At 41.2% G+C, this 288,358-nt stretch overlaps 6 protein-coding genes and 2 long non-coding RNA genes across 20 annotated transcripts; 4 read left to right on the forward strand and 4 right to left on the reverse strand.

The window, feature by feature from the left end:
- Positions 1–4,541: 4,541 nt before the first annotated feature.
- On the reverse strand, positions 4,542–31,875 carry LOC136015538 (uncharacterized). Of its 3 annotated transcripts, none has more exons than XR_010613247.1 (4): positions 31,521–31,875; positions 25,862–25,981; positions 21,206–21,267; positions 4,542–5,183 (listed from the first exon to the last, which is right to left on the reverse strand). It is a non-coding gene; the product is annotated as an uncharacterized LOC136015538 (long non-coding RNA). The 3 variants fall into 3 exon arrangements; XR_010613246.1 differs by having other exon boundaries at positions 21,206–21,270; XR_010613248.1 differs by lacking the exon at positions 21,206–21,267.
- Positions 31,174–120,991, forward strand: ASAP2 (ArfGAP with SH3 domain, ankyrin repeat and PH domain 2). 6 transcript variants are annotated; one of them, XM_065681587.1, is made up of 28 exons: positions 31,174–31,581; positions 51,399–51,471; positions 56,015–56,160; positions 63,970–64,044; positions 66,298–66,347; positions 76,980–77,109; positions 79,255–79,340; positions 80,628–80,703; positions 81,207–81,293; positions 87,024–87,127; positions 87,241–87,310; positions 94,046–94,133; positions 95,396–95,444; positions 95,554–95,720; positions 97,104–97,237; positions 97,960–98,054; positions 99,083–99,272; positions 99,694–99,779; positions 99,991–100,106; positions 100,573–100,640; positions 102,401–102,514; positions 106,164–106,419; positions 108,978–109,139; positions 110,046–110,214; positions 111,799–111,866; positions 113,305–113,414; positions 117,343–117,465; positions 118,461–120,991. In XM_065681587.1, the coding sequence occupies exons 1-28, from the start codon at positions 31,456–31,458 to the stop codon at positions 118,533–118,535; spliced, it is 3,093 nt and encodes a 1,030-aa protein (XP_065537659.1). In that variant the 5' UTR covers positions 31,174–31,455; the 3' UTR covers positions 118,536–120,991. The 6 variants fall into 6 exon arrangements, with proteins under 6 accessions (XP_065537659.1, XP_065537658.1, XP_065537661.1 ...); XM_065681586.1 differs by having other exon boundaries at positions 31,175–31,581; positions 113,302–113,414; XM_065681588.1 differs by lacking the exon at positions 31,174–31,581 and adding an exon at positions 31,651–31,953 and having other exon boundaries at positions 113,302–113,414.
- Positions 120,992–121,252: 261 nt separating this feature from the next.
- ITGB1BP1 (integrin subunit beta 1 binding protein 1) lies at positions 121,253–129,739 on the reverse strand. Of its 4 annotated transcripts, none has more exons than XM_065681599.1 (7): positions 129,660–129,739; positions 128,478–128,578; positions 127,581–127,659; positions 126,706–126,842; positions 125,410–125,502; positions 122,382–122,531; positions 121,253–121,635 (listed from the first exon to the last, which is right to left on the reverse strand). In XM_065681599.1, exons 2-7 carry the CDS (start codon positions 128,547–128,549, stop codon positions 121,564–121,566), a joined length of 603 nt encoding a protein of 200 aa, XP_065537671.1. In that variant the 5' UTR covers positions 128,550–128,578; positions 129,660–129,739; the 3' UTR covers positions 121,253–121,563. The 4 variants fall into 4 exon arrangements, with proteins under 4 accessions (XP_065537671.1, XP_065537673.1, XP_065537674.1 ...); XM_065681601.1 differs by having other exon boundaries at positions 128,478–128,575; positions 129,660–129,724; XM_065681602.1 differs by lacking the exons at positions 127,581–127,659; positions 128,478–128,578; positions 129,660–129,739 and having other exon boundaries at positions 125,410–125,474; positions 126,706–126,793.
- On the forward strand, positions 129,679–148,730 carry CPSF3 (cleavage and polyadenylation specific factor 3). Of its 2 annotated transcripts, XM_065681595.1 has the most exons (18): positions 129,679–129,885; positions 130,707–130,770; positions 131,632–131,729; positions 132,588–132,716; positions 133,594–133,771; positions 135,283–135,372; positions 136,273–136,423; positions 138,612–138,787; positions 139,360–139,518; positions 140,272–140,418; positions 141,421–141,573; positions 141,932–142,040; positions 142,322–142,420; positions 143,640–143,734; positions 144,298–144,385; positions 145,300–145,369; positions 145,939–146,035; positions 148,302–148,730. In XM_065681595.1, the coding sequence occupies exons 1-18, from the start codon at positions 129,710–129,712 to the stop codon at positions 148,401–148,403; spliced, it is 2,181 nt and encodes a 726-aa protein (XP_065537667.1). In that variant the 5' UTR covers positions 129,679–129,709; the 3' UTR covers positions 148,404–148,730. The 2 variants fall into 2 exon arrangements, with proteins under 2 accessions (XP_065537667.1, XP_065537668.1); XM_065681596.1 differs by lacking the exons at positions 129,679–129,885; positions 130,707–130,770 and having other exon boundaries at positions 131,643–131,729; positions 132,631–132,716.
- Positions 148,731–150,958: 2,228 nt separating this feature from the next.
- Positions 150,959–158,782, forward strand: IAH1 (isoamyl acetate hydrolyzing esterase 1 (putative)). 2 transcript variants are annotated; one of them, XM_065681597.1, is made up of 6 exons: positions 150,959–151,076; positions 152,161–152,213; positions 152,755–152,903; positions 153,736–153,897; positions 157,505–157,623; positions 158,430–158,782. In XM_065681597.1, the coding sequence occupies exons 1-6, from the start codon at positions 150,996–150,998 to the stop codon at positions 158,610–158,612; spliced, it is 747 nt and encodes a 248-aa protein (XP_065537669.1). In that variant the 5' UTR covers positions 150,959–150,995; the 3' UTR covers positions 158,613–158,782. The 2 variants fall into 2 exon arrangements, with proteins under 2 accessions (XP_065537669.1, XP_065537670.1); XM_065681598.1 differs by lacking the exon at positions 150,959–151,076 and adding an exon at positions 151,083–151,463.
- Positions 158,783–159,862: 1,080 nt separating this feature from the next.
- On the reverse strand, positions 159,863–194,244 carry ADAM17 (ADAM metallopeptidase domain 17). Its single transcript, XM_065681594.1, has 19 exons — positions 194,011–194,244; positions 181,792–181,924; positions 180,457–180,590; positions 179,459–179,547; positions 177,392–177,560; positions 176,876–177,006; positions 175,059–175,148; positions 173,900–174,013; positions 173,215–173,359; positions 172,258–172,346; positions 170,016–170,168; positions 168,957–169,156; positions 167,865–167,968; positions 167,069–167,203; positions 165,846–165,976; positions 164,745–164,823; positions 163,654–163,742; positions 162,946–163,002; positions 159,863–161,828 (listed from the first exon to the last, which is right to left on the reverse strand). The coding sequence occupies exons 1-19, from the start codon at positions 194,105–194,107 to the stop codon at positions 161,478–161,480; spliced, it is 2,490 nt and encodes an 829-aa protein (XP_065537666.1). The 5' UTR covers positions 194,108–194,244; the 3' UTR covers positions 159,863–161,477.
- A 69-nt stretch (positions 194,245–194,313) lies between these two features.
- On the forward strand, positions 194,314–210,802 carry LOC136015540 (uncharacterized). The gene is made up of 4 exons (XR_010613249.1): positions 194,314–194,396; positions 201,267–201,329; positions 205,693–205,757; positions 207,301–210,802. It is a non-coding gene; the product is annotated as an uncharacterized LOC136015540 (long non-coding RNA).
- Positions 210,803–216,913: 6,111 nt separating this feature from the next.
- Positions 216,914–240,133, reverse strand: YWHAQ (tyrosine 3-monooxygenase/tryptophan 5-monooxygenase activation protein theta). Its single transcript, XM_065681593.1, has 6 exons — positions 239,981–240,133; positions 238,490–238,874; positions 222,500–222,623; positions 219,471–219,634; positions 219,029–219,124; positions 216,914–217,990 (listed from the first exon to the last, which is right to left on the reverse strand). The coding sequence occupies exons 2-6, from the start codon at positions 238,781–238,783 to the stop codon at positions 217,931–217,933; spliced, it is 738 nt and encodes a 245-aa protein (XP_065537665.1). The 5' UTR covers positions 238,784–238,874; positions 239,981–240,133; the 3' UTR covers positions 216,914–217,930.
- Between the last annotated feature and the right edge of the window lie 48,225 nt (positions 240,134–288,358).

Consider the following 288,358-nt stretch of genomic DNA (forward strand, 5'->3'; position numbering starts at 1 on the left):
GTTACAAGAGTGTAGCTGTGATTTCTAGAGTAATATCCACATCAAATATTTTTCATAGTAAAAACTACTGAAAAACAAAGATTTTCACAACGCAGGACTTGCTTAAAACATTTAAAAGTTTTTAAGCTATACTTTCATTTTTTCTTTTCAATACTAACTTTAGAGGGGCAGGATCACCTCCTTCCACCTGCTGGTCACGCTCCTTTTGATGCAGCCCAGGGTACGGTTGGCTTTCTGGGCTGCGAGCGCACACTGAAGCCAGCTCATGTTCATTTTCTCATCGACCAGCACTCCCAAGTCCTTCTCTGCAGGGATGCTCTGGATCTCTTCTTTGCCCAGTCTGTAGCCGTGCCTGGGATTGCTCCGACCCAGGTGTAGGACCCTGCACTTGTCATGGTTAAACTTCATCAGGTTGGCATCAGCCCACCTCACAAGCGTGTCAAGGTCCCTCTGGATGGCATCCCTTCCCTCCAGCGTATCAACCGAACCACACAGCTTGGTGTCATCGGTGAACTTGCTGAGGGCGCACTCAATCCCACTGTCCATGTCAGCGATGAAGATGTTGAACAAGACTGGTCCCAACATCGATTCCTGAGGGACACCACTTGTTACTGGTCTCCAGCCGGACATTGAGCCATTGACCACAACTCTTTGTGTGCAGCCATCCAGCCAGTTCTTTATCTACCGAGTGGTCCATCCATCAAATTGATATCTCTCCAATTTAGAGAGAAGGATGTTGTGTGGGACAGTGTCAAACGCTTTGCACAAGTCCAGGTAGATGACATCAACTGCTCTACCCCTGTCCATCAATTCTGTAGCCCCATCATAGAAGGCCACCAAATTGGCCAGGCAGGATTTCCCCTTAGTGAAGCCATGCTGGCTGTCACCAAGCACCTTGCTGTTTTTCATGTGCCTTAGCATGCCTTCCAGGAGAATCTGCTCCAAGATTTTGCTAGGCACAGAGGCTAGACTGACTGGTCTGTAATTCCCCGGGTCTTCCATTTTCCCCTTCTTGAAAATGGGGGTTATATTTCCCTTTTTCCAGTCGTCGGGAACTTCACCTGACTGCCATGATTTTTCAAATATGATGGCCAGTGGCTTAGCAACTTCACTTGCCTGCTCCTTCAGGACCCGCGGATGGATTTCACCAGGTCCCATGGATTTGCGCACGTTCAGAGTTTTAAGATGGTCTCAGACCAGATCCTCTCCTACAGTGGGCCCAAGGTCTTCATTCTCACAGTCTCTGCGTCCGCCTTTCAAGACTTGGGTGGTGCAGTCAGAGCCTTTGCCAGGGAAGACCGAGGCAAAGAAGTCATTCAGAACCTCAGCCTTCTCCAAATCCTGTGTACTTCTGGTCTTCAAACTGCTGCAATTTATGCCATTGCTAAGCCAGTTCATTACAAGTAACATTCTAGGTAAGATGCAGTTGTTCATCAGCACCCACCTCAGGGGAATGGCATCTCAAAAACACTGTTATAACATATTTTCATTTAAGTAGGTGTAAACACACTCTAGTGAATTTAAAATACATCTTCCCCTGAATTCAAATCACACCAATTTCTGTCTTTGCTAGGGATTTGCTTCTGCTTTGTACCATCTCTTGGTGACCACAGCTGTTCTTCCATGTCTCTGTATGCTGCTTTGAGCTATGCAAAGTCAGGCCTACATATCCAGCCTGGTGAGTCAATATTGCTTTCTCATTTACTGCACCCAGTGAAGGGTTCTCCAGATGACTGGGGTTATGAGGTCTGTGAACTCTAGTTACAGCTTTTCCCACAACTGAAGGGATTAGGATGCTTTTTCCAGTTCAGATTCTATCTTGCCACGGATTACAGGTGAATTTATGCTGCAGCTGGTCTTTCAGCCATGGTATTTATAGCTTCCCTCTCCACGCCCAGGTCGTCTAGTTTCATGAAACTTTAAGGAATGCAGGGTGGAATTAAGGAGCTGCATTTAGGCACTCAGGTTTAGACGGGCAGGATCTCCCTCTGGAGGCTTTATACAGACACTGCTCCTCTCTCTTGGTTGCAGAGACCTGTGGGAGAAGAGCTTTGAAATACTGCTGCAAATCAGATCTCTCACCACGACTGGCTGTTCTTGCTTTCTTACAACCCCAATCCTTCTGCCAAATGTGGCTGCAATTGGCCAGCAGCTTCAAAAGCTCACGGACAGAGAGCTCTCCCCACCTCCATCCCAAACAGCAAAGAGATGAGGCTGTTTCTGAGCGCTGGACATGGGGCCAAGACTGCCAGGTGAGCAGCGCCCAGCAGTACTCGGGGCTCCTCTCTGTTTTGCTCAGGAGGGCTTCCCACCTTATCTGGCAAGTGGCACCAACATTAGAGTGGGACTAAAGAAATCTGATGATGGAAAATGAGTCTCACAAAGAAGATAAGGAACCAGACGAATATCCAAACCAGGTGTCCTGGGTTCAGCAGTAGCAGTCAGTTTTTCTCCTTCTTAGTAGCTGGTGCAGTGCTGTGTTTTGACTTTCAGCCTGGGAACAGCTCTGATAACACTGATGGGTTTAGTTGTTGCTAAGTAATGTTTACTCTGACCAAGGACTTTCTGAGCCTCATGCTCTGCCAGGGAGGAAGGGAGGCCGGGAGGAAGCAGAGACAGGACACCTGATCCAAGCTAGCCAAAGAGGTATTCCATACCACAGCACGTCATGCTCAGGGAGATAACTGGGAGTTACCCGAAAGCGCATGCTCTCTTCTCGGTTGGGCTCGTTTCAGCAAGTGGTATCGTATTCTCTTCCCTTGTTATTTCTCTTACCATTATTAGTATTGGTGGTAGCAGCAGTGATTTGTGTTATACCTTAGTTACTGGGCTGTTCTTATCTTAACCCATGGGAGTTACATTCTTTCGATTCTCCTCCCCATCCCTCTGGGAGCAGGGAGGGGGGGGAAGGAAAGAAAGGGGTGTGTGTGGGGGGGGAGTAGAAACTGTGGCTGACTGGGTTTAAACCACGACACCAGGCCATAATGATGCTTCTAAGACAGATGTTTGAAAAGCATAAAGGAAAGCTGGCACTAACTACTTAAGTCTCTAGACATGTTGAATCACTCGTTTGTTTGTTTGTTTGTTTGTTTTTCCAAATACTCTTGGCACACCATAAAGTATTTTTGGGCATAGGAAGAAAGCTACCAGGTTTTCCCAACAAAATATCCTAGATGTTCTCAAAAGGTTTACTGTTGTGAGGTCAAACACAATAAACATGCCCTTTTTCTGTTAACTGGAGTAATCTGTACCAAGAACTTAGAAGCAACCTTTATTGTGGAGACTGTGTTGGATGAAATGAGTTTCACTATACTTTTTTTTTTCTATAGTTTCATGTGTCTTTTGAACTCATGTTGACCAGGTATCCTGCCAGTTACACTTTTAAAGGATGTCATCAGTCTAAAACTCAGTGAGTTGCAAAGGTTAAAGTACTTGTGTATAAATGAAAGGCTTCCATTGAATTTCAGCCAGTTTAGCTAGTATAGAATTCCTGACTAAAAAAGAATTTAGACTGAAATCTCTTTTGACCTCTACTCTGCTCTTGTGAGACCTCACCTGGAGTATTGTGTGCAGTTCTGGTGTCCTCAACATAAAAAGGACATGGAACTGCTGGAACAAGTCCAGAGGAGGCCCACGAGGATGATCAGGGGACTGGAGCACCTCCCGTATGAAGACAGGCTGAGGAAGTTGGGGCTGTTCAGCCTGGAGAAGAGAAGGCTGCGTGGAGACGTCATAGCAGTCTTCCAGTACCTGAAGGGGGCCTATAGGGATGCTGGGGAGGGACTCTTCATCAGGGACTGTAGTGACAGCACAAGGGGTAATGGGTTAAAACTTAAACAGGGGAAGTTTAGATTGGATATAAGGAGGAAATTCTTTCCTGTTAGGGTGGTGAGGCACTGGAATTGGTTGCCCAGGGAGGTTGTGAGTGCTCCATCCCTGGCGGTGTTCAAGGCCAGTTTGGGGAACTAGATGATCTTGAGGTCCTTTCCAACCCTAACTATTCTATGATTCTATGACATTCTAATGGTTAGAAAACTGAACATCTCGAAATCAGAAAGCACCTTTAGCACATTTAAGATTTTTTTTTTAATAACAGATAATAGACTTTTTTCCAATTTTAGAAGTATATCTAAGCTAAAAATATACAATAAAAATCAACCCATGATCTCAAGGGAATATTGCAGTGCATAACCATAAATGTAAGAGTAATTTTCAGATATAAGTTATTGGAATTTAAAATGTTTGTCTGCTGTGTTAGTAACTTTGGAATCAAGTAAGAGCAAAGCAAAAATACTGCTCCTATACTACCTAAATGCAGAATTTATTTCTAGCACTAAGAGGCGCTGCTGCATAAGAGCTATGGTCTATTCTTGCCACACTGCGAGGTCTAGCCAACGGTAAATATCTGCAACACAGAGATTATTCTTTTTTTATGCAGGAAGGTGTATGCATTACCTATATGTATCTATGTCTGAATTAATATTGTTCTTTCAATCAAAAAAAATCATTCAGCTTAAAAAATACATTTTACTGGGTGGCTGCTGTATCTTCCTTCAGAAATGTCCTTTATTGTCACTCAGTTACAGAAGGTTTTGCACTAGACAATCTCAGAAATTGTTATGAAAGTTATGACGTTACAGACAGCAAATTCTTCGTGTTTGAGGCTGTGTAAGCCCTCAGGATGGTAATTTACATCAAAAGGAATTTTAGACCTATAGAGTCAAGCCCATTTTCATGAGAGGACCTAAGGACAGGCCACAGTGCTTTTACATGATGACACACAGAACATGCAATATTTTACTCCTTCATTTGCAAAGATGGAATTTCAGGAGGGGGCATAGCTAAGCGAGAAAAATACATAAATATTGTTAAAGTTGTGTACACAGGTAAGGTGACTGTTACCAACTGGTACAAGTTGTCATTTGGCAAGGAGGTTTCTCAGCAGAGTTCACAGCAAGACAGATGAGGACTGAGAGGGAGCAGGGTAGGAATCTTGGGAAGGATTTGCAGGTGAGGAGGGTAAATGCACCCATAAAACTCATTATCAGTACAAGACTAAAATAACCCCAGCTCCAGGGTGCAGTCAGCAATGTATCATCTAGAAAGTACAGGTGTACAGGTTGGGCTTAGTACAATTGATTTGGTTTTGCTCTTTCCATTCTTGCTGTGGACACTCTGGAAATCTGAAAGATAAAAATATTAGATTATAAAATGGTATATGGTCCTTATGGCTCTTCCAAGATGGTTTTTAAGAAGAAAAAGGGAAACACACACAGTACTTCACTCCTTGAAGAACTGCAGAGAAGAATTAATGGTTGTAAGTACTGATGAAGCAAGAAACTACCCATCTCTTAAAAAATGCGTATGACATGTAAAAGCTTGAATAACAATCTGAACTCAATCAATTTACAGTTTGTTGCAATTGCTCTGTATACCATTCTCCTGTTAAAAGCTAACTTAACAGCCCTGTCTTTTGAAACTGCTTCTGTTCCATTATTAAAAAAAAAAAAAAAAGGGCAAAAACTGTAAGAAAGAAAAGCGAGATAAACTGCATTTGGAAAGGCTCTTGTAGTTATGGGCTCTTCACATCATTTGCTTCAGGAAGAAACCAAGCAAACTAACGCAGCAGAAAGCAGTAGTTACAACCACAACAATGTTTACTGCTTCCCACTCCTTGCAGATTGTTTAACAATTAAATTAGAGGAGGGATGTTCTTTTGTGATCAGTGATGTTGGAATGAAACAGCAAAACACTTTCCAAAGAAGTGAGCTAAAGGTTATGGCTTTAAATGCAGCAAAGCTGTTCCAACAGCAAGCTGTTGCTAAAATGCAGTCCCATTCCCCACTCTTGGCCTTAGCCCTTGTGCTGATGCTTGCGTGAACCTGTAACAAGCCAGTTAAAAAAATCTAACCTAACAGAAAACATGCTACCAAGTAAAAGAATACAAGTCAATATGTTTTTGCTAGTTCAACTCCCTCAGCTGCTGCACTAGGTGGTCAGACAAGCACCAGCACAAGTGAGGGCATGGGAACAGTCAGATGCAGCATAGGGATGAGATCAGGTAGGGATGTCCATTTAGGCAGCAGTTGTTGCTCAGCTTACATGGATCATCAAACTGAAACCTACCCCTTTCTCTCTTTTATTTCCCTTTTGTGACTGATTTTTGTGTAGCCCTTTTGTGGATGAAGAGTCTTTTACAATTTGTCTCTCTGATGAAGGTCCTCTTCAGACATTAACTATTAGAGTATCTGGCTATACTCTTAGCATTCACGTCCCATGCCTGTGGAAACTCCAATTATCCCTATGAGAACAGGGGTTTCTTTTCATTTTGAAGTCCTGCTGTTGTTTTGGCCTCGGGTGGCTGAAAGTTCCTGATGTTATTTAATGTTGTGCAAAATAATGTCTTTTGTTAGTTTCAGAGTGATAGCTCATTTGTGACAATTTGTAAGTAGGAGATGGTGGCAGCATCAAGATGCAAAATTCAGTACAGATAGAGAACAGCTGAGAAGGAAAATGGCTCAGCCTTCTCAAGTAGAGGAGGATTTATAATTGTCAACATATAGAGTAGAAACATAATAAAAATCTTCAGTGGAACTTCACCTTTTTAAATTGTAACTGCATTTTAGTCATAAAAATATTAAAGGTGTTTGCTGGAAATTCTGCCTAACTCCCAATATATCCTTGTATAACTATTTGCCGCTGTAGTAAATTATCAAGACACCATAAAAGCAGACCAAATGCAAGACTTTTCTGTATCTCTGTCCTTGGCAGCTGTAATAAAGCTGCATATCCCTTCAGAAGGGTAAGGGTATACCAGCAGGAATGGCTTCAGAATTTGTTTTCATCTATCAGCACAGAGTTTGGTGGAAAACATTCTGAATAATAATTAATTGATGATATAATGATTGTATTTGTGCAAGTGCTTTGCTTTCCCATGAGCTCTGTCTTTAATCGCATTGCAGCATAGTATTAGCAGTGTCTGTCTTTTGCTTTATTGTTCAAGTTCAGTCATTCTTTCCATTTCTGGAGGCACCATAGAATTCATAATTGAACAACTCCATGTAAAGGAAAAATGCCTTCTACTGTAATTAAACACTCTCTTTGTTGCAAACATTATAATAAATCAATCAACATGCTGAAATTTGTTCAAATTACTATAATTCTTGTATCTCAAACTCTGGTAATGGTCCTTGCAATTCAAAGCCCATAAACAATGGTTAAATAAGAAATAACGCAAAGGAATGGTAAAGGGAGGAAAAGGATAATTTCTCTGGAAACATGATGACCATTCTGCATTCCATCCAAAATGCCAAGGAACAGCAACGCAGTGACTGTATGTCAACCAGTGAGCAAACCACATAGCATTTCTCTTTCAACTTCCCCTCGCATAAAATTTGGAATAATAATCTTGCTGCATAATGCAACTAATGCTTAACTTCTCCTGGTGGTTTTAATTGTGTAAGGATCTAAACCACACAATAAGCTCTTCTGCTAGTCCCCAGTTTTGAGAAAATAAATGAATCAAGTGATGAGCAGCAGAGAGTGTTGTAGAAACTCCAGGTTGATCTTCATTACGTTAATGATTTTTTTCTGTAGCCAGGGCCATCACAAGCTAAACTTTAACTAAAATTATGTTCAGAGTCTTCCTCTATCACTTCTAGAACTGGACCTTAAGAAGATGAACAATGTTCCTAAGATGTGTTATAACATCAGCAGAATTAGCACAGCATGGAAATGTAGTTTATGAGGAATATTATGCAGTGAAGATGAAAAACTACAGTGCAAGAGTATGGCAGCCACTTCGACATTAAACATTTTTTGGGTCACAGGCACTGTTGTCTGTGCTGATTCATCCACACATCACATTGTGTTTGATTCTTTTTTCCCAATTAAATAAAACACGATCTTATTATCTCATTGTTTTTTTGGCAAGGACTCTGTGTTTTCCTCTTGTTCTTAAGAAGAGATGCAGATTCTTAAACAGCTGGGCATCCAACAGAAATGAGCTCATTCTTCAAATCTGTAGCATCAAAACAAGACAGAAATAACCTCTGACTGCAATGAATATTGTTGACAAGATTAAGGTCCCACACAGGAAAAGGGACACAGAATTGGTTTTTAAATCTTTCACACGTGTCTCTCAGAAGAAAGCTGAGTTGACTTGCAGAAACAAAGATGAAGCAGATTCAGAATTTTCTTGTGGCTGTATCATAATTAAAGTTATTGTTGCCAGGCTGATTTGTACTCACTAAAAGCTTCTACTTTCTCTTTTGACTGCATAAGCAATTTGACTGCAGGACAGAGTAAGTTTTTCAGTAGCCTGGGTAATCCTGTCTCTTCCTACCCATCACTAAAACCATTCTTTACATTAGTGTGGTTTTCAGCTGCACTTCAGATCTGAAAGCAGAACTCTCAACGGTTGCTGAAATAAATGCCAAAATATTGTGACTAATGCTATACACAGGGCTATAAATCATCATGCCAATAAAGGGTAAAGTAAAAAAAATAAATCTTTGTAGTCTTAAGATACAGGAATTTTAATAAAAACCTTGAAGTACCAAGTTTTTTCAGGGCTATTTCTGGCTCCATGAGTGACAGAGTCCTCAGGAGGCAACAGAAGCAGAGATCAGATAGGTATATGCATGCAGCTCCTGTTTCCTGCACACCACTGCTTAACACCAAAGCATTAGCTGATTTTCGGAAGTGAGATGAATAATTTAGTTTGCTTCCTTCAGGAGTTTTTTGGGGGTGGGTCGGTTTGGTGTTTTGGGGTGGGTTTTTTTGGGTTTTTTTTGTTTGTTTGTTTGTTTAGGGTTTTTTGTTTCTTTCTTTTTCCGGCTTAGAGGTTTGAGTAAATTTTCTGGGTAAGCCGGAACAGGCTGAACCTTCAAGAAGAAGAGGAACAGTTGTGAGTGGAAGAAATGTTCCTGCTCAGAAAGGGCTATCTTTCTCATATCTACTTGAAAAGTAGTTATATTTCTATACATGTGCCCGTGGAATCTAGAATATTATTTATTGCAATAACAAACAGGATATTATGGTCTCTGACAAGAGCTTCAAGAGGCTTAAGAGTAACAGGGTGGAAGGAGCCTCATCCTGCAGCAGCCAGCAGGGACAGCAGCCAGCCTCCTGTAAAACCAAACTACAGCCAGTGGTCCTAGTTAATCTCAGTCTAAGTCCCACTGGAATCATTGAAGTATTCGACAAACTCCTGTGATGGTTCTGCCACAAAGGCTACTTATTACCTGGCTTTCTGCCTCAAACGCCCTCTTTTCTCAGCATCCTGGCAGTTACCCAGGCTATCAAACGGGGACCAAGTGTCTTTGCTCTTTTTTTCTGGGAAGAAGGAATTGAGGAGGAGGCAGAAATTTCATGGCCAGTAGCTGTGTGAAAAGGACCCCTGTTCTGTGTGTCCTGGAGAACTGTATTCAGCAAATTGTGTGTTCAGCCTCCCCTGATGTCAAGTGTCAGAATACAGTGTTCCAGATGGACAACAAACCAGCTGTCCTGCATAAGGATTTCAGAGCCAGGCTGTCTTGTGTGCTGCAGTCACAGGCTCAAGATGACTTGGAACTGAGCTCTATCAATATCTAGCTTTAGGCCCTCCTCATTAATTTCACAGTTTCCTTGAAGAGCCGACAAAATTGCTTGCAAATAAAGCAGCTTTGCCCATATGTAGATGCCAATAATTTCATAAATAATTAAGTGCTGGTCAGAAACAAAAACACTGAGACTTTAAATATTTTGCCCTAAATTAGTTCCAAAAGTAGCTTATATTTTTTTCTAAAATGAGAAATTCTAAAATATTTGAATTACAAACATAAAAGTTATAAAAAGGCATTGTAACATAGACATGAAACATTTCCTTCCTTAACACATTAACCTTTTAAGGAAGCAGAACAAAACAATATTTGCTTTAATACATTTTTAATTTTCCACTGATTTTTTTCCTTTTTACCTGCATTACTCCATTTTAGAGGGAGCGTATTGAAACAGAGCAACATCATCACCATGCAGCCACCAAGCTGGGCTTTTATCATGCACTTAGTATCACTGTGGTCTACACTTGAACAAATATATATGCCCAAGCTTGAGGTACCATGACAGCAAATCACACCCTTTTTGTCGACCAAGAATGGGTCATACAGATATGAAATGGGAAGAGCTATGACTAGAAGCTGAAAGGGCTTTGCCAGACTAGGTTAACCAGCCTCACACTCTCAATTAAAATGCTCTATGAATACACCAAACCTTTTGAAATTTCAAGCTGCATCCAAACACATCTGAGATGATCCCCCTACCACTGCCCTGGCTCAGGAGAAGAAGGAAGTAGTTTCTTGTCCAAGCAATTATGAATAGGGATGTTTTGGCTGTTATCCTCTATTTTGTTTCCAAAGTAAGTTTTCTTGTCTCTTATTGTCTCTTCATACGCACCCTGGCAGGTCTACCTGACTGACACCATCTGCTACTCCTGTGCTCGGAGAAGGAAATTAGTCTCTTCAGCCTCTGTAGGGAACCATACGAAAACAAACACTGAAAACCTAGCTGCTGTCTCTAACATAATGCAAAGGCTTAAACCAGTGATATTTATATCTTGAGTTGCATTAAATTTAGGCTGTGGGCAAATGCCCAAATCCTCTTGCAAGTTGTTGCAAACATGTGTTGACAATAAATACGTGACATGAGTATCCAGGATGTCTATGAGGAAGAGGTGTTAAAATAACATTCCTGCAGACAACTATTTATAATGTATCTTTGGAAACCTGTAGCTGAATTATGCTTGTTACCTTAACATAATTTGTAGATTTATTAAGGTATGAACTTTGGGGGAAGAGATAAGAAAAGTCTTTTTAAAAAGCAAGAAATCCCTCACTGTTTAAACAACTAGAATAAGAATTGATCGGAGTGGGAGAACTACAAGTGAAAATTAACCTTCCCTTTTAGGATTCCTTCTCTACACTTTGTCTTTTCATCTGGGATGCATCACTGCTTTATTGTGATGTTTTGGATCAGTGAGGTTTTTATCTGAACTGATAAAAAAGGATATATCCTTAAGGAAAAAAAAATATTAGTTAATTGTACCAGAATTAACTAGCTGGGTTTCATGAGGAAACTTGCTGAGAAGCATCAAAGGGTTGGGTGCTGTAGTTCCTGGGAACTAAAAAAAATTAATGAGAGCTTAGAGCTTGAAATGTTAGATCATAAAAGGCTGACTTTGTTTAAACCACGACAGGGTGGTAACCTACAACAGCAGTTACTAATATTCTTACTTCCTTTGCTTTAAGGAGAAATATCTCCATAGCTGTGAAATTAGCAGCTTAGAAAATTCTGAAATTACATGCTATGTAGCTTTATTCAAGCCACAGCAGTGTCAGAAGCTGTTTGCTTCATACATCTCTCTGATTAGACTGTGGGCAGGTATCTTGGTATTAAAGTTATTACACTGTGGTGGATTTTATGGAGTTTAGGAATACATTGTTCTTACGCATTTTATTTCTTTGTGACAGTAAAATCAGAATGAAACACATGCTCATCTTTCTTTAATCAAGGCATACTGTGAAGGACCTCCGACACAGTTCTTACTGTTACTGTGATCATTTTCTGCTTGCAGGGAACAATAAACTGATGCTTCTTCAGTAGACATCCCTTTGAAAGAGACCTTGAACCTTTTTCTGAAAGATCTGTTCCTATTTGATGCTGTCAGATTAAGTTTCTGTATTTCAAGACAGCATTCCCCTGTGGGTGACTGGGGCTTTCCTGCCTTTCCTTTTAGTTTTTTCCTACTATTTCCAACTAGTGGGACAGGATCAATGTCTTTCTGGAAGTTCTCTGGCAGTTTCCAAAAATACTAAGTCACACTTAGACATGCACTACCACACACCACAGATTTTCTGCATGCATAGGGGAAGACACAGACTTAATATCTTTCTGCCTGTAGGCGGTTTCATCACTACCCTGAATCAGGCACTAAATTATATCTGAGAAAGTGAATATAAAATAGGAAGTATCAGAGTGGCACTCTATTTACCTTGAATTTATAGCAATGTGTATTACCTAGCAAGGTGCAGGGCAAAGGGAATTCCTGTCCACTATACCTACAGAGTATCACTGCGCTAAATAATTTCCAGATGTAACATCTAAAAGTAACACAGTTTTGAAGGTCATTATCATGGCTTGCTATAAAGGTGGTAGATATCACACAATCTTAAAAAAACCCACAAGAAGCTACCAACAGACACTACATTATCATTAGTAGGCAGTTTTGGCTGAGAGATTTCTGCGAAGACTAAAAATGGTAAGTTCTCTCCAGTCATAATTAACTCCAGTTCTGTGGACAGTAAAGGTCAAAACTGAAATATCTGGCAGACTTAGAGACTGACTGCATGTTGCCGTGACCTAATTCTATCCAACTTACTACAGAGACTTCTTTATCACAACCAGCAAAATGATTCAGTTAGAATGGGAAAAAAAAAAATCTGGTGATTTCTACAATTTCTCTCTTATATAAGAAGAGAGAAAAATAACATATCTGAGCTGACCACTATCACCACAGTGAACTTGTATCACCATTCAAATGCTATCCAGTGACAGAAAACATGTCCTCACTCACCTTAAAGTGATTGTGATCAGCTAATTAAGTATTTTATACTCTGTTAGATGATTGTCTGCCTATGTGTAAAGGAGATTTTGTGTCTTCAAGGTTGGCAGCACACATGTTCACACTTCAAATAATACCTTCTCATTCAGCAAACCCAAAGCTGCCTTTAGACACAACCTGTTGCAGCCAGACTGCAAGCATTGGCCTCCAGGCAAAAATGGAGCTGGCAATTGGTTTGTGTATGGAATTGAAAAGTATTGGTCTTAAGCCGTCAATTAAGCTTTCCTCTGACAATTGTGGAAGGAAAGATTGAGTGGCCTTTTTCCACTCTTTAGCTATTATTAATCGACATTATTTCTATAGTTCCACCATCATGCACCTTTTTCCTTGTCTTTCAGTTTACTGCTGAAAGAAATGGCTAAACAGAGAGTACCCATGAGGTGCAGGGGTTGCCTGCCATCTCCTTCACTTTACTGACAATTACATGTAGCAAGTAGGGAACTGTAAAGCAATGAGATAAAAAAACAAATGTGGTATTTTAAAAAACACCACTGAAGACGCTATATCACAGTATGTAGATATAAAGGCTTACTGTGGAAGCAGCTGGATTTGCTGCCCCAGCTGCTTACTGATGTGTGTAAGGAAATATTATTGCAAGCAATGTGTGAGCTTTACTGCCATTGGAACACCACAAACATGTTCCACAAAGAAGAGCACAAATGGCCTTGCTTGTTGCAAAACTATGAAGAATGGTTGCCACTAATGAGGCTTCGCTTTTTTTACTTTTCTGTAAAAAAAAGTCGGCAAATGTTTTTCATTCACAGGCACGAAAGAAAGGGTAGGGGAAGATGCTGACTCCCGGACTCTGCAAATGCTAACAGAAAATGTAGTCCAGCAACAGGCAACTTACTGTCATTCTGTTGTGAAACCACTATATTAATTTCCCACCACTGTGGGAGGATTAGATACTATGCATTCAAGTGGTCTTGAGTGTAGAAATAAGCTGCCTTCCAAAGTCAATTAAACTACCCCTGAAAGTGCTCATCATCTTGGTGTATGAGAACCTGTTAATACAGTGAAAGTGGGATGCAGTTGGGAGGGATAAATTTCAGAGGACATTTAGTTGAAACTAATGAAATGTAGGTACAAAGCCTAATTGGATACCAATATGCTAAGAGTAATTATTAATGGACCACTGCAAAAATTGAGGGATCAATCAAGCAACATTTTTCTGTCGAGCTTGGGGCTACAGGATTCTGGCCCAGATCCAGTTTCATTCAAAGTTTCATTTGCAACCTGGATGATGAACTAGAGAACATTTCTATTAAATTTGCAGACAATATGAAACTGCAGGGAACCGAAATTATATCAGCTGGCAGGATTAGAATTCAAAGTGATTTTGACATATTGGAAAAATATTCAGAAGATGTGAGAGAGAATTCAGAGGAGGTGATGCAAAGCTGTACACTCAGGCCATGTTTCCACAACTGTGTGAGATCCGTGCATTGCTCAATACCACTCAGCTCAATAGCAGATACAATGTGTAACATCACCATTTGTAACCTATTACTGCATGAGCAACACACCATTTTCACCTATACCTCAAGCAGCAGCAGAAGTTTCAGCAGGCTAGGTATCTACCTGGAAGTGATCAGAGAACGAGGTGAAGGGGCATGGACCCATTCAAAGTGCATTACACACATCAAGGTGAGTGCATGCAGAAAGGGCCAGTGCAATTGTATAGTACCAATTCTCGGCTACTGTAGTTCTGACATCTTCAGGACTTCCCAGCTACATTCCCATCCTTTTGTTTCTGCTAGCACTGCTTCTAATGCAGTCACATGCTGAGACAGTTCAGCAGGCTGACAGCTGTGTCCAACATGAAAGTGATTATTCCTCAGCCAGAGCAGCTCCCAGAGCCAGCTCACCATGTAATTATATGAGTTTGTGCAACACAAGGGATAGGAACATGCATCTGCAGGTAGGGCAGGAGGACCACAGCAGCCCAGATGCCACTAGTTTCAGGAGTCATAGCACTGTGAAAAAAGAGAAGACTCAACTAAGACTTCTCTGTGAAGATTTCACTCTAGCCAGGAAGATAAAAGTACTCCACCTCCAAAGCCATCTTTCCCACAAGAAAAGAGATTTCTCACAGCTATGAAATGAACTTCAAATATGAGGGGATTGGCTGTAGAAAATGCGCTTGATCGCCTGAAGGCCAGACTCAGATGTCAAACTACCCTTATCAGGATTCTGCTTCTCTGCTGTCTTCTGCATAGTATTTGCAGGAGCAAGGAGGAGCAGATGGCACAAGGCAGAGAGCAAGATGCCCAAACAGAGCCACGGTCACCAGCTGTGCCTGCCACAGCTTGTTCACTCACCCAGGATAAATGTGGGGGCAAACTGCGCAAACTGCTCTGACCAACTATTTTATGCAAAATCCCTGACCACTGCTTGCTGTGCTGTGAAATTATGCATATGATGGAGTGAAAGCAATAAACAATTGCTTATTCAAATCTCGCTCCCAGTTTTTTTTTAATGGTGTTTGCCCTACTTTGCATCCCAGACACTCAGCTTGTGCCAGACCAGGCATAGGGCTGGCCGAGCCTATATCCCAGAGGCTGTTATTTCATTGATTATTCCCAACACAGTCTTCACAGCCCCCAAAATTATTACAGCAACTTTCCTGCTTGGCAAAAGGAAAGCGCAAACACAACACAAATCTGTTAAAGTGTAACAGACTTTGTTAAACTGTAACAAAGGGCTAAGCTGCACAGACAGAGGGTATACGGGCAACAAGCCGAGAGAGGTGGGCTGGTTCAGCCTGAAGAAGAGAAGGCTCCGAGGAGACTTTGTAACAGTCTTCCAACACCTAAAAGGTGGCCTACCAGAAATCTGGAAAGCGACCTTATACAAGGGCATATAGTGACAGGTCAAGGAAGAATGGCTTTAAGCTGACAGAGGGGAGATTTAGATTAGATATTAGGAAGAAATTCTTTACTATGAGGGTGGTGAGGTGCTGGCACAGGTTGCCCAGAGAAGCTGTGGCTGCTGCATCCCTGACAGTGTTCAAGGCCAGGCTGGACAGGGACTGGAGCAACCTGGTCTAGTGGAAGGTGTCCCTGCCTGTGGCAGGGGGGTTGGAACTGTGTGAGCTTTAAAGTGCCTTCCAACCCAACCTATGATTCTATGAAATACCAGACTTTGTGTGTTGCATCATGTGTCCTGCTGCATTCATCCCATACAGTGACCCTTGCAATCTGCTGCTCCTCAGTAGAAGGTATTTTTCAGGACTAGAGGGAATCTTGGCCTTCTGGGGAAATGTATCAGCTGCCATACTTAGGGCATAAATGCTGAGGGTGGCGTGATGGAGGAAGCTGCAAATATGCAAGACGTGGCAGACAATACTGCATTCTCTTGGCCCTGGCACTAACTCACCATCATCTGCTCTCACTTCAGTAAAGGTATAGAAGACATGATCACTTGGACAGCAGTAAGATCAACTGGAGGTCTAGAAACATAAGGAAAGATTAGAATAAAGGCTATTTATTCTGTGGAAGAAAGAAAAACAAAGCCTCATAATAGTCTTCAAAACTTTCTAATTGTAAGAAGTACTGGAATAAACTATTTGCAGTGATTACACTCACTCCAAGTCTTTAGGAGCTGCTCAGACAAGGCCGTGCGAGGAGCACAGTGGTACAGTCTTGAGATGAATTTGTGGGCTGTGCCACATCTGCCTAGATTTTTATGATTTTACAATTAATACACATCATTGCATTTGCATCCTACAGCAGACAAAAAAAAAAATAGATTCATTAGGCACAGAAGAGGATTAGAGGGATTTAGTTAAGAATATTGCTGTAATCAGAGTCTCCTCTTATTTTACTGATAAAATCCCTGCTCAAAAATCAGAGGCCCAGACAACTCTGCAAGCCATAATACTGATGCCATTCCTCTTCAGTCTTCAAGTTATTATTCAATTCAGGTTATTATTATTCAATTGATTTTTAATTACTTTTGTTATAATTCAATTAATTGTACTCAAATAAAAAAATACTTACTTACCTTTACCAAAACCAGAAGTATTTTATAACTCATATTTGTATAAATAGAATATGTTGCCACCTATTTGAGCACTATTCTGTGGATTTAATACTGCTAAACCACCTATTTGAGCACTATTCTGTGGATTTAATACTGCTAAACCACATTAAGAGATCCAGCTCTTCTTAAGACCTTCAGTGTTTTGCACTAACAAGTACACTCTGGAGAAATGCTTCTGGAATCAACTCCCATCTTTTAAGACAGCATGAGAATGGTTCCAGTAATTATTCTGTCAATCAAATTCATTTTACTGAACTACCTGCAAGATTGGATTTGACTATGCAAAGTAAGGATAACAACGAAATAGAAGATCTGCACAGGAACTGCTTCAACAATCCCAGACTCCTCACTTAAATCGCTCTATGGAAATGTTCATTTTGCTAAGCTTCTCCTCTTTTTTGCTTGTCCTTTAGGAGATATCTGGTCCATTTACTGGTGCACCTGTGTACCCAAATCTCATTGCTTATTTCATTTCAACTGTCTGGGTGCGCCCACACAGTGCTACAAGGAGGAGGAAGCCTCGAAGCAGTCCTGGCTGCCTTCAGAACAACAGGCTGAAACATTGTTTAGTGCTTTGATATTGCTTATACTCATTGCTGAATGACAAGGTAGATACTCGCTATGAGCAACCAATTCCAGATTTTGTAGTGGTAAAATGAATCCTGGGAAAGGAGACATCTCAGCACACTGCAGGTTTATTCTGGATCCTATTGATATTTCCTATCCCTTGCTTCCAAGCACACACACTTATTGCCTTTGAATCCCAAAGGTTAGCCAGGTTGTTTTTTTTTTCTAAGTGGGTCTTTCCACAGAGAAGGAAGAGCTGATGGTAGAGCAATCTACCTGGACTTGTGCAAAGCATTCAACACTGTACCATATGACATCCTTGTCTCTAAATTGGAGAGACATCAATTTGATGGATGGACCACTCAGTGGATAAAGAACTGGCTGGATGGCCGCACACAAAGAGTTGTGGTCAATGGCTCAATGTCCGCCTGGAGACCAGTAACGAGTGGTGTCCCTCAGGGATCGGTGTTGGGACCGGTCTTGTTTAACATCTTTGTCACTGACATGGACAGTGGGATTGAGTGCGCCCTCAGCAAGTTTGCCGATGACACCAAGCTATGTGGCCCGGTTGATATGCTGGAGGGAAGGGATGCCATCCAGAGGGACCTCGACATGCTTGTGAGGTGGGCTGATGCCAACCTTATGAAGTTTAACCATGACAAGTGCAAGGTCCTACACCTGGGTTGGAGCAATCCCAGGCACAGCTACAGGTTGGGCAAAGAAGAGATTCAGAGCAGCCCTGAGGAGAAGGACTTGGGAGTGCTGGTCGATGAGAAAACGAACATGAGCCGCCTTCAGTGTGCGCTCGCAGCCCAGAAAGCCAACCGTATTCTGGGCTGCATCAAAAGGAGCGTGCCCAGCAGGTCGAAAGAGGTGATCCTGCCCCTCTGCTCTTGTGAGACCTCACCTGGAGTATTGTGTGCAGTTCTGGTGTCCTCAACATAAAAAGGACATGGAACTGCTGGAACATGTCCAGAGGAGGGCCACGAGGATGATCAGGGGACTGGAGCACCTCCCGTATGAAGACAGGCTGAGGAAGTTGGGGCTGTTCAGCCTGGAGAAGAGAAGGCTGCGTGGGGACCTCATAGCAGCCTTCCAGTATCTGAAGGGGGCCTATAGGGATGCTGGAGAGGGACTCTTCGTTGGGGACTGTAGGGACAGGCCAAGGGGTAACGGGTTAAAACTTAAACAGGGGAAGTTTAGATTGGGTATAAGGAGGAAGTTCTTTCCTGTTAGGGTGGTGAGCCACTGGAATAGGTTGCCCAGGGAGGCTGTGAATGCTTCATCCCTGGCAGCGTTCAAGGCCAGGTTGGATGAAGCCTTGGGTGAGATGGTTTAGTGTGAGGTGTTCCCGGCCATGGTAGGGGGGTTGTAACTAGATGATCTTAAGGTCCTTTCCAATCCTAACTATTCTATGATTCTAATTACTCTCTTCGTTTTACTTACAAATACTTTCTCTAAGTACAAGAAAAATCAAAATAATAGCACAGAACACTACAGCTCCCAACCCCAAATCTCCCAACCAAACTCTGATTCAAAATCCTTTTTTCTTGCTCATTTTTTTCTCAGATCACAGTACCAGACTTCTATGGGTGTGCCCTATTCTGTGTTTATTTATCCAAGTGATGTTTCTGCCTCCCTTTGTGAAGACAAGCAAGAAAGAACAAAGCAATTACCCAACAAATTCCTCTGGTGATATATGCTTTCTTTTGGTGGAGCCTGCTGTTGTTTCAGCTGCTTTTTCCACTGAACTGTTTAATAACTTCTTAGTCTTAAATGAGTGTCCTTGTTTCAGCTGTGATAGATTTAATTTTCTTCCTAGTAGCTGGTACAGTGCTGGTCTTTTTAATTTAGTCTGATAACAATGCTGATAACACACTGATGGTTCAGTTGCTGCTCAGTAGCCCCTACCCTGATCAAGGACTTTTCAGTCTCATGCTCTGCAAGTGAGGAGGGGCACAAGAAGGCAGAAGGGAGCACAGCAAGGATACCTGACCCAAACTATCCAAAGGGGTATTCCATACCACAGCATGTCATGCCCAGTATATAAACAGAAGGAGTTACCCAGAAAGGACTGATCACTGCTCAGGTTGGGCTGGGTATCAGCCAGTGGGTGGTGAGCAATTGTATTGTGCACCACTTGTCTTTCTTGAGGTTTATTCCCCTCTTTGTTGGCTCCCATTTTGTAGTTGTCATTGTCATTGTTGTTAGTAGTAGCAGTATTAGTAGTATTGTTATCTTTTATTTCAATTATTGAATACTTCTTATCTCAACCCATGGGTTTTACCTTTTTTTTCCGATTGTCCTCCCCATCCCCCTGGGAGTATTTGTGCAACCACATGGCTGTGTGGTGCTTAGTTGCCAGGTGGAGTTAAATCCAACAACAAGGAATCCTGTAATACTCTATACATAACAACATCCTCATTCTTGCTGAATGCGCCAAAAAAACCTAGTTTTTTACTGTAGTATAGGACTTCAAGACAAGTGGAGAAGAATATAATAAGGTAATCCTTTCGTTTTTCATCAGAATTTTGCAGAGATTTCAAAGATGCTTAAATTAGCTTTGTGGACTGTACTTCCCTTAGTCTTTGTCTTCTCTTCTGTTTATTTAAACTATTTTAGCCCCTTCAGCAACACTCAATAAATAATCATTTCCTTTCTGTTAAAATCTACCACTGTATGTTTATTCCAATTCATGTTTACTACTGTTTTAGCTGAAAATCACTTCCAGCCCAAGGAAGCTTAATTCAAGAAGCTGTTAGTGCAGGCCAACAATACGAGAATTTAACTCCCAGAAACTAGGAAAATTAAAGCAAACATGGTTACAGCTCAGCTATGTAGCATACACAATCCTGCATGAAGTGAAATTCAAAGAATTTATATTACACATTGCATAAAATATCAAAACACTCTTAATGTAATAGCATTTTTGCTAAACATATGACAGAAGGAACCAACAGAAGTGTGTTTCCCACTGATACTGAGTTAGTAAGTTAGCTTGAGGCTGACTTCCAGTCTGCAGACTCTACAGACTTCCAGTCCCAGTGGAACAAAGGCTAACTGCATGTTTTTCCAACAGAAAACTCAGAGCAGACAAATTCTCAGGCTTTTTGAGATCTTTAAAAAATTAATGTGTCCTGCTGACTCAAAAGACAGAAGATTTCTCGGTATTCATTGGGCAGGATTGTTCTTTCCTTTTCTCAAATTGATTGAAAACAAAAGTGCATTGAGAGATTTTATGTTAGAGTAACTGTGGCATGCAATGTCTTAGCTAGCAAGTGACAAGGGCAGCTTAGAAAATGAGCTTCCAGCCAGATACTCAGTCTTGCTATAATCCATCTTTAATATGCTACTCATGCAGGCATCCCATCCTACTGCTTCCCCACAGTCATATCAGTAAGTACATTTTCTTCCTTTGAAAAAACACACTTTTCTGTATGTATGTCTCATCTGAGAAGCTTTAAAATCATCCTTGAGTTTAAAGCAAGGAGCTTTAAAAACTCCTTGGCAAGACAGACCCTAACGCAATCTTTCTTCAAGGTTTTGTTGGCAAGTTCCTCATGAGAGAAACAAGGAGTGAGTAAATTCACTCAAATGAAAAACCAGGTCATTCCACTGTACCTTGTCACTGTATCACTGCAATACCTCCCATTCTTGTGTTTCAGATGCAAGTACTGTGCTTTGACACTCCATTACATTTTAGCTATTTTCCTTTAATAAAGTGAGTCCCAAGCCACCTAATCAAAGCTCTCCACTTGTTCTGATGATAGGCATAAGTGAAAATTTTGTTATAAAATTCCATCAATAAAGGACTGCTATATTAGGTCACTGAAGAGCTCATACACCCCCTATTACACAATGTCTGCTAGTAAAAGTGAACTAGCAGTAACAAACCATGACAGTGTAATAACAGTAATGATAAAGATGCTTAGCTACCTCACAGTTGTTTGGAGTTTTCCACAAAACCAGCATTTTTCATGCAAATAGGAAGTCAGAACCTGCTAAAAATAATTTATGAAAATTACATACTGTTTTGCAACAAACAAGCATTATGTCAAGGCACAAAGTCTAAACACTCTTTTAGACTAGATACTCATTCCCACTGTACTTCTGGAAAGGCAGAACTGTACAAAGAACTGCACTAACTCACACACATGGTCAAATAGTGTGGCACAACTGAAACCACAGTGCTTGCACGTACATTTTATTATTGCTGTAATATAAAAATTTGTGGTGACATGAGACAGAACCCTTCTTCTGCAAACTCCTGTAACATTGCTATCATTCTTATTCCCAGTTTTCCAAACAGTGGTTGTAGCCAATAACAGAGCTGAACTAGCCTCATGCAGCAACAGGGAAAACCAGAGGATTACATCAAATAATGCACACAGGCTGTCACATGAATGTCACAGAGGCTTAGAATGAGGATAGAGAGAGGTTAAGCACTGGCAAGAGGTCATTTTATGTAAACAGAAGTGGAGAGCAATAAGTTTAGTCAGATGATTATTTATCTGGTATTAAATTTTGCTTGAACATTTGGCTGGGGGATACAAAAATGCTAATGTGACTCTGTGGATATTCTTGAAAGCATAATAAATTTGAAGAGTAGATAGACAATCTCATAGAAATAAATACTTTGGCCCATGCTGAAAATGGCACTCATGACAATACTACTTAGACATTAGAGATATTGCAATAATTGGTTTCATGTAAAACAGATAGCTAAAGACATTGGATTAGTTCCCAGGAGTGTACTAGAATACATCACTGAAGATGGGTTCTTTAATTGAATGCATATAGGAATAGATATAACAGCTTGAGCCACACACAGTATGTCACAAACCTTAACAATCATGGCCACATTTCATTTTGCACACCATCCTACCCCCATAAACTAGCTTGTTTTAAATTTAAAGGTACAGAATCCAGTCTATTTGCTGAAGTGGAGTTTTGCATTCTTTGAGGAAGGAAACATCATCCTTCTTTTTACTGAAAAGAACGTAGTATAGTCCTGAAGCAATATAAATAATAAATCTCACTGTTACACATTTATAAAGAATCCATCAGTATGATACATATTTAACAAACATGCACTTCAAGTTTCATTATATATGTATTTGAAAATTAACTCCACTTCCTTGGTTTCCATAAATTTTCCTGTATAGCTGGTTTATATATATGGACTAAGTATTTTTATTTTCATTTTCCATTTTTAAGTATATTTATAGAAACTGAAATACTGTTTCAGCTACTTTTACTTTTTTCTGGCTTGGGGAAAGTGGTATCTCTGCATTTTTTTCTTACAGGAGCTGTCAATATCTAGACTGAGTTTTTGGTTAAGTGGATTGGTAGGGTGTACCTACCCTGTTCTGATTTTGCAGTTGTACATGTGGAAAAGTAAATACAGAGCTGCTCAAGCCACAAGGACCACAGACCACTCTGATGAAATAATCAGACAGCCTGCATTAAAGAATTTCCTCCTTTTTTTTTCGTTAAAAAAAAAAAAAAAAAAAAAGGTATTACAAAGCAAATAATCTCTGCTTTTGGCCAAAAACAACTGTGCACTGTAATGGCTCTCTTATGAGAGTTATCATAAGACAATAACTTTGGAAATAAAGTGCTATGTTGTCCTTTAGTGTAAAGATAATGAAAATATGTGAATGGAAATCATGTGACTTCCTTGGAATGTTTTATTAAATCTCAATTGACTCTCATAAATTGCTTTCAAATTACTGCACTAATTCTTTTCTCTTGGTTAGAGATGAAGCAATGTAGTATTTACTCAGCAAGTCTTCCAGCACATCAAAAATGCTTCAGAAGAAGTCTTAGCTTTCAAAATGGCATATGTGCTTTGAAGCATATACTGGAATTAATGATAAATTTTTGCAGAATGCATTATTCTCTTACAGGACAAAATACGATTGTAAATCCATAAACATCAAATTAGGTTGCCTGCAGTTTGCACCATGGCAGCCTCATTTCAGAAGTGTTCTGAAACCACAGGAGGGAGTGGATTGTATCAGCTCTCAATCCAGTGAAGATACTTTCCATGACATGCCATTCATGCACACAGCAATTATGCCCAGATTACTCTGACCCACATGGACAGTCTTGTTCTGCGGAGCCAATTTTCTTCATGTACCGCTACCTGGGATGCTAATGCAGAAGAATTAAGGTCTGCCTTAGGCTCCTTACATGCATCACAGTAAGAAACTGCACTGCACACAAGCACTGCTGCATTTGAATGCTTAATGCCAAGTCAGTTGTTAGTATTTCTTTTTTTTATTTCCTTCATAGGATACTGTAAATGTTAATGTTAACATATATTAACATAAATGAGGGATTTTTTAATTATTTTTATCAGATAAATTTACTAGCTACTACAAACCAAGCAACAATCTCTTCATTAATAATCTGCTCATAGCCTTTTATGCCAAGGCATGAAAATTTCGTTACATATGGTACAATGTTTTACATCTCCTTGGATTCTAAGCATTGGTATTTTCTTGATGGACTTTTTAAAGCATTTTTTGAGGCAGCAATCTCTTTTTTGTTGTTATTTTAAGGCACATCATGATTGTGCCCTTTTTTCTTTCTATCTAGACTTAGACTGTTTTTTCTTTTTCCTGTGATAATGCATTCTTTTAGCCACTGAGAACTGTGTACTCATTACCATTTTTCACTACCTTTTAGTCATTAGATAGTGACACCAAAAGAAAGACTAGCAGATACCTTAAGAGGGTTAGTGCAACTGCTTAAACACAAATAAGGCTGATATAAAAGGACTGAACTTTTTGGCATCCACAAGTCTGTACATTTCTACTGAAGTTCATCACTGTCTGCCACTAATCCTACAAAGCTTGGGAGGGATCAGCTGCTGATAACACCAGTGAAAGCAGGTCTTTGTTATAACACTCTCAGTTTTTTGTACATTATTGAAGACCTTGCAAGCCTCATTCAGACTGTTACTTAGCAAACATTCTAACTACAATATGTGTATATAATTCAGCGCTTCAGAAAAATCTGTGCTTTTCTCCTTTTTTTTCCTGTTAATTTCATTAATCACATTTTTATTTACAATTCATGCTTACAATTTCATTCTCTATCCACAATAAATGCCTCATAAATAAACATTTGATTTTTTTTTTTGCCTTCTCCTTAGTGGCAAAATAATGATTGCATTGATAAAGTTCAAAGCTAGAATGTTTTGCCTGTAGTGGATTTATTATTACCGTTATAAATGTTATCTTCAAAGAGTCAAAGTTAGTTATCCCAGTCCTCCTCCTTTAATGAAATTATTTTGTTTCCTTAAACTGTGTTTAATAAGGGAGACTGGAAAATTAATATACATCTTGCCGTATTGATTTAGTTTTAGTTCATTCTGTTTTCTCTGTGAAGTCTACAAGCCTTCGGGTCCTACCTAATGTATTCATTTCTGACATGTGCATCTTTCTACTGCCTGAGCTCCTCTGCTGTTCTGAAAAAGCCTCAGAGATTATTTAAATTCTATGCTTTGATTTTTCAGCTGTTTACCATTTCCCACATAATTTTATTATGTACTTCAAAACATTATAATTGTACTCTAAGAAACTCCATTATCATATCAAGTCTAACTTAACACTGAACAGCATTAAGTTTAGTCCCTGTATCCATTGTCCTGCAACTGCAGGAACAGTGCCAGACCCTCCCATGAATTCTAAAAGTGCCTGGCAGCAATTCCATACTTCGGACTGCATTTCAAAATGGACAGCTACTAGTGTTGGAGGGTAATGACTTAGTAACATGTTGTGCATAAATAGGTAAGATGCAAGCAAAGTTAAGATTGTAGTGCTATGATAAATGCAATGAGAGCAGAGTGCTCTTTAGATGACGGCACAGGCAGTAGAATGGTGTGCTTAAAACCCACAAAATGCTAAATTCAGACCCACAGAGTGCAAGGCCACTGCGACTGCAGCAGCTAGATTTCAGCAAAGTTAGGTGCCAATTGTAGCATTAGTTTATGTACTTAGAATGAGCCCGGCAGTTGGGAGAGATACACATTCAAAAAACAGGATCCTAAACCATGAGGGAAAGGATGAAGAACCGATCTCTGTGTATCAGTCTCACTCCTTTATGGCTATCAAACGTAAAGAGATGGGTAAGCACATCAGCAGTTAAACTGAACTATGTGAGAACAGGGACTGTAATAACCAAAGTACTTTTCCATTTTTATTAAAGGAAATTAAAAATGTATTTCTATATTAATTTTGTGTTTAAACTGGAATCAGAATGCTTCACTTTCAGATGCTAAATACCAAGAAAGGGAGGTTAGACTCACAGAACTGGTGCAGAAGACATGGCTGTTTTTAAAACCAAAAAAGAGTACAACGTTCTTACAGTCATTCTCAAACTTATCTGTCTTAAGAGATTTTAAAACACAGAGTATATTTAGTAGTGTGTATTAGTGCACTGTCCAAAGTCCTAAAGTGTGCTTACGCATCTTTAGGAAGACTTAGAGAATTCAGAACCTATGGGAGGGACTTCTCTAACAACTTAGCAGTATGGCCGATTGCACTCCAGGACCCATGCTGTATTTTTGTACTTCTAACTTACCAGTACAGATGTGAAAAGCTGTCCCTCTCAACGGAGATGCACCATGCTCTGTGTTACAGGGGGGATGTTCTCGGTCTTTCCTGCTGATTACGTTCAGTTGCATCAATTACTTAATATATTCTGAAAAAAGAAGGACAATGTCTCTGAGGTCTGGAAGGCAGATGATTGTTGGTGCTCCTTCCAACTGAAATATTCTATTCATACATGGTTCTGTGCCATACAAACTATGTCTTCTCAGTATAATTAGAGGGAATGACCTTCTCCACAGAATCCTTCCTGCTTGAGATCTTCCTGAGGCATGGGTGGTGTCCCAAGTTGTATAGATTCTGTAATCTCTTTCCCTACTACTCAGAGCTGCTAAAAGCACTTCCCCTGGAGGATGCAGGCCCGTTGTAGGTCTGAAATGCCAAACTAGCTGAATACAAGTGTCAGAAGATCCTGCAGAACAAGACCTTGCTCAGGCAGAATTCAAGAGCAGAACCATGGCCTCTGAAGGAAGTTCCTTTCTGCACTGCCTAGGGCCTGCCATGTCCACCATCACCAAGCAGTCGTCCTGCAAATTAAACTAACATTTCCTACCACTTCCCATGGATTCCAGATCATCAGCTGCAGGCAAGAAACCAATGCAGCAAACGATGGTCCTTGAAAGGCACCTAAGGCAGCTAATTCATCACTGCCAGGTATTCCCGTTCAAACTTATGTCAAGTGAGTGGCGTAAATTTGAATAGGTGAGGACTTCATCATACAAGGATAGCAGACTTCAGGTGAGAAGATTTATTTTTGTTTCTAAATGTATTTTCCACTTTAAAGGTCATCATATTTTATTTAACAGACATTCATGAAGTACATGGTCCCATCTGTTTCACTCTTGCTTGGAAGCCTGACTCAGGGAGATGAAATAGAATTTTGCTCTTTTCTTAAATTCTACTTTGCTTTGAGCCATGCTTCATTGCAATGGGAAAACTTTGAATTTCTATGCTTATTTTCTATGCTAAACCCAGGTGAACTTCTGTCTTAGTCTGCCTTTTTGACAGTCTTTCTCTACCCCACTCAGGCCCTAGCTAGATGAATCTGCATTTAATTTCTTAGGGTTTCATAGTATTCTATGTTGCCTCTTTGCAGAGAGACCACTTACAAGTTCCCAGCCCTTTTCAACTAAACAGACACTAACTTCTGTTTCTGTTTGATCCATGACATTAACCTCCAACTCTGAACTGTTACATTTGAAGGTCTATCATGCCTTCCCATGCTGACCCTCATAATAATTCCCTCTTAAACAGACCAATCTGTCTCAAAATCCTTCTTGAAAACCCTATTTGAAATGTCTTATGGGCAATAGCGCACTGAGATCACAGACTCTCATGCAGATCAATAATGGTCAACTATTTCCTTACATTCACTCAATTGTCTTTCCATTAGCTAATTTTAGATGCTCAGATCTCCAGAGGCTGCCTTGTTGCTCTGTGTATGGTATCTGGTCCTTGGTTTGAGTTCTTAATTAATGGCAGCGATGCAAATAAATATTTTGACATAGAGATAGGATTTCTAAAGGCTCAAAAAACAAAAGGAAAAAAAAATAAGTCTATCTTAGGATTTGAAGGTCTGACATGTTTTTTATAACACTGACTGACAAAACCATTAATACTGGTTTAAAGTCAATGTAGGAAGAAATGTTTGTACAAATCAAGTATTCTGAGCTTCATATCTTCTGCAAGGGAAAGAAACCTAAACCCTGATATTTCACATCACTTTATAGAGTTGTAGTCTATGCTTATCTACAAGATTCGAAGCTTTTCAGTACTGTGCAGAGCTTGGATCTTTAGAAAGTGGTTTTGTTACTTATTTCTCTTTAGTAGAAGACGTCTAACTTTGTGACTGGGTCAAAGAAAACCGTGACATTTTATGCAGTATTAATTGCAGATAAGAAAGAGTGTCCAAAGCCAGAGGAGAAGGAGCAATGGTGAGCAAGCAAACAGGAAAAACCTAGAAACGAAATAGTAGTACCAGATCCTGCATAAGCAAGCTTCATTCACAGCTGTTTCATTATTGATATAAGTGCAACACTTATAAATTCAAAGAATATGCTGGATGCTAAAAGTAAGTGTTGCTCCTAAACACCTACAGGCCATAATGGGCAAGTAGATGAGCCAGTACAATATTGGGACCAGAAAGTCTAATGATACTCCTGAATGTAGCAATGAAGGAGTAGAGGACCAAAATAATAATTTATTGAGGTGTTAGAACTATAAGAATGATGGAAAGGCTAAGAAAATATCCTTTCAGTGAGAGACACAGGACTCACACTAATGAAAGTGTTACTGCAAAGTAACGAGTTGGCACATGTCAGTTGACCCACAGTCACCATCTGTGTACTCAATCTTGGTTTGTGGCCAATGCAAAGCAATTCAAATTAGCTCTGCCCTCTTCAAAACAGGGAAGTTGATCAGCTTGGTTTATCAAGAAACAAAACAGAGAAATTATTTCATTACAGTGTGCAAGAATGCTCACAGGGAGAAAAGTCTGACTACTGAATAGCTCCTCAACCTACTGAAACAAATTGTAATAACAAGCAACAGCTGGAAGATGCAGTAATCTTGACTTGCCTCTGTCAGAATACACCAACAGGCTTCTCCAAACTGTGAATCTTGAGATCAAGGCTAGATATCATCTAGGTTCACCCAGCTTCAGAAAGAAGAGAGCTGAGTCAAATGCACAGCCTGTTAAACAAAAAGGCCTAGCAGTTTCACTGGGATGGCAAAGTTCTGAATCTATTCAATGAAAGATTAGAAGCTATTGCTGCAATCATCTGGCCTGACCTGCTGTGTAAACACAGTCTATAGACTTTAAAATTTCATTGCGTGAACTGTCTTAGTTGTATATACTCCCATATCAAACTGAAGATGCAATCACAAGAGACTGCATTGATTTGCTGCAGATTCAGTCTACACCTGACAGAAGAGCTGCTGCAAAACTTAAAATCTAGTATTATTTGCCTTTCAGACTCCCCAAGGCTTTCATCACTCTCAAAATTTCTAAATACATATGCCACACTGGAAGATACGAAGCCTAAAAATGCTAGTTTCCTAAGTTTTGGTAATAGTGTATAAGTGTTGCTCTGAAGGTAATCACCATCACCTCATACAAAAATGGAGATGTAAGATCACACATATTTTTAGCAAGAATGAGTATTTATACTCAATTTGGTCACAAATATGTATCATGTAACATACAAATACATGTTTAATGCATTAGCACCATAACAATTTATACTTGCATATGTCCCATCAACTGAAACATGCACAAAACTTAACAAAGAGGGTGGTTTATAATACAAAGTTATGTGGAAACAGAAGTTGAAAAGCAACATAATGGTGGCAATATTTGTGAGAGAAAATAAGGAAAGTTTAGAATGGAAAAACTAGTAAGAGTTAGAAAAAGGGAAAGAACATGCAGACAGTCATTGTTCATCTGCTTTGCTACAACCAGTAGAATGAACATGGTCAATAAATTTCATCACTCATGTTAAAGGACATCAGAGCGGCCCTGCGGAGAAGGACTTGAGGGCGCTGGTCGATGAGAAAATGAACATGGGCCGGCAGTGTGTGCTCGCACCCAGAAAGCCAACTGTATCCTGGGCTGCACCAAAAGGAGCATGACCAGCAGGTCGAAAGAGGTGATCCTGCCCCTCTACTCTGCTCTTGTGAGACCTCACCTGGAGTATTGTGCGCAGTTCTGGTGTTCTCAACATAAAAAGGACATGGAACTGCTGGAACAAGTCCAGAGGAGGGCCATGAGGATGATCAGGGGACTGGAGCACCTCCTGTATGAAGACAGGCTGAGGAAGTTGGGGCTGTTCAGCCTGGAGAAGAGAAGGCTGCGTGGAGACCTCATAGCAGCCTTCCAGTACCTGAAGGGGGCCTATAGGGATGCTGGGGAGGGTCTCTTCGTCAGGGACTGTAGTGACAGGACAAGGGGTAACGGGTTCAAACTTAAACAGGGGAAGTTTAGATTGGCTATAAGGAGGAAATTCTTTCCTGTTAGGGTGGTGAGACACCGGAATTGGTTGCCCAGAGGGGTTGTGAGTGCTCCATCCCTGGCAGTGTTCAAGGCCAGGTTGGATGAAGCCTTGGGTGGCATGGTTTAGTGTGAGGTGTCCCTGCCTATGGCAGGGGAGTTGGAACTAGATGATCTTGAGGTCCTTTCCAACCCTAACTATTCTATGATTCTATGAACTTCTCACAACTCTAGCAAGGATCACAATGGGCTGTAACATCTGGATAGGCCTGCACTTATTTATATGACCATTTTACAAACTGCAGCAAAAGAGTACCTGCTGACTCATCTGAATTCCCTGGAGAGGTTTAAAACCCAGCAATAAAGAATCATTTACAGACAGCTAATAACTCCATCACCAGGGGGCCAGAGGAGAGTTTCTGGGCCAAAATACAGACTTCTGTTCCTTTCTCCATGAAGAAGCTAGAAGTCCTAAGGGCTTTGAGGCCAAGAGAAACCACTGCTGTGGATCACATTCCCAGTATTCCCAATGCAAGCAAGCACCATGCCCCGCTGGTGACACCTTGCAAATCTCCTTTTCTGTCCATCAGTCACAAACGCCACAGCTGTGGCTGAACTCTGTTCTTTCTGTCTTGAATAATCCTTGTGGCTTTATATTAAAGTACAAGGCATCTCCTCCTCTGATAACAATACTTCGAGTAAGAAAAAGCTTTCTAAGAATTTAGATATAAATGTTAGCCTAAAACTTACTTTTGAACAGACCTCTTGGGAATTTGTTAGCATTTCCCAGCTTTATCTCTCTCAAAACTCGGCCACACAATCGCAAAATAGATTAAACTGTCGAAATATAGATTATGAATTGTGAGGGAAGAGCCTGTCCCTGCCACCTCCGGGCAGCGACGGAGGGGACAGTGCAAAGACCTGTCCTCCGGGCTTCCACCCGTTACACCAGGTAGGCATGGCCCCTCACCTTCCCCTGCCCTTGGGTTTTTGTTGTTAAACACGATCTTAATTACACGGCTGGCTTTGCCTTGCCTGTCCCTCGGATCACCCCGCCTGTGGCTGCAGCTGGAGCCGCACTGCTCCCCCACAGCTTCCCGCTCCCTCTCTCTCCTCAGCGGGGCTGTGAGGGGGAAGAGTGAGGGGGCCGCCATCTTCTCCAGGCGGGAGTCGGGGGTCGAGTGCGTGGCGCCAGGTCTCCTCCGGGCGTGCGAGGACTGCAAGGGAGACTCAGGCGGCCGCGCCTCGGCCCGCCTCCTCCCTCTGTGTGAGCGAGCGAGGAGAAAGCGAGAGGGAGGGCGGGGTACGGAGAGAGCTCCCGCCGCCGCCTCCCCTCCGCCCGCCGCTGGGCGTGTGCCCGGCCCCGGTGCTGCGTGACCGCGCGCGGAGGAGGAGTGTGGGTGCGGGGAATTTCCTTGTGTGGCGGCGGAGGAGGAACAACACCGCTCCAGACGGCGAGGCTGCGGGGAGGGCGCTGCCGCCGGTTGCCGAGCGATGTGAGGGGGGAGCCCCCCCCTGGGCCCACCCCTCCCTCCGGAGCCGCCTGTTTCCCCCCTCCCCTCACTCATCCCCGCCCCGCCATGCCGGACCAGATCTCCGTGTCGGAATTCGTGTCCGAAACCAATGAGGATTACAAGTCACCTACCGCCTCTAACTTCACCACCCGGATGGCCCAGTGCAGGAACACGGTGGCGGCCATCGAGGAGGTGAGTCCCGGGAGGGGAGGCGCGGCGGGGCGGGGAGCGGGCTGCGCAGCCCCCTCCGGCCTGGTTGCCCGCCGCGGCGGCAGCAGAGAACAAGGCACTACCGGCACTGGCTCCTGCCGCTCCTTCTCCCCGCCCGGCCTCGAGGAGCGCCCTCGGTTGCCACTGAGAGGAAATCGGGCTCGCGGTGGAGAGGGGAAAGAAAAGAAGGGGGGGAGGCTGAGGCGCTGCTGTCCCCGCTCTGAGCTCGCTCCTCAGTGCATAGCGAGGCTGGAGGGCTGGCCGCCCCCTGCTCTGCTTCTCTTAGTCTGGGGGTAGGGGAACCCGACCCTTCGCTTCTCTTTCTTCTCCTGGTGCCTGCGGAGCCCTAAGCCGGTCAGTTTCCTCCTGCCCTTTCACCTTCCCTTTTACCCGGGGGGTTATTTGAATTCTCCAGCCTCCCCCCTCTGCCCTTTCCTTTACAGCGACACCTGAAACGCCTCGGCCCCCCCGCGCCTTCTTCCCGCCCCACTGTGGGGGGCTTCGGCCCTGCCAGCCCGGCGGTACAAGAGGTTGGAGTGCCCTTTACCAATGTGTGTGTGTGTGTGTGTGTCTGCCTGCGCAGGTGGGATTTAATCTTCTTCCCAGTCCCTGTGCGTAGAAATTGAAACATCTCCTTCCCCTCGGACATATGCGTTAAAGTAGCGTTGCCTCAGGAACCGCTTCTCCAGGGCCGTGAGGCGATGCCTGCCCCTCGCTAGACAGCCCCCCGGAGCGGCGCCGGCTCGGCCTCCCCTCGGTGCGCCGGAGCCCCCTCTTTCCTGCCTCCTCTTGGACAGCCTGTGCTGCGGATACTTTAGTAGGAGTCGCTTTTGTCTGGGAGAGACCGGTTTGTATTTCTTTCAAAGTACTCGAAACGTGCCGTTGAACCTGGCGGTAAAAGCCCTCCCTGCTGCGGAGGGTGGCTGCCAGCGCTGGGGGGAGAGAGAGAGACTGAGAGTCTTCCCTCCTGTTTCAAATCAGAGGGAAATCTGGGACAGGTCTGAACACAGTGAGAGCACATTCCACATCCCAGTTATATGCGCACAATGAAATGGGAAGCATCTGTGTATCTTGGTTCCTCTAGCAGCTTCTCTGAAGTAACTTGTAGGAGGAGGGAATCTTGCTTGTGATGCAGATTAATTTGCTCCATCTACCTGTTACATGAGTTCTTATATTGTTTAGTTGATTTGTTTTGAAGTAAGCATGTATTTTAAAAAGAGCCTCTTCAGCAGAAAGAGTCTTGTCAGTAGTTGATGTTCTCTTACAAAAGAACTGCCACTAGCAATGGATTATTAACGTGTCTTAAGTGAACAAAACCTGGGTTAGGTGTTTAAACACCCTTTTCAAGATTTTCCTGTTTTGCCAGTTCCCAAAGCCACTAGAGCAGGGAGTTGAATTCAAAATAATCTGCACGGAAGGAGTTAGTTTTGTTCCTGAGATAATTTTCTTCCCTGCAAGCTTGCACTTAAATTCCTGGATTTAATTATATTTTATTAACCTGATAGTCTGAATATCAGCAATTCTGAATCAAAGGTAACTTTTTCTTAAAGATTATTTTTAATAGTGAATCTGTTGTAAGGTAGAGCTGCTTAATAGTTGATTATCACATAACTGAAGTTAGCATTTGGGTCAAAAGCAGTTTTGCTGCATTTAGAGATTATTACAAGTCTCACGAAAATTGGTCTTTCTCTAAATCTCAATTTCTAAAGCTGTATGGTTACACAGATGTCATAACGCTTCTCAGAAAAAACATGGAAAAATGATTTTAATTTCTGATGATACCAAATGTATGTATGACGGCATAAAATTTGTAGCGTCTTAAAGTCTTTTAAAGATTTAACTCAATAAGTTACATTTTGAAAACTTTTTTTACATGAGAATGATATGCATTTACAAATTTGAATATGGTGGATTACGTATTTAATCTGCTTAGCATTTTGTTTTTGTGTCACATCTCTCTTCACTTTGGGGAAGTGTAACAGAGAAAGAAAATCAATATGATAAATCTTTGTATCTGCATATTTTGGAAATTAGACACTGCTATTTTAGGTACAAAAATTATCTCTTATATTAATAATGATAAAGAATGTGCTTAGTGTCTTATGGATCTAAATGAAGTTTGCAAGGCAGGATATGAGAGTTCGCACTGGCTATAGCTGTTCTTAATAGTATTCATCTATCTGGCACTTTTGGCAAAGTATCAGTAGTTGCTGCCTGTTTGTATGCTGTCCTAAAGCCTGTGTTGAAATGACTATTGAATTTTTTTCTCTGATTTATCAAGAGGAACAAATTAATTTTTCAAACTGTAAGATATTTTTTCAAATTTAGACTTCTTTGGTTTGGAAATACTCAGGTCATTTAGGATGATGTGCCTGGTTTTTCAGGTTGTGATCTTTGATAGAAAGCTGTCTGTAAGTTGTGTAAGAGAGATATCAGTGCTCAGCACCTTTTTTCCTAAAATACTAGGCAAGAATTAGTTCATCAGCTTGTTATGAACTAAGACTTAGTAAAGAATGCATCTAAAAATGTACAGGTAACACAAAGGAGCTGTGCTTATTTAATGTCACAGGCACTGTAAAGCATCATTTTCCAGTGTGTGCTGCTGTGTTGCAGTAGAGAGTACAGTTCTGAAAACTAGGAAGTCTGGCTGTGTATAGTTTAGGGAACATGTTATTCAAAACAGTTAATAGGTAAGTTGAAACCATGCTGGCTGCTGGATTTGTGTAAGCATTGGTTTTAACAAGTGACTGAAGAGTTAGTTAATTAATTGAAGACACTTAAGTGTTTATTTTCCAGGATATTGTATACATGCATTAAATAACAAATTAACTGGTTAATACTGATGCTCTGAGGATGTCTTTTAACTGCTTTTCCCAGCAAATCCATTTCTGGAATGGACTATGCACTGCCTGCATGAAGCCAGCTTGAGTCTCCCAGGCCCCTCCTTGGAAGCAGAGGCACAGGGGGAGGCAGAGCAAAAGCACAGGAGGTAGGGGCTAATGTGACTTGTTAGCCCGAACTCAGCTCTGTGCAGATACCTGCTTTCAGATTCCACTGGGAAGTCTTTTGCACTTAACATTGTGGCTTACCAGTTTTGTGATTCTTAGGTAATTAGCAGGTATCTAATAGTGTCTTAAAAGTTTAGTTAATGAGGCCTTGGCTTTCAGTGATGGAGTGGAAAAAGCTTGGTGAGTGAGGAAGTCAATAAGATGTTGGACAATTATAAGTGTATAATTTACCAATACATCTCTGTGGGCAATGGTATTGCCCTAAATCAGTGTTTTCTGAACTTGTCTTAACTGACCTATGTCAATTGAAAAATATGATTGATTTTCAGTACCAGCTGAAAGTATGTTGAATTTTACTGGTTTATGTGATTGTAACACCGCTTACAGACCCTGGATAATGGCCTTTTGTGATCACCAAAAGCTCCTGCACTGCAGTTTGGGAACTGGTGCTTATTCAGACAGTTGGAAGAGAATCTGATCCTTTGCAGTCGGTAGTGGAAAAGGGATTAGGAAAGGCATGCTTATAGAACACAGCATGGTTTCAGAGGAAAAGGAATCATGTACTATCTGCGTTGTTCTCAGATTAGGATGTTGCTTAGCAAAATGTTGGGAAACTTTAGCTTCTGCTAAAACAAAATTAAAAGTGAACAGTATGTGTCACAGGCCCTTACAGGTTACTGTTTAATCTTTGCGTATATGATAGTGACTAAGATTAAACAAGTTTTAATTGATGGAGTGCAGAGCACAGCCACATGACTGGGGGAGTTGTTCCTTGAAATCAGTAATCTAGTCTGACAAATGCAGTCTTTTTAGTTGACTTGCTGTTAAAGGTCCCAGGATCTAAAAATGCATGGTGACCATTCTTAAGGTACAAAAGCTTAAAAATCTGATTTTAGTACTGCTGTTACTTAGAACACACACTTCTTTCTTTTTTGTGCTATAAGTTAAATAAAATAGTCCCCAGACTGTAATGGAGCCTGCAAAGTGCTCCTAATAGCTGTGAACTTTAAAGATTTCTAGAAATTATTTTTTATAGTATTTTAATGATTAGAATCTAAGTGTGTGACTTTTTTTTTTAAGCATGAGTTAAGTTTTACAATAAACTGGAACTGAAGGCCATAAAAATCCTCCCTGTTTATTTCTGTTCTACCTGTTTATTGTGGTCCAGTGCTTGTGGACCAAGAAAGAAGGGTAGGGGGCTGTTGTGCAGGTTACTGTGTGAACAGAGGGTAGCAGACAGTTCGTGTGCTGAAGACATTTCCATCTAACGTCTTGATGGTGAGGTTGACTTGAGGTGCAAAGTTTACCCACCTACTTAAACTTTGTTGCATGCATGGATTTCCCTATGAAGAGAGGAGAATGGCAATATTGACAGTTTAATAAATTACTGGAACACCCTCCCCACCCTAGTAACTCTTGCTGCTGGGATGAATGTCCTGTAAGAAGCAGACAGGATGAATATGTGGTGGAAAGATTGAAAACATAAAATCAAAAGAAACGGTACAGTAGTAGTGAGGATGGTCTTAGTTCTCTGCATAGAAGTAGATTTAAATTGTTTGAGGTCTATTTATAAGCCACTCTCCAGGAATTTTATAAAATCCATGCAATTAATGTTAAAGCCATAACTTGTAATTTCAGGCCTCTACCTGCCTTTGTTCTATAGGCCACCTGAGGCAATCCCACCATTTTCAGCTGGCTTGGAGAGGCATGAGGGCTTGATGCTTGAGTTTTGTTCCCTCTTGGATGTTAAAATTCTTTAATTCTCTGTGCTTCATTTTGGTTCTACGAAGCTAACAAGGGCAAGAAGGAATAGCAGCTTGATAGGGTGGGTGAATGTGAGACTGGAGACATGCATACACATGTGGGGTTTTTTAAATTTCTGCTTTCCCCATTATGTATTTTTTGCTTGTCAGGTCTTTAGGACTGGAGTTCCGTCTTCCTATGTGCATGTTTGTGACTTGTTTTGGGAAGCTATGTGAACAAGGTGTTCTTGTGTACTTAGAGAAGCAGTAGGAAATGTCATATGTTGCAGTGCATTTTGAGAAATTTAATGCTATTACTTGTAAATTTCCTTTTATTAAAATACATCTTTGCCCAATATAATGTGGTGTTTGCTAGAATATATTTTCACACTTTTCTTACCTTGCTGCAGTTCATCAATTATATACTGTTTAAAACTTTTTTTTTTTAATGTCAACTGCTGCTTCCTTTCTGGAATTGTGATTCTCTGTCATCAGCATCGACACAAATGGTATTCTGATTTCAAAAGGAGTGTGGGAATATTTTTCTTTCTGAGAGGAATAAAGAGCATTGTTGCAGAAGTTGCAGAAATACAGCAGCTAAACTGCAGATCTTCAGCTGGAGTGTTGTGCATATTTTAAAATACAGAATTAAAACCTTAAACTTTTAAAGTGCAGACAATGTGCAGTCAGTTAAAGCAATTTCAAGCCATATTAAGTAGCTTGCTGTGCACCTTACTTTGGTGCATCTAATGATGTTTCTGCTTACTGTTACCAAATGCTCCCATTCCCCATAGGAGGATCAATGGAAAATATGTACTCTTCTGAAGGATTTCATGAGCTGTGGCTTTTGTCTTTTGAGTTTTCCCTAGCGCCACTGCATTTCTCAGAATCATCTGGATTTAGTATATTTCTTGCTGATGCTAAAAGAGAGTAGATGTGGGAAGTGGCTAATTCTGCTTAGGTTTAATCCACCTTCACTTCCTCTTCTCATCTTCATGTTGTTCTCTTTTAACCATAATATAAAGAAATGGTAGGTAGAGGTGGGGCATTTGTTCTGAAAAGCATTGCAAAGTCACAGGATAAAAGTCTAATCCCTGTTCCAAAGCACTTACAGTCCACATGTCAAGTGGACATGGCTGATGAGGTGGAGGTATCCAAGAAAACTTGGTGCACCTGACTAGTGTGCTGTGTTTGTAGCTGAGTTGCTGTGGTTTATTTGTGTGCATTAGTGATTCTTAAACACTGTAGTTCAGTTTTTATTTTATTTTTTTTTTTATCATTTGCACCTTCCATGTGTATATATTAGCTCTGGGAAAGTTGGGCTTAGCCCTATTTAGGTTAACTCTTCCCTCTGTCTTGGGTATAGCTTCTCGTACTTTTTTGATGTTTAGGGTCTCCTTATCTCAACTTTTCAAAGCCCCTTTGCTGAAGAGGTCAGTGATGCTTTGCCTGACCTCTGCAGAGGTCAGTGGTGCTTTGCGCCTTCTCTGGCAGCCTTGGCCCAGCCCTGTCCATGGTACTAGATCCATGGCTGGAGCTCACATGACCTTCCCCCTAAGTTGGGGTGTCTCTTATGGATGGGCTCACAGCAAGAATCTTCACTTACCCTCAGTCCTCACTTGCTCCGAGTAAATGTTGTATTATTCATGAAATTGCTAGAGAGGGAGGAAGAGACATTCTCCGTGTGAAATCTTTCTGTAGCTTCTCCAGCTGTGAGGCTGTCTTCCATCCTTGCTCTCCTTCTCATTCTATGTCTAGTGATACATAGTTCAGAAGAGTTTGTGAAAGCTATAAAATGTAGGTGTTGGTAAGATAAGCACCAACTAAGCATTGGGAGAAAAACATGAAGGCGTGATCTAAAAAAAATAAATGGCTGTTTGTGGCTGGAGTTAGTCTGATCAGAGGGAGGGGGTGTCATGAGTAAACGAGATGGTTGGAATTGCCTACTGATAAGTATTAAAATCAAAGATCATTCTTTTTACATTTAATGCAAAGGAGAGTGCTTTTAGAAATACGGAGAGAGATTCAGGGTTTAGTATCATGAGTGGATGTGACTGAGGAAGACCGTGTTTGTCAAGGCCAGAATGTTGAAATAATTAAATTATGAGATCATGGATAAAAAGCTTAGCTTAGAGTAAAAGTTTGTATTTTAGCGATAATATGCAGAAAGGATCTGTATGGTTGATGATAGACAGGTTTCAGTTTAAGAGAACCTGTTGGTTATGGTCTTGTAAAGCGGGCTCTCTGCTAACACTGCAAGCATGGAGGAAGAGTGCAAGAGGAATAAATAAGATCTGTATTTCAGCCATGTTATGTGATGACAAGCCAAGATGACAGAGGCAGGAGAAGCTAATGTGAGAATCACTGAATTAGCAGAAATCAAGTGGATGTTGTGGATGACACTGGAAACGAGTGGAGTGTTTGAATGACTGAGGCTGCATTCATTGTGTACTAAAAACAAAAACAAGCAAAAAAATATATTTAAGAAACAAGTCAATAAACTGAGAGCTGGTGAGTGCTGCAGAGCTAAAGATGTTATGTACTAAAGCTGGAAGGATGTTCATGAACTATCCTAAGAAAGGGGAAAATTGTCAGGAAAAACTACAGACTTGAAAAACATCAAGAAGAATGTCCCAGATGAGCCAGGCCTGTCAGAAATGGGAAGAAAAAGACATGTAGTCAGAGTAGAGTTTTGGATTAAAGAGTATGAGAGAAAACAAAAGACAAATTTGCAGAAGTCAGGTTCCTTTAGGAAGGAGAGCAGACAGTAAAGAAAGCAAAATCACTGTTTAATCACATAGAGTTGTGAGGAGAAAAAGAAAGGATAATACAGTTAAAATGTAGTAGTATTAAAGATAATGTAGATACTGGCAGATCTAAATGAGTGTCCTGCTGCAGTTTCTGAGCTCAAAGTATGGGAGAAGGTAGGGTGCATAGCAGAGAGAGGGATGCAAGTAAGCAAAGCAGCAAATAAAATAATAAAACTGTGAGCTTAAAATACTCAGCTTGTTGGGGCTGGTTAACTTATTTTCCAGGATTCTGGAAGAACTGGGATGGTAACTAGCAGATACTCCTAGCAAATACTCTGAAGGGTAGGATGATAGCTGATTTAGGCTTAGTGTTCAGAAAGCAAGGGTTCAGAGAAAGGAAGTATTTGCAGCTAGTAAAAAAGTTTGCAAAGGATGTAGAAATGCAGGCCATAAAACTGTTACATTGAGGAGGAGAGGTGTTCTTGCTCATAGCTTGCAGGTATCCCTGGAGGAGTGGCAGGTTAGCAAAGTAACCAGTTCCCCTTCCTGCTTCCACAATAGAAAAATACTGTGAACAAGTATCTGCCACTACTATGCAAGTAGACAGTACTTTCACATATGCTTTCATGCTTTAAGTTGTAGCATAGATACTCAAGAACTTCATATTAGGACAGATTGTGTAGCTCCTTGTTTAAGCTTTCATCTGTGCTGGCAATTTCTCATGGAAAAATAGAATTACTGAGACTTACACTTGTAAAGCTGTAGAGGGTGATTACACCTAGAATAGAGTTAAAAATCTCTGCTTCAGTCCATTTTAACAGACAGATGGGGTTTTGGTGGTATTTTTTTTTTTTATTTGTTTTTTGGTGGTGGTTAGGTGTACATAACTACTGATCTTATTGCAAGCTGACGGTGGGATTGTTTCTCCTTTTTTTTTCATAGCCTTTTCCCCACACAGGCTCACTGCTAGTATCAAGCTCAGGCTGTTCTGTGTGCGAAGTGTTTACTACATGTAATTGCTCTCAGTGTGGGGAGGGGAGGGGGGAAGAGACATAAGCTTGAAGAGTTTGGGTATTAGATAAGAGACTTTTTTGTGGTTCAGATGACCATCAGCTTTTATTTGGACTAAATCCAGACTTATTTAATGAAGTTTACATCAATGTAGAGCTTAGTGGAGGAGTAAAGCAACAAGTGAAGGAGAAGCAACAAAAAGTGGGAATGCAAATGAAAATAAGACTTGGAAAGTATTAGCTGAAATGTCCAAGAGGTAATATGAGGATGAGACAGAAGTGAAAAGCAAGAAAAGCGAACCTGAATTAAACTGGTAGCTGAGAGTCATCCAAAGGCAGAAGTATTGTGATGAATCAGGATTGTGAGGGTCAGGAATTAGGATATAGGGAGAAGTATTAAGGAGGGGATAAGGAAATGCTTCAGAAGTCTGGAGTTCAGGGGAATCGGAATTAACAGGAACTGCAGAGGAAGGGGGAGTACAACAATGTTTATGTAGGAAGTAGGATGGAAACACCAGACAGAGAATGTGGAGGGAGGGCTAATGTGAAAAAGATCAGTCTAGTAATGAGGCAGGGAAGGGACAGTGATGGAGAAAAGTGGGTAACAGTGATATCATAGCTACATCCTACCCTGTAGTTAAGGAGAGCAGAAGAGTTCTGCACATTATATATCTAGAAAATGTGATGTAGTATGGAGTATTATGCAGACTTCAGCTGTTGTATATATCTCAATTTTAATTGGAAAGAGAAAGTTACCTCGTGGGGGAGAATTTACTGATGGAGGAAATGTGATACAGTGTTGTAACTGAATAGCTTTGTTTCTCCTGAGCAGTGCTGCTTTGCAGGAAATAAGCTTGGGTAGTGTACCTTCATCCAGAGTAGTAGAAGACTTTGTTTTCAGTGAGTAGGTGTTGGGTAGAATTTGAAAAATTTGCTTGTTTTTATACGTGAGCTCTGTTTCACAAAAATATTTACTGTTGAAATGACCTTGTGCAGCACAATGTATTTCTTTGGAGTATATTCTTTGAGGTAGCTGTAAAAGTTAACATGAAAGAAACTACAGTATAAATTCTTGTATCTGATTGTTAAACCAAGAAGAAATAGGGAATTGAGAGGGAAGGCTGAAACTCTGCTCCTCATTACCTTGGAACAGTGTGGTATATAGAACCATCTGCTGTTTGTGGACCCCTCAGCTATTCCTGATTAAAGATCAGATTATCAATGTAGTTGCAGTCTGAAATCCATAATTCTGTCTAGGCATTATGCTAAGTATGTGTGTAGATACATCAAACAGCTGAAGTGATTAGAGCTAAACAAATCACTTTTAAGTTCCTGAAAGCTTGGTTCTACATTTAGAAGACGTATAGGAAGGGAGAAAAGAGTGAAGCAATGTGAACATTCGTATGGATTATTTTCTCATGTTTTATAGTTTCTCTTCTTTGTTAGTGAAAGATTTCTTTCCTAGGAATTTCAAGGGAAATTACATTGTATTCTAGGGAAGGCAACTTAGAAACAAATGCATTTGCTAATCATTTTAATCCCCTTCAATCAAACAGGATTACTGTTTGGCTATAGCAATAGGAGTGGAAATTTCCTTAGCACATGCAAACACAGAGCCTCTGCTCTGTTGTCATACACAAAACCTGCACTATAGAGTCTTGCAAAGCACATGTTTTTAATCATTTGTTTGTTTTCCAGAACTGTAGGTGTATGTTACACAACAACAGAAAAAACACCAGCAGAGCCCTCCTACACTTTGGGCTCCATGTAGAGTAGATGCTAGCTGCACTGAAGAGAGTAGCATTGAAGAAGCAATGAAGTAGTAAAATCTTTTGTAAGCTGCTTATTGTTTGGTTTCATTCATTATTTTGCTTAGTTCATTCTCTTCTGTTGCTTAACTGCTCTGGTGGTGGATGATGAGCTTTTCATGTAAGTATTTTCAGTCAGTCTTCTCTGCTAGGGATGGAGTGATAGGGTTTGCCACTGCCTTCCTTCTCCCCCAAGCCATATGGATGTGCTGATGGTGCATGGACAGATGGTGCTTGGTCACATATAGATTCAGGCATTTTTCTCTTAATTTTCAGTCAGTTGCTTCAGTACCTGTTTCCACTTTTTTTAAGAACTTTTAAGAAATGCTGATAGACCTGGGTGTGCTTCTCTCTTCTAAGTTACTTGAGTTCAAAATGCAGAAGTTGCTCAGTGTTTCGGCATAGGTAGCAGCTATGTGTGAATCTACCTTCCTAATGCTCAGTGGTGTAGGGAAGTACTGTGTACTCCCATTTTGTAGATACCTTCTGTGTATATGAACTCCCTGATTATTTCGGCAAAGCTTTTGGTTTTACATCAAATATGATGTAAATGGTATCTTATGTCTGCTGTTTGGTGCACTAATAACTCTGTAATTTTGGATTATTTTGGAAGATGTCCTTAGTGACAGGAGTGCCTGTTAATTTTAGTTGTAGAGATAGCTGTTGAAATTCCAGCAGAATTCAAGATTGTTGTTTTCAAGACTGTAATACTGTCTTGAGATTTCTTTAGTTGGGCACCTAAAATGAACAACAATAGATGGCATGGTTTGGATGCATTCTTTCATTTAAAAACAAATTCCCAGATGGAAATACACAAAATACTATGTTTATTCATTTATATAATAAAAACGAGCTCTTTACCCACATCTGCAGTATGACAAAGCATAAAAAAAATGAAATTGATGCAGTTTATTTTTCAGTTTAGTCAAAAGGGGAAGATACTGATGTTATGAAATGTTTAATTGGCATAAATTGGCTAATCTTATATTTGCATTAGCTGCTGTTAATTATGATATCAGGCAGGTTTTTTTAATGGGGGGGGAAATGTAATACTGAGAGACCCTGCAGAGGTTTTCAAAGTTGGTGTGCTGAATTATGGAGAGGTTGGAGTGAAAATTGCGGGCTGAAGTCTGGAAGCCACTGTAAAATGGAAGCAGTTTTATTGTTTCAAGAGAAAAGGGTGTATAAATAAAACATGCTTATTTATTGTTTAATTGTTGCTTTAGTTGTTAATTTACTTGTTTGAAGAACTTTTATCATTTGACACAGGGCTTTCATGTGAGAACTTCAAATGAAACTGAAAGATTAACTATATAATATGTATTAAATTGTAAAAGGAAACAGTCTTCAGAAGCAGAGAATTTTGACATGGATTGAGGGATGTCAAAGATTACTTGGCTGTTCAAGACAGTTGTCACTGGAACTTTATCTTGTTATCTATATTACTTTGTTTTACATAATGATATATCTTAGGATGTTGAAGCACGTAATACTAAATACATAGACGTGGGTATCAGGAATTGGTTAGTGCAGGTGGAAAATTAAGCAACAATTAAATAATAATTATTTACACAATCTTTGTTTAAAAATGAGCCATTGTAGAAAGTGCATCAAGTTTATTACATTGCTTATGACCTCTGTATTTAAAGTACAGTCATGTTGCCTTTGAAAACTGATAGCTGCAATGTTTGTGATGAAATAAAAAGGAAAATATATTTATCAGTATAAAAATTGTTTAATGCAGGTGGTGGATGTGTTCTGGAGAAATAGTTGGCATAAGTGGCCTTCATTCTTTTCTCTTAGGCAAGAGGTTTTATTATGCAAAAATACTTGCTGTCTGCTCCCTGCTTAAGTATGTGTTGCATTTCCGACTTTTTGTAGTGAGGGAACATACGGAAATGGAGTGATTAATACACAGATGCAGCACCTTTTCTGTTCAGCGTGCAATGGTATCATGTAGTGACTTGTATTAATGATGTAATATTTTGTAGGCTCTGAACTTCTCATTGGGGATCTCTCTTCAGTATGGAAGTGGTTTGTTAGAGAACTCTTATTTTGAGGCCTCACATCTTTGCTTTGTAAAATAATAAAGTCATTGTACAAAGTCATCATGCTCAAGTGTGGTTTTATATACAACACAGAGCAGTGTCAGATTTTCCCAAGTTTTACCTTTGCAGCAGAATTACCTTTTACTTAAAAGTATTAATTTCCTAAAGCAGTGGTAATACCTCTTTCCACTGTGCGTACCCTTAGTTGTATGCACAATAGTTTCTAGCCAAAATGCTTGCTACATTTTTCTGCCAAATAGACCAGTGCTTGTTCAGACAGATTGCTTTGGCATTGGGCCTGCAAGAACCACAAACCCAGATGCTGGAGAAATAATGCTTTTGTGGGAGGGGAATTTGCAGAGACAATTCTGCCATAAACCCTGTCATTTTTTATTGCATGTCTGTCTGTGTACCTTCAGAGTCTCTTAAGTAGACAGGTCTCGCACCCAAGAGTTTATACAAATCAACTGTCATAGCTACTGTAGAATATAATGTTCTGGAACATTGCTTCACATGCACACTACAAATAAAGTAATTGCCCAAATTAAAGCTCTTACAATTCTTCTGCTAGAATGCATTAGAGACTAGAATGCCTTGCCCAAGACTATGCCTAAGAGGGCTTTTTTTTCCACTCTTTGTGTAAGTCCTTCCCTCAATGTGCAAGGTGATCAGTGGAAGGAAACTGGAGAGAATTTAAAAAAGAAACCTAATACATGGTGGGAGGAAATGACATAACAATAGGAGAATGGAAAGAGGATTTTGGAGGGGGATAACATAATTTAGGAAGCTTTTTACCACCTTCTGTAGCAGAAAAGTGGATTGAGGCCAGCAGTGTAGGCAGTTTGTTTCTAACAGAAGGATAACAGAGATGAATGTCTGTGGATATCTCTGATCTTTTGCGTTAGAGAGGATTAATTACAGCAAATATCAGATTGCCGGTAAAGATACACCAGAAAAGCTAAACGATTGTGCTTGCTGGGTATGAGTAGTCAAAACGTGCTTTTGTTACTTCTTAAACAAGACCAGCCCAGTAAGGCACAAGAGTGGATTCTTGCTCTGCTGTCTCTGCAGTCATTATTGGATCACTTCTCTTTTCCTTACTAACTGACCAAATTTCTTCTTGAGTCCTTTTGTTTTGGGGAAGGAGATTGCTATTTGCGTTCAGCATCTACAGTAGCCTCTGGCTTTATTACTTACTCTGAAATACTGGAATGGGACAAGTACAAAAGTATTTGTGGCTGTTGAGTGGCCCGATACTTTAATGCAGATTACTGAAATGGAGAGTAATACTAAATTTTATTTTAAATATATAATGGTTAAGAAAATTGTTTATATTGGATCTGAAGTCAGTATATTAATATTTCATTTGCATCTTTGTTGCTTAGGTGTGCAGTATGGGGAAGAACATACAGGTTCCTGTCTCCAGGATTATTTTTCAAATGACTTGATAATTTATTTTCCAATATGTTACTGCTTTGGCTGTACTTGCAAGCATTTTGTTGTTGTTATTGTTCCAGTGGACTCTTTGTTTCTTAAAGAGAGAAAAAATATTGCATACCTTGAGCTTTTTTACAAATTCAGATCCAGTTTGGTAAATGCTTTTCAGCAAAAAATCCATCCAAATGACCAAAAATGTGAAATAGCTAATTTTAGTCTTTCTAAGATGAAGCTGCTGTGGGTAAGAAGGAATGTATTAGAAGAGACTTTCAACTGTTTTAAATAAGATAGAGCAAAGATGATGATTGGCTGGCTCCTTTCCCTTCCTCCCTCACAACGTCCCACAGTAGGCTGTCCTGCAGTCATGAAGGCACTCGTGCTGAGCTGTGAGTTTTTATCTTTCCTTGTCTGGAGTTAAAAACCTTGGGCTTCTTGTTTCTTTTGAGAATACCCTGTTGGGCTATGTATTGTTTCTGGTTGAGAGCCTCTTAGTTTTGTTTTTTTTTAAACTGACTGCTGGAAATGGGCAGACTACTTTGAGTAAGCATGTGTATGTTTGCTTGCTGCCCTGAACATCTGCTCTTGGCCCCTACTGGTAGAGGATATCAGGTTCAAAGGAGTGTTGATCTGACCCAGTATGGCCATTTTTCTGTTCCACTACAGAGAATTGCTTTCTGAATCATGAAAAAATGAGGCATTGGTGTAAGGACACTTGCATAAGATAAAGACCCAGACTTCTGCTGTGAGTTTGGCACAAAAGATATTTAATGAACATCTAACAACTAGAGCCTGGGACTCTGCGCTGTAAAGGGCACACTAAGGAAGGTCACTTCTGAGTTTGTTTCAGTTCATGCTGCATAGCACCACTTCTGCAATAACGTAGCTTCTTTTCTCATGTACTGTATATAATTTGTTGTTGGTCGTGTCCCTGTCCCCCTTCTCTCCCCCCCCAAATCAGGGCTATATTTACTGTTTTTTAAAAAGAGGGAAGTCTGAGTGCTCCTCAGTTGAAACTGAGTGGGACTACAAAAATTATTTATATGGCCTCTTTGACTACATTGTACTGAAATAAACAGATGCCAAAATAAACAGTCTAGCAATGGAGTTTTTTGAGTCAAAACTAGAAGTATTACATGAGAGGACAAAGTGATCCCACTATATGAATTACATGGTCATTTTTCTTCTGGTTCAGAAGTTTACTGGGCGTTCTAAGTGGGTAAGAAGAAATGCTGAAATATGCAGTGTCGGAAGCCATCTTAAATTTCACTGCTGGCAGTACTGAATGTGCACAAAGCAGTTGAGTTAGGGGAAGGTAGCATTTTGGCATGGTGTGCACATCTGGCTAGTGTGTATATTTATGAAACATACAGATTAGAAATTGAAAGTACAATAAAACTACAGCTTTATTAAAATTGATTTCTAAGTGCTAAGATTTGGACAAAAAAAAAAAAGGACAGCAAAATATGAAGAACAAGACTAAAGTCAAAATTTTATGCCGAAATTACCCATTTAAAACACTAGTTGTGACTAAGAACCAATGTCTTTCAATTAAACATAGGTGAAGTCTCCTTCCCCATTTTTTTTTTGGCCTATAAGCAAGATTAGAATACAGAACTAAAGATGCCAAGTTTTTCAGTGTTTTGTCCTTTAGGCATACAGAGCCACTCTTAAATACAGCGTTCTCAAAAGATTTTGTAAAGGAATGGAGGACTAGAAGAAACCTCCCACAGGAGCAAGTCTAGTTTCTTACCACAATAGGAATAAACATATTAATCTTTTGTGAAGTTATTCAGGTCCATTTAATCTGCTGTTTGGAAAGCTTTCCAGGATTTTATTTGTTTTTCCCAATTCCTAGTCGCAGTTTGCTCAGGTACAGATTTAACTCAGCTGTTCTTACCCTAACATTATTTTTTAGTTTAGTATTTCTTGGTGTTTATATCTTTTTCCTCTTTATTACTACCAGTAAGGACTTTAGGTAGGAACCTCTCCATTCTGGAGAGAGGAGGCTACCTACAGCCTGTCTGAAAGGGTAACTGAACATCACAAGGTACAGTCAGTTACCCAGACAAAATCGTACTGATCATTAGTTGCCTCCATAATAGCCCAAACACCTTTGAGTGACTGGGGATCATTTCAGGATGGCAACCTGTTCTTTCTACGTTTTATGCTTTTCAATATTCTATTATTATTGTTGTTTATTTATTCAAGCACTTTGTGTCTTTATTTATATTTGCTTAGTGGGCGAACACTGGCACAGGTTGCCAAGAGAGGTGGTAGATTCATCATCCTTGGAAGCATTCAAGGTGAGGCTGGATGGGGCTCTGAGCAACCAGATTTAGTTGAAGATGGCCCTGCTCATTGCAGGGGGGTTGGACTAAGTGATATTTAAAGGACCTTTCCAATCAGAACCATAGATTCTGTGATTCCAATTCCCTCTAGCTATCTGAGCTAACCAGTTTTGGTTATCTGCACCTTATTGCCAGTAATATAATTACAAACCAGTGCAGTTCAAGAAAGACTTCTTATTTCATGTGTCACATACTGGTGGGTGAAATCAACATCTACTTTGCCTCCCATTTTATGTGTATAATTTTTCTCTAAGCGTTTATCAGAGTCGAAAATGCAGTGCTTCAGAGCCTCAGGTAAGCTGTCAAGATCAACATTTTGGACCTAGACCTTTTGGGTGTTCCAAAGAGTAGGTAGTATTTAGTGACTTTTGTTGTTGTTGTTTTGTTTTGTTTTTAATTTGTTCTCTTGGCTTTCGTGGAAGGAGATATCCTGTGTCTTCATGGTTTTGTTTTTCATGGCTATCTCACTTTGGCACCCCATGGTGGTTCTGCAAGCATCTGATAAGCTAAACCCCTTTATTCTCTTGACTGTTTTTCTGCCTGAGCTCTCAGCTCGTATATGGATTTTTCCCTTGGATACGCAACTTTGCAGTCTTCACTGTTAAATTTCTTCCCGTTCTCACTAATCGCATCAATGAATTCAATTAACAATAAACCACTCTTATTTTTAAAGAATGAAACATAGGGTATTTTTGTGACAGTTTGTTCATTTTGGTAATGACAATATTCTTTTAGGTTTTATATGCAAATACAATTGTATGGAGCACTGACTGCCACAAATTACTTCACTTTTTATGGTTTTGGATTTTTTTCTTTCATGACTGGAAGAGGGAAGAAGTTGAGTCAGTGGTGCTTTTGTATGAAAGTGGGATATTTTGTTCCTGGGATAACTTGTCTCTGATTTTCATGGCTTTGGAGTGGATCATCTACCTCAACAGAAGCTGAGCAAAGTCCTCAGCTAGCAAAGTCAGTGCTAGGTCAGTGTTAGTCAAGGTGGTATTTAGCTTGCTTTAGTCGTATTGTTTCCCTGGATGTTTCAGCATTGTACTGCAGACCCACTGTTTGCTATCACAATAAAAATGTGGTAGTGGTTTCTAGACAAACTGAACTTACAAAGCCTCTTCTATTGTGAATGGATATTCATTCACAATATGAATGTGAAGAAATGTTCAGACCAATGAAATGTTAAGGGTTTAAAAAAAAAAATAGATGGTAGAAATAGCAGCATAGTAAAAGTGCTCGCTGCACTCAGGCAGCTACTGAATTCTTGTTCAGAAATGTTCCCAGAGGATTCTTCCACAGGAGCACCTGGGTATGTTGGTCCTCATACTCGTTCCTGTTTTTCCAATAGTCTTTTCTGTTGGGCTGTGTTGTGTGAAGGGATCGACTGCCTGAGAGCAACTGAAAAGTAGTAAGTTTAGGGCTTTTTTCCTTACATAATTTTAAACAGAGATCATGTCTCTTCTGTAGCTTACAAAGTCTCCGTAAGCACTTACACTGGCACAGCTGAAAAGGCAGGCAGGGGAAGAAGGGAAATACCCAAGGAAGCCTGACCTGGCAGTCCTGTATGTGTTCATCACATTAGTGTTTTGCTTCTTCTGTAGCCCTCGGTACTTCTTGTGTGGGGTTTTTTCCTGTCATCCTTGTTTTGAATTTTGATGTGGACAGCTGACTGAGATAGCTAGATGTTCAAATTGTTGTGTTAGGGCATTAGCTATCTATCATTTCTGTTGGACCTTGGCTATGTAGTGGCTTATGCATTTGCTCTTCTACTGCTTGATCACAGTGAAAGCATGAACTGGTTGAGAGAAGTTGTAAACCAAAATGATGACTTCAGTTGAGGAAGAGGACTTGAAGTTTTCCCTTACTGAGAGTCTGTGCTTTTTGACTGAGGCAGTAATGGGTCAAAAGATTTTATGAATCCATAGGTCGATCTGGACCCCTGACCGCAGTAATACAAGTTCATAATTTACCCAGTGCATTTTTCTTTCCAACATTTCTCCTTTTCAAGTGTTGGAAGTTTTTTCAAGAAGTACTGTCTTTTTTTTTCCTTCTTCCTCTTCCCTAAACTAAGGTGCAGAGGTTTAAATAGTCTATGAGCTGTACACACAAACCTGAGTCTTAGCTGAGAGCTGAATCCGTAACTTTTAAGACTCTGTCAGCCTTCTCTTTGGACTGTTATTTGTAATGTTAGTAGTTTAAGACATTCCTTTCACTTTGTCTCCAAGAGCATAATTGCCCTTTGATAGAGTCCTTGATGAAATTATCATTCCTCTGTAGTCAGCTGATCAGATGGTGTTTTTCTGAGGTTATTTTTAGAACTCACCAAATACACAGTGAGTTTACTTTGTGTACTCCCATCCAGACAGGTGAGTGATCTAACCTTTGAGATCGCACTGTGTACAGGTTTTTGTAGTGGATGCAATTCAAATTGCTGCAAAGGGTGAATAAGAGGTGTGTGTGACTTATATGGGCTTTCTTAGGTTTTTTTTTTCCTTCCTGTGTACTTCAGAATTTCAGGTGAAAAGGCCTCTATGTTTCTCCTGCTAACACGTTTCAGATGTGAAGTATAAAGATGCTGAAGGTGAAACTTCCAAAGGATATAGCAGTACTATGGCACTATAACGTTAAGGCAACTTCTAAATCTGTTGGTTTCATGGAATGCTGCTAAGATTTTGCCTAGATATTTGCGGTCTGAATACATTCAGTTTAGGAATACTCCCATAAATATGAGGGATAATATTTCTTTTGCATTCAATATGTTAAAATAATTGGATAGGGTCCTAGGGACTGACTTTTCCGCATCATTTCTGTTGCACGAATTATTAGCAATAAAACAGTGGTAAGTCAGAGGTGTAACTGCTGCAATTTGCTAAAATCTTCTGAATGAAAACTGAAATGAGTTTGGTGCTTTTTGCTTGGTTTTTTTTTTTTTTTAGCATATATCACGCTCTTGGAGTAATATAATTTATAGTGTTTGGTATCGTTCTTCCATGGGGTCTAAAGACATGACCACATCACCATCTCTGGAACTCTTACTTAAATTTTCTTGCAGTTTTAAATAGCTTGTATAATCATAATTCTGCTGCTTGGTTCTGGAACAGTGGTACATTTTTGGGTTAGCCTGTATGTCACTTCAGGAAGCAAAATGGTTCCCTGCTTCCATTTCTTTCTCTGAAAAAAATTGGTTTTAAGTGCTTCAGTATTCTGGGTAAGATTTAAACTTCAATTTTATGTTGTGTGGATGAAAAGTTTTTCTTAGTTTTAAAATGTGTGAAAGATATTTGAGAGGCAGTTTGTTTTGTTCAGCATAACTGTGAGAAAATTCATATGGTTGGGAGTGCAATTAATTAACTGTTATCCAGGAAAACTGAAATTAAGCTCCATTTTTAATATTCTGTCTGGGGCAGTAATATTGCTTGTACCTTCAGCAGTGTCCGAATATATGATGGCTTGAAACTGTTTCAAGCTTCTTTAATAATTTAACATTGAAAGAAGATACTGTGTAAAGAGTTTGATTTTAGATGATGCTGGGTGTGTGTGATGTTAACTAACATAGTAGCGTTACAATTACAGGAGGCTTCCAGGGCACAGATTTACCAGAAGGCAATCCAGTATTTTGCATTTAATTTTTCTGTTTTGCTTTAGGCTTTGGATGTTGACCGAACTGTTCTCTATAAGATGAAGAAATCTGTCAAAGCCATAAACATATCTGGTCTGGGTAAGTATGTAATAATTCCTGGTAGTTTATATTGGTGAAATTGGAGAATTTAAACAGTCATCTTACTGAGTCAGAAAGTGTCATATAAGTAACTCTGAGAAAATGGTGCATTTTAAATAGCAGTCTTGCACATTATACATTTTAAATAGTTTGCCGATATCACCAAGCTGTATGGTTCAGTTGATACTGGTGTGAAGGGATGCCATCCAGAGGGACCTTGACACGCTTGTGAGGTGGGCTGATGCCAACCTCATGAAGTTTAACCATGACAAGTGCAAGGTCCTGCACCTGGGTCAGAGCAATCCCAGGCACAGCTACAGGTTGGGAAGAGAAGAGATCCAGAGCAGCCCTGCGGAGAAGAACTTGGGGGTGCTGCTCGATGAGAAACTTAACATGAGCCACCTTCAGTGTGCGCTCGCAGCCCAGAAAGCCAACCGTATCCTGGGCTGCATCAAAAGGAGCGTGACCAGCAGGTCAAAGGAGGTGATCCTGCCCCTCTGCTCTTGTGAGACCTCACCTGGAGTATTGTGTGCAGTTCTCGTTTCCTCAACATAAAAAGGACATGGAACTGCTGGAACAAGTCCAGAGGAGGCCCACGAGGATGATCAGGGGACTGGAGCACCTCCCGTATAAATACAGGCTGAGGAAGTTGGGGCTGTTCAGCCTGGAGAAGAGAAGGCTGCATGGAGACCTCATAGCAGCCTTCCAGTATCTGAAGGGGGCCTATAGGGATGCTGGGGAGGGACTCTTCATTAGGGACTGTAGTGATACGACAAGGGGTAACGGGTTAAAACTTAAACAGGGGAAGTTTAGATTAGATATAAGGAGGAAATTCTTTCCTGTAAGGGTGGTGAGGCACTGGAATGGGTCACCCAGGGAAGTTGTGGATGCTCCATTCCTGTCTCTGTTCAAGGCCAGGTTGGACAAAGCCTTGGGTGGCATGGTTTAGTGGGAGTTGTCCCTGCCCATGGCAGGGGGGTTGGAACTAGATGATCTTGAGGTCCTTTCCGACCCTAACTGTTCTATGATTCTGTGATTCTATGAAATCAACTCAACTGGAATTAAATGAGGACCTGGGATGGTAAGGCATGTATATCATCAAGAGCTGAGGGCATGGGAGGGGTGAAATTACTCTCTTTGGCAGCAGTCAGAGGCTACATTGGCTCTGCTGCTTTGTGAAGCGTCATCCTACTTGGAGGCTTCCAGTTATGTATGTTGAGAACTTCATGACAAGAGAGAGCTGATGAGCTGCAATTTCGTATTGTCATGATGCACAAAGTCAGATATTTCTCAGTGCTGATAAAAATACAAAGAACTGTTCTATGTGCATTTTGATCTGTGTGCCAGTCTCATGGAATTTTGTGTGTTTATCTTCTTTGCAAAAATAACTGAAGCTTTTGTTTTTTTGTGGATCAGCAGCATTTTGTGAATAACAAACAGCATTTCTTGGCTTTTGTTCTCGCTGTACAGTTCACAGCAATTAGAGCTAACAAAACCTATATTACATGCGAAATAGATAGGCCTGGCAACCTTGGAGAGCCACCAATATCTGACAGAAATTGTGGGAATGTTGGTGTTGAGATACAAGGTTATAACAAGAATTGCTGTTGCGGTGTAATTCTTATCAGCCAATTGAATAAAGTTCCTTCTTGCCTAACATAATGAAGCTGTTATCTTTGGATGGTGGAGGATCTGGTTTAAGATTCATCTGGAGCTGTGTCATCTGTTGCGTATTTATTTGGCACCCTATCTTCTGTTTTTATGGTTGTTTCAGGATTATTTTTTCTCATTTATTTTTGATTGCTTGACTATGCCTCATAATCAGTGTACTTGTTAGAGCAGTTTTTGCATAGTTTTTAAATTCATGCTGCCCAGTCTTGACAAGAAAGATTTAGAGGCATTTCTTTTACACCAGCAGAAGTATCACTAACCCAACCACTTGCCAGCCCTTAGGGTTTCTTTTGACAGAACAGAAACTGTGGCCCTGCACTCATGAGAACATTTACTGAGGTTTTAATATAGGTTCTCTGAGTATTAAATGCACATGTTTTGGCTTTCTTTTTTAATGTGTGAACTTAGAAACTGTGATAGAGGATTAGACAGTAACTCCAATTTGTATATAATTTAGTTTCTTACTTTTAAAAAAGCATCTACACCCTCAAACAAACCTGACTCGGATGTCTTTCTGGTCGGGTCCAAACCTTTTGTTTGTAGAGAAACTTTTTAAATCCCTTGGGAAGAAACAGTAGGGAAGGGAGAGTATTTTGGAGGGTTCCATGAGAAAATACGATTTTGTGTTCTTCAGAAGCACTTACGGGGTACCAGCTCAGCTAATGGTATAGCTGCAGCAGGAGCATTCTGGGCAATATCTCAGAACTGTTGGTTTGTTGGCTCTGCATAATCTGAGCATAGATCCAGAATAATGGTCCCTAAGATGCTGGGGTATTGAAAATTCTTGGGGATGTTGTGTGGAGTAGAAAGCTTTTGTTTCCTATGGTACAAAGTCAGCATGGTTCATCTGCTGCTTGCACATCTAACTGCAACAATTAATGGTGGCAGCCTTTTCATCTTGCTTTCATGCAGTGACAGCTTTCTCTTTTTGCTGTGTCCTGACCTCCACTTTCGTGAGTACGAATATGCTAAGGTGCATGCAGGAAGCAGTAAGAATGCAGAAAACAATATGGAAATAATTCCCCTTACTGGGCAGCTGTGTGAACTAGAGGAGTTTGGACTTGCAGCATCCTGCTTTTTGCTGTCTGTGCCAGTTTGTACAGGTGTGTGTATGTCACACAACAGTATTAGTGAACATCCTTACTTCATCCTACAGCTCATGTAGCAAAAGTTTGGTAAGTGCTTAGCTCCTGTTGATGCAGAGGAGAAATAAGTACAATTCAGTGCTAGGGCTTGAATGGCTATATGCAAAGTACTTTTTACAGGCTGCAGTTTCAGCACTCAAGGTAGAAACTTGCAAAATTAATACCATGTCTGTAACTTCAGTTCTGTGTGTACTCTATGACGGTCTTTAATTACACAATATTGTACCACTGCTTCACAGGGGGTTAGTTTCATATATTGGAAAGTAAAGAAAATTTGTATCTACCTGAGAAATAAAGTTCTTGAATGGCTGGCCAAACAGGAATGTGAACAGACAGGCTTATTTTTAAGTTGAAGCATGCCACATTTACTGAACAGGTTTATTGCATAACTAATTCATAGAAATTTGCAGAAAGTATATTGCATCAAGAATCCTTTGGATATTAAATGTGTTGATGAATATAAATGGGCTTGAAACGAAACTGGATCATGGCTTGTTTGAACAGATTAATCCTCTCTAAATAATCTTCAGGGTTTATGCTGGTCTCATGTAATGACCAAGGAAGGGTTTTTGTTCCTATTAATGCATAACTTGTTTTCTAGGGCATGGGGTTTTCTCCTGGCTTCCTTTGAAACATTAGAAATTGGCCTCAGCTAGAATAAGAAATAGGCAACATTAATGTTCTCAGGTGCCAACATGGTGTGCTTTGTCCACCTGCTCAAATTTGACATCGTTACTAAGCTTGGGCTCAGAAAGACTTTTATTCCACAAATCAAATTGACAAGGACTTTTTAGGCTGTTTACATAAGCAAGTAATTTGGTGTCTTAGGAGTGAATCAGTAGGCTTCTCAGATTTATTTTATATTTGAATCGAGGGAACTTGCTTCGAGCCTAGATTTAATCTCATTACCTGTGTTGAATAATCCCCCAACATGTTCAGCTCAAAGCTCTCCGAAGGACCCAGTTGTTAGGTGTGTACGGGATGACTTGCATTGGTGCAGCCCAGTGACTCAGAACCTGCTGTCTGTTAAGCACTGAACCGCTTCTGGTTTCATTGTCTCAGAAAAGAATCTAGTTGTTGTGAACCAAAACTACTTTGAAAACTGAGCTGGCCTGTGGTAAATGCAGACTGCTAGGATTTGCTTCAGATCCCTACTGGTCCTCTGAATCAGGCAGCTAACATCGATATGGATTTTGTCCTCATCTGTAATATAGTTTGTAGTTGCATTTCCTTAGATGACCTGAGAGTCTTACTAGATCTGTTAACTTCTGAGCCATCCCAGACTCTGGAAACACGCTTGATCTCCTCTGTTCTGTTGTTCAGCGCACAGTTAAACATAACACTTCCCATTAAAATTAATATAACCATTAATAGAAGACTCTAAAAGTTCATTCTAGGAGTTAAGAATTGTTATGTGGTCTCCTGTATACTGCAGGAATATTGTGGGTCTTTTTAGAGTCACCTGTCAAATGATTGTCTTGTCTTGACACTTTGTCTTTTGTACAGCATGTGGATAGATACACGTAAACTAGAATTAGTGAGATACGTCATACTTCTGGTATATCTGCATTAAAACATAAATAATAAATGTTCATCTTATCAAGTAAATATTTTTAGCAAGAGATCTGAAAAGTTTGGAGTTTTTGTGGGTTTTTCATAGCCCAATTGTCATTTCAATAACCTTTTATTTACTGATTTTTTTTTTTTATATTTTGCTCTTTTTGAAGCTCATGTGGAAAATGAAGAACAGTATACGCAAGCACTGGAGAAATTTGGAGGCAACTGTGTTTGCAGGGATGACCCAGATTTGGGAACAGCGTTTTTAAAATTTTCTGTGTTTACAAAGGAATTAACTGCACTCTTCAAAAATTTGGTAAGAATTACTTAAGAAAAACATGTTGAAATTTTAAGGCCATTACAAAGGTTGTATTTCTGAATTATAACAGCTCTTTAAGACAATCAGTGTTTTAACAACCACTGTTCTTAAAAAAGTGGAAAATGTCTTATGTGCTAGCCTTTCCCATTGCAAAACCCCCCGAAAAACCCCAACCCTAAAACAAAAAATCACAGCACCACAAAAAGCAAAAAAAGCCCAACAGAAAACCCTCTTCCAACAATTCTTGCATAAGAGCTTCTCATAATTAAGTAGTTATAACCTGTGTTAGAAAACACTCATATCAGTTTGCTTTAAAATTGTGAAACCAGCAAAACCCAACTTGGTTTACTCTGTGTTCCTGTTGCTTTTACTTCACTTTTTGGCACTTTCTGTTTGTCTTTATAAAGCGAGATTTTGGTGTCCCTGAAACAGAGGGTCTCTTGCTTCTCTGGAAGAGTCAGGAAAACAAAATTGAACATAATGCTATAACAACAATAGAATCCACTGGGGACCAGTCCTGCAATTGAAGCTAGTAAGGCTTAAAAGCACTCTTCAGTGAGCCAAACGGGATGGTGCCAAACAGAAGAATAGGAGTTTAATTATAAATGGAGAATTTCCAGCCTCAATTTTGCATTAATCAAAGGGCACAAAAAGAGCAGATTCTGATTACATCCTACTAGCTGGAGCTTTCCCATGTCTGATTAAGTCCCAAATTTGCTTGAACCCCCAGAACTCTTAAACCATGGCTAGGAAGGGGAGATGACCCAGATTCCTACAAGACTTTAGAAGTCTGTGTGTGCTGAAATCAATGGGTTGGAGATGCATCAAATGCTAGACCAAATGTCTGTTAGTTTGCAGCCAGCTGGTCATCATCAGTTCTTTGGGGAATGTTTCCAGCTGATGGGAATTAGGGCAGTCCCATTCAATTCCTGATACTGTCCTCTCTTTTTACGCAGTCATGATATTGATGAGAGAGGGTCTAGCCCCAAATGTATTTATCAACAGTGAAATGTATGTCATATTGGTCATATTGATTAGACTAGCTCTGGATGTACAAATACTACCTGATATTATATATCAGAGGAGTCATCCTGTCAGTCAGTCAGTTGCCCTGAGTCTCCCATACAGAGGCAGATTGCTCATCTGGAAGGGAAAATAGAATGGGTCTTCTAATTGATACCTTCTGTTGACTAAACCCCCTTTTCTATCATATATTAATTACAATATGGTGACTTCATTAGGCAAATGGATCTGGGAAATGTGATGTTTAGGTGGTTTTAAAAAGCAATGTACTAAAAGCTGCACCCCCCCTCTAGAAAAACCTTTTAATGTATTATATTTCAAGAAGACTTTTAAAAGCTACAAAATGTTGCTGTTCTTACCAAAAATCTTAGCTATTTGTTCTCCTATTTAATTATTAAAAAAGAATTATAGACAAAATTATAGCTTAATGTAACTTTGCCTTTTAGAAGTTAATACCAGTAAAGTGTTGGTAACTGGTCACTTTGAGAATCTGTCCATAAGCTCACTGATGGAGGTTTAGTTTCCTAAGAGGTTACAAGAGTAATGTACAGTAGTTGGAAATAATTTGGGATGCTGTGGTTTTTTTACGGTTATAGCCATATATGAAATAATGCATCCGTATAGTGTGGTAAAGTATCCACCTCTGATTAAGCATGTTGGCAGTAAAACCAGCCCTCTCCTCTCCTGTTTCCTTGTAGCACCCAACATATTTTGGTTGTAAGTAGTTTCATCAAAAATGTAGCCAGGGCCATACAGCCTTCTGCTGTTAAAAGAGTACCTTCCAGATTTTATTTTTTTTTTTAAGATAGAACTATCGCTTGAGTTTCCTAGGGTGCTAAACTTCCACTGAGGATTTCAGCTGAAATGAGTTCGGAATGTGTAAGAAGTGAGAGGACATGTTCAAACTGGAGCAGATGCCAAAGCTATTAACACTGGCAAAGCTTTAGGGCTACTGTCAAGTTTTGCCTTGTCATGTATTTTGCTTTTGTTTCTAGAAGCTGATGTGTTCTGTCAGCTCTTGGCCTGCGTGACATTTAGAGCTGTGGCTCTAGTGCCTTTGCAGAAAGATTTTCCTTAAACTTATCTTTAGTAAGGAAAGAAAGGCCATTGTAAAGTTGTTCTGCTTTAGTGGGGAGGCTGGGTTCTTATTTTCTCTAATAGTTTTAATGCTTTCTCAAAAGACTTTGTTTTGTGAATTTAAAATATTTGTTTAGTGTTTTGTTTAGTGATTTAAAATATTTCATTAACAGCTGAAGGTTGTTTTTATTAGGTTTTGATTTTACTTTTTTTTCTGGAATCCAGTTATTCAACTGTAAACTGTTCTAGTTAAAGTTCAGGTCTTGGTTTTCTTGTATGTGCTTTACTATGTTTCTTTCATGTGTGCACTTTTAAATAGTGCATAAAATAAACTTTGAAGAACTTTGGTTCTTCGTATTTGAAATGGTTTATAAAACATCTTTAAGAAGAAATAGATATTTACTGTGTATCAGGTCCTTGTAACTACTCAGTTTAGCCTTTCTTACACATTGTTTGGGTCAGTTTATGATATACTGTGCACTTCTGGTTTTCTCTTTGATAGCTCAAATATAAAATTTTTCTTAAACTTCTGGATTAGGAATGTTTGGGGTTTTTTTTATTGGTTTTTGTTCTTTTGTTTTTGTTTTTTCATTTTTGTTTGTTTTGTTTTAAGAAGATTGCTCAAATGTGACTTTTTTGGTAGTGAACTATCAGAAAATACTAGAGGCATTTTCAGAGGTAAAATGGTGCTTTTTGTGGCATGTACTGTATTGCTTCTTGATGGCAAACTCTGCTGTTTCCTGGCAGAATGGTAGTATCCACAGTTCCCAGGTAGGTTAGGTCTGTATGGCACTTGCATATAGCATTAATTACTCTGTCCTCCTAATAAATTTAGTGCCAGGTGATAAAGACGTGAGTCTTAATATGAAAAAATGTTAGGACAAGGAAAGTCTCATTGCAGTATGTTTGCACTTTAAATATTTGTTCCTTAAATCCAGTTTTTAGATTGCTACACTGAGAAAGAAAATCTATGTTGCCTTTCGTCTTTGTCAGCACTACTTGAAAAGGGATTTGATCTGTGCAGATGAAGTAGCAATTTAACAAATTCCGTTTTCTGTATTTGTTGTTCTTCTACATACTCCTGTCCTTTCTTTTCATTTATTTTAATTTAAAGTTAATGAAACATGCTGGATTGAGAGGACTGGAATCTGATATTTTCTCTCTGTGGAAAGTAGTTGGGAGATTCCCTGTGAGAAGCTTTTCTATTAATAATACTTGGATTTTTAGGCAGGGGAAGTGGAAGAACAGTGATAATATTTTTCTGACCATATGCTCCTGCTTTGCTTCATGTTTTTAAATGTAGGAAAAAAGAAGATTTGCTTAAAAGTAAAAGGTAACAAACAAATAGCAAGACTGAAAGGAGCCTCTTTTCTGCATCATATGATAAACTTAAGAAATTTATGCCCAGAAGAATTCTGTTTCCAGGGTAATAGTTGAGACTAAGTTTTTAAAAAAAAAAATGTTTGGGGTCTGAACCTTCACAGGCATATTTTGCTTAGAAGGATTCATCTGAGCTAAGTGCATAAAAAAAGCTACAGATACATATATTTGAATGTATGTGAACATCAGTGATGTGAGCTGTGTTTCTACTTTTCACTGGTACGCTTGAGGAAAAATTGGCCTAATGGCAAGAAGAAAAAAATAGTACTGTTTGGTTTACACTTGTAAAGATATGAACCAAGATGTAATAATTCCTCCTTAGTGGCATGGATTCAGCTCCACCTGGCAGTCTCATCTTTACTTCTTTGCCAAAAAGATATTGATCCAACTGGAAGAAATTCAGAGGACAGTAGCAAAAAAATTATCAGGGCTTGAGTAAGTTGATTTATGAAGAAAACTTAAAAGAAATGGAAATACGTAGTTTGCCTAGCAGGTAACGGTGATTGTAGAAGAGCAAAATAATAAATTGCATGTAAGTGGGATCTCATGCTGAAAATACTAGATGAAGTGTCCCAGAGAAGGAGATGGAAGTTTACCACTTAGGTGTTTTAACCTGGCTTAGAAAGTGTGCAGTTGGGAATTCTCCACTGGCAGGGAAGATGGGCTGGAATAGCTTCAAGTATCTTTCCTCCTTTGCTTTAAAAGCATAAAGAGGAGAGTTTTTAAAAACACCTTTAAAAATGTCTTATCTATAGAGAACATTCTGATTTCTACTTGCTCCGTGCTTTGTTGCTTGGCCTTGTCTTACTAAAGCTCACATCACTTTGGAAAATATTGAAATCCAGTAGTACTTGCCATAAAAAATGAAAGTAACTTAAACAGTGATTCATCAGTGGGCAGTACTGCCATCACTTGTGTACACCTGACCTCATTGGTGGTTGAGGAGCCCATGGCCAAGAACGTGTGCTGCATCTAGAATTCAGTCGTGGCAATAGGAGTCCTGTTTTGACTGCCTGGATTTTAGTTTAAATTGGAAATGGTTTAAGGTCTGCTCTGTTTATCTGTGTGTTAAGAAAATTATTTAACTATTAAAGCAGTGAAAATTTTTGGTGGGGTTTTTTGTGTTGTTTTTGGTTTGGTGGTTGGTTTTTTGTTTGTTTGTTGGGTTTTTTTTCTCCCTTGTATTTGGAAAACCTGTGAAGTACTGCAGCCTGTTTTGGAAAAAACTCATTGAAATAATTTGGAGGGATGGCAAATACCAGCTTCAGTGTTTAGCCATAGGCTCTTCAACTGCTTGATAATCTTCTTTCCCCTTTGCAAATGTTGGCTTGCCTGTTGCCTCTACCATTGCTTCTGGCAGCTGCATATTTATTTTTATGTTCCCCCTCCTGCCATTTCTTCTTCTCCTCCTCTGAGGCTTCCCAGCTTAGGAAGTTTTAATTCGTTATCCTGTCTCTGTCATCTTGTTGGAAGCTGTCAAAGGAAGACTGCGAGTCTTCCAAAGAGCAGTGTTGGAGTGGAAACCAGGTCAACTATTTATTTATTTTTTTAACTACTGTGTATTTTTTTTTTTAACACATGGAATTTGCTGGTGTTCCTCAGAGACAGGACTTGAGTTTTGGTGAAGCTTTCCTGCACCTCTGTTCGTGTTTCTTCTTAAAGAATATTGTAAAATATAAAATAGTCAAAATGTAGGGGCAGTTGAATACATTTTAGCTCCCTGTATGCCCACAGAGTAGGAGCTGCAGCATATTAATGTTTTTCTTCATGCAAAAAAATGAGTCTGTATTTTTAGCTAGTTCAGCTTAAGCTTCTGAAAGAGGGGAAAAGCATGCAAGACTTCTGTTATATTTCTTGCTGCTTTATACATACAAGCAAGTCTGATTCATCTAACTAGGTTAATAATGACAAATTCATGCATTATGGATGTTTACATTTGTTGCAAATAAAATAGGACATAGGGAATACAATGGACTGATACTAACATACAGGTGATAGCACAAAGAAGGAATTAATTTGAATGGGCAAACATCCTCTAACCGTTTTTGGAAAAGAAAATGTTGGAGGGTTTTTTTCGTATTCTCTTTTTGAAGTTGCTTGGACTTCATGCCCCAAGACTTGAAATTCTAGGTAACATCCAGGACTCTTTTGGAGTCTGATTGATGTTTGTATGAATATGTCTGGGATAATACATCAGGGTCTGACATGTTTTCTTTTCTGACTTAAGGAAAAAATAGCTGTCTTGAGTGTGCTGTTGAAAAATGCTTTATTCTTGTGTTGTGCCTGTTTATCTGGGTTTGAAGAATAATTAAAGGGAGGCTATGAAAGTGTTGATCTCTAGGTTAGACATTTGACTGCATCATAAAATAGAATAACTAAGTACAAAACTTTGCATAGGATTGTATCTTAGGTGAGACCTCTTCTGCTCCTCCATCTGGATAGCCATTCTGGATATGTCTGTCAACAGGTGTACATGTTCTGTCTGTCATCTTCTAGAAGTTTTTAGGGTTTTTTTATCTATGTTTTATGTGACTGAAACCTTATTCACTTGTCTCCTATGTCTAAAACACCAAATTGACCATGGTTATGTTGATAGTGGAGATGATGTAGTATGGCTGAGAATCTGGGAGGTGGGTGGCTTCCAGCTCTGCCAGCTATGCATGTGTAGATGTTGCTCGTTCAGTTTTCATAACAATTATTAAAAAAAAAAAAAAAACCCACACAGAGTTGCAGTGAACTTGTTGATTCTAAAGGGATTTCTGTGGTTGAGTCGTGCAGCTTTTTGGGGGGGGGGGGGGGGAAGTAATGTGGAGGAGGAGAAATGTGATTTGTGGTAAGAGTTTAAAAGACCAGATCTTCTGTATTTCTTCAACCTTTCATGCAGAGGCAATCTGTTTAACCTTTAAAATCATGTATATTCCCTTTCTCTTTGATTGTTGGCTGACATTTCAAGCAAATACAGTGAAGTGTATCTTTGAAGAGGAAGAGTGGGGATTTCGGGACTTTGTTTTAATAGCAGCTGTTGAGTACAACTGGGGATGGGACTCCTAAGTCAGTTTCAGTAAGGCTAGCATGTAACTATAGTGTGATAATGGTTTGTATTTTTCCATTCTGGGGAGGCTGAAGGATCACAGTTGGAAATGTTTTTTCTTGAAGCTCCTGTTAGTGTCATTTTTTCTCTGGATGGGCTACATTAAAAGGGAATTTGATGTTCCTGACTTTGTTCTTGAAGAAACAGAAGAATTTGTTGCTACAATGCAAAGTTCTTTCTCTGTTTTGAACGTTTGAAATCCATCTTCATATATGTATTTCAACGCGTCTTGAAAAAAATCACATTTTAATAGAACAGTGAACAATAACAGCAAAAAAATACATAAATCTATCCAAAGCAGAAGTTACTCTGATTATTTTTTTTTTCTATCAGGTATTTCTAAAATATTTTACTCTTCAGTGCAATCCATTTGAATTGTTACAGTTTAAACTCTCTGCCTAGACATCATGTTCAAGATATGGGTCATTTTCCCTGAATCATAAAGGATTGGACAGGAAGCCTTTCTTTTTCTGGTGTGTGCTGCTTACTTTTTTATTAATACAGTTTTTCTTCAGTCTTTATCCCCATCAAAATATTACTATAGATACTTACCTAAACCATGATTATTTTTCTGTTGTCTTAATTTAAAATTACTTTTTTTCTTCTTGAATTACTTCTCTACTCCTCAATTACTTGCATACTCAAGAGCTCATAAAATCCTTACTTCAAAGTCTGTATGAGATTAATAAGGCTGATGTATTACTTCATTAAAATTACATGGAAAATATTTGAATAGTAGCTTTTTTTATAGGCCAGCATTCTTTGTCTTTGTAACTTGTCAGAGTAAGATGCCGTGTGTTGAGAGTAGCAGATATGGTTTTTGAAATAGGTTTGAAGAGACTGGGAAAATAAACAAGATTAATTTAAAATATTAAAATATATTTAGTAACTTAAAATATGTAAGTGCTGAAAAGCTGTGTGATTGTTTTCATACAATTTAAACAGTGAAATTGGGGAATGTAAAATTCAGTGGTCTTCCTTTGAAGTCACTATTGGATGAGATATTTATCAGCAGCAGTAATTTTGCAGGTTTCCTGCTGACTTGGGCTATAGTGTTTCCAGAGTAAGTTTAATTAACTTGTGTTGCCTCCCTCTTTGATTACTGGCTGTACTGATAAACATCTTCGTAAAGCAGGGTTAGAAAACTAATATGTAAGATTTTCTTGTGAAACTTTGTGTGAATGATGACAGTTTATGTTCTTATATTCAATGTTTGATATAATTTTCTTGTTCAGATTCAGAATATGAACAACATCATCACTTTTCCATTGGACAGTTTGCTGAAGGGAGATTTAAAAGGAGTAAAAGGGGTATGTTTATCTTATTTATATATAAAATTTATGTATAAACTATATTTATTGATACAATAAATATATTTACTGTATTTATGTGCTAGAAGGCATAGGATACTAAAGTAAGGTATTAGCTTAATAAAGAGATTTTTTGTTTGGGGTTTGTTTGGTGAATTGAGTCATCCCTTCTGTTTGTGGTTTCACATAAAAACTCTTGACTATGTATACAAAACAACACTGGAGAAGCTTTAAAAGCACCTATGAGATATATAAGGTAAGCAGAGAAAGAGGTGTAAAAAATGTAGACATTTACTTAGTTGAGGGGATAGTACTTTGTTAAAGAACTACTATTAATATACTATTTAGCATTCTAAATTTATCAGGAACTATACAGATTATTAAGAAAGACACATTAGACTCCCTGTGCATAGGATTTTCCTTAACAAAGCTGAGATCTGTTTGTGCCCTGAGGATATTTCCTATTTGAAATAATAGTAACCTGGACTCAAATGATGCTATGTTTATTATAAATTTCAAAGCCTATAGACAACAAGCTTACTTGGCTTTTGCTTCGTTTACTACTGAGCAAACAGGAAGTGACTGGCAGCTATTGTTTAGGACATTGAAGGAAAAATGCACATAGACTAAAAATGGTCTCTGTATATTGCTGGAGGATAAATAATTATTTAGTAAGATAAGCATATAATCTTTGTTTTGCTTGCTTACCACATTTCATTCCTTGTTCTTCTCTTTTTGTGTGTCAGAATAAATACATTTATTACAATACAGCGTTGCCCCATGTTCCTGACTTGAGAAAATAATCAACTGCTGCTTTAATTTTATAATGGTCAAAATAAATGGCTGATCTAATAATAAATTAGTTCCTAGTCTGTAGTTGCAAAGCTTCCCCAGTGCCTGACAGTTAACGATACTTTTTTTTGTAGTTGGCTAATCTCTTGAACTCCACCAGAATTTCAAATGCTGCATTTTTAGGCATAGAGTAGAATCATAGAATAGTTAGGGTTGGAAAGGACCTTAAGATGATCCAGTTCCAACCCCCCTGCCATGGGCAGGGACACCTCACGCTAAACCATCTCACCCAAGGCTCTGTCCAGCCTGGCCTTGAACACTGACAGGGATGGAGCATTCACAACTTCCTTGGGCAACCCATTCCAGTGTCTCACCACCCTAACAGGAAAGAACTTCTTCCTTATATCCAATCTGAACTTCCCCCGTTTAAATTTTAACCTGTTACTCCTTGTCCTATCACTACAGTGATACTAATGAAGAGCCCCTCCCCAGCATCCCTATATGCCCCCATCAGATACTGGAAGGCTGCTATGAGGTCTCCAGGCAGCCTCCTCTTCTCCAGGCTGAACAACCCCAACTTTCTCAGCCTATCTTTATACGGAAGGTGCTCCAGTCCGCTGATCATCCTCGTGGCCCTCCTCTGGACTTGTTCCAACAGTTCCATGTCCTTTTTATGTTGAGGACACCAGAAGTGCACACAGTACTCCAGGTGAGGTCTCACAAGAGCAGAGTAGAGGGGCAGGATCACCTCTTTCGACCTGCTGGTCATGCTTCTTTTGATGCAGCCTAAGATACGGTTGGCTTTCTGGGCTGCAAGCACACACTGCTGGCTCATGTTCAGTGTCTTATCGACCAACACCCCATTTCACATCAGTGAAACAATTTTACATCTTGTTAAGATAATTTTATCCAAACTGGCTTTTTTAGTGGAAAAAATAAAGGAATCTGGAGCATAAGTAATTAAAAAATTCTCACGGAATAAGTTATGTCAAGGCATATGGCCTATATTGTTCCCATTAAGTCAGTTGGAAATTGACTTCTTTAACTTTAGTGAGATGAATCAACCCTTAGCCAAGCCTATACTGCAGCCTCAGGACAGGCACTTCTTTCCAGTGGAGCCAGAGTTGGAATGATGAGAAAATAGCCTATTTGATTAATTGCATAGTGTGCTCTTGGGATGACATGTGGTTACACCTTTTAAGGAGTAAAACAGAGCTGTAAAAAGCATCCTAGAGATGCTTTTAAAAACACGAGTGTATTAATTCTGTGTACAAAATTGTTTTTCCTATCTGCAAGATTGCTTTTACGCAATTCTTAGGTGAGCTCCTCAAGAAAGAGTGGAGTCCCTTATTCTAGTAGGTGCTGCAAATGGCCAAGGTGTGTCTTCAGTGTTAGGAAGGACCCAGGGTAGATCCACAGAATTTTTCATGTGAATAACTGTTTTTTCTTATCTCTTGACAGGACCTGAAAAAACCCTTTGATAAAGCTTGGAAGGACTATGAAACGAAAGTGTATGTGTCTTAAAACCTGGGGCTGTGTGAAAATATAAGTGCATAGACACAAATTCTGTAATATATAGTTTATTAAATGAGTGAATTGTCTTGTGCTTGTGTGCCATGACAGTTAGTGTCTGTGGTAGACCACTTTGCGTAACGAAGTTCCAAGTAATGAGTATAATATCCCAGTGCGTGTTTTCCACTGCGTAGTCTTCCACTTCAGTTGACGAAAGTTTTGTTTTAATTGGGAAAGGATTATTCCTTATTTTTTGATAGTATGCATATTCATACCGTGTAATCTGCTACATGTTAAAGTCCACTTCCTTTTCTGCCTTCCTCTGCTTTTGGAGGACACTGCTGTATAAAATGAAAAGTTAGCCACCGTGTGTTTTCATCCTTGACTACCAAAAGCGCAGCAAATAATTGCACTTGATGTCCTTTTAAGCATTTGTTGTTGTTTTTTTCTTCTCCTCATCAGTGACTAATCCAGTGTAATTAGCAACTTTCTTCAGTTGAAGAACACAGAAGAAATTATATACTGAGTGTTCAGAAATGTCTTGGCAAAAAATATCAAGAGCATGGAAAACAAGATTCAGTTCTGGATTTGTTAGCCTAAAACCCTTGTAATGACTCTGTAATGTCTCTGCTTCTAGCAAAACTTCAGAGACTGTGCCCAATGCAGAGTTCCATAAGACCTTTTTTGATGCTGAGCCTTTGGCACTTACCAGTAAGGTGGTAAGGCTGGTGGGGGTGTTTGCTGCTACCATTCTAAAACGGCATGATTCTAGATCAGTCCAGTACCAGGAGCCTAGTGAGCTGCATTTAATTAGTGCAGTTTGCTTAAAGATGCGGATGTTTTCTGCCTTTAATGCCAATGTTGGATGGTCTCAGCAGATGTATTGTGTAGTAGAAGTGGATGAATATCTACCTGAGACTTGTCAGCTGTGTCTGTTGTGTCTTAGCCCAGCTTACAATAAGCCATTTACTTGAAGGTGCCTGATGCACAGTATAAACAGCTGTAAAATCAGGTTTAATCACTGAATTTTATATCCAGTGAAATGGATCAAATGAATCAACAAAGCTCAGTACCTAAGATCAAACAAATTAATTTTGGTACCTTATAAATCGTCAAGGGGTTTAGTTCCCTACATCAGGAACAGTTGTTTCCTGCTTGGCCAAGTCAATTGTATGAGCACAGCTTATAGTATCTAAAGTAGAATTTTGTAGTGAGTTTTATTCCTCATTCCAGTATTACTTGGATTGTGAATATCGGTTGAGTTTCATGTCGCACATCAAGCATCTTTGATCATCTGAGACACTGCTGTGTGTGTCAGACCACTTCTGGTGACATAGGTCCAGAAGAATCACATACGATGACGCTGTTTAACATAAAAACATCCAGATCCCCAGCCACCTCCGTTGGCTGAGAATCTAACACGATTTTTGGGTTGGTTTTTTTGATTGCACAAAGTTATAAGGAGTCTCTGGTGCCCTCTGAGTTGGCACATCTGGAGTGGTGTGCAGTCTTCAGAAATTATTTCTGTAGGTGGAGCAATAAAGTTTACAAAACAAAAGCAACAAGTTTAGCAGGTTAGCTAAATTTCATTATTTCTTTTGGGAACAACAATAAGAATGGTCTAATTACTGCTTTTTAGACTCAGTTTGTGTGGAGGACCTGAGTGGCTTTTGCTTTTTGAAACTGTCTAGCTATAGCTGGGTTTTCATAAGAAGGTATTCTGAACTCCTGAGATAAACCTCCAGTCTGACAGTCTGAATCAATGGAAGGTTGTGATGGCTCCAGTGTTTCATGCTCTTAATACCAGTGAATGATCTCACTTGGTGCTGTGCCAGTTATTTGCTGTTGAAGTAATTAAGATTTCTAATCTTTACCCGTGGCTATAGTTGATCTCTGAGGATGGGCCGTAAAGAGCAGTCTTGTAATTTAGTCTGCTGTTGTCTACCAATGCTTGATTGCTGTATCTGAAAGCTTGGTCACTTATGTGTAACTTACTTGTAGTAGCATCCTGCAAAGTTTATGTACAGAATTTAAAATACATTTGCACACTGCTGGGACATATACCGAGAATGCTATTGCTACTGGACCAAGGTCTCTGATGCTTTAAAAATCTCTGCTAGAATAGGATGAGTATGTTGCAGTGATGTAAAGATTTGTACTTCGAACCTTGGTTTGGTCAGAGCGGTTGGTCTGTTTCAGAGTCAGGTACTGCAGAAATATTTTCATTTGTTTTTCTGACTTATGAAAGTATTTGAAAAATAAAAATGCCCATAGAAAATTGATTAGAATCTGTGTATTTGGAGGTTCTCATTTGAGTTTAAGGACAGTAGATACATGGAAATATTGTGCATGTTAATTCATTTAGGACCTGAAAATCGGATGTTGACATATTTATTTTTTTGTTTGTGGGATTGAATCCAATCCTGCTTATATGATACTATGATATTTTTTTCCCTTTTAACCAATAGCCCTTTAAAAAGCCTGCTTTGTTACTTTGCTTTCAGATAAGACACTTGGGTCTTGATGCAAAACAAGCTCCTTTTTCCACTGTAAGGAGATACCTTTTTCCGAATTTCCTATGTAGTCTCTGCAGGACTCTTAACGAATGAAACACACGTCCTTGATAGTGCTGATTTCTAAGCCATTTATGTGTCGGGTTATTCAACGTGCAAGAACTGAAGATAGCACATGTTCATCAGGAAGTTCTTTCAGACCCATTACCATCTTCTGTGACATTTCCAGGTGGTGGGCTGGTACAATTGTAGTGCACTATATTTTTTAAAGTGGTTAGATGAAAGTTACACATTCTAGAGTTTAAAGCTCGTAGTCTAGCCTGTTGGACTCCTTCACTTTGATCAAGACCAAAGGATCATCTGCTTGAGGCTTGGAATAGGGAGCCTGGGAATTCTGTCTTCCGGAAAATTCTGTAAAATAAGGGGGTTTGTTTTTTCCCCCCTTATTTTGTGGTTGTTTTATAACAGCAGATATTACTTGTTGTGGCTGAAGTCTGGCAGTCAGGGAATACTGGGTTTTAGTTCAGGCTGCCTTACCCCTCTGCCAAGGAGCAGACCAGTTTTCCTTAGTTCTGTTGAGTTAAATTCAGACTGCAACATCCCTGAGACACCCATCTCTTCTGCGTAAGATCAGTTCCCAGGTGAGATGTTGCTGGCTGTTGTTACTGAGCATTGGTCTTCATAAATCAGAGATGGGAGGTTTAGTGATTAATTTTCAAGCAAGGGTGAGAATGTTATTTGAACTGAAATCTGTTCATGTCAGCTTTATCATCTAGTAAACTCTGGATGCAGGGAAACAATGAGGTTTTTCTGAACTGCTATAATACATGCCACTGAGGTTTCTTAAGATAATAACTGTTTTGATTCTGTTGCTGTCTCAAATGGATCTGAACTTATAGCTGCATATTTTGGTCGTCTGTGGCAGTGGGTGTATGCAGAGTCATCTCAAGTATTCTTACTCATGAATTGAATTTCTTTGTTGTAGTATCTTTGCAATCTCTGCCTTAATGAAAAGGGCAAAGGGACTGGGAAAGCTAGCCTCAGTCCCACCTGCAGCTTATGCTGCCACAGGAGGATGGTGGATGTAGGTGCTCATAGCCAGAGATTTGCTCAGCCTTCTTCCATGTGTTACCTGAGACTTCTTGTTTAGACTGTGCCTAAAACCACTGCTAAGTTTATGCTTAGTTAGCTCTCTTTCCCAGTGATACCTCTTCAAATATGTATTTCTTATTACTCTTTCCCCCCTTTCTTTTTCTTTTCCCTTTGGGTTAACAAACTGTGCAAGACTGCGTGGCAGCTCTTTGTCTGCATATCCCTCTGTATCGTATGCTTAAAATAATACTGTTCATCTGCATTTCCAAGTCACAAGTACAGACCTGTGAAGCTAAGTGCCAGATATCAAAGTGGTGTTTTTGTAGTCTGTGAAGAAGTGATGGTGTCTTCATCCTGATTCTGTCTCTATAGGCTGTTTCTATGAGGAAGAATTGGAGCTTATTTGCCTCAATATCTCATCTCTTACTTGCACTTTTGTGCTGACACATCAGGTGCTAATATACAGAAGTGTGACCTATTTGAAAAGAAATTCAGTTACCATGTATATAGTATTGTCTGGGAAAGTGGTTTTAAGATCCACTCTTACGCTCTTGGATCACCATCCATCAGTGTTGATTATAATGCAACTTCTTTGCCCCAACTGCCTAACTTTTCCTGAGTATTTTCCTGAAGATCACCTGAAGTAATGGAGGAAGGAGGGACCAATTTTCTTAAAATATTGGGACTGTCTTCAAGCAAGGGAGCAAGAGGAGCAGGTAACCCATAGCTTTATGCAAGCCTACCTCAGTCAGGAATTTGGAACATCCTGAGGCAACATTCATGACTAATTCCTCTTTTCTCACCTTCAGTTATTAATATGCTTCAGTTGAAGCCATAAAGATTTTAAAATGTTTTTAGAGCTTTAAAGTAGTTAAAAGCAGTCCATTTCTCTTAGGACCACAGTTACAGTCTTTGTTTCCTGTACAAGAGCCAGGCGCTGCTGCCTGCTACCGCAACACCGCAGCGGGATTAGTCTGTGTCCTGCAGGTAGAATTGGTGCAGAATGGGCTCTTTCTGTTTTGAGGCAGTTGCTTTCCCCCATGTACTTAAACACTAATGGCAGACGTGCCGGGGGAGCATATGGGGAAGGAGTACACATGTCATAAAAACTGCTCATTCTCCCAGCAGGCAGATTGTATTCAACAAGGCAGTGAGCCATATTTCACCCACGTTCTTCAGTTTAATCGGTCCTGTTGTGGTAGATTTTAAGGTAAAGGCATTGTAACAATCGTGCACAGGAAATAGAAGCATAAACTTACTGAAGCATATTATTTACTCTTTTTTTTTAGCTGAATAGCAGTGTCTGTATTCCAGACATAAACCTGTCTTACCTGAAAAGAAAGAAATGTTAATTTTTTTTAAATAAAGGTGTCCTATTTTTAGGCCTATAAATATATGCCATCTTCAGAAGTCCTCTGCTAATCAGTGTTGTGCTAATGCTGTGAAATATAAACGCTTAATGAAAACCAACAAGCTTTTCTTAGGAAGGCTGGCTCCCTCTCCTCCTTTGCCATTTTTTTTTTTAAAGCCAGGCATGGGGTAGGTTATCCACAGTGAAGGGAACAAGTTGCTTGAATGTGCTTATGGCATTATACGATCAAGCCAGTAGGCTGAGGTACGTTACGTTACTGTGCAGCAACACAAACACTCATATCTAGGTATAACTATCATTAATGATTTGTTTCTGAACCATTTGAAGTCGATGAAAGAATGAACAAATTCTTATGGCAGTGTTCTGTAAAGATGTCTGCAAAGCTGTTTGGTTGCATGATGATGTTTCCAGTTCGGTAAACTCATTTTTTTAAACAATAGGACAAAAATTTCTCTGGAAATTTTGCAAGCTTTCTTCAGAGCTCTAACCTGACTCAGATTATCTGTGATCTACGAATATAAATTTTTCTGCCATATTTCCTTTCAAACCATGTACCTAAGACAAAATGGAGGTCACATCTTGAAAATAGAATGAAAGTGTGAAACAAGGTAGCTTTAATATCGATTTCTAGAATAGAATAACAATCATTTAGGTTGAAGAAGACCTTGAAGATCATTAACCTAGCACTGCCACGTCCATCACTAAACTCTGTCCCTGTGCACCACATCTACACATCTTTCAAATACCGCCGGGGATGGGGACTCAATCACTTCCCTGGACAGTCTGTTCCAATGCTTGACAACCCTTTCAGTGAAGAAATTTTTTCTAGTATACAATCTAAAACTTCCCTGAGGCAACTTGAAGCTGTTTTCTTTTGTCGTATTGCTCGTTACTTGGGGAGAGAGACCAATACCCTTCACCAGCTTCATTGCCCTTCTCTGGACCTTCTCCAGCACCTCAGTGACTTTCTTGCAGTGAGGGGCCCAGAACTGAACACAGTACTCGAGGTGCTGCCTCACCAGTGCTGAGTACAGGGGGACGATCACTGCCCTAGCCCTGCTGGCCACGCTATTTCTGATACAGGCCATGATGCTGTTGGCCTTCTTGGCTCCTTGGGTACAAGCTGGCTCATGTTCAGCTGTCAGTCAGCACCCCCAGGTCCTTTTCCACCGAGGAGCTTTCCAGCCACTCTTCCCCAAACCTGTAGCGTTGTGTGAAGTTGTTGTGGCCCAAGTGCAGTGCCTGGCATTTTGCTTTGTTGAACTTTATACAAGCGTCCACAGCCCATCAATCCAGCCTGTCCAGATCCCTCTGCAGAGCCTTCCTACCCTCCAGCAGATCAACACTCCTGCCTGAGTTGCTGTCATCTGCAGACTTACTGAGGGAGCACTCAATCCCCACATCCAGGTCACTGATAAAGATACTAAACAGAACTGCCCCCAGTACTGAGCCCTGGGGAGCCTCACTTGTGACCAGCCACCAACTGGATTTAACTCCATACACCACAACTGTTTGAGCTCTGCCATCCATTCAATTTTCTATCCAGTGAAGAGTGCACCCATCTAAGCCATGAGCAACCAGTTTCTCCAGGGGAATGCTTGGGAAACAGTATCAAAGGCTTTACTAAAATCCGCATAAACGATATCCACAATATACTGCTTTGAGATTTGATGCTAAGTAGTTTTATTTTGAAAGAGATTATCTGCTAATTAAATGGAAAAAGCTTTGAATGAATCTGCAGATATTATGCTGAAATACTAGAAAGATCTGGATGTGTTTTGCTTATTCTGCCCTCTTTTCCCCCATCCTGCAGTGCGGAAGGAGTGAAAGGGAAAGCTTTCTAGCATTTCCAAAAGGAAAAGATGACTTCTTCCTTCAGGGCTTGGGTGATAAGATATCCTGCCATCAGCCTTGGCAGACAGTAGATGGAGGCTTTTTCACTGAAAGGCTAGGCTGTCAGAGCTGAACTTGGAGAGTCAGGCTGAAAAGGAAGACTAGACAAAGAAAGGATACTTGAAATTATGATGTATAATATTATTTTGTCAAACATAATAGCCCTTGGAAGCCTTCCTTCTTCCAGAGGACTCCCTATTCAAGTCTGTGCCTTCAAGGCGCTATTCCCAGTCTCTGCACTTTCTTACATATGTACCCAGAGTCAGCCTGGCCTACTGCTGTATGGGGAGAGGGATTAAAAAAAGAGTTGCTGCCCAGGCAGCCAGTTCACTGCTGCTGCATGTGCACAGTGTGTTCTAGTTGTTTACCCTTGTTTACTGGCTGAAGATGAATGCCAGTCTTTGGTGTGTGAAACAGGAAAATAGGTCTCATCCTCTTTAAAGTTTTAAGAACTAAATATGCCTACTTTGATGTTTATTTATACCATGATCTATATGACAAAATTGACTTCTTTGAAAAAATTAAAATTTATATTGAAAAACAGCTGCTTTTCAAATTGGAGCTGTAAAAATAGCCATGTAGTGGCAACTGAGTGGGCAAGACGGTTTATTTTGTATCTGACTTCTCTGTAATTCTTCACCATGTATTTCAGCTTCACTTGTTTGTTACACAGATCTGTGTTCACTGCATATTAGTGCAGCTGCATTGTAAATGGACTGAAGTGTCCTCAGTTTTTTATCTTAGCAGAGTCTGCGTATGTGATACATGTACTGCACGAGCTTCAATAGCAGCAGCTTTACAGAACATTTACTTCCTTCTTATTGCTTTTAGAGGATTTTTTAGTGTTTTCCCAATTTTCTTGCTAATTTTGTTCAGTTGATCTGCCTGAAAAACTGAATACTCTGCAATATTTGGCAGTCTCACAGTGATACATTGTAGAACTGTCTTTGCCACAGCAGAGTAGTACTTGAAGCTGAGTTGACTCTAACATTTGCATAGGAAACACAGCCCACATTTAGCACTCAGAAAATATGAATGCAACACTGCTGTACATGGTTTCTTTGTTTCCCTAGAAACAAAGTGCTTTGTAGTATCAGTCAGATAGGAGGTAGCCTAGTACTCTAGCAAAAGAACAGGTTAAATTCAGGGTTACAGAAATTAGTTAGAGACTAAAATCATAAATAATAAGGAAATGCAAAAGTGAAATGCACCATCTTGTATGTCTGGTACTTGTCACCGAGAGGTGGTTTGGTTTATTCTGTAAAGTGTCTCTGAAGTTTTTGAAGCTGTGGAGACTGAAGCTTTGGCAAATGGCTTCAAGGATGGTTTATTTCTTTGAATCACTTGGTAGATCTCAATATGCTTTAGTCTCGGTTTAACTATTTTTTTGCTGTGGAGTTTGATTTAAGAAATCTGGAGAGATTTTTTATAAGGACATGCAGTAACAGGACAAGAGGTAATGGCTTTGAGCTGAAAGGGAGTAGACTTAGATTAAATATTAGTAAAAAAAAAATCACTATGAGGGTGGTGAGGCGCTAGCACAGGTTGCCCAGAGAAGCTGTGGCTGCCCCATCCCTGGCAGTGTTCAAGGCCAGGTTGGATGAGACTTGGAGCAACCTGCTCTAGGGGAAGGTGGCCCTGCCTGTGGCAGGGGGCAGGAACAGGATGATCTTTAAGGTCCTTTCCAACCCAAACCATTCTGTGATTCTATGCTAGAAAGGACTCTTTCACCAAAATCTAGCTCTTTCTTTAAAAGGAATGAAATTTCTTTAAACTATGTATGCTGTAATATCTTGCATAATGTTTGACTCTTTGGCAGTATTAATCATCCTTTGCTTTAATGAGCATTAGAGACACCTCGTGACATATTAATAAGCTCTTAAAATTTTGGAGGTGATTATGTCATCCTGTGTTTGGGCATTGTTCTCTGTAAGCAGTGAAAATACAATACAGTAGCAGTTGATAGTTACTAGACTTGACTCGTATTTCAGTGAATCCCCATGTCTCATGAACTGTTAAGTTAATGTGGAAACTGAGGGAACTAAAACCATGGTGAAACTTTGCTCTGAGGTGTGACTTTTTTAGAACTATCAAGTATGATACAAACTCTCCTAGAGTGTGTGCTAGAAAGGAGCTGCATGTTTGTCATTTTCTGTGAAGCTTTTTGTGATGGTTTATCTTCCCTGTTCACAGTTGATGTTTGATTAATTCTTGTGTTTGGACTCTATATTCTGTGGCTACAAAATGGCATAATTGGCAGTAAGTGGGTAAGAGTATGGGCTTATTTTTGATGAAAACAGAGCATTCTGGAGTTAGTTGAGATTTTATTCAGGCAAGGGAAGGTTTTCAGAGTATTTTAAGAAATACTTCCTTCTGAATGTATGCTTCTGGTGGGACGTGAAGGGCTGAGGAGTACAGTGGTGGCTAGATCTGCTGGTGCTGGAATCCTGCACGGGGCTGGCTTTGTTGTGCCTGCCAGTACCAAAAGCGCAGTTGGGCTTTTTGAATTGCTGTTCAAAATGTTTCCCTGTGGGAATGTTCTGGGATGAGATTAGTGGGATTAGTTCTGGTTTTCCCTCGCTGCTTGAGGTGTTAGAGGAAGTAGTCCCTCCTTCGTAAGAATTATAAGTACAGAATGTGCCGTTGGCTGGAAGTCCTTAGCCCATCTAGGACATTTTCCCATAGGCTGCTTGGGTAATGTTAACATCAGGTTAAGAGGGCACTCGAGACATGTCATCTTTTCAGAGAGACAGCTGAGAGACACTTGACTGCCCAAGAGGAGGTACAACAGTGCCTGTGTTATTTGTTCCTCTCTTCTGCTTCCTGTATTTCTGTGTAATGTTTCCTCCTGTTTAAAAGCAGCATAGCATTTCCTCAGGAAGCTCTTTCCAGCGTTTTCAGCTTTGAAACAGTACAAATGGCAAACTAAAATTCTTTCTCCATAAAGTAAACACCCTCATATATTTTCTTTTATTAGTATCGTTTCTTCATAATCAGGCTTATCTAACTGGATAGTATGATTATGCTACTGCCCTTAGAAATAATATGGAGAATTAGCTGTAACACGCATAAGAGTGTTTAAGGGAGTTATACTGTGTAGCAGCATTGGTTATTCATTTATATTCTGCAGGAGAACCTGTTTTATTCGGAACTCTTGGAAAATGTTCATGGAAACTTTCAGGGAATTAGGACAGCTGGTCTAGCAGACTTTGAAGTCTGCAACACAGCCAGCCGGCCGGTATTCCCAGTGCCAACTGGCTCAGTAGCAAGTAGAGATGGCAACTGTGATTTTGGCTTAGGAAACCCTGTATATATAGAAGATGACTTGATGACAGGCAAGACTCAATAAATCTGGTGACATAATTGAACTCTGTTAACCAGTGTTTGGTCTGTTGGGATTAAATATCCCCTACATTCTCAATTAAAATTAATTTTTCTCTTTCTGGATTTTTTTGTTTGTTTGGGTTTTTTTGTGTGTTTGTTTGTTTGAGGGAAAAACTTAAAATCTTCCGCTCAGAGTCTCCTTTTGGAATATCTATCAGGACATTATTTTAACAGATGATTTAATTAGATTTCAGCTGCTGTATGTCAGTGCTGATCTTTAGTCATTGTCAAATTTCAAATGAAATGTCATCTGGAAGTAAGTCATACTCAGAACTGTAAGAGTTTGGCTCTGCATCTGTCAGTAGACTTTGTGAATAATCAGATTTCCTGAGAGGCTTTGTATTTCTCACTTCGTTGACTGATTGTTTGTCTTATAGTACAAAAATAGAGAAGGAGAAAAAAGAGCATGCTAAGCTGCATGGGATGATCCGTACAGAAATAAGTGGTGCTGAAATTGCAGAAGAGATGGAGAAAGAAAGAAGATTTTTCCAGTTACAAATGTGTGAGGTAAGATTCATTATGAAATTCATAATGTTCTGGTAATATTTTTAGGAAAATTTGAAAGATCCAGTTGTTTAGTGGTGGCTAAGCAATTGTGATTGTAGTGATTTTAAAGGGAAATACCATGGTATTTGTAGACTTCATTTGGTAAAACACTTTTTTTTTTACACTGATGTTCTAATTTTGCAGGGAATTTAGGTATTTTCTAATTTCACTTAACAAGGAATTGTAGAATAAATAAATAATGCAAAGTTCAGTTAAACACTAAGGGATTATAACAAATAAGCCTTTACACTACTACTTCACTATAAGTTATTTTAAGCACTAGCACATTCTCTGAATTGTTCCCTATGCTGACAGCTGTTGTGTTATTATGAGGAGAGACTCCAGTCTAGCACACTGTTCGGCTGATGCTGAAAAAATATGCTAAGGGTGGAATCCAGTTGTCTTTCAAGGCGCGTCAGAACGTTTCTACTTTGAAATCTTTGTGATTCTTGCAGTATGCCAAATCTGATGTGAATATATTTGGTTTGATTCATTTAAGTGTATGTCAGATTCTCTGGTTGGGAATTGAAGTTGCCATGTTTGTTCTTTTTACGCATTAACTCCAAAATATACCATGGGTGATTCTTCTGGTTTTAGTAGGATGATTAGAGCTAATTTGACTCATGGCAACATAGCTTTAACAGCAGTTGCCCTGAATGCCATTTTTAGCAACTATATGCACTGATACTTAGTATAAAAGCTTTACATTCCTTTACAGAGTCAGACTAAAGTATTCAAAACTGATGCAGGGATTTGCGTATCCAATAAATACATGGATGTTGCCTGTTAATTGCCCACCATACAATGTTAATTGTATCCTTTCTAAGAAACAACCAGGAACAGATGCATCTCTCTTCCTGTGTCACAATAAAAGAGGACTTAACTTTAGCCAGTTGTAGTGATAATAAAATTAATCAAGTTACCTTAAAAATGTGGAATAGCTGAAGTGTATCCTGCATTTCTTCTGGGGTATTTTGGAAAATAAGTTTATACTTGGTTACCTCTGAATAGTCACAAAAGAGGACTTTATTTTGAGAGTAAATCCAAAGTGTGACGTATTGAAATTGTATCATAGGTATAGGCTAGTTCTTCATGAATTGTAACAGTGAACTGAATACCAGATGCCTAGAGCTCCATTTTAAATTAATAGAAGCTGGAGAGGTGACTCTTCTAACTAAATACTATACAGCACACATGTCTACATGTATGCTAATTATCTGTTCACCTGAACCAGCATAAAAATTGCAACATTGAAAGCTAACCTTTGGTAGTGCTTCATTTTAGTGGGTTAAAACATTTAGGGTGTATTGCAGGTAGGGATAAAACAGATGCATTAGAACATTGCTAAGAAGACATTCACTCCTTTACTTGGCGGTCACTGAGCAGGGGTTAAAAATGAAAACATTATTTAATGGACAGCTAAGGACTCCTGTAAATATTTGGTCAGTCTTAATTCTGCTTGTATGCTGACATCGTCTGTGCTATGGCATTGCGGGGAGGAGCTGTCACTTAATACTGACTGTGTCTGATGCAAAAGGACACTAATTACACTCTGGGTTTTGTTTTTTGTTTTGTAGCTTGACACTAGATTTCTAAAATCTCTTGCTAAACTGTAATTTGCTGTAATTACTATGTACAAGGAATTGATAGAGAAAACAATAAAATCAGAGGGCAGATGTAAAATATGGTTAAAATAACCCCTAACTTTTTTTGAGTAAGCTATTTTTCTTCCTTAATGGCATCTATTTGGCAATGAATTTAACAGCTAGTGAGACAGATACCTAGATGGGCTGCTAGGTTTAAGAATGGATTGCTGAATTTCCTACACAAATGCTTTTACTGCTTTAACTCAGGCTTTCACTAGGAGCCATGAAGGATATTTTGAAAATTTGGGCTAATGATAGTGAAGTATCCGCACCAGGCATCAAAATCAGCAGTGGCAACAATTGCCTTTGTGTCCTTAACACTTGAAGCCACTGTTTCATGCATTCTCCGTCAGGTCTTCTAAATTTGCAGCTTTTAAAGCATGTTGGATTATAACTGTAAAAAAACAGTAAAAAATACTGTATCACTAAAAATTTCTTTTATGGATTACTGTTTTAACAGTACCTGCTGAAAGTCAATGAAATCAAGATTAAAAAAGGAGTGGACTTGCTTCAGAACTTGATCAAGTATTTTCATGCTCAATGCAAGTATGTTTTACTGTTCTTTATGTCTGCACATTAACTGGAGCAGTGTTTTGTTTTAAACTTCCAGCATCATTGTAACACTTTTCTAGATTTTTAAAAATCTTAAGGTTCAACTGTTCTTGCTGATGTCTTTTGACAAATTGTTTTTGTCATAGATTAGTCATTGCTTTTGTTTTGAAACATGTAATGAGATTGAGCTACTCCCGAAGAATTTAATTGTCTGTTCCAAAGGAGGGCTGCACAACAGTCTGGCATATTTTATAAACTACTCTTGAAATAGAGCTATTAGTTTGGTCTATTAGTCAGTGGTCCATTAGTTCTGACAGGCTTTTTTGAGTGTATCTAGCAATGATCTAAATTAATTCCATGCTCAAGAAAAATAAAATTGCACAAGTAGTGGGATAAAACTATATTGAAAGTATTACTCTTTTTCTAATTAATTGGAGGACTTGGTAATGAAACACAAAGTTCTCACTAAAACAATTTTTTTTATGGTAGTCTTAGAGATCAGTAATATAGCAATACAGTCATACCTGTAAACTTGACAGAGCCACTGTGTTAACCTGTTCAAATCAATAAGTTTGCATCTTAAAAGACCAGTCTGTGTCTACGTAGGTATTCTTCCCTATATAGCTATGTTGCTTTAAAAATCAGTTTCATTTGTAGTATGCTGTTTATCTTCTCTGTCCATCTAATGAAATTCCAACAACATAAATGCTGTGTTGAATGCTGTGTTGTGTTGTCACTTTTGTGCCTGCTTCCCAGAGTGAAAATATTATACTTGGCATAGATAACATTACTGTGCCAGTACAAAAATGCATACGATACAATAAGATGTAGCATATTCAGCTTGCATATAGGCCTTAATGCTTGGGAAACAAAGGGGTTTTCCTTTAGTAGGAAGACTATATCAGAAGGAAAATTATTGGACTCCAAGAAGTCACCATTATTTTACATTCACTAAAGCTTTTGATGTTCTACAAATGAACCTTGTTTGGTCTGGGCCTTCAGAAAGTGGGATGAGAACCGGTATTTGAGGTGAGAATGAGGCAAACTTCTGTTGCAGTGAATCGTGACAGTTCTGAATCTAATTGGGGATTTTGCATGATGGAATAAGCTATGATGGAAATAAAGAGGTGGATCAGTCAAAAATGCATAAAAAATAGATGTTTAATGTTTTGAAGTTTATGGCATGGCATAATAATATGCATGTCTTCCTTTGGCAACTTTTTAAACAGAAAATACAAATTAAAGTTTAATAGCAGTTTGCTCTTTGGTTTTCTTTTTAAGTTTCTTTCAGGATGGATTAAAAGCAGTTGAAAGTCTCAAGCCTTCAATTGAGACACTCTCAACAGATCTTTATACAGTGAGTAACAACATTTCACATTAGTGTTGTAAACTTAGGTTTTTTACAGTAGAACTGTCATCATTTTGGTTCAGGTTGGCTGTTTTAATAGCTAGCATTTCAAGGTTTTGGGAAGATTTTGGGGAAAAATTTTGTCTAATATCATATCTAGAAGCCTTAGTTTGAGTTCAGGACCCCACTGTGTAAACTGTTAGGAAAACAGCTTTTGCTCTAAAATGTTTACTGACTAAGTGGAAAATAATAGATGGTTGCAAATTGAACACAAGGAAGCAAGAACAGTGTGAGGCAATATCAAAGTCTTAACCCAGCAACATCCTAGCCATTATCAAGTTTTCTGAGGATAAAAAGGAAAACAAACTGATCATGTTATCTGTTCTCTTTGTGTTTTCATTCTTGCTGAACATTTCTCAAACGAATGAACCAATTAAGTGACAAGTTTGGAAGCACTATATTGAAAAGAAACAATAATGTTACTTTTTAACCTGTGTTCTTCTTCATTAAAGATCAAACAAGCACAAGATGAGGAAAGAAGACAATTAACACAACTTAGAGATATTTTAAAATCAGCACTCCAGGTTGATCAGAAAGAGGTGAGCATATAAGATGGTTTAACTTTGGAATAGCCAGTTTAATTACTTCTAATGTAATGCTAGTATTTGAAGTAGAGTTATTTTAACTTTCCTTTATTAAAATTATTTAATAATTAATAATTCCTTTGTTTATTCACCTTTCTTTTCATGCTGATATTAAATGTTTCTGACAAAGGCAGGGGTTTTGTGTTTTTTTTAAAAGAAAATGAACTCCCAGTAAAAATACATGAGACTTATTACAAAATAGTTTCTTTTTCTTACCAGTATTGCAAAATACTTCAGATGGTGTGTTATTCATGAACTAACAGACAATAGTGTCTATGTTGCTCAAACTGAGAATCAAAAAACTTTGGCAGTTTTAAGGAGACCCCGTTAGTACAATCTTACCTCACAATAATATTCTGAACTTTATAAAGATTATGTACCACTAAACTTCACATCCAAAACACCTTAACATCACCTGCAAAAATGAGAATTAAGTTTGCTGCTCTGCTGCAAGATGCCAGTTTTCTAAATGGGTCACTTTTGCAACCTGACATTTTTTCAGTTTTGGTTATGATTGGTGTTTGAGTTAAAGAATTCACTAGTAGTTTTATTTGGCAAAATCTGATCTGGAAGCAAGCATCTTTTATATAATCCTATCCAAAGTATTGGGTGTACTTCTGTTTCAGATTGCTAGTGCTTCCTCTTCATATAAATAAATGTCAGACAGCTTCCATTGTGTGGCTGCTGGGCCATGTGTAAGTGATAAATGCACCCCCTCCCTCTTTCCAAATTCTCTTTCTGAGAGAGATGACAATGAAATAGTTTAGTCTGTAGGGCTCTGACTTCCTTTATCTTTTCCGGTCTTGCTTTCATCTTCCACTAAAGGTTATGATGACTCCTAGCTCTTACTAGTGGCCAGATGATGGTTCTGGAGCCACCTAATGTAGTGAAAGATGTCCCTGCCCATGGCAGGGTGGTTGGACAAGATGATCCTTAAAGGTCCCTTCCAATCCAGACTATTCTGTTATCCTTTGCTCTTGCTGATAGGCAAGCATCTTGAACACTCTTCACATTGAAATGCTGCTTGTTACCATGTGAAGTTTATAATAATGACCATATACAAAGTCCCATATAGCTTTCAAGTACTTTCTTAGGTTCTGCTTGGCATTTAGGGCTCCCTGAGGAGTGTATTGGCTAAAAACTTCCAAATTTGAGCTCTGTGTAATGAAAGAGTAGTGATCCTAGTGGAAATAGTGGCTACTTTGGATTCAGCATTGATTGGCTTTTCTCAGTAAGGAGTCTTTGCTTACTTAGGGTGTGTTAGCAGACTTCCTATTTTATTTGGGTCTTTGTTCAAGAGAGATAACAGAAGCAGTTTGGTTTCATGGTTGCTGGGAATGTTGCTTCTCTTTGTTTACCTTTTTATCAGTGATGCCGGTATTAAATATATATGGAAGATGTGGTGAGCACACATCTTTTCACAGACTGAAAAATGTAATAAAGCCCATGAATTTATTACTTTTTTTTGTTGTATTTAAAAATGCAAATGTAACGAAAGTGCTTCATGCTATATTTGTTATTCATTAATTCTGCAAATGTAGATGTAGATGTGTACCTGCAGAGCATGAGAAGTGCTGCAATTACTTTTAAAGTTTTTTAAAAACATCAGTCAGTGGGATGCCAAACAATCCTGCTATAATTTACCATACAGCCCTCTTAGTATTATTCTTGTTGCACTGTAATTTCCTTTACTATAACTGATTTCTTTTTCCTTCCTGAAACGCATTTACATTTTGTGACCGAAGTCTAGGAGAGTAAGTGTTACTATATTTTAATGAAAATAGTTGGCATGATTTCCATTCAGATTTCAAGAAACTGGATTTTTCCTCTGAGCTTTTTTCTGTTGGTATGAAAAGACTGGTTCTTTTTTTTTTTTCCTCTGCTTGTTGTATTACCAAAAATACCCTAAATCATTTATCAGATTGTTCTTGGGAAAGAAAAATTGCTGTAAGACTAATTGGTGATTTTCTTTGTACTCTCGTTTGGGAATTAAATCCAGTTGCTTGATTTGATGTTCTTGCAAGCTTTTAAAGGTATATGTATTTATAATTAAAATAGACTTCATGTATGAAATAACAGAACATTGGCAAATATTGTTTCTGTTGTGTTTTTAAAAAAAAACAAACAGCAAATGTTTTTTGTTGTTGCCTGGGTACCAAGTTTCCTTCTGCACAGAACTTCCTCAGTCCTGGTTCGTATTGAAATGTCTTTTTGAAACATCATTGTGTGTACACCTCTGTAATTTTTAATTTTAAACTTTATTTTTCAAACTGTGGAACTTCTACAAGTTTTGGGGTCTACCTTAGAGTCTTACTGCCTTTATTTCTCTTTTTCTCATGTCCTGTCTGAAGGTACCCTTATTATAGTGTTTAGAATCGCTTCTGCTTTTTCTGCAGGTTTGCTAGAACCTGTTATCTATTTAGGTCACTGCAAAATAGGATGCATTTTGTGTTCCTTGACAAAAATGATGGTAGCTGTGCTATAGGAGAGGCTTTCTGCAGGGGGTTCTGGCAGATACATATGTTGGAGGCTCTGTGGGGCTGTAATAAGTAAGGGATGGATCTCTGAAATACCCTCTTGGCAGTGGTCCTGCCAAATGCAAGAGAAGCTCAGGCTTTTGGAGAGCTCTAAGGGCCTTTTGGCAGCTTTACACACAGGAGTGATCCAGACAGTCTTAAAATCCTGCTCCATGGGAGCTGCAGAATGGCTAGCCAGAATTTGACGTGTATGTTAAAGCAGCTTGTGTGCAAAGTTGTGTTGTGTTCAAATAGTGGGGTTGATAAATAGGGCTTTATAATCTTTTATTAGTAGTCACAGACCATCTTTACAGAATACTGTTTGCATATTTCTTTCATTTTTGACTATGCTATTCAGCTTGATTTAGAAGTTAGTCTTTAGAAGACTTTGCAATAAATCCTTTCAAACCTCTTTATGGCCAGTGCAGTGATTCACTATAAACATGGTGCAATTAAGTGACTCACCTTATTGTTTTTTGGGTGGTTTTTTTTTTTTGATGCCTATCTGCATTTCAGAGCTGATAAAGTGAACAAACTTCAGTTTCTTAGGCTTGTGTGCTTCAATCTGTTCTGGTCTTATTATGTTCAGGAGATATTTAAAATTACAATACTCTGCACTAGGTATGTCCTGTATACTGCAGGGATCTGTTTCCTCCCATAGGCAATGTAAATTGTTCCTGCTCACTCCAATGAGGCCATTGGGTCTGACCCTGTTATCTGGGATTTGTACTCATGTTATGTGCAAACCAGAAATAAGGGAAGATCCTTTGGATCCTTTGGGAAGGCTGCATATGGAAAATGCATGCTGATGTTGCTGTGAAGGATGTTTATTGTGATGGTGATTTGTGGTGCATCATCCCGCCTTTTAGAAGCTAGATCAAAATCATGAACGTGCTTGTCAGAGAGTTGTGGGATTATCATGTGGCGATCACATTGAACACTACTATAGAATCATAGAATCAACTAGGTTGCAAAAGACTATTAAGATCAAGTCTAACCATTACCTCAGGACTGCCAAGACCACCATGTCATTGAGGACCTCATCTACACAGTTTTTGAACACTTCCAGGGACAGTGATTCCATCACTGCCCTGGGCAGCCTGTTCCAATGCCTGAGCACCCTCTTGGTGAAGAAATTTTTCGTAATATCCAATCTAAACCTCCCCTGGTGCAGTTTGAGGCCATTACCTCTTGTCTTGTTACCTAGGAGTAGATTGATTTGGGTGTTGTCTGAACAAAGGCTTTATAACTGCAAATCTTCTTGTCTTAAAGTTCTTCTCATGAAATAGTATTAAATTTTTTAAAGATACTGTTCATAATAATGAATGTGTGGAAATACACGTCAGATATAGCCACTTCCTCTCTGTTTGAAGTAAGGCAGGAAACTTGTAGTGGCTTGCCAGTTTGGTCAAATACAGCAGCTGAGTGTAAACAACAGCTGAAGGGAGGTAGCTGAAATGCAGCAGAAAATAATGCACAAAAAGTAGCAGCACAATCTTAAGTAATGGGAATGGTGATATGGGTGGGTGTTGTAGGTCATCTGAAATCTTTGCATAATTGAGGATGAGGAGAACTGAAATTAATTTCCTGTAAGGCCTCTGATCTTCTGGGGAATAGAGGTCCTTTACTGACTAATGGGAGGCAGAGATCAAGGTATTGGTAGGACACAACAGGGGGTGTCAGATCAGATTTTCTTCAGAAGTCAGTAAATGTGTGTGTGCAGTGGTTCTTAATGAGTGACAGGAATTCTTTTTTAATGCTGTTCTTTTTAAATGTGTTTTTGTGTTGGGCAGCCAGAGTGCAAAAATAATTCTGTGCAAACAGACTGGAGAGGAATGATAAACAGGCCATTTAAGTGGTAGTTTTGCAGTGCCTTTAAAAGCCTTAGATGTATGTTGTAGCTATCTGATACACCTTCTTAGGCCACTAGCTGAGAGATGGGAAAGTGGGCACAGGTGCTCCTGCCGAAAAGGAGTACCAAGGAGTGCTGCAGCCAGCCTTGAGCTCAACTCATGGTTCACAGGACCACCAAGCTCTAGCACTATATTCAGGATGAGCCTGAAATCCTGCAGCCTAGGGATGAGGAGTCCTAAGTGCACTGAACAGGGGAGCAGGTGTTCCTACCATCATATTTCAGACCTGTCATGTTTCTACTACTGTTGAGGAGGATACTGAACAGCTTTGGCTGCATTAGTAGCTTTGGTAGCAGAATGTGCTGCTGGAACTTGTAAAGGAGCATCATTCCATCTGAGCTGGCATTCTCTGGGGAAAAGCACAGTCCTAGTGTATTCTTGGTTTTAGTTGTCTTTTTTCCCTGCTTGTGTCCAAAGTGTCTTAGACCTAGGCTGATAAAGTGCATGAAGCTAATTGCAATTAGAGAGAAACTGTCTTCTTAATTTATAGTTTTTGGATCACTGTATACTTTATTTTATCATGTGTATACTCTGAAAACCCCAGTTATGTATCTTGTGAATGTACTCCTCGTATATCCAAGACACACTATCTCATCTTTGAGCAAAAGAAATTTTTTTTATCAAATTAGTAAGTTGAGCTATTTCTTAATAGAAAGATTAAGTTAAGATTTAGTTAATCCTTGTCACTTTCTGTCCAAGAATTCTACTTTGTTTAAAATATTTTGGTTTAAATTATTCTTCTTATGGCAATAACTTCAATTTTCTGTGTGCCTCATGAACTATGTTTCCAGGAGGTCTCTTCTCTTTTCAGACAGTAACTTGACTCAGGTTGCACAAGGAAAACCACTTCTTCAAATTTATGTATGTAATTGTTTTTTACAATGGAAGGGTGCACTAGGAATGGCAGGTAATAATAATACTTAGTGTTTGTACGGTGCAGTGTTTGCATGAGTTGGAACACCTGCTGCTCATTTAATTTTGGGGGTAAAAAAATGCTATATTAAGGCCAACAGTAAAGCTAAACTAAAGCAAGTAAGAGAATTTTGGCAGGTGCTGATAATGGCTACTTCTTAAATGTTTTTTGTGCCCTCTGAAAGAAGGAATGGATCTTGGCCTCTCTCATTGAGAGGAAAAATGTGTTTCATTTGTCTTACAGGATTAGAGCAGGAAGGAAAGGGCCTGAAACTCATTAACAGGGGGGATGTTTTGGTTCAAAGTGTGGAATACAATACAAGTTGCTGTTCTGTATGTTTCAGGATTCTCAGCTTCGTCAGAGTACAGCTTACAGTTTACATCAGCCTCAGGGAAACAAGGAACATGGCACTGAACGAAATGGTAGTCTGTACAAGAAAAGCGATGGGTGAGTACTACTGGATTCTGCTGAAAAAAATCAGGTCCAAAAGCTGAAGTGAGGCAATACTAAATATGTTAAAACCTGAGTCACTTTTTTCTTTTTCTCCCCCTTTAAACCAGAATCAGAAAAGTGTGGCAGAAAAGGAAGTGTTCAGTTAAAAATGGTTTTCTTACAATTTCCCATGGTACAGTAAGTATTTGTTTACAGTATTTTATGTACATGGTTGCTAATACAAAAAGGCAAGCTATGCTGGTCTATATTTATAATTTGGAATTAGTTAGATTCCTGCTGCAGCATTTTGAATATGATGGGTACGTTTTTTTAAGGCAGTGTTTCAGAAATACATCAAGGCATGCACACAGTATCTAAAAATACAACTGATTTAATGCTCATGACTGCTAATGGGGAAAAAATGGCTTTTATTAATGGCTCATTTAGTTCATGTAAACTCTTCAGATTTTACCAGACTATCTAAAAATACAAATTCTAACTTATCGAACTTATCTATCTTTCTGAAAAATATTGTTGGGCATTAAGCCATCTTTTAGATACAGGTTAAACAACTTTTTATATTCACACAATAAATTGAGAGAATGCTGAATCTCTTCTTTCGCTCAGATTTGCTGATACGTATAATGAAGGTAGCTTTCCTGGGTAGTAGCTGTTGGGGAAAATCAGCTCTGAAGGCAGCTTTTACGAGAATGACAAAAGAGTCACAAGTCCCTCTTTCTTTGCTGCCAGTATTTGAAACACATTAACAAACTTCTAATATTTATACTTAAAGTTTTAAAACCTCTCACTTTCATATTTTGGACTTTTTACACTTGGCTTTGAACTCTGCTGTTTCTGCTTTGCAGTAACTTTTCTTCTTTCATATTCATAGGATCATAGAAAAGTTAGGATTGGAAAGGACCTTAAGATCATCTAGTTCCAACCCCCATGCCGTGGGCAGGGAAACCTCACAATAAGCCATGCCACCCAAGGCTCTGTCCAACCTGGCCTTGAACACCAACAGCAATGGAGCATTCACAACCTCCCTGGGTAACCCATTCCAGTGCCTCACCACCATAACAGGAAAGAACTTCTTCCTTATATCCAATCTAAACTTCCCTTATTTAAGTTTTAACCCATTACCCCTTGTCCTATCATAAAATCATAGAATAGTTAGGGTTGGAAAGGACCTCAAGATCATCTAGTTCCAACCCCCATGCCATGGGCAGGGACACCTCACACTAAACCATCCCACCCGAGGCTTCATCCAGCCTGGCCTTGAACACTGCCAGGGATGGAGCACTCACAACCCCCCTGGGCAACCCATTCCAGTGCCTCACCACCCTAACAGGAAAGAATTTCCTCCTTATATCCAATCTAAACTTCCCCTGTTTAAGTTTTAACCCATTACCCCTTGTCCTATCACTACAGTCTCTGACGAAGAGTCCCTCCCCAGCATCCCTATAGGCCCCCTTCAGATACTGGAAGGCTGCTGAGGTCTCTAGGCAGCCTTCTCTTCTCCAGGCTGAACAGCCCCAACTTCCTCAGCCTGTCTTCATACGGGAGGTGCTCCAGTCCCCTGATCATCCTCGTGGCCCTCCTCTGGACTTGTTCCAACAGTTCCATGTCCTTTTTATGTTGAGGACACCAGAACTGCACACAATACTCCAGGTGAGGTCTCACAAGAGCAGAGTAGAGGGGCAGGATCACCTCTTTCGACCTGCTGGTCATGCTCCTTTTGATGCAGCCCAGGATATGGTTGGCTTTCTGGGCTGCGAGCACACACTGCAGCTGGCTCATGTTCATTTTCTCATCGACCAGCACTCCCAAGTCCTTCTCCTCAGGGCTGCTCTGAATCTCTTCTCTGCCCAACCTGTAGCTGTGCCTGGGATTGCTCCGACCCAGGTGTAGGACCTTGCATTTGTCATGGTTAAACTTCATGAGCCCACCTCACAAGCATGTTGAGGTCCCTCTGGATGGCATCCCTTCCCTCCAGGGTATCAACCGAACCACAGAGCTTGGTGTCGTGGTCAAACTCACTTAGTGCGCGCTCAATCCCACTGTCCATGTCAGCGATGAAGATGTTGAACAAGACCGGTCCCAGCACCAATCCCTGAGGGACACCACTCGTTACTGGTCTCCAGCCGGACATTGATCCGTTGACCGCAACTCTTTGTGTGTGGCCATCCAGCCAGTTCTTTATCCACTGAGTATATTGCATTCTCAGAAATTCAAAGAAAAGTTTGTTAAGGCAAAAATAACTCGGTGACTGTATTTCCCATTCTTGGTCTAATAAACAGTCCTGTTTCTTGATCCTGCTATGAACCATTCTGTTCTTCATCCTGTTATGCCTGTTACCATGACTACAAGTTGACCCTGGCAGCAAAAATGAATCAGTCTCTCATTTGTACATCTAACCACAAGCTGTTGCCGTCTGAACTGGCAACCAGAAGTTAAGGAGGAGTGCAAAACCAGACCTACAAAGTAGAGTCATTACTATGGCTTTGGAATTGTCCACCAGTTTATCCCTATTCTCATTTGAGTGCATATGAGTGTGTCTTTGTCAGAGAAAAGTCTGTTAGTGTGTTCAATGCTGGTGTCTCTGTGTGCTGCAAATGCACTTGGCATAGGGCATACTGTGGTGGTACCAGTAGGAGTGGAGCTAGGGCGTCTTAGAGCTAGCAGAGGCTACAAAATCCACTTTTGGAGCAGAATTCTAAAACTTTCACATGCAAGTACAGTTACCGAGTCTATCAGGATACTGTTGTTCTCTTTTTTTATAAGCTGTCTACCAGATGGTCTAGCATTTTTAGAAGTTTTAAGTTCCCACTGAAGTCAGTGTAGCTGGAAATCAGTTGCTAAGGTAGATAATGAAATGTGGGTTAGATATGTGACTTTCATAGTTTTGGTCTTGATCTTTTTATATTACAGAATTAAAAGAGTACCTTCTTGTTTTAAAGTACACACCTAGAAAGTATTTTTTCCTTATTTGCTCACTTTCCCTTTTTGTATTTATGGCAGTTTTGTGTAAAATAAATTAATGCTTGTTTCATAGAGGTTGAGATGGGTAGAAGAAATTTCTGTTTAAGAATTTTCTGGATTGCTCTGAACATTTTCTGAGTGTTCTGAAGCAGCAGCACTTATTTCCAAGCTTTCCCAGGGTTGATATCTCTTGGTCTCTATAATATGATGTGTCAGTCTCTCTTCCCAGCTGTTCATCAAAATGAACCCTCTCTCAGAAATTCAGTTGTCAGGTTTTTTTGCTTTATCAAATTTGTAAATGCTTTATCTTTAAAAGCTAGATGTTCTTCATGAATTTCTGTTCTTTGGCCATGTAGTCTCTCTTTACGAGGGACTATTTTTTTTTTCTGGTTAGTTTCTAGAACAGCTGTCTTAAGGCAGTTGCAGATGCTATATTCTGACTTCGATTCACCTGCCAAGTGCTCTCCTCATATGGATGGAGAGAACATGGTTGGTTCTCTGTGGGTCACCCAGCTGTAACATTGAATACATGTGTGTGCATGGGCATAGGTGCAGAAGTTATACTTTCAGAGAGCTATTTAAAGAAATTAGTATTCACAGAGCAACGTGCAAGGTAATGGTTGATGGAAAACCAGATGGTGTTTCTTTGTGTTATTATTAGCAGTTGGAAATTGTCTGACATCTACCTGACTGAAATTTAATGCATGTGGGTGAAAAAATAATGATAGAAGCAGATTGGACCATGTAAATAGGAATTCTGATTGGTTTCTGGGTCAAGAAGTTGTAAAGGAAAAACATTTCAGGAACCTCAGATTCCTCAGAGTTGATCTGTGTTTAAAGAGTGTAAATGAAATTTCCTGGTTCTCTGCAGAAAAGAAATAGAATAGAGACTCATTATCTTTCTTTTACTGCTGGAAACTTCAGTTTACCATTATGATTGTCAGGACAATCTGAATGCAAAAGAATCAGATTGAATCTTTTGATCCTTAAGTAAATTACTGTGATACCCAGTTGGCATGATTAAATCAGCCAACCAGTCTGTTAAGTAAGTAGACAGATTTGCTTATGCCTTTTGTATCAGCTTTGTATCATGGCATTTCTTGGAAATTGTCTTAGAGGCCTAAACTTTTGGCTCCTACACTTACTGTTTGTTGCCGGAACAAATTATAAGTTGGTTTTGCTGGATGGAGAATTACCATTTCAGCAGGAAGGAACATGAGTTGATGCTGAAGTCTGAATGTATGGTATGTAAAGTCAGAGCACATCTTTCCAAGTTGTTGGTGTGCTAACATGGGTGTCCAAAAATTTAATAGTAGTCTGAAATTTGTATCCTCAGAGGCTAGAGTAGGAAAATGAAGCTCAGAGGTTTTAAACAGAGTGTAATAGCAGTTTCACGTTTGTCACTGTTTTCTACTTCTAGTGTCTACTAATCCTGCCAAGTGTCTGGATCCACTGCAGCCTAGTGTGACTAAAGAATTTATACAGCCCTATGTCCTCTTGTCTTGTGAATCTAACTTCTCCCCAGGCAGCATTTGCCATGTGATGGAAGTGTGTTGTCTGCCAAGTAATGGACGCACACTGGGGAGGTGGATAGGGAGAAGCTGTTGCTTGGCTACAGGGTCGAAGCATGAACATGGTGATATCAGCTACATGTGAAGATGTCAGGGATTTTTAATAGCCTTTGTTAATGCTGACTTCAAGCTAGGAGGTCCTCAGTTAGAAGCTTTGGAATATGTTTGGATTCCAAGATCAGCACATTGGTCCAGGATCTGTTTTATGTTGTTACAGCCATTTATTTGGCTTCTCAGACTTGATACAGAGTTCTTACGCTGCATTCCTTTGTCCAGAGAGATGAGTTCTGTGTATATTGGTCCTTTAGACCTCTGTGAAGCATTTCAGTGTATCCATTTACAGCTTCATGTTTCTTAAGTTAAGAAAACTAGTTACGTCCTGAATGTGCTTCAGATCCAAAGTCCTGTGGGAAGTGGGTTCTTTCTTAACCTGAATTCATTTGCATTTTCACATTCGTGTAAAGCCTGTGAGAAAGGTATATACGAGTTGCACAGTAGCTTGTGTACCAAATACTTCTATCTTGATTTTTGTTTGCTTTATTCTGTGTTTTCATTATAGGCAGCTTCTGGGCACTTCTTAGACAAACAGTTACATTAAGAACGTAAACACAGAAAACTTCAGTGCTATGGGTATCAAGTATATTTAAATGTAACTGAGAAAATGGGCCCAAGCTGACATTTTCAAAATGTTTTCTTGCATGCTTCTAGTCACAAAGAACTCTTGTTGATAGGCTAAAATAATGAAAACTGTGAGCTTTTACTGCTGAAAGGAATGTCTGGAATTTGAAAAGCTATTTACTAGGCAGAGAATCCAATGTGGTTGTCAGTTAATTGTCATCTTGCTGCCTGCAATACCTCTCTTGGGTACAATTTGTTTTACATTGCCCAGCGAGTGACCTGCAGGTTTGTTGTTTCAAAGCATGCATGACTTTGTCTGCTGCTTGTGTTGGGTAAAGCATCAGGATGCTGTTTTTCAAGGACACTGTGCTGCTTTTTTCTTTTTTTTTTTTCTTTTTTAACAGGAAAAAGATCCATAATTGTTTCCCTTCTTATGTTTCTCCATGGTTTTGAATTTTTTAGTGGACTTCAGTTATAATGATGATGCTGTTCTTACTCTGGCTGTGCTATGTTTGCTTTATCACATTGTTTCAAGGAAACCTTTGCTCTTCAGACTTGTTCTCCCTTTTTTGAATTAAATGTTTTCATAAATAGATGTAGAAGAGGTAGAGAGAAATCTATGTTTCTTATGATTCATTGCAAGTTAATTACATTATGTGATAGTTCAGCTTTATTTGATAATAGTTCTTGTTCAGATGATTAATCTTGTTTTATTAACTCAATAGATTAAAATTGTTAGAATGCAACAATAAGTGTAGTTTATGTATATTGCTGTCTTTATAGTAGATTGAATGATTGAAATTATTATTTTCAGATATTGCTGTCTAGAGCAAACTCTCTCCTGTTAAATCTGCTTTCTGATTTACTTTAAGAAAAGAGTGAAACTAGTAAAATCCATTGCAGCAAGTGCAAACCATTCCTAAAGGCAAGGTTGCAAATGTAATGTCTTTCTAGGTCCTACCCCAGGTCTGTAAAACAGGTGGGGTAAGGGAAAGGAGATTAGCGTAGAAATGCTATTTGAAAAGTCTTTGTAGCCTTTATAAGGCTTTTCCAAAATGAATTTGCTTATGAATTTTGCTTTTAGTAAAACATTGCCACTTCTTATTCAGTAAGAAACTGAAATAGCTGAAAGGAACTGACTAGAAAACATGAATCATTATAGAATGTATTTTGTTTCACTATTTTTTTTTTAGTAATGAACTGTCTCAGTTTAGTTTTGCATGTTTGTTTTGAGACTGCTCTGTGCAAACTTACTTTCCTTCAGTGTGTCACTTTACCATTTGAAATTAAAGCATTTGTTCTAAACTGGTTATCTAGGCTTTCTTTGAGGACATTAACAGGAGACAAATCATTTGATTGTTGAAAACCTAGGCAACTAATTTTTTTAAACTAAATGTCGTCTTAAACTTATGTAACATTAATCTGTCATACCTGATTTCTTCAGATAAGTGTTATTAGTAAGGTGATCAAAGTAGTGATAATTAAAGTGATTTTATCTGTTTGCCCTTTAAAAATTCTAGGGTCTATCCAGTTATCAGTAAGCAAAATAGCTTATAGTATAAGATACAGTATATATATAAGAAAATCTAGTTTACAAGCCACAAAGCAGAAGAGAACATAAATCAAAACTGTGGGTGCCTTAAAAATTAACAGTCATTTGTCAAGTCTTTTTTGGCCAATGGGATGTTACCCTCTGGTTTTGGACTGCAAGGGCTCAGCCAGCATCGGTATACTAAAATGTGTGTGTTTTGTCCTCAAATAGGCTAACCGACCTCCAGCAAAGCTCAATCTGTTAACCTGCCAAGTGAAAACAAACCCAGAAGAGAAAAAATGTTTTGACCTCATATCACGTAGGTTTGTTGTTCAGGTCTTTTTTTCTTGCAGCTAGTATTAGAGTTTTGCATTATTTCTGTAGGTGTGTCAATAATCACTTCAACAGTTTTGCAGTTGTAGGATGCTTTCTCTTTCTGTGACATTTCACTTATTCTAGAGTAATGCAGCTAACTATTTCTTTGGAAAACCACTTGTTTTTAAAGCTGTTTTTACTCCTTTCTATATTGTTTCGTGCTACCTTACAATAGAGTAACGATATTTTTGCCATGACACCACTCTTAATGCTGAAAATGTCATAGCTGATTATCTTGAGAAGTCATGACTTTTGTACAAGATCAAAAGAAGCTTTTAAACCATGACAAAAACTTCTTAAAATTTAAGCATAGTGGTTGCAATGTGACTCTGAAGAAAATACTGCAAACCTTTTTCGTTTTGTTATCTCATAATACATATAAAGGTGAGAATCTACATATGAAAAACATCAAAAATTAATAATTTGGGAAACTGAGTGGGATGATACAGACTTGCATTGTAGGTTTCCTTTGTTTTCTCACTGGCACATTTTAGTATTTTATTTATGGACTCAGTAAATTTGGGAAGAAGACTATAAATCTGCTTCTCATTTGTGCCTTTATCAGGCTGTAAAGTGGTTTTGCATTTGTAAAATGATACTTATATTAGTAGACTAGTAGTACACTAGTAGTACACTGTTAACAATGCCTAGAATCACAAAAATAGTAGTAAATGAATATTTTTGAGCTTGATTTAAATTAAGCATCTTGGGACTTACTCTGATTGCAGTTGGACTTTGCCGTTTTTTTTTGTTACTGTGGTTTTAAGAGATCATTTGGAAACATTAGGTCTTTCTTACATATACAGATAAACTAAAATATGGACTATGTATTTTACACATACAAGCACCACTACCACCCCCAGGAGAACTTTAGAGTTGTGATTACTGAGACTGTATCTAGAACTTGGAAAAATTATGATGCTCTGCTGCTGCTTATGCAATATAAGCACAGCATGGAAGGAAATAGTTTCTGTTTTAATAGCAACAAACACCTTTTGCAAAGATAGGTTTAAACATAGATGAACTGTACTTAGTAAGAGTGAAACTCGCTAAAGACACTGCCTGTCAACGCTCCAGTGATGAAACTAGAGATCTCAGAAATCACACATCAATTATTAATTTTAGATTTTTTTTTCTGAGAGATTTCTGCAAAATCAGTTTTTCAATAATTTTTTTTAATCAGTATGTGAATTATTTATTGTGCAGACGACAGAACGTACCACTTTCAAGCAGAGGATGAACAGGAATGTCAAATGTGAGTTACTTTGTTAATTTTATTTTTGATACTGGTGTTCTACTGAGACGTTACCTTGAACTTTAGAAGTGCTGAAACATTTAATAGCAAAATATTACTGCCATTTTAGATGGACATCTGTGCTACAAAACAGCAAAGAGGAAGCTTTAAATAATGCATTCAAAGGAGATGATAACACAGGAGAAAATAATATTGTCCAGGAACTGACAAAAGAAATTATATCTGAAGTCCAGAGGATGACTGGAAATGATGTGTGTTGTGACTGTGGAGCACAAGGTGACTCAATTAAGCATGTTTCTAATTGGTAAAAATTCTATGTCTCATGAGAGTAATTTAAGCTGATGTTTTATGCTTTCACTTTTACTTCTTATCTCAAGAAGATTATACACATAGTAGAATATGCTAACAATTAAATTGCTCTATTTTAGTGAGATTGATTTGCTTATATGCATATTGTCAGTAGGGAGAAAAGTGACTAAGAAGCTTATTCTTCTCCCATATATATTTCTAATTGTAATTTTTGCGTACATAAATCAATGGAACTTATTTTATGAGCGTGTATTTTACATAAGATTTAGGTAAAACTGGACAGCAGAATGAGACTTAAAGCATTTTCCCAGTACACCTATTCTTAATTTCTTATTTTGGGTTTGTATTTTTTTTTTGTCTTTATATGCTTAACTTTGAGAGCAAGCCAGGAAGTATGTCTTAAGACTGCTCACTTGGAAAAGAATACACTTGCTGACTGTGGTTTGCAGTTTTGGTTTCGTTGATCAATGAATTTCTACTTTAATCCTTTTCAAATTATTTTCTAAATCCTGCTGTTTTCTGTGTTCTTTTGTGTTGCAGAGGCACTGCAGGTCTTAGGTTTTTTTGATCTGAAACTAGCTAAAAACATCAGATCTGAAGCTGTATGCATTTTATAAATCAGTACTAACTTCCAGCAATAGATACTGTATAAAAACTATGGGAAGAGACAGTCCTGTTGTCTTTAAAGGAGAGAATTTTAAATTGCTACTACCAAATCTTTGTCAAATAAATGAATTACTAACCTGTCTAAATTTTCAGATATAATTATTTTACTGGAAGATGCAGGAATGTTATAGCAAGAATGCAAAATACTGGGAGAAAAGACAAGCAAGGGTTATGAAAGGAGAGGGATGAGCCTTAGTATCCTTGAAATAGTTGAGTAAGAATCCTTTGTGGCGTGGTGCTGTATGTATACTGCAGGATCACTGCTGCCTTACTTAGTCTAAAGTCTATACTTGAAATACAAAAAAACCCCTGTAGACAGTTGCAGTTTGAACTGCACTATACCCCCTGTTGAGAATATAACGCCATTATATTGGTGGTAGTAAAATGCAGTTCCTGAAAGCTGAATGAAAGCAGAATGACAAACTGGACTGTTTAAGCAGCTCCCTTGAGGAAGCAATATCCCTTATGTTCCGTACCCCCCCGCAAAACAAAAAAAAAAAAAGAAAAGAAAATACATTATTCACTTCTTTCATCAATAGAGTAAATGTAAAGACATAAATTAAAAAAACTGGCAATTCATGTACAGGACTCTTACTTTCCAGAATTGAATTTCTGTATACCACATTTTCTAGAACGAAATAATTGCCTGAAAGTTTTTAATTCTGTGGGTGCTTTCTGTTTCAGATCCTACCTGGCTTTCAACAAATTTGGGAATTCTAACTTGCATTGAATGCTCAGGAATCCATAGAGAACTTGGTGTTCACTATTCCAGAATGCAATCACTTACATTAGATGTGCTGGGAACATCTGAACTTTTGGTAATCAAATTGCTTTTATTAACTTAAAAATAGCACTATATCATACTTCCAGCACAGGTACATTTTTGTCACTTTTAATGATATTATTGTTCCAGACTTTAAAGTTGTCTCTGGATAAAAGTAATGAAAAAAAGCTGAACTCTTGAAGTTTAAGGGAACCTCCTGGAACATAGTGTCTGATTGTAAACTTTGCCTGATCTTAGAATTCAAATTTGTGGAGGCTTCATATTTTTTGTGTTCCCAAGTCTTTTCACCCTTGGTTGCTTTTTAAAAGAACACAGCTGTTTGACATGTAAATGTGCCTCTCAGATTAAAAATTGAAGAACTTCACAAATACTTATACCATTAATTATTTAACATTATTTAAGAAGAGAACTTTAATCCTCAAAGGAAGAAAATGTATTCAGCTTTGCTGCACAAAGAAGTTAACCACGTATCAGCTGCTCTGTGACAGTTCATATCTGGCACAAAGTATTTGCATTTGTTGTACAAACTGGAGTCTTGATGGATTATTCTGCTGTTACTTGCTTGTGTGTTAAACCCCTGACATCCAAAAAGGTACCACCTAATCTATTCATGGTTGCTGAAATAGTAACAGAACTAGGAACCAGAAACAAAAAGTCCCAGCTCCCTTTTCCCTTGTCCTCCCACTAGTAGGTGCGTGGCCAGTAACTGAACATACTTATTAAGGGAGCTGTGGATTTTTATTTTTATTTTAACAGCTTGCAAAGAATATTGGGAATGCTGGGTTTAATGAAATTATGGAATTCTGTCTGCCAGTTGATGAGATGGTCAAACCTAATCCGAGCAGTGATATGTAAGTAAAGAGCCACGACTTCTGAAAAAGGCAGGCATTTAATTTAATGTGGCTAATGGGTTGTGCCATTATGATTTGCATCAATAGGCCCATAGAGAGATGTGTAACGCCTTATATATAACCTTATGGCCAGGGAGTAAATCTTTTCTGAATGCTTTGCATGTCTGTTTTATTGAACTTTATCTGGTTTGTGCCTTCCCTAATAGAAAGGATTATTTTACCAACTCTGAATCATGATTTGTGGGAAAGAAACAAATTAAACATGAGTTGTTGAGGTTTATAAAGACACACAGGGTAAAGATTAAAAATAAAGCTATTAATTTTGTGCTATTAAAACACAAAATAAAAGCTGGAGTGAAGTGCACGTTTTACCTGAAATATACTGAATGCCTACTGTTCAGAAAGTACACTTAGAATTACGTCCATAACTATGTGGAATAAAGACAGAACATTTAATTGAATTCCTCAAAAACACTGAATAGTGATGGCAGAGACACAGCAAAGACAGCTGTCTGTTTGGCTGGATACTACTCTATCATGAAAGAGCTGGTAAATGATGCAGAAACAAACTCAGAAGAATTGGCTTTGGATTAAGCTGAGTTTACATTATCTGGACTTTAGCCAGAAAGACTTTCTGACAGAACCATTGTTAAACCATGCAGTTTAAATTTTTTTTTTTTTTACTACCACTATCAATAATAATACAAATAATGCAAGTTATTGTTAGCAAACCACATTATGAGGTTTTAATGTGTCTTCTGTACATATAGCTGATGTGTAATTTTGATCTCAACTTCACACCAGAGTTAGAGGGGAAAATTAATGGTCTGTCTTTGTATTGGATACTTGATTCATCTTCTGTAGCTGCATTTCATACTGGAAATACAAGACTGAATGCCCTACATGCATATTTAAAAAGAAAAATTATCATAATGACAAAGTCTTTCCCAGATTTTATTTCAAATTACTTGCATGTACTTATGGAAATTCTGCTAAAAGTTATAGAAGTAAATGATATTCAATTTCAGGAATGCAAGAAAAGATTATATTACTGCCAAGTATATTGAGAGAAAATATGCAAGGAAAAAGCATGCTGACAATGCAGCTAAATTACATGCTCTTTGTGAAGCAGTCAAATCAAGAGACATTCTTGGATTAGTCCAAGTATATGCTGACGGTGTGGATCTCACAGAAAAAATTCCACTGGCCAGTGGCCATGTAAGTGTTGCAAATTTTATTAGACAAATTATTACAACTGCAATGTGCTTTCGTTAATTAAGGACTGTTTTTTCTTCTTTGAAAATAAGATTTGAAACACTGTTCTGAACACTTGTCCTTTTAATGATGTCATTTAACAATAATGAAAGTGTTTAATCTAAAATTGTTTCCAAATAATATCATATTTTAAGTGTATTAAAAAATTAAAAATTTAATCATTCAATAATCTGTTTGTTTTCAACACATATGTTTAAAGGAATGAAAGGGAAGCAATAAATGTCTTCACAAGACGTGCTTTAATGGTAGCATGTCTGAATATTTTGAAATTAAAGGTTTTAATTTATCTAATTTATGTCTTAATAAAATCTGTGCTTCTCTGTAGATGAGAAGAAGCAAATGTGTTCTTTTGTTTTATTCTTAGGAGCAAGACGAAACAGCACTTCACCTTGCTGTTAGGTCTGTTGATCGAACATCCCTTCATATAGTTGATTTTTTAGTGCAGAACAGGTAAGTGTATGGAAAACTGTAAAAATGTTATTGATGCTGCTTTTATGCCCAGTAATACAAATACAAAATGAATACAGATACTTCAAAGTGATTCTGTTATTTGCAGATGTAACTTTACTCTTTGAAAATCTTGTAATGAGAGAGGTTTATAAAAATAGGGTAGGAAACTTAAGTTTAATCAGCTTTCTTCTTCTTTCTTGTACTCTAATAGTGGCAATCTAGACAAACAGACATGTAAAGGTAGCACAGCCCTGCATTACTGCTGTCTGACAGACAACGTTGAGTGCCTCAAACTGCTGCTGAGAGGGAAGGCTTCTATTGAAATAGGTAAATGAGTAATGTACTTCAGTTTCAGACTTGTCACTGCTTCAGATATGAAACAGTGAATGTGGAATAAGTACATTTTTCCCTCAATTGTTTACCATAATGCTATGAATATAATCTTCATTATAAAAAAAAATAACTTTTTATTTCAAGTTTAAAATTGACTTATACATTGCACTTATTTTTTAAACTAATTTAGATAAGTACCAAGAATTTTAACTGATAGCTTGTTGCCTAGCTGTACACTGCCATTTTTATGGCTATCATTTCATATACATGGCATGTTGAGTTGCTACTGCTTGTTGTGTTCAGAGGGTTGATATGGTCAGACCTATAAATGAAGGAAAGAGATGAATTTTAGAGCATGTTGGTTTAGTACTTCACTGTATATTTAAAAGTTTGTCTTTAGTAATGGACATGTTAATAGTGGCACTTATCATCATAACTTTCTTTTCTTGCTGTAATATAGCTAATGAATCAGGAGAGACCCCGCTGGATATAGCTAAACGTTTAAAACATACTCACTGTGAAGAGTTGGTAAGTGTTGCATCTTTCTGTGTGTTCTTGACTTTATAAGCAGAATCATGTCGGAATATGTAGCAGTTTACAGTTAAATATTCAACGAATATGTTCTAGATGCTTAGTTATATGCTTATATCATGTTACAAGCTTTTAAGAAAAAAATTGTATTTCTTTTTAGGTGCTTTGGAAATTATAAACTTCTTGTGGCCAAGGGATGATACTGTTTGAGCTATTGTCCCAGATCCACAAGTAGGGATCCCCTCAGTAAGTTTGCAGGTGACACCACGTTGGCTGGGAGTGTTAATCTGCTGGAGGGTAGGAAGGCTGTGCAGAGGTGTTTGGACAGGCCAGATTGATGGGCCAAGAGCAGTGGTATGAGGTTCAACAAGGCAAAGTGCCGGGTCCTGCATTTGGATCACAGCAACCCCAAGCAACGTTACAGCCTTGGGGAAGAGTGGCTGGAAAGCTGCCCAGTCAAAAAGGACCAGGGAGCCGTGGTTGACTGCCACTGTCATACTCATGAACATGAGCCAGCAGTGTGCCCAGGTGGCTAAGAAGGCCAACAGCAACCTGGCTGTGTGAGAAATGGTGTGGCCAGCAGGACTAGGGAAGTTAATAATCCCCCTGTACTTGGCTCTGGTGAGGCCACATCCCGAATACTGTGTTCAGTTTTTGGATCCCTTGCTGTAAGAAAGACATTGGGGTGCTGGAGCATGTCCAGAGAAGGGCAACAAAGTTGGCTAAGTGTCTAGAGCACAAGTCTTGTGAGGAGTGGCTGAGGGAACCGGGGTGGTTTATACTGGAGAAAAGGAGGCTGAGGGGGGAGACCTTATCGTTCCCTACAACTACCTGAACTACCCTTTTCCCAGGTAATAAGCAATAGGATGAGAGAAACCGCCTCAAGTTGTGCCAAGGGAGGTTTGGATTGTGTATTAGGAAAATCTGCTTTACCAAAAGGGTTATCAGGCATTGGAACAGGCTGCGCAGGGAAGTGGTTGAGTCACCATCCTTGGCAGTGTTTGAAAGACAGGTGTAGATATGGTACTTAGGGAAATGTTTTAGTAGTGGATGTTGCAGTGCTAGGTTAAGGGTTGGACTCAATGATCTTCAAAGTCTTTTACAACCTAAATGATTCTGTGGTTCTAAATTTCTGCTATTTCATTGAAATCTAATCACTTAAGTACTTCTTATGGATGAAGGCCATTTTCTTGTTACCTAGAGTTGGAAGTGCTCAGGTTGGACGGGACTTTGAGCAACCTATCTAGTGAAAGATAATTCCTGCCTGTAGGGAGTGGGGGGTGGACTAGATGATCTTTAAACTATTCTGTGATTCTATGAAGAGAAGCTGGCTACCATTACTACTTTTAGTAAGCAAGCAAAATGGATTAATGGGGTCAAGGCTTCTTGATAAGTGAGTCTGATTCAGACCAACCTGCCATTGCAGTTACTCTCTTTGACTAAAAATTTCTAAATCCAAGCAAATAGGATGTGGTGCTTATTGTCAGAAAATAGAGAATGGACCTGCAGTGAAGAATGGACCTACAATGGTTAATGAAAAGCCTACTTGCTTTTGATTTGTGCTGTATTTGGTCACAGAGTTTAATTCTTTAAACATACCCCAGTAACTTTCCAGATTACTGAAATCTCTCTTTAAAATGTAATATTTGCACTTAAAAACCAAGGTTCCTTCTATAAGTGTATTTTGTTTGGTTTTAAATACCTTGTTTTAAAATAAGTATGCACGTAAGTGTCAACAGTTGTCTTTTTTTCCTTAGCTTACTCAAGCACTGTCTGGAAGATTTAATTCTCATGTTCATGTAGAATATGAGTGGCGGTTACTCCATGAAGATCTGGACGAAAGTGATGATGATGTGGATGAAAAGCTGCAGGTTTGTATCAGTACGTTACTATTTTTCTGCGCACATGTGTAAGCATGACATACGTAATGATTTCAGTAATACTCCTTTTTACTATACTTATGAAGTCATTGTGAAATAAAGTTTGGTAGTAAAATCTAGTAGCTTAAATTTTAGTTCCCACAATTATAGTTTGTCATCTTTTTTCCTCTTTAATACAAGGTATAAATCTTATGACCGTGTGGTGAAGATCAAATTACGATTAGCCATATGCAGTATCTTCTTTTTAATGGAGCCAATAGTTTGTTTCAGTACATCAGGAATATTTAGGTCTGCTGGTGGTGAAGCAGAAGTAACATGAGCTGGGAAAATTGCCTTTACAAAGGAAACAGCACCTTGTAATATCTCCTTATGTTTCTGAAATACCTCCAGTTGATGGCTTTAATTTTGGAACAATTTATGCATTGACTTGTCTTCAGGGTAACTAAACTTGTTCATTAAATAAGCGACACCCATTAACATCAGCGTAGGGTCTTAATTCTGAATCTTCATGTAAAATTTTTGTTTTTCTTTTTTCATACCTGAAATATCCGGTGGTTTTGTGGTGCTGTTGAATTCAGAATCACAGAATGGTTGGGGTTGCAAGGGACCTCTAGAGGTCATCTGGCCCAGCGTCCCTGCTAAAGCATTGTCACCTAGAGCCAGTTGCCGAGGACCATGTCCAGATGGTTGTTCAGTATCTCTAAGGGTGATCATATTAAAGTATTTCAGCAGCATAGGAACATCATTGCATTTTAAACATTTAATTTCTCAATTTAGGGGTCAACTTGGGAGAGTATTTAACATCTAAATGTACAGGCAGGGAACAAACGACTGTGTTTTGATACCTGAACTGATGGCTTGCTTAACTGGGGACCAGGTAATTTGAAATGATGTATAGGCTTCTAAATACTAATGACATTCTGAAACTTTCATAATTTGAAGTATTCCATATAAGAACAGATGGGTTTGTTCCTTTTGTGCAGTATTTTGTGCAGTATCGTAATTGCTTATGCCCCTTCTGCTTCCTTTGTAAAGTGCAAGGAATACACAATAGGCTTTATATTAGTTAATCTTCAGATGTTAGCACAACCTTTTTTTCCCCTCTTGAAAGCAGCTATCAAAAAAACCCCGTTCTCCTCTGGATAGTGAAATTTCTCTTTTTTTTTCTTAATAGAATATTTAGCATTTTCATACTTCTTTTGCCAAGTTTCCTGTCTTAGCTAGGGCATGAATTCCTAATAGAGTAAAATCAAATCTTGTGTGTTGGGTTTTTCTGTTTTCAGAAATATTAAAGATTGTCAGTCATAGATTCATTTTCTTTGCCTTCACAGAATGTCTTTAAAAATACTTAATCATCAAAGCATTGAACTGGCTTAATGGTTTGGAGACTTAATTTTGAAGTCAGTAAGTTTCCTCTGTTGTAAAATACAGTTTTTGCAAGATCCTGTCTACTTAGGATTCTTCTCCCCATGTCCTGTCTCTTTAGTCCAAGGTAGCTATTCCTTCTGGTGCTTGACTTGAACTGGGTAGCAACAAAGAGCAAAAAACGTTTTCACAAGCCATCCCTTTCAAAGCGCAATTGCTACCTTCTGAGACTTAAGATTTTTCTTGAGAATTTTGGTATCTGTGCAAGAATCTGGAATCTGCGAGCTGCTAAGTCCAGTTCTTCTAGGTGAGCTTCCATAGTATATCCTAATACTTACGTATTCCTATGTATTGTACTACCATTCAGATAATAATAGCAATTATGACCTTTTTGATAAAGCAGCTTTACACTTTGTTATAATTTGGAATTTTTTTTCCAGCTGTAAAATCTTCTGGGCAATTTACAAGTAAATGTTTAGTAAATCCCTTTCTGGGACACTCTAAATTCGCAATTTTTTTATCTGTTTTCTTTTCTTCACTTCTTTTAGTTGCTTTCTACAGTTGAGCATTCTCTTCTTGGCTGGTCCCTGAGCTCCGTCTCATATATAGGAACTTATCTGCTATGCCGCAATGAGGCTAAAGTAATGAAACTGCTACTTCACTGCCTGCTATTAATAGGCTTATACTACAGGGACTTTTGAAAGGAGATTAAGGACTATTAATCACAACTAGTGTCTGTGACTGTAGTGAATGCATTGGTGAATACTGCTGTTGCTTAGATCACATCAGAGTTCTGTTTACAGATGTCTAGCTATTGCGCTTGTCTCTGGTAAAGGAATTGAATAGGTTTTATAATCTTCGTCATGTCTGAAACTGAAATTCTTTTAGTCTAGAATTTCTCATATAAAAGAGGTACTAACCTAGCAGAAGGCTGAGACAATGTGTCTGGTTTCTGCTGCTGTTCCACAATGCAGCTGTGTGATCCTACCTTTGCCTCTGCTCTGGCACACATTTGTCCCTATATGGAGCTGTTTCAGTTTGGTGAACCAGTGAAAAGCTAAGTCGACAAAACAACAAAAAGAATTTTCTGCTGCTTTAGAAAGCAGAAGCAACTGAAACAATTAGCAGAATCAGGACAGTGGGGAGGTCAGAGAATGGAGAGTGTCAGCCAGTCAGAAGTGAGGCTGCTAAGCCGAAGTAAAAGTAGGGATTAATGTGTCTGGCTGTCACATACATCATTCTGGTAAGTCTTTGAACTATAATGCTGTGCTGTATGTCTAAAGGCCCTACATGATCAATCCAGAGTAGGGATTGAATATATTCAGAGGAAAATCAATTGCTTATTTATGATACTGTTGGTGTAAATCTTTGCCTAAATGCTGTTATATTATTTTAATTTCATAATCAGTGATGTGTTTATCTAACATTATTTCTAAAGGCATATTTATGCTCTCTAAGCTGTGAATTGTTACAGCCCGTTCCTGTACTAGCCACATGAATTTAGATATTGTAAAATCTTAATTATCATTTGACAACAGTGATTACTATGCTTGGTATTGAAACAGGGGGAATAATACTAAGCATGCATAGCAAGCAGATGACTTGCTGTAAATCTCAAAGATCTAATCAGATGTCATTTGATAATGTGCATGGGTTGAACAATGTTCGATCCCAGCTGGCAGTTGAAGTAATCTTCTGAACTTGTCCAGTGATATCAGTGAGCTGAAGAGAGTTCATGAGTTTTGGCTCCTAGTTCGTGGTGGGCTGAACTACAGGTAGAATACTTTGAAACAGCTGTGCCTGTGTTTTGAGATCATGATCTTCTGTTTGGGATCTCATGCTGTTGAACTTCAGATGAGGCTTTGGATCCTTAGCTGTTTGTCTGCTTCTGAAAATACTGTCTGGTATTTTGATGCAGGGAAACCACATGATCCAGTCTGACTGTCTGTGTTGACTATCACTAGGGAGTCTAGCCCTGTGTATATAAGGATGTAGGAGCACACTACAGAGAAAATGAGAAAGTGATAATTGTTTTGAAATGCAATTCATATTTAATCAATTTTTTTTGTTAATGTGCACCATTACTTTGTCTTGAAGGGGGTGGAATGTAGTTTTTTTAGATTACACATTAAAAGCAACAGAAAAGCATTTAGAAGCCATTTTTTCTTTCTAGAAGCTAATAACTTTCTATAAGTAATAAATATTTATCAACTAATAAATAAAATTAGTATAACTGATGTGGTATCAGTAATTACTTTTTGTTACTTTGTTTAAGCAACCCAGTCCCAACCGGAGAGAGGACAGACCTGTCAGCTTCTATCAGCTTGGATCAAACCAACTTCAGCCTAATGTAGCATCCTTGGCAAGAGATGCAGCAAACATCGCTAAGGATAAGCAAAGAGGATTTATGCCAAATATATTACAGAATGAAACATATGGAGCAATACTCAGTGGCAGTCCACCTCCCATTCAGCCTGCAGTACCTGTTACAAGTAGTGCACCTCCTCTACCTCCAAGGAATATTGGCAAAGGTACTAACATCAGAGTATCACTGTATATTAGAAGAATGGGATCATAACTTTTTAAATTATTATTACGTTTTTAGGTTTTCTTTTACAGTTATTTTTGCGCAGGTAAGGATTTGAACTTTGTGTTGATGACTTCATTTTTTATATGCTTGAAGTGAATCTGCACAACCTATTCTGAAGTTTGATTTTCAGTATACATGCGAGAACATACACAATCATGTTTGGGGAAAACAATGCCCAGATAATCTCAATAGAGTTAAACAGTTTATTGAAAGGAGGGTTGCAAGCAATTCAGTTCAGCAACTTTGTTTGGCTTTAATCTTTTCATACTTCTTTTTTGAAGATGTCATTGTCAGAGTTCAGTTTAAACATACAGTTTCAATAGCATTTGAGTGCTGTGGAAAATCATTTCAGACCTGGGAGAATGGAGAGCTTATGCAGACCATGAGAGATTTTAGCCTTCTGAAGTCATCTTTTAATAAATACATGCTTCAAGGTCGTTGAAAGTAAAAGTGTTATGATGTGGTGGGCTAGTTGATTTTAGTGAATGTTAGCTGACTGAAAATGTAACTGCCAATTACTAGTTATACTCTGATCAGAAAAACAGTGTAAAATGTACGTCTCATCCTCATTCAGAAGGTTGTGTGCTTGCAAAATCTACCATTAAAGCTGATGGTGTGAACTTCATTTTAATCTTCGTATATAATGTATTTGGAACTTATTAAAGCATAGAGAAGTCTTTATAGGTCTTTTCCGTACAGTAGATGTGCGGTGTCTTGGTGTCTTTCATTGTTTCAATATCGTTATTAATCCAGTAACTTTCACGGATGCTAAATCTCTGTAAAGTTCAAGAAAAAAGTGACTGTGTAAACATGTAATTTTCTGTGATGCTGTAATTCAGACTCTGTAAGAGGAGATACAAGCAGGGGAATGTTCCACGCATACCTGAGTGGCTTCTGCCTTTGGGAGCACTGTGCAGAGGTCAATGCAAGACTTCATACACCAGTGATTGTGTCTGAGATTGAACAGAAATTGAACATCTGTGTAATATGAAGAGTCTCACAGGATCAGCTGCAGCATAAAAATTGGTTTAAAATATCACAGAATGGTTGAAGCAGGAAGGGACCACTGGAGGTTATCTAGTTATCTAGGTTATCTTTGCTCTACTTTGAGCAAAGAACAGCATGGTGTATTGGGTTACTTCAAAAGGGCAGCATATGGGACTGGAGGAAATTTAGCAGCGTATAAAACTTAACCAAGGTGGGATTCCTTTCATCTAATATTTTTTTATGAAGTCTAAGATTAGTATTTAGACACTATTTACTTGATGGAATGTTTTCCCCACCAAACCAGAAGATTCACCCAAGGAATTTTCATAGTCTGTTTAACTGTTAGATTTCTATCTCTAAATTGGTAATACAATTGGATAGTTAAAAAGACTGGTTTACCCTTTCATATTATTTTAATCATGGATAACCATACTATTTTACCTACTGTTTGCCCATGATTAAATGATACTTTTGAAAGAGTGTCATTTTAATTTCATTCCCAGCCCCAGACTTCTTGGCACCGATATAGTGCAACTCATGCCAAGAAAGCATGCTGCCTGGTTTAGATTATTGGCTCATATTCTTTATTCTAGCAATGTATTAGCCTGCTGTTTTATATTCTTAGTTAAAAGCTGTAATAGTATCATCTATCTTAGCTTCTTGTTGATTGCTGATGTTGTCGGATGTTGTTGTTGTGCTTATGATGTATTATTACTCATGGTGTATTATTACTCCTGTATCTTCTTAGCTTTAGGCTGTTCTCCAAGTCTTCTGAACCTTTTATGCTTTTCCCTGCAACCTTATATTCATACTTTACTCCTTTTCATCTTTTAATATGATGCTTATGTGCTGAGTAGGAAAAGGTGCATGATATGTACAAAATACTGACTTTATGATGAAACCCTGTAGTTGTTACAAAATGAGAAGGCAGCTCTTCAGCCTAAGAATGGAGTCATTTAGGAGGCCCCAAAGAAGTTGCACCTTGTAACTGTTTCATGACTAGTTATTACAGCTTCTTGTTTGGGTGAAATTCAGAATTACAGGTTTTTGTCAATTCCAAGTCAAAACTGGTGTTTCATTTTGTGTCAGCAATGTCTGCTAATGCTCATGCTGAGAGTGAGGTCCTTTTTCTTGCAGTAACTGAGATTACAGGTATCAGTCAGGGATTAAAGATGATTACAGCTATGAGAGATTGAAGAAAGTAGCAAGATTTGGCCATCTGTCATCTTGTTGAGAAATTTCTGCTTTTTCAGGTGTTTACATATTTTAAAGTAATGACTGGAAACAAATTTTACTTAGGTAAGGTGTTAGTAAGGCTTCACCCAGAAACTTCCATGTAATTTTTTACACCAACCTCTGATTTCTGCTCTGGCACTCCAGCAGAATGGCAGTGGTTTCTGCTGCTGAATATGGTGGTCAAGCTGCACCATTTCTAAAAGCACGGGTGTGAAATGAACACTTTGTGGTTAGGGTAAGCAATGATAATAATACAGTATTTTCCTCTCTTTTTAGTTCAGCCTTCAGTTCTTGGCAGTGGTATTCAGACAATTTCTTCATCTAATGCAGTGTGGAAGACAAATTCTTTAGGAGTGGAAAGTATAAGCAGGCAGAGGTCTTCATCAGATCCACCAGCTATTCATCCCCCTGTGCCGCCATTGCGTGTAACATCTACAAGTATGTTTCCACTTTCCCCTGTTTTCCCTTCTGCTGTATCTAATCATAGTTGGCTTATTTTTCCATTTCCACAACTCATACTTCCTCTTTTGGTGACTGTAGCTTTGGCCTATTGTTCCCATGCAGTAACTTTGTATGAACTGTCTTTTCTGATGGTCCCATGAGGACTGTATAGTGTAGTGCAGGGTCAACAGGAAATGCTATCTGTAACTAGAGCTAAAGAGGTCTACACTTGATATATGTAGTTTCAATGCTGTAGTTCTTACTAGTTGTAAAGATGAGTGTAAGCCTGGGGCTATGTCTCCGCATCGTGCTTGATTCTTGCAGACCATAGGAATGAGAAAAGATGTTTTAATGCATTGCCAGTTGCTATTGCTGTGGTTTCAAGAATTCAATAGAAATTTTAATTAATTTTAATTAACTGCTAAACCTAATGTGAAGTTAGATTTTAATCGTAACAGGATTTTAAGACATTCCTCTAAGTAAAATTTCTTGGATATTATTCACTCAGTTACTTTCCCATAAAACACAAACTGTAAGCTTTGATTGAGCAAACAATATTAGCACTTTATTAAATACATTCTGATCTACTATTTTCAAGAATATAACTGACTTCAGTGAGAAATTTCTTTGCTTGTACTTTAATGCTTTGATGAATTGAAGTACTTGTGAGCTCTTTGTCCATGACTGGGTAGAACAAAATTTAACTTCTTTCCAAAGAGGTCTTCCTTCTAATGGAAGGATTACTGTTTAAGGTTTTCTGTTTAAGGGATTGATTACATGTAGTAAAGCATTTTTCTTGAATGGGGGTAAATCCTGTAACAGGGAAAACTGTGAAGAGAACCCAAGAAGCAAAATGGTAAATAGAAATTTAATTCCATTTCACTTTTTAACTTCCTTCTATAGATGTGCTTTCTCCAGCACCACCACCTCCAGTGGCAAAGACAGCCAGCATTATAGAAGCTTTGAACCAGCAATCTAAACAGCAACCACCTCCTCCACAAACTAAGCCAATCCCACCACCACTGCCCCCACAGCCTCCTAGTAGAATCTCTCAAAGAAAGCCTATTCCTGGGTAACTGATATCATTTTAGTATTTAATATACTTCATAATTAATAGTAACTTCTCAAGTTTATAGTATGTAACATGCAAGTCATCTGTAAAGCACGCATACCGTTGCCAGTTATGTGTTCTAGCGTATGGTAGAGAACAGAAGGCAGATACTAATGGAGAAGATTACAAGGATTCCCACACTAAAAACGAGACAGCCTAGTGATTTAAGATTGTATGGCATGCAGAATATCTACAGAATGCTTAGCTGTGATGGAAATAAGAAGCCACAAAGAATAATCCATTGTTAATTCTCATCTAATAACAAAGAAGAAATAATGGGATCTTATGTCTGATTGTGCCATTTACTGTTCGCATGTTTGCATAGGTTCAGTTCCATTCAATATTTTCATTCATGGCAGGAGCAGAGAGATTTGGAACAGAAAATATCATTTTTAAATTTGCAGGAAACAAAGTTAGGAGAGACAGTTGTACTGGAAACACGATTATATCCAAAGCAGCCTTGAGAAACTGGAGTAGTAGTCAAGGGAGAAGAGGGGTGTCAGTAAGCAATACTTAGTACTTAAGAACTATCAACTACAAAAATGAAGCATGAAGAACAGCAGAGTATGGTTAAGCAGAAGTCCTTAAGAGCAGGATCTGCAAGGACATAGTGAAACATAAATAAAAGTAAGTCAGACACTCATGCTGTTGTGGAAGAGTCAAAGAGGAATAGCATTGTTTGATTATAGCCTGCAAACTCTGTGAATTAATCCTTCCAGTTGACTCAGCTGGACTGCTATGTTCAGTTTTGGGTGTTACAGTAAAGTAAAGATACCAAATAGTGAGGCAGAAACCTCAGGTAATGAGAAGTGTAGAAAATATGACCTGTGAGAAAAGTTTGGAAGAAATAAGATTCTCTTGTTTTTTTTAAAAAAGAATACATCCCTTCAAATATGTACAAAAAGAAGACTTTTGTTTAAGTTGTAGCAAGAATAATATATTTTTGGTATAAGACACTAGGGAAAGTTTTCCAAAGGTAAGCAAAGGGAAATATCATAGTAACTTATCTGGGAATGTTTGGATTCTCTGACACTGAAAATCTGGCAGAGTACAGCCTGTACAAACTTAGGTAGTTATAAGATACAGGGACATGTATGTGTATATGTGAGATAAATAATACGTGGTTGATCCTTTGTGAATGAAAGAGGTAAACAAACTTTGAGCTCCCTTTCTAGTCCTTTGATTGCATATACCACACTTAAATAAAAGGGAGAAGTAACTTGCTAAAGCTTGCTGTAACGTGCAGATTAATGTGGGTACATAATTTTAAGAAAGAATTTTGAAATGGGAGTGAAAAGAACTTCAGAACTTAAGGAAAATAAAATCTGCTCTACACAAATCGCAGTAATTGAATCTGTATTATTATTCTGCCTTATGTTTCTAAATTAACTGAAACTTACTATTGGCATAATCAAAAATATGAAGCAAAGCAGCTGTCACCAGAATACTCTGCAGATGTGGTATAATTTGGAGAATATTATGTATTGTTGTGTTTCAAGTTCTTGATTGTTTCTTAAATGAATGAATTTCTAACTTTCTGCACAGGACTGAGAAGTCATCTGGCTTAACTAACAAAGGGCAGTCCAGAGGACTTGGGTCACTACAACAAACTGGTAATAATGGTTTACAGTTTTATTTTATAGAGTCGTAGAATAGTTAGGGTTGGAAAGGACCTCAAGATCATCTAGTTCCAACCCCCATGCCATGGGCAGGGACACCTCACACTAAACCATCTCACCCAAGGCTTCATCCAACCTGGCCTTGGACACTGCCAGCGATGGAGCATTCACAACTTCCCTGGGCAACCCATTCCAGTGCCTCACCACCCTTACAGGAAAGAACTTCCTCCTTATATCCAATCTAAACTTCCCCTATTTAAGTTTTAACCCATTACCCCTTGTCCTATCACTACAGTCCCTAATGAAGAGTCCCTCCCCAGCATCCCTATAGGCCCCCTGCAGATACTGGAAGGCTGCTATTTGGTCCCCACGCAGCCTTCTCTTCTCCAGGCTGAACAGCCCCAACTTTCTCAGCCTGTCTTCATATGGGAGGTGCTCCAGTCCCCTCATCATCCTTGTGGCCCTCCTCTGGACTTGTTCCAACAGTTCCATGTTATTTTATTGTAATTAAGATATTATTGTAACAGTCTAAGGGACTGTGGGATTTTTTTATTTACCTTACACATTTAAATGCAGTCAATACCAGCATTTTTGTTTCTCTTCTTGCTTGTGCAGGCCCTGATGCCTCAGGCTCTTCTGCATGAACAGAGCTATGGGCCAGTTTATGTAAATAATGGGGCCATGTAAAAAGAATAAGAACCACAGAATGGTTGAAGTTGACAGGGACTTTCAGATGTCCTCTGGCCCAGTTCCTCTGCTCAAAGCAGGGCCACACAGAGCTGGTTACCCAGGACCATGTTCAGATGGCTTTTGTGTATCTCCAAGGGGGAGACTTATGACAATAATGTCATCTCAAAAATGTCCAAAGTGAAGTTGGTATGGATTCTGTGGTGGGTGTAGTGGAGTTTCTCCTACCCAGTTTCCCCTTCCACAGTACGTATTTTGTTCATTGGTTCTTACTTTGATCCTTTTTTCCTTCCCTTTGACATACCCAAGGGGAATTTGCTAATCACCATCTGCTATCTGTGTCAGGAATCTCCTCTAAAGGATACAGCATCTTGATAATGATAGTCTTTACTAGGAAGGAAAGCTTCTAAAAGCACACAGTCTATAGTGAGCAAGTGGGGAAATGGGATATTTGGTTCTGCTCTTGTCTGGTTTTTAGGCTTTTTTGTCTTTTAGCATATGTGCAGTATGGAAGGTCTTAGCTAATTGTCTTTGGGAAGAGAGGCCTTTTTCCATAAGAAAAAGGATAGAAAAGGTCTTCAGTTCTTTAGAAAAAGATATCAAAAATAAATACTGATGGAATATAAAATTATTTGTATCCTATAAAGACCCATGGCACTATAGATTTGGTTTCAGTTTATATCATCACTCTTACTTTTTGTTTTAAAGCATGTCTAAAATTTACTTGTTTTACTTACCTTAGCAGCAGGAGACTCATCTTCTGTATGTGAAATTCCAGTAACACAAACCAGTTCTACATCAAATACTTTGGCACAGATTCAGCCACCAGCACCAATGCCAAGGAAATCACAAATAGTAAGTAGGCAAAATCTGGGTTTTGATTTTATTACGTCTTCCGCATTCTGTCAAACACACTGTTGACATAAGAGTGCATCCTGTTATGGAGAAAGTGTGAGAATCATGAAAAATATGAAGCCTGTATCCTGTGTTAAATGTGTGGGTGACTTACACTAAATATTTGTGGAATCTTTGCTTTTCTCGCATTTCCTATATGATAGTATGTGATCTTAAAGAATAACTTTAAAAAAGAGCATCAAAAAAAAAACCAAAGAGAAACCAAAGAAAAGAAATATGGATTCTTTGGTTATGTCCAAATGTGACCAGCACAATCCACAGAATGTATGATTTGACTTATTCAAGGTAGTTAAGCTGCTTAAGCCTCTTGTAGATGAGCTTGGTGAGTCACTTGTAGATCATATGTAACTTCATTCTTAAACTTCAGTGAAATAAGTAATAAGGAAGCTTTTGTGCTTACTTTTATAATGGAAGTAGATATAGTTGTTTGCATAGGTAGATCAAATGGCTTCAGATAAGACTAGGGGTCAAGCTCAAACCAAAAGAAATTGGCTCTTTGTGCAGTTGGTTCTCTTTGCATCTCTTTGTGTGATACATTCACTGGGTTACAGGAGAGAAATGTCTTGGTATGTGCACAGAAACCACATCTGACTTGAGACACTCCCAACCAGAAGGTGGTTGAAGGGTGAAGAGGAAGGCTGCAAGTACTGTATATTCTTCTTCTCCACCTCCCCCAGCCTTATGGTGACTGTTAAAAAAGATGTATTGTATTCAGATGGACCCTTGATCTGATTGTGTGGCCTTTTTGTACTCTTATTTATTATTTGTAGACTAGGACCATGAATGGTAACATACATATTAGTATCAATACCTATATTTTTATACTGGTGTAGGTAAAGGTATGTATTCCCAGATGTCAGTTGAGCTGTACATCATGTGTGGTTCATCTGGGTCTTTCGTCTCTTTTCCAATTTTATGTTGCTTTCTTGTGTGATAGACATAAAACATCCATGTTCTCGATCATGACAGTATTTCTCTTCAGTAAGCAAATCACAGTATAGAGTCCATACTTTCCAAGATGCTCTATGTGACTGGGTCTGGGCTGTTTCATGCTTTACATTCCATCTAGGAGCATGGTTCTGCAGGTAAATAACAAACTGAGAGGTAGGAGATGTGCTGTTCCTGGCTCTGCCATTGTCTCACTAATGGGCTGTAAGGAAAAGAGCTGCCCTCTTCAGTCCTCTGTCTCTCTCCCTTCAGCTATCTTTTCCTCAGCCATGCCTACTGAAATAGTAACTCTCCAGGTGGGACTTCAGTGTTTGTGTGTGTAGCCTTGGGTGTTTGTCTTGAGCTCTAAGAACTCCTATTACATGTTTCTCATCTGATAGTACTGAAAAGCCACAGAGACATCTGGAATTCATCTTGCATTAGTTGGGAGTATGAAATCTGATTTTTTTGTCTCCCCCACTCTTGTTCAGCCAGGTCACTTGTCTTGCATCTTAAAATACTTTCATGGTTTAGGTGATAATAAAATTAAGTGGTCTAGGTAGTGTAAATTTTGAGTATGTGTCCCTTTTGCTTCCATGCACTGAGGGAATTGCCATACTTTGTGAAGCTGTTGGACCCTGATCACAATTTCTTTAGTGTGTTTTGGGATTCAGGTATGAGCACTGACTCATTTCAACATATCTCTGTTGGTTCTGAAACAGCTCATTACCTGGCTTTCTGTATAAATGAAAGTTGTAGCTTATTTATCCCCTTTGCTTTTTTGTTTTATAGGATAAATTGTTTTATTTATAAGTGAAGGGGCAATGCTGGCTAGTTTCTAGGAACAGTCAATGTCTCCACTGTTTAATATTAATTGCACGTAATAGGAAGAACAAATCTGACCCTCCAGATATCTCTAGGGCTTCGGTAGGGTGAATTCTCTGAGACTGAGAAAATCAGCTGGATGAGTCCCTTCTGTTATAGGAGAGACAAGTAAGGGAAACCTGGCTCAGGGTGTGTGTGCTAGTTAAGGTGCTTTAGATAAATCAATCTAGTGGAAGCATCTTAGCTGAGGTTTAGTCAAGGGCCCCTCAGCTAAAGAGCTTTAGCCAGATCAGTCTAGCTAAAGTACTTCAGCTAAATCGTTCCATTTAGCCTTATACTCCAGCCTTTTTTGTTAAGTCTTTAGCCTGTCAGGGAATCCAGAGGCCAGCCCAGATTTGGGAAATGACTGCGGAAGTGCTCCTTGAGTAAAGAAAAAGACAACTCTAGTTATGCATGCACATGTACTCAGTGGCTTATCTCCTCTACAGTGCCTTTGCCCAATAGCCTATTTTTCAGATTGAAATACCTTCTTTTTTCCCAAATTGTATTTTAGACTTTTAAAACTTCATTGAAGATACATGGGAAACTTTCCTGGAAGATTTTAGTCTTCTGGGAATGAGATCTATTTTAATTTCCTTGCCTTCTGAGGAACAAGAAATACCTGTAATTACTGCACTTTGAAGTTAGTCAATTTATCGCTGTTGTACTGATGTGAAGCTTCTCCCTCTTGACCTAAAAGGTGGTGATTCAAACCAACTTGACTGAGATGGAGCATCTGGCAAAACTGCTGTGATGCAGTGCAAGCTACCACCTCACAGGGGTGTGCCCAAAGACAAAGGATATGCCTGGTCTGGGCAGGTCGGGTGTTTCATATTAAAATGCAAATGGATGCTTACAGAGGAGCATAACAACCATGTTACCTCTCTCCTTCCCCATCTTCTCTTGCACCTGTTTGTCTGCATGGTGCTCAGGTCTAGCAAAATGGGACATTAAGTCTGTTGGGCTGTACTGTCCCCAGCAGAGTATTTTGCTGGTGGAAAGAAGTAGACTTTAGTGGACTTTCTTCTCCCCTTACAAGTGTCCTGTTCCATGGCTGACCTAACCAGAAGCTCCAACCAGTCTCTAGGGGACTCCAGGACGGTGATGAGACCTTCATTGCCTTCATTTCTTTATCCTGTCTGGAGCCTCTGTCCCAAACACCCACTGTATTAACAGATGGCTCTGGACCTAATAGCACTTAAAGCTCTGCTCTGGCATCTTAGGGTAGAAAGGAGAGATTGTTGCCGGCTATGGCTGGGCAAATAGGGAAAAGGGTAGACTTGTGGTAGAAAACTGATTCTCTGCCTCCAGGTCCTGTGCCTCTTTGCTCCTCGTGTAGAAACTCTGTGTGGGTACCATTATTGTTGGTCTGAAACAGAGAATGAGAAGGCTGAAAACAAATGCAGCAGCAGGCTGGGTTGCACTGGGAGAGGTATGAGATTAGGATGGTGGATGCTGTGATACCAGAGCAAAACAATTTCATCGTAGAACATTTCAAATAGAATAAAACTAGGACTGGAGTGTCACTGCAGTACTGGAATACTGCAGCTCCTTACTAAACTTTCCTGCTGGAATTGCTGCTGAACCACTCCTGTGGCTTGCAGTCCTCAAAGCAAAGCATCACAGAGACAGAGAATGTGTCAGAGGGTTTATACACTGCTGAAATGGGATTAGCAAATTAAGAGGGAGCATATCAGCAGATGTCTTAGGCTTCTTTCTGATAATGCAACTGCTGTTACGCTTGCTGTGTAGCACTTGATCTTGATCACCCCATCTTCTGAATAAAACCATACTCACTGGAGTGATGTAGAGCTCTGAAGACAGGTTTGGATGAGCAAAAATGGAAGATTGCTGAGGGAAACCTGGCCCACAATGGTGGTACAGTGGTTCCAAAAGGCTTTGGATGCTGCCAAATTCAGCCTGAAACATGAGCACCCAGCATAAAACATGTAGCTGAACTCTAACCTATCAAAACTAATGGTTGGAAGCAGTTCTGAGGCTGTCTTTAGATCAACTCTAAGTCTGTTCTGTACCTTCTGTGCTGTATTATTTACACTTGCTTATTTTTATATTTCAGTCAAAAACTAAACCCAAAAGAGTAAAAGCAATTTACAACTGTGTAGCAGATAACCCAGATGAGCTAACTTTTTCAGAGGGAGATATTATTGTGGTTGATGGTGAAGAAGACCAGGAGTGGTGGGTAAGTATTCTGTATATTCTGTAACACACTTTGACAGAAATAAATGAAACCTAGAGGTTGACACTGATTTCAGAGGATTCCCCACTGGGTTTCCAGGTAACAAGAAAAGTTTCATCCCATGGAAATGTAAGTTCAGAAATTTCCTCTATTTAAAAAAAAAAAATCAAACTTCAGGCAGGGTTTTTTTTGTTTGTTTTTTTTGGTTTGGTTTGTTTTGTTTTTTTTTTTTTTAGCTTTTCTCATTCAGAAAAAGAAAATCTGATCCGTATCAGCAGGGTTCACAATACACAGGGGATTCAGGAAATTTTGGGGGGGTGTCAGCAATTTAAGAATCTGATGCTTCTACAGGTGCCGTGTGGTGGGCCTTAGAAGACAGCTTTGTGCTGTCCTTGTTCTTCAGATGAGTGAGACTGAGAAATGGTTGGTTTGAGCTGAAAAACCATCTCAAGTATTTACATTCCAGTCTCATCAGCTAAAGCAAAGTCTTGGGAAATTGTTATGCATGAAAACACTTGCCTTACTCTGATAGCTAGTGGAGAAGAGATCTTCAGATTGCATCTAAATTGACAGTAGTGCTGTGTAAACACAAATAAATAGACTAATGTAAAATATAAAACTATTAAAGCTTGATCTTTTACCTTTCAGTGATTGCTAAGAGGGGGAAGCAGAAGCAGCTTAACAGAGGCAGACTGTGGGTTGTGAGGCATTACAGAATGTGCTGAAACGATGCAGCAGTGGTACTGCATTAAGAGGCGTTACTTTCAAAGAACTGGATAAAGAATTTGAATTTGGGGGAAGGGAAATGTCTGTGGCTGAGAAACAAATGCACCCTGTAGGACTGAATTTTCCTGTTTGCAAAAGAAACACACCACGACAGCAGAAGTAATGCAGGGAGAGGCTTGTCGTGCTACAGGCAGGAAGGTCACTGGAATTCACCTTGGTGGTACTGAAATGCGATTTTGAAACTAACTTGAAAAATATCTGGACTCTTTCAGATTGGTCATATTGATGGAGATCCCAGTCGGAAAGGAGCGTTCCCTGTATCATTTGTGCACTTTATTGTTGATTAAATTCTACTGATAAGTGGAGACATTTCTCATTTCCAGCAGTCACAGGAACAAGTTTTGCTCTGTTTCATTTCACCTACCTATCTGCAGACACCTTGCCAGAGCACTGCCCAAGTCCTAGGTACTGTAGCTTACTTTTTTTATTGCCATCGGTCTGGTTTGGGGACTTTTAGAACTTTTTTCTATGTGAAAACCTCTCATGAGCAGTTTACACTTTAAGAAGAACAACTCTTCCTGTATTTTTCAAGGTGAACTGAAAAGCTTTAACAATCAATATCCATATAAGTGTGTGAGCATCACAACATAATGAATGTTCTCTCCAATCAATTCACTGTAATTTTATTCTCTGTTTTCTAATATGACAATACCATGGTTCAGTGTTGCTTCCCCAGTCAAAGAAATGGTGCATCTAACAGGGCAGTGAATTTATCCAATTCTTAATACCATTTGAAGTGTTGGAACCAAAACATGCAAACTGCTGTGTAATTCTAAATGGGACTCACTCAGCATCTTGCCATACTGGCTGTCATCCAGGCTATCAACAGTTACTGAAGAAACTATTTCAGTTGGATGTCTTTGGCCAGGTAAAACTAAAAAAAGTATTTCAGTTTACCACAGGAAAAACTTCTTTCAGAATGGATGTAGATATTTGCTTCAAGTTATCTGAACTCTGTGTTAGTCACTGAACTTCCTAGTTCTAATTTTGTGAGCTTGAGACTGTTTCACTTTACTATGCTGCACGTGAGTAGAACCTGTTTTCTGAATGTTCTTTATGTACGCTACATCCATTTTGGTCATTTAGTGTGACTACTGCTGGTTAACTAAACTATGGCAATATTAGCGAGTTACTACATTAACTCACGGATAGGAAAACTGCACTTCCTGAAATGTCCTCTACCTTGATGATGGATTGCAGAGCTTTTCTTACACTTGTCTCATTATAGTGTTGGGACTTTGTTTTTAAATTCTTGAATTTTCTTAACTCATCCAGCAATGTGTTCACAGAGGGAACATACTTGGTGGAACACTTACCCTTGGTCAAGAAGGTATCGGACACCTCACAAGTACACTACGTTATCTTCGGGTTTATACAATTTGTGTGCCACTACCTTGCAACCAGTGCTGGTTTGCTAACTCACTCTGTATTTATATAATATACCCACCTATATGGTAGCTACACTGTTGTTAAATTTTTTTTTTACTAATTTGTAAACCAAGGCTAGGCCATGGAGAGTTCCCAGTCAGCTGATGGAATACAAAACACCAGCACACATCTGATGTCATTTTGATGTTTCTACCTTGGACATTGTGCCGGGTTTTGCTTACACTACAGGAGACAACTGGTGGCATAGGACAAGAAAAGTCAGCCTCTGGGTCCATCATGTTTGGGGAACAATCCCATTGCGCTCGCGCTGGAAGAGCAACACTGATCTTACCTTGTAACGCCTTTCCTAAAGGGTACAGTTGGGCAAGAGCCGCTCACGTGTGGGTACAGCCACATATATGCATAACTTCCTTTCCAAGAGCTGTTGCTGCAGTGTAAATGGGGAACAAACTGGAATGTTTCAGGATATTTTTGTTGCAAGTTGAAGCAAATTAGTCTGTATTTTCGAAGTTCCCAGTAAAATGATAGAGGAATAGTTTAGCACTACAGTTTTACCCACTTCCTGCTACGTTCAGTTTGCAACACTATTTTGTATGTTTCTATCCCTGATAGAGTCTAGAGAGTAAATGGGCATATTATTTTGCACAGATCTCCTAATGTACAGTATTTTTAACACAGAATCTTATAGTGTATGTAACAACTTGTCAAGTTAGTTAAACAATGATGCAAATTTTCCTGGAGTTCCTAGGAAAAGGAACATTCCTAGAAGAGGAATACACTTGAAAACGTCACCACCTTGTTCACTGGTCACTTAAAAACTAGGAAACTTCTAGACTACAACTTAACAGCACTAATAGTGCGGACAGATAAAACCTGGCGGACCAATAAAGAGCAGCTAAGCAAAATTTATCCCTAGATTTTCCATGTTTCTCAAAGTTTGCTCCTCTGGCAGAGGAAAAAGAAATTCTAGAGCCTGTAGATACCTATTTATAATATAAAATTAAGAATTCTAAGTCCAAGATTTTGGCATATTTCATACAACTTTTCAAATCTGATTAAAATGATGATTGAAAAAAATTGTTAATAGACAGACTATTAGGTTGCTGTGTTAACTGTTTAAAAAGGAGCAAGCGACACTTAAAATGCAGCTTAGAGTGCTATGAGATGTATAATATTCAATTCAGTTGTTTTTATTTTGTTTAGTTGCAGAGCAACTGTATATATTGTATAACCTAAAATCAGCTCTTATTTTCAACGTCCTGGATGCAGTGATTTATAATTAGAGCATGATTAATAAATTTTACTCTTGTTAACCAGTCAAATGTCTGGAAAAATAAAACTACTTTTAAAATCACTTTGGCTCCTTCCCTTCTGTTACTCTGCTTTGCTTAGGAAATAGTGTTTCTCAAGGTATCAAATGGGAAATACAAACAGCACTTGAGCAGCAAAATTACATCTTACGGATTTTAGTTGAATGTAGGAACTGTGCAGGGAGCAGACCTAAGGCGAAATTAGAGGTCTGAAGTACCAAATGACTTTGCTCTTGTTTTATTCTAGTATCTGGGTTAAGCAGAACTGAAGTCTACATTAACAAAACATTTTTCAGACAAAGAGGTAGAAGTGTCAGTTTTATTTTACATTTCTACAGTATTGACATTAATATACAAAACATTACTGGGGAGAAAATACCATGTTAAATACAAAATCCTGTCTTGTCCTGGCAACCAAAGGTGGAATAATTCTTCAAGTTTTATGTTTGGGGAATGACAGAGTACCATGTGCAAATCTGCATGGCTCTTGTTTGCACAGGGAGTCTTTTCTGGGACTATGTGTAGCTGCAGCCAGTCTGTGGTGTCACGAAGGAGCCCCATTTCCTCCCCACACAAAGGCCTCTTGTGCTACACCGTCATGTGCTGCTGAAGAATATCAGGACTTCTCTGACATTAAAACTGAATCAAAGGCTGTAGATAACACTTTGCAAATAGCTTGTGCTTGTTCCTAAAAAAAAAAAAACACCCAAAAGACCCCACCCAAACACACCCATTAACACTTTCTGAAGAACATCTGAATGCCTAAAACTCATTTACAGCAGAATGTGCCCTTTATCATTCTTTTGGCAGACATGCAAAATGGATTAGCGCAAGTGAGATTTAATTTGATTTCTGTGGTCTGCAGTGACATGTGGGAAACTGCTTTAAATGAGCTCTTTTGAAATAAGAGTAGTGAGCTTTCATCACAGCACGATGCTAGCATTCAAAAAGTCAGTCTGTGTGTTCCCCCAGTGCTGGGGGGTATGTGTCATAGCATAGCATCTTAACAGGGCATTCTCCTACTCTTAACAAGGGATCACTTCCCCTGCGCGCTCTATTTCCAGACTTGTTACTCGATCGCTCCCTGCTCAGTCCCATCTTAAGAGGTTTTTGTCTTTGAAAATACAAATGGAGAATTGTCCTTAGAGGCTACAGTAACACTCTTCAGACTGCAGAGAGCTTTCTCAGGCATGTACATTCACTGGCAATTTTAGGGACTGTAGGTATTTTCCCTCTAAGCTGATCAAATGCAGTCAGCAAATTCTCCCCAACTCAGCCAGGGCATATTGAGAACTCTTTTTTTTTTTTTTTTTTTTCAATTGAGTAATCCCACTTCTGCCAAAAAGCCTTCACCAAGGGCCTTGGGTTTTAGAATCTCCCTTTTCAATCAGAATACCGATACCTAAATTAAATACTGTAAACATAAAGTCTTACCAAACTATTGCACTGATATACCCAGAGGCTGCATTCTTCAGAGGCTGCATCTGTTGTCTTCAAAGCCAGTAAACTTTTTCCTGCTCCCAGACCATCATCATAGCAGACCATCCGTACAATTAAATAGAGAGCATGCCTATGTAACACATCCTGAAACCACATGGCAAATAAAAGTTACTCTGGAACAGTGCAATGGCTATTTGAGTTTTCCAGCTGTTTTGATACTGTCTCACAACAGAATACTTTGGATTTACTCACAGGAGAAAAACATTCCTGGGTAAGCTTACAACTTTTAATTAAGAGTTTAGTTGAGATATAAAAGAATGGGGATTTAATGCAATTTTAGCTTTAATTTTTGCTTCTATTTTAGAATTGCATTCATATGTGGACACATTCATTTCCCACCTATCCTCACTCCTGTGTGAGCAGGACAAGTGGGATGCTCTGTACCTCTGGCACAGATGTAACGTAAAACAACTTTTTACTTTTCCAGTACTTTTCCGGACAAGCCCCTGTCCCAGTTCTGGCAAGGGTACTGGAGACAAGGTTAGTTGCTTTAGAAGGTGGTGCGGCCTGAGCCACAGCATGGGCCCTGGCTCTTGCCGAGATCTCGTCTGGGAGACCTCTCTGATAGAGCTGCAGGGTTTCACACCAGCCCCAACAGTTCTAATCTTGATGATTCCAAGAAAGGATGGGTTTATGTGCAAGGTCTCTGCAGACCTAACACACAAAAAGCCTTTCTTCTCAAGCCATCTACCCAACTGGTAATACTCATTTGGTTTATTCCAGTCATACCACCTCCCAACAGTTCTAATCTTGATGATTCCAAGAAAGGATGGGTTTATGTGCAAGGTCTCTGCAGACCTAACACACAAAAAGCCTTTCTTCTCAAGCCATCTACCCAACTGGTAATACTCATTTGGTTTATTCCAGTCATACCACCTCCAGGGTCTTACAACTTCAAGACAGCTCTTATTCTATGCTGATGGCATGAAACGCCTTGTCCCTATCACTAGCCAAAGGTCTAAAGAAACATCCACTCTTGATACAGATGCTATAAAAATGGACAGTGAACTTGACGCCTGCTATGAAACCCTTGAGAAGAACCCTCTATCAGTGCTTCTAAGATCACCTTGCCGAAAAACATCTCCGTTCCTGACGCTCCATCACACCACGCTGAGGACAGCTGAAGCCAGTAAGTTCCAACTTACTGGAGCAACCCTCCAGTCTCCCTATTAAAGATGCCAAGTTTTCCCTCCAAATCAGGTGTAACTTTTTAGTTACTTGCTTGGAACTTACTACAGTGTTAATGTGTGTGTGGATTATCACTGAAAGAGAAAGAGAGAATTCTTTAAAGGACACAATTCCCCTGTAAATCCATTTTCTCCTTCCTCTTTGGCTATGAGGGGATCTGCAGCTGATAAAGAAATGAGATGGTAGAAGAACAAACTGTGCCCTACATGTGCGTGCATACATACATATAATATACAAATATACACAAACAGAATGAGAAGGCCAAAGCCTCAGTGTGACTTCTATAAATGCTTTGCCTTTAGTTTCTAATGGTTGCATCCCTAAACAATACAAATCAGTGAATTACGTATCTCTATATATTTCAGTCACTAATGAAATAATTTCTCAAACGGCTCAAATCTATGAGGAAAAATGTTAAAAATGAGGAAAAATGCAGTTAATTCTCTTTGGCATCTGAAAAAAATAGCTGCCTATTTACCTGCAAAGGCATCTACGCATCACAGAACTCCCACCTTCCCCTGAAGTCATTAAAGACTGAACTCTTTGTATGAAGGCAGAGAAAACCTTTCCACCTTAGAAGTCAAGTGGACTAACACACTAAAGAACAAATCAAATGTCAACAGTGACACAGATGCAAAAAGCCAGAATTTGGGGAAGAGTATGCAATGCAATAAAATGCTAGTGCAAGCTAGCTTAATCACAGATGACTTTATCAGCTTAGGCATGCTTGCAGCTTGAAGATGGAAGAATGATGGATAAAAGTTTTAAAATTACTTATTTGATCTTTATCAGAGTGAAAAGGAATTTAAATAACAGCATAACCTATGTTCTTGATGAGAGTTAAGAATCTGGGAGGGCAGCAAAATCAGAACCCAAAAGAATTCCAAGTTTGAGTAACAATTACTACTTTTCCTACCAGGCATTAGAAACAAGTGTTCTATTTTCTTAAGGGACCAAAAGAAACATTTTGCTTCAGAGTATTCAGCTGCTGAGCAATGCTATTCACCTTCCTCATACTCAAGGCCTTTATCAACAGGCATTGTTGGCTTGTTGATGGGTCATGACTTCATAAGGCCAAGTATTTGTGGTATCTAGGGCTCTTGAGGACAACCAGAAGGAAACCACATGGCTGCAATACAAAGCTACACAGAGGCAACTGGAAGGCCCTGGGGAAGAGACCGGATTTTTATTTTTAGCCAAAAAGCCGCTTGAAGTGTGCAAAAGGAAAATAAACTACATGTAGGAAATGATGCAAACAAAACACAGGCTTGATGAATAAAGTGGAATCATGAGGCTTTAATGCTAGCGTGAATTAGGATTAGGAGTGCAAGGCTGGAACTTTAAAGAGGAAAATAACTCAGATATTTTGGGGGAAAAAAAAACCAAAACAAAAGCAAAAAAACACCTTTGTTTTTTTCTCTCCACACTAACACCAACAGGAACTGCATTCCTAACAGGCTGAGGGACCCATGGTCTGGGACACCACAGTTGTGCTACCTTTCCATGCAAGAGAATGGCAGGACAGTCACAGAGAAACAAGGTGTGCCCAAAATGCATAAAGCCTTGCTTGCCTTATGTCTGGTGTTCTATCTCAAAAGGAATGGATTTTTGTCATAAATCTAACCAGGAAAATACAGAGTTCTGAGGAGAACTGAGATGATGCAGTGCTGCTGTGAGGGTTTGTTTGTTTGCTTAAAAAGATCACCTATCACAGAAATAAATCAATGCACTTCCCAACTCTCACCAAAAAGACAGTTTGTTGTGAATCACTTACATATTGATCAGATGTTGAAACTTTAATGCCGTATTTGGAAACTCCCATAATAAACTCCTCTTCACCTGGAACAAAAGGTAACTTTCCATCTTGCTTTGGAGGGAAACAAACAAAAGCCTTTAGTGCAGACAGAAGAACATGAACAATGAAGATACGTAACAGAAAATGTGTTTATGTGTCCTTCAGTCAAATCATCAACTGCACTAGCCCTGCTCCTATCTTCCTGTGTGGAGCCTGCCTGCCACTCTTCACTTGTCCAATCTCTTAACCTTATGTGAAATATATTCAGGAGAGGTTTAGATTTGGCATGAGGAAGCATCTGTTTACTGAGAGGGTGGTTGAGCACTGGAACAGGCTTCCTAGAAAGGTGGTCAAGGCCCAAAGCTGGTCAGTGTTTAAAAGGCATTTGGACAATGCCCTTAACAGCATGTTTTAACTTCTGGTCAGCCCTGAGGTGGTCAGGCAGCTGGACCAGATGATCACTGCGAGTCCCTTCCAACTGAAACTACTCTATTCTGTTCTAAATACTCCGTGATTCTGGAAAGGAATTTATCATCTCAGGGAAGTTTGGCCCTGTGGTCAGATGTGATGGGGTGAAAAATAATGCATGCTCTATCACGCTGTGCTGGGTGACCTATGTTCCACACTGGCAGCAATATTGTTATTTGGCTGTAAAAACAGTTTTAGCATATATTCAGATACGTGAAATGTCAAGGTGCTGCAAGACAAACAGATATTCTGTGATTTTAAAGATACAAATGATCAGCTATCTAGTGAGAACAACCAGTTATGGCTTTGAGTACAACCAGTTATGGTTTTGAGTACAACAATAAGTACAAGCAACCACAGCTTGGCCAGGATGACCTAAATACTATTCAGATTCTTTGGTCACAGGTTAGTAAGTGGCTGTAAGCAAAAATGACATTTTCCTCTACAGGAAAACTTCTACAGTACTGAGGACATCTGGAGGAGATAATTCTTTCCTGGATACTAGTCCTAATGGTGCTGAAGATAGTATAGCAACTTCCAGTTGGGATACTTGTTCAGTAATGACTCATGAGCCTGCTTCTTCAGAACAGCTCTCTGGGTGCAATTTCTCCAGTTAATCACTAAGATGGAATTGAGTGTAGCAGCTTTTGAGATTGATAGCGTAATGTTTTCTAAAGTAAACTGCTTTACTGTAGTAAGTCTAAAATTTACACAGAAAGATGTCACATCACATGATAATATGAGAGAAATACACCTGAGCTTAAGATGTTCTGACACTATTGGTATTGTCTTTTGTAACCCGCTTACCTGTGCAACATCTATGTAATTTATCAAGTCCAGTGGCCCCTCAAGACTTTTGCTCTCATTATATTTCAGTTTTTCAATGGCACCAACATATTTAACTCTGAATTCTGCACATGTATCAGAATTACTATTGCTTTGTCCTGCAACAAAATAAAGCAAAGCAATTCTGAAGTATTAGAGAAAAGCAATGCTATTCTAATGGGTGTTAACAGGGCTAACTTAGTAAATTCCATCATTTTTGCAGGCTTTCATCAAGCACTTAACCCCCCCCCCCCCAGTATGTTAACTCTCCTAATGAACTGTACTGGCCCATGGTAAAGTCAATAGTTTCATATGGATCCACAATACAGCACTGTTTATACTCATTCAAATTGGAGTTAACAACCTTGAATAGAAACATAGAAGCTGGTTCTATTGTTCAATATCATTTGTTTTAAATAAACTGCTCTGTTCAACAGTGATGCACTGTGATCTAATGTGGTACCAGCTACTAGGAAGAAACCAGGACACCTGGTGAGCAAGAACCAGTAAAATCAAGTCTTACTTCCATTATTTTAGTCCAAATGTAAACTCTAAAAAGCAGGAAACACAGCTTCCAAAAAGTTATACCAGATTTATTCTGTGTAACAGACTAGTAACACAACTAAGTTGCTCTTACACAGACACATTACCTGAAAAAGTGACTTAATCCTAGATGAATCATTAATAATACTTTAAAAGTCTAGAGCTATGCACACATTAGTCAACAGGCTAACAGATTCACTCGCAATTAGTAAAGATGCATATTTTAACCTTTTCCTTTTTCTCTGCTCTTTTATACAAACACACATAAAATTAATCCTGCTCCATACATATCTGCCCAAACTCCGATTACATACCTGAACTTTTTGTGGAGTCTGTATCTAGACTAGCCACAGTACTAGACCTGGAAAGTCCCCCAAGACTGGAATCTACAGACTAAGAAAAAACATTAATATCATCAGAAAGTTACTAAGAACATATTAACATTTGGTGCTAGATACCTGCCTCAACTCTTTCTTTTAAATAAGCTAGTATTCATGGTCTAGTTACTTAAGTAGCACTGCAAAAAGGGGGAGAAAAAACCAAAACCTATTTCTTTCTTGCACTTATCCTTCTACCTTAACGTAAATCAAGACTGATATAAATTCAGCAGGAACCCTTCAGAAGTCCACATGTATTTTGAAAAGAGAAGGAAATAAAAGAAAAAGAGAAAATGAACCTTCAGGTTATGTCCAGACTTTTCTGGTACTGCATCTTAACTTGAAGGAATTGACAACTACATGCTTGTCACCAATGCTTGAAATAACATAGCAGTGCAAGGGAAGTGAAACGGCACCTTGGAAAATCCAGAATATTCAACTGATCATTCCAAAACCTATCAGACAAAATGGACACATTATTCAAAAAGAAGAATACTTTTTAGAGACACTGAGTAACCAACTAGTACTGTAGAACAAACTCATTCTTGGTACCTAGCACCAGGCACCTTCTTAAAGACAATATTTATCACTACAGAACAAATGTACTGCTTTTTCCTCCAAACCTTACTATGTGCGGCTACAACTCCTGTGTCTGTGGGCCTTCCAGCATTCATCTCGGAATACAAGGGCTTTGTAATGGATAGGAGGTTTTAACTCTCATAACACAATCTGAGGAGTAGTGGAAGTAGTGAGTTCTCCCTATTCAGAACAGCAAAGCACTGAACTGTCAGCAGAAGTGCTTCCATAGCAGAGTATATACCACATTCAGCTTACCTTGCTCTTAGTGCTGATCTCGCTGCTCTGGGAGCTGCTGCTGCTGTGCCGTTTTTTTCCTTTTCTGAACATTTTTTCATAATTGGATCAAGCAAGATCTTCTAGGAAGGAAAAGTAAAAATTAAAGCTGTCAGAGCATCAAGGGAAAGGGTTCCTGGCAAGCGCCAAAGTGACTCTGTCCACAGTGGACAGAAACTGGAAACTTGTAAAGAACTCTGAAGATGGAAGTAGCTGCTCTTCATGTGTGACTGTGAAAGTCCCTCCAGCTCTCTGCTAAAACATCCCTGTCCTTATCCATCCAAAATTGCTGCTCCTTAAGTTACAGACTGTGGCATATGTCAGTTTCTAATGCACAGAAACATGTATTTAGAAACAAGACAGAATTTAAAATTTATATTCTCACTTAAAAGCATAAGATTAGTTTTACTTGTAACTACAATCAAAGTGCCCTACAGAGTGTGTCCAATGCAATCCCTGCTCCAAGGATTATGCTCCCATTAAAAATAAAACCAACAAACCAAACAACCCCAATTCTGAAGAACTACTGACTGTAACACTTGTAAGAGCAGCCATTACTACTTAACATGTTCCTGAAAATTAAAGCCAGCAGCATATTACATTTACTGCCTCACAACGGAGTTACGGGGAGTTCTGAGAGTATTCCCAAAGCATTTTTCCTGTCTACCCAACTACTTCAATTGCTTCACATAACATTTGGCCAGACAGTGTCAAGAAGCAGGACACTGACTCCCTGTCTGGGAGTGCCATTTCCCAGCTTCAGGGAAGAATACTGTAATTACAAAACTTTCAGAGATTCTGAGTAGGTGGAAGAAAGAGCACAAAGGAGTAACGCAGCCTGAGCACTGTTCACGCGGTTGGAAGTGCAGAAGACACACAAGGTGGAGCTGAGATCTGAGATGCAGTGCTGGATTACAGCCCCCAGCCTGCTGCTGTGTTTGTTGTGTCCTACAGACAAGCGAGAGGCAAAGCTGCCGGCGCCGCCGCCGGGGGAAGGCAGGAAGGAGCGCGGCCCCTGCCATAGCGAGCGGCACCGAAAGCCCATTGCCAGCTCGTCCCCACAGCCTCTTCCCCGGCCCTCCCGCCTTCAGGGAGGCACCGCTACCGGGACCTCGACGCCCGGAACCTCCCGTACCTCGCACCCGGCTCGCCACCGCCCCTCACCTCAGCCCGCAGCCCGCGCTCGTCCTCCCACTGCCGGGTCTCCACCCCGCATGCGCGCAAGGCGCCGAGGACAGGAAGCGGAAGACGAGCGGAAGAGGAAACCGAGCGGCAGCGGAAGGCGGGCGGGCGCGGGGTGCCGCCGGGCTCGGGGCATCATGTCCGCCAAGCGGAAAGCCGAGGCGCTGATCCCGGCCGAGGAGAGCGATCAGCTGCTCATCCGGCCCCTGTGAGCCCCGCGGCGGCCGAGGGACCCGCGCGTTGGGCTTGGGCAGGGCTGTGGGGGGGGCGCCGGGGCTGCGGCCGGCCTGGGGTTAGGGGAGGAGCCCGACCTGTGGGGTGGGCGCGGGCCCAGGCCCCAACCCGGCGCTTCACATGGGCCCCGGTTGTGTCATCGCGACCGGTGAGGCGGGAGCGTGGCCTGGGCGGCCCGGGAGGAGCGGTGTTTGAAGTGCGGAAATCCCGGGCTGCCTTCCTCTTTCCTTCCGTGCGTTTGCCGTCCCCGGGAGAGCCGTCATGCTCAGCTGGCAGGATCGTGGCTTTTCGCTGTGCGCTGCTGAAGTGCCGTCTGAGCAAAACGCTTCTGTTTTACTTTTGCTCTTAGCACTGTGGGTCTTGTAGTACTTTGAGTTGATTTGTTTTTCTCTGGTGAGGATGCCAATGCAATTTGCAGGTGTTTCCAGTAGCACAAGAGCTGTCTTCTGGACAACTTGAAGATGCTACTTAAAGCTTATTCACCCCAACATAATTTGTTCAGTAAACTTCCCATTCCTTATACATCTCAATACTTTGAGGCTCGAGTGTGCAGGCATGCAATAAAACACGGGAGAGACCAAAATAATTTCCCCAACCATTCTGTGTTTTTTTCCTGCATTAAATAGGGCCTCATTTCCATCGAGATAAATACAACTGTTCTGCTACTTTAAGTGTTTCAGCTTAAAAGGTTGTTATTTCTACACAGAAAAGTAATCCCACTAAACACATCCAGTGTATAGTTGCATCCATATGGTGTGGCTTGGTTTAATTTTGATGACTGATGTCTTTTTGCAGAGGTGCTGGCCAAGAAGTGGGAAGGTCATGCATTATTCTGGAGTTTAAAGGAAGAAAAATAATGGTAATTATTGTATGAATGTATTTGTGTGCCCTCCCATTGTGGTGCTTCAGATCACAAAAAGTTGTTAAGGGTTCAGTTCAGCTGCCACACTGAAGTCAGTCACTGTGCTGAAAGAGGCAGGTTTTACAGCTTTCTGGTACAATATAACGTATAACAGGTGCTATTAGAGAGGCTGTCCTGTAAAACAACTCCATATCCTCACACAGCATGTGTGTGTGTAAAGTGTGGATTCTAAATCACAGAATACCAGGTTGGAAGGGACTGCAGGGATCATCTGGTACAACCTTTCTAGGCAAAGCATGACCTAGACTAGATGTCCCAGCACCCTGTCCACCTGGGTCTTTAAAGTGTCCAATGCTGGGGAATCCACCACTTCCCTGGGGAGATTATTCCAATGGCTGATTGCTGTCATTGTGAAAAAAAATGCACAAAAAATGTACACAGGTTTCAGTGGAACCTCAGGCTAATGTTTACCAAGAGTTATGTATAAACAGTCACATATAAACACATAGCTGTTCTCTTCCTCTTTTCCAGCTGTCTTCTCAGATGGTGGCTGGAATAACTTGGACATTCTGACTATTATTACCTGTATTCAGGTGTTGCTGAAGTGTGAGTGAAGGCTTGCATAGGTGCTAAATTATAATCAAAGACTGGGACGTTTTGAGAAATTTTCAGTGTCCCAGTGGAGATGAGTCATTTAGACAGAAGCCCAAGATGTGAAATCCGGCGCTAAAAGCCGTGTTTAAGGAAAAAATACTTTTTGCATGATGCTAAAGTCACTAGGAACTGTATTTTAGACCAAACTGGAAGAGGGTTTCTTGCATGTTCTGTTAGAAGCTTTAACTTCCTTTAATTTTTCAGCTTGATTGTGGAATCCATCCTGGACTGGAAGGAATGGATGCTCTTCCTTACATTGATTTGATAGATCCCGCTGAGATTGATCTCCTCTTAATTAGTCAGTAAGTTGCACCTGAAAGATCAAATAACTGAGGTTGTGGTTGGAGCTGTGTTCACTGAGAGGCTGGAAAGAGGCGTCATACAGATGGTAATGGCATGGCAAAATTTCAGTTTCCAACTTTTTTTAAATTGAGGATGTTCAGTTCTTGACATTAGAACTCTCCTCTGAGTTCGCTGTGATGTCTGACTTTTATAACCTGGCCTGCTTTAACACCGTTGTGACAGCTTCTAGGAGTCTTCCACATGAAGACTGCTGAAAAGTATTGGTTGTGGGTTTTGCTCCCTTGGCTGAATGAAGAAGGTTCTTGGACACTTAGGCAAGCTTTGAATGTGGTTTAAATATTGCTTAGTGGCTGAGATCAGGTCTCTATAAAATCCTGAGCTTTCGTGGTATGTGCTTGTTTCACTTCTGTTTCAAAAGTACTTCCTTAAAATAGGTCAAACTTAAAAGTGTGGCCAAATAATTTTGTTTTAGTAGTTAGCATTTTAACCCATAGTGTCCAACATGCAAACTTAAGATTGCATTTGTTAGCTTTCTTATATCTGACATTTATAGTGTTCCTGGTTCCTTTTGGTTTTCTCCCTCTAAATTTATATGTATATTACAAAAAGGTTAATTCTGAAATTATTTGGGTAAAACGTTTGCCATTAATGGGGAATTTCCTCTATTAGGTCTTCCTGTCTGCACATCTTGTCACTAGTGTACAGAATGTAGACTAGCATAGTTAACAACAGAGTTGAGAATTCTGCTTCTGGATATTCATGATGCCATGTTAACCCAGCGAAGTAGTGAATTATATGATATGTATTCGTGTTGTGTGATGCTAATGTAGTAATTGGATTCATGTGTCTATTTTAAGTTTCCATTTAGATCACTGTGGGGCTTTACCATGGTTTTTACAGAAAACAAGTTTTAAAGGAAGGACGTTTATGACTCATGCCACAAAAGCTATTTACAGATGGCTTCTCTCAGACTATGTCAAAGTCAGGTAAGCTGAGCTGTGGGTTGTCTCTTTTAACTCAGGAATTATTTCACCTATAGATTCAACAGGAAACTGAAGATGAAGCCACCAGAGGTGGCTGGATGAACCTGGATGTTGCCACAAGTAGAACATGATAACTAGATTAGAAATAATGAATCATTCTACTGCCTAAGGGATAATGTGACTCTCAAATAATCGCCTATTAATAAAAAAAAAATATCTTTCCTTCTTTTCTCTTGTTGCTTTCATTTGCTGTATTTGGACCTTTAATAGTTTCCTTTTTTCCCCCCATCTGTCTCTCTGAAGACACTCTTGTTCGCATGCTTTTTAATGTCTGTTTTTCCTGAAGCTTCATAGAAGTGGTTGTTTTGGATTTCTCTTTTTTTCTTCTTTTCTTTTTTTTGTTCCCCTTCTGTTAGATGCCTTGACACATCTTTTCTATGTGAATGCAGTGGTCCTGAGCATATCTCAACTCAGCAGATTCTAGCTTGGGTCAGAAGCCTGATAAACAGTCCTCTTTTAAGTTGTTTGGTTTGGGCCAATGGGAGAAGTGTGTTTTAGTTTGGCTTTTGAAGACTGTTACAAGCTAACAAGTGGCAGATTTCTGTCCAGAGTTGGGAATCTATTGGTACTTTCAGACAAATACAGAGCAGATCCTGAACTGCAAAGACCATTCTAGCATGGCCTTTCAAAAGAAAGATTCTTTAACTCCATTTAGGTGAACTACATTAGAGTACCTGGACTTGATTCCTAACATAGGAGACAGCATTACTGAATGGAAGTCTTACTATCAGTGGAAACTACCCAGGAAGTGTTTATCCAACTGTTACATGATCTAAGGTGGTAAGATGAGCTGATATTTAGCCATTTCACTTATATCCAGTAATATATCAGCGGATGACATGCTATATACAGAAACAGACCTTGAAGAAAGCATGGACAAGATTGAGACCATCAACTTCCATGAAGTGAAAGAGGTGGCAGGAATCAAATTCTGGTGTTACCACGCAGGCCACGTCCTGGGAGCAGCCATGTTTATGATTGAAATAGCTGGTGTGAAGGTATTTTGTTTTTATTATAAAGTTGAAATCAAGCCTGAAGTGTAATGTGGTTGTTAATTAGTTCTTATTGTCTGTTAAGCCCCACTGCTGTGGCTGGAGATGTCAATAGACTTGGACTCCAGGCAGGGTGGGAGCCCTTGACTTAGAGCGTGTATTTTCTCACTGATGAGAACTAGCAAGTGACACATGTATGGAACCAGGTAGGCTGTTTGGATTTTATAGGGGTGACTTATGACTCAAATTTGGAACCAGTAAACTGACAGTTTTTCTTGTTGCTCTACTCAGAGGCAGCTGATAGCTGAGGCATGCTTATGGAGGCTGCATTTTAGTAAAACCTAGGAACAGATGTCTGGTTTTGTAATTTTGATTTACCATGTGCCTGCCTTGAGTGCTTAAATGGCATTAGTCAAAGTATGTGAGTTATATTTTTCTCATAGCACGCCTATGCTCAAGTACATAAAGAATCAAGATTAATTTTTAAGCACAGAGAGATTAAATAAGTCGTTGTGTAATCACAGGCAGCACTGCATCAAACCCAGATACTTGAAACTACTCTCATGAACTGGAGTTCAGTGGATGATCACTGCCAAAGAAAAGTTTCATGCAACCTTGAAGAGGGGAGAGAGATTCTGGTGGTGCTGAGGCTTCTGTCTAGAGGACTTTGTTCATAGTTGTAATGATTGAGAATTTTAGAAGTTTAAAAAAAAAGCATAGAAATGGGATTCCATTATTTTCTTCAATTCCCTGGGAAGCAAACAAAGAATGTGATAGGTTACCTGTAGACCCAGTTGTCTGCTGTTGCTGACTATATGTTTGTTGTTCACATTTTAATCAGTGGAATGATTGTTTAGTGAAAACTGTTTAGTTTTGAAACCAACCCTTTGGGCAGAGTGAGCTGCATTCCACCCTGCAGTTAAGAATCCATTCAAAATTGCTTACAGATTACTTCTTGATGTAATGGCAGACATGATCATTCTGTTTAGAAATTCTGCTAATTACAGGTTAGGTTTAGTATAAGAAAATCTTAGAAGAATTTTTAATAAGTAATTTGATTGTACTATTCACTGTATTTCAATTCTGATATATAAATGCAGTTTTACCTACTTCTTACTTCCACTCAGGACCTGCTGTACTTTGTTACATCAATTTTTACTTCTTAATGATCAGTGCCTGTACGCAAAAGGCTGGAAATGGCACCTTTATACCTCAAACAATAAATAAAATCTTAGCAATTGTTTACCTAGTTCTGCTGGAATTATTCTGGTGCTTAAAATAAGAAATGTTTTACTTACTGTGGCTAAAATATTTGTATTGTACCACTATTGACCTAATATTGTAAGCACTGTCCACATCAGAAAAGTCTTTAATTAAAGTACATCTGACCCTTTTATGATAAATTCCTTAAACCCGTCTTTGCTTAAAAAATATCACTCCTATACAACAGCTTTTTAGAGACCACTGACCTGGTAGAACGTGTAATCAGAGTAATTGCTTCTCTTTGTCTCCAATAGCTTTTATATACAGGTGATTTCTCAAGACAGGAAGACAGACACCTGATGGCAGCTGAGATTCCCAATATTAAACCCGATATTCTTATAATTGTAAGTTTTACAGAATTATCTCTTATATTTGTAATGAAATATATATAGTGATATTACTTAATTACAGTAATTATTTAATTACTGAAATATATATAGTGATATTACTTAATTAAAGCTAAAATGAAATGAGAGGGGAGATTTAGTGGTAGGTCATGGCTTGCATTAAATATCCAAATGCTTGGGTGTTCAGAACACTCCAACATTTCTTTTCACTGTATTAAAAAGTCTAATTTTCATTTTAGAATTTTTCTAATGAAGTTCCTTAAGCCTTTAGACAGACCTTTTCAAGATGGGAGATTTATTAGGTTTAGACTTGTTTGCTAGATGTATTGTACAAACCCCAGTGTAGCTAGATGTCTTTAGTAGATCCTAACCCTGATTTTGTTTACTGTGTTCCTTCTAATTGCTTTCTGTAACTGCTAATTTCATTTTAAATCACATCAAAATCCTGTATTTTATGTAATTCCTATATTTTAGGCTAGGTACTTCTAAACTGTGGCACATGTACCCCTAGTGAGCCATATTAATATGATAACCCCTTCATCAGAGCAGTGGCATCACTGCCATCTAGGAAAGTATGTATGCTAAATTTGAAACCCCTTACAGGAAGTATCAAAATTAATAGCTTTAATTGTTTGTTTTCCTAACAGGATCTGTCTTTCAAACCAGCTGGGAGGGGTTTGCGAGAAGGAAAATTTTGGTCATTTTAACTTGGTTGAGGTGGTTATGGGAATTTGGAAGTGGTTGTGATTTTTTTCTTCACCTCACCGTTCTCCTTCTTCTTGCCACCATGTTAACACCAGTATGCTTTTCTGTATTTTCGTGTTGGATTCCGAGGAGAAGATTGAGAATCAATCTCTGTGTATCAGTATTTTTAATATTAAATTTCTGTATACACAGGAATCCACTTATGGTACTCACATTCATGAAAAAAGGGAAGAGCGAGAGGCAAGATTCTGTAACACTGTTCACGACATTGTCAATAGAGGAGGTAGAGGTCTTATTCCTGTGTTTGCCCTGGGTCGAGCGCAAGAACTGCTTTTAATTTTAGGTATGTACCTTCCCAGCTCCTCTTAATAAAAGGCATAGAGAGTTAAATGAGAATGTTTAAACAACTCTTTAGCCATTTTCCAGTGTGTTAATGTGTAATGCATGTTTGTCAAAGTGCCAAAAGTCCAATAAACCCACCAAAGCAGTTCCACTTTATGAGGCAGGATGGAGGCCTAGAAAGGAAAGGGCAATATGTGCTTGACTCAAATCTTGTTGAACCAGGATTTCAGGAAATAGGGCCTAATATTGCAGATTGAAAAGTGAGCAATCACAGCAACTGTCCTATTGAAACTGTACTGCTAAAAAAAGGTGTACTCTGCTGCAGAGTTTCACCATCTTCGCTCTTTAATTTACAAGTCTATATGGAGAAGTCTATAGGAAAATTTGAGAACATACAGACATTTAAGTCCTAGTGGTAATGGGAAAGCAAATTAGGCTTTATTAAAAAGAGCAAAATGGAAGGGAAGGGGTAATTATACATGATCACAACAAGCCACTTCACATAAAATATATAGGTAGTTGTGACAAGGTACTTCAGGTAAACCAGTTATTAAATGATTATTTCCAGGAATGTTTGCTTCCTTTTAGCACATTGAATGTGTACTACATTACGTGCTTTTTCAGTCTCTTTTTGCTCCTGCAGATGCTGGCAAGACCAAAAGATAATTATCTCAAAATTAAAACATTCATTTTTAGGGGTATTGAATCTAAAGTGTTATTGAAGAAGTGTGACATTCTTCTTGCTTTCCATTTCATTTTAGCTCAATATTAAAAGCTGATTTGTTTCAGAATGTGTTACTGGTCTATTCAAATGTTAATAAGCAATTTGGGTCTAGGCAAAGGATAGTATTCAGCATGGGATTATTTGCTACTTATCAATGATTGAAGGTTTTTTATTTTATAGGGGAGATAGAACAGGAACATTTTAAATCTTGTGTAGCCATCAGTTTGTCATTTGTTTGCCTCTCCTTGCTGTGTGTAGGTATTAAAGTTGAGTTTCTAAAGGTAAGCTTGAAAATACTTCTAGTAAAGCTAGACATTCAACCGGATGCAATTGCATTCTCTACCTAATTAAGCATCTCTTATGTCTACACAACTGGGCCCACAGGATTACGTGTTTGGTTTTCTTCTTTCTATATGACAAAAAATAAAATACTGTGGTACGGTATAGAAAATTATGATGATGTCCAGTCCTTTACTGTCACTCTGAGTCCTGCTGTTGGTTATCTTCTATTGGCTGTGGCCACCTTGCGCTTGAGTTTATTAACATAGTGATGTCAGTGAGCCTCTCTTACATGTTCTGAAAATCTCTGGCTGCATATCAGACATGTCAGGTTAAAGCCAAATAATTTTAAATACACAAAAGAGTGTACCTTTATCTTTGGATGATTGTTCCTCACTTAGGCAGTATAAATATGTTTCAGACTAGCAGAACTGCATCCAAGTGGGAAAACAGTTAAGTTATGTTTGCACAGATGCATTCGGATCTCTTCTTTGTGTTGAGCAAAGGTCATGGCTACTGTCATTGATGGTAAAATAAGTTGTGGTTAGTGGAGGCTTTTTGCCTTTTTTTGTTTCGGTTAAGCTTGTAAAATATAACTGTTGGTGATATATAGGAAGCCGTAAATGATAACTGGGTTATCCCTTCACACCTTGAACTCCTTGGGTTTGTTTTACACAACTTTGTTACAGTGAATTCTCATCAATATATCTATGCACAGATGTCCCTAGCTATTAGATGTGTAATTGATATTTGACAGAGACAGTTCAGCTTTATTGCAGTGGTTTCGTAAAGCTTGCACTGTTGTAAATGTAGATTTATTGCTGCGTAATATTTTGTATGCTTTATACCGTATAGCTGAAGTTGGTAACTCATTGGAATTTGACCTGCCAAAAATATCTGAGATTCATCTTTTTCTTGTTTGTTTGCCTGCTTGTTTGTACTAGTTATACACATTTTTAGTTGGTGATTGCTTTTTCTTCTTAAGTAGAGCAGGTAAAATAAAAAAGCTTATGATTGTGACTTTCTGTGATAAAAATGAAAAACTGCACTGCTAAATCTGTTTCACAAGGAGCATTAACACTTCTGAGAAGCATGCACTTTGGAGACAATGTTGTGGGCAGGGTTGTGTGGGTTTTTAGTTGGGTGGTTTTGTTTGTTTTCCTTCAGTGTTTCTGGGTTTTTGTAGATGAATACTGGCAGAATCATCCTGAACTCCATGATATCCCTATATACTATGCCTCCTCCTTGGCAAAGAAGTGTATGGCAGTTTATCAGACGTATGTCAATGCCATGAATGACAAGATCCGCAAGCAAATTAACATCAACAATCCATTTGTTTTCAAGCATATTAGTAATCTGAAGGTAAGCTTGAGTTAAGGTTGTTTTACAGAAGAGGAAGGGTGATAGAAAAATTCATAGAATCATAGAATGGTTTCGGTTGGGAAGGACCTTCAGATCATCTAGTTCCAAACCCCCTGCCATGGGAAGGGACACCTCACACTACAGCATGTCATTCCAAGGCTGTCCAACCTGGCCTTGAACACTGCTAGGGATGGAGCATTCACAACTTTTTTGGGCAACCTGTTCCAGTGCTTCACCACCTTCACAGTAGTTGCTGAACAGTTTGCATGTTGACTGTCCCAGTAGGTTGATTAGGTACAGGTTTATATCCAAATTATCTGCTATCCCAGTGTTTAGAGGGCTTGTTGAGGGGAGCTTATGCCTCAGCTTTTCTTCCACTGTAGGTCCCTGTGCTTACAGTTTGCTCCTTATGGGCATCAATAGGAGGAACTCCTTCAAAGGGCACTGTTTATGAGGATGGGATATAATTGGTGAATGTAGGGCTCTACTTGTACCTTGTTCAAATTGTAGCTAGGCTATCGTTCATGTGACTAAGTTATGGTATCTGATATTCTTGCTATTTGTCCATTCAGAGTATGGATCATTTTGATGATATTGGCCCAAGTGTTGTGATGGCATCCCCAGGTATGATGCAGAGTGGCTTATCCAGAGAGTTGTTTGAAAGCTGGTGCACAGATAAGAGAAATGGAGTAATTATAGCAGGGTACTGTGTTGAAGGAACACTTGCTAAGGTGAGTCACTAATACATCACGACTTAATATGTAGAAGTATTCATGTTATGTTTAACAAGAATTTGTCAATGGCAAGTGTCTTTATTTGAATTTACGGAGAAGATTGCTATCAGGTACATGTAATTATGTCGTTAAAACTAGTTGCTTTTAGCTAATACTAATGAAAAGTACAGAAAATTGGCATATGGCCATTTCTAGTGATGTTAGAATAATCTTTTCTAGGAGCAGTTACCTTGTCATGAGAAAGAATGATTGATGCTTTTCTTCAGCTTCCGACCCCTCCACCATTTAACTTTTTGAGAGGGGAGCCCTAATCCTAATTCTGGAGGAATAGATATTAAATCTAATGCTACTTAAGTATCAGAGATCAGACCGCCTTGCGCATATTGTGCTACTGTCCAGTTGTAGAGAATTAAATCCTTCCAAATTCCAGCAGCTGAGAGCATCAGAGCATCTAGTTTTGCCTTTAGAGATAGAAGTCATACACTAGCTACAATTTTAATGTAAATTTGAGTAAGACGAGTCTGGAAGTATGACCCCCAAGATTTGCAGGATCTGAGGAGTTCCTATTTGAGTATACAAAAGATGAAATAGTGTGCATTGTGCTTGCTTTTTCAATTTGTGAGTGTTTGTTTTGTGAAATTTGAGAGAAATTCTTCACATTTAACCTGACTGCCAATATTATTTCATATGGTTTGGAAATGTAAAGCATTTGTTATATGGTGTCTTATTTAAAGTGCTCTTTTACTCTAGCACATCATGTCTGAACCTGAAGAGATCACAACTATGTCAGGGCAAAAACTGCCACTGAAGATGTCTGTGGACTACATTTCTTTCTCTGCTCACACAGATTATCAACAAACCAGTGAATTTATCCGGGCCCTGAAACCTCCACATGTGGTTAGTATACATGCTGCCCATCTCTCCAGAGTGGGATTCATCAAACCACTTCATGGCCTTGTGTCTGCAAGGTGTGAAGTCAAGTCATCATCATCATCATCAAGGCATCCGGGTGTCTAGCAGTAGCAGTAGCCAGCATCCCTATGCCTTTAATAATAAAAGGTGGAGATTTTAGCCGGTTTCCATCATGTTACCGTAACAAAGTAAAGATGAACTTGCTTCTGACTGTGTGCACGGGGATTATCTGGGGATGACTTTCAAGAAATTGGTATGGTCCATAACGTGTTTCAGCAGTGCTTTGCAGAAATAAAATACAGTATAGGACCACATCAAGTTGTGGGCACTATTTTTGGAATAATTCATTGCAATTTGCCCCCAGATAAACAAGAAAATATTAATTGAAGGTATGCAACAGGCAACAAAATTCAAAGGCAGCAATTGAGGGGAAAAGCATGAGCAAATTGCAGGGAGCAGGAGGTGTGAAAGACCAGAATATGAAAATGTGGACTAGGATCTGAAACTTAGTGAGACTGGAGGAGAATCAGTGTGCAAACACAGATAAGAAGGAAAACAAATCGTGGAAGAAAAGAGGATTTAACTTTGCAAAGAGAATTGTGAACTGTGAAACATCCTCTGAATTGCATGGTTATTTTGTTTATAGTTATCTACATGCAGACACAAAAATGTAAAGCTGACTAACTTCTATTGTTGAACTTAAAGCTTTGCTTTCATAATATAACAGTGTATGAAAAGTTAAATGGAATCTCTGTCGTGCACTCTGCTTACTTGCATGTATTTTTCTACTAATACTCCGGGTTGTGAAATTGAGGCCTTTGGATAACGCAGCAATATCAAAGACATAAAACTACGTAATCTAATTGAACCAGTATTTCATATATTGACATTTTTATAAAGATGAGGTACAAGATGGCAATTTTGTTTACTAAACATGTCTGGTTGGTCAAATAACTTCTCCTGAAAGGAAAACTCTCCTTCCTATAGATTTTAGTTCATGGTGAGCAGAATGAAATGGCCAGATTGAAAGCAGCATTGATCCGGGAATATGAGGATAATGATGAAGTTCACATAGAGGTTCATAATCCTAGGAACACTGAAGCTGTAACCTTAAACTTCAGAGGAGAAAAACTTGCCAAGGTATAAAATCAGTAGTTTCTTATCTGTACAACGGTATTTTCCTCTGGGATAAAACCCACACTTATTATTCCAAGTCTCTATTTTTAATTGGTTTCAGATTGCATGTGTTTTCCAGGCACTCAAAGTATGTGAGTGTTTTTCATTTAGTGTTGTATTTGGGGTTTGGATTTGGTTGGGGTTTTTTTTTTGCCTCTTCACTCTTCCAGCCTTTTCTTGTGTTAATCCCAGAATGTCTGTTGGGTACGAGGACCTTCCTTTATTTTCAGAGTTAATTTTATGTGATGTTTGACTTTTCTGAGAAAACTGTATTTTGTCTCCGTAGCTACATGTGAGCTGTGAGTGTGTTTTTCACTTCCAGGTGATGGGGTCTTTAGCAGATAAGAAACCAGAGCAAGGACAGAGAATTTCTGGAATCCTAGTTAAAAGAAATTTTAACTATCACATCCTTTCTCCATGTGACCTCTCCAGTAAGTAAAGACAGTGATGTGCTCAGTAGGTAACTGAAACTTAGAGAATACTTTTTTTTTCTTAATGGGTATGATAAAATACCAAGCTCTTACTGCTTTCTTAACCACAGATACATTATTTCTCTTACAATAGACACTCCACCCTCCTCACTACAGATTGTCCTTTTCAACCCTCTGTCTTAAATGTCTTGATGCCGCTACTGATCTATAGTGGCAATTTTATTTTTTAGGAAGTCAGTTCAAAGGGACGGTTTTTAATAGGAACTTTTTAATTCTTTCAGATTACACAGACTTGGCGATGAGCACTGTAACACAGACACAAGCCATTCCATACACAGGTCCTTTTAATCTACTTTATTATCAGCTACAAAAACTTACTGGTGCGTATTTGGAAAGATACGGTTGTGATTTATATTGGTCAACTTTTAAAACAATTTCCAGTCTTCAGAGGTCTTCTCAGTGGAAACTTCTTTGCCGGTGACTGAAGCGCCACAGTTTATTTTGTATTTTACAACTTTCATTAGATTATGCAGCTTCTGACCGATGCAGTTGATGAGTATGACGCATCCTTTTGGAGGGATTCCATTGTAGCTGTATTACAAAATCATGAGCGTGTAGCAGTATAGAGCCTAGGGCAACTTCTGTCTCCTGTCAGCCCACAGAGTGAGTTCTGTATCCATTCTGATGTAAAATTTATTAATTGATCCTTTATCTGCAGCCCCAAAATAGAATTAATGGAATGCCATTCCATTAATAAAACCAAGATCTCTATCCTCCTTTGTGAAAGACAGCCTCTTCTGTCCCTCCGCAAGAGGCAAGAATCACAGAATCACAGAATCACAGAATCCCAAGGGTTGGAAGGGACCTAAAAAGATCATCTAGTCCAACCCCCCTGCAAGAGCAGGGTAACCTACAGTAATCTAGCCTGGTTGGCTTTTTCTGAGTCAGAAGCCATTTAAATCTGCCATTAATGTGATCCCCAGTGCTGCTGTTTAGCTTTCTGAAAGGTCAGGGGCAGCTCCTGGCCTAATTCATTAAAGGCACACAGACTTTGCAGGATCCCTTCCCAGATTGGAAGCGCAGGACTTTTCTTTCTTCCCTAGCGTCCGAATCTAATCCATATCACTGAGGAAGAGAGAAATCTGTGTTCAGCTGATGTTCAGGTCTCATAACCCAAGTGCTCCATGGCACACAAATGCTTTTGGTTTAAGCTCTATGCTTATGTAAGCAATGGGTTATCCTTCAAGGGTTTAAGAGGAGCTGGTTAATGCTGCAAATGCAGCACTGAATTTCTTGGTTGTTCTGTTTTTCATTGGTGTGCATACATCAGTGTGCTAAGCTGGTCAAATGTGAGAATTCAGAACAAGTAAATTGGCTGGTATTACATACTAAAACACCCCAAACAATCCAGAACAAAGCAAATAATCCTGTCAGGTGAGGGAAGAGAGTATGCACTTCCATTTTGTGAGGTGCTCTGAGCAGTTGTGATAATAACAGACAACTCCTTATTCTTAAATAACCTGGGGTTTTATGCAGGTAAAGTTAGTCTTGCTTTCAGTATGATTTTATTCTTGCTAACCATTTGTTGTCACTTTTTAGGTGATGTAGAAGAAATAGAAATTCAACAAAAACCAGCCCTGAAGGTTTTCAAAAATATTACTGTGATCCAGGAGCCAGGCATGGTAGTCCTTGAGGTGGGCATTGGTCAGGGAGCGAGAAGTATTTTGTTCTCCAGTTTCTCCAGAATAGTATCATGAGATAAAGACTATGCAGAATTCAGTGTTTTAAGTAGCTTTCTGTTGGATGCCAAGGAGAATGAAAGGTAGAACAAAATTCCCCTTGAGCGATGGTCCTGTACTGATGCTTGTTGTTTCATTTAGCCACTGCTGGTTTCCTTTTTGCCGTGACTCAGGAGTGTAATGGCAGATTTGGTGCCCGTTTTTTATGTGGCAAGTAGGAATCGGAAATAATGTCAAATGGTGTTTTCCATTTCCTTTCCAACAGTTGTTATTAATAACTTTCACAAATGTGTTCAGAAGCATTCAACAGCTTGAATTTTTCACAGGAAGTTACTGGAATATACCAAGTTAAAAGTAGTTAATGACTGCCATACATTTTACACCAAGTTATTTGAAGCTAGAATTCAAAGGAAAGCAAATGGGAGAACACAATGAATTTTACATTGGTTTTATGTTGCATTATTCACTCAGCCCAAAAAATGGTCTCACATTATTACTTTTTTTTTTTTCTCTTCCAGTGGGTGGCAAATCCTGCTAATGACATGTATGCAGACACTGTGACAACAGTGATACTGGAAGTGCAGTCAAATCCCAAAATACAGAAAGGTACTAAGTTTGGTGCATGCATATTTAACTGAGGCATGGCTTCTTAACTTTTTTATATCAAGCTTAGAGGGTTATAATGCCTTGCAATAGATTGTGAGCCCCCTGTTGTACTTCCCTTCCTTATGAAACTTTTTTAGGGAGTAAGATCTGCTACTTAAAACCAGAATTGCCACTTGATCTTCATTATTTGTAAAATGTTATTTTGTTGAAACCTACTCTTATGTGGCAACTGGTAGCTGATTGTGGAAAATGTGTGTTTATCAAAAGCCTTATCCATCAGTGAAAAACGCAGTGATTTTCACAATTAGCTCTTCCTATGGACCTCTGACTCCTTTAATGAACAAATACTTAAATAATTATGTTCAAACGAAAATGACGTGATTTTAAACTACCTCTTAGTTTCAAAACCAAGTCTAAATAATAGTATCGTTATTTTTATTTTGACCTCTCTATGCTTAAATGTATTCCAGAAATGTCTATGCCTGTTACTACTACTCACATTTGCTGTCTGGTTTCACTTTATGTATTCTCTGCATGCTCCTAGCCTCTGTGATGTGGTATTTCTTTATAATAAAAGAATAACCAAATGATGAAAGTAGATTATTTTTACTTCTTAGCAAAGGCAATTTGAGAGGTAATGAGCATAGCAATAAAAAGGAGAATTAAAAACTTGCAAAGTTTTCTGTTTTAAAATTTGGTAAGTACCAGGGAGCTTATATTTTAAAATTATGTATTTCCTTGACTCTTTCACCTTTAATACATTTTCTTTGTGAGTTGTTTAAATATATATCTCTCTTATGTAGTTCAGGAAGACTGTATCTTCCTGAAAGTCAATTAGGAACCAGGCAGTAAAAGTTAGCCAATTTTTGCTCCCAGCAAATGTCTGTGAAAGTAAAATGACTTTTTCTTTTCAGCTGCAGTACATAAAATTTCAAAGAAAGTAGACATGGATGTGTATAGGAAGAGAATGGAGATCATGCTTCAGTAAGTTGGCATATTTTTCTAACAGAAAATGATCACTGTTAATCATGTGAATACAGTAATTTTAGCATAATACGGTTTAAAGACAGTTATTTTAAAATGCTTTTTGCAAATTTACTTCAGTCTAGTTTCTGTGAGGCCAGGAATTACGTAAAGAAAAAGGTACAATAGAAAGATCTCAGCATCATCAACATTTTGAATACAGGACTTTCTTCCAGGAGCAGACTTTTATGTTGTCTCCCAAAACGCTGTGGTTGTGGAAGTAGCGTTTTGGTACTACTCTAATGTATATTTTGTTATTTACGTAGAAATCCTGCCTCTTCTGAAACCAAAGGAATCCTTCCTTTCATTTATGATAAGATTTATTTTGGTAAAATAGTTACTGTTAGGTGATAGCCACTGTCATAAGAATTTAGATATGGATTTGTTGATTATATTTAAGTGGGTTAAATAACAGTTGCTGAAAGGAGATACTCTGCTGACAAAACGCCTTTGGAACCCTGAGGTTAATAGAAAATAAATTACAAGTTTGCTGTTTGGCCACGTCTTACACACACAGAGCTTTGTTTTAGGGATATGTTTGGAGAAGACTGTGTGAGTTCAAAAGATGGCTCTGTCCTCTGCATCACGGTTGATGGCAAGACTGCAAACATTTCACTGGACACTCGGGTATGTACAGCAAAGCACTCCCTTTTATGTGTGGCTATATTTAGCAGAGGCCAGTCTCCCGTCTGATATACAGATCTGCCTAGAATATCATGTACCCATTGCTAAGGAAATTATTTTGTATTTGGTATCAAAGCACCTTAAGCCTGTTCACTTTCCATTATTTCCACTGACATTCTCATCAGTGGATCAGTACCCTGCCGCTCTGAGAGAAATACTGACCCAGCCTGTGAGCTGAGCTCACTGATTTAACAGAAGCATATCCTACTGCGTTTTCGTCGTTTAAAAAAAGCTAGAAATGTTTATGTAACAAATGCAGGGAATTTGGAAGAAACCCCAGTATTTGTCAGCAGCTCTCTACTTGTATAAAGATGGATAAAGGAAGATTGTAGAGGAGAAACGGATTTAACCCACAATTTCTTTTGTAAATGCTCTTAAAACAGGCTCTGGTCTGAATAATGGAACAATCAGAGTAGCAGCGATAGTAATTAATTGGGTTTTTGGTCATCTGGATCGTTTTGTAGCTAAACTGAAAGCCTGAAGTACTCACAAAAAGAAGTGTTTTATTAATTTATTAGCTAGGTTCAGAATTGAATGTCATCCATGTCAGAAGGCTGCTTTAAGAAGCTATCACGCCTAGTTATTCGAAAAATAAGGAATTGTAAAGAATGGTTCAAACCATGTCTTTTGTGTTGTTAAACATTTTAATGTGTTGACTTTGTCATTATTGATAGCATAGTGAAAATACATAATGTATTACCACTACCCATTGTAGTAATCCATTCCAGTCTGGAGTAGCTTCCAGATGCTGTCCTGAGGGACCATAACAAATGGTTTAAGTGTTCTACAGACCCAGAAGAAGGTTGATCCCAGCCCAAAATTTCTTACTTATTGAAACAAACTAAATGAATATTAATTATCTCAAGAGAAAAGTGAGTTAGAGTCTTGTGGTTAGCACACCATGATTGCTATGTCATCTTTTTTCAGTTTTTTAATAAACATATGCTACATTTCAGTGTATACATAGTACAGGAACATAGGACTGATGAAAAGAGCTCTTGCAATAGAGAAAAAGTAACAAGACTAGGAAAAAAATACATAATGCTTAATCAAGAAGTTAAGCTTCATTTTCATGTCATATTATATTGATATATGTCCTTATTGTTAATAATACATTATTGATGTATGCTATTATTGTGCACTGACAGAAGCCCTAATGGCAGCTCAGCTGCTATCTTGTGTATTTTTGTAATACTTTACATACTGTGTTGGCAGGGGCAAGCTTGTGCCATTGTGAACCAGGTTTCTGTCCTTCTTTACGTGTATATATCTCTTCTTACAAAACTTTAATTGCCTTAAAATGAAAAACTGTTTAGTATAGATCTGACTATATGGTGGGATTTGTGATTTACTTTTTCCATGGTAACTGTTAACACAGTGCTCTTAGGGTTCACATGCTTCTACCAGCATTGTCAGATAACATTAAATACATTCACTGTTTTAAATGCCCCCCTCTTTTTTCTCTTCACAAACCTTTATGGTTGAAAGCTGTTACTTGTTCAGAAGACCAGCAAATTAATACTGAATTAGAGAAGGTACAGTCTTAGAGCCTGAAAGTCCATAGGATCAAGAATAGTGTTACTGTGCGAATGCTGCCCTTTGAGATAGAGCAGTCAGGGGATAATCAGGTTGAATGTTGATCAACTTGTGTGTTTGGGGTGAGCATCTTTCTCTAGGAAGACTTGCTTTACTGACAGATGAATCTCTTCAGGCTTTTATATTGATGCAAATGTTATTTTATGGGTGTGGGAATATCAGTGTGGAGGCTCCTTCAGTACAGAGGGACTGCACCTCTGTGATGAATGCATGTGTTTTACAGTATTAACCTAATGCAGTGCAGGTGAATTCACAGATAAAATGGAAACTCCAAGGACTTGAACCTCATGTGGTTTTATTTGATTTTGAATTAAATGTAACGTACAGAACTTAATGCATTTTACATAGTAGTTTTGAAACATGTTATTAATCAAACATAACACTTGAGGTTAAGCTTCTTGTTCCTCAGCAGGGCTTCCGTAAGTCTTCTCTGTACTCTTCTACATGTTGGCAGACCATTTAAGAACACACAGTGCTGCTCTTGATACCTCTTTTCCATTTGCATGACTATTTTTTTCCTTTCCCCTGATGAGCACTGCATTGTTCACATGCTGAAAAGGAATATGAAGTGCTGGTTGTTCTAACTTACTTCACTTCTAATTTTTGTTCCCAGACAGTTGACTGTGAGCCAGGAAGTGAAGATGATGAATCTCTCCGTGAAATGGTGGAACTGGCTGCACAGAGGCTTTATGATGCCCTCAGCCCAGTATGCTGACCTCTGTAGATACCTAGGACACATTAAAAAAAAATCTTTTAAATGTTCAATTTATTTGGACAATTTTTTAAGAGCGAATACAATTTTTCTTCAGTAAGTCAGATGTATCAATGCTGTGACTGTGAAACTGCTGAGTTATTTCAAGTAATGGAAGAGCAACCTTAGAGCAACTATATTTGTGGATGTATTATAGATTATAATAAAACCAGGCAAAGTGTGCATATGTTCTTTCTTCTTATGTGCACATACAAGAAATAAAGAAATTCTTAACCTATCTAAATGTAGAATTACAAAAATTAAATTGAGTTTCATGTTTTTGAAGGTTAATGACCAACTGGAGGATGAATTGGATGTATTTGGTTTTCATATGCTCAGAGTCATAGAATCATATAATCATAGAATAGTTAGGGTTGGAAAGGACCTTAAGATCTAGTTCCAACCCCCCTGCCATGGGCAGGGACATCTCACACTAAACTGCCACCCAAGGCTCTGTCCAACCTGGCCTTGAACACCTCCCTGGGCAACCCATTCCAGTGCCTCACCACCCTAACAGGAAAGAACTTCCACCTTATATCCAATCTAAACTTCCCCTGCTTAAGTTTTAACCCATTACCCCTTGTCCTGTCACTACAGTCCCTGATGAAGAGTCCCTCCCCAGCATCCCTATAGGCCCCCTTCAGGTACTGGAAGGCTGCTGTGACGTCTCCAAGCAGCCTTCTCTTCTCCAGGCTGAACAGCCCCAACTTCCTCAGCCTGTCTTCATACGGGAGGTGCTCCAGTCCCCTGATCATCCTTGTGGCCCTCCTCATGTCCTTTTTATGTTGATTCAAACTTGCATAGAATATTGTTCCTGTCAAGGAAGCATGCATTGCTTCCTTGCAATACAAACTGCATGCTTGAATCTGCTTGAAGTCAAAGAGAGTTTGAACACATTTAAAAACCAATCCACATTTGCATACTGGGGTTAATTAGAGCTTTACAGCTGTGTATACAGGCATTACCATTAACTAGACCAGATGAACAAAACCAGCTTCAAGCAAAGTGTGCTTATGACCCGGAACAGCCTCGTGCAAGTTTCAGTGACAGTTTGCACATGTCTGCTCCTGCCAAGGGCCCTGTCACTCTGTGCTGGTGGAAGGGTCTTCCTGGGCAACGTGAATTGTGGTTATCTGCATGTGAACTGCAGCATGTGGAGAAGAATGATAGTCCCAGTTAGCCGGGGTTGTTGCCAAACAGTAAATTCTGTAGAAAATTGTCCATGGGAAGTGAGTTTTCTACAAAACAGCTTCATCTTTCCCTTACACACACAGCTTTTTGTCTCCCCACTCCCAGCTAGGAATACCAGGTGGGAAGGTACCTCAAGTATCATGTGCTCCAACCTTTCTTGGTGTCCTGGGTTGAGCAGCAGCAGTCAGTTTTCTCCTTCTTAGGAGCTAGTACAGTGCTGTGTTTTGATCTTTTGGCCTGGGAGCAGTGCTGATAATGCCGATGTTTTCAGTTGCTGCTTGTTTGGTCTGGCCAAGGACTTTCTGAGCCTCATGCTCTGCCAGGGAGGAGGGGAGGCCAGGAGGAAGCAGAGACAGGACACCTGACCCAAACTAGCCAAAGAGGTATTCCATACCACAGCACGTCATGCCCAGGGAGGTAACTGGGAGTTACCCAGAAGGGCTAGGACTGCAGGGTCAGTGCTCGGCTGGGGGGAGTGGGGCGAGTTATCAGTCGGCTGGTGCTGAGGTGTGGTATTGTTTCCTCTTGTTATTTCCTTTAGCACTATTATTATTGGTGGTAGCAGCAGTGGTTTGTGTTATACCTTAGTTACTGAACTGTTCTTATCTCAACCCGTGGGAGTTGCATTCTTTTCGATTCTCCTCTCCATCCCTCCAGGAGCAGGGGGAGGGCAAGAAGTGGGGGAGTGAGTGAATGAGGTTTGTGGTTGGGTTTAAACCACGATGCTTGGCAAAGTATGGCTAGATGTCCCAGCACCCTGTCCAGCCGAGCCTTCTAAGTGTCCGACACTGGGGAATCCACCACTTCCCTGGGGGGATTATTCCAACGGTTGATCGTTCTCCTAGTGCAAATTTCCTCAAGTCCAACTAGAATCATCCCAGGAGGAACTTGTGCCCATTACCTCTCCCCTTTTCTATGACTCCTTGCAAGGGGGGTCTCCATCTTCTTTGTAGCCACCTTTTAAACGCTGGCAGTAGAATCAGTGTACTGTTAGTATTGCCAGGATTAGTGACAGCTTCCCCCCCCCGCCCCAGCCTGTATGTCATTAGGCATAACAGTATGAAGCCTTTCAAACGCGGTGACTGCACTCTATTTAAAATGAAATACCTCCTTGGAACAGATAAAAGTCTTACTTTAAAAGTCATGCCCGTGTTTCTAAACGTGCTTTCAGCCACCGCAAGGCGGGGCTCTCCGGCGGGGAGCGCCATCTTCCCCAGGCCCCGGCCCCGGCCCCGGCCCCGCAGGAGGCCGCGCTTCACTGTCAGGGAGGTGGAAACCGGTTGAGCACTGGCACTGCTGGAACCTCAACCCGCCGCTTAGCGCCTGCTCCTCCTCCCCCGCGACGGAGGACGTCCGGCCGCCGCCATGGCGCTGGGGGAGGCGGCTGCTTGCGGGCGGCTCTTGCTTTGGCCCCGCGTCGTCCTCTTCGGAGACTCCATCACTGAGGTAGCGGCCCTGCAGCAGCGCCGCGCCGCCGCCCATGGCTGTGGGGCCGCCGGCTTCTCCATACCGCCGTAAGACCGGCGGCGCCGGAGCTGCCGGCCGAGCTCCGGAGCCCTGTGCGCATCCCTGTGCCTGGTACCGGAGTACCGTGTTTTTCCGCGGACGCTGCGCCAGCAGCAGCCCGGCGTTACACTGAGCCTGTGCCAAGCACAGGACCTGGCTGAGTGTGTAAGGAAAACCGGGCTGGCTGCAGCAGGACGGGACGCGTGTGCCCCGTCGTGGGGCAGCCTGGCCTCCAGCCTCGCCCGGGGCAGGAGAAGCCTGCCCGGCGGCATCATGGTGGCTGGGCCCCGTGAGCCGCTCTCGCCCGGGCCGCGGTCTGGCAGCAGGGTGAGCACCCGCTCTGGCGGCGCGGGGAGGAGGCCGGGGGAGCGGAGCGCGGGCTGGTGTGGTTACGTCCCTGTTGGATCTCCCGTGAGCGTGTGCCAGGAGCTTTCACACTGATGGTCATTAACGAGCCGTAGGGCCTTGCTGCGCAAAGCTTTCGGTGCCGGGGTCAGGTAAACCTGTAGTTTCTGCTATTGCAGTGGCAGGGGTGTTTTCCACACAGGGAGGGCAGCCTGTTACCTGCAGCGGCCCTCCCTCCGGCAGCATTGTAACAGAGAGGATGGTGCAGCAGTGGGAGTAAAGGGAGGGGATGGATTTTTGCGCTGGTAGGAGGGCTAGGTGTCAGAGCGCATTCTGAAGCAGCGTGTGGAGGGAGGATTGTTGAATGAAGGCAGACTGAAAGGATCTTAGAAAAAGGTGTTAACCCCCCAGCCCCATCAGCCGAGATGACTGCAGCCTGGCAGCAGGCAGTTCTGTGCCCTTGCCTCTGAGGCCAGTTGTGCGTCCATGGGAAGACCCGGACTGCTGGAGCCCTGCAGGGGAGGCCGGGCAGGCGGGGAGGGAGGAAGCGCTGCTGCAGCAGTGCCCGGGGCTGTGCGCGAAAAGCCTTCGGGGAGGGCAGGAAGATGCTGGTGGTGGGACTGGCTGGCCGGGGAGTGAGCGCTCCCAGTGAAGCTCTAACAGTTTTCCCTCCTTTCAGTTCTCCTTCAGGGAGAATGGCTGGGGCGCGTATCTTGCTGAGAGACTGGTCAGGTAAGAGGTTGAATTCCAAAAGTAATGTCTAGCACGCAAGAACGTGTGCAGCTTTTCTAACAGAAAACCGACACAAGTTAATATTTAATGTATAGTTATTCATTAACTGTTTATTTATTGGAGTGGAACTGCCTTAGTGGTAGCCTGCCCAGTAGTGGTGGAAATACTCACCGGGTGTTTCTTTCCACTCAGAGCTTGAGGGGAAATAAAAAATATCATAGAACAGTTTGGGTTGGAAGGGACCTTAAAGCTCATCCAGTTCCAACCCCCTGCCATGGGCAGGAGCGCCTTCCACTAGACCGAGTTGCTCAAAGCCCCATCCATCCTGGCCTTGAACACTTAAACCCTTAGGGATTGTCAAGGTTGTTGTTCCTGCACTTTCAAGACACAAAGTTATAATCCCATTGAAAACTCCTGTGACACCTCATCGTTTCTGAGAGGGACAGGAGCAGGTATCCCGGCAGAGTGGTTCAGAACGGCCCAGGTTTTGTCCTGGTGTGCACAGGAGGACTGTTCTTTATGAGACATGTTTCTGTTTCAGAAAATGTGATGTTGTGAACCGTGGGCTCTCGGGGTACAACACCAGATGGGCTAAATTGATCCTGCCAAGACTGATCTCTAAAAGTGCTGGTGCTGAGAGTACTGTTGCAGTTACTATTTTCTTCGGAGCTAATGACAGTGCTTTGAAAGGTACTGTACCTTCCCTCCCCACCCCTCACCCCTGTGACTCTTAAGACAGTTTTACAGTTCAGCCGGGAAAGCAGAACATCACACAGACTTTCCTGGCACTTCTCCATGAACCAGTTGCCCTCTCTTTGTTTTTACAGTGGATCGTTTTCAATCATTTTATTTGTATTTTAATCATGCAGTGCCTTCTATTCCTCTCACGAAGTTTTAATATCAAAAGCAAATGTCAGGGTGCTCAAGAATCAGTCATATATCCAGCACCTAAAATTGGAGTTGGGCATCCTGCTGATTTTTCTGCCTTTAAAGCAGGCTGATGAGTTCTGGCAGATGGGTTGAGGAAATGAGGGAATGAATGCACATTTGCATGCTTTTTAAGGTAAGTGTCGCAGCATGCAGAGCTAGTCTAATCAAAATGATAACATCAGCGGACGAAGGACTGACTGTGCATCTATGGGAATTTCCAAAAATTTCTCTGCATCCGAGAGGGTTAAAAATCTTAGGTTTTGTTTCAGTGAGGTTTGAGGCGATTGTGTGACCTAATACTAAGATACGTTGTAAGAAAGATCATCTAAAAATACATATTTTTCTTTGGTTTTTATTTTTCCCTGTGCCTTATTTGTATTAGTTGAAAGTGCTGTGTTTAAAACCTTGCTTTGTCTGCTTTGGATGTTGAGGAACAGTGTTTTCCGGCCACACCTCCTGGTCCAGTGGTTGAGGTGAACTGCACACGAAATGCGTGCCCACATTCATACGCTGTGTACAAAGCACATTGTACTGTGTAATAAACCTGTGAGCAGTTCAACATCACTAGTGCACATGCTCCATCCCCCAACAGATCTGAACCCAAAGCAACACGTTCCTTTGGAGGAGTACGCTGCGAACTTGAAGAGCATGATACAGTATCTCAAGTCAGTGGACATTCCTGAAGACAGGATTATTTTGATAACGCCACCACCTCTTCAGGAATCAGCTTGGGAAAAGGAGTGCCTTGCCAAAGGTAACAGTGATGCGGATGGGCAGAACTTCGGCATTTTACTTGCAGAGTATAAGTTCCTGATCGCAGGCTGAGAGGTGATTTGCTTCATGCTTGTGCCGGATGATAGCAGTCATGTTCCTTGAGCTGATGGAAAAAAGGACAAGTAGGTGGCTTGCTGAAGAACTTTTGGGTAAGCTTGTGCAGTAACTACAGACTGATCAGTAACATTCTTTTGAAAGTGAGCTGTTTGTGCATAGAACTGACAGAAGTGTCTGCCCTTTGAGAATGCAGGTTGTGCTGAGGTGTCCTAGGCAGACTGGATCATGTTCCTTGCAGCTCCCAAAATAACCTGAATTATGGAAGAAATTCTGGCATTGTGTGCCTTAGAAAAATGCATAATAGTCACAATATATTTGCCATCTATTTGGATAAGCAGTAATATCCTAGCCAGGTTTATTTTAAATTTACACCTCCCTCCCCAAGGATATCATAATCCAAGATGCTAATAAAAGTACCTGGGAAGGAAGCGAAAGGTGATTAAATGATTTTTCATTATGATGTTGTTCAAGGTGATTCTAAAAATAGAGGCAGAAGAGCACTGCTTACTTTGTGTTACTCAGCTGGTGGAAATTGCCGTAATCCCAATGACTCCAGCAGCAACAGTTTATGCCTCTTGAGGGCGAGTCCTCGTTCGGGACAACTTGTCCACTTCTTGCACATTTGTAAAAGACTTGAGTTAGACTCAGGTAAATACAGAACTGTCATAGAATCATAGGGTTGGAAAGGACCTCCAGATCATCTAGTTCCAACCCCCCTGCCATGGGCAGGGACACCTCACACTAAACCATCCCATCCAAGGCTTCATCCAACCTGGCCTTGAACACTGTCAGGGATGGAGCACTCACAACCTCCCTGGGCAACCGATTCCAGTGCCTCACCACCCTAACAGGAAAGAATTTCCTCCTTATATCCAATCTAAACTTCCCCTGTTTAAGTTTGAACCTGTTACCCCTTGTCCTGTCACTACAGTCCCTGATGAAGAGACCCTCCCCAGCATCCCTGTCACCTTAGTATTTGCAGGGTTTTCTCTAACTTAGGTGATATTGCATATCCTGAGCTGTGTGCTCAATCTAGGTGGTGACATTTTGAAGATGATCCCACGTTTAAACTGTACCAAGTTAGGCTGTGTTGTTGCATGACTTTGCATTAGGAGCCTTTGTTCTGTGGCAGTGATCACTGTGCAAAGCAGGTTTTGGACTGTATGGGCTTTCAGTCTCATCCAGCCAGGTAGTTTTTGTATTTAATGTAGAAAAAGAGAGAAAGTCCCCTGAAGAGTTATACTCACAAATTGTGTAAGACAGTAGCAGCTATAGCAGGTCAGATCAGACATGGCCAGTACGGTATATGTGGCAGTAGTAGATCCTTGGACAGGGACTAAAGGGCAGGTCAGGCACAGAGAAGCCTTTCCTCTGTGTGTGCCCAGCACCCATTATAGCCCTAGTTTCCAACACATGGACCCATATTGTTCTCTCAAAATGCTAGGTGAGCACACCATGAATGCTGCTTATCTGGCTCCTAGCTATAAACAACTCTAAAATGTTGTTAATTCATTTTTCTCTTAAACCTATCCTTTTTATGGGGTAGAGAGGGAGGAAACTTGCATTTACAGTGTTGAATCTGCCAGCATCTGTCTAAAAGAGTTTGCTGTCTAGGGATGGAACAAAAGACAGGGTGATCTGAGACCATGGACCACAAATGGAGTATTGTGCGCACAGTAAGCGGCATTTTTGGATCATCTGCCCTCAGCTGTTATCCAGGGGAGATGTTGTGTTTATTTCTGGTTTTGTCAGTTAGAGATCAGAGCAAAGGAGAGAGAGGTGTGAAACATGAGGGTGATGATGTTCACAGGAACATTCATTCAGGTGTGAAAAGAGGTGCGAAAAGAAGCTCAGCTTCCAAATCCGAGTGCTCTGTGAGACAGAATCAAAGCCCTTACTAAGGTCAGAGCTGCTCTTCATCACCTTTGTAGCCATTAATTCATCACAGAAGGCAATTGGGTGGTCAAGCACTGTCTGGCTTTGCTAGATCTGTATTGATAGTTCCTTCTTGTCCTTCATATGTTTGGAAATGAATCCCAAGAGGAGGTAACCCCACTATCTTTTCCAGCATTGAGGTGAGGCTGAGTGATAAACAGTTCCCAGGTCCTTTCTTGTCTTTCTTGAGATTAGATGTCATGTGAACCTTCTTCCAGTCACTGTGGGGCTCCTGTTAGCCATGAATTTCTGTAGGTGGAAGGCATTGAGCTCATGAGTGCAACAGGCAGCTCCTTCAGGTCAGTCCCATGCACCCAGATGTATCTGGTGTCTCCAGGTTTCCCCTAAGCCATTGTGACAGCCAGCAGTGGGGAGCAAGGCAGGGTGGGATGTGCAGGTCAGGAGAAATCGCTAGGTTGCCTTCTTGGTCCCTCAGGGTATCCCCATGTTCCCTCTGAGCTTCCTTTGGCCACTGCTCTTCACTTACAGACCCAGCAGCACATGCATCTGCAGAGCTGCACATTGAGAGCAGGTGTACGTATGCTTCCAAAATGGAAGAGGAGATGAAACAGTCAAGAAGTAATCCTAACAGTGAAAGAAAAGGCAAAGGGAGAATAAGAAATCATCAACTCTGCTAGGATATAAGTCATCAAACTGGAAAGGGGCAGGACTGCAGGACCTCACCTGGGGAGGTGAGGCGGTGGCCAACACAGGGAACATGGCAACAAAGGGAGCACTGCATCGTTGCAGCTGAATGAGCTGAAGGGCCACTCAGTCCCATGTGAGAGTTAAATCAGGAAGAAAGCTGAAGAAAGGCGGAGGTAGGAAATGTACTGTCATGGGGAGGGAAGGACCAGGGGAGCTGCCAAAGGTATTTTGATGATGAAAACAAACAATGGGAGGAAGGAGATGGCGGCGTGAAGAGCTGGGAATCATCATGTGCAAGGAGGAGTTGAAGGTCCCATTAAAAAAATAAGAATAAAATAAGGTAACTTACTGATACCCTGCCCCAAAGTTTCCCTGGGCTCCGTACAGAACTGCTGGCACTGAGCACGGACTGACCGCCCAGCTCCCGGTTAACTGCGCACAAAGGTACCGTTTGTGGGCGCTGATCAAGCTTTGGGCCTACATGGGAGACTACTGGAAGGAGGTGCCAAATGGTGGATGTCACCCAGGGAGTAGAAGACAAACTTCAAAATAGATTTACATTTCCTTCACCTTATTCCACATGCTAGGTGCAGGTGTATGAAGAGTTTTAAGTCTATGCACGGATTCCACCTGGAGCTTGCCTGAAGGTGGAAGCTGTGAGCAGCACAGAAACAACCTTTACACTCTGTGCCTGTTGCTGTTGCCTCTCTCACCTCTTACACATCTGTTAACGCGAAACATGTTTTCAGATGCCTCAAAACCAAAAGGTGCCCTGGAAGAGACTCACCAAGCTTTAGCTTCCTGCCACTGAAATCTGCATGCTTTGGATTTGGTTTGCAATTGGTTATATGTGGGCTGGTTTAACAAACCGGTGTGTGCTGCAGAGGACTGAAATCAGGGTGGATCAGTCACGACTACTGAATGTTTTCTTTGTTGCTGATGGATAGGTGACAAATTGAATCGCCACAATGCAACCACCGGGGAGTATGCCCAGGCCTGCGTTCAGGTCGCTAGGGACTGTGGAACTGATGTAGTCGACCTCTGGACACTGATGCAGAACAATCAGGTATGATGTCAAAAAGGCTTTGAAACTGTCATGAACTGTGCATCATTTAGCTTAGAGGAACTGGTAGTGCTGCATGTCCACTGAAGTGGTAGAAAAAAGATCCGTATTACACTTTAGGGAAGGGAAAAAATAATCCAGAAAGCTTCATAGTTGTCTTTGAGAAATAAAGCTTAACACAACCTGGCCATTATGTTTGCTTAGTGAATGTCCTCTGGGAGCATTACACAGAAATAACCTTTTCACAGAATCACAGGATGGTTTGGGTTGGAAGGGGGCTAGTTCCAACCCCCTGCCATGGGCAGGGCCACCTTCCACTAGACCAGGTTGCTCCAAGCCCCATCCAACCTGACCTTGAGCACTGCCAGGAATGGGGCAGCCACAGCTTCTCTGGGCAACCTGCACAGTGCTGGGGTAATGTCAGCACAAGGTTAGGTCAGGCTGCTCTGGTGCCTCGCTGATGCAGGTGACCAGATTCTTAAACTGGTCTGTGACAGGGATTGCAGGCTTTTCCTGTAGGCAGGTAACTCCAGTTTGGACACTGCATCTTTCCTCTCACCCGCACCCCCTGGTGCAGTTCACTGTTCAGTAGTGCAGTAGACTCTATATTTTGATTGCATCATTAATCCCATGATCTTTTCCGGATGAACAGCAGTGACTTTGGCCATCAGAACATTCTCTTAATACTTTAATACAAGCAGTGGAAAAAAAACAGTCTATAATCCAGCTGGCTCCAATGAACTTAACAGTTAATACCTTCTATTTGCAACTAGCAAATACACTGATACATGTTTTAACCTTGCCTGCAGGATTTCTCTTCCTATTTGTGTGATGGTCTTCACTTATCACCGAAAGGCAACAGCTTTCTAGCAGCACAACTGTGGTCACGCCTGGAAAAAAAACTGTCAGCTCTTCCTTTCCTGCTTCCATACTGGCGTGATGTGGACCACACACACCCCGAGGCCACTCTGCTGCCAGATGCCCTGCAGTGAGGAGCTGAAGCAGCCTCGCTGGACAAAGCCACTCTGCTTGTGAGCAGCCACTGCCAGGAGCACGCTGCAGACATTGCGTGCCTGGGCAAGGGGAGGTGGAGGGACCCCCCGACAGTGCTCTGCCTTGTCCCCTTCCCTTGGGCTGTGGAGAATAAAAGATGAGACCACTGCGGCTGTGTCATGGGGTAGCTTGGCAGCATGCTGCATGTGCTGGTAGCGTGAACATCTGTGGGGCTAGCAGCCCTTTCCTCGGAACATTTGGAAGAAAATGAGTCTCTCACAGAGGCTGCCCTGAGTTTTAGGAACTACACTTTGATTAATACCATCTACTAGCTTTGAACACCTAGCAGCTGGTAAGAGGCAGTAGTGTGGAGAGTCTTAGGAGCTATTAACGTCAGTTAAGTTTGTTTGGATGTAATACAGCAGTGAAAGCAGTTACCTGAGATTTAGCGGGGCTTTTGGTAAGTGATAGATTGTAGTTCAGAGCAGGGGGGTGTTTAACTTATTTGGGCACCAGCTGCTTTACACCCGCCTCTTGCATACAGGCACAGATTGCAAAGCAGTGCAGGGCCTGATGAGAGTTGTTAGCACCATATGGCTGCCTTTGCTCCATTAAATGACCAGGACAAGTTGGTCAGGACCTACCATCCACTATCCAACAGTGTTACAGACTGCAGCAGAAGAACTTATTTTTCCTGTGCCTGGAGCTAGACCAGAAGCAAGTTTGATCACTTAACAATAGTTACGACTGTTAACCTGGACTGTCCTGCCTTTAACAAGTGCTTATAGTAGAGTGGCTGGACCAGGCTGGGGCTCCCTGCAGATCTTCCTGCCTCTCTGGACACACTGTGCCTGTACTGCTTTCTCAGCCTGGGACTACAGCTCACCCCAGGGCATGGATGGCGTGCTCCAAATGTCAATTTCCATGCTTTTGAACGCCTGCCGCTGCCTCGTTTTCTTTCGGGAAGTAAAGCCCTCAGTGCTGAGAACACACACATACAGACTTCCCACCTGAAAACGCAGGCGAGCGCACTCCCACACCTCACGTGGATTTCACCATCAGGGCTGACCATAATCCACAGGGCTTGCGGTGAAACCGGCTCCATTCCCGGCTGGAAGCTGGGCAGCCCTCCGGGGGCAGAAATAACTGGCTCACAGCTGGCTGCATGCCAGACTCCTCACGCAGGGTTTCACTGAAGAATTTAGATCTTTTCTAAAAGGACTGAGCAGAAACAGCTCTTAACTATACATTTTTTTAATATAAAAAGCTTTTATTGGGAATTAAATTAACTCCTCACACGTGGACTTTGCACTGACTCAAAAAAAGAAAACCCCAACAACAACAACAAAACCCCCGAAGTTCAAAACCAGCATATAAAACACAATAGCTACTCAGACAGGAATACCGTAAGGCACACAAGGTTCAAGTATTAGTGTAACAAGTGTCTGAGGCGGGGAAGAGAGGAGCTCTTGCACCATCCGTCCCGCGCCGCAGCGGTTACTTCCCCTCGTACATAAATCCACCTCCCCTGTCGCTGAGCACTGGCTTGTAACAGTTCGCATGGTTCTACCCTGTCATGGTTTAGGTCAGTTTTACCCAGAAATTACTGTGGGAGAGAACAGATGCAGAACGAAGATGCTGCTTTACTGTCAGTTGCTCTGTGGCCCCACTGTGTCAGTCCTTCTGCTACTGAGCTAAACCAACGCTCCTGTGCCAGTCCCGCCCCCCTTACAGGTCTCCGGGTGTACCAGAGGACACTGTTAAATTACCTACTTTGAACATCAAATTCTACCCCGGGTGGGAATCTGAACGCATGATGTCTCCTCCTTACACTTGCCCTGTACGCTTAACAAAGGTTTATTTATTTTTTAATCAAATTCACAATTAAACAAATGCCCCCCCAATGGAGTGAATTCCACCATCCTCCATTTACGTATGCAGTAGGAGCTTCCAAAGGCCACAGAGGCCTCAGAAACCTGAGGCTCAGCTCTTTGAACATCTCAACAATAGTTATTTCCAAGTAACATCTGGAGAAACATTTCTGCACTGAAACAACTGCTGTAAACAGCTGCCTATCCACGTAAATGATTTCTCCCTTTACACTTCTCCTACCAGATACCTGCAACACAAGTGCAGAGTGGGAAACTCCCATGGAAAGCCTTTCTCTGCCATGGAGACAAGACCTCACTGCTAAAGACACAAGTTTCATGCTTGAGGGGCATTTCCATGCAGCATGTAAGGTTTAACAGTCTCCCTGTGCTCCTTTACTTCTTTAGAAGCTGTATGTGGTCAGATTCTTGATTCCAATTCTGCACCATCATTCAATGCTATGAGACTGTACTTCACCCGTTTCGCTACTCTCATTCCGCTCTCAAGCATCTGTTTAGGCTTTGGCTTACACGTACCTTAAACTGCTAAATGATCTACTCTATACGGAACATACTGCAGTGTTTTCGTCTTGGTTTTAAAAGCCCCTTAATTTTGTCTATCAATCAGTGCTGTCAGACTACAAAATATTCAGTTATAAAAAAGGCTGATATACACAATCCAATATCCAGCAGGATTTGGTGTTGCACCACAGGTCGAAGGAAATGTTAAAGGTCAAGGAAGTAGAAAACAAATCCAAAAAGCTTCAAATACAAGCCAGTCTGAGTTTGGATTTTCCTTTTTAAAAGATATAATGCTCTAATAAATGTAATTTAAGGAAGGTCATACACATGACCAGCATCTGCAGTAGGTCACTTCCTTATTTCTCCCACTCCCTCACAAAAATATATATACATATATTTATATTTATATAAATGAAATGGTTTTAGATCCTTATTTTGCAGACACAAGTCATACATTTGGAAGGCAGCAAGACACTAGCACTCTGTTTCTTTGCTGTCCACCCGGTTCTGGCGCTGCAGTTTGAAGGAGGAAGCTTTCTCACTCCTAATGACAGGATGGTCTGTCAAGTCCTCAAAAGATTTGGCGGCTGAGCTACTATTTGGGAAGGGGTCCTTCTCAAACCCGTCCTCATCGATGTGAGAGTCAGTGCTTGGGTCTTCCTGAATGGTGTCCATTCTTTGGTGGTCCTGTTTCGGTGCTGCAGCAACAGCAGGCACGGCCGTGATGGGCTGCAGCGGCTGGTGCCGGCTCGTCGACTGCGCTGCAGGGAAGGGCTTGATGATTCGAACAGAGGCAGAGTCCAGGCTGCTGAGCATCTCCACGTTCTGCAAGACACAAGCAGCCACGTCACTGCATTTAGCCTGGGGTTTGGTTTTTGCCCCATTTTCAGAAGGAATGGGCACTTTCTGAGGAGCCCCTGCATCTCTGTTACAGCAGTTTGAAGTCTACTGCATCCCCCCCTGGAGTGAGGAGCCCATTAACTATACCTGTGCTCGGTTGCTACACCTGCTTATGGGATTTTCTTGATTGAATTCAGGTATAAAGCTCTAGGGTGACTTACGGCAGTCACGACCAGGTACAGGGCACTTAAATTAAGATTACCTTCAGCTATGTCAGAGTAGATGACAAAGGCAATCTGCATCAGTGGTCTTTCACTTCAGCATACTTCCCTCAGTGGTTGCACAAGAGTTCTGCAAGGCTGTGTTCCCCTTCCATTACAAAACATTTCTTTAACTGAACGTTTCAGTTATTAATAAGAATTGGGCTGTCAGGATACCCAGAAATCTACGTCAGAAGGTGCCTGGTGCTGGCCTGTCATTAAAGTTTATATAGACACCTTTTTGCTCTGCTCCCAACTCGGTATCTACAAGGGTGAGAAGTGTCTCTGATGGGTCCCTGCACCTCAGCATAAGGACCTGGAAGGCTCCAGCACAACTGGTCACCAGAAGCCCACTCCTGCAAACAGCCACTGCAGCACAGACACCGCATTTAGCAGAGATTTCCGTGCAGCGCCGCCCCGCTGAGCCTTGTGCTTTGCTGACACCGCTTGGCTGGGAACAAGCTGCCTGTGGTTGAAGCTGCTGAGTGACGTGTGCCCAGGGGACCCCATACACAGGCACTCGCAGCAGTGCTCCGCGGAGCGGCTTCCTGCCCAGAAGGGAGCTGCAGCAAGAGAGCTGCTCTGGCAACAAGGTCACGACACAGCTCTTACAGGAAGGAAGAATCGGAGCCCACCAAGCTGCAGTGCTTGATGTACCAAACACAGGCTGGTTCAAGAACAGTGTCTCCTTAAACTGATGCCTCATGGGCACTGCGAGGCATGAGGCTCCAGGGCTCTCTACTGTCACTTCTGTGATAAATACTCTGCACACACCTTAGGTTCACATTTCCTAACACGCAGTGGGAAGCTTTCTGCCAGTTTGTATTCAGACAGCAACTTACACTGGGACAAAACAGGGACTTTGTGTTCTCCTCGTACTGTTTGTCCAATTTCTTGTCCTATTGGAAAACAAACAGATGAAAGCAAACCGAAACACACACACACAAAATGAGAAAGTTAGTTTCCAAGTTGCAAGGTCTCTGTGCCTGTGTCCCTGCAAGACCACAGCAGTGTGTGGGGTTCTTTTCCCATGCTTTGCCACCTGTCCCAGAGGTGCTTGTGGGTACAGAACCCTCTACACCACTATCAGCATCATGCCACATGCCCACGGCTCCCAGCTGCCAGGAGCTCACTCTCTTTATTCATCTACCCAAGCTCAACCAAGACCACTTCCCTCTCTGGCTCTCCCCACAAAATGTGGTTGTCTTACTTCTTAGTAGGGCTTTAGAAAGCTTTGACTTTAATGGAGGTTACCAGAATTATACTCCGGTAAAATTCCGGAAGCAGAGGAAGAAAGACAGCCGAGGAAAGAATGGGAAGGGCTCCAGCCATGGGACCACTGGGTCTGGGTTTGCCAGAACCTGGCAGAGTTTAGCAGGAATTTTACCTCCTGAAGAAGCAGTAAGTCTTGCATATGCTGGATTCCCCCTTGAGGTTCGCTAAGAGCTTGCCATCACCTTCTCCCACAGACATCTGCCATTTCATACACCAAAGGTGCTCTCTTACAGCTCAATTCAACAAAGCAGTCATCTCAAAGACAGCTTACTCACCACGCAGTGCACAAGGATGCTGAGAGGAATCCAAAACAGTAGGGAGAAGACAAGCACAGAGCCCACTATGTTATCCGCTAGGAACTTCCCTGTGAAATCAGTTCAAATCTGTTAGTTACCTCCCAAATACTGCTCCATGAACATACAGGTCTATGCCCATTCTGTAGCCCCTGCGCATGGAAGCCGAGCCACAGAACTGCTGGGAGAAGCACAGGCTGCAGGACTAGGCAAAGACAAACTGGCTACGATTTTCCAAAGTTGTATCCAACATGTTAACAAGGTTTCTTCCTGTTGTTCTCTGGTGAGAAATGCTGACAGGCTACAAATACGAGTTGACTGGGAGGAAGCTATACTGAGCTAGCCAAGCTGCCCCTCTCCTGTATGCAAGACACACTGCAAGTCTGTTACCAATTCTGGTTTTAGAGTTGTGTGATAGCTACCTGCCTCCACAAACAAAATATATGAACAGAGATACATGAAGTGCCTCAACCTTTGTGGGCTAAAGAGCTTTAACAGTTACCTAAGAAACAGAATTTTGACCCTAGAACTGAAGACTGAAAGCCCCAAGCCCAGATAATTACACCGTGCAGCACAGCATTACATACAGTGAGTGCGTGTAGTTACTTCCTTACACAGCACTGGCTTAAGAACAGGTTTTGTATGGTTCCCATACCGCAGAGCAAGACACTAGGGGCTACACCTGCCGGGACTGCACAGTGCAGACCAAGACCATGGAGGCCGACTTTAAGCTAGTTGGCCTCTGAAAAGATTGCCTGTTACTCCCTTTTCTCTACTTGATCTACTTCTTGGTATTCAGATAAGAAGCTATTATCATCTTTTTAAAGGCTTGGAAGATGCCTAGAAAATAATGGAGCGGAAAAATGCAAAATAATTCTCCATCCTTTCAGCTTTAAGAGGCACCATCAGCATTGTCAAACTTTAAGCAAAAATGCATCTATGTACACCAGCAGCACAGCTACTGGCTACCCTTGTGTACAGGTGAATACAACCAGCCAGCCAATTCCCTCTGAGGCGTTAGAGGGTCATGTCATGAACTGAAAAACCGCAGAGGATATGGTTACATATCTTACCAAAAGTATTGATGCTGAGCTGGTCTATGAAATCCCAGAATCGTTCAATCACATCCTGTACTTGCTTCTCACATTTGCCCTGCAAAAGTAAACACTTACTTACAAACTAATCTTATGTTCTCTAAGCATTAACTGCTGCTGTGTTGGAGACGGGGGGAAGATACAAAGACGGTAATGAAATGAAGACTAGAGAGCAGACCTTCACTTGTATTCTGAATATAGATTCACTCATGCCCAATAGCAGCAGTTCATTTTTACTGCCTTCATTTTTGGCAAAACAGTTTCAATTGTGTTGCTGTCTAAAACAAACACTTGAAACACAGGAAAAACTGACCCATCCTCGCTCCATGTTAAAGGATGTAAAATGAAGTTTCAGGAGAGGTTTAAGTGCTGGAAACCTCAGCTCCCATTGCCCACTGAGAAGTCTGTAGCTCTCAGGAGCCCAGGGTTACAGCCAGACTCACAGATCTGGCTGTACAGGTTTAACAGTAGCTCATCAACCTTTCCTGTTCTGCCAGCAGAAGGGCTGGAGCATGCCCCTGCCCTCCCAGACTTCTGCCAACACCCAGTTTAGCTCCGACCATTGGGGTCTGCAGGCAATGTGACTGCGCAGCTGTGCCATGGAACCAGTCACTGAGCACCAGCGACTCAGTGGTCTCCCTGCCACAGGCTCAATGCTCCCTTCAGATACTGCTAGCCAAATCTTCATAGATTGCTCTCTGACCTGGATTTTCTAGTCAAAATGAATTGGGCTAACATGAATAACTCGAGCAGCAAGTGCTGCTAACCCAGCTGAATTTACAGCAGCACCCATTCACCTCCATCACACAACCTGCCAACTGGCTGAGCTGCACAGAGCAGTGGAAGGGATAATAAGCAATGGCAGGAGGTAATGGCTTCACCTCACACAGGTCTCTGCAAAGCTCACTTCCACCTGCAGCCTCAGACACCCTTTAACATTTACCCTGTGGAGTATCACCCTGCTCAGCAGCTTGTCAAACTTTGGTTTCTTTTTACCAGCACAGCCCTCATCAGAGAGGACTCTGAGCCACCAGCCACAGAAGCAGAACATGCAGCGCACTGACGTGAGAGACAGCTTACATTGGTGTCACAGAAGCCTACGGTGCAGGGCTTCCCCTTGCGCAGGAACAGGAACTGGTCGTTGGCATCGACGTACGGTACGCACCGGTCCTGCTCGTCCCGGCAGCACACCTTGCATGAGTTATCCGTTTCTGCAACAAAGCAGCAAACTCATTCCTTGGATGCACCAAGAGTCACCTGCAACCTGGAATCCCACGTGTCCTCTGGCTGACCATGTTCCTGCCCAGCTTCCCCATGGGGAAAGCACAGCTGTGTAAGTTGCCCAGTTTCAGGCACTCTGATGACCTGACCAAGCCTGAAACAATCACATGCCTTGTGCAACATTTTAAAGGACACAGTGAGACCAAGCTCTCTGCGCTGATAGCCCAACACTGCAGGACTCAGCAGACCAGCAAAGAGGTTCCAAAGATATCCAAAAGACAGATTAAAGTGTCTCTTGGGCTTTGGGTGCTCAAGATTCTTCTCATTGGCTATGCCTCTATCTCAAACACTGGGGCTCAGAGCACTTGCTAATGCTGCCCCGTGAATCTCTTCTACTCCCAGCTGCTTTAACGTATCTGAGAGATGATATAGAGACCAAGTGAGCAGTAAAACTTACTGACAGAAGTATACAACAGGCAGGTCTGCAGTAGCATGGGGCTGGACTTAGGAATCCTGTGCTCTCAAGGCACTGTAACCTCTTTGAAATCTTTCTTTAACCAGCTCTTGGAGGCCACCACTCCTCTGCCAGGTGCCTGGTCCAGAGGTTGTTGGGATCTCCTTACAATCCCTCCTGTCCACCTGTGGCAGAGGGGCTGACAGGTAGGAGAGTCACAGAAATCACAGAATGGTTTGGGTTGGAAGGGACCTTATAGATCATCCAGTTCCAGACCCCCTGCCATGGGGCAGGGACACCTTCCACTAGACCAGGTTGCTCAAAGCCCCATCCAACCTGGCCTTGAACGCTTCCTTTTACTGTCCTTACTTCCTTTAACCCCTCTTCATTAACTGAGGTGCCAGACCAGAAGTCTTATCTTAATTTCTTCAGCCCAGACCACCAGAAGACAGGAGGACACTGACATTCCTTTTCTAAACAGAAAACACTAGCCCTGAAAAAAACAAGGGTTTAAACTTTTTCAGAGACCATAAGCTGAGGCCTCCACCAGGCCAGCCCACAGCAAAGCCAGCTCTCTTCAAGGAGCAGAGATGAGGCACACCATTCAGTTCAGTCCCATGTCACCCACCATTGCATGCACATGACCGCAGGTTCTTCTCCCTCTCGCAGAAAGGGACACATTCCCCATCCTTGCACTTCCCCATGTCCACACAGACCGTGTCATCTGGAGCATTCCCTGGAGGGGGGCACTCGCTGCTGTTCCCTACAGATGGGGAGGACTGTGTTAAGAGTACTTCAGTGTGCAGAATCAAAAAGAAGATAAAAGAAATTCAGACTCATCCCAGTGGGAGGACCCTGATAGCTTGTTCTTGGCTTTCATCTGCTGGCTGCCTGCCCGCTCCTCCGAGAGGCAACAGAAGCTCTGGAGGTTTTGAACAACTCAGGCATTGTGGCAGTCTAGCAACCAAGCAGTAGGTAGCAGGCCCTGGAGGCACCATCAGCAAAGCAGGCACTTGGACTTGACTCCCTGCCTCCAGGAAAGATTATGAGGAGGAAGTAAACAAGAGGGGAAGCGCAGCAGAGTTGCAGATCTATAGCAGGACTGAGCTCATTCCTGTCCCGTGCCAGTTGCACACTCTGTTTTGCTTTGTCTTCTTTTAAGGGAAAGAAACAAAAAAGAAAAAATAAAAATAAGACAGAAAAACCCCAACCCAACACTTTTCATGTTCCTCTGGGCATAAATCACCAAGTGCCTCCTGAACTACAATGAAACTCATTATAGGGCAATTGTGTGATGCTTAACTGGTCTCTAAAATTACATGTACCGGATGACTAAAGGGCAGTGGTTTGAAAGCAGATTGAACAGGACACTAAGCCTGAAGCATTTGGCTAACTGACATAAAAGGGACAGAACCATGTCCTACCAGTGCAGAAAGACTCTCCTTTACAAGTAGCATTTATGGCTTCTTGGCATTTCTTCTGTGCACTTTCAAACTGGCAGCCTTTACAGCAAGGACTGTTCCGATCACTATGGAAAGATCAAAATGAAAGACAGAAATATAAAGCAGTTATTTAAAGAAGACATACAAGCACAAAGCCAGGGAGAAAGGACAACTGGGGGAAAAAAAGGCTGCTACTTAGAGACTGACTGATTCAGAACCTTTACCAGTTCTGCCCCTCACACCACCACCTGTCTACACACCTGCTCACTCTTCATTTATCAAAGGTAAATAGAAAGTACATCATAATGGGGGGGGGACCCCTATATTTATTCAAGGCATTTGGATCCTCTTCTTGTCATTTGCTGTGCAGCTTTGGGCAAGATCTTCCACTCTTTTTCCCCATGCATATGCCCTCCTTCCATTTGTCCTGAAGGTTTACTGCTCTCAAGATATTCTGCACCTAATGCAAGAAGGCCCTTAGTACAAAAACACTCACTGAAATGGAGGGAATTTCTTGCTCAATAACCGGAGGTGCAAGAGCTCCCTATTGTTACATGGTGCAAAGCTGACCTCTAAAAACAGACTGGACACTGCTTGGCAGCAGGGCTGCAAACACCCTGAAGAGCAAGAATAACAGAAGGAGGACTCAGTGCAGTCACTGTGCTGTCTGCTCAAGCACATTTTGCAGCAGTCTTGAAAATACCAGGATGTGATCCCAGTTTAAAGCCACCCTGCAATACAAGCAAAAACTGTACTTGCACAGCAAGTCTGCACAGGAAAATTGTGATATTAATTTTTGATGGCCTATGTTTGCTTAATAACACCACCACCACTAATCTTCAAGCCTGCAGCTCTTGACTCTTCTCAGGAAAAGTAAGAGAATGCTATAAAACCTCATGTATGCCAACACTGTGTGCACACAGCAGCCTCTCCCAAAATCCTTTACTGTCTTCAGTTCACATGTTCAGCCTTAAGGCCAGGAAACAGGTCTGTGACACTGCAGGTGGCTTTAGGAGCTTCCAGTCCACCCACCGTTCTCTCCCATGTTCAAAGATGCAGCGTGTCTCCCCTTACCTGCACTTGGCACCGTCTTTCAGTTTACAGTCTGCAGAGCAGCAGGGATCAGCTTGCTGGTACAAGAGGCCAGGATCGCATTCCTCCCCTTCATCCACCCTGGAGTTCCCACACACTTTGTTGTTGCGCTCTTTGAAGCACTCCTGGGCCTTGATCTCTATGGTCCTATGGATGGATTTTTTGCTGCAGCTTGAGAACATCTAGAGTCATGAGGGGAAAGAGCAGCACTGAGGAGGGTACCTTTCTGTCAACAAGTATCATCTAAGACAGCTTCAGCGTCCTTATGCCTCCCAATCCTGGTGTCTCAGAAAGTAGTAATTCCTTCTACACTGCCAATTTGGTACCTTGGAAACATTTTAAGATGGGAAAAGTAACGGTTGGTTCCATGAAGGATGCTGCTGCGTTACAATGCAGAGGCACCCACAGGCTCTGGGTCACAGAACAAACTCCAGCTCTCCCACAGCTTCAGGAGCACCAGCAGCCACCTCAAGACAGGCTGTGAAGGTGTAGCAATGGGGAGAGACTGTGCTGCCCCGCAGCAGCAGGGCTCGGCATGAACCACAAGTCAGACTAGACTGCAGGCTGATCATTCCATTGGCTGGATAATCTTGGTTTTGATTCTGCAGAACAGGCACGATGCAGAACAGCCACACTGCCAGCGCGAGCTCCTGCAACTGGTGAGCACCATGGCAGTGGAGTCTGGCAAGCTCTCTCCAACCAGATTAGCTATGGACCACCCAAACACTATTTGGTACTGAAGGTACTGTATTTGACCTGCTGATGACTCGCTTTCAGCAGCGTGTGGCCACAGTTGATTACAAATAACTAATTAAAAAAGCACCTGGAGGTGCTATGAGCTCCAGTGAAACTCCAAATCCAAAGATGAGTTACCTTGCAGAGAACCCAACAGCATGCAAGTATGCTTTCTTCTGACAGCTAATCTATTACATTCCTAATGGTTTCAAGCTACAGGAATTATTAACTACATAAACTTTCCATGCAAAGGGTCACTGACCATAGCAGAAACTTTAATGTGGAAGCAAAACTATGCAACTATACCTTGTTGTTTTCATGATCTCCACTGACAGCAATTGGATACATAACATATTTCCCTCCCTGGTCTTCAGTGGGGGCACATTCTGGCAGACTGTCAGGATCATGCTCTGCTCCAAAGTTATGCCCCAGCTCATGCGTCGTAACCAGGTCAGCCTCCTTTGAATGTGAAACAAGCAATGTTGGAAAAAATTAGTCTGACCAGGACAGGGCAGAAGATTCCACCTACTTCCAAGGCACCAGCAATTCTAAAATGCACTGAGATGAAAAGGGATTTCTCTATGAATATTGTTGGTTTGGAGTTTTTTTTAGAAGTTGGGAACTGAAGGCAAGCAAAATTATAGTCCATTTCCAAAGGCAAGTTCCAGGACTAGATCTGAGTATTAAACCAACGTTAAAGGCAAAATGCTGTTCTAGAATAACAACTCATCTTGTTTTCAATGCAATGCAGGTAATAAAAATATAAAAATTTGCTTTTAAATAGCTGGAAGGCATAAAAAGTTGGAAAAAAAAACCCTAATCCAAACAAACACCAGCTACTAGGATTAGTTAATCTCTTGTTTAACATATCTTGCCATTAGAACTACTTCTTCCAAAAGGATGATGACATTAGGAGTGCTGAATAAGCTCTTCTATTGCATGATTACTCTGAAAGACACCCACAAATGTGGCCCAGCAGGGATGGATTTCCAACATCATTTATGCAAGACAGGACTCGGTGTGCTGAGGATCCCGAAGTGGCTCTGCCTTGCTGCACACCTCCCCACAGCACCTTGACCAGCAGATGGTGTAAGTTCACAAGGTGGCAACCACCAACAAAACTAGCACGGAACTAAGAGTTAAGCACAAGGAAATGGAGCAGGAGAAAGGAGCAAGTCTGAGGAGCTAACGCTCATTTCAGCTGTTGAGCAGGCACAGGAAGGACCAAGCACTGCAACAAGCAGCACCAGTGTTCCCATATAGGCATAGCTAATGCGAGAGGCAGAGACAAGAGAGCTGCCCAGAGATCACTCCTGTGGCTTTGTTGTGTTTAACTTGGGCACAGGTTTTAAGCAGGTTTTTTTCTTCTTTTAAGCCTAAGTGTACAACATGCAGCATTTTTCCTATGAAACCAATCTGTAACAGTCCTGCTGCCTCATACCAAGCTTTGTGTCTGCCACTGGGAAGACAGCAAACTCAATTTCTTTTGTAATCCCAAGCAGCCAGCTTGGATATCAAACAACAAATGCAAATAGCATGGCAACAGCTAGAGCTCTTTGTCAACATCCCTCTAACACAAAGCTTCACTGTCTTCTTTTTTCCTAGCTTCTTGACAGCTTCTGTGCCAAGTTTTAGCCCACACATTAATCATGAATTCCCTTTATAATCAGGCTACAGAAGAACACAGCTGAGAAGGCAGCAGAAGTCAGCAAAAGAGAAATGTGCCCAACTGCAAAGATCAGGGAGATGCAAATACGGGCACTGCTCTGGTATCTTTACAAGTGAGACAAAGCTCATATTCAGGCCATTTTGTATTTACTATCTCATCAAGTATGAAAAAATAAAAAATCCAGACAGCACCAATTAGGCTGAGTATACACCCTCTCTGTTACACTGCTCTCTGCTCTGCTTTCACAGAACACACAAAAATCAGCCGAATTTCATTAAAAGGCTCAAACTAAACCTCCTACTTTGCCTGTACTACTTTCATCGCTTTACCTTGCAAATGGAACAGACCAAGCGTACACAATCATCAGCCTGCATGTTGTAGCTGAAAGTAAGAGCAAACATGTAAGCTTGTTCTTATTTAAGTCAGAAGACTAATTTTATGCTTACTGTGAGGCTACATGTTCTATAATTCTGCTTGTCCTGTATGAGGGGTTGGTTTGGGTTTGGTTGTTTGGGCTTTGTTTCTGGTTTGTTTTTTTAAAGCAAAATTCATTTAAATTCATCTTGTGATATCAAAATCATGTTTATATCTGGACAACTACAGCTCCTATTAGACACAAGCTAAGTTTCCTCATTCCTGTTCTGCCATGAATTCAATCTTCAATTCCATTCAGTCCTGACTCCCCTTGTCAGCAAGAATCAAAATTGTGATTTTGGGTTTGTGACCTACCCCTTGTCCCTGCCTCAATCGGAAAGCCAGCAGCTTTGTCCCAAGAGAGCACAAAAACCTGTTACAATCCTATGGCATACATCAACACACACACACACACACACACACACACACACACACTAAATAGTCACACTCTGCAGAGAAGGATACCTTTGTGAGGATGGTCTTGCCATAATTCTTGGTGCTGGTTAAGCCACTGTTCAGATAGATGTCCTTCTTTGCAGTTTGACTGTAATAAGCTATAGAAGTGAGAAATAAATAAAAATTGACAGTTTTCTTGGTTTTGAGGCACATTTGGTGGAGAGAGGGATCCTTGTTTGGGGACATGAACAATTTCACTGTTCTCACAAGCCCACCAGTGAGACCCTGCCTCTTGCCAGTTTCTGGAGAGGGGACTCTTTCAAGCACAGCACAAACAGCTCATGTATTGTAGTAAAGGCAAAAATATAAGAAATTTCCAAGGCATCTGCCATTCCTTGGTCTAGGGTTTGTTCTAACCAGCTTGTTCACACCAGACAGTTTAGTGACTTTTACCCTTCTCTGCTTTATTTTTCCAGCTCTAGCCAAGAAAATGACCATCTATTCTACCCAACAACCTTAGAGTTTGGCTTGCTCAGCCCAGAAAAGAGAAGGCTCCAGGGAGACCTTAAAGCAGCCCTCCATTACCTAAATGGGGCCTACAAGAAAGCTGGAGAGGAACTTTTTACATGTGCCTGTAGTGACAGGACAAAGGGGAATGGCTTTAAACTGACAGAGGGGAGATTTAGATTAGATATTACAAATAAATTATTTCCTGTGAGGGTGGTGAGGCTCTGGCACAGGCTGCCCAGAGAAGCTGTGGGTGCCCCATCCCTGGTAGTGTTCAAGTCCAGGTTGGACAAGGCTTTGAGCAACCTGGTCTAGTGGAAGGTGTCCCTGCCATGGCACAGGGGTTGGAACCAGATGATCTTTTAGGTCTCTTCCAACCCAAACTGGTTTATGATTCTATGGCTAGAGTCTAGGCAAATAACACATCACGCTCCTTGAGAGCTGGAGAGGAAGATTAAACACAAATCACAAAAATTAGCTTTCAACCCAAAACTGGGACAGAAGAAAAAGCACCCTTGCCTTTAGGACAAATGCCACCATGGCTGTTAGGTCTGGGAGAGCCAACATAAGCCAATCCAAGCGTTCCCATGTCAAAATCTTGATACGTGAAGAGATGAGCTAGACACACATGAGCTGCTTTCTCAGCAATATCAAAGCTAAATTGCTTCAAAGAGAAGGAAAAGAAAAATCAGATCTTTGTAAGACAATTTATGGTGCACATTACAAGTCTATAGACAAGAACATTTATCTAATGAGCCAGACAAGCACCTTCTAGATCTGGTTAAGTCAGAAAACAGCAGCTGTGTAGCTGTCCTACAGAGCTGTAAAACATTAAATGAATACCGAAGTACACTGGCACATTCATTTATGCAACTTGTCTATTCATTTCCCCTTTTCACAGAGAGGGGAAAACCAAGTACAGTAATTTGATGAAGGTCACAAGGCAGCCAGTCTCAGGGCCAGACATATCAAGACTGCCTTACTGACTCAGGCCACATGTTAAGAATACTAATTGATGTGTGCTCTGTAATTATGCAGTGGAGGCCTTTACCACGGGCTACAGGGCACATCAGCTACTCTGACTTTGTGTAACATGTACACGTCATGCAAAGGAAGTAGAGGAGTTTCCTCTGTTACTACAGAGCAGCTGTAGGAATGAGTAATTCTCTGTAAGGGGCGCACTTTTTCAAGTGTTACAACCTACCTCTAGCAGCATTTTCACATCCCAGGCATCTTTCTTATCATCTGGGTAACTTTTTGCCATATTGTAATGCTTTTCTCCAGGTTTTACAAGATTGGGCTCATTATGGATGATAATCTACATTTCAAAAAGGGCAATAACAACATAGAGGAATTTGGGTCAATTTTATAGCTACAGAAAAGTCTTCAATGTAATCTTAAATGTCTCAATACATCTGCAAGGAGAAAAATTCAGCATGCTTCTAATGTTAACTTTTCAGTCTCTGCTATTTAAGATACACCAGCTACAATCATTAGGGCAATATCAACAGTTTTCACTGTAACATTCTTCTTTAGAGATGCATGTCACTCTATCAAAAGAACCAAAGGCAACCAGGACTTACATCTAGAGTGTAATTAATTCCAAACTATTCCTAGTTAAGCAAAATGTATTTTAAATAACTGCTACTTTCCCAGTAAGATGGAATTAGCGCATTATGTTCTTTCTCCCTCCGCAGTTGACTCTCCTTCCTTGTTCCTGCAGACCTGTTCCCAGCAAAGGGGCAGCTATCTTGTACCATTAGTCTCCATGTCTCACATCACAGCTCCTGCAGTGCTCTAGCTGATGGATTCCTGTTGTTTTTAATGCCCTTTCCCAGATTTCAGAAGCAATCATATACATTGAAGTCACTACATCCCTCATCTCCACCCTACACCAGTCTCCATGCTGTCATGATATCATAATGCCTAAGGGAGTCATTAAAGCTATTCAGGCAGGATTTGTGCTTTTTCATCTCTCTTTTAGTCAACTCAGGCTTTGTAAGCTAAGCACTAGCCATAGACACAAACATCACATACATGCATATAAGTATGTCTGACAGAAACAAGAATTGCTCATATTCAGGGAAGAAAAAAAAGCAACTTTGAATTGAGATTAAATATGGAAATACTCTCTCTGCAAACTCCCACCTCAAATGCTGCAAGGAACTGAAAATGAGCATGCTGTGTCACATCACTAACACCACCACTAGCAAGATGCAATTTCAGAGTGCTCCTGGCTGGAGTTAAGAATTTAGGATTTGATTATTTTTGCTCTAATCCAGATAAAATAATCAGAGACCCTGATATCTAAACCATGTTCTTATTGTCTAAATTGGAAGCCCTTTGCATGAGTCAGTGAATACCTGCTCTATCTGTATGCCGTACCCATTGAAGGCTCCATTGTCCCAGGAAGTGTTTCGGTAGATGTCATCTACTCTGTCTATCAGTTCAATCTATGTAGGAAAGAAAAACAAGTTACTTAGTTCTAAGCTTTCATGTAATAAAGTTCAAGACACTCAGAAGAACAGCAACACACTCATCTAGAAACATTCACTTCAAATTAAAATTGAATCTCATAGAACAGAACAGACACACTGACTGATCCAAAACCAACAGTACTTGGATCCAGAGAGTATTATCAAATATCCCTGAAAATTTTTCCTCCTTAAAAAGAACAAAAAAGCAGTACAAAGTTCCCCATTTATCACTTCCATCTGTGTAGTGGAAAAGCAATAATATTAAGAACAAGACATCTTAGGAAACACTTTGTTCAGATACTAGTTTTCCAGGTTTCTCCGAGGGGGAAGGGCAGGAGGGAGTTGTTTTTACTATTTTGTTTTAGCACAATGCTTAACTAGTTTAACTGACCCTTGAGGCTTGCTTCCCTCTCCCAGCCAAAACCCTATTATTTTCCTCATTATGGTTCAAGTGCAAGGTTCCAGAAAGTCTCTCATCAGTGCTCACTATCAATACCTCCCTTTTCAAGCTGTTCTCATCATCTTAAAAACCACCTCCTACTACACATAAACCACCAAACTTGCTAAGAATAAGAAGTGACATTCAGAGTCATTTGATAATAGTTTATGCTTTAGTTTTCCAATCACCGTTTTGTTAACAGTACACATGTACCCAGGAACCACAACAGTAGGTTAGCCTCAGCATGTGTCAGATGCTGAGATAATAGTATCTCTGCAAACAAACCAATTGTTACGTGGAGAGTGTAAACATTTCTGGGGACAGAAAGGTCAAAAAGCAGCAAAGGTGGAATACAGTGGTTAGCATTTCAAAGAGTCAGGCTCAGAAAGAGACTCTTGACAAACAACAGTGGTTTCATTTCATTTTGTCTTCAGTCCCCAGACCCATACACTCCACTCCTGCTGAAAGGCTGTGGGCAGGCGTTCTGTTTCACAAAACTTGTCAGGCAGACAACCCCATTGTACTGGTTTTGGCTGGGTTACTTGGCAACCAGCACACGTGATGGAGCCCTGCTTTCCTAAGGATGGCTAAACACCTGCCTGATGATGGGAAGCTGTGAATTAATTCCTTATTCTGCTTTGCTGTATGCACATCTTTTGCTTTGTCTATTAAACTGTTCTTCTCAAATTGTCTCACCTTTACCCTTCTGATTCTCTCCCATGGGAAGGAGTGAACCAGTGCCTGGGTGGTGCTGAGCTGACCACTGGGGTTAAGCCACAACACCCATGTACAACCAAATTGTTTACCACACCTGCTTCCATTTTTATTGTTCTGCATAAGGGATCTTGGAAGAATTTGGAAGGAAAATAATAGTAGTAAAAAAATCTATACAAGTTACTTTTGCCTGTCATATGGGTTTTAAACATGCTGGAACTTAAAGATGCTCAGATTGTTTGTTTTGATTGTTTTGATTTCAAAATCCAGGAGATTTTAAAGTTCTGACTGGAAGAAGAAAATAGCATAGCCACAAGAACTACATGAAGAGGAGGGATTTGCTTGTAAGTGAATGTTGAAGACTAACTGCAGTATCACCATTACAAAACTTTTTTAAAGCATGATTCCCAGGTAAAAAGCACACACAGCCATGGATGCAAATACATTATGTTGTACAAAAGTAGTACAAGGTGTATGCTGGTATAGTGACTGAATCACTATGTTTTCCTGCATTTATTCCAGCAAATTGTAACACAGTACATTGACTTACCAAATAGTTGATAGTAGTACTCTCTTCCCCACGGCCCATATACTTGAAAAAACGATGATCCGCCACTACCAGCATCTTGCATGTGTTTTTGGAGGTCTCTGGAATGGCTCTTTTCTCCCGATGGATGCTTGCTAATGTAAAGATTTTAAATACAATTAAATAAATATTCTAATACTGCCACTGCTGTATTTATTCCTTTATTTAAAACATAAATGCGAGTTTAGGTGCGGTTTGGGAGGGAGAACAGGAATGTTTAGTTTTGGGGTTTATTTTTTTGTTTTGCTTTGTCTTTGTTGGTTTGTTTGAGGGTTTTAAATACATATTCTTAAATTCTTTTCTTCATTACAAGTCCTCAAACTTATTGTAAAGAAAGAACTATACTATAGCGAGTTATTTAACAGATTTATCTATAGAGCAACACAGATTATTGCCCAGGTTTTGATCTTACTTGCTGACACAGCCAGAATTCAAGCATTTGTTTCAAAGATGCTGCTCTCCCAAGCTATGGACTCTCACCTTCATTTTGTTTCCTGTCTTCCAGTCCTTTTGGCAGCAGTTCTTCTTCGTTCAGCTTTAAATAACCACACACTTTGGGGGACTGCAGTCTTGAGAAGTCTTTAATATCTTCAGATCTGTAGACAAGCAATCTTTCATCTTGCACATTATCTATAAATCTCCACAGTGGCTGACAGCACAAGAACAGAAATGCAACTAATTCAGAACACAATGAATGCAAAGACTAAGTGCATGTAAGTAAAAAAATGACATGTAAGCACCATCGAATCTCCACAGCTTTATGTGTACACACACACAAATGCATTGGACTATGATAATCTCACCCACAGCAGTAAGTCTATTAATCATAGAATCATTGGATAATGGTTGAACTTGATGATCTTAAAGGCCTTTTCTAACCTAGTTGATACTATGATTCTAAGTTGAGGCAGCATCTCAGACTCTTCCACTCCCTCCATAACAGTATAGAGATGGGCACAGCCAGGGAAGAGATGGTCATGCTAACAAACACACTGACCAGAAGCACGGGAGCTTGCAGACAACAGAGAATATGTAAGTGCACAGAGAACATAGTCTTCACAGCAGAAGGCAATCTCTTCAACATTCAAAGCTACACAAGTCACAGCAGTGCAAACTTCTCCAAAACCACAGAACTACAAAATCCCAACACAAGACACTAATTCCCATAGGAGATCATAAAATCATAGATGCACGGAAAGAGCATAGCATAGACTGCCCCACATCCAGTGTGCAGAGCACGTGGGTCTGGGTCTCCTGTGGCCCTTAAGCATTGCTCTTTCAACTTCAGACAACTATGATTTAGCACACTGTGCTTTTGGCTGACACCAAAATGGTCCTGAAATGTGACGGCTGTGCCAGCCCAGCAGCCACGTGTCTGCAGTACAAAACTGAGGGCATATGTTTCGTACCCTGTGGCACTGTGTGAGGGCACCAGGGGTTTATACAAAGGTGCACAGTCTTTCCAAACAGTACAGGAGGACCATGAAAGCAAAGGCAGGCAATGGCAGAGTGGCTTTGTCCTTAGTGCTGCCTTTTGGGAATCGTCTCTGGCACACAGCATCTCTGATGTACACACGCACTGCCTCAGTCGGGGCTGACTAGGGGCTGAAGCTGACCTGGAGACACTAACAGCTAGGCAGTGAGGGCAAGTCGAAGCTTCCACACATTGCCTGTCTTTAGCTGTACAGACACAGCCAGTGAGGAGCAAAGGGGTTGGCAGCATATGGAGAACAGGGATGTTCTGACATGACTCTGCACCACAAACACACAAATGACTTAAATTACAATCAAACAGCTAATATATGCTCTTAACATAAAACACAAGTACAGTGGTTTGGGCACTCTAAACATATTTTCATACTTTAATATGACTGGATTTCCCAGGTTTACCCATAATTCCGCATATCCTTAGTTCTGGAGACAATTACACTATCCATATAACACTCAGCATAATTACTGTTATTCAGCCATTCTAATACAGCTTGTGCCTGGGAATATGCTGCACCAAACAACTCATTAGGATTGGCTCTAATTATGTATTTGTTGAATATGTTGTTTTAAAAAAAGAGTTTAAAATAACACAAGCAATGGAAGCGGTGAAAAACAGCAATGAGAAAGCCTGGAAAAATACAAGATTCTCCAATAAAGCTCTAAGGAAGGAAAAAATTCCAAGACTTAAAAAAAGCCAAAAGTTGAAAGCTCTCCAGACCTTGACTTTGCTCAGAAGGCTGCACAGTTTGTTATTCCAGAGGACATGAGCACCACTAACACTATCAATTTCTGTTTCTAAACCCCCTTCCTGTTTAAAACATACCTTTTCCCTGATGTATCTAAACCATGCAGTGTCATGAGAATGTCACTAATACAATCCAACACTTGCAAAAGTCAAATTGGTTTCATATTTCTCTCCCTCATCCCCACCCACCCCCAAACAAACATCACCACTAAGTCTATTTTGAGCTACAGAGGTGTCAGTGTGACTAACTAGAAACACCCACAGGGAAAAGAGATGATTGTCTGGACAGAGCCTTCAACAGTAAAACATACCTCAATATTATATTCTTCTCCATCAGTACTGATTCTCACTGTAAAATCTTCTTCCCCAATATGTGCCACAACTTTGGAATTATGTTCTCCTTTAATATAAGCAAGGGAAAACCAAATTAATTCAGCTCTATTTGCATGCACTTCTGCACAGATACTGGTTGGGTTTTTGTAACTGTTTCTAAGCTTCACACCAAATTACCTTCCTCAGTCTCTGAAGAACACTATACTGTCCAGTTTAAAGAAAAAAAAGAAATGAACCAGCCCCAGTCTTAACCTCCCAATGGTCGCAGTCATCAAGACTCAGATTTAATTGCTAATTTTGCAGAAAGCATTGAGATGCCTCTGGGCATTAGGAATGGGACACAGAATATTTCTGCCAACCAAGGCATATTACCACTACCAGACAGCAATTTCATGGCATCAGCTGGCATTCCAGTGGAAGAGACTTTCACCACCTAGCACAGGCAACAAAAATCAAAACCACTAAGCAGAAGCATCAGTGCTGGACTGAAGTGGAGCAAGATACCCTTGCTTTACAGAAAAGTGAACTGCAAAGAACCATCTTAAAGTCTTTTAATCTAACACTCTGGGCAACACTACACCACCACTACCTGGCCACTGTGTTCTGGGACAAGGAACATTCAAATCCTACATTCCAATTTGAATTAAAGCTACCTGCATCCTTTTAAAAGAAAAAAAAATATAATCACAAGCTGCATCTTGAGTAAATTTTACTTCTGTGTTCTGCCAAGTTAAACAGAAGAATATTACCTTAGAACCAATAGCTCATAAAACCCTCCTCCCCACCAAACTTAAAGAAACCCCAAACCCACCACAAAAACAAACCCAGAAAACCCAAGAGGCACAAGAATCAAGTTTACTTGCTCATCCTAACCATATCTGAAGAAAATGAGGGCAATACACCATTTACTTTGGCCAAGAGACTCATACAAAGCTGTTCTTTCCCAGCACTAACACACAGCTCAGTCCATACTAACCAACAACATGTCCTGTGAAGAAGTCTTGCCATTGAACACGATACTCCTTTTCCTTGCCTTCACCATCCACAATTAATGCTTGAAATCTTTCTGAAAAGTGTTCAGCAGTTGCAGTTAAGTATAATTTAAAGTGCCTGTAAAAGAATTTACTTCCATTTATTTTTAAGCAAAGTATACACATACCATACATGCAGTCCTCATTTTACTGAGGGCCCAAAAGAAGTTGGAAAGCATTAATTCTTATAAGCAGGCTACAAAAACATACACTGGGTTACTCATAACTGTGAGTATTTTTTAAGGGATAATTATGCTTAATTAAAACCATAAAACATAAACACTCAAATCCAGAACACTCACAGTTTGCTCAGGATGCACCTTGTCCATCTGCAGTCAAGCAAAACCAGTTACTGGTAACTATTCGAAGAAAAATCAGGCCAAGGAATTTGTTCATCTATTTTAAATTATCTTGAAGTTCCTATTTTCTAAAGTAACACAGTCAGAAGCCCCTAAACAGAAGTATCAACTCTGCAGATTTTTAAGACATATAGCCTTTAGTTTCTGTGACTATCTCAAGTAGAGAACCTTCTCTGGAAGGAGCTTCATGGGCTCATGGTTTATGAAAGCTTCGGGTCAAAAATTTTTCTGCAATTATTCTGTAATTATCACTTGCAGTATTGCAACCTCACCATAAAGCCCGGGTGCACGAGGCTGTGCAAAACAGAGACAGCCAGACGTTTGATCCCATTAACCTTGTATACTTGGTACTTAAAAATTACTCCCACCAAACACTGAGATTCAAAAAAAATATACACAACAACTTGCATGGCAGTTGTCGACTGCAGACAGGGGAAGGCACATGAGAACACAGCGTTTTACTGAATGGGAAATTTACACTCAGTAGGAAGAGAATTAAACGTCCTTGAAAGACAAAATCCAATAAATCCCTTGGACAAGACACCACATGCACTCCCCAAACTGAAGGCAGAGATTTTCAAGAGGACAGTCAAGAGTATGACATTGCCAGATGAGGTGTAAGTGGGATCGGATCCAACCCAACCAGCAGAAGTAATCTACATGAAACTAAAGCTAAGAACAAAGCAAGAGAAATCTCAAAGCACTGCCACTTCAGCAAACACAGTAATACAGTACAACCTATTTTTCTCTTTCCTCTGATCCTCTTTGAAGTTATATGACCATGCAGAACACTCACTTAGAAGAACTGGCCAATCATGACAGAAAACAAGATAACCATTTCTGGGTTTAGAACGGCACATTATCCATCACAAACTGAAGGAAAAAGTATCACAGTTGTTTCACTGATGAAGATTTAATTACCTTTGCAGAGCTGAAAAACTTAAGAGCCTCTCTACGTGTGTCTCAGGCTGGAGGTCCCTCTTCTTCAATGAGTGTTGCTGGATGCTAGACTGAGAAAGGATGTCGTAGTCTGAAAGCATGGACTCAACTGTGTCTGGAAGAGCAATGAGGAAAGTTTAAGTTTCAAGAGACTCTTTTTCACAAATGCATACACATAACAGCAAAAGAGAGCCTCTCATCTCAACAGCAAGACCAGTTTGCTGCAATTTTAGGATAACTATTCTGTATTTTTGTAAAGGTATTTTGTGTAGACAAGTAAAAATCATAGCGCAAGACAAGAAACGATCTGAGAGGCAAATGCCCTAGCTGCCTGCCCCCTGGAAATTAAATGGGGGAGAACATCCCCATTTCTCTGGAGTGAATCACTCTCCTTATCTGCTGGTCCCCATCCTAGGAAGAAAGCAATTTAACTTAGGAAACTTCTACCAAATTCACTGACCATCAGGACTGCATTTATTACCTTCCTGTTCAACAGCAGCCAGAAAATAGATGTCTGCATAGCACAATCCATCAGAAATAACTAACAAGATACCTCACATGAGGCACCTCCAGGTACTCTGGTTTCCCAATACTTTACCACCATGCAAAACTCCTTTGATTTCCACACTCAGAACATAAAAACTTGTTCAGATGCCGAAGGGCCTGAATCCCTATGGGAGCAGCACACAAATTACAAATTCAGGTCAATACGCTGCAGATGCTTCCACTGCCAAATGCACAATGCCAGCTGCCAGCAGTGTTTGACTTCTGCTGATAAAGGCTCCTGCTGCTTTGTAAGCATCCCTTCACTGGCGGCACCAACCACCGAGACACTCAACAACCACCCTCACTAGTGTTGATCGACTCATTTGCTATCTATAGCCTTAAAGGCCTTATTCCCACATCACTGTCTTCCTTCTCTACCAGAGGTGTTCACTCTTTCCACTGCACCAAATGAGCAGTGTTTTAGAAGAGGCTAAAGTGCTCATCTAGTCATTATTTAAAGAATACCCATTTTTCTCCCCTTCATTTCAAGTTGTGCTTCTAAACCAGACGTGACAGCTACTGAAGTGGGGTTTTATTAATAAAGATGGAGTTCCACTTCTTCAGAGCCCCCAGTCATCAGCGCACACCACTCAGCCAAGTAACCTTGCATGTCTTATTGGACTTTTAAGTAAGCGGCAACGCTAGTAAACTAAGTTTTACCGGATCTTGTGCAACGAGCCAAGATTGCCAACTTGAAATCTAGACTGCAATAACTCCTGATATATTATACTTTATTATACTTACAGCCCTCATAGCCCTGCACCAGGCCTACTAGCAAAGTGATGGATAGGTGACAGAGCTGCCTCCTGGTGCAGCAGAAGCCACCAGCAGCAGCTCCCAAGCTTCTCCCTGCCAGGCAGCCGCTCCCCTGCCATTGAGCAACACAGGAAGGGCAGAGCAGTTGCAATTTCCTGATTTCTGTTTACAACCCACAGGTGGAGAGCACCTGCAATCGATTACCATGCGTTTCGGGTTATATGCAAAGGCAAGTTTCCACCACCTTCCTTTGTGCTGTTTTTTCCCCCTACATGCCCAGTTGCTGCATGCCAGGCAGCATCTTCATTGTCAGCTTGCTGCATGCTACAGAGCTGGTTCACCAGAGCCACACAGTCAGAAAATACCTAACAAAAAAAAAAAGAACCTAAAACATCCCTTTTTTAAAAAAAAGCCCATTCATTGATTATGGTCTGGAACTCGTCCTCATCCAGAACCACCTGGGAGGAAGGTAAGGACAGGCAGGAAAAAATCAATTCTGAAAACAACTCCAAACCCCTCATTAAACTGTTTAGTTCTAAATTCTTTTAATTAAACCTGAAATTCTTTCACTGCACTCAGCTAAGAGGAGACCCCTCAATTAAAGGGAACATTGATATATGGATACCAAATATTGGCTCACAATACAGAGCAAGTGTGTGCTACATGGGCCGTGGAGCAAGAGAGGCACAGCATCACTGCTGCGCTGCTCGGGGACTGACAGGAGGACTTGCCAAGCAAAGGTCTGCCCAAGAGGCATAATCCCAGTGGCTAAACACTACTTTTTCTGCCCCTTTCCGCTCCTCCTTGCAAAGAACAGCTCAGAACCAGGGGAAGGTCATGCCAAAGAGCAAGATGCAGCTGCCACTACAGCCAGACAAAATGTCTCAGTTTCATGGCAGCAGAACTGAGAAGTCTGCTGAAGAAATCACGGTTTTTTATTTGGTAGGCAAGGAGAACTTCAGAAGTCCTGCTCCATCTCACACACACAGACATCCTTTGGAAATGTCTCAGAGAGACATAAGAAGGGTAGTAAGAACATGACCTACAGAGTTGATGAAGATGAGTAAGATGATTCTGTTACAGTTACAAATGAAAAGCACAGGACACTCCTAGTTCCTGTAACCCTGAAACAAGAATGCACTTGTTCCTGTTTCCTCTTACCCTTCCTAAATTTGTTTGCTTTTAATTTTATTTGCAACATAAGTAAAGACTTAAGACATGCTGCTGCGAGACATGAATCTGTGAACTAACTCAGGTGTCAGACAGATGTTGAAAAAAATGTATTGGTAACACACTCAAACCAAATTCTTTCTGTAAACTTTTCATACTGTGGAAATGAATCCATTGTCATGGCTTATTGAAAAATAAAAGATGAAGTGTCATTCATTTAAGCAATATACAGAACTGTACAGAGTCCAACTGTACAGCAGTCTGTGGATCAGAGCCACAGCAAGCATATACTTGACTGCTTTTCATTCAAGTGTAATAATCTTTCTGGCATTACTTCCTCGTTGTCTTCACTGTGGTCCAAAAGTAATTTCCCATGGGCTTCAACAATGCCAAGCTGACTCAGGTTTTCCCAAACCACTTTCCTATGATTGCTTCCCTTCCAGCCCCTCCTAGATTTCTGCATTCCTCTCTTTTTTGAGAGGAACACCTTAATTTCATCCTGATATCCCAAATTTTTACTTGTGATCACCAGCCTTCACTTCACTGCACCTTGTCTCCTGGAGGGGGATCTCCCCAGAATATACGCATATACATGGTTGTAAGAGAAACAGGGAAGGAACAGTGGTGACAAAAACAATATCCCAGAGTTCTCAAAAAGAAATCCACAGCAGTGACTTTACCTCCAACTTTGAACTCACCAACCACTTCCTCCTTTTCTTTCACCTTGTTTCAAGGCTAAAACCCCACTGCTGCTAGACTTTGGAACCTAACACAGCAAAGTGTCTTTTAAATAACTTATGGGCGAGCACACATTGCAGCAGACTACTCCAGCAGAAAACAGCTGAAGAATGTGCTGGGCAACAGCTTAGCTCACCAAGTTGGAGGCCACTGCACATAGAATCATAGTATAGCTAGGGTAGAAAGGACCTTAAGATCATCTTGTTCCAACCCCCCTGCCATTGGAAGGGACACCACACACTAGACCATACCGCCCAAGGCTCTGTCCGGCCTGGCCTTGAACATTGCCAGGGATGGAGCATTTACCACTTCTTTGGGCAACCTGTTCCAGTGCCTCACCACCCTCACAGTAAAGAACTTCTTCCTTATATATTTAAAAAGAAGTTTCTCTTCAAGTGCTCAGCTACCAATTCAAATACCAATGGCATCCTTCTCCAACCAGGTCAGCTTTCACAAGCAGAACAGTAAATTCCCATGATCTCACACCCATACTATTGCCCAGAAAGCAACAAGTGAATGTGGCAAGTCAGCCATTTCATAAGCATTCTTTTGCATGCATTATTTATAGAAAGGTTAAGCTCATTGAGAAGCATGAGTTTTTAACCCAGTGGCTATAATCAATATTTTAAAAGCTCCCTTTGCAATTATCCCATGATAAAAATGTCTCTACTTAAAACACAAGATCCAACAATATTTAAAAAATATTACTTTCAGGATTTAAAATTAATCACAAAAGCATCGGAGGGTTTGCAGGAATGATTGTAATTATTTCTCCAACCCTCCCAAAGGGAATAAAACCAGAAATAAATCTCCTGTCAAAAGGCACTGGGATGGGATGACAAGCACAGCAAACAGTCTCTGGAAGAATTTTACAGCGTGATTGTTAAATCTTTGGCATCTCCAAGACTAAAAAAATGGATCCAGCATGCATTTTATGTGCTGGATAGCAGTCATTGACTACAACCAAGGTACTGATCTTGAGCTGATTTCCAATGGGTATCAAATACCCATCAAAAGCTTGTGGCAGCTAACTCACAACATTTTTTCCGATTGAGCTGAGAAGCAAGTGACTGAATGGTTGAAGGGTTCCATATTCTTTATTGTTACTATTTATATTTTTATTCTCCAAATTATGTTCTTCTTCATCCATTAAAATATTTTATTAAAGTAACCAAATATAGTCACTTCAAATGTAATTCACAGACTCAGTCAGAACTTGGACCAGGAAACAGACCGAAGTCTTTACAACCTTAACCACATGAGTTAAAGCAGGTCCCCCTCACCCTACAGAAAACAGCTGCTCTCATGTTTGTGGTAACAGCCGGTTACCGGCTGCAGTACGGTGGGATCATTTGAGTGGAGCATCATTCCAGAGAGTGCTAATGGAAAAGGAGAGTGTATTCATATCTCAGCTGGGCACACAGTCTTCACCAGGCAGGAGGTGATGCTGTCACACCTAAATGTTTATAGGTACCTTCTCTTAACAGTTTACACTGCTTTTAGGAGACTGCTGATGAAGAAGATGTGTTGAGAAGATCCATCTGTGGGAAAGCTGTTCCACAACAGTTCATTACTCATGTTGTTACATCTTTCTCCAGTACATCTGGTACAGAGCCATTGCCAAAGACAGAAAACAAAGGGAATTGAAACCCTTATCCCATGCAAAACAGCCCATGCTTTGAACCGTTTTGATAAATCCTGTTTACTTGTTTCCACCAAGAAGTGGCTGCTGTTTTGCTCATCAAGTACATGTGAACAGAAGAACCTGTGAGAGAAAGGGGTTCAAAGCAAGAACCAGATGTATGTCAGCCTGCTTATAAACCATAACAGGATGAAGGTTTACACTGTTTAAACACATTTCTAGACAAACCTGTTAGTGAGAATGGCCAGCCACGTCAGCATTGCTGAATGTTTTAAAAGGCATGTTTTTGACTTGATCCCAACTGCATCAAACTTGCTAAACCACGTGAGAAAACAAGGTGCCTGAATTCAGTTAGTCACCAGCACAACATAGACAAAGCCTCAGGGTACGGTTACACAGACTTCACACGAGGAGGTAAGGTAGGCTGCTGATTTACCAGCTACTCCACAGTACACTTTTCCTGCAGTTACACAGTGTAAACTACTCATCACACACGCAAAAGCTCCCAGTGGTGGATGCCCTGGAAAAGCTAACAGCTTATAAAACACCCTTTAGCTCAGCTCAGGAAAAACTTGTTCACAGAGCTGCACCCTTATGCTACTCCACAGGTTTTTGTCTACAGAAAAGGTATCTGTTTCTGGGCAGTGCAAATAGTTCCTTAAGGGTGCAAATTCTGCTTAGCAGAAGCCGTACCGACCATTAAACTGCTATTTCTGGTGGTTCCGAATACAGCTGAATACCCCCAATGACTCCCACCTGTTACCTCACACACTTCCAACCTTGCAAACTTTCTCCTTCCCTCAAGACATCTTAACTAGGGAGCACTGAGGAACGAAATTCATTCTGTTGGATCTACTTGATTTAATAATTCAGTCTGTCCTATTAGTGAAAGCACAAAGCACTTTATATATTAAAAAATATATAAATACATAAATAAAAAGCACTGCATAACAGAGTGGGGAGGATTAAGGGGCTGGTGTGTGCAGAAGCAATATCCTGCTTAAATATTGAGCAGAATAAAAAATAAGGAAGCCCACTGAACTAACATCCTTACATTCAGAGTGAAACAAGAGCAGTACAGCTGTCTCATCTTAAACCAGAGCATCATATGACTCAATGCTCAAAAAAAGTTTAGAAAATCACATGTTTTCATACATCCTGCAGAAAAGAAGAGCCAAATCACAGGATGTAATGTTCTCTGGAAAGAGATAATTTGTCTGGCTCTCCAAAAACTGTCAGCCTCACTGCTGTGCTTTGGTATCACACTATAAAATCCTGCTGTGTCACAAAATAAGTTTGAGTAGAGCTGATTCTAGGTAGAGACTGATTAGCATCTTATGAGACCAGTAACTTCTCCCCATCCAACTGCATCTCTTCTCATTGTGGATATGACTTTGGACTCACTCAAACATGACCTTCCAAAATTCTAGGCACACATCACAGGTACTGAGGGACAGAACTTTACCACTTCAGTAACAATCTGAGAAGGTGAGAAAGGAAATCAAGTAATGCAAGAGATAACATTCACATTCAACACTTCAGTAATTACAGATCCATGTTGAGTAGATGACAGCCGTAGATGCCTTCCTGAGCAACACAGCCTCCTTCTCTTCCCTTCCTTCCTACACCCAGTCCATGTACCTAAGTTAAAAATGCAACTACCAAGAGGGGAAAAAAGTACAAGTAATGTATATTAAGAGCAGCACAGAAAGGGAGGGATGGATATTGTAAAGTGATGCAGGGAACAAGAGACATAAATACAGACAGCATGGTCACATACATCTGCAGGAACAAAAGCAGTCAGAAAGACCATGAGAACCATTGAGAGAGCTGCAAGACATACCCAAAGCAAGTTCGAGTGCAGCATATGAAATCTGTAGAACAGGACAGCAGGATGCTCTGCTCTTTGTTAAAGAAACCTGGCTCTTGGTTAACCTTTTATTACACACAGCAAAGGACTTCCCTTGATCCCTCTGGGAAACAGACAAACTCTGAGTTCTGCAGTTTATAAAAAAGCTGGGGGGGGGGGGGGGGCACGGAATCAACCTGTTTCTAACAGAAGTTAAATATAAACTTCTCTCTCAAAAATAAATCTCTTCTGACTACTAAACATATAATTAAACCCTGGTGTAATGCGGAAGCAGTCAGGAGAACTCTGCACTAAGGAGCTGGCTGGTGGAGCTTCCTCACTCAGCCCATCCAGCCACAGAGCAGAAAGTCACTTCTGCACAAACACACACACGAAATTCCAGAGTAGAAGTGTGAAACTGAGGTGAGCCACTGCTGCTATCAACAGTGAATAGCAGCAGTGAAGTTGTCAGTCTGTATGGCAGGAGGGGGAGAAAGGAAATCAGAACAAATCCAAATCTTAAATGCAAAGCAGAATTTTACTTTTTGGCTGCTCAGAGGTCAGACTAACATGACACTATTGGAAACCAAAGTCATATCGAGCTCTTGATTATGTTCCCATTACAAAACTCTTGCAATTGTTACGGGCAATCCTTAATGATTAGAATTTAATCTAGTGTTGACATTCTTCACTTGCTGACTTTGAGTACAAGTACTTTCTCTCAGGAATTACATTTTTATCACAATTTCTCTTTTTCCCAGTTGGAAGTAGAAAAATTGACTGATTCACATGAACAAAGAAAAACAAATCCAAGAGAAAAGTCCTTTAAAACCTTAAGTACCTCCACAGCAAAGACTGCCAATCCACAACACAAAAGTCACAATGATAATCTGCATTCAGTAAGACCATGTCTACATGAAGCATTTGCTGTTTACATGGAGACAAAGCATACAGAAGACTATCACTGAGCCTGTAATAACACCTATTGAAACACTGCATCTACGCATTCCTGCTGGGATTTTGAAATAACCCCACAGCATCCCATGCAGGTATCATGTGCTGGGACATACTGCTGTTAGGCTGTTTGTTCTTGGATTCTCCTCCCTGTGGTGCATAGTGAGATGTACACCCAACCTTCAGCTTGGTGGAGTCAAACTGCAAAGCCAGATCAATCCAAAACAGTTGTCTTGCTTCAAAGGATATTAAAACAGGATGAGAAACAGCAAGAAAAAAGGCAGACTGCAGTAGGGAAATTAGTTATTTGACCCTTACCTAGGTCTTGCCTTAGTCACCAACAGATGCTTCAGTCCAGAAGGATTTTGTCACTAATTATCTCACTGCACAGTCTAAAGCTGAACTACTGAGCTAAACTTCTAACCCCTTAATTCTTCAGCAGTTGGTTAGGCTCCCGGCCTTATGGACTTCCTGTGTTTTGTCACACCAAGTGTGAAGCAGAGCTCAAGACTGACTGCACATGATTTTATGCTGCCCTCTGTATCACTCAGCTCCCACCAGTTCATTCATCAACACCACTACCATTTGCTTTTTCACTCCAGAACTTGTTACTTCTAGTCTTTTGATGCATATTACATAGGTTTGTATCTATCCATATACAGGGTATTTCTTCAGCTCACACAGTTCGAGTACTCCATGGTCTTTCAGAAGTGTGGAGAAAAAGCAACCCAAGCCCAGGTTACCTCAGATTCTATTGATGCAATATAGCAGGCAGAAAAAGATGAGGGGAGAGTGATTCAAGGAATATCATCTGCCCAGGAACAGCCCTTACTTTCTTTCGTTCTTTGAGTAGCTTATGATAAAAAGATCTTATTTGAAACAGCAGTAGAGTAAAACATTTTGCATACAAACTCTACGCTGGGCAATCCTGGATACACACTGCTCAGTGGCAGCGTGCTACTAATACCTCTGTGCTGTAAAACAGATTCAAGCAGCTCTTTAGATACAGCCATCCATATATTCAAGAACAGTGAGGGTGGGTATTTGTACTGTTATTTTTTTCCTGCTATCATTCAGGTATGTCTGAGCTCCAAGAGAAACAGCATTAATATTTAATAGCTATAAAAGGTTATCTTCAGAGATAAACAATGGAGAGAAAAAATTTCAATGAGGCAACATTAATTTTTCAAAGGCAAAACTACAGTAACAGTCATTGTATTAACCAGTAGAGTCCCTGCTGTCAGTGTTATTAAAAAGAACACTGCTTCCAGATCATCTAACGGCAATACACCGAGTTTGATACCATCCTCCCTTCATCCTTCACCCTGAGCACAACTACTGCCACCCCCAGAGCATGGGGCAGCTACTTGACAGTCACCCTGTCAGCTACTCCAGAGAGCAGACCCCATAAACAGAGAACACCTGAACCCTGGCACCCTACCCCTTACAAAAAAACACCCCAGCCAAATAATGATCAGCTTGCAGGTGGCCTAGCTCCATGAATGTGCTCATAGGAATGGGGAAGAGATCAGAAAGCTAAGGCCAGGATTGTGGCAGTCCAAATTTAGATCAGTTTAGACTGCTGGAGCACCACACCCAAAGATTACTTCAGCTGAAAAATGCTGGGAAATGACCCACGTCTTTTTATCTACTTGTGCTATTCTTTGCCAAACTCTGCTTTTCACGGTATAATCTTTTTTTTTTTCCTTCCTGAAAAGCTGAACTTCTAGAGAAACAAACAAGAAAGTTCTTAATAGAAATCACAAAATGGTAATCCTTGAAACTTCCTTAAATACATTGCTCAACAGAAATCTGATTTCAGTTCACAAAATTCAAGCTGTGGTTAAACAGAGCTCTCAAAATAGCAAAGCTGAAGTTATCAGAAGGAAAGGATGGTATTCCAGTAAACCAAGCCATGTCTACGATGAGGATAACAGAACCCCAGTGAAAGCTGAACATAAAACCACAGTAAAGGCATAAAGCTCACAGTTGAAATAGCTTTTATTATACCCAAAGAAACCACCCAGCTAAATAATCAAAGGGGCTTGTAAAAAAGTTGCAAATACAGCTCCAGAAATGGATGCTAAGGGCCGATACCAAAAAGAAAGAGTGTAATTGATCTTAGCATTCACTTCAGAGGAGACTAAAAATATCCCCAAAAACTTGTCTTGGTAGCATGACTCTAAAGACCTTTCTCCAAGACTCAAGAAAACGGGCTTTAAAACAAGCCAAGAAAATGAGTAATAAGGCAATAGGACATGAATGTATCAACCCAAAATTACAAAGCACTGAAAAATTTAAACTGGTCAACTACTAATCGTGGTATGCCACTGGTACAACACCATTAGTCTTGCTGCAGGTTAGGCCTGAAGGGTGGTAAGTACAGGTCCAATTTCCACTCCAGGTATCACCATGGGGCCTAATCAACAAATATGCTCAATTACCTGACAAACAGGTAACAACAATAACGAAGTGTGAAATATTGGACCTGTGGCTAAATAAGATACTAAGGAAGTAGAGCCTCATAGATACTAGCATTCTGAGAGAATGAAGCGTGTGGATAAATGTAACCGTTAATGGAGGAGACCTGGATTTTTTCAAGCTCCCTCACAAAATGCTTTTACATATTTAGTTTACTGAACAACAGAACAAAATGTTTGATGAATTTCAGTGTGTGAAATAACGTGAGGAAAATACAGCCTCACCGTATCTATGCAGCAAAGTATTTCAGCATAGGTAGTACCACTCAAAAATAAAATATTAAAAAGAGAAAGAAGAGGTATCTTGGAAGGACTATTAAACAAACAAACAAACAAAAGGACCAAAAAACTACTCAGAAAGAAAACAAAATGAAAAGCATTCGTCACTACAAATCCATGCTACCTTTGTATCACAAATAATGCCTTACAGTCCTGGTCACACATCTCAAATAAATAAATTAGAATCAAAATCCAATACAAAGTATACTGACAGAGACCTGTCTGGATACAATCCTGAGCAATGTGCTCTAGGTAACCCTGCTTGAGCAGGGAGGTAGAACTCCCGTAATCTCTGGTGGTCCCTTCCAACCTCAACCATTCTGTGATTCTTTGAAAGGTAAGAAAGACCAATAAAGTTATAATTTTATACCCCATACTAAGAACTATTATAGAGACTAAAGTTTTTCCACTAAAAAAAAATAAATTACAAAGCAGAAAAATTACGTAAGTCTGTAAGTCATTAAAGGCATGAAGAAAATGGATAATCCTTCCATACTGACCATTTCTGGCAACAGAAGAAGATGATCTTAAGGTCCTTTCCAACCCTAACTATTCTATTATTCCCCCCATGCAGTATTTCATAAAACTGAAGAGCTCATAGTCCAGCCATGGTGCTACAGAGGCCAAGAACACAAAAGCTATCAGATAAAGATTATGCAAATCCATAGCAGATATGTCCTTAGAAGGCATAGAAAAACCTCAGAGCCCAAGATGTCCTCTGTTTGAGGAGCTCCCTGACCTGCCTTGATGTTAGAAGAACATACAGTGTTTGTTCTGTTTCTATTACACTTCCTGAAGCATCCACCGCTGAATCCTATCCATCCCAGCTTCCTGCTGTTACCCACTGCTGAGGTCTGCACAGAACCACAAGTCCACCTCAGGTGTGGGAGAGGAGGACAGACACACAGCCTGGACAGCTGTCAGGAAAACTGCTGGGAGATCTAAGCAAAGAAAGGAGACTTGAAGCAGTCACCACTGGCCACACCAGCCGGAGACAGGATATCTGACTGGGCAAGGCAGGACCACTGCCTCTCAAGAGCTCATCTGCCACTTCAGTGATAAGCTCCTGCTTATCAAACACACGTTTACAACTTCTTCACTCCTAAGTATAAGTCTAGATGCAAAACTAAGTTTACAGAAGTTAAATAAAGCAACGGTTCTCCTTTGTGTTAAGCTTTTCTAGAAGACACATTCAGCTCCCATAGCTTCAGGCTCTCTCTGCAACGGTGACTCTTCAACCAGAACTATGAAGGGAAGCCATTTATATGATTATCCTGCCTTAACATAACGCACACTCCTGTGAGGAAAACTCTTTAGCACACCTCGAGTGTGAAGACAATCAAGTGGTCTCTCCACTCCTGCAGAGAGCAATGACTCCCTAACACCGCCCATCAGTGATGCTGCAGGTAAAGGGGACCACACTGGGAGGGCACGGGGCCTCCATGGTCTCCAGGAATCCCTGTGCCCTGGGCGCTCCCGGGCGCGCACCCCCCCTCCCGGAGGCAGGCACAGGAGCAGGGAGCTGGCCGCGACCTTGCCCACGGCCACGGACAGGCCTCCGGGTGGGTGCTCAGCCGGGACACAGGCTGCCCGGCTCCTGCCCCGCTCCCCTCTCCCCGCTCCCCAGACCGCCACCCCCTGGCAGAGCTGGGTGTTCTCCGCACGCCACACGTACCCCATCACTGTCCCCAGGCAGAGGCAAGCGTGCCCCTGTCCCCCTCCCCGCAGCAGTGGTCTCTCCCTCACACCCCCTTCCACGGCTGCCGCGTTCCCCCCCTACCCCTTACCGTAGCTCTGCCGGCGGGGCGGGCGCCCCAGCGCCTCCACCCCGCCCGACCCCCAGAGCACTACCAGGGCAGGGACCAGCCACAGTCGGAGCCTCATGGTCCGGCCGCGGCTCCCTCCTCCACCGCCCGCTCCTTCTGCTCACATCCGGTAGCAGCCACTTCGCCCTCCGCCCGCCCCGCGGCCCCTCACGCCGTGCCGGGCCGGGCCCGCTCCCGGAAGCGCGGCAGCTGCTCGCGGAGCATTGTGGGCGCGGGCGGGGCCGCCATCTTAAGCAGGGGGGCGGGCACGGAGGGGAGGGGAGGCTCGGCGGGCTGGGTTTCGGTGGCTCCGGGGTGGTGCCGTGGGTTGCCCGTCCCCGCGGCCCGTCCCCGGCTGCTCTACCCAGGTACGGCTGCGCTGTGAGAGGTGGGGTGCCGCGTTCCGCTTCCAGGGGCTCTCGTTTCCTTGGGGTATCCTCACGACGGCGCCAGTACCGATTTGCAGATGGGGAACAGGCCTACGGTCTGCTGCCTGGAAATGGAGGGGGCTCTGGAGACCACCTTTGGCCTGAGCTGGAGGTGTAGGCGTGCCCTTGGCGGGACTGCAGCGGTCTCACAGCCTCTCCCATGCACAGCAGTGTCTCATAGGGTTGTGTTTGCAACTTGCAGAAGATAGTTTCCTCTCAGTCCTTGCAAGTGACTGTGCCAGATGGCTTCAGTAGGTTTTACTTAGTTTTCTTAGCACAACAGAGGATTTGGGGTGCTTGGTACAAATAATGACGGGTCTTTGAGTCCTTATTGCTGTAAAAATACATGAAAACATACTGAAGTTGCAGCTGCACAGTAGTGTACCAGTTAATGTTTCCAGAATTAGCTTGATTTCTTGACTGTAGGTACCTCTAACAAAGATGATTGCAAGTGATGTACTTGGCAGAAACGGAGAAAACCTCTCACCGTCACCAGTCCTTTTTGCCACACTGTGCATTAGTTAACCTGAAAGACGCAAATAGCTATAGCATGACTAAAAGTATTCCTTACTAAATTTTTTGTGAGAACTTAAGGACAGGCATAGTGCTTAAACCAGGGGTGTATGTCTGTCTGTTTCTTGTCTCCAAAGATTAGAAGAGGCCAAACCACTGGTAAAGTTTCCAGGGGGACTGTTGAATTTCCAGCAATGTGCATCTATTGACTCCCAAAATCAGAGGTCATGTCTTCTTCCTTAGCATGTATCTTCTCCAGATGTTTGTCCAGTTGATCTGTTACTGCTTATAAACTTCTAGCATCCATAGCATCTTGTGGCAGGGTATTCCATGGTAGAATTGTATGTGTGAAGAAAGTTAACAAAGGCAAGACTTCTCTTTGCAAAAACAATGTTGACAAAAACTAGGTTGACCTGTCCCTAGTAAACCCTCGGGCCAGGTATGCACTAATCTATGCAGAGCAGGTGTCAGTTTTAATGGACAGGAGTTCTCCACTTCCCCTAGAAACATTTTCTTAAAAAAATCATGCAAGATCTGATACAATGCACTCCTTAGATGCCAAGAACATTTTAAACAAGAATGTACACCACAGTTAGAGTTTCACTTATTGCATCCTCGAGTTTCTTGGATGAACAGAGAGAATCTGTTGAGAACCTATTTGTTTTGTATGCTCTTAAATCATGACCCATTTTTCAAGTCAGCGTCTCAGTTGTTTGAAACGTATTGGAGAGAAAGCCAATGATGAAGTGTTCCAGCAGAGAACACAGACACAGGAAGGTTTTCCACTATAGCCTTATCTCCCAGTGCTGCTTTTATGCCCAGTTCAGTTGGTGCGTTTCAGAACCTCAGAACCCTCAGAGGCTTTTTGATTTATACAAACATACCATCTTACGTCCAGTACAAGAGCACTTTGGGAATGTGTTGATACTCAGTATTCTTAAGGCGTTCTTTCCTTTCCCCATTCAGGAATATGAGCCATTTTCTTAATGTGATTAGGGCTTAAACAAGGATATAATAAATACGTAGGCTATAATTAGAAATGAATGGGAAGCAGCATGTAGTGTGTTTTGGTGAGGAGCAGCACAAGTACAGCACAGTGAATAAAAAAGTAAGAAACAAAAGAATTGAATATATACAGCCAGCAAAATGTGTTTCCGTGTGTTGATAATAAAAGCTAGAGAAGCACAGGCAGCTAACTGGACAGCTAACCCTGGTCAGAAGAAGAGTTCCTTTAAGAAGAAGTATTTGATAAAAGAGGTTAGCCGACTAACCAGAGTGATTCCTAAATTATACAGTTTAATAATTCACTTAGAAAGGAAGGTAGATACAGTGTCAGGCCCTGGGGGAGGATGGAGGATTACCTTTGTGTTGTGAATGTCTGAATAGTAAATGATGCCCTGAGGAAAAAGGCCTGGTCTTTGTTATGAGCTACAGAGATAAGCAAAGCCCCACCCCACCTATGTAGGCTGCATAAAGCTGAGTATTTTCCCATGGGAATTATTGGAACCCCTATTACCTGCGGCTTTTGAACCTAAGTTGGGCGAAGTCTATGGTCTTATAAGGAGTGTTCTTCCTTTGGGAGGAGGATGGAATGAATGAATTTATGTCTTCCACTTCTATGATCATCTGCAAAAAATTTTCTTTAGAGCACTTTGGGAGTTTCTTACAGTAAAATAACTTCCCAAACATGGGAAAACCCCCAACAGCAAACCATCATCTGTGTTTGTGTAACATAGGGAGTGCTTCGTGTTTAGTGTCATGGAACGTGGGACCTAATAGCAAGAGCAGATCTGCAAAAGTTAACAGACAAGAAGACTGGTGTATTTAGGTCTCCTCCGTTTAAGTCTCCTTGCTGATTGAGACTGTTCTGATAAATGAGATCTGGCCTCTGATGGCATACCAGTTCTGTTCCTTTCAAGGAAAAGCTGTAGAAGTTTCTAAAATTCCTCTCTTCCTCACCGTTTTAATTTTGTTTTCTCCTCTGTTCTCTTTCATGGCTGTCTTTCACCAAGTCATCTGACTTAATCTCCTCTCTTTTATCTCCAGAGATGTTTTCTTTCCCATACAGCTTTTCATTACTTGGAAGGCCTCGCCCTTATTAGTACTGTTTGTCACTTTCTAGATATGTATAATAGCATTCCACATTAATGATCCAGCTGGTTACAGTAGTAATAGCCTTTTCCCGCTATTTCCCCTACCTCTTCAGCAAGACAGAAACTTGGCTACAACTCCTGAAATCTACATACTCCATTATTTTCTCAGTACAGGGAACTTCTGTGGTCTTCTGTGGTCTGCCAGGACTACACTAATACACTGCAAATGGACCAACTTAGCTGCTGTGCTGGTTTTGAAACCTGCTGTTGCTACAATATAAAGGAAAGCAGAGAGGCCAAGACAAGAGAGTTTTTTAAAGGGAGAAGCAGCCTGAATTTGTTCTTCATAATTGTGCGTATGTGTTTTCCATAATTATAATAGGACATAATGCTTTTCTTCCCTGAAGCATATTAAAGTTAATCTTCCTAGGGAAGGAATATACTCTTGTGAAGTTACTTCCTGTTACAATCTTTAAAATCCACAAAGAAATTATTTGGCCCTACTTTCTGACACAAAGTGGTCCCTGTTTCCTGTGTCTGCCAGGAGATGGTGCTGCCAGTCTTCCTCTATTCCTTTCCAGCTCTTAGGAAAGGTGGCACATGTATAAGTAACAAAGATACTTATGCTATCTGGCTGGTGTGCTTTTGTCCTAAGGGGGGTCTTAAGGGAAACAGAAAAACACCTTTCCACATATAAAGCTTCCTACTGTCTTAGAACTGGACATACATATTTAAGATCCATCAGATGTCAATGGCAAGGCCATTCAGATATTTTCCAGAGTTTTCTAGTGTTTCATGACAGGATGATGAATGTAAACCACTTTATGATTTGTTGGGTTGTTTCACACCCACCATTCTCACCTTTACAGACATCTCTGGATGCATTCTGACAACGTGGTTCAGACTTTCACAGGCATCCCAGTGCTGTTCAGAGAACCAGAGCTTTGACACTGCTGTAAATGGAAGCAGGATGGGGTTTTAAATCTCATCCTACATCACTTTAGGCAATTTAGGCAGTTCTCTTAGCATCAATGCTGATGAGCAGGTCCTGTGTTCCCTGGTTCCACTGTGCACATTTCATAAAATTTAGCCTGGAAAGATATTGTAGTAGATCTTGCAATGGGGGGGGACACATACATTCTGTCCTGTTTGATTATTGTGATAGCTTATTCGCAATTTTCAATCTGCTGTCTGCACAGGAGTTACATTTATAAATATATAGGCCCTAGACCTAATTTTGAATTGCTAGATTTTGTTATATTCTGATTCTAAAATGCACGCTAGTGATTTAACATACATCCTGCTGATTGCCCTTACCCCAGAACAGCTGTCACAGACACTGGTAGAAGCTAACATCACCTCTGATAACAAACAGTCTTCTGCTTTTCAGAGACATCAGATGTTTTTATTGGTTTCCTTTTGTCTCCCAGGGAAAAGCTTCTCTGATTCAAAACATAATAGAAGCAAAGATAATCTAAGTATTTGGTAAGATAAAATGTACTTCTTCTGGGCAGTAGTTTTGATCAGGTTCATGTATCTCCAGGAAGTATTGTTAATGTAAAGGCAGCTAATGTGGAGCTTTTGGAAAGTAATGAAATGTGTGCTAGTCTCCAGCTGTATGAGACACAGAGGAAACTGATTGCCTGGGTACTCCTGCAGCCCAAGTGAAACCTGGCAGCTGGACAACTGAACATCTACTGAACTGCAAAAAACACCACAAATAGTAGAAATTTTAAATTATTAAATTTGCACACATTTGGATTTGGAAAGATCAGCTGAGAATCTACCTTGTGCTGACTGCTTTGGCCATATATTTGTGTGTATGTAAATGTGTATATGTACATATGCACAGTCCCTGCATAGGCTTAGAACTGGAAGAGAAGCTTTAGAAGAGAAAAATAAAACTGTCTTGGGCAAACTTTGAGATCAGTATTCAGTGGCTTCACAAGGGGGGTTTATTCTCATGAGTGAGAGTTGCAAAGTGGAACTCCTGTTTGTTTTTTTTCTCTCACAAGCCACATTGGCAATATGGGATTTAGGTGTAAATGGAGACTTAAACATGCTATGAAAAACTAATACATTGAATGCTGGACAATCTGCATTACAAAAAACCCTCCAAAACCCAAAAAAACAACCCCAGACCCCACTAGAAAAAGAATAGGCTAGAAAGAGGCTGTGCTGGGATGGATTAATGCCTTTTAGGTTTTCTGACAGGATCTCAAATAAAGAGCAACTCATGGAATACATAAATTGTATTCCATGTATTACGTAGCATTAGACTGCTTATTATTTCTCATTAGAGCTATAGTACTTGTGCATGTGGCAGCACTGAGAATATAGCACTTGTGAATGTGGCAGCACTGAGAATTGCTTCGAAAGAGACAAATGTCTCAGCCAAGCAAATAAGACCTACTTTGGGTTCCATGGTGAGAACAGGAGCCCCGAGCCTCTCACAAAATCAGGTAACTCTTGAAAAAATCCTTGCTGTGATGGGATGTCGCAGTGATTCTCCCCCTGTACAGTGAGAAGTTGCACATCTGTCTTAATGTTCCTCTGGATACTATCTTAAAGCCTTGATGGAGGGAAAAGAGACAAGAGAAGACATTCACAGAATCACAGAATCACAGAATCCCAAGGGTTGGAAGGGACCTAAAAAGATCATCTAGTCCAACCCCCCTGCAAGAGCAGGGTAACCTACAGTACATCACACAGGAACTTGTCCAGGCGGGCCTTGAATATCTCCAGTGTAGGAGACTCCACAACCCCCCTGGGCAACCTGTTCCAGTGCTCTGTCACTCTTGCAGTAAAGAAGTTCTTCCTGATGTTAACGTGGAACTTCCTATGTTCCGGTTTACACCCATTGCCCCTTGTCCTATCACTGGATATCACTGAAAAAAGCCTAGCTCCATCATCCTGACAGTTCTGATCTTTTGTAGTGACCTGGTGGCTTTGCAGCAGAAGGTCAGGGCAGATTTACCCTAACTTGCATCACTGGCTGAATGAACCCATTTGCCTTAGAACTGGAGGAATGCTGGTGCAGTCTCAGTGTCAACAAGCTATCAACCTTTTCAGGGGGTTCATTCTCTTTAGTTATTTTTGACCCTGTCAGCTAAGTGGTGAAGCATTACTGCTCCAGGACAGGATTTACACTCTGAATACGTGCAAGTGACTGCACTGAGCAGGAAATCTGGATCCAACTCCTCAGACAAAATAGTTTTACTGACTGTGTGAGCGAGACCAGGAGGATACGTTTGGAAGTCATTTATTTGCAAAGAAAAGTTTTCTAAATGCCTTGGGTCTATGAACACTATGCCAAAATGTTCCTGTGACCAGATTCCGCACATGCCACCTATTTCCAAAGGGAAAGGGAAATCTCTGTGACCAGCCTGCATCAGGGACAGCAGCTCACCACTGCAAAATGGGCCTGCACGTGTCTTTGACTTGCAGCCAACCTACTGATGTCAGGTGCGGGAGCACCAGCTGGCTCACTTCATCCAACATCTGGGTTCAGACTACCCACACTTTTTGGAGCTTTGGTGCAGGAGCCACACTTGAACTGCTTAAGACTCAAAAGCCACCTGCCCATCAGCTAAGATTTCAACCATTATTCTATGTCTTTGATCTCTCATTTTCATGGTGCCTCGTTTCTGTCTCCACTGTAGGTATTTCAGTTCTGTATGCTGAAAATGTGACTCATACAGTTGCCATTCCCCAGCCCTACCTGATTACACTCCTCTGTGATTTACTCACTAGCCTATATCTGATAAACAACACACAACAGGAAGACAAAGAGAAGCATAGTTCTAAGGGATACTTCTGCCTCAGGAGAGTGCTGCTAGAAGGCATGCTCCCATGCTACACCTGGACAGGCTCTCATCCTTCTCCTGGCCTACTTGGTGAGGTTTGGTTGGAAGTGTACTATGCGTAGCGATAGTAAAAAACCTAGAGGGATCTGTGTTCTGGGTCAGCAAATATGCTACTGAGCTATCTTAGTCATTGAGCTGCAACTTTGATTGCACTGGTAACACAGCTGTGCCATCATAAGACACCTGAGAGCACTTCAGTGATTCTATAATCACCAGTGGCAGGCTAGGTCAGTAGTCTCCAGACAGTTTGGGCCATTGGATTGTAGTTAACTTTCAAAACTTGTGGTATCCTGTCATTAAAATTCTACTTGAAAACGTGTTTTCATATGGTTCTGCAGGGCCCATACCAGTGGCTAATGGGGCACAGTAAGGAAACCCCTGGCCAAGATACTTCTTCAACTGTAAGTAACTCGAGTACCTTTATAGAAGTGGGGAAACCTTTGGCTAAGTCTGTTCACCTTTCTGAATGTGAATTAGTTTTCCAATGGTAAACTGTGGATATTAATATAAATTAAGTGTGCAATATAACTGCTAAATATTCATAGTAATTATACAGCTGCTGACCTAAAGCACCAATTTAAAAGGACTTGGAAATAACCTGAAAAGAAGCACAGTGCTAGACCCATCCTTAACCAGTTATAATAGAGACAAGAAATACTCTTCTTTATGAAAACTGAGTTTGATACTTACACCTCCTGTTTCTCACATGTGGCTGCACACTGTTAATGGTAAAAACCTGGTAGGCAGGAAGTTTCTAAGGTCTCTAAAGCAGAAAGCACAGGCACAGAGTTTACTGCAAATCTAGGACAGAAACTCAGTTATCACTCTTTTAATGGTTTTGATCTCAAAAGAGTACTGCTTTATGTTTAACCAGGGATGCTAATATGGCTGTTTGTAAATGGAAGTATTTTTGTACTTAAGGGAAAAGATAATAAAGGTAGTGTTTGAGTGGATGTCTGTTCTGAGCAAATGCCTGTTAGTTAAGATAGTAGGTAAACAGCATTGTAATCAAAGGACTTAAACTCTTTTGAAGTTGCTGAGGAAATATGTGACAAATATCATCAAGAATGCAGTTCAAAGGATACCAGTTCCTATCTCTAAGGCACACACAGAAGGCCTGATTCTCATGTTACTTGTATACCTAGCTTTGGCTGAACCAAAGGTACTCTGCTGCCAGAAACCAGCAGTTGGGTAACTGTTCCTGCTTTCTCTGGGATGATAGAAAAAGCTGACCCTGTGTGACCAGGGCAAAAAAGGACCCTGAAACAGGACAGAAAGAGGCCATGAAAGATAAGGAAGTCAACAAGGTGACCAGTAAAACATTTGAGAGAAGAAACAACACTGTATTGCTATTAGAGATTTTGCTCTTGCACTTCTCCCTTTGATATCTTCTTCTCCTTTACCTTTCCTTTTCCCTTTGAGGTTCACAAAAAAATTGTTCCAATTTGACCAGTTAAATGGTGCTGAATATGGGTTCTCCTTGTATGTATTTATAATTAAACTGCACTGAACTTTTTGCTACATTCATAGTTTGTTTCATTGTCTGGTTGGGCTTTTTCACCTACAGAATCACAGAAAGGTTTGAGTTGGAAGGGGCCATAAAGATCATCTAGATCCACCCTCCCTGCCAAGGGCAGGGACACCTTCCAGTAGACCAGATAGCTCAAAGCCCCGTCCAACCTGTCCTTGAACACTGCCAGGGAAGGGGCAGCCACAGCTTCTCTGGGAAACCTGTTCCAGTGCCTCACCAGCCTCACAGTAAAGAACCAAATATTTAGTCTAAATCCAATATTGTCTCTAAATCTCCCCTCTTTCAGTTTAAAGCCACTTCCCCTTGTCCTATTACTACATGCCCTTGTAAAAAATCCCTCTCCAGCTGGAGAATGTTTTTAAGAACACTTAGTTGTGTCCTTCACATGTATAGGTAACAAAAAGGAGCGTAAGGTGTAAATAGTTTTGCAGAATCAAGGTCTACACTTACTCTGATTCCTGGGTTGTGTGGAAGACTCCTCAAAGGCAGCTGACTGAGAAAAATCAGACACAGGCAGTAACACTTGGGATGGAAAACCGTGGGCCTCCACTTACTTTTTACATGGGAGTTACTCTCAATACAGCTTCTTGGGCAGTAATATCTGCATAACGAGGACCCTAGACTCTTACAATGATGGCCATCCAGGCTGAGTACCTTTGACAGGATTAGACTGATCAGATGTAGGTACCAGCATCTTCTGGCTGCATTTACAGAGGCCTTGCTGTAGTAAGATCAGCAGACTGTCCCCTTCAAATTAAACCATCCTTTTGGTCCAAAAGCCAGTTCTGTCTTTTGATGGGAAGCATTGCTGAAGCCAGTGTTAGCAAGGATGTGTTGCTACTTTTTGCTGATGCAGTTATACTGAGATTAAAGAAAACATCAGTTTTCAGGACTTTTACAAACACTGACATGATTAGGACAAAATTAAACCAGTTGAATTTTAGTGTGTTGCTGTTGGACATGTTTTCTCTGTTATGACAGCTGATACAAATCCAGTTTTTTCCCTTAAGAATACAGATTATTTGCTTTTATTAGGATCTGAGTAATAGCAGTGTAAATCTCTGCTCTTTAGAATGTAGTGATAGTTCACCAAAAATCAAACCACCATTTGTACTTTATGGCTTTTTGCAATAAGGGGTCTAAAATAAAAAAAGATAGTATAAAAGTAAAAGCAGATACGATCTTGAAAGAAAAACAGCTAAACTGCTGTTTATGTAAGATGAAATAAGTATGGTGGTTGAGTTTTAACGCAGGATAAGTCTAATGTGTCTGTTAGTGGATTACTGAGAACAACTGATTATGTTAATGTTATTAACACTATGTAGAGTATTAGGACTATTTAGCATTAAGTGTGTTTCAAAGACAAGGCCCTGAGGAACCTGTAACTTTGAAGTTAGACCTGCTCTGAGAGGAGAGTTGAACCAGGTGATTTTCTTAATGATTAATGCTCTAAATTTTGATTTAATGATTTAAAATTTATTGCTCTAAAGCATTAGTGAAACTAGGCTTCTTTTATTAAAATATTTGCCCTATTAGTGTCTGACAATATTGTCTAATGATAGAGAAGATGCAGGTGTGATGGTAAGCTACAAAAAGTTATCATCAGTAAAGCATAAAAACCAAAACCAATGGCTGTATTTTATAAATGTGTGTGCAATTTGTGCAACATAGAGAAACAGTTTAAGTCTGAGGAGGTGTTTTTGTAAGATCTTCATGTTACTTGTTTTGCTCCTATTAATGCAAAGATATTGCATATATGATTCTAAGTAAACCTCAACAGGTTTTTATATTGTATGTGCTTATTAGATTTTTACATTATTTTTACTATGCAAGCCTCTAGTATTTCCTAGAACTTAAACAATGCTCTACTGCTATTGAAAAGTTAAATTTACTTGAAGAATAGGTATTTAACTGGCTATACTTATGTGAGTCTACAAGAATGTACAGAAAATGGATTTTTATATATCTTTAAGTATTTATTCTTTTATTTCTGTTTTTCTAGACAACATGACTAGTAATTACTGTGTCAAATGTAGTTTCTAGATAGTCTTCACTTAAGATGCTGTCGTGGTTTAAACCGATCCACGCAGCTCGTCCACTCACTCCCCACCTCCTTGCCCGCCCCCTGCTCTTGGAGGGACGGAAAGGAGAATCGAAAATAATGCAACTCCCATGGGTTGAGATAAGAACAGCCCAGTAACTAAGGTATAACACAAATCACTACTGCTACCACCAGTAATAATAATGCTAAAGGAAATAACAAGGGAAGAGAATACAACACCTCAACACCAGCCGACCAATAACTCGCCCCACTCCCCCCAGCCAAGCACCGACCGATACCTCGTCCAACCCTGCAGTGAACCAGGCCTTCTGGGTAACTCCCCGTTACATCCTGGGCATGACGTGCTGTGGTATGGAATACCTCTTTGGCTAGCTTTGGTCAGGTGTCCTGTCTCTGCTTTCTCCAAGCCTCCCCTCCTCCCTGGCAGAGCATGAGGCTCACAAGGTCCTTGGTCAGACCAAACATTTGAGCAGCAACTAAAAACATCGGTGTTATCAGCTCTCTTCCCAGGCCAAAAAATGAAAACATAGCACTGCACTAGCTACTAAGAAGGAGAAAAATAACTGCTACTGCTGAACCCAGGACAGATGCTATACTCAAAGTAATGTATTTGGTGCAAAATTTTAACTTTCACAATATTTTTCTGTCCCTGTTTGAGTCCAGAAATGTGAGCTATGCAGAACTTACGTACTTACAGCTGATGATGTGTAGTTTCTGGCATGGGTTCAGCCTAGGTCCTTAGTAACCAAAAGTTGTTACCATCTGATTATAACATTTCCAAAATGAAATGAGTCAGTCTTCTGCAAGCAGACATGGTCTCATAAATAAATACATATGTATATACAAGTACATATGAAATGTATATGCAATATAATATAGTATTTATAAATAAATATTTCACTATACATACACCAGCACAACTGAAACTAGTTGGCATACTACTTATTATTTTCCTACCCTTTTACTTCCCATGAGTGTAGTGCATCTTTTAGGGTATAATCTTAAAGTGGGTATTCCAAATATTCTTGGCTTCCCAACTCAAATTAATAGGAGTCTTGCCCTAGATTGTTTCATTTTAATCAGTTAAACTTTCTTAGTAAACTAATTTTCTGTGGTTAATTATCATATCAGATTGTATTAATCCCGTATTCTCCCATTTCCTTGATTACAGGCATCAGTACTAGGACATCTCATTCTGGAACACTACAGAAACAGCCTCCCACACAACAAAGCATGGTAAGACTGAAAACAAGGTTTGTCTTTACCCCTAAACCCAACTGCGAAGGTAGGAAGAAATTGGATCATACAGAATACATGAAAATTGCAGTAAGACACAGGTTTGCTTACTGTGTCTCTGTTCTTCCACGGTGTCATTTGGATTGATGGTTCTGCTAAGGATACCAAAGTTCTTTCTTCGGTGAAGATCATAATTTTTGTATTTTAGATACAACTCTTTTGTTTGTGCAATTTACTTTTGAGTCTTGGGAGCTTTCAGTACTGGAAAGTATTATTCCTAAAGAGACTTTTTATCATGCAGCCCCAATGACTGTGAATCCAGTATCACTTACTTTAAGGCAACAATAAACATTGCAAGACCAGACCCAGAATCCAGTGCAAACCAGACAAATAAACCTGCCTTGAGCCTGACAAATAGAGGCACTCAAAAAGTCCATGTACTCAGGTTTCTGTTACATAGCCACATCAGTCCAATGTAATTTGCATTGCCGTGAGGAGGGGTAGTCCTCCTGGTCTCTTCTCCCGTGCAGTTCTCTTGTTGCAGAACCAGGCTGTGTGTGAGTAAGCACATGGTTGGGGAAGTCATAAGTGAAAGGTGCCCATCTTCATATTTGGTTTTGCGTTCAGGATGCCTGATGCCAGCCGTTAAAGACAAGCATAAATGAGACAGCAGCAGGTTTTGGAGGCAGTATGGATTTATGTTGGACTAAATTGACCACACAACTATGGCCTCAGAGGGATCTCCCAGAGCATGTATCTGGTGCAGGAGCTGGTTATCAGCATACACAGCCCACACTGCCACTGGAGCTTTGTACCGCAGCAATTCCCTCTTAATGAGACAGTCCTCAGACAGCACTGGCAGCAAGTATTAATCAGCATAGCCTTTGGGATGCTGCAATTTATAAGGCTTAGACCGATACATTTCATCCCACAATGTTGTTCAAAAGCAATGTGTAGTGTTTTTAAGGCAAATATCCTTGAAAAGAAAAAACAAGTAAACAAATTACTAACAGTAAGTGTTTTGGGAGTGGGTGGATGCACATGAATATGAAAGCTAAGTAACAAGGAAGAAAACCAAATAAAAATACATCAAACTACATCTACTAGTTACTTTTGTCTCAATGAAGTAGTTCTCTGAGGCAGTTTCCCTGAACAGCAACAATCTTTCTATTCCATTTGGAAAAGGAAAACATGGAAAAACTTCACAAGTCAAGGGAAAAAACAAGCAGCAACAGACAGGAAATATGCTGTTTAAATGTACGAATTTGAACTTTTGGTCATTTCTTCCACAAAGGGCCCTCAGTAGTCACACATTCCTCATTTCTAAATGTTAAACTTTCTTCATTATCATAGTATTTTTCTTATTAACAATAAAAAATTTATAATCCACATTTATTTATATTTATTAGGAGATCTTGAAGGTTTTGGGGTTTTTTTCTCATTGTCTGTCTTGGAAATTGGGACCGCTCTGCACAGGAAAATACTTTAGGAAGAGGAATGCAGAGCATGGAAAACAGTTGACATCCCTGTATCTTGTCTCTAGCTCCACAGGTGGCAGGGTGAAGAGCTTTTCCTTTGGCCCACACAAGGAGATGAGAGCTGATTACCAGTGCTAAAGGAACACAGGACTGGTCCAACTTTTCACATCCAAGTAAACATCTAATAGGTATCTACTCCAGAAGGCTCCACAAAACATTTAGTCCATAAATCTGGACTATAAACAAGGTTTTCAGCATCCTGTAACACAAAATGCCTCCACAACAAGACTGAAAGCTACAGCTGTTGAAAAAAAACAAAATAGCCACAAGAAAGAGTTCAGGAGAGATTGGGCACTGCAGAGATGCTAGGTTTTTGCAGTAGTGGACAGTACATGACATAAAGTTCCAGCAAGAAACATTCCACTCTCTTATAGAGAAGGAAATAAAACTGACATAAACTTACAACAGTTCTTCCAAAATGGATCCAAAAGGTAAATTCCTCCTGGGCCTCAATTGCCTAGGTGAGCATCCACCTAGCATTTACAGATCAGAGTTGTGAGGAACCTCAAGAGTAAACATCCACTTTCAGACAAGGTAGCTTTGTATAGTTTCATCAAAACAACAATTGGTCAATGTATCCTGCTTTGTAAAGTTTTTCATCTTACACACCCTCACCTTTCTTCACCTGGATCTTTCTAATTGAATTCCTGTAATCCATTCTCATCTTAATGCTGCGTTCAGGATTCTTTGGCATTCAGTACTGGATTTTGTTTGTAGGTGTGACGTGAATCACTTTAATGGAGAATGATACAGATGGCATGTGTGTAGCAGGAATAAAACTTCATGTGCAAACTCTGCAGCGTGAGGCTATGTTAACAACATGCACTTCAAGAATTATCCAATGATAATAATCTAAATGCTGATTCCAAAATTCTGAATAACCCAGAGAAGATCTGACATGGGGAGACCACAGGCTACCTGGCTGAGGGAGAGCAGGCAGTCTGCAAGAAGCACTAAGTGATGGCAAAGAAAAAATTTGGCAAATAGTCAGAAAAGATCTTACTTGCAAAAAACCCCAGTCCTTTGCATCATGACAGCCAGGTCATGACTGATACACAAACAGCTGCAAAAAGCCATCTTAACAGCAGTTTAACCAACTATGCAGACAGTGATTTCACACCTTGGTGTGAGTTGGCACAGCAAGCCCATGTCACTTGTGTACAAAGTATGATAATGTAGAAGTAGTCAGCACAGTGCTGTGCTTCCAAAATCTTGTAGATGAGCTGTATGGGATATTATTGAAACAGAGCATAGAGTCTGTTACCCCTGCAACTACTTCTTTGAACTGCTTCTCACAAATCTTACGTTCACCCATTGGCTGCATCAAACAGATGTCTCATGCAGCTGAGAAAGCAGTTCTGAGTTCCAGGCAGAGCAGATGGCAAGTCAGTTTTAAAGGTTCCATTTAAAAGACTAACATAATGAAATGAGACTACATGGCATTCAGTTAATCAGCGCCTGTAAGGGGATGGAATCAAGAACAGCAGCGTTTATTTGTTACGCTGGGAGATATGTTTTCCATATTTTTTTATCCTTATTGTCAGTCATATGCTTGCCTGACTAGCTGGGGAATCAGAGACAGCTCTAATGGAAAAGAGAAATTAGGTCATCTAGTCCATCCTCACTGCCAGGGCATGACTGTTCCCTGCAGTGTATCACTTCCCACACACAGTTATCTTTCCAACTGTCTTTTGTAAGATGGGAATGCAATACAGAGTCCCATTTGGCTATGGCTAACAGAGCTTTTGAGGACTTTTTATTTGCACAAAAATGCTTATTGAGAGACTCAGAGCTAACAATTTTAAACACATTTCAAAGAAAAAAAAACCTCAAATCTCAGAATTTGAGTCTCAGGAAAAACTTTTTAATAGAAAAGTTGTGCAGTATTTGGGATAACCGGGGACACTGTTTTCATTCAGACAGGAAATAGTTTCTATGACTCACTTCTACAAATTAAACAATAGGTTTCCTGCTAAAAAAAAAGTAATCCAGCAACTAGTTCAGTAAGTAGTTTAGGAAGCAGCCAATACTCGTGATGCTCTGAGCAAACTCTCATTAGGAGACTCAGCACTACTGCTAGCTGACTGTAGGTACTGTATTCCAGGTTGCCTTGATAAATTACTCCAGGTGTTTGGATCCTCAGCCTTCAGCACAGCATCTCTATATGTAAGCATTCAGACACTACGGGGCAGGACTGGTTTATTAAGGAAAAAAAATGAGTGAACACAAATGGAAATGCAGTGGAATATAACATAAGGAAATGGCAAACTTCTTCCCTTTCAGCAGTTTTAGCATTACTTCCATGCTGCCTGCAAACAAGCCCCATCATTTACCCCTTGACTACACTCATCAAGTCCAATGGTTTGAATTAGTCCAAATATTTCCTTAAAGTTGATCTCCTTTCCCAAAGGACCCGTTTGCTTTTTTTTAACCAGGCAGTGCCACCATGTTTGGTTTAAGGATTCACTTTCTTAAGTTAGGCAGGGATTCTCCAAACTTTGTTCATCTTTGCATTTCCTTTTGCCACCAACTTCTGATCCTTCTCTGCCTTCACATGCTTATCTACATCAGTTCGTGTAGTGATGTATTTAGACCATTATCCTTCACTGGAGAATTTTGTTTGCATTGTACCCTGCAACAACATTTTCCTTGGAGAAGACCGAAGAGCATTTGAGGAACTCCAGCAGAAACTCAGCAGTTCAGAAATATGCTCACCGTGACAAACTGAGTAATTTCTTCTATAGAACTCTGGAAAGATCACAACCAGTCCAACCTCAAGCACAAGTGCTTTTTAGGTCCCACGAGAGGAACCACAAGATTTTCTTTGTGAAAGATGGCTTTTCCCCATCTCCAACAGAAAAGTGTTCTCGGATGCTTCCAAATTCAGGAATTACACAGGTTACTCTCCACAGTTGCCTTATTAAATCTACAAATTAATCCACATTGCTTTTCCTTTTGTCTCCAACAAATTAGACTCAAGACTACAAACAGATGACAAGGTTATTCCACCTCTACTAAAAACCCAGAAGTCATTAGCAAGCTCTTATCATGCACATGCATGACAGCACTCTGCATTTCATTCTTTTACATAAGTAATTCTTCACCTTGTGTTATGTTAAATGGGCTTTAGTTAGCATGTCAGCTGTGAGTTCCTAGGGACATGGCTTTTCTGCATGCTTGTGTATGTAATCCTCTCCACAGCACAGCTGTGAAACTTTACTGAAATAACAATTATTAGATCCACTCTGACATGACAGTTTTCAATGGTTTCTTGAAGTTACAGGTTTCTAGATTCCATTTGATGAGGAGAGATGCAATTACTGACGGAAGAACACACTACATTATAGCACTTTTGTGGGTATTCCCCACAAAATGTTCCAGTATTACAAATCCACTGAACAGTTTGTTTTCTTTCTCATTATTTTTCCTATGGCACTCTTGCATTTTAGAGATTTATTACTCAGTAATGAGGCCTACCTAGTTGTCTTGACAACTGAAATTTAGAAAGTAAAGGAATAAAGTATGAAGTTCCAGAATGCTGATACTGATCTCATTTTTGTATCTGCCTGAAAAAAAATACTGTTACATGTGGAAGGCTTGAATACCTGTTAAAAACTGAAGCACCTTGAACAAGAACAATCCATGCTATTTCCTCTGGTTCTAACTGGACAAAAATAGCATTTGCAGTTGACCCATCAATCAAGACAGATGGACAAGCAACATTTCCTGCCAACCACTAACAACTTTTATCTTTTAAGACAGTCAAGTAACAAGTGACCTGCTTTTATAAGGAGCAGTAATTTGGAAAAAGTAAGTTAGTTACTTCTTGCAAATGCCCATGCTGTTAAAGATCACTCTGTTAAGCAACTACAATGCAAACTTAGAGATTCCCCCTTTCTCAGCTCTTTTTGCCCTTTGCAATATAGATTTTGTACACACACCAAACCAAAATGCTCCCCTTACCAGCCAAATAATTGTTGATAAAATACAAATCTAACTATTGCAGACCATCTAGAAACAGAATCCCAACTAAAATCAGCAAAACCTTGAGTCAAAGGATGTGCAGCATTAGGACCTACCTCTGAAAACCAGTTACTGTTACAGATATACCAAAGCTCTGCAATTCCTACCATCCCATTTGTGGTTGGGTTTAAACCACGACACTACCACAGAAGGCTCTTGGAGCACACTGATCTATTGATCCAAGGTTTCTCTCTGTGCAGATCTCCTGACGGCATAATGCTCACTAGATTTTAGCCAGCAGGCAGCAGTGACAAAAAAACAAGGGGGTATAAACTGGCTAGGAGTAAGCTATTTGGATTTCTAGCTATCAGCAGGGTGAGGACCTGGAACTGGCTTCCAGTAGCAAAGGAGGAAAAGAATCTAAATATAAGGCTTGACAAAGCTGCTGTGTAGTGCCTGTGATGGGACCAAGTGGGATGTGATGATCTAGGGGGTCTCCTCCAGTCTTATTTTAAGTACATAAACCACAGCATATGTTGTCCCACTTTGAAGCAAAAGTCTCTGCTTGGTTAGGTTGGCACACTAAAGGCTTCCTTCTCCATAGGAATCATTTATATTATTATTTCTGTAAATATAGATATTATTAAAGAAGTTATCAAAGCTACTGATTTTGAACCACATTGCACAACTCCAGCAGAGGTGACCATGCACACTTGATACAGAACAGCACAAGTGTGTTGTCTCATTGCTTGTAGAAGAATGGAGCACCACATACATGGAGCTACAAACCTCTTTTCAACCTTGACCACAGAAGAGATCTGTGATCTGAAGGCTGAATATGCAAGGTTCCTCTGCACATCCCTGCATCACTGTTTTAGACAGTATATTTTAAGCTCTTCCCACTTTGGAGGTAAAAATTAAGAGACAGCAGTGTTCACATTCAATACTGCTTTGACCTGTGGGCTCTCTTCCTTTTGTTATTCTCTTGCCTTACAGTGCACTTTCAGTAGTGATCATCTGACTGATCCCACACACTTTGCACCTGAGAGCAGAGGCCATTCCCTCCCTACAAGTACTTTCAAGGTGCAAGAGACAAGCACCATCTGTGCCTTCAAGAACAGCATCTTGTCACCAACATACAGCACGCCCAGCCCTTGCTCCAGATCCTTAGAAGGACAGGATGGGAAGGAAGGGCAAGGAACAGAGCAGGAGAGTAACTGGAATGTTAGAAACACATTTGTAGGAACACAAGTTTTACAGCATAGTTTTGAACTCGGTAAGTAATTGGAGTGGGCAAAAGCCATCATTTTGTTTCCCACTGATCATTATTTGAGCTGTCACAGATGGGATAAAAATTGAGGGAAGGGACAAAATGGCATAGCAAAACTACTATGGAATAGCAGTTAAATTGCCTCTGGCTGCAACTATTGTACACAAACTTTCCCAGCAATGCTGCGTTACCCCTGTTCCCCTGATAAAAACATCAACCATCTCCCAAGCAAAGCTTAACAGCAACAAAGTGGCATGAAAGCAACAGGGTTTCCATTTCCACTTGACACAGTATTTACTGAGTACTAACATTTATTTAATGCATTTTGGCATAGCTACATATTAACAAATATACATACTTTGGACCCACAAAATAAAAACATATTTTGCATTGGTACCTCTAAAACTGATGCCAGTAGAGTTTGCCTAAAATCATACTGAAGACCTGACCAATGAAAATTGAGTTATATTCTCAAGGTCCTGTAGTTAAACCGATTAATTCTAACACTAAAAGTGAATCAAGTAATGAGTAAATGTTCACCAGCTACTGGCAGCTTCAAAATCAGATAGCAAGATCTTGTTCAGACTATTTATTCCAATCAAATTAGCTGTATAAATGGAATTTAAACCACCTGTGTAGTGAAACCATGGCCATTATACTAATGGGGCAAAACCCGGTTTTTATGGCAGTCTGGATTTTTCAGAAGGGATGAGAGAGCAGCAAATCCTTGATCCTGTTAGTTTATAAACCAGCCACAAAGCATTCTGCTGCTGCCCAGTTCACACTGGCATAATTTGTTCTGTGTGTAGAAACACAAGTTGAAACGCAAGTTATTTTATAATCTAAACTTAATTAGGCTGATTCATGTACCCTGTACTACAAAAGCTATAGTATCTCTTACACATGCACAAAATCTCTTTGGAAGACTGAGTTACGTGAAGAATGTTATAATGTACAGCTTTGTTACTGCTGTCACTGCTGAGACCAAACTTTATTGCTCCCTGGCCATAACACATCAGTTTTCCTGACATTTAAGTAGTTTAGAGCATAGAAACGAATCTCTATTCTCCCTCTCCTTTTCCTCCTCCTTACAGAGCCATAATGAGCCCCTTTTATTGTTTCCAACAGATTTACAACACATCTGAAATACCCAGCATCTGCTCAGCAATAACAAGATCAGCAATCATATGTAATTTGAAGCCAAGGTCTAACCCCCACCCCTTCTCCCCCCAAGCAGGTTTTACAAACTGTCCTTTTGTTTCCAAAGTAGAGGGATTTTACAATTATGACGACAACAGCAGCAGGAATGAGGATTTAACTAAACGAAGAGACGGACAACCAAGAATATCATTTGCACTAAAAGAGCTTATGAGCCACTTCTAATGGCATTTACAGAATCTCAGCTTGGGAATTTCTGCACTCATACCAGCTCACAGATCCTATGCTGCAAACAAACTTCCCTTATGCAGGCCTGCATATACAGAAATGTAAGTTTTTAAATACTTGATCGCCTAGTTTGAGGCTACACTTTATTAACCAGATAAACAGACCTAAGTGTATCGATTCAAGGATTCTGGCAGAAGATGGCAAAGGCATTCCTCTAGCAAGATGGAGTCTTCGCAGCGTAGTGGAAAATATCATGGCAGTAATCCAAAGCTGGTACTAACATTTCACCCTTCCCACACTGGCATTTTATTCATCTGAAAGCTGGCCAAGCTGTAATTGCTGAAGCTTTCAGCAATCGTGTCATCTAGCTACACTCACACAAAGGAGGGCAGCTAGTTCTTGTTACAGAGTCCGGGATGGCAGGCGTAGAAATGGGATCTCAAGTGTGTCATCTGCTAGTAATGCTGGGAATACATTTCAGTTTGTGCTTTTTCTATATATGATGATTTATTGCCCAATCTACTCTCTTGGTCTGATAGGGAAGATAATTTTAGGTGGCAGGAGGCTACTTCTCAGTCATATCGAGGGCATTACTGTTACTTTGAAAACCACACTAACACTTAAACATCAGCGTATTTTGTGTGCTCATGTGAATTCTTACATTCCAAATCAATATTTCTACTGGATTTTTTTCTGTTGTGTGTCTAGTCAAAAGCTTTCACCTTCCCCCCACAAAAACCCACCTCCACAACCCAAAGCTTACTGCGGTCTCCCTACACTGCTTTATACTGCACAAAAAAGTCAGGTGCAAAGTAGCAAGTGTTCTGTTTTACAGAATCATAACGCAATTTTTCTCCTGGTATAACAAGGAGCCTGCCATCACAAAGAGAATGCTGCAAGTAGACTGAGAGGAGGAAAAGAAAACCCTGTGTTGACATTACTCCTCTCAACAAAGACCCTGAAAAATTACAAAACTCCATGTTTGCTGCTCAACTGAGTTATAACACAAACACTTCAAAAGACCGTGACTTAGCATGAAGTACCATCTCTAGTATCATCACCCATCCAGCAGAAGAGTAAGAACTCTCTTTTAATATTCTGAAAATACTAAGAAGTTGAAATTATTAATGCAGTACTGTGAAGTTTGTTGTAGAGGTTAAGACAGTAACTCTGTCCCAAAGGATTTACTGTATAGAACCATATTTAGCATATGAAAATCTAATCTTTAACGTAACCAGACACCATTGGTTTACAAAATGTCTTAGATGGCATTGTCAGTTGTGCATCTGGCTTGCAAAGGGTAAGCATGGTCTGGGACTCACAGTGTTGGTCTGCCCATGTTTCCTCAGCCCTGGGGCAGGTGCTCTTATACAAGGTGGAGCAGGATTCAACTAGGTGTAAATTATCTCCAGGAGCTGGAAACCTTGTTACTGCATGAGTGTGCCCTATCAGCCTGGGTGTTGTACTAGGATTTACCTGGGAGGGGGGCACTAGGCAAAAGCAATGAGAGAATTACAGTCTATTCCTTTTCTGTACCATCATCCTATTCCCCTTTCATTCTCCCACCCTACCCCTCCAAAACATATAGTTGCCCAAATTCTGGAAGTAACAGCATGAGGAAAGGTGATGCTGCATTCATTGTTATTGAAGCTCAAGAGCTGATGTTGCAGTTCCAGGACTTTCTTTTATGCAAAATGTACATGCAATGAACAGGAGACTGCTAGAATTTGCCCAGCTTGACAGACATTAGAAAGAGCAGTTATTAAATCAAGCTACACTCTAGATACAAGGCCCAGATACTGTTCCCGTACAGAAAACTGACAGCTCTCTCCTGACAAGCTGCAAAAGGAAGGGAAAAAGAGAACAGTGTTAGCTGACAATGTAGTGTGAGCAAAGACAGCATTCCAGAAGACAGCAAAGCAAGCAGCTCCTAAATGAGCAGATACAGCTTACTGCTAAAACGTCAGTACCAAAACGTCTTCACTAGAGAATGAGAGCACTTAGGAGTTGAACACCTTTATGAAACAAATAAAGGATCAGTAACAAATGCATGGGGGAGGGGAAGAAATTATGAAACCAAAACACTGATTAAGAAGCATATGAGTTTATGTAGAATCCTGCCACACAATACTTTGACAGCAATTCAAAGTGACTGCATGAAGAAAATGGATTTGATACAATTATTTTTTAAAGCAATGCATGTCAATTGAAGCACGTAACCCAAACACACTTACTGTGCACGCTCAAAGAATGAACAAAAACATGGAAGGTGGAAGATGTACCATCGGAAGCCTGCAAGGACTAGTCGTATGTCCCTTTTTGTAACACCATATCCTGTCTAGCCAGGACGCTCACAGGAGTTAAATATTTTCAAAAACCCACCAACATGGGAAAACAAGAGGTAGAGGTTTAGGAAAAAACTCTGCAGTAATCTAGGGGACAAAGGAGAAACAAGAAATAAAAGAAGCAAAGTATTATTACAAAAAGCTCCAAAACCTGGGGGAAACAGTAATACTAAACACATCCTAGTAACAACAGAAAGCAGATTATGACATGGCAGTACACAAACTAGCTTTCTAGAATAGGACAAACTCCCTTGCATTACTAAAGGTGTAGCTGGAATACTGTAATAATAACGATGACTGTCAATAAAAAAAAAAAAACCAACAGGAAGAACGATCAGAGAATTCCAAGAGATTACAAAAGGTACATAATTTAGATGAGAAGATTTGCAAGCCATGGAAGCATATCAAGGAATTGGCTGTGTTTTCTTAGGTCATTAATAAGATGAAGCCATTAACTCCAGTAGATTAGGTTACCAGGAAGTCCACATGTCAGGTTAACTATTATTCAGGATATTTTCAGAAAACGAGCTCTTTTAAGAGCAGACTTTTTAAAAGTATGCATTAAATTTGAAAAAGACACTTCTAGCAGAAGATACCTACATTTCAGTTTAGCCCTTAGGTGATTACATGGAATTGTTACAAGTCAACAGTAAGTGGTTTATAAAATGTAATTTTATTTAATGTTACTTTGCTGTTACAGAGGGCATAACATTTTCACAAGGCTTTTTTGGGACTACAATCAATGATTAGCAACACACAATAGTGGTCCAAACTCTCTAAGTAACAATCACTGGACAAACTTGACACCTTCTCACATGTGCACAAACCTGCATGGAAAAGTACTAAATTTTAGACTTGGACATGTGAACTTCAATTGGTTTTCCCATTCCAGTGTATTAAGAAATGACATGCACTTTAGTCTGCCAAAAAGCACTGCCTGTACTCCGGCAGTAACATGCTGCTTCTAATACATCATACTAAAGTGAATACCAGAACTACAAAGGCAGGAGTGTAAGTGAACTTTCATTGGGAAGGGGTATCGACTTAAACAGCAGCAACTGAAGATTAAGAGAAGCCCCTGTTTTCAAACACACACGCTTCCGTATTACATGATACAAGAAGCAACTCAATTTGTTTTTTTCCAAACTAGAAACGCTCAGCTTGATCTGGCCCAATACTTCCATATTCCTACTGAAAAGAATACACAGTAGCATGTGAAAGTCAATTATGGAAAGGAAACCCTGCAGAATAAGAAGGGAATGTGGAGAATTAAAAGCTATGTGGAACACTCTTTAGTTGCAATTAACTACATTTTCATATCTTACTGTAATACAAAACACAGTCAACTGGCAGGAACTGGTTCAGATTTGTTTTTAAATACCAGGTACACTTTAGTCCGCTACATAAGTGTTTGGAAGTTACTTATGTTTATATGAAATGAAGCTATTAATACTTTTCTACAGCAGTAACCGCACACCAGGAAGGCCAGGACAAACACAAATCAAGGAATGGAGTTTTCCCAAAGCTGCAGTGTGAAAAGACTATAAATTGATTTCCATACACATGGATGGGTTTTCTTTGCTATAGGAAATCCAAGTGGAGCTATAAGGAATGGAGACGTGTAAAAAGGTTTCTTGAGAAGGAAAGGGAGAATGATGCCCCACGTGCAGTTTAGTTTTCTGCACCTTCTGCAGCATCACATTCTTCTCCTGCACTGTCTGATGTCCATAACTAAAAGGAAAAGAAAAACAGTGTCAGCTTTCCAAAGCACAGCTTTAATTCCACAAAGGGATGACTACTGACTGTCAGAAATAGTAATGTATTGGACTTAAAAGTACAGTCTACAAAGTACCAGTGCACTGGAGCTGTACAACCCTGGCTTACAGTGTGTGCTCAAAGAGGGACAATTGGAAATAGTTCTGTGTCCAGGGCACACCTAGCTATGCACCCCAGGTACTAGAGGCAGAGCAGTGTTCTGAACAGGTCCAGACTTTGTGCTTAATAGTGAGCTAGGTCATCAATCCCACACCACTCAACAAGTCTGAACACTCACTTCATAAGTAATATCAATTTCAAAAGCAGCGGTGTGAATCCTTAAAGTGAAGATTACCATTTTGGTTACTGAAGCTAAGCATTTTATAGTGCTAATAAAAGACATTCCTACCAAAGGAGTATTGCAAAATAACAGACATTGCTGGAACTTTAAATGAAGTGGATATCCTGAGGATATTACCTAAAAAGTTGCCTTATTTATTTTAATAGAATTTAGTGGTTCCAATAGGCATTTTTCTTAAGTGGGTAGTCATTATGAAACATACTGAAACATCAACTGTTTTTATTCTTAACACACTGAAATTCCATATCTTTTTAAGGAAAATTGGGAAAACAAATAAAGAAAGTTGCACTGGAGGTACAACAGGAAAGTCTGAGCAAGAGTCCCTGACAGACCACAGAATACTATATTTTGACTTCTTGTCCATTACCTTGTACATGCTGAACACACCTTCTCCCCTCCACTGAAAAGGCCAACAAAGAATTAAGAACGTGTCCTTTCCAAGTTGTTATTCTAGATTACACAGCATGAAGATGGTGACATCATCTTACACTACATTCAAACTGAGTTATGAAAAGGGACAGTAAGGTAAATAGCTCAACTCAGTGTTATGTTTTGCCCTATAGTCGAATAAGGACTGTGTTTCGTCACAAATTCAGTCTAAATAAGCAAATACATAGTTACAGAACCACATAGCACATAAAAAGGCAACTTACTGTTAGGTTGTCTCTAAGCAACTGCATGATGAGAGTACTGTCTTTGTATGAGTCTTCGTTCAGTGTATCAAGTTCTGCAATAGCCTCATCAAACGCCTAGAATGATTAAACCATCGTTAGTCTATTAACTGATCATTAAGCAAAGAGAAGCTAAACCTATCAGTAAAAAAAGGAACATGAGAAGTTAATGATCTCCATTGCTGTGTTTGAAACAGAAGCATAATAAAGGCACAATAAAAGCTTGCTGTGTTGCTGAAAATTTAAGTCATATTGTAAATACCTGCTTTTATCCCTTTAATCCCACTAACAATGTGAGCTTGGAAACCAGATACATTAAATAGGATAATTTCCTGCATAAACTCTAGGAAATAATAATTCATATGAAGTAGAAACTCTCTTCTACTGTCCCTGCAGGCATACAGAAGAAAAAAAAGTCACTTACTGTCTTTGCCAGTGTGCAGGCAAGCTCAGGATTGTTGAGAATCTCATAATAAAATACAGAGAAGTTAAGAGCTAGACCCAAGCGAATCGGATGTGTTGGCTGCATCTCCTTCTTGCTGATATCAAATGCCTCCTGATAAGCTCCCTGTGAGTTTTCTATTGTTTCTGTTAAAAGAATGAGAAACATTAAGGGCTTGGTTGGGTTTTTCTAAAGATATTTAAAGTACTCCATTAGTAAGAGACTAAACAGTCCTTCATAAGACTGATCTTAGTGAAACACTGCACTTACTTACTTTAATCAAGGTAATGATTGTAAATCCATTTTAAGTACAGCTGCCACACTGACAGAACATAGGGAGCAAATTAAGCTACTACAGGGCAAAGGTATTCAAGAGGCAGGTAAACACACAGAAGATAGTCAATACAGACATCCAAGATGACTGTATCACCTCAGTGGCTTTTGATACTTCAAGTATCAAAATAAAACCCAACCCAAAAGAGCATCACTTCTTCTACAGAACATCTGCTTCGTTCTTTGCATAGCATGGATGTGTTTGTGTCAGTTGGTTGCGTAGCTTAAAAGTGGCTATTCTCTGCAGGGCCTTACTTCTTCTTGTAGAAGTTTGGAAGGCATGTACTGCATATTCCTGAAAATCTGAAAGTCTGCCTCCAAAAACTGGGTGTAGACAGGTCAAGATAAAAAAATAACAAGGCGGAGCCCAAAATAATTGGGAGAAATACTACAGGAAAAAGGTTACCAGGCTAGAGTGAGTACTTTAAGAGTGCTACTCTTTTGAGTTCTCTTCCAATAGACAACAAGAGATCCCTAACCATGCCTGCAGAATGGAAGGAGACTGCAGGAAAAGGAAGTCCTTTGTCAGAACTCAGAATACAGCTCTCTGAGGGAGATAACGCCATAACGGCTCTAGAAAGTGCTGTAGAAAATAGTTTGGTAAGTAAAATCTGTTAAATATTCAAAAGATTCAAAACACAGACTTGGGTTTTTCGGATTCATGCTGCAATGAGTGCTAATGGACTACTAATTTGTTGAGAGCAGGTGGAGAAAAGGCAAAAGAACTAACAAACAGAAAGTAAATTACCTTATAAGTACATAAAATATATTTCAAGCTGAGAAAATTGATTGATTGATTGGTGGCTTGGCTTCGCAAAGAGATATTTGGGAAGGGCTTTACCCATGCTTACTACAAGCACGATGACTAAGGGCAGTGTCGGATAGGCAAATCCAGTTGGAAAAAAGGCTGCCTGGTCATTCAGGATGTTTCTGAACAAGACCCATCTCCTGGGTCAATCTCAAGCGACCAATGTTCTGAACCGCCCACAAGCAGGGTTGGGTCTGCAGCTTCCAGTGCACCGTATCACCTGCCGTTACATCCCTCGCCTGTCACTACAGGGCTCTGCAAGTGCGAGCAAACCCTTCGGGCCTGCACAGTGGATTTTTTTAGGTGAGGCACAGCGTGTGCGGAACTGGCCCCACCCTTTACACCTGAGGCTTCAAGCTGAGAAAATAAAACAGATGCTTAGAAGCAGAACATCAGAAAAGCTTCAAATGAAACTCCTAGAAGCTTGCAAGAAGTCAAGCACAGAATGTATGCACAGTAACACACATAAGCTCTAACTTCCCAGCAAAACACCAGGATCTGATAATAAGGTTATCAATCAGTGCCTCTTCCACAGTAAGTACCCCTGTCAGCATGCATATCACTTTAAACAGTCTTTTTAGACAAGATAAGCTGGGATTTCTCTGCTCAGAAAAGTCCATAGATTTGTAACTGCTGCTAGAGACAAAGCATGAATCAGATTATCTTTGTGAAAGCTAAAGATAAGTTGTCTCTGCTCCAGTTGGACCTGCTGCGGTCATTCGAATCAGGCAAAGGGTTAAGAATTTCTGAATGCAACTTGTTAATGAAAAGATTTTTATTCCATTTGTATATTTTCATCTCTCAACTTAACTGCTCCTACAATACAAGGAGGCTAACAAAGCCTTTATTGAAGTGACAATCAGCCCTGACCTCCCACTTTGCAATTCAATTGGTTTAAACCAGCTAGCACTGCCAGATGCCAACCATGCCCAACCCAAAGGAACAGTCACTTCAGCCTCATCCTGCTCTAACAGACCATCTACTTTGTGTCATGGCATCACTCCAAGGCTAATTTTAGTTTAGTTATGTAGAAACATATCACTAGTTTATGCCATACCAAGAGTTTAAAATCACAACAGCATATGGGCACCTTGCAAGACCGTTCTAATACATCCTCTGACCAGAGTTAAAATCCTTTGCAGGAGAGCTTCCTGAGGTACTCAGAACCACCTATGCACATGTTCTAACTTCTAGGAATGTTCTGCATTCTCAGGATGCCCAGTATGAAGTGACAGTACCAGCTGTGAAGTTTTCCAGGCCCTTTCTGCTGGATCCAAAAGAGCAAACTAAAATTACAGGCACAGTGTTATTCCTGTGAACATCAACCATTTCAAAGTACAGCTCACACTCCTTCGCGTAGTGTACTGACCTAGTAATTTTGTTGCTTCTTGATAAGACTAAGGTGACTACAATGAAGTCTGCCTCACACTGAAATGATTAAAACTAACAGATTAACGGGACTCCATAAAAGAGTTAAAAATGTTGCAGAGCTCTGTTTACTCTTCCTCACCAACTTTATTTTAGTAAAGAAATACAAACAAAATTAAATATGTTAGCAGATATTCACCTAAATTATTTTCCAGAAGCTCTGAGCAAGCATTATGGAACAACTACCCAGAAATTTAGGGTAGAAGACAGGAACACCAGCTAAAACTCCCTGACACACTGTGCTCAAAGTCTATTTAGAATTTAACTCTGTCTGTATGAACACTGAAGATTTCCAACTGAAACATAGTTGTTCCCACTCAGCTAACTCAAGTGAATTCATAATACGATACTGGCATATGGACTTCATTTACCGTTCCCTCACCCATGGTCCAAAACTGACATTGATCAGCTTTTAAAAACCCAAAGACCAGGAGGCACTTACGTTTTCTGTCATCACCACAGGCAACTTCAGCAAGGTATCGGAAGTAGTCTCCCTTCATCTTCAGGTAGAATACCTTGCTCTCTGGATTAGTTGCATTAGCTATTAAATATTTGTCCAGCAGCTCCTGAAAGAACAGCAACAAAAAGACATTGACATATTGCATACACCCTCACAACCAAGTTCAATCTATTTTATTTCTCTCCAGAAAGTTCAGCTGGACCCGAATGTTTGGTACAAAGGAAAAATGAGTTTAAAGGGTATTTTACATAGATGCACACTTATTTAAACAAACTGTGTTAAGGCACGAAGCTGGAGACTACATTAAGATGATCAACCATCCGATCAGACTTCATAAAAAGTAACAAGTAAAGGTTTACTAATGATAGTTTCAGGACCAGGTTTAGTTTCAAGATGTGCACTTCTATTTTCACAAACGTTGTTGCAAATGAGTAAGCTCTTACTGGAAAAATGAAACATTATGCAGAAAGTTTCAAAGCTATTTATAAGTAAGAACTTATTCCCTCTTCACAGGAAAACGTAAGAAAAACAACTCAACTATTTTTCATATAGACTGCGGTCATTAGACTTCTGATAAGGAATCTCCAGCCCACCTACCAGAGACAGACAAGGCTTTGAACCTGTCTAGACAGAAGGAAGCCTCACTAAACTGTACCAGCTCTTTGTAAGGCTGTAAAGCAATGCTGGCTCCAGCATAGGAAGCAGGGAGGCATCCTGCCTGCCTGCCCTGCTGCTCCCAGGAACAGGCAGAACCATACAGTGCTCCCCTGCACACCCTGAGCTGCTGCTAACATAACTCCCCCTGCTCACAGCTCTCCTATAACCAGCAGGACAGTGAAGGTTTACAAGCCTCCATCAAGAGGTGGGAAGTCTCTCTGCAAGGCCTCCTAGCCCTTCCAAAATAGGGGTGATGGTGAAGGACAGAAGAGGCACAGGATTTTCTCTCAGCAAAGGGGGTACTTCAGAGAGCTGACAAGGAGGAAAGCAGCTTCTGACTGACCTCCATGTCCCTCAGCCACAGTGATTTTACCCAACGCATCACCACAACTGACCTATGTTCTCCGGAGTTAATGAAAAGCTCCAAAATAGACTCAAGGAAACCCTGCAATATTCAGAGCGACTTTACACTAAGAATTTAAGTGATAAAGATCTGCATTCAGTTACTTGGAAAATAAACAGGTCATAAAAGCAGCAGAAAGTTTCCAGAAAACTTGCAAACTGTGGCTAGTTATGTAAGATTTTTGTTACAGAACATATATCCAAATTCATGAAGCACCTACAATGAAAACATTTAAGGAACTGTAAACTTCCAGGCCAAAAACCCTCAGCATTTTAATTAGCAACTGTAGCACTATAATTAAAATGAGCTAATTTTAGACACCAGCCTACTCCGTATGCATACCACTGCACCATTATTGCTTCCTTTAATAATCAACAGTAGCAGAGCAATCCAGCTCAGTGTTTACTCATTCCAGGCCCACTGGAGGGGCTGGCAGTTATTTTAAACCAACACTTGTATTAGGGTACTTCCAACCAGGTGAAAAAAGGACTTTTGACTCCACACAGACAGGGTGCTTACCATGGATGTAATACTGCATAGCTCCATAGACAAGCTCCTTTCAGAGATCCCCCTTACCAAGGCATAAAGAAACAGCAGAGTTACGAGGGCTCTTATTACCACCCTAGAGAAAGCAGCAGGAGGGCAAGATGATACAGAGCCCGACATACCCATCCACTTACCAAATCAGAAACAGACATTTTTACGACTTTCTGTAAATCTACAAAACCACTGTCAAAGACTAGACACTGGCTAGTATGGCCCAGGGCTAAGCAGCAAATTCGTGTAACAGTTTAACACAGCAATGTAGGCAAGGGCTTGAGCAAGTGTATGAAATGGTACACCTCCCTGTGTTATGGAAAACATAGCAAAACCGTAGATATGTTTCAAAACAAGAGTTAAGACATAGTAGGCAGATGGGTAATACAACCCCATATTAATACTGTTATTTTGCATGAGTCATTCCCATATTAGAATGAGTTATTCCCACCCTACAGGTTTCTGCAATGAGAAAAACTTCACAGTTTGGATCAATGTTTTTCAGATGCTTTTCTCCTATGACAGATGTCAACAGCAGCCATAAAAGGACAACACTACCAAAACCAGTTTCAAAGTCTCAGATATAACAATGCAGGAACCTCGGTTTTAACAGACAGACTTGCTTTTCCAAGAAACTGCCCTGAATGATGAAAGTCAACATGCAGTACACCTACATTAGAAAAGGTTCTTTAAATCAGTCATGACCAAAGAGTAACTGTCAGCTTCTAAAGGCCATCATAATGCATAAGACTGCATTAAACAGCAGTGATGTGACTTATGCATCTGCTCACATTCGATGTGAAAACCTACGCCACAACCTAAGGAGCACTGACCAGCAACCAAGAAAGATATGTTGTATGGGATTTTAGACCGGGTATTTGACAAAACTGTATCTCTGCTTTTTCTTTTAAATGCCAAAATAGAACTTTTCAAGATGTTACATCAACAAGGGAACAAACAAGCTTTTTTCTTTTATGCCTTCCAAAACCTAAAGATTTATTGTATACTTAGCACACAAACAGTATTACTGCTCTTATTACAAAATTCAGTCTTTGGAGGTAGCTTTAGCAGTAAAGTCCCATGTGTAACTGATGCGGTTATGACTTAAACATACTAGGACCCTGGAATCTAGTGTATACTAAATGCTTACAGGAGAGCTTTAGCGTGTCCAATTTAAGCTGAGCCTCAAACATACATTATTCCCAAGAGCATTAAGACCCACTTTTTTCCTTTTTTTTTTTTTTTTTTTTTTGTCAGATGGGGTAGGCCACACACTTCTTCCAGAAGCACAAATGATTCTGCCAGGGCCTCAACCCTACTGCAGGAACATGGTGCTGCATCCTCTGCGTAAGTGCATCTTCAAAGTGCTGCCTCCACTCTGCAGGCTTGAAACCGAGTGGTTCTGTGCAGATTTCTGAGAAACTTAGGGAAACAAGTGGATGATGGGAGTGAACTGTAGCTTTACAGACAGCAAAGAGTGGGTTGCAAACACTGCTTTGTTTCCTAGGCACTCCTCAGCTGGAGGAGCTGAGCTGGCCTGTCAGCAGCTCCCACTCCTATTTCTCAGGGGCCTCCTAATCCTTACCACAGCACATGGTAAGGGAGAGATCTGTGCTTCTGTCAGCTCAGGTGAAACACATTCATGCTGGACTTCATGTATCTGGTTTGGTTCCATTTAGGACTATTAAAAAAATACCTCATTTATGAATTACACAGAACAGAATACAAACAGACTTTGTGTAAAACCATTTATCCATCTGGATGTTATCTTTCAAATCAATAATGTATTTTATTTGGTATACTTAGTAAGCCATTCATGTCTGGGTATCATCATAATTTCCTGGAAGGCACCTTACCCTCCCTCTAATGGACAAAATGTTGGTGAGGCAGCAACAGCAGGCAGCACAATAATGATTTACTTAATGATTTACTTTAAACTGTTGTGAGTCATTAGTAGTCATGAAAACTCAACATTTCCTACATCTGTTCTCCATCTTTCCCCACTTGGGCTTTTCTACCTTTCTATCAGACATCAATCAGCCAAGGAACCCTCACTTTAAACAGCAACTGAAAGTAGGTAAAATGCGTACAGGCAGCCTAAGCAATGAAGCAGAGCTCAGCCAAACTTAAGATTTATTATGATATATTTTACCTAAAGACAGATAGGCACTGCCACAGGTACAGTTTCTGAAGTCAGCCAATACAGCAGACTGCCATTCATGTTCACATACAGCAAACATGCCCGCCCCTTTTCTTTTTTTTGGGGGGTAGGGGTGGTAAGAAAAAAGTTATATATCAAAATACAGTTGCCACCATCATCAAGAACTGTGACTGTTCTTATCACTAAATTAGGCTAAACCGAGACCTGTACAACCAGCAATTACTTGCCCTGCGATGTCAAACATGCCTCAGACACTGCCATGAAAAGCCATACATGATGTTTGAGCTGCTGGTGGGTGACTCTCAGAACCACAAGCAGTAATCAAACACTAGGAATCAAATGCAGGAGTCAAAACTCTGTCCTCAAGCTGGACCCTTCCTGCCCTGGTGCAGTTGCATTAAGACAGGTTTATACTGTGGCAGTTTGTGATTGGTATCTGCTATTCCCCCCCACAGATGCATTAATCTCAAGAGGCTAGTCCTTCTGTAGTTGACAGGATTCCCCACCCCACTGCTCATTTTTTCTTCTCAATTTATTTCTACCTTTACAGTATGCTAACACTCTTGACATCCTTACAGCATCATTTTCTCATATACGGTGCTCTTTTCCCCTTCTACAGAAGGCAGGCTTATTTATCTATTAAAGAGGTGGCAGCAACAAAGGGCTACCAGTCCCTGGAAGAGATGTGCCAGTGCCTGAAGGAGCCATGGGGAGCGGGCTGTGAGCTAGCGGCAATTCACTTCCCCCTTTAAAGCTGGAATGGCTATTTTATATTTTTCTCTCCATTAGCAGACTTACTGCTTTATATGCCAAGAGAAAGTTACATTTCAATTGTCTTTTTGGATCCTTCTCCAGTTCTACTTTTGTTCCTTCCCAACTGAGGAACTGTCCTCTCTTAGTCTCTTTTCCCCTCTGCCTAAGCAGGAACAAGGGCTGAACATATGGTTGTAGTACCAGCGTACCACAATTAACCTGAGCCAGAAATACTAAGTTTAATTCATCTGCTCTCACCCCATTATTTCAGCTTTATGAAAAGCAAGCCCTGAAGGAATATGCCAGCCATATCTTCCTTGAAGTGCCTGATACAAAGAAGCTCCCTGAAGACACAGCTCTTTCATAATTATTTGTTGTGTATGCTGCCAGCCAGCCTCTCCCTACACATCCCCTCCAATTCATGGACCAGTCCCACTCCTTGTAAGCATTCTGTTACCTGTTTTCAAGACAACCCCTTCTTTTAAAAGCTGACATCAAAACAGAAAGTCCCAATAACCTCCCCCATCTCAGCCTATTTTAAAAGGCAAGCCTAACTGAGACATCAAGTTCAACCAGTGTACACCAAATACTTTCTGGACAATTTAACTATGTGGTTAGGTTCAAGTGGCAGAGAAATACCACTAATATCTGATCTGTGCTGTGTTCTCTTCCCACGTGTTCAGCTACAAAGAATCTTCACAGCAAAGATGAAGTACAGAAAACATCTTGCATACCAAACTGACCTTTGAGCTACCTTCAGCACTTGTGCCATTTAGAACTGGACTTCAATAAGAAAAGCAAATACACAAGTACAAGTTTCTGCATATATTGCAGTATCATTAGCTAACAGAAATATTCTTCACACTTACCAGCTCTAGATCAAGGAGGAACATGAACCAAATCAGCTCAAGATTATCTACTGATCACAAGTATTTTAAGGTCAATTTTCAAAGCAAGGTAAATATACCATGTGCCTAGGTACAGTCAGAAGTTCCCAATGCATTAAACTAAAGCAACTCAAAATATTTACAATGCAACCATCAGTCAGATGTCAACACCTATGACATGTTTGGGTCACATCACCAGCATCAAGTTATTTAATGTTATTCTATTAAAAAACTGATCTACATTGCCATACGCATTTCTCACCAACAGTACAGTGTTACTTTTGCTCCACCAGAAGGAAAAAACCTCAGTGTAAAAGCAACCACCAGAAATGCCCTCCAAAATATAAACTGGTTAAGCTGCTGCTTGATCTTTAGCAAGGAGGAGTGTGCTGATGGTAGAAATTGCTGCCACAGTTTTGTGACTAAAGTCTGTATAAAGTTTGACTTTTCAAGTCAGCCTGTTTCAAGAATATTGTTTCAGCAATATTCTTGAGCTTAATGTCCATATATATCTTAGTTTAGTCTGTTGAAAACACCTTATTCCAACACCATCTTCCATCTTTCAGGCATATGATTTTAAATGCTATTCTCTGAAAGCAAACTCCGTAACAGTTTGTGGGAAGTAATTTGTATTTGCAGGTTTTAGTAATTTAAGACAAAGTCCTCTGCTGGGCTTTAACTCATATAGCACAAAAAGCATCCAGAGAGAAGAAAATGTAATAGTATTAATCTTTCCTGATACAAGAACAAACTAACCAATATCAATGCATACAGCATAAGAAAAAAAAAATTTCTCCTCATCCAATGATGGAAAAAATTCAATGACATGGGGAGCTAAAATAAAACCAAATCAGCTAGAACTTCAAATCAGCTGCTCAGAAACTGCTGTCCAAGCTCTCCTCAGACCTCCCAGCAGAGGAGGTGCTACTACTCTGCAGGGTACCTGTTTTCACAGGTCTTACAGAGACTAGACTGAATTTTATTGCCATTTCCTAGGTGGTCCCTCCCTTCCTGAGAGAGCATTGAATGTTCCCTATTTTGAACTTTTAAGTGCTTTTGGGGTTTTGTTTTTTGTTGGGGTTTGTGTGTGTGTGTGTGTGTGTGTGCTTTTTGCAATTCCTCTAAGGAACACTGAAGTTAGCACCAGAACAGACATTACATGGGTGATACCAAGTAGCTCTGATTACTTAACATTGTACTTGCTTAGAACAGCATACACTTACTGGCCAAATCCCACAGAACCAAATGGTCACATGCAAGTGAAGAAACTGTTTCAAAATAAATCTATTTTGTGACAAGAACCCTTAAGAATAATGCAGATGCACTGAATGTATGTCAACACTTTCTTATTTAGCAAGTTAACTCACACAGATTCAGCATCACAGTCCCATCTAGAAGATAAGCAGCTTGCATCTAACAGGCACACTATGCAGTGTGTGACACCACATACATTCATCCACAGATGCAGCGTGCAAAATACCTGGAAAAATTCTTCAGCCTCAAGTATTTCTGAAGGTCCAGCTCCACCATGAGGAAAATCACCTACAAGTAGCATATAGGGAAATGGTTTCCAACTTAATTGCAGCCAAGAAGTAAAGCTAAGAAGTTGGTGAGGCAGCTCAGAGCAATATATTCCCTTAATATAACCATTAAATGTGCATTTAAACACATTAAAAGTTCCAAAGTGTTTGACAGCACAGATGATCGGTGCAGGCTCAGACCTTTCAATAAGGCTTCTACTCACAAGTGACTGCCTGTTTTAATCATCTAGTAAATTGTTACAAAGACTTTTCAACTACTTCAAGTATAATCAGTCATTCCAAAGTCCACAGTATGACTCACTGCAACCTAGGTGTGTTTTAACATTCAGCAGTTGTTTTCTTAACAGGAAAGGGAGAGTCCCCTGCCGCAACAGAAAGATCACTTTACTTTCAAAAGTGTAATTCAGCAGAAGCTCTTTATCCTTCTGGATTCAAGCTTTATGCATCATCTCCTTTTGGGAGAGCTTTAAATAGTTCTCATACGCACCTCTTAAGACCGCTAGCAGTTCAGTTTATCTATTGAGGAAAATACATGTATGCCTTTCCAGTAATGGTGTGGCCTTAAGATGACCTGACAAGGCACTGCTGAAAGGAGAGACAAACATACCTGGCATGGAAAGGGAGAAGATGACCTAATTCATCTTTTCCATTTGGTTCTGAGTTTTGTCTACATAGCTTGAAAAACTGGCAGTCAATCTTTAGGACTGGCCCTGAATAAGTATCTGGAATCCCACTTAACAGATACATTGGAAGCCTGAGCTGAAGCATGTCTGCCTACACTATTTCCACCTGGGGTTGAGATTAATTTCACTTAGAATTTACATTCACTGCTAACATTTCCCCTAAACCAAGAAGTTAGAAAGTTCTGTGGTCCTCAAAGAACTATGTAAGCCAGGAACTAGAAGTGTGTGGAAATGCAAGTTCTCCTTTCTCTATAGATTTTCATCAGACAAAAATCAACAACCTAGTGAAAATCAAAGAATTATTCAAGTTTTTATGGCAGAACCTGGAGGTTTCCCAGTTCTCCTGCAAAATGTCAAAATGAGTCTTTAAAAAAAAAAAAAAAATGTCATCCCCTTTCAATAATTACAATCTTTTTCTGAAGTAATGGCCATACAACACAGCCAAAAGCTTTCGGGAAGATTTTCTTTTTATCACATTTATCTCGAATTGATTGTAACATTCTTCTGTGATTGCATTTTCCATATTTCTAATTCCTCAAAATACTTCAAGAGTTACACTCCTCTCAGTAAACATGCATTACTGACAGCAAATCCTTCTCTTCAGAATCCTGACTACCTAAAAGTTTCTTTCAGCATCTTCCATTTGTGATCTTTCCTAACATGATAGAATCAAACAAAAAATACTGAATTTGCATTTAAAAATATTTCTATGCTCTGCAGCTCCAAAAGCCCTGAAGGTACAATTAAGTGACTGACCAAGATATATCTAGACTTAACAATACTCAAAATGAACAACAGTGTGTAAGATTCATGCAGGCTTAAGGTGTGTTGCCCTTGTGCAAATGTTTATTTTTAGAGCCAGAAAACATCAAAATTCGTGACAATAAATACACTCTGGAGGGCCTAAAAGTGTTTCTTGCCTCACTTCTGCCTAGAGCCTAGAGGCTTGTAAACAGTGAAATCCAGAAGGATAATGGCTTTAAATTGACAGAGAGTAGATTTAGATTAGACATTAGGAAGGAATTCTTTACTGTGAGGGTGCTGAGGCCCTGACACAGAGAAGCTATGACTGTCCCATTCCTGGCAGTGTTCAAGGTCAGGTTGGATGGGGCTTGGAGCAAGCTGCTCTAATGGAAGGTGTCACTGCCTGTGGCAGGGGGTTGGAACTGGATGATCTTTAAGGTCCCCTCCAAGCCAAACTATTCTATGATAATGAAACAGATCATTGCTTAGTGCAGCTGGAAGAGCCTTCTGCATTGTCGAACTTCACCTTGAAAGAAACCCAGCAATGTAATATTTCACTCAGTGTATTAGGAGTGTGCCAGTAAGTTGTTATTTTCCAAATGAGGCAACCTACAACAATGAATTGTAACCTTTAAGTCACAAAAAACTAGAAGCCAACATTTCAGATAGCCTCATTATAACCATTTCTCACAGCAAGTGAGCCTTGACTTTCTTACTAAGGCCCTGCTACGTACTTCCATTTAAAATGATTTCTGCTTGCAAGAATTTTGGAAAATTCATTCAACTTCAGAACAGCACTTCCTGAAGAAGTTTCATCCAGGAAATATGAGGCTGTCAATCTGGTAAGCATGCACATAGTGTATTCAGAAAATTTATTATTGGAGACAATGGAATGCTTTCTGTTTCCAGAGCTTAACATAACTCCTTTGTCCAATTACTTCAGTGGATAGATCGTATACATTAAAGGACAGAATAAAGATTACCGGAGCAAGTAATAAACCCTTATCACATTAGGAACTGGTAAATCAAACCCTTGACTCCTTTAACAAACTAAGAGAAAGGCACAAGCAAAATCAACGAATTCAGGACTTTCTAGTTCATAGGTCTTTACATCTGATGGTTTCATGGGTGCACAGAACCACAAAATGTGAAACTCAGCACCTACATTATTTTTACTGCCTCTCATGTCTAAACGGCCATTTCACATTAACTGTTATTGGGGTATACAGAGAGAATTAGCAATTACAAGCTTACAAGTCAGCTGTATGCTCAGCAGGTGCATTCTGATGTTGGTTCTGACATCCTGGGAAGCAGAAAGGATTAGGAGGAAGCTGTAAACATCAGGCCAACAAACTTAGTAGAGCTCTATGGAGTAAGTACCAAAAATGCAGTGATCAAGAACAGTCTTACTTACCTTACCTAGTTAGTTTGTGATAAAATTAGCTTCAAGTTTATGGTCAAGTACAAAACCACTCAAACACAAATAGCAAATAACATCTAAAGGCACTAGGCCCATTGCTCTCAAAGACCAAAAGCATAAAACTAAAAAAGGGCAAGACCTACACAAATAAGAGCACACTGATTAATCAAGAACTCACCTTCACCTATCAAACTTATAAAGAAAGAATATCCATGTACTTTTACCAGCTCTCCCCCTGCCATTTTTCTCACCACCTTCCTCTAAAAATCACAGAATCATAGAATAGTTAGGGTTGGAAAGGACCTCAAGATCATCTAGTTCCAACCCCCCCGCCATGGGCAGGGACACCTCACACTAAACCATCCCACCCAAGGCTTCAGGTATCCCCCATTACTAGAAAAAAAAACAACAACAACAAAAAAAAAAAAACCAACAAAAAAAACCCACAAGCTTCTGTGCCCATACTGGTAAATCTAATACTTTAATATTGGCAAAGGTATAGTACAAAGCTTTAACAGCCTTGATTACTATCAGGCTAGTTAATCTATAGCTTGCTGTCATTAAATAATGGGTTTGACACTGGAGACAGATGAGGCTTTGGCTGCCCCATTCTCAACAGCTGGTCACCTGTATCAGTATAACTATTTCCTATTTTCAAGGACTCCACATCCTGCTTCTCACAGGATGTAACATTCAGGACAGGCTTTTCAGAGCTGTTAGGAGCTATGGCTGCATAAGTGCAATTCTCTAGTGGCCACTTCTAAAATTTTTAAGAACAGACAAGCCACTGATCTTCAGGTTTTATTTTTTCAACAGACACAAGTTAACCCTACTCTCACTTTTGCCTCAAGATGGAGATATCCATGCAAACCAAATCAATGATCTAAACTCACCCTAGTACCTTCTGAAAAAAGGAAGTGACACTGCACACACAAGTAACTTAATGGCACAAGCTTTCAGAACCTCAGAGAGATTACCTTGCTGCCATTCATCTTGTATCCTTCACTAGCTTGCTTGTAATATTCTAGAAATTCAGTATCCAGTTGCAGGGGGAGGGGGCAGCAAGCAATGACTGTATGGGATGGAGGCCTCAGCTACCATCGGAATTCCTGGAACTATTTTTAGTTGGGCTTTAACAGTTTTCAGACGCTTCAAGAACCTCAGTGCATTCTAGACTTCAGTTCTCCAAGTGTCAGTCCTTTCTTAGAAACAGATTCAGCTTTCCTTGCACAGAAGCGTAGTTAGTATTCCAGCAGCAGATTCTAATGAAGGGCAAAAGCTCACGTAAGAGAAGGTACAACTATGAGCAAGTCAAATTCAGATAATGAGTTTAACATTTAAGCATATTAAGCTACAAGAGATTAATGCACTAAGTTCCGCAATTCTTATCATAAATGTGTTGGTGTTTGCTAGAAGTTGTGCTAAGAACACAAAGGAGAATAAACTCTCTCCTCACATATTACCGTTCTTCTAAATGATGACTGTTATTCCAAATTAAAACATTCATTTTACATTCACTTCACAATTCTGGATTTGCCAAGAAATAATATTCCCAATCTAAAGTCTGGCTTTGAGTCATGAAGTAGCTAGTCCTTTTAGTCAGCTACTGAAAAAGGATGAGCCAATAGCATTTGCTTTAACTTACAAAAGGAAAAAACGTAATACCTGAAACACTGTCCCAACCACTACTGGGACAACTAATTCAAGTAAAAAAGTAATATTAAGTGATTAGTATGCCCAACCTTCAGAATAAAACTGCATCCTACATAGTTCCCAGTGTCAAAGACTAATACGCTCTTACTCAGATGCTATTTTCACCTCTGCACTCTTGTCACTGGAGAAGCCTGCCTAGAGACCTCATAGCAGCCTTCCAGTATCTGAAGGGGGGCTACAGGGATGCTGGGGAGGGACTCTTCATTAGGGACTGTAGTGATAGGACAAAGGTTAACAGGTTAAAACTTAAACAGGGGAAGTTTAGATTGGATATAAGGAAGAAATTCTTTACTGTTAGGGTGGTGAGGCACTGGAATGGGTCACCCAGGGAAGCTGTGAATGCTCCATCCCTGGCAGTGTTCAAAGCCAGGTTGGACAGAGCCTTGTGTGGGATGGTTTAGTGTAAGGTGTCCCTGCCCATGGCAGGGGGGTTGGAACTAGATGATCTTAAGGTCCTTTCCAACCCTTAATATTCTATGATTCTATTTCCGTATAAAGTCTGGTGATTCATTGAAAATAGAAAAGCAGAGAGAAAGGATTCACAAGAAAGGAAACTCTAGTAAACTGTTTATATAGCAGCATTAAGCTGATATTTACTGAATCTTCCAAATTTCTGCATGAATATTCATCATCATCAAGACTTCACTTTTCTGTAGGCCAAAGGTAACAGCAGGGAAGAAACAGTGCTATAATCAAAGCTTATTCATCATCTAACATCAGATATTTAAGCTGACAGAGGAATCTATTTGCTGATGGAAGAAAATACCAACTTCATTTTCAATGAAGCTATGAAGTTGTGCTGCTGAAGACATCCAACTTGAACCTCATTCTCCAGTATGGGGATTTTTGTTTTGTTCATTTTTAACAAAGGAACTTTACAACTAGATCTACAAAATGAATAAAAATCAGAAGGGGACATAGATTTTTACCTTTGTTTTTATTAGGTTTTATTGTTTCTTAATTATGCAAAGCAGAAGTAGTAACGACACTGCAACCCTGGGGTGGGGGAAGGAAGGAAGGAAGGAAATAACAAAGGAAGAGAGAGCTGGCAAGAGCAACACACTAATTCATGCTTTCAACAATTAACACTGCAATCTCACAGAAGATCAAACATTTACAAGCATCTTCTCAACCTTAAGACAGTAAAAACTGAAATAAGACACTAGCTGTCTCTAAAGAATGAAGCTTGAAGGCAACATGAGTTATTGCTGTGAAAAGCGACTGAGGCTCTCAGAAATCTCAGCAGTTTGATCTGCTCCCCCAGAGAAGTCCCAATTCAAAAGCTGCCTTTTTTGAAAATCTGATGTCACTAAACAGTGGGTATACATACAATAAAGCATTGGTCTTACATTCCACCTTCAAAGTTCCACGTTATTTCACTATGTGGAAGTTGCTGCTGCACCCATCCCGTCTACATTATCAATCATCCCTGTCTTGAAGTCACTCAGAAAATATAAAGAAACATGAACTTTGTGCTCAGAGAGTATCTGAAACAACATAGCTCAACTTCACCTTGAAAAAAAAAGTTAAGTTGCCAACCTGTTTCTTTATTCAGGGACAAAAGTTTCAAGAACAGTTTTGACTAGGCTTCATAAGGGATGACTCAACATTAATTTTCTGCATTACCAAGGAATTAATCAATCAACAGAGAGACTTCATAAAACCTCCCAGTGTACCTTTCACATAAAACATTTGTGCAAGTTGTTCCACCTTGGTGTACCACCTCTTCATTAAAGAACCACTGTCACCTGAAAGACCAGTCATAAAATTAAGAGTTAAAAAGGGCTTAGATCACATCTCCTCCTATTTGCAATATAGGCAGTTAAAGCAATGCCTTCACTGCTTGGCATCAGATGGAAGATCTTACTGTGACCACTGATACTGCTTGTAAGTTAAAATAAAACTTGCTGATTATTTAGTTATCTATGTATATCTGTATGTAGATATCTCAAAATAATTTTTGATGGTTGTATTCTAGTGGTTATTAAATTTAAGTTCCTTATCAACCAGTGCCCTAGACCAATGCTTTACCTAATTGGCTTATGGCATTCTTTATGGAAAAAAGGCAATTGTACATCCAGAGTTGTTGCTGCCTTTTCCATCAAAAATTAGCAGTATTCTGTAGCGTTAGAGTATTTCCAAATGAAGCAGATATACTTCCTTTTCAAAAGGTGTGCCACACCAGCAATAAAAGCCTTTTGAAAAAACTGTTAGTAGTATGACTAACAGCAGTCACACTCCACCCCACACATCCACCCTTGCTAAATCCAAATACTCCAGATGACAAGCAACCTTTCCATACTACTTGCCAGCAGTTGTTTCAGATTAGCTGCCTTCCTAGAGTTAAAGGCCCATCTCTGAGATTCAGCTTAAAGAGATCTAAAAATGTTACAAGCACTTACTATAGCATTACTAAAGGAAAAAAAACCCACAACTGTAACTCAAAGGAGGAGGAGTCAAAACTCCTTTGCAGCTCAGCTTTAGGAAACCCATCCTTTGTAGTGCCTGCACATTGTGAGTTCCAACTTCTTGGATGCTGACTCATGGATCATAGAAGTGCTAGATGGAGGAGGAAAGGGAAAGAAGCTGAACAGAATGTAACTTGCACATGTCCCTCAAAGGAAGGATAAAAGTCAGAAGGCTTGCAGTAGACAGGCTGACATCTGCTCCTACCAAAGGAAGGCACATCTTTGCCAGCAGGGCAGAACAGGAAAAGCACGCACAGTTGCAGGTTTCGGTCTTCACTACTTCCTGTAGCCTTCCAGGTGAGAAGGGAAGGAAAGAGTTGCCAACCAGGTCATTGCTGAGAACAGAGAAAGACTACAATGCAGGGGAAAACCCAGCTAGCACAGGAAGAGCTTACTTTCTCTGCATCAGAGGCTTGTGTTAGCACGGTTACCAGACTGCCTGCTGTCCACCATTTGATGTGCCTGGAATAATTTCAGTATAGACACTGCATGAAATGGCTCGCTACCTTTATCATTCAGAGGCATTCAGTCTCCCTATGGAAGCACCAGCTCCTGATGGCAGAATGCTGGCATCTGGTCACACAGGTTCTAGTGAAACCAGTCACAGGCATCAGTAGCCACAGCTCTACACAAGTCACATCATTTTCACAAAGGTAAAAGTTTTACAACTTCACTATGCCTGTAACTGGAGAAACTCTTTGGAAGACACAGGACTCTGGAATGTGTTAAGAAATTAACTCAACTTATTCATTAAGCTGATAAACATCCAAATTATTTTTGACCAAAGGTAACTCATTTTGACTGTTTTAGAAAAAATCCCCAAAACCTGTTCAGCAGCATGCAAGGAAAAAAGGGTTTTTTCAGCACAATCCAAAGAAATACTCCCTTGCATGTGAGGATCCAGAACACTTATGAAGTGAAGAAAAAAATTCAGTTACTACCAAACCCATCAGCTTTATATTCAGGTCTCCTAAACTAATCTAGGATACATTCACCTCAAAATTGTTTAACTCCTTATAGACCTGCTTCTTCCTGTTCTTATGTTAGCAATAAGAGACACTAGACAAAAATAATGAGAAAGAGCAAATAAACCAGTGAAGATTATCTGCCACACAGTTACTACTGCATTACACACATGTAGCTTCCTGCAGCCACAACTCTCGTCACATGGAATAGGGACCAGCAGCCTCCACACCCCTGACACGTCTCTTCAGCTGCCACTACAGCGCAGTACAGTTTCGTTATCAATAGCATCTGGAATTCTGCTGCTTGTATAGGAATGTATTCCTGGGCTTTGATGCATTCCTGGGGTGTCGTGCCAGTTTTCACACCTCAGTTTTACATTATTCCATAATTACTGCAAATGCATCTTAAAGATTACCCTGAGAAATCAGCTTGAATCTGACAAAGCCGACTTCTACATGTCTATTTCCTATCTTCAACATGTATGTTTTACTTTATAAAAATATATTTTCGTCAAAAAGATCCTCAAAACATGTCTTAAATACCCCTTGACAGTCTTTTGCTTCACAGGATGTAAACAAAATGCACACCCAGTTTAAATGCTTTTAACAGGTTACTAGCTCTGATCTGAAGAAATAAAGGGGTTTTCTCACTTTCTTTTCAGCTTATCTTACGAATAGATCAGCTTACAAACCACAGCACAAATAGGCATGAGGCTAAATTCTCTGCAATTACCTAGTGCAGTACTACATATGGATCACTCCAGCCAAAAATGTATTCTAAATGCACACTCAAAATTGAGTGTGTATCTCAGATACCTCTATACATCTAGGGCCACAGTGTAGAGCAGACGATCTTCCTCCTCACAGAAACCCACATAATGACTGCAGAAGTTACTGCCCAGACTTCCCCATCCCAGCATACTTCACACAACGTTCCCCAGTCAAGCTCCCAGTCTTATTCGCCTGTACAGCAGAACACATGCATACGGTATTTCTTTATCCTAAAAATAAACAGAATAAAAAAGGAAATCCCCACTCACCAGCACAGTGGTGCAGATGGACCTGAGCTCAGACTCCACCTTCTCCCGATAGTCTTTGATAAGCTGCATCTTCTTGTCACTGGTGTCTGTCTTCTGCTCAATGCTAGAGATGACCCTCCAGGCAGAGCGCCGACCCCCCACTACGTTCTTGTAGGCCACTGAGAGCAGGTTGCGCTCCTCATTGGACAGCTCAGCACCTTGCTCAGTTACTGCCTTCATGCAGGTGGCCATATCATCATAGCGCTCAGCCTGCTCAGCCAGCTTGGCTTTCTGGATCAACTCGGTCTTATCCATTGTGGCTGGCAGTGGGGCAAGAGCAGTAGAGTAGAAAAAGCAGGAGAAGCTGGGGACGTCACACTACCAACACGAGAATGCACCTCAAAACCTGCCAGAAAGAAGACAGTAACCATGGCGCTAGGATGTTCACTACAGAGCAAAATCGTATGCCACCCTTTGCAACCCACCAAACACCAAGGATCACAGTGAGCCTTGCCTCCCCTTCCCCATCTCAAGTGCTTCTTGTGGAAAGATGGACTACAGCAACCTGCCCTTCCATGCAGGGCTACGGGGAGAGGCACTACTCTCAAGGGTCCACCCCTAGGGAAACCACGACCTAGAAACCCAACTGGGGAGGCACACTCAGTGCCAGCCAAGGGACAGCATCCTAAAGACCAAGCACTGGAAATAGCTATTTTTCCGTCAGGGCGGACTTTTGTCCTCACCCTGCTTTTCTTCCTTGCCTTCTAACACGAACCTGGAGAACGAAACCCCATCACCCTCGTCACCTCGCCCAAAGCCCTTCCCCCGTGTGCCACAAGCCCTGCAGGTGAGAGCTGAAGAAAGGCGGATGCTAAAGGCGAGAAACGCGGGAAAGAAACAAATAAGGAGCGAGACGAGCTCGTCCCTGGGGAGGCAAGGAAGGGGTTAAAACCCAACGGGCTGGCAGAGCCGGCCCTGGACCCGCCTCCCTCGGGCACCCGCGCTCTGTGGGGCGAGCGCGGCCAGGGGAACCCGGAGCGGCCGGGGCGGGGCGGCGGGGCCAGGCTGCTTCGCCTCCTGGCGGCGGGGCGCGGCGGGTCCTGGCCTCCCGCATCCCCCCGGCAGAAGCGGCCCTAACTCCAGCCCGGGACGGCGGCTCCCGGCTTGGCGGGGGCCGCGACGGCCCCGCACTGCCGGCAGCGGAGCCCGGCGGAGCGGCAGTGGGTGGGGTCTCGGTCCCGACGAGAGCGGGGGCCAGGGGCGGCCGCGTCCCCAGGGACGGCGGAGGACAGCGGGACGGAGGGCGGCCGGCGCGGCCTCCAGCGGCGGCAGGGCGGAAAGAGGAAGCCGGCGGCCCCGCTGGGTGCGAAATGGCGGCGCTGGCTGGCTGCGCCTCCCCGCTCTCCGGGGCCGCCGAGCGCTCCACGCCGCGATCACAAAATGGAGGACGCGGCGGCAGGCAGCGGCGGAGCGGGGCCCGTGCCCGCCGCCGGGCCGCGGCACGGCGCTCACCTGGTTCCGCTTGGCTGGGCCGGGCCGCGGGCGCCACCCGATCGGCTGCCTCGCTCGGGGCTGTGGCGGAGAGAAAGAACCGCTCCCGTCTCCGGCGAGAGCCAGCGCTAAAGGGCGTTGGCACAGGCAGGCCTACCCGCTGTTCAACCCGCGCCCACGCGGCCAATCGCAGCCTTGTCTGCGGGGCTGGCCCCGCCCCCCCGCGCCCTGGCAGCCAATCCGAGCAGAGCGCGCCGCCGCGGGGGCGAGCGCAGGCAGGGCACAAGCTCGGTTGGCCCGTGGGCTGCGGCTGGGGCCACGGGGTTTCCTCCAATTAGATCCAGGGTGAGATGACGTCACTGTCGCCATGGTGATGCTGCTACAACCCCCCCACCCCCTCCCATCCCATCCCCTCCTCCGCCGGCCCCCTTTCCCCCTTCCCTGGCCGCCGGGGCCCGATCGCGGCCCGGGGGGCGGCGGGTGCCGGGCGGCACCGGTGCTGCGGGGGGGCGAAGCGGGGAGAGAGGCAGGGAGCTCCCGGGGGGGAGGCACCGGCCGAGGCGAGAACTCTGCGGGCGGGCAGAGGAGAGAGACGGGCCGAGGCGGCTCCGCTACACACCCAGGCGGTCCTTCGGCGGCCGAGCGGGCAGCGCTCACCGCTCCGCCTGCGCCGCGGCCCGCCTCTCACGTTGGGTCCCGCAGCAGCGGGACGGCTGCCCCTGAGGTGGCTCGGGCAGGGCGGGGCGGGGCGGGGCGGGAGAAGCCGATACGGCCGGCGGCGACGGCCGTTGGGCTGCTCCGGGGCGGGCAGAGTCCGCCTGCCCGCGGCCGGGAGAACGGGGCTCGGCTCGGGGGGCCGCCGCCGCGCCCGCGCTGTGCCTCGGCCCGTGCACCAGCCCGGGTGGCGGCGGCCGGAGCTCCCGGCGCGAGGGTTCCCCAATGGCGGGTTCTGAAAAGCCATTTTTGAGGGCGGGCGACTGCGCTGTGCCCTGGGCCGGGTGACAGGAAGGCGGTCCTGAGGAGTGCCTGATCCCCAGGGCCCGCGCAGGGGGAAGGGGGGCAGGCGTTTCTCGTAAGCAACCGTCAACAGATTTCCCCTCTCTTGATGTGATCTTAATTTTCAGGAGGTCAGAGATGCGATGGACACGGACTGGAATTTTACGGCCATGCTATGACATATTAATAACAAAATGTTACCTATCCGTGGATGGATAAACAAGAGGCACCTATTGCCGTACATACGTGCAAAATGCTGTCCAGGTGGATGAATGATTTTTTCTGCTCAAGTCGCGGAGGACGGGGTAATGACACAGGGGGGTTATGCAGTTTGTCCCGGCATTCAGCACACACAATCCAGCTGTGGATCAAATGGCTCGGGTTTGTCCGGGCTCAGGTTAATTGGGGTTCACTAATATCTTTATGCAGTATGTAATCTCTGTGTGATATGATGAGATTTCTCACCTTTGGTTTCAGCATCACCAAATATAGTCATGCTGAGGAGTTTCAGCATCCAGATGGGATGATGAATTCTCTGAATCAACCCCAGGATGTTACTGTCTCAACTCGTAAAGCTCTTAATCTGTGTTTGGACTAGCACTGGGATTATGTACGTGGAAACTGGATCTATGCTGTGAACTAGCCACTCTCTTTGTCATTTGGGTCTGGGAAGTTGTTATAAAAATGGACCTATCAATGACATCCTTTTCGAAGTTAAAGTCTTCCAGAAAGCATTATGGAAATGTTATTTATTTACCCTGGCGTGGCAGCTTGCTACAATTTTAGGTTGTCTTTTTACTCTTCCTTGCTAGTTGGGATACACTTATTTTCACTGAAGTCCCTAATGATTATCTTCATTTACACATGAAGTAAAGGCCAAAATTGACCAATTGTGCACCAAAACCCTTTTTGGTTAACATCGTATCTCCATCAGAGATAAAACTAACCACTCGCCTATAAGGCATGGATGAGTGGGTTTTATCTGAGGAAAGGCATCTGATCTAATTGAGGCTACCTCCTTCACTGATTCCCATCAAAGATAGGGAAGATACTAGAATTAGCCTCTTACCATTTAGTTCATGGCTCTCTCCCACCTACTAAGAGGCTAGGAGATTAAGAAATGCAGACCCATCTTAAAAGCTGGGAAGTGCTGGGCACAGCAAGTCTGTGTGCAAAGAGCTGTGTGATAGATCCGGTCTTAACTGCACATGTGAGGTAGAGTCAGATGTGTATGTTCCTCTGTGTCTGGCTTCAGACTTGCTGTGTGCTGCTTGCTTTTCAGGTTTTGGTCCTGTGGGCTTATGTGCCTTAAGACTGCACAGTAGTATAGTCTTTAATCACATAGCCATAAGCTCGTTTCCCCAGAGGAACACTAATGCTAAGTAGGAATTATATTCTTTGGGGAGGTTTTACAAGAGGAAGCTTGCAAAGTTCATTGTGTTTAGTTTAGCAAAATAAAGGTTAAGAGGAGATTTGTTGTCTCAAAAAGAGAGCAGATATGGATATAAGATTGTTGTTTAAATGGAAGACCACTGTGTGTAAAATGGACATTAGTGAATTTAGACCGAATTAGAAGATTTAGAACTTTCAGAGCAGTGAGGCTGTGGAGCAACTTCCCTGTGCTGAGGGCAGGAAGCCCATCTGCATTGAAAGTAGAGCCTGATCAGTTTATAAAAGTGCTTATGTGAAGTGGCTACCTGAGACAGCAGGAGACTAAAGTCCAGAAGCTTTCCAAATCTGTGTTTCTATTTAATGTTTCTTTTATTGCTTATTCCATATATACTTTAATGTACAGTTTACTGCATACCATTATCCTTCATCAAATAATTAGGAAAATTAATTTCCCTTAGTGCATTTCAGGAGTGCTATCACCCTACTAAACATTAATGACTTTACTCATGTTGCACCATTAGGGAATAGTTGGCATTATCTTGTCTATTTCCAGGAAATGAAAAATACCAACACTTCTGGATACCTTTGTGGAGAAATATAAGGCCTTAAATTCCCAGAGTGGTAAATACTAAATCAAAGTCCTTCATTTGCAGGATGGTAAATGCTTTATGCTACTCAGCATGTACTGAAGTCCACCTCCCACTGACTTCAGATGCACCTACTCACATTGAGCATTTTAGCAGCTCACACCACAGATTACTCAATTGGGGTGTGGGAGAAAAATTAGGAATATATAATGCATATTCCTTAGACTTCCCTGGGAACTTCTAACAACAGAGTTAAAAACCAGCTTTCTAGAGGCTCAGTTATATGCCGCAACTATAAAACTCTCCTTTCTCTTTCTCACCAGCACCAGCCCCTTCCATCACATGCTTTTCATATCTGTAGCAAATGATGTAGCAGCTTTCTTCCCTACAGTAGGTACAATGGGTAGATGGTAGGTAAAGGTAGCCACTCACAAACATATAGCACAGTGAATTCAGGTAAATACACAAGTGAAGGACCCTAAAAACCAGGCTTCTGTTGGGGGATTTACTCAGGCTGCCTCTGCACAACAGTGTGGCTGAGCTCTGTGGATCTGCAGCATTCTTCTGTACTATCTGAAAATGCTGTGGGTAGCAGTAGAGAAACTTTCTCATTTTGCGTCCTGCACTGAGTGGGATGGAGATTCTTTACAATTAGTCTCAAGGCTGTTCACTTAGTGGTGAGAAAATGTATTTCATGTTTATAAAGGTCCTGTGTTCTGGTGGTGAAGGACTTTCCTTTTTTGCTCCTGTGCTGCTTCCTGTCATCTTGGCCTTATTTCCTGCCCCCTAATTTACATTGCTATCACAACTTCTCCCTTTCTGATTCTCACCTTCTGCTCAGCTCCAGCCCGCATGCTCCTGATCTTGTTCTCCTTGGTGTCATTCTCTCTGTAGTTGTACTCTCTGCCCTTCTTTTCTTGTTCCAACTTCTAATGCATCTTCTGAGCAGAGAAGAGGACTTGCTTCAGAGGACTAGATGGTTAGCAGTCTTATGTGAGAGCTAGAGTCTTAAGGAAATTCTGCTAACAAATTTTAAGATGTCAGCTGAACATACTAAAATTGAGTTTTCTCATTAGGCTTTCCATATTTGGAACACTTAACTTCCAACTGGCCAACTTCTTGATGAGTTTAAAGGTGCCACTCTGGTAGTTATAGGTGTTGGAATTCTTCAATAAAATGGTAATAAAGTTTGTTAGCCTGGGCAAAACTGGAATTGCCTCTGGTTTTCTCTGTTCTAGCTGAAATATGAAAAACATGCCAAGTGTGTTCATGGAGATTGTTCCCTTCTTCGTGCTGTTGGTTTCTCAGTTCTGGTCTTAGCAGGTCCAGTGAACCTCTTGTGAAGTAGCTCCAAAGCCTGGGGCCTCATTGTGCTGCAGTTGCTTAGAGGTGCTCGTGGAGGAGTCCCATAGGGGATTCTTTTCCAGGAATACCCTGTACCAGTCTAGCTGGACACAGGGCTTTTGCAGATCTCCCTGGGCTTCTCTCTTCCATGGCTGTGTCCCAGCAATTGTGACTTGCAGGTGGGAGGACAGAGGAGGCAAGTGGAGCTCAATGGTATCCCGGAGAGTTAGTGTGTCTTATTTTATGGAAATTTAACAAATAGCCTTAAATGACTTTAATGAAGTTAAATGCAACTTGCTCTGCCAAGACAGGATAAAGGACAACCTTTTGCATGAACAAACAGGAGTGGCAAAAGTCATCAGGATTCTCAAGTAAATCTTATCATCCTATCAGAAGGCAACAGTAGGGGCCCCAGAATTAAGATAAATGCAGCTAATGCCCCTTTAATGGTGATCTGATTATTCTTTCATTAGAAGTAACTCGTTCCCTTTTCTAATTATATGGCTTGCTTTTATCAGAGAAGAATTACCCAGTTTATGGGAGTGGACCATGAAAATCGCTCATCCATGAAGAGTTTATTGTGGTGCTATGAGGTTGCTGGTTTCAGAAAATGTCTGTATTGCAATAGATACATATAGATTTTTGGCTCTGCTGTATTGCCAATGGTCATGACAAATGAGAAAGCAGGTAGTGGGAATGCATGTGCAAAGCAAAAATGAACTGCACAGGGCAGAGAGCATAAACACTTGCACACATTTAGCATGAGAAGTATTGGAGGGGAAGAGAACACTAGGTAACAAGACCAAAATGCATAAAGATGATCTGGTACTTGGAAAGGCTTCATTGGTTGTTTAGGAAATGCTGCCCATTGTGCTTGTGATCTCTGCACTTCTTGCTGTTTATTTCTACTTCCCTTTCCCCTGCTGCTGCCATATAAGCATGTTATCCATGTGGGAGAAGGGACATCAGTCAACCAGATTACACAACAGGGGCTGGAGAGGGGGTTTTGGATGTGTAGTTAGGAACATGGTCAGGTTGTGAAAAAGTCTCGGGTCTTGCAGTCAGGTCACTACAGGCCACTCTTGTTAGTTTGGATATCTAAACTGGTGTAGCTGTGGTGGGGTATGGATGTCAGCCTGAAAAATCAGTGCAGAGAGGTAATATCTCTTACTACATCAATAAACAGTTGGAAAAGCAGACAAGCATTTGATCTTAAAGCACCCAGTGTAGTTTCTGTGTATGATCTAAACACACTTGTTTGTTCTATGCCATATAATATTAAGCCTGATAAGGATATTTGAAGGTCAAGTGTTTGTCTGTTTGTGGAAAATGGTTGGTAAAGGAAGTATGAATAATTCTACCTGTACACTGTAGGTAAGCATGGAAACTTATAATGAAAAAAACCACTTTTTTTCTGAAATACAGTGCCTGATAAGGGAGCAATAACAACAAACGATAATTATCAGATTATTCACAGTGCAGACAAACCTTAGGAATAAATGAAGGAAAGGGAGAGGACAGAAAAGACAGGCACTGAAAGAAGGTAGTCAAGCGGTTAACCTGAGATAACCTGTGGGAAGATGTGATACAACTGTCCTTTCTCATTTGAACATCAGAGGCTAAAATAAACCTTGTAGTAAGCCTTGGAAGTTTATTTAAAGGTAATATATTTTTTTGAAATTCAGTTTTTAAGAGTTCTTGCTCTTCCTTCAGCTCCATGTGGCAGTAGGATATGTGTGTTGATTTTTTGCTTACAATTTGTAATGATGGTTCTTGATTATGAGTTTAATTAGGACTCAGAAATCTGAGGATTATGAAAAGTGCATGTTAAATCTTTAGCTAGTTATGATTAAGTACCTGGTACACCATTAATAATGATTTATACATAGAATGGAATAATCCTTCAGTGGAAGAAGGAGATGGCATATGCGCATATATATATCTCTCTCCGTGTATACATATGTACATACTTTAGTCTGAAATGCTCTTTGCAAAGTCCAGAACAGGACACTATACATGCATCTTTAGTAACTGAATTAATTTTGGCAGTTAGCATACAGCATCTTTACTGAAATATTTTATTACCATTGTACTTACCTGCCATCATTATAAGTAAGCTGCTTAATGATGGCCTGTGCTAATGCAAATTGTATCACTTAATTACTTGCATTAATGTTGTAAGAAGCCTCAGATACACAAGGTGAGCATCCATGGAGCTACAAGCAAGAAAAAAGTGCTTCAATCTAGCGAAAGAGGTACCTAGGCAATGGGTTGCCTCCTGTATTAGTGACATGAGCTTACCTACAGGAGATTGCCTTCTGGAGAAACCTAAAAGGCATCCCCCCCCTTTCCCTCTTCTTCTGCTAATGAGAGTAGAACATTCTGTTAAGGTAAAGAGCTAGACTTACAACATGTAGCCCAGGGACGAATAACATACTGCTGTTTGCTGTGTTGGTAGGTAATACCATTTCTGCAGTGGGAGATACTTCTGAACAGAGAGATTCACATGTGGTCCTGACCCATGGGTGAGTACATAAGGAGTTTAGTCTGAAGGTCCTAGGTGTTCACAATGTTAAACAGTGATGCTGGGAAGAGTTTTCAGATCTGATTTCCATTTATTTGAACACAAGACTTTCAGATGGAAGACACAGAAAAGCTGTAATTAAATCCCAGTATTTATGTCATTCTGCTTCTTTATGGGTTTCCTCCCAGGGCAACTAAATGGTTCCTGTTCTTCCCAAATTATTCTTGTTTGTGTAACCTTCAGTAAAGTGTTTTTGAAAGGTTAAATGTTATTGTCATGGAGTTAGCATTGCTCTCCTTCTTAGGAACAGGCAATTCTAAGAATTTATGTAATATATTTAACTACAGTGTTTTTATAAATCTTTGCCTGTATTGAAAGCTGTGCATAGATCATTAGAATAATGATAACTAAGAGGAAGGCTTCAGTACAAAATGTTACATTAAACATATCAGATATTCCATTAATCTCTTTAATTACCACCTTTCTTAGTGATTTTATTAAGATTTTTTTCCTGGAGAGACAGTGTCTTGCCTTCCCTGGGTGAAATACTGGAGGAATACTGGTTGGCCAGTTTGCTTTATTGTTCCCATTCCACTGTCATTAGAGCTGGATAGGAAATGAATGTCCTGCTCTGTCAAATGCTTCAAGAATTCAGACTTCTTACCCTGAAGAAGAAAGCTGTAGAACTTTTCTTATTAAAAAAGAAACCCTACCTCACAATATGAATGAAAGCACTCACATGTTATGTGAGATCTCTTTTCAAGTTCCCATTTTGCAATTTTTCACTTCATTGGGTTATTTTAAATGTAGAGTGATCTCTCCTGTCTTTTCCTTATCTCAACACAAGAAATTTTTCAAAGTGGAAGTTTTATTGATCATTAATTTTCCTGCAGCCGTTCCTCATGTTTCAGTAGATAACTCTGGACCAGAACCAGCTGTTGTTCCATGGTTTCAGTTCAAAATTTCCCCTGGAAATAAATACACAAAACCTCCATCCTTCCCATACTATGGACTCCATACACATACAGGGAAGAAACCTCTGACTTTATCATATGAAATATGCAGAAAGCTAAAGTTTTGATATTAACTGTATGTTTTCCTTCTTAGCATGCATAGTTAAAAAAAACCTCTGTTGTGGCTGTTACTGTGGTTGTTTTACTACCCCACCCTGGAATCTGTATCAAAATCCTAAAAAAATGCTACATGAGAAGAGAACCTGGAAAGACACTTTTCTAGAACTTACGAGAAGCAAAATTTCTATGAAGAAATGAATAAGATTCATCCTTCTTACAGCAACAGTGAATGCCTCCTTCTTAGGAAACATCAGAATCTGTGGCTTGCACATACAGTTTCCACAAAATTGTCCGGTGTGCTGAATGCATCAGGTCTTGCTTCATTGAAGTAAATTTTTGCTTCCCTTCTCCAGATATTCTCTCTTTTTTTGTTTGTTTGGTTTGGGGTTTTTTAATTCATTTAGCTAGGAAGTGCCCACCAGCTCCTCTCAAACCTGAAAGGCAGTTCTGCTTCAAATAGTATTAATAGAACATCACAGAAAGCACTGTGCTTCAGAGTTGGTATCGTAGTGGGTCAACTTTCTTCTTAGACCAGCATGCTGTTATGTTGAGATTTTTGAACTATAAGATGGTTCTACCATTTCAAATAGCTTGTATTTGTTCCGAATATGTTTGTAGGAAAATGGCCCTTTAGTAAAAGTGATTGGATTTGAGATTCCTTAGAATTGGCAGGTAGCCATCACTGAGGGCAGAAAAGTCTTAATTGGTAAAGGTTGTGTCCATAGGAGAGAATTGTAACTGATGGGTTCTTGGCTAGCTAACTGCCCAGGTAAGATTTAGGCATGGCGGGGACAAACATGGTTTATATAGTAGTAATGTGAAATAACAAAGGTTTTATAAAACGAGCAATCATTTGAGAAATAATCAGTTCTCAAGCTTTGTAAGTTTACAGGGGAATCAGAAACTCCTTTTGGAGTCTTATGAAACAATTTACTTGAATAATTAAAACTACTTCATTGTATATTTAGTGAATATGTATAGCCATAGAATGGTTTGAGTTGAAAGGGACCTTAAAGATCATCTAGTTCCAGCTCCCCTGCCATGGGCAGGGACATCTTCCACTAGACCAGGTTCTTCAAAGCCCCATCCAATCTGACCTTGAATATTCCCAGGGAAGGGGCATCCACAGTTTCTCTGGGCAACCTGTGCCAGTGCCTCATCACCCTCGAAGGAAATGACTTGTTCCTAATATCTAATCTAAATCTACCCTTCCAAGTTTGAAACCATTGCGCTTTGTCCTTCGCCCCGTCACTACAGGACTAGTAAAAAGTCTCTATCAATTTTTCTTATAAGCCTCCTTTATATGTTGAAAGGCTGCAATATGGTGTCGCTTGTAGATTAATTGAAGGGTGTATCATGGAAATGTCAAGTCTGTTTCCCAAGCCATTGTTAGGACACTCCACAGAAAGGTAGACATGGATTTCTCTCTTGTAGGCATAGTTCCAAGTTGTTATATTTTTAAGCATAGCATCCCTAGCATCGCTCTGTAAACCTGTGGAAAACATTTCCAGGGGACAATTCTTCCCATCCCACTGAGCCTCTGGAGGTGTCTCTTTCCATATCATTAAGCAACTAAATAAAATGAAATAGGTTAAGCATAAGCCAAAGTGTACAAATATGAGAGCAATGTGATGATTATTAATAATGGCTGAAGTTTACTCTCAATGGACCAATACGAAGTCTATATACTAGTTACGTGCAGGTTGGGTTCACTCAGGATGCACATGAGCAGTCATCAGGTCTGTACATAGGCCTATATTTCATACAGTATGAAGTGCTCTTTGTTAAGCGCCTGAATTCTCTTTTTTTCCCTTTTAAATCTCACTTATTCATTTGAAGTCGTAATTTTTTTCAGGTGGAGAAGAATAATCTTTATTGCCGATGCAGTTGATTTTATTGTTATTCTTGGCACACAGCTGTTTAATTGGTTTGAATGAACAGTAGTTGCGGGGCCTCATAAGTAGGATGATTGTCATAAAGAGTCGTTTAGTGCTTTGCTTTGACAGAGTACAAACTCCCTTTGATTCACGTTAAAAGGATAAGGCCTGGAGTTTTGTCTGGTGTAAATCAGCGAAAAATGCTGCCTGTTGTGAATGTGTGTCTTTTGTATTTAATTAATTGCTTGAAGATTTTACTTGTAAGCCCATTGTAGGATTTGTACAATCCCATTTAGTTCACCCTTGTTTCTGAAACTCTTCTGTTACGTATGTCTGTGGAAACTTTCTGTTTCTCATGTATCTTTGTGATGGGAAACTTGGTACTGAATGCTGCTTGCAAGGTGGGACTATATTGATTTAGGCAGTGGTTTAATGCTTTCAGGACTTTGCTCAGTCCAATGCTTCCTCATATTCTGTCAGCTTTTTAAAGTGATGCTGAACACTGTGCAGATGTTCTAATTTTCTTGACCACATCAATACTTGTATGATTTCTTCCAAGACTGCACATGATAAAGTGATTTTTCCTCTGTTTTGTGTTGTCCATTCAACAAGCATTTGTTAAGTTTATGTACACGTTTTTCATGACCTTACCTCAGGCTTCTGTTTCGAGTGTCATATAACATCCTGTTGCTTGTAAACTTGCTCTGCTCACACTCTTTTCCAGATCATTAGTCAAGACATCAGGCATCCTCAGGCACTATGCAGTTAATCTGGTGAAAAAGTGAATGAAAAATAAAACTTGTATTCCCACTTTTTTGCCTACATCAGTGACAACATCAGAACTTGCTTCAGCTGGGAAGGCAGCTGAAAAAATCTTCTTGTCCCTGTAGACTTTACCATTTGTTGAAATTTGAATGAGTCTGGATAAAAAAATTATGCTGTGAGCAGCTGTGATGTCATCAGGATCTCAGAGTGGTTCCAAGAAACCTGTAGGAGTTGCAGGACTGGTGGCCATGTGTGAGTGTTTCCTATGGTTACAGAGCCGTACACTTGTGACCTGGAGTCTGACTGCCCCAGACTGCCACTGGTCGGCAGCTGAGAGCTTGGGTGGGAGGTGAAGGTGGGCTGATATTGACCCTGCTTCATTGCAAAGTTGCTACTTAATACCCATACTTAAGTACAAGAGCCCAATGTGAGACATTCCGTTCTGTACTTCATTTTATCCCTCAGATACATGTAGGCAGCTTGCAGAGGGAATGGGTTGGGGTTTGGAGGGAGAGAATGTGTAAGCAGATGAGGAAAAATGGGAACAGATATCAAAATCCCAGGATAGGAGTCCCAGCTGATAAATCTGAACAAAAAGAAGTGTTCCATTAGTTGGAAGGAGAGGGTTATATCTAGTCCAATTTGGCAAGGGAGATCTACTTTTCATCCTGTTGCTGAGGCAGCTTCTGAAGAAGTTGTTCTTGGAGACCTATCTCCCCTCTTAGGTTTGTCTTTAATTATGAACAGTAGAAATATGCTGGGGTACCTTTGGAAAGGTGGTATGAGGGATGCTGGAATGCTCTGTGCTTGTTCACTGAAGAACGAGAGCAAATTCTGTGCACGTTTCCAGGCAGGAGCATGCCTAGTTGGTTGCATCTGCCTCAAATGCTGCAGTCCTACCTTGCAATTCACTGCATGAAGTGCAGCCTAAATCTCCTATATGCCAGCCCCTTTGTATCTCCCTTCTTCCTTCCACCAAAACAGCCTTCATACCTCTTGAACCTGAATTTGTTCAACACACAATAAATAGTGTCTTCGATTATATTGCAGCAAAATTCCAGGAGGACTTTCAGTGCTAGCACATTCACTTTATTACTGGTAAAAATGACTCTGCTTATACCTCTTGGCATCACACTTTGGTTTCTCAGCCCTGCATCACATTAACAAGGAGTTGTCAGATTGTGCTTAGCTACTGGGTGCTCCTATTTTGCTGCTAAATTTTGGGTCTCCAAGTTTGCAGCAGAAATTCTGGCTTTACTCCCCAAATACACAATTTTATGCTCCATGATCCTCAGTTTTATCCTGCCTGTTTTACTCTTATCCCACATGTATAATGCTCTGATCTTCTTCTGCATTGACACAGCCTTTGAGTCTTGTAATATGCTCTAGTTTCATTAACATGTTTTCATTTTCTTGTACCAAGGTCATTCATGAAAGTATTAAATAAGATCAGTTCCAAGGTTCCAAGCTTGAACAAGCCGTAATTGGTTGTGCAGGGTACGTTTTGTAGATAAACAAAGGACACAGCACACATCCTCATGGGAGCAAATCAGCCTAATCCTGGTGACTTGTGTAGGCATATTCTGGTTATTCAGAGGATGCTACTTCGTTTCAGTCTTTTGTCCTGCACACAAATAGCAAAAGAGTCACTTGTCGTATGGCCTGAGTACCTTTATAAGGACAATGAAATACGGTTTGGAAGAAGCATGGTTGGAGGTATAACACTGGTGTTGAGGTGGAGGCAGGACAGAAATACTAGTGTCTTGCTGCTGAGTGCATTTTGCAGCAACTTTCAAGGAAAAAAAAGTGAGTGTCTTGTGTGGATATGGGAAGATAGTGGATACACGAATGAATACACAGAGCTGAATGCCCTGAATAGCCAGGTAAGGAGCCTTACAGAAATGCCATGTGTTCTTGGGGCATAGAGTCAGAAATGCATTGTGCTCCTGGAATGACTCAAACAGCCACTTGTGAAAAACAGTATAAAGCATTAGTCAAGCTTACTGCATGTCTTCTTGTGTATGGAATGCTATTGTCATGATTCATGTGTACCTTTTACCTTATGTGCAGAATTGATTGCAATTTCTGTGGAATGGAAAGATATTTTTGATGATTTTTTTTGGTATGTAGCAAGGAGTACATAGAGCTAAACACTGAGCAAAATTATTCAGCATCTGGAAAGCAGTTAGGATTATTAAAGCCTATTGTCTCCAGGAAGGTTATCTGCCTCTCAGTGATCCCCAAGAGCTGTTGTGCTGTAATATATTGACCCTACCTTCTTCAGTCTCTCTTTTAATTCTACTGATGCTCTATGGAAACACGAAGGAGAAAACCAAGAAGTTAGTTTCTAATTTGCAGGCATTAACTCAGCGCAGTTGTCCTTTAGTCTTTACCTCAGGTTTGGGTCTTCATTCTCACAGACTCTTTCCAGATTTAAACAAATCTGAAGTTAAAAGGATTTCATGTTCCCAAATTTTTGCTGGTCCTCTGAACCTGTTTTATAAAAGCAGTGCTTTTCTGGTAACTCGAGAAGTTTATTAAACATGGCATAGATTTTTAGACATCCAGGGAAGGAGCAGAAAGGTAAAAGGCTGCTAACTGGAGTGAGGCATCTTGACTGGAGGGAGGGGGTATGTGTCTCTGTTAGGGAGGTCTATGGCTGCTTTTGGTATGGGGTAGCAAAGTGTATGAGAGGCAAATCAGTAAGTGGGCACCTTCACGGCTGTCCTCACTTTGAAGGCTGTCACCGTCAAGCTTATTGCCAGCAGGCAAAATCAGATTTCTTTTTTAATGAAGGTAAGGATGGAAGAGGAAAAGTACATTCTATTCTTTCAGAACACTGGCCCAGACTAAACACAAGCACACTCCCAGTATGAGCACCACCAAAGAGCTGTGTCAATGCGAAGTCTCCATGCTAACGGAGAGCACTACTTTTGGCATAAGTTCATTTAATTCCAGCCGGTCAGCATGAAGCACACTGCAAAATGACAGGAAAGCTGCAGAGAATTCCCTATAGCAACTGTCAAAATCACTTTCCTTTGGCAAGTGTCTGCATAGCCTAAGCTCAGCAATTTCCCTCATAACAATAATATATGCTGGCTCAAAGCTGAGGGCATCAATTAAACTGTAAGCCAGCAATATGTCTCTAGAAGATTTTCCCCCTTATTCAGTTCAGTAAGCACTCTTAGAATAAAAGAACTTTTCCTTCCGACTGATGTGGTTTTCCTTTAGCTGTAGATTTCTTTCACTGACATAATGCCTTATCATCTGGGCAACCAGCTCAGTGGAGGAGGAGGCAACAAACTTTATCAGTGATCTTGATGAGGGGATTGAGTGCACGCTCAGTATGTTTACAGACGACACCAAGTTGGCTGGCAGTGTTGATCTGCTGGAGGGTGGGAAGGCTCTGCAGAGGGATCTGGACAGGCTGGATCAATGGGCTATGGCCAATGGCATAAGGTTCAACAAGGCTCAGCGCCAGGTCCTCCACTTGGCCCACAACAACCCCATGCAATGCTACATGCTTGTGGAAGAGTGGCTGGAAAGGTACTGGTGGAAAAGGACCTGAGGGTGTTGGTTGACAGCAGCTGAACAGGATCCAGCTTGTACCTAGACAGCCAAGAAAGCCAACAGCATCCTGGCCTCTATCAGAAATTGCACAGCCAGCAGGGCCAGGGCAGTGATCATCCCCCTGCACTGGGCACTGGTGAGGCTGCACCTCGAATCCTGTGTTCAGTTCTGAGGCTGTTGTGCTTTAACCCCAGGTGGCAGCTCAGCCCCCCTGGTGGGATGGGGAAGAGAATCAGGAGGGTGAAAGTGAGAAAACTTGAGGGTTGAGATAAAGGCAGGTTAATAGGTCGAGCAAAAGCTGTGCACACCAGTAGAGCAGAACAAGGAATTCACTCACTACTTCCCCTCAGCAAGCAGGTTTTCAGCCACCTCCAGGAAAGCAGAGCTCCATCACATGTAAAGGTTACTTGGGAAGACAAAGCAACATCACTCTGAACATCACCCCTTTCCTTCTCCTTTCCACAGCTCTATATGCTGAGCATGACATCTTGTGGTATGGAATATCCCTTGGGTCAGCTGGAGTCAGCCATCCTGGCTGTGTCCCCTCCCAACTCCTCGTGCACCTCCAGCCCACTCGCTGGTAGGGTGAGGAGCAGAAAAGGTCTTGATTCTGCGTAAGCACTGCTCAGCAGTAACTAAAACATCCCTGTGTTATCAACACTGTTTCTAGCACGAATCTAAAACATAGCCCCATACTAGCTACTGTGAAGAAAATGAACACTATCCCAACCAAAACCAGCACATTCCCCACCCCTGATCCCTTTGGAATAGACCATTGGGTTTAACTTTGCAATGAACTTCTCCCCTTGACCCTGCGCTGGCTTGGGTTTATCCACGGGGGTGTACTTGCTCCAAGAGCAGCCTTGCCTAAGAGCCACAGTCTTCAGGGGTATACCTGCTGTGTCTCAAGACTTATCCACTGCCACAGTCGCTTTGAGGTGTACCTGCTCTGGCATGGCCTTACCCCTAACCACAGTCCTTTCAGAAGTAAACCTGCTCCAACATGACCTTACCCAAGGCTGCAGTCCTTCCAGAGGTCTACCTTCTACGTCACGTGCTATGAAAACCCGCTTCAAGGTGCTCCAGCTTAACCTTATGCACAGCCACTGATGCTTCACAGTATACCTGCTGTGGCTTGGACTTATCCACAGCCACAGATGCTTTTAGGCGTGCCTTCTCCAGCACAGCCTTCTCCTTGGGCCAAAATCCCTTCAGGAGTATACCTGCCATGGCACAGACAACCATGGCTACAGACGCTCTGGGTTGTCCTGCTCACGGACTCACCCACGGGTCACAGTCTCTGTCTTGAGTTTACATGGGAATTCCAGCCTGTCCAGTAACAGGATAGAAACAGCAGCGATGCCCTGGCCATCTGTCAGCTATACCAAAACATCCCACGCACAGCAGAGTATGATGATAAGTGGTACAGCAGTACAGCCTGTAGTGAAAGCCAAAAGCAGCCACTAATGAGCACTAGACTAATACACAGCAAGGCAAGCAAGCACCATGGCAAGCATAGCAGCCTGCTAATTAATAGCTAACCAGCAATAACAGGCACAAATTTGATCTAGCACATTCCAAACTAATCTATCATTATCTCAGACCCTTCAAGCCCCACACTGGTTGTGGTTTAACTTCATCCAGCAACTTAGCACCACACAGCCACTCACTCAATCCCCACCATCCCCGTGGGATTGGGAGGAGAACTGGTGAAAAAGTAAAGCTCGTGGGTTGAGATAAGAACAGTTTAATAATTGAACCAAAGTAAAATATAATTATAAGTCTGATTATAGTTTGTAATGAAAATTATATATAGTAATGAAAAGGAAAAGAGAGAGAGAGGAATAAAACCCGAGAAATAAAAGAGATGCACAATACAGTTGCTCACCACCTGTGGACCAACGCTCAGCCTATTATGTATCAACGGCTCCAGGCCAACTCCCCCTGGTTTAAGAAAATTATCCCAGTCAAAACCGTGACAGGGGCCCTCACTGCAGGAAAGACATTCAGGTGCTGGAGTGTGCCCAAAGAAGAGCAACGAAGCTGGTGAAGGGCCTAACACAAGTCTTATGAGGAATGGTTGAGAGAACTGGGTTCTTTTTAGTCTGGAGAAGGCTCAGAGGGGACTTTATCACTCTCTGCAACTACCTGAAAGGAGCTTGTAGTGGGGCAGGTGTTGGTCTCTTCTGCCAAGTAACAAGTAACGGGACAGGAGGTAACGGCCTCAAGCTGTGCCAGAGGTTTAGGTTGGACATTTGGAAAAAATTCTTTGCTGGAAGGGTTGTCAAGCATTGGAACAGGCTGCCCAGGGAAGTGGTTGAGTCACCATCCCTGGAAGTGTTTAAGAGAGGTGTAGATGTGGTGCTTAGGACATGTTTTAGTGGTGGACTTGGCAGTGCTGCATTGGTGGTTGGGCTCAATGATCTTAAAGGTTTTTTCAACCTAAATGGTTCTGCTATTCTATGACAGATATGGGAGGGTGTTTTGGGGAGATGGAGCAGATTTCTTGTCTGCAATATTATTTGTTTTGAAGAGTGGATTTGGTGGAACACAAATGTTCAGAAAGGATGACATTCTTCCTTCAATAGTATTGATCTCTCTCTTGGTTCAGAAGGCCAGAAGGGAGGAGGTGGAAAATCTTGTTCCTCCTTAGTTTGAGCCACACCTGAATGTTCAGTATTGTCCTTTTTCATTCCTGATTAGTGTTTAAGCTCTAGTCCCATTGTTGTACCAATTCTTAGACTTAAGCAGTTCTCTGAGAGCACTGGAGAAGGAGTTGCTATTCCCAGCTGGACACAGTTACTATTGTTCATTGTGTATTGAGTGTTCATATCAATGCTATTGAACTCAGAGCAAGCTTGTGAAATGCACTATACATAACTCCTATCCCTCTGACATCCATCCAGCTGGAGTTTAGTGTGGAAAGGGAAAGACAAGAAGTCCTCTCCTGGCTCATCCCTTACTGCAGGAGATCACTTTTGTTCCATTTCCCCACATTCTCTGCATTCTTTGTAGTCTGGGTCTGGAGATCCAGCCAGACCATGAGCCTCCTGCAACGCTACAGGCCTGAGGCACAGGGATGAACCTTAGGGAATGTTCAACTGCAGGAGAAGGGGGAGTGTATCTTGTGGACCATCTCATTCTTTCCACTGAAATATTAGGGATCTGTCTCAGAGGGAGCCTTGGGGTAGAATATCCCTTGCTCAAATCAATGTCCTTTCAATGGTGGGAGGAGAAAAAGTTCCCTCTCCATGGTAAAAGAGGCAGGACCACCAGTAGATTTGGTTCCTGAACTCAGGATGTCATATTATCTACCTTCCCATGTGAATTTTGCCATTTGTGTTCCACCAAATCTGGGCAGAAGCTTCCTAGCACTCTTCCAGGAGGATGTGACACACATTTTAAGGTACACTGAAGGCAGTATGCTTTGTATGTACAGTAATGGGCTCATTCCTATTTCAGTTGCAAGCTTTCACTGCCAGATAGTTTGGGAGTAGCTTAGTTCCTTTGGTAATGCAGGTATATAGCTGCCAGGTTGGATCTGCCCCAAATGATGTTTGCTTTCACCAAGCATTTGTCCTTTGAAGCATTTGTTCAAAGGAGATTCTTATTTTGTGATGCCCAGCAAAGGACAACTTGAGAAGCCACAGCAACCTGCTCTAAGCCAGTTTTTGAGCTGAAAGAAGGAATATGGCCACAATACTGCATCCCACCATTAGGGAAAATAAAGCTGAGAATGTTGCTTTTTCCTGCTCCAAGAAAGCAAAACGAAACAGAAGCCTCTCAGGCTTTTGTATCAACCTAACTGACTAGAAATCTGGGCTTTATAGCTGAAATCTAATCTCTGTCAAAGTGTTTCACAGATCTGCATCATGCCTGTTAAAGGCATTACAATCCTGGTAACAGAACTTGCGCACTCATTTGTGCTGCCCTTGCCACAAAGTACCCTGGAGGTTTTCTTTTGTCCTCATTCTGCATCATGAGGGAGGCTGAGCCCGTGTTAAAACTCACAGTCTGGTGGTGAAAGTGCCTGCTTTGCCTGGATGTGTCAGCTAGCTCTTAAGAGGCTATAAGCAATTTAAAGGCAATAATGTGAGGTGGGGTCGTGTGTTTCAAGCATTGCTGTGCAACAGGCAGTGATGCCCTGCACATAGTATCTTTGGGAAGTTCCTATCACTTTGTCATCTTGACTGTACTCGATGCATCAGAGGGAGTATCCCTGTGGGTATGTGGTTACTGCTGTATTTATTTATGCAGTCCCTGTCCATCTCAGCCCTTTCCAGAGTTACAGAAGCTGGAGAGGGCATTAGGATCTTTCTAATGAGCCAGTGTTCGGAGCATAATAGAGCACTTCATTTATGCACATAGGAAAGCTTTGCTTACCCTGCATAGCTGCAGAAACAGGAGGCTGTTGGACACAGCCCCTGTTCTCATCATCTTCCAGTACCTGGATGTCACTTAAGTGCCACTAATAACCTCCAGCCTAAAGAAGTATCACGCCTCTCTCACAGATTTTTGAAGCTTTGTGTGGTTCATTAACCCCTGCTTCAAGCACTGCTTGAGAGCTTGTTAAAACTGAACTGTAAACATCTAAGTTATATTCCAGTACTTGGTTTAATTTCTTTCCTTTTGCACTTAATGCAACATTTTGCTTTTGTTTAAAGTCCGCCTGTTTTTTTGGTGTATGCCCACACAATGTGAAGTGTTTGAGATTGCTGTGTGACAGATACTTAAAATATTTATATTGCAAGCCAAAAACTGGCTTATAACTCATTTTTTTAGCTGAAATCATGAAGCACTGGTTGAGCCTTAGGCCTGAAACACTGCTCAGCTCTTTTTCAAGTTTATGAGTTCAGCTTTCACCAATAGATCTAAGGCTCCTAAACGTTACAACTGAATCAGTTTATTAAAAAATGAGGAGATTGTGTTAACTGATGTTATTCTGTTTAGACTCTTCATTCCTTGTTAAATACCTCAAAAGCATCATTAAAGGCTGTGGGAGCTGGGCATTTACTCAGGTGCACTGGCTGATGGACTGACATCAGGAGGGAAAGCCAAGCTAAGTTAAGCCAAGCCACAAGGGAAGAACATTTCACCCTCCAGATCCTTTTAGCAGGTCCTTTCCTAGGGCACAACTTGTTGTTTACAACAAAGGAAATATTATAGTTATAACACAGTCCCTGGGGGGCACTTCCCTGTCTCCATTAACAGGAAGAAATAAGACACACCTTCCATGTGACCTGAGAAACTGCTTTCTGATGTGCCACGCAGAGCTGAGGTAAGCAGATGCACCAAAACCATCCCTAGGCTGCTGCCCCATCTTGTAAAAAGCTGCAGCATTTCCTAACATATCTGAGCTCCTGGAGCCTGGGATGTCAAAAAGCAATGTGATGCTTTTGAAGATCCTACCAGGCTCCCTGTCCGATCCAAAGGTCATGTATTGCTCTGTGTGTTGAAATCAGAAAAGCAATCCTTCTGGGTGAGTTGAAAGCAGTGCTGCACACTGATATGGATATGCTGCCTGTTTATAATGTGGATTGTTTCCTACCAGTTGCAAACTAGATCTCTGCTTCATGGAGATGCTGCACAAGCCCTTGAAGCACTTTGGCTTCGGTGCCAGCTGGGGCTGATACAGTCTTGTGAGGGGTTCTCAGTTTGTGGGAGCAGTTTCCAATGAGACAGAAATTTCTCAGGATTATAAATTGTGTCCTTAGGTTGGTCTCCATATTCAGAGGTGTGTTACTGAAAATATTTCATCAGTATAGCTGCATCTCAATTCTTATGACAGCTACTATGTCAGAAGTGCTGAGCATCCATGATTCCTGGGCTTCAGTCAGCTCAGTTCTGAGTTTCAATCTGTGCATTTAACTATGATATTAACTCTGCATTTGTTATGCACACCATGAAATAGGGATGCTGAGGAGGGACTCTTCATCAGGGACTGTAGTGACAGGACAAGGGGTAACGGGTTCAAACTTAAACAGGGGAAGTTCAGATTGGGTATAAGGAGGAAATTCTTTCCTGTTAGGGTGGTGAGGCACTGGAATGGGTTGCCCAGGGAGGTTGTGAGTGCTCCATCCCTGGCGGTGTTCAAGGCCAGGTTGGATGAAGCCTTGTGTGGGATGGCTTAGTGTGAGGTGTCCCTGTCCATTGCAGGGGGGTTGGAACTAGATGATCTTGAGGTCCTTTCCAACCCTAACTATTCTATGATTCTTTTGTTAACAACAGGTCAAGTTAAGTCGTAGTGCTTTTTTCACCAAGCATTTTGTTCAGAACTTGCTTTTGATAAATACTAAACAATTTGAAGCAAGGAAACATCTTCTGTCCCTTCTTTCAATATCATGGCCATGCTGTCAGGTTTACGAGTGTACTGCAGAGGAGTCCTGCATCTTGACTTCTGGAGGCTGCTGGACCCCACTGCCTGCAGCAAGGCTCTGAGTGAGATGCTCTGGTCAGGTCAGGCAACAGCAACAGAACCCTCACCTAAAGAAAACATCCAAAATACACCAGTTAAAATACTCTTGCAGAATGGTGCCCAGCTCTGATCAGCAGAGGTGAGCAAAACAACAGGAAAAATTGGAAAAGCCTGAGAAGGATTCTCCGAAGGTGGTGTCTTGAAATCTGCCCTTATGTAACTTGTTGAAGTCACCAAATATGACCTAGTTCCAGCAAACTCATTCAATTTTTATTCTATAAATAGTTTTCTCTCTCCAGTGGCATGAGTTTAAGGCTTAATAGTGGTTTGGCAGTTTGCAGGGAAAAACCGGAGTGGTCTGCCAGTTTGCTGCGGGGGAGGAGCAGAGGGATGGTAAAACACCCTGCGACTCATTCCCACTGGAGCCTACTGACTTAAGGTTTGAACTTAACCCCTTTGTGGGATTCAGCATGTGCAGTTATTCAGGAGACATAGGAAAGCCCAGACCTCAGGGGAGGCTGCCTCTCCCATCGTCCTGCCTGCCAGCGTGACGCGGCTTTGAAGCCTCCTCTGCTCTCCCCGTGCAACACCTCGGCAGGAGAACCCTGGTTTTATGCACCCTGATTCCTGCATAGTTTTTCAAATGGGGGAAAAACACCCAGAATGTTTTGTTTTGTTCTTATGGTTGTCCCTTACAACTTGCCTTCCCAGCTCAGTTCTGTGCTGCTAACTGGAAATGCAGAGTTAAAGGAGGCAGTACTGGAGTTACTAAAGCAGCCAGGCAGGAAAGAGAGAACAATGGCTTGGATAAAAACCATTCCACTGAACAGAAATGGATAACCAGGCTGAGAGGGATGAAGGGGGATCCCTGAGCTCCAGCCCCTTTCTGGGCGGCTGCTTTGGGAAGGCTGCGGAGAGGGGGGCAAGCTGAACTCCAAGCGTAGCAGCCCCAGAGCAGGGGAGGGAGCTGGGGACTGCCAGGGTGTGTCGGCGGGAAGCTGGAGCTGGAGGTGGAGGGAGCTGGCTGCTCGCGATGCTGGCTGCTCCTGCGACCCCCGAGGATGAGCAAACGCGGCTTGGCTGGGCTAGGAGCAGAGAGGATACGTGTAGGTAAGGGAATATGCTGGGAGGGTGTGTGTGTGCCTTCGGGGTTTACAGCTTGGCATGTGTCACTTTGATCTCTAGTGGGGATGAATAAAAAATACTAAGTTACAGGTTCACAGCAATTGGCTTGTGGAAAGCAAACCTTTTTCTGGGAGAGCTGAGGTAACTGTAGCTGGTCACAGGTTAGTGCGAGCCTTGGCAACCGCACCAGGAGAGAAGGGACATGGGCCACTCTGCTCACTGAGTATCCCTGCTGAGACTCCAGGAGAGAGAACTGCTCTCCTGTGCCCAGCAGTCCACGACAGCACCACATTTTCATTGATTGCTTACTGTTGTGCATCTTCGGTTCAAATATTGCACAGACACATCAGTCATCCCTGCCTCTGCTGTGAATCCTCTACTTGGGGGGTACCCCAGAGGGAGGTCCTTGAAGGGCAGTGGACCAGCTCAAGTTGCAGACCTGCTTTGTGTCACTGACACAACTGTGTGTGCAAAGCAAGGACACCGAGGGGTGGCCTGACCCCAAAGTAGCTCTGTGCATAGTGTGTGTTCTCTTACACAACAGGGAGAGCCTGCAGGGCTGATGCTCCTTCCCACCATCACAGGTGCAGCTAGCTCTTTCTTTTCATGAATGTACCACCCTTAAACAAGAAAAGGAATATCCTCTCCAGAAGACACCTGAGAGAACCAAACGAAGACAAAGAAATCTCTCAAGATTTTCCTAATAGGAGCCTTTCATGGGTGTCCCTGCCATGACAGGAATGGGATTAACCTCTCAGTAAGTCACAACACCAGTGCTCATCTCCCACGGTTATGCCTGGGTTTGCCTGTGTCCTCATGTACTAACATGGCCCAGGTGATCCACGAAGCATGCCAATTGTTCTGGCATGACTCTTCTTCTTCCTTGTTCCAAAAGTGTTTTGCTGTAGCATCTCAGTCCTCCTGTGCTTTTGCCTTAGCATCTCACTTCCCCTTAATAGTGTTTTCTGCTCCAGGACAGGGCATTTTCATGGTTGTCTGGTGTTCTGTCTATGGAATGTCCATGTAGTGGGGCACCTGTATGATGCCTGCGGAAATAGGATTCTTTGGTACATCAGCTGGCCCAGGTTTTGCCTGTTGCCTCTTGCCCACCGTGGATGCTCTGTGTGACCTATTTGCTGGTAAGGCTGGGCAGGGGGAAAAGGCCATCTCCCAGGACAGTGTCCTGCATTGCCAGGGTGCAGTCTTGGCCCGGCATTTCCACTCATACAGGAAATAGAAACCCTGTTCTTAAATATCTTAAGAGTGAGGTGATTTCTATTAGTAAAGCTTTCTGAGATCCTTCACCATTTGTCTTTCCTCATTTTCATTCACTGTGTAGAGAAGAACATTTTTTTTCTTCTAAGAAGATAAGGAATATGTGTGTTGTTAATTAACAAATGTATTAAATATTTCATCAAGGAAAGTGTTTTAACAGGCACTCCTGGTTTCATGCACTATTTACTTACGATAGCTTAGGTGAAAAGAGTTGCTTGAGGGAAAAAATGATATTCTTATGCCAGGACTCTCAGCCCAAGTCATTACATTTACTTGGCCACGACCCTGATCAGAAGAGTAGCGAAATTAGTTCATAAACTGACTTTTATATCAGCAACCTGATAAATGAGTAGAGTCCCTAGACTTTAAAGACAGTGCATGACACTAGTTTGTAGAAGTTGTTTGATCATAAGAATGATGTTCTGGCCAACTTTTTTGTGCAAATAGTTAAAAATTGTTTGAGTGGTTAGTAGGTCAAGAGAGGTTCTCCTCCCCCTCTACTCAGCCTTGGTGAGGCCGCATCTGGAATATTGTGTCCAGTTCTGGGCCCCTCAATTCAAGAAGGACAGGGAATTGCTTGAAGGAGTCCAGCGCAGAGCCACAAAGATGATTAAGGGAGTGGAACATCTCCCTTATGAGGAGAGGCTGAGGGAGCTGGGTCTCTTTAGCTTGGAGAAGAGGAGACTGAGGGGTGACCTCATCAATGTTTACAAATATGTAAAGGGTAGGTGTCAGGATGATGGAGCTAGGCTTTTTTCAGTGATATCCAGTGATAGGACAAGGGGCAATGGGTGTAAACTGGAGCATAGGAAGTTCCACGTTAACATCAGGAAGAACTTCTTTACTGTAAGAGTGACAGAGCACTGGAACAGGTTGCCCAGGGGGGTTGTGGAGTCTCCTACACTGGAGATATTCAAGGCCCGCCTGGACAAGTTCCTGTGTGATGTACTGTAGGTTACCCTGCTCTTGCAGGGGGGTTGGACTAGATGATCTTTTGAGGTCCCTTCCAACCCTTGGGATTCTGTGATTCTGTGATTCTGTGAAAATTGCCTTATGGACTGTCCCCTGCATGTGGAATGAGACCTGGTCCTAGCAAAGGCAGTGCTGAGCTTCAAAAGCTTTTGTGGTTAGATCCTCATTTGGGGTAAATTGCATGTGATACACTGACTTCTTTGTGTCTGTGTTTGGTATGTCTATATGGAAGTTAATGGTGGTTTAGGCTGTGTTTATACATTTAGATATGACTTAACGTTATGCCATTTACCTACAGAGTACAGTACATGGGAATACAAGGTGCTCTTTGTAGTCTCATAAATTTGCAGTGAGCTTGTAGGTCTGATGCAATGTACCTGTGATCAGGGACAGCTGAATCAGGGATTGAAAGTGAGCTGTCAGAGAAGGTGTCGTGAAACCAGGCTCAGCCTACAGTGCCAGCTCATCTAATCTTTGCCTGCAGGGGGAAAAGGTGGGGATGTTTTTTCTCTTCTCTGGTGGTTTAGTATCTAAAATGACTGCATTAGTGCCCAAGAAAATGAGAAATAAAAAGCAACCCGCTTCTATCTTTCTTTTCCTCCATAAATCAAATAGTATTTTTTGAGGATTATAGTCCTACAGATTAAGTGGTTTAACATCAAATAATTCTGTTGGAAGTTGTGAAATGAAAAGAGGAGAAAGGAAATTTCTGTTCTTTCTTCTTTACCAAAAATTGTTGTCCTCCTTCTTGGCCTTACAGAGAGGGTAATTCAGATGCAATTGGCTTGTTCCCCTCTCACAGGCAGCAGCACAAATTATTAACTCTACCAGGGTCAGGATTCATCTCCATGGGAAGACAGACCACTGTAATTACAGATACATTGCTGCAGTTATGCCATATAGTCTCCCATGTGGATCCTCTTATTACAGGATAAAGAGTGACTTTCTTTCAGCTTAGTTTAAAGTACCTCTTAAGAAACATCAACTGTGTTGAAAATGGCCACAGTTGGTATTGGAAGAGAAATGCTTCCATGGGGAATTAGGTTCCCAGCATGATTAATTAAATTTGCACCTTCCTTTATACTGGTGTAATTCCCCTTATCTGCAGTTAGTGTCAGGTTCAAGGCAGTGTTAATCCTTCTCACAGCCTTTTTAAACTTCTGTGGGGACTCTGCTGCTAATGGGCTGCCCAGAGAACCTTATTTCTGACATTTTAACACGAAGGTCCTTTCTGCTGCTGCGCCAGGGTGGCCAGAGCCAGATGTGGCTGGTGTAATCACATCCCTGAAACCTCAAAGCAGTGGACAGTGGCCAGCAAACATCACCGTTGCTGGTTTTACATCCTTGTTTTTTTGTGCTTGGTACAAAAAATGAAATCTTGGCCCCACTGGTGCCAATGGCAGGAATCAGAGCTGGACGATTTTGCTCAGAGACAGCAGAGCAGTTCTCCAGGGGTTACCTTTGTCTCGGTTCCCAGCCCTGCTCTCACTCTGTCAAGCAACAGTTTTCTTCTAAAAGAATTAGTGATTTCAGTAAATCTTCCCCCACGGAACAAGTTAGTTTTATCAGCTCCAATAGCATATAGCCATATGCACAGAAATTTGGTCAAGTCTCTGCATGAAGGCTGAGCTTGGGTTGGTAATAAGGACTGATTTTTAGCCCCAGGGCCATTTCTCCTGGTTGTTTGTCATGACCGGCTACACCTTAGAAACCAGAATGATCCCAGTTCCATTTCTCAATCTGACTGGCAAAAAAGATGCTGTATTGTCAAATACTGTAGTCATCAGAAGGTGGCTGAAGGGCTGTTCTTCTGCAAATCCCCTTTCGCTGGCATTGACCTGCCTGGGGGACAGAGCACTGAGGAGAGCCCACTGTTGGAAGTGCTTCCATTTTGTGTGAGTTGTTGCCTTTTTATTCTGTTTAAAGGCAAACTGAAATAAAATGTCTATTCTTTATGTGATTATTAAATAGACGTGTTCCTGGGTTTATTCCATCAAAAAATTAAATCCTGTGGTTTTTGCTTAGTGTATGCAAACCTATGAAAACCTGGATTAGAAAGGAGTGCAAAATGTCTTCTATAACCACTGAAAGCACTGTGAGTAAAGAAAAACCAAGAAATAGCTGCTGCCTTCCAACTCGGTTATATGAATGTTCAACACCTGAAATCTGAGGTCAGAAATCCGCCTCTGGCATTCTAGGGTTCTGACAGGTTTAAATAAGAAGTACAATGATGGCCATCACTGAATAGGAGACCTGTATTTTATTTTTATCTTTTTTTTTCAGAAGTGTGTGAAATGTACACTGTCACTGAGCCAGTGCCTCACTGTATGTAAAAATGCTAAAACATGAATCTCACTTTCTCCATAAGGAAGTGCACCAAAATCATCTCTCCATTTCTTTGGTGGAGGACAACATACCCTGCGTAGGGATGATCCCACCTTAGAAACGGTGCCATACACACAGATCGCAGGTCAGTCGGGTGCTGACATAAGAAGTCAGGGTGGGATCAGGCTGGGTTTTGACACAGCTTTCTCTCATCTGAATAGTAGAGGTGAGGCAAGCTGAAGCATATTCCTTGCATCACTCCCACTCTCCACATTTTTATGGGGTAGCTACAGAGCAGTTTCCCATACAAGATGACACCATTCCAGCGTGCATCCCGACCAGAACAGTTTCTGTGCTCAGAATTCTCTTTCTCAGCACCCAGCAAGCTTAAAACCCCGTAACTCTGCAAATAGAGCCCAAAGGTCTTACTGCATGAGGCCTGATCTGTAAACTCGGTGATGAATACATATGGTGCAGTACAGGCTTGATCTTTGGCAGTGATTTTTTAGGGACTAGCTCAACATCATGCGAACAGCTCTACAAGTCCTTAGGAGTATGTCCCCTTCTGCTCCAAACTCTGATGAAATTCTTTGACCTTGTCTTCACTGATAAAAAACGCACAGCAGGGATAGGGAAGATGCACACTTGGAGCATGAATATACCATACTCTTCCTAGAGGGGAGGAAGAGCATTGCAGCTGATGGGTGTTGAACACCTCTGCATGTTATTACATGGATGGATGATGTACAGGAATGTACAGTAATGTGCCTTTCCCTACAGTTTGTGTCCATTCCTTTTCCCTTGAGGGATTGTTACAAACTAGGCTTGCTTCCTCAGTACTTTGAAATAATTTTATTGACCTGATATGTTTGGCATGCAGAGGTGATACTGCTGATCTGAGTCACTCCTGTGGATGAGGTAATGCTGCTGATGGCTTCCCTACGTGTTGGGGCAGTGGTGGCTGCTCTCCTCTGTAGCGGTGGTCCAGAGGCAGTGCAGCTGATCATGAGGGGGCTGCTCCTCCTTCCAGACCTCAGTCCTGCAGGAGGCTACTACACTTTCCTGTTCTTCATTAACCCCATTTCTTCAGGCTTTCTTTATGCTTTCTTCTCTGTACATCCTGTAGGAAAATGCCACGGCCTGGCTTTGCTGATTAGCAGGGACACGGATTACTAGTAAATCAAGGCTTCCTTCTTACACTGCTTGTAAGCATCTCCCTGCACAATAGGTCCTTCCTACCCTCTCTACAGCGTCAAAGCTCCCACCATGCACCAGAAGGAAGTTTTGGCCAGTGGAAGCTCCACGTGTCACATTGCTCTATGCCAGCAGGGTGTCCTTTTTCCTTTGGGGGTGCCCATGCTAGCTCTGCTTCCTGTAAGAATCTGCCTCCTCCCACTTATGACTTCATCCCTCTGCATCCCTCTGGATCTCTGCACCTCTCTGCATCCCTCTGTGTCTCCCTGCACATATGGGTGGCCAGAGTGAAGTGCTGAGCCAGAGAGCAGCTGCCTGCTCCTCCTGCTTCCCTCACTGAGGCACAGCCAAATCTGACAAAGCAAGTCTTGCTGGACGCTGTGCCCACTCTGATTGCTCAGAGGCCATTTATACTGTGTGTCCTGTACATTTTTTGTAATTACGTTGCCGCTGGCTCAAGTGCCATTCAGCTGGAACAGGCAGGTTTGCCTCCAATGCAGCAGTGTGCGTATAGCCCTGCTAGAGCTGGCACAGAGAGCACGCATATGGGAGGGCATGCCCAGGTGCTCAGACAGACCACCAAACATGAAGTTCTATTTATTTTTTAAATGTACATTTTACATTACATTATATATTTTATAAAATGCATTTATATTTTAAATTGCTCCCAGCCCTCTTCCCCTCTGGCTAACAGCAATCCCCTCTGGCAGGATGCAGCCCCAGCAGCAGGATGTGAGAGGGGACTACAGAGCACTCTGAGGACCTCATGGCCAGTCAGTTCTTATCTGCTCTCTCAAAGCTGACAAAAGCAGACACAAAGCTATAAAGTGAGCATAAACCTGGTATTATCTGATCCAACTAATTCAACATAAAGGTAATTACATGTTGGTATCAGATCTAGATTGTATACATACCAGTGGTTTATCTCTTATTGCACAAATATGATGTTGACAATCACATAACTGAAGCCACAAGTTCTCATAAAGAAATGGTCTTTGCCAGGACTGATGGCTACGGGAGATGGTGCTGATGCTGTTCTGTGGTATGAAGGTCAGTCAGAAGAAGGATGTCATTTCCAGCACCTCAGGGGACTGCATGAGTTTTTCAGAATCATAGAATCATATAGATTGGAAAAGACCTTTAAGATCATCAAGTCTGTCAAGCTGGTACTGCCAAGTCCACCACTACACCATGTCCCTAACTGTCACATCTACACATCTTCTAAATACCTCCGGGGATGGGGACTCAAGCAGCTCCCTGGACAGCGGGTTCCAAGGCTTGACAACCATTTTGGTGAAGACATTTTTCCTAGTGTCTGATCTAAACCTCCCCTGGCACAAATTGAGGCCATTTTTAATTAAAGATATTTCTCATCACTGCAAATAGTAATTTGTCTCTGTAAGCACACCACCATTGCATCCCTCATGTTCAGCTGCTGTTCGCCATCACTACTTTCAAAAGAGATAGATAGGATACAAATTTGTGAGGATGAACTTTCTTATAGACATGAGTCTTCCAGCGCATGAACAAAGCAGGAGGGTTTTGAAGATGCTGCATCTTTGAATGAAGTAGGTAGTGTCATGGGCTCATGGAAGATGCAGTCATGGGGTGCGAATGCTCTACAAAACTACCTAAATACCTGCACCCTCCCCAAACTGTTCAGAAATCATCTGCTAGGTTTCATCAGAACACTAAAGAAGCTGAGGCAACAGTCACTAACCTTCAAACCTCTGATTTAAGTGGAGAAATGTACTGGAAAGGCTGTGTAATTCTACATATAGCTTTATAATAGAAACACCCACATTCACTTGAGACCAGTGGTACTTGCTTGTCTGAAGTCTTCAGATTTCTTATGCATGCTGTGACATTTCCCTTCCAGTTAATGGCATTAATCCTATGCTGGGATTGCCTTGGCTTGTTGCTGGGACTCTCTTCTGCCCAGCCTTCTGCTACAGTAGAACAAGTGAATACTTTGTGGTATGCAGAACTTGCCATTTGGGTATTAGTTTTGCTATGTGCTTTTTTCTTGAATTCTGACACCACTTTTTTCTCTCTCTTCCTCTCTTTTGTGCGTTACTTTCTGTGTAGCACAAACCCATCTGCATTTAGTCGGATGAGCAGGAACTGTGGGCATGCAACAGTACATGATCCCCTCTATTACATAATTAAATTGCCATAATGCATATGACTTAGGAGTATGTCTGAACAAGTTGCTATGAATCATACATTTTTCAGCCTGAAACTGCCCTATTTAGCTTTTGTTAATCATTTCACTGTTCCTACAGTTTGAAGGAAAGCTTCCCTTTGCTTCAACTCCAAAGGCAAAAAGATAGGAAGGGTGAAGATGTTTCTCAGTTATTCTAGTGAAATATGAACATAAGGTAAATTACACCACGTGCAGTTGAGATCAGAATCTGGCGCAGTGTCTCTGTTGCCCATGATAGGAAGTTTCTTCAGTCCCAACCTACTGAACCATCAACAAGCAAGTAGGTGGCTAATTGTTGTAGTTCAACATCTCCAGTGTTTTTTGGGAACAGATCTGCGGGGGGAGTAGATGTTTTTAAAAGATTGGTCCTTAAATGTGTTGTTTTCTTCTTCTGCCAGTTACCACTTGATCAAAACAAAATTAAAACAAAACAAACAAAAGAGTCCTGTTCTGAACAAATCCCTCCTTGTCTTCAGCAGGATCTTGCTCTGAGCAAAATCTACCTTGCCTTTGTCAGGAGCTCTGTCCGATCGGAGAATGAGGATCCTGCCAAAACCATGGATTTGGCTAGAATGAAATGCAAGAAGTCAGTGGTAAAGGGAAAAAAAGGCCAACATCTGCATATATAGTCTGTGTAAAACTTCGTCTTCACTGGAGTTAATTTAGCCTTCACATGCAGCTCAGGGCAGAGCTTGAAGCTCGGGTGCCTGAGGTTTTCCAGTCTGTTTCAAGTTTACAGCAAGTAGACGGGGTAGCTGAATTGCTGTGTCTGTGGAGCAGGAGCGCACATGAGTCAGAAGTGACACATACCGGCTCAGTTAAAGAAATCCACCCGGTTAAGATGGCCCCTGCCACGGCATTTGGGAAAGCAGGGGCTCTGGTGGGTTTGTGTGCTGCTCAGCTCCAGCACCAGCACCAGCCTCAGGGAGGGTCTCATGTCTGGATCACCAGCCAGCAGATCACTTGTTGGGATTGCCTACCCTGTGGGTCACACTGGTTCTCCCCACAAAAGTCAGTATCAAGAGGCAGTGCGTGTTTCAGGCTGGACACTCGCTTTTCTGTAGATTTTGGTGATTCACACTCCTTGCTTTGTTTCTGCGCCATTTCTGCTGTGTCAACAGCAAGCACGGCAGTTGTATCTAAGGGATGTCTTATTACCATACCGAATTTTATACTGAATGAGTAATCGAACCTCTGCAACGTGTTTTGGAGTCAGGCGTGCAAAATCTCTGGTGTAGTGAAGGGACAGGATGCCATACAAAGGAAACACAGAGTGCAGTCCTGCCCTGCAGAGTGACAAGGTAGTGAATGCACGTATTTTGATGAGAATTTAATGTTCTGTGTCTTGCAAGATGTACTCGTGGCACTGCCTGCATGGGTTCAGCCTCTTTTTCCACATTGCAGCATGGAGATTGCATGGAATGAATAGCAAATGCCATGTTATTCCTCCTGGTTTCACAAAGCAGAAAGAAGTAGCAGTTTGGAAGGGGAGGGGAGTCTTTGTCATGCAGATTGAAGTGCTTGCATTCATACAGGCAGAGACTTTGTTGGCATCTTTCTGCAGCTTTTCTTCTTCGACTAGAAGATTCACCAATTATTTCTATTCCCTTCTTAGTATAGGTGTCTAGCATGAGCTTACATTTCATTCAGAGACTACATTAACTGCACAATAGCTCTAGTTATAAATTATTTACTTGAGAGCACAATTAGCAAAAGATAGGTGGTGTGAAAAGAGAGATCACCCTTTGCTCTCAGTGCTTATGACAGTATTTTCCTCTTGCACAGCATACAGTTGTGATCCCAAGGTTGTAAATGTACAAAACCTTGTAAATGTACAAAACCTTGTAAATGTACAAATGTAATATCCTGACTTTTAGACTGTTTTTACTGGATAACAAAAAAAGAAAATAATATTACATTGCATAGTGTCCTCAAGCTGTACACCTGCATGTAAAATACTAATGGCAATAAAGTAGGCTTGTACCCGTCCTGAGATAGTTAATGAAAGGAAATCCTTGCTGGAGGCTGGTGATGGGAATGGCCTTCTCCAGCTACACAGAAGTAAATGTGGCCTGCATCTTGCCTCACAGGGATTTACCATTTTAACATAGCTGTTTGGACATACCTGCTGCAAGACATCCTGACGTTTATTGACTTTAGCTAGAGCTGAGAGTGCTCATCACATCTGAAACCATCAAGTTCTGAGGAGCAAAATTTCAGATGCAGTCTAGGATCCTAAAGGATTCATACCTCAAGGATGCTAATTACTACAGAAAATCTGGCAGACTATAAACCTGTAGTGGGGTCATAGTGGCACAAGCAGGAGGACAACACTGGAGGTCAGTCCTATTTTCAAGTTCCACACTCAGCCTGTGCACCAGATCTGTTGCTCTGACTCCCACTGCAATAGTGATTGCTTAGGCATTTACTCCATACAATGGTGTCCCTTGAGAGCTGTAACACATGCAAAACCAGGGGGGTTGTCTGAGTTACTTATTCTGTACAGCTTTTCAAGTTATTTTAAAAACAAGTCCTTAATGTAATTCCAATGCATACAAAATCATACAAACTACTATAATAAAATGGACCCTATGATTCAGCACCTTTGTTTTGATTCTCGCTGTAAGCTTTTCACCCTGATAGCCCAGATACTAGCTTTCTGGATGTTGCCTAAGCTACTTTTTCTTAGGATAGTCATTAATTTCCATCTCATACTAAACACCGTGAGTTACCCCTCGGTTTAGAGCAAGAAGTACTGGGCAAAGAAGTCATGCTTTACTTTTGCAGAGATGAAGAACCACTCTATACTGTCACATTTCTTTTTTACAGTGTAAAACTATATAACTCTTTTTAGAGGAGGATGCTTCTTCATTTATCTGGATCTTTACAGCTTGTGAGCAGTTCAGGGAAGGAATAAATGAGACGGAACTACAGGAACTAAGAGCCATGATTTTCCTTACTGTGTATGTTTTCAGAGCATTGAATTGCCTACTGGAAAGGATTTGAACAAGACGTGCAGGTAGGTGCAGCTGAAAAACGATGGCACCAGTTTAAGTGCCGTATCCTGAAGTCAGGTGTTTACCCTCAAAGCACAAGTAGTCTGCAACAGGAGAGAAACCAACCAGCCAGCCAAGGAGCCCAGTACTGGAAAACCAGCCCGGATCAGTGTCAGCTGAAGTCAAAATAATACTCATGCCGAAGGCATTTGTAGGCAGCATTTTATTTCAGTCAAATGTTTCTTCAATTATTCCAAAGCATGTCTTTCTACTTTTATCACTACTGATCAACCAAAAGAATTCAGTTTGTATGTTTAATTAAAGATCTTCCCATTGAATTGAGTTTGTTTTCAGTGAGACTCTGATTTTTAACTCCCAGGACAGCTAAAACACCTGCCTTGTAGCAGATAATAGTTCCTTTTGCTTAATATGCACAGATGTCCTGGAATGCAACAGGATAAGGATTCCTGGGAACTTGTAGGTATAAGTTACAGTTCTTTTACTGTCTCTTTGTGTCTTTTTTAAAAGTGACATAAAGAAAAGTAAGTCAAGAGAACATTATTTCTTATTAAGGGTGGGGAATCTAACCCAACCCCGTGAAATGCAGAGCTTTTCCCTCTGTATTTGGTGAACTTTGGACTAAGTGCCAGATTATTTGCTGCAAAATGCAGCATTTTGTGAAGGCATCCCTGATGCCACGGCTTGATTTGGTGCTGGAACTGCCTTACAGATAGATACCCCAAACTGTTCCATCAACAACCCCTCTGTCGATGAGGATCATGATCCTGTTGCCATTTGCATTTTCAGGCTGTAGCTGGGAACTGCTGAGTTGAGTCCAGAGAATCAACTCAACAGTGGATAACAGTGGAGGGAACGGTACCCACAGTGGGATGGTGAGGAGGGCTGGGGCAGCACTGGAGCCCCACTGGTGCTCCAGGGATGCCACCCTAAGGATGCAGCATCCTCCACAGGCATTACACAGCAGGTCTGAGAACTAAAGAAATGGACAGTTATGCAGTTTCAAGGCATATTCTTTCAGGCAAATTTTTAATAACCAAATTTGCTTACTTGCAACTGGGTTGCTAACAGCCACAAACAGTCTTTAAAAACAATACGAATTTTGTGCTGCTGAAGGCAGCCCTAATGACTGAAGTTATTGCTCCTGCTTCAGGGAATGATCAGCAAAAACCTTCCCTGCACGCTGCTGGCAGCCTGCCTCATCTCTGGCCAGCAGGATCACTGCTTTTGAAGTATGAGACTGAGCTACTTGGAGCGAGTATGGGACTCTGCAGAGTCTCATCTCACCCCGGGTTTATTGCACAGGCAGTGGACCGGAAAGACTGTTAACACCGACTGAATGTGCTGTGATTGGTGTGGCTCATCTGCAGGCTCTGAGGCCTGTTTGCACCATGCTGGGATTTTCAGGTCCTTGCTATGCAGTGTGCTACCCTTTCCAAAGTGAAGCTTGTTACCTAGAAAAGGAAATTTATTAAACTTCAAGAGGATCGTGGATTAGACAGAAGAAAGGCTTTCTCTCTGAGATCATGAAGATTCTCCTAAGGCCCATTCAGTCCATAACAGGTTCTTTCCTACACACTGTATACTTAAAAGCAAGAAATAGATCCACAGCTTTCACCCTGCTCTGAAGAACAGACCCTAAAAAGACTTGCAACTAGTCATGAACTAGCACAGTAATGCCAGGCCCACAGGAATGGGACCAGCTGGTCCTGGCTCTGCTCCGCCGCTGGGACTTGTGGTGAAATGTGTCCAAGAGTAAAAAACAGCTCACCTACAGGCTGCAAATCTGGGAGTTTCTTGTCAGTAAATGATGGAGTAAATCCCCAGAGAGACCCTTACATGTGATCTGACCTTCAGACAGGACTCACAAAGCATTAATAAATTCTCTGTGCAGCTTTTCTAAAGGGTTGTGGTCTTCCCTACAGTGCTCAAAGCCCTTCCCTCTGCAGCTTCCCCCATTGGTTCCTGTGCTCCAGCTGGGGCTGCGGGCTGGTGACTCGCTTTTCTAGCATTTCAGTGATTTTATCTGCTCAATGAGCAAGAGATGTCTGCCTCTCCCTCCTTATCAGAGACCATGAAATGCATGTGAGTATGGAGAGCTGGACTTGGAGCGCCAGACAGCTGGTCTGTAAGCAGGGAGCCCTCCTACACCTACCCCGAGGAGGAGACAGCCAAGGAAGGCAGGACACGTGTGAGTCTGCATGGTGATGCTCAAGGAGCTGAATTCCCTTGGTGTCTGTGTTTCAGGGTGACTGGCAGTGGTATCTAAAGAGATGCGAACTGTGATTATATCTTGTGCCTGACGCTGCAGAATAATGTCCATGTACAAAATGAAAAGCAAAGACAACCTTTCTTGAGACTATCCAGTTGTAATTATCTTTGGAACAGCAGAAAGGGATGAAAAATCGTGGTGTTGGTTTTTTCTTTAATAGATGTCCTCCACTGAAGGACATTATCACAACAGTGGTTTGGCAGTGGAGGTGAATTGAAGCTGAAAGACTAGATGCTCAGGTGGTGTAAAATGACTTTAGTTTCATGGAAATCAATGGAACTTCATTGCTTTACCATTTACGATCTAATTCATAAGCCCCAACACCTTGTCTGGTGTTTCTAACTGCTGCAATCACTTCTTCTCTTAAATAACACCTTCAGAGTGTTATAAAAGAACTTTCACTAGGTTAAACAGACAGAAAATTAAATCATAGAATCATAGAACAGTTAGGGTTGGAAAGGACCTCAAGATCATCTAGTTCCAACCCCCCTGCCATGGGCGGGGACACCTCATACTAAACCATGCCACCCAAGGCTCTGTCCAACCTGGCCTTGAACACTGCCAGGGATGGAGCGTTCACAGCTTCCTTGGGTGACCCATTCCAGTGCCTCACCACCCTAACAGGAAAGAATTTCCTCCTTATATCCAATCTAAACTTCCCCTGTTTAAGTTTTAACCCGTTACCCCTTGTGCTGTCACTACAGTCCCTGATGAAGAGTCCCTCCCCAGCATCCCTATAGGCCCCCTTCAGGTACTGGAAGGCTGCTATGAGGTCTCCAGGCAGCCTTCTCTTCTCCAGGCTGAACAGCCCCAGCTTTCTCAGCCTGTCTTCATACAGGAAGTGCTCCAGTCCCCTGATCATCCTCGTGGCCCTCCTCTGGACTTGTTCCAACAGTTCCATGTCCTTTTTATGTTCAGGACACCAGAACTGCACACAATACTCCAGGTGAGGTCTCATGAGGACAGAGTAGAGGGGCAGGATCACCTCCTTCGACCTGCTGGTCACGCTCCTTTTGATGCAGCCCAGAATACGGTTGGCTTTCTGGGCTGCGAGCGCACACTGAAGCCGGCTCACGTTCATTTTCTCATCGACCAGCAGCCCCAAGTCCTTCTCTGCAGGGCTGCTCTGAATCTCTTCTCTGCCCAACCTGTAGCTGTGCCTGGGATTGCTCTGACCCAGGTGTAGGACCTTGCACTTGGCATGGGCATCAGCCCACCTCACAAGTATATCGAGGCCCTCTGGATGGCATCCCTTCCCTCCAGTGTATCAACCGAACCACACAGCTTGGTGTCATCGGCAAACTTGCTGAGGGCGCACTCAATCCCATTGTGAACTAACAGATTTAATACTCTGACTTACCTTAATTCAGTCCTTGGGCAGCTGGCTTTGGGATGATGTTAGGACACGAAACTGGGGGAGAGAATTTTAAGCAAAAACCCAGCTGGATCACATAATCAGGCCCTTCTTACTTAAAAAAACCCCGAAACAACAGAACCCCACCACTTTTGGTTTTAAAAGTAATTATGTGATACAAACTCTTCTCATTTGCTGATATCTCAGAGCCAGCCCTGAGATAAAGGCTTACCTAATGCGTTGGATTTTTTCCCAGACAGTGTCTGTCACATCCCTTCCATGCCTGAGGTGCTTCCAGTCCCCTTCCCCGCCTGGTTCAGCTGTAGTTGGTGGCTGAGGGGAGCGGAGGTAGAAAGTCTTAAAGCCTGGCAGTGTGTGCCTTATGTGTCCCTGGCCCCTTGCCCAATGGCCATGACATCTTCTCCCATGGTCTCGTTATCACAGAATTTGGTGCACCTGTAGGTTATTTCCCTGTCTTGTGTTTGTTTGATGTCACCGGTTTTTTACTCAGTGTCTCAGGTGAAGTTAGACTGGCTGTGACAGTCCTCAGTGCTGCCTTTCTCGTGGGTGGGAGCCCCCACCACACAGAGCAGTCCAGTCTCATACTCTATGTTACTGCTCTAAGCACTATACTGCTGTAAGCTTGGTTGTCTTGTCACCTTACCTTACCCCCAGACAATACTTGCCTTCAGCAAAACCTGGCTGCGGTATGATGCTGTGCCAGGCCACCACTTTCAAATGCACTTAGAAAAAATGTAACAGAAAGAGGTTAATAGATTTCATACCCCTATTTTTCCTAAGGATCTAGTATACAAATCTGGCCTCGAGGGTCTCAGCATACCTTGTGCAGTTTGGAGTGGATGTATTAACACAAATAACATTTGCACAACTGCAGAGAGCCACTTTTGGACCAGGTGATCCCCAGAGACCCCTTTCAACCCCAATTCTTGTGTAAACCTGCACTGAGTCTGGTGCTATAAAGTTGCAGAAATGCGGACACGACTTCCATGTAGCAGAGATCTCGACCCTCCGTTGGGGTAAATGAAGTGGCTGTGCTGAGGAGGAGGCATAGTCTCTGCAGCAGGTAGGCTCCCAGCCTGTGCTGCATAGGAAGCCAGCACCTACCCTGCCTTGCACAGAGATTTTGGTTTCCCTTTCCCACCCCCCCGAGTCTGAGATGTTCAGGACTGGTTTTCCCCTCCCTGCATATGGATGACGTCTTTGCAATCGCCATGACATCATCTTCCAGAGAAGCCACTGACGTGGAGGGGCAGGAGGAGCAAGGCTTGCTCGTGCCGTACCTGCCCAAGCAGGTTTGCTGCTGGCAGCTCTTGGGAGCACTGACACAGAATGAAAACGTCAGCAGCCTCATAACAACTCGATACAGCAGTTTCTGAACCTCACCATCCTGAAAGCAAGGATCAGAAAGGAAATGAATCCGCCAGCAGGTGAGACAATAAGGCTGGAGCAAGCTGAATTTGAGCACTGTCAGACTTATTTCTGGGTATTTTTAATTGATGACTGAGGAAATAAATAAGTAAGAAAGATTTCATGTAATTGCTGGCCAATACTCAAAACACTCCTGGCTCTGGGCCTGGGAAACCATCTGTCTTATACCTAGCAGGAGTTTGCACCTAAGTAATCTTTCTCTCTTTTTGTTTTGTTCTGTCTGCTTGTAGTATGAGTGATTCCTTACCCTGGATTTCCTCTCTCTCCGCCTCTTGTGAGGCTGAGCCAGTCGCATATGTTGGGTTTCAGCAGGCAGCAGGCTGCCTGCCCAGGTAGCAGATTTAATGAAAATTCTCTCTTTTCCCATCCAAGAAAGCGGTTATCATCCCCTGTGCGCGCAGGAAACCTGCAGTGTTCTCCCAGGCCAAGAGCTGTCTCATCAGTGGCAGAACCCTGGCCAAGGGCTGCAGGGACAGCAGTTCATCCTCTCCTGCCTGGACCCTGAGGATTTACTGTGCTTGCTCACATCTTTATGAATGTCTGCCTTCTACCTCAATATGCTGCCCTTGTTGTCACACAGAAGGAGGCAAGCTATTACAGCTGAACTGTAAACTGCACCTATGTATGTATTTGTGTACATCTAGAAACACCACAATTGTCACTTTTTTTTCTTCCTCAGGAATTTAAGAGGTGAAGCTCAAAATTCATTACATTGAGTTGATCGATTTAACCGTGCTGGGTTTGTACATTATTCATCTTCCTTCGGTTTTAAGATAGAAGACCAGGAGTTGCTCTAAAAAGGAGATGTCTGTGGCCCCAGAGTAGGCCTTACCACAATGAAGTGTTCCTTGCTGGAAGAGGAGGAATTACCTCCCTCTTTGTGGGTGCTCTGGGACAAGGAGAAAGCTGAAGCAACTGTGTGGGCTGAAAGTCACAAGTCAGTAATGATAAAAAAGGAGGGTGTGAGGGTTTTGTAGATTTTTAATGTCATTAGTTGTGAAGACAAATGGTTAGCAATAATTGAAGCCTGTTTGCAGGCGCGTGGCAGTAGCAGACTGCTCAGGATGTAAGAGTGGTGGCATTCCCTGTGGTAGCCTGATGCAGAGTGACTCCAAAATGAGCATTGTCCAGCTCAGTCCCACTACAGCATTTCTGATTCTTTTAGCTCAATTAAAAACATTACATACTGAAGACACAGTCCCACATAATACAGTCCAGCCATAGTGAAGCTCAGCCAGCTGGCTCATTAAACTGCATTCAGAGGTCAGAAAGGCTCATCAGACGTAAGTTAAGGGTATGAGAAGGGTAAAGTAGAAGAAGAGAAGGAAACTAAGCAACGAAATTCTGAACACTGCAAGAATGCTTTCTACTTTCTACCAGGCCTTCAAGTAGGGCAAGGATGCTGTGGTACCAGCAGGAGGAACCTCTGGAGAGCAACGAACCCAAGCCCTGCTCAGGCAGGGTCACCCAGAGCAGATCACATAGGATCCAGTTGGGTTCTGAGTAACTCAACGGATGGAGACTCCACAAGCCCGCTGGGCAATCTGTTCCAGGGTTCAACCACCCTTGCACTAAAAAACAGTGATTTCCTTATGTGTAAACAGAATTTTCTGTTTTTCCATTTGTGGCCATTGTCTCTGGTTCTGTCACTGGGCACCACTGGGAAGAGCCCAGCTCCATCCTCTTTACTCTTTCCCCATCCATCAGGTATTTAAAGACATTGGTATGATTGGCAAGATCCCACTGAGCCTTCTCTTCTCCAGGCTGAAGATCCCACCTCTCTCAGCCTCTCCTCATGTGACAGATGCTCCAGTCCCTTCATCACCTTTGTGGCCATCACTGGGCTTGCTCCAGTGTGTTCACATCTTTCTTGCACTGGGGAGACCCTCAGCTTCCAGGTTCTATTAAGAGCAGCCTGGTTTTTGCCTCACAAATCCGCTACATGATGTCAAGTAATAGAACGCCTGTTGCTCAGCACAGTAATTTTTGAAGGAAATTGTTTCACAGACAAGGCCATTTTAGGCTTAAATTTAACTTCTGCATGCAAGTGGAAAGGTGTCTGGGTAATGGCAGCCCTGGGATACGCAGGTTCGCATAGATACTTCATGTTGACTGCACATCTGTACACAAATTACCAAAGAACTAATAATATGTGCAAGGGAATGGAAGTAATTTGGAAACCTGTATAATTTTGGAGCACAGAGCAGAGAATGTTTTTTTCTCTGGCCGCGTGCTTCATCACACGGGCCATTTTAGGTATCCTCAAATAGACTTTGATCTTTTACAAATGTACTTGATATTAAAATTATTTGGCCAGTGGTTAAGTAAATACATTTCCTCCTAGAATTTGCTCATGTTCCTTAAGATAATCCATTGTTCATGCTGCAGGAAAAGTCACCCAGCTCATACAATGTAATTTTTGCTTTCTGAGCATCTGACTGCCAGTTCATTCATGCATTTCAGTTTGGCCAAGCAGCAATTTCCTCCAAGCCATATGGTCAATGTCTATCTCCAGAAGTATGATGCTTTTCTTACATATGCATTAGCAAAAAGTTAGTTTGTAGAAACATTAATCAAAAGTGAACAAAGTGTTTTGTGTATCATCTAAGCACCACAATGTGGAAATGAGATATGATGTAAACATTATATACTTGTCAAAGCTGTATGAGCTCTCTTTTATTGCCAAACAAAGCATGAGTGACAGTGTGGCTCAGCCTGACCAGGACAGTCCCAGAGCTCTTGCATAGCAGAGCCTCAGCACGGCTGTGCTGTCTGTTGAACACCACCACAGCTCTTTCATCAGGCTCAACAACCTGATCAAAGAGTCTTTTTGATGGCCCCTTATAACAACACAGGTAGAGTGACTTTAATATTTATTCCAGCCATTTTTTTTTCCAGCACAGAAGGTAGAAAATGTCTGTACCTAGCAAGTCTATTTGGATTTAAAGACTAGCCTCGAGGCATTTGTGAACTTATGTGTGCAGAGGAGAAGGCTTATTCCTGAAAAATATCACTGTTACAATACAGAAGAACAGCACCAAAATACAGTCATCTCCAAAAGAAAAAGGATAGTGTTTCTCTGTGATCAGGGTAAGGGAGGAGGAAAGCACTCATCCCCACTTCATTCTATTATCTGCAATAAGCAATCCAGTATTTTTGTGGTCAAAGGTGTCCTGTCAAGTCTCTTCTGTGAAAATCTGTAACTCTTTCCATTTCCACCTTTGTGATAGAAAGAAGAATTCAACTGACTTCAGTTTTCCTCTTCCTTAAAATTAAGATATGGTCGTACTATGTCAGTTAAAGACTTAAGGAATCATAGAATAAAATCATAGAATGGTTTGGGTTGGAAGGGACCTTCAAAGCTCATCCAGTCCAACCCCCTGCAATGAGCAAGGACATCTTCAACTAGATCAGGTTGCCCAGAAACACATCCAACCTGGCCTTGAATGTCTCCAGGGATGGTGCATCAATGACCTCTCTGGGCAACCTGTGCCGGTGTTTCACCACCCTCACTGTAAAAATCTCCCTCACCTCTAGCCTGAATCTCCCCTCTTTTAGTTTAGAACCATTATCCCTCCTCCTGTTGCAACAGGCCCTGCTGAAAAGTCTGTCCCCATCTTTGTTACAGGCCTCTTTTAGGTACCGAAAGGCCACAATAAGTTCTGCCTGGAGTCTTCTCTTTTCCAGGCTGAGCATGCCCAACTGCCTCAGCCATTCCCAATAGGAGAGCTGTTCCATCCCTCTGATCATTTTTCTGACCTCCTCTGGGTGCTCTCCGCAAGGTCCATGTCTTTCCTGTACTGAGGATTTCAGAGCTGAACACAGTACTCCAGGTGGAGTCTCACCAGAGCAGAACAGAGGGGCAGAATCATCTCCCTTGACCTGCTGGACTTGATCTTTTGGAAATGTACTGGGGGTATTAAAAGCCTGGTACAAAGATCCTGGAGTAAGACTTGTATGTTCATACGGCACCTAGTGCAGAGCGATGCAGGTGTGTCACTGGGAGCCCGAGGCGTCACACTATACACATAATGATCACTTTAAAAAGTACCGCTTACGTTGCTTTGCACAGTTTAGATAAACTGTATTGAGAGAACAGCTCCTCAGTACGGCCACTTATTCTAGGGGTTGTAAGTATATTACTGTAGTTAAAATGGCTAAACACTTAAAAACTTAGGCCAGGCTTCAGAGGTGTTGCAAATTTAAGTGAAGTTTGATAGATACTTTGATAAAGTCAAAAATGATAAGCAGTTGTATTATGAAAAAAACAAGAATATTTGTTTGTATTTGACTTAGTACAGGATCTAAACAAAGCCTCCAGAGTATGTGTTGGGGACCAAATTCTTGGTTCCTTCCTTGTTTTTCACTCTGTCATGCTTTTACCTATCTGGATGAGGATCTTACCAATGGCCTTGTGTCATTTTGAACTTGCAAGCTCTCACTGGCACCACTTTACATAGCTCAAAGCAATTTGTTTCCATTATAAAGGACATTAAAGTGATGTAGCTGAATTGTTCTGTGCCCTAAATCTATATAATTTGTTGCTCTTAAGCAATTCTGCTCAGCTTCCATTACCACAGACTGACATCAACAAACCATTTCATCTTCCAGGCTTGTCACATCAAGTATTTTTTACAGCACTGCTACAACTTCATTTCAAAAAGTGATTGTGACAAAGAAGGGGCTGCATTATATTCAGTGTCGATAGCAATGTGATTTGCTTCTCAGAAATTTCATTAGCCAAAAATAAATTAGAAAGTGACATGTGTATGCCATAAGTAGTTCAAAGCCATTGAGAAATGAAGCCCTTGACAAAGCAGCGCAGTTTCTTATGCATGCCCCAGCAGAAGCACCCTTGACCACTGATGTTTCCCCAGCGGTGGCCTGACCGCTGCTGGCCCTGTCCTCTCTCTGCTCTTATCAGCTGCCAGGAAAATCCTTGTTTTCAGACCCAGGCTGTCTAGAGTTGCTTGTATCCCTGTCTAGGTGGCTGCTTCTCCAGTGATTGGGCAAACTCTGGTTTTGAATAACAGGAGGTTAAAAACCAATAAAAGCAGCAACATTGAGCAAGAGGGATGCAGGCGCTGGTGGGAGAAGTGTGGGAAAGGGCCTCAGTGCCTAGCACAGTACAAGGGCTGGTGTTGGTTTCTGTAGGTTGTAGGCATTGAAAAGGGCTGAGCCAGAGGTATTCAGTTTCTCTACGCTTTCCTTAACATAATGCATTACTTCTACTGCCTCTCTGACCACTAGGCAATTCTTTTGCCTTTTTTAACCACACTGAGTACCCATGGCTTATTGCGCTGGTTGCTCCAGAGTTACTTTTAAGATTCAGTTCTGAGGGCTGGTCTACCTGAGGGCTGGTAAGACCAACTTTGAATATGACTGCTTTCAAATGCCTTGCTGTTGAAAAGCCTCAGTTAGTTATGTGATCCAGATATTTCTGTCCTCCCCAACATTTGCTGCATTTGAATTTTTACTAGCAGTGATTTTGTGTCTTACTGATAATGGATAAAAATTTTGGAGAGGTACCAAGCTCCTACTGATCTTCCTAAGATCCTATAGATAACAAATCTGCTTGATGAAGAGAAAGCTTTTTGAACTGTCTATTAGTCACTTCTTAATCCACTTCATACTTTATTAGTATTGTATATTGATAATTACAAATCAGAATGCCAATATGGTGCTCAGAAAAAAACTTGCAAGAACCTATTATGTCTTTGCAGCTATAAATCACGCACACAATCTCCTCAAGGAATTAATTATTCTCTTTGGCAGGCCTTATCCTCCATAATCGTATTTCTACTCTCATCCTTCATCAGCTTTTTCCACTTTTTTGTCTCATACCACAACTCACTGTCCTTCAGCTGCTGAGGAATGCTAACATGCTGGTTTTGAGTTTTCTACTACAACAGCCCTCTCTCAGACTTCACAACCTGCTCAGGAAGCTGAAGTTTATCCAACAGTTAGCACCATCAAAGCGGACATCCTTGACTTGCTGTCATCTGTCCTGCCAGCTATGACCTTTTCTTCTAGGCACACAGCTTTCTTTATAAATTTCCTACATTTTATAATACTGAATTTTGATGCCACAGAAAGCATAAAATAGGGCACGGTAAATATCTAATTGATGTCTTCCTTACACTACTGACATTTAAAGGGCATTTCAGCTGTTCCCATGTAGTGACACAGCGTTAGCTGTAGCACCCATGGAACAGCAGAGACTGCCTGGGGACACTGCACAGCCCCACACCAGCGCAGCACTGCTCACACTTGGTTTTACCATCAGTGGGGTCCGTCCAAGCCAATATTTCTCAAAACCATCAGTGGGATCCATCTAAGTCGATATTTCTCAAACTTGTTTAAAGTACAGCCTTATTTTGGCTCATTCACCTAGATATGACTCCCCTGATCTCAGCCCCCCAGATGAACAGCCAAACTCAACATGTTTTTGTTCAGAACCATTCTTAGCTGATCACTTGCATTGAGTGTTAGTAACCTGACTTAATAATGTAGCTTGTATTCACACACTGCAGACACTCCAGAATCACACCTAACACTTGCTCACCCATTCTCAGATGGGGCAGCAGCAGCCTGGAATGAATGTCTCTCATTGCTTTATGCAAAGCCTATACTGCCAACTAACTTTAACTGTCATGAGGTGCTCATTATACCCATGGTGAGGATGAAGTGTTTGTGCCTGCAGGAAGTAAAGGCTACCTGTCGTTTTTCCAGAGTCTGAGAGGTCTGAATAACTGCCCTTCCTCTGCAGAGATGTGTTGTGCCCCTTACAGATGAAACCTGGCAAGTGGAACGGGCTGAGTCCCATCCCAGGAACTGTGGCTTGTAGCTCACTTTTGCACCCATCTGGGCATCACAACACAAAGGAAGCCCATGAAAAAGGTCTTGCACAGTAGCCCTGCACTGGGATTTCGCTTGTTATCCCCAGGTGTACAGAGCCTGGCAAGTGGCAATTTGGCTGAAAGAGAAGGAATGTACAGGAAAAAGCTGCAAAGTTCTCTACAAGTTCAAGTGCCAAAAAAGGCCTTGTTTTTTTATTTGTTTTTTTTTTCCCCATCATTTAACAGACAAATCTTGTATTGTTATTATTATCTTCACAATCTGTGATCTGTACTGGGGGTTTTGTATGTTTTTTGTTCACTTAATCCTCCACTGCATTAAGCACACTACAGACACTACACACTACCAGCTTTCCTATTAACATCCTTGCCAGCCAGAAAGCATTAGGACCAGCTCTGCACTGCTGAGTCTGCATGGTTGGTTGGTCAGTGGGTTCTCTCTGCCCAGGTCCAGGAGAGTGAAACATTGCGCAGGCCATAGATTGCTGCAAATCAAAAGATCAAGACAAGCAAGACTGTAATTTTTCCCTGTTGCCATAGAAATCCTCTGTTTTAAGAAGCACCTCTTCTTTCTGTGACCTGCGTCAGTACGCCCTGCTATCATTTAGTTCACTGTGAGCTTGACTTATGTTTCTCCTAGGTTTCATTGCCATATCCACACACTTCTGGCAGGACTACAGAAGGATATTTAGAACTATGAAGAAGTTAAAGCACAGAAAAAAGAAGGTGACTGATAACGAATGTTTAGGGAAGAGCACAGCAGCATGAAAGGTTTTAGGGGAACTTCCCCAGGAGGCTTTGCCAAGGAACTCCTGAGTCAAAACTGTCCAAGGCCAGGTTCATTTCAATCAGTTCATATCACCAGCAATCTCTGTTCCCCACTTTTCCAAGTCATTTATGAAGATTGATTCAGAGAAAACTCCAGGAACAAACTTGCCAACTAAGTTTTCAAGCTGACAAGCAGGTATTCTTTATTGCGGTGCCGGGAGACACGGGGGATAGCTCCTCCTAACGTGTGTCCCCCTGTTGCTCCACAAGCCGTCCTTATATAGTCCCTGGGCATACATACATTACGTCATTTTCCAGAAAGTTCCCCGCATGCGTACAGAATTGTGGTGGTGGTCTCTGAGGGTCGTTTACTTCTTCTAACAATCTTCATCGCTTCTGGCAGCCTTTGGAGCACACGCAGTAGATGCTCATACCAGTTTAATTGGTTCGTTAGCACAGGAGACATAACAATCCTCCTATCCTCCTATTTATCAGTTGGTTTAACTGTAGCCCATCCTGGACACCTGCCATTCCCAGATACTCCTTATCCCTGTGTCCTGTTCCTCTAGACTGTTTTTCTTAAAACTCTGTCAACTATAATGATTTATCTTGTACAAGAATGCTCAGTGTGTTCTCCAGCTGCACTCTTTTTTTCTATGTATCATGCACTTTAGTAATTTTCCATTGCTACTGTTACAAAGCCATCAAACTTAACATTACTTAAAACTGATTCTAAAGGTTTATATATTCCATTTTGTGATTTTCTGTCCCCCTTGTTTCAAGATGCTGTCACATGATCCATATGATTCATATGGTCGAAGCCCTGTTGGATTTTGCTGGTAATTGTCCATGCCCAAGAATATTGCCTGCCTATTCCTACCTTGTTTTTTCTGTCCTTTAATGGTGATTTGCTCATGCAAGGCCCTTCCTTCGCAGGAAGTTTATGAGGAGAGTAACTTGCAGACTTATCCAGAGAAACTGAGGATTGTATAGTGAGCATAAGACAAAATGCACCTTGTCTTCTCTCCACAGCAGAACACAAATAGGTCAGCTACGTGGCGTATTACACATGCCTTATACAGGCCATACTTCCTGTAGCAGAACATCACCATGGGATAAAACAGCAAGGTGTACAAAGTCACAGACATCAAAAGATTTGGTATTTAACTGTTTGAGCACAAAGGGATAACCATGAGATATTTGTGCATGCTTGTTCGGGCTCTTCTGGCCCCATTCTTGAAAGCCTGACCTTATCTAAGGGTACCCGGCAGAAGGCAATTTGAATGTACATTAAACTCTTGCAGGCTGATTCTTGTGTAGGTATTTTGCCAAGGAAAGGTCAGAGGCCTGGGAAATTGCTGGGATGCTGATGTTCCCCGTGCTGGCAGTGCTGCATAGCACATTGCTTTTGCAATGAGATGGGGGAAATGTCATCAGGAGAGGCTGAAGATGGTGCTGGGTGTATGGGTCTGCTGTGGGGAGCTTGGAGGTGCTTCCAGAAGAGCAAAGGAAACAGGCAGCGCGGCCTGTGCCCGTGCTCTTGCTGACATGTGCCAGCAATGATGTGAGGCACCATTAACTCACAGCTGCAGAAGCACTTATCACCATGGCTCCTGTTTTTTCCTTAATGGCTTCCTGGGGCTCAGTGAAGAGCGTGCATCTACCCAGGACCACTCCCATCCCAGAGCTTGTGAACTGGCACAAGCCCCCTTGGGACCTTCTAGAGGCAGTAGAGAAAAGAGCAAGTTTTCACTGTTTCCCTTTGGAGTCAAAATGGGAGAGGTTGAGTCCTTTAATTTTCTCTTCATGTGCCTAATTTTCTTTACACAGGCTGACACACACTGTAGTGTCTTTATGCCCTCTTGAGAGTGTTGAGAAGCTGTCTCATACAAATCGTTCTTGTTAATAAACATAATAGTTCACCTTCAGTGAATACTGAATAGTTCAGAGGCCTTTGAATAGGTAACTCTATTATCTGGTGAGGCTAATGAATCATACTTGTTTATGAAATCCTGTTTGCCTATGCAATACATTAAGTTCCAGCCAGCATCACATTCTAAGAAATTTGCTAATGAGCACTAATACCGAAATAAAACAATCGTCCTAAGAGAAGGTCATTGTGACACTTTTCCTGTAATAATAATATTAAAGAATATAATAATGCAATGGATACAAAATATTTCATTTGGCGATAATCTGTAGGACTTTAATTCCTGTGGTAAGTATTGGGTTATTGGCTGCACTGAGACTGTAATGCAAGAGATGAGCCTCTCTCTGGCAGGCTGATCTTGCTAGAGTCAATGACTTTCTGCTCCAGAGCTGCTCTGTGAGTGCAGAACCAGAGCCCAAGCACAGTCAAAGCTCAGGGGGGTGTTACGGAAATCAGCATCACCATTGCTTTTCTTCTGTAGGTTTGCTCAGATGTGTTTGAGAATATAAACTCCGAACCAGTGTGCCTCACAAGAAGTGCACCCTCTTAAGAAAGAGAAGGGTTTCACTTTTAATTGGAATTCATGGTGCAATGAGAACTTGAGGCTATGTGGTTGTGTGGGCTTTGTGATACCCAGTCCCACTTCGGGAAATGCTGTTTGCAACCATGAGGAATAGAGAACTCATTAAAAAATGAAAAACTGGAAAGCATAAATGCTTCCCAGACTGAACAGGATACAAGTGAGCTGTGCTGATCCCCACCCTGCTGTTTACTGGGTCTGCTATTTACAGATGCAAACAGTGAAGGTACTCCCTGAGGTAAAGCTGGTTTCCTGAAGCCTGGAGGGACAGTCTAGAGGAAAAAAGCTAGTGGCCAAGTTGGCTTTCAGAGACCACCAAACATCACTACTGGGCCACAGCTCCCTGCACCCGTGATATTTACCCCTCAATTTTCCTTCCTTCTTCTCCACAAGATATCAGATCCCTCCTTGTTCGTTACGTCTGCCATTGGTAATGCCTTAAGACTTCTACAACGCGACACCTCCCGCATGCCTAATTGACCTTGACGTTTCATCCCTGGAGCCCTCCATGTCCCCAACCTTCCATCAGTGCAAT

This window comes from Lathamus discolor, chromosome 5 (genome assembly GCF_037157495.1).
Source record: "Lathamus discolor isolate bLatDis1 chromosome 5, bLatDis1.hap1, whole genome shotgun sequence".
NCBI classification, from domain to species: Eukaryota; Metazoa; Chordata; class Aves; order Psittaciformes; family Psittacidae; genus Lathamus; species Lathamus discolor.

What these genes read in the sequence shown, in the direction of transcription:
- YWHAQ (XM_065681593.1), bottom strand. Translation starts at nt 238,783, where the DNA reads ATGGATAAGACCGAGTTGATCCAGAAAGCCAAGCTGGCTGAGCAGGCT. An exon ending in CCATCTGCACCACTGTGCTG is followed by an intron (nt 222,624 to 238,489) that starts GTGAGTGGGGAT and finishes CTGTTCTTTCAG; the next exon opens with GAGCTGCTGGACAAATATTT. An exon ending in CTGTGGTGATGACAGAAAAC is followed by an intron (nt 219,635 to 222,499) that starts GTAAGTGCCTCC and finishes TTCTTTTAACAG; the next exon opens with AAACAATAGAAAACTCACAG.
- ITGB1BP1 (XM_065681599.1), bottom strand. Translation starts at nt 128,549, where the DNA reads ATGTTCAGAAAAGGAAAAAAACGGCACAGCAGCAGCAGCTCCCAGAGC. An exon ending in TTTCAACATCTGATCAATAT is followed by an intron (nt 122,532 to 125,409) that starts GTAAGTGATTCA and finishes ATGTGGTTTCAG; the next exon opens with GATGTGTTACATAGGCATGC. An exon ending in TATATCAGTGCAATAGTTTG is followed by an intron (nt 121,636 to 122,381) that starts GTAAGACTTTAT and finishes TTTTTTTTTTAG; the next exon opens with GAACAAGCACAAGCTATTTG.
- CPSF3 (XM_065681595.1), top strand. Translation starts at nt 129,710, where the DNA reads ATGCGCGCAAGGCGCCGAGGACAGGAAGCGGAAGACGAGCGGAAGAGG. An exon ending in TTAAAGGAAGAAAAATAATG is followed by an intron (nt 130,771 to 131,631) that starts GTAATTATTGTA and finishes TTAATTTTTCAG; the next exon opens with CTTGATTGTGGAATCCATCC. An exon ending in AGCATATTAGTAATCTGAAG is followed by an intron (nt 138,788 to 139,359) that starts GTAAGCTTGAGT and finishes TTGTCCATTCAG; the next exon opens with AGTATGGATCATTTTGATGA.
- IAH1 (XM_065681597.1), top strand. Translation starts at nt 150,996, where the DNA reads ATGGCGCTGGGGGAGGCGGCTGCTTGCGGGCGGCTCTTGCTTTGGCCC. An exon ending in TCGGAGACTCCATCACTGAG is followed by an intron (nt 151,077 to 152,160) that starts GTAGCGGCCCTG and finishes CCCTCCTTTCAG; the next exon opens with TTCTCCTTCAGGGAGAATGG. An exon ending in CACTGATGCAGAACAATCAG is followed by an intron (nt 157,624 to 158,429) that starts GTATGATGTCAA and finishes CCTTGCCTGCAG; the next exon opens with GATTTCTCTTCCTATTTGTG.
- ASAP2 (XM_065681586.1), top strand. Translation starts at nt 31,456, where the DNA reads ATGCCGGACCAGATCTCCGTGTCGGAATTCGTGTCCGAAACCAATGAG. An exon ending in GATTTTTTAGTGCAGAACAG is followed by an intron (nt 99,780 to 99,990) that starts GTAAGTGTATGG and finishes GTACTCTAATAG; the next exon opens with TGGCAATCTAGACAAACAGA. An exon ending in ATGTGGATGAAAAGCTGCAG is followed by an intron (nt 102,515 to 106,163) that starts GTTTGTATCAGT and finishes ACTTTGTTTAAG; the next exon opens with CAACCCAGTCCCAACCGGAG.
- ADAM17 (XM_065681594.1), bottom strand. Translation starts at nt 194,107, where the DNA reads ATGAGGCTCCGACTGTGGCTGGTCCCTGCCCTGGTAGTGCTCTGGGGG. An exon ending in AGACAGGAAACAAAATGAAG is followed by an intron (nt 177,007 to 177,391) that starts GTGAGAGTCCAT and finishes TCTTTACATTAG; the next exon opens with CAAGCATCCATCGGGAGAAA. An exon ending in GCGGTCATGTGCATGCAATG is followed by an intron (nt 165,977 to 167,068) that starts GTGGGTGACATG and finishes GCTTTGTTGCAG; the next exon opens with AAACGGATAACTCATGCAAG.